This window comes from Vidua chalybeata, chromosome 5, assembly GCF_026979565.1.
Source record: "Vidua chalybeata isolate OUT-0048 chromosome 5, bVidCha1 merged haplotype, whole genome shotgun sequence".
In the NCBI taxonomy this organism is placed as follows: Eukaryota; Metazoa; Chordata; class Aves; order Passeriformes; family Viduidae; genus Vidua; species Vidua chalybeata.
The window spans coordinates 23,395,068-23,683,425 of NC_071534.1; the positions used below are offsets into that span (position 1 = coordinate 23,395,068).

The following is a 288,358-nucleotide window of genomic DNA, read 5'->3' on the forward strand; positions in this document are numbered from 1 at the left end:
AATGAGAATAAATAGTAATCAGGTAAGTGGTGTTTATAGGCCCTCATTGCAAAGAACACAGGAAAAAATACAACCACCCAGATCCCAGTATCTTGAAATTAATTTGAATAAGAAGCAAACCTCTGCAAAGCCTCAAGCAAGAGACCACCCTGCTGTTTTCCTGACAGACTGTCCCAAACAAGTGTCCTCTGCCACTTCCCCAGCCCACCCACAGTGCCAGGTGCATTTCGCTGAATTTGCTACCTGCACCTTTCTTCCCAACTGCACTCCAAGAATTTCCATTTCCAGAAAAATCCCATTGCTAGCTTTAATGACTGAAAAATCTTGAGGGCTGTTTTTTTTTTGCCTTGGGCCTCAAAAGTGAGTCTTTCTGAATCTGAGCACAACCCAAAAATAGTAGTGTGTAAACCTCAAACAATATATTTCATCCATGGGTATTTTGTGATTTCCATGGAGGGTGGGGCATAATGCTGTCAAGGAGCCTGTAGTAGGGAGTGATGAAGAGATTGCCCAAGATAACCAGACAAGCAATTAGAAAAGCCAGAAACAGCACCCTCAGGTGCTATTCCCAAACCTCAGGTTTGCAGTCTCACCTGTTGGCAGATGTGATCTTTATCTGATTTGTAGAGTAGCCCAGCTAAGTATCCATGCTGTGTAACACCTTAGCTCACATAGCCCATGGATATATAGGGTTGCTACTAGGGTAGGGAAGCTCCAGTATCTGCAGCCCAAATCCCCAGTAAATACAGGCTTGAGACAGCTGAATCATTAGCTCCGACGTCTGGGCTGCTTCATTCATTTAAGGGGTATTGAGTTCAAGCTGATCCTGTATGTTTCACTCTCGTAGTGCAGAATGTTTTGGCCCCAGTCCTGGAAATACATTTCCCCACTGCAGCTAGCTCCAGTTTATGGCAGACACTTGGTGACTTGCCCGTGCTGTCTTTTTTTTCTCTCTGTAGACAGGAAGAGGGATGCTGTGGGCTTGGCTGCTCTCATCATCATTAAATCTTCTCTTTTCATCCTCTTTCTTCCTTTCTTCCATTTCACCTTCCAGTTAAGACATCCTCACCACTCCAAAGTGTCGAGCAACAATTGAGGAATAATACTAGTACTGAAAATAAATGCACAAATTTAGCTGGTTTGACTGTTTTAATGTATTAATATAAAGTGTTAATATTAAGTGTTTTACAAAACAGGAGTTCAGCAAGGCCTTGGCCTCATGCTTATTTAAACAGAGGCAGCTGATGTCAAGGGAGGAATTTGCAGACTTACATGTTGTTTGCAGGGTGTACAGTCCAGTTGGGCAAGAACAAGGCTATTCCAACTGACCCAAACACTTTACAAAATTGGATTCCTGAGGAAGCTGCTTTTTGCCAACTGGCAGGAAAGAGCGACAATGTCCTGGTAGCTGGCAGTCAGGAGTCAGTACAAAACGGCGACTTCTAAGCTACGGCCAAGAAAGCTTCTGCGAGTAGAAGGCACCGCCACCGCCGGCGCTGCCCGGGGAGCGCCCTGGCGCCCCACTGCCCAGAGCTTTGTTTCCCCGGCTGCGGGGCACCAGCCGGGCCCTTGCGGGGGCAGCGAGGCGGGGATGCAGCTTCGCACCCCGCCACCGCCGAGGGGCCTGCAGGGCGCAGCGGGAAGGGGACGCCGGCGGGTCTCGTAGCGCGGGCAGCGGGTGTCAGGCAGCGGGAGCTCGCCCCGGGGACCAGGCTGGGAGTGACCACGGGCACGGTTCTCCCCATCCCGTCCCACGGGCGGCGCGGGGCGGCGGCGCTCGGCTCCTCCCTCCCACGCCCAGCGGCGGCTCGGAGCGGCCGGTGGCGGCGGCGGCGGCGGCTCTGCGCATCACGGGCCACATCATCGCGGGGGCCGCCCGCTTCCGCGCCTGCTCAGTGGCGGCGGCGCTCACCTAGCGCGGAGCTGTCACCGCCGCCGGCTGCTCCCGCCCCGCCGCAGCGATGGAGCGCGGCCCCGCCGCGCTGCCGGCACCGCTCTCGCCCAGGTGAGGGGAGGGCGCGGCCCGAGGGGGCGGCGCGGGGAACGAGGGCAGCGGGGCCGGGCGGGCCGGAGACCTGCCGCCCTGGGCCGGGGCAGGCGGCGGGGGCCGCGGGCGGGAAAGTTTCCTGGCCAGTGGCGGAGCCCTCCGAGTGCCACGCCGGCCCGCCCCGATGCCGGGGTGCCCAGGGCGCCCAGGGCTGGGGGGCACTCGGTGCCGCCCTCCTCTCGCCCCGGCCGGCGCTCCCGGGGTGCCGCGGGGCTCGCCCTCCCCGTGCTGCGGGCTCCGACGCTCCCGCCCGCCCTTCTCCCACAGCCCGCAGCCGCCGGGCCGGTGTCCTGCGCCCGGAGCGCGGATGCTGCCGCGCGTTTGGCCGCCCGCGCCCCGGTACCCTGCGCTCCTCAGAGCCCCGCAGCGCCTTTCATCATGTGCGCGTAATTATGCACTGCTCCAGGTAGCCGGGACAATGAGCCTTTTCTTCGGTTTCTCTGTGTCTGCACAAGACCTCCCCAACATTCCCAGTAGCCCCTATTCCTTGGCACTCTTTACACCCGTATGTGCAGGCAGTTCTCTTCCCGTCTTTGCACCCATAAAAATGTGCCAGATGGTCACCGCAGATGCATTGCTAGACAAGCATGGAACCTCTACCTGAACAGCACGTGTACAGACTTCAACGACCATCTCTTTTTTGTTTATAAACGTTAATTAATGTGTAGTTAAGCGTAATTAACGTGTGATGGCACATTTATTCTCTTTCCATACTTTTCTGCCAAAACATAGAAGCATTTGTGATTTATTCTACTTTACTTTCTACTCTCTCGTTAATTCTCAGTTAACTTCAGGTTGTAGCTGTCTATTTCTCTAGTTTCCCTGAATGTTATAATTTCTGCTTCCCCTGGCCATTGTCCAGGATATAGTTGAGTGTCTTCTTCACTCACATTTGAATCTAGGTTATAGACCACACTACAGTATGTGAATCATATAAAATAAAATAATTGTTTAATCTTTAGGAAGAGTCCTGGCAATGTTTAGAATACATGCCTAGTTATCTTCACTTTACCAGTTTAGTAATGTGGGTAAAAAGATGAGAGCAGATTTTGGCATCATCCCTACATTTACTGCCCTAAAGAGATTGTGAAACTGGATCCATAAATACTGCAGTATACCTGGTAGATAATTCAGGAGGAAAGATAACAGTGTATCATTTTCTTTTCAAATACCTCTATGATATTATCCACAAAAACAATAGGAAGTCTGTATCCTAGTGCCTGAGTTAATAAGTAATTAATCTCTCCTTGATGATGACAGTAGAGACCTGTAATCAGGATCCCAAAGAGTAGTTAGGATTCATCCTGCTAAGTACTTATTTGTTACTTAATCTAGAGGACTGTATTAACTCTTACATTTCATATGTTCCCACCTGCTTTTGATGGGCTGAAAGATGTGATTTGCCTGCTATTTTTCATGCTGGTATTCCATTTGGGTCATTTTACAACCAACCACATTTCACAGCCTTGCTGCTGTGTTTTGACTCTGTTTTGGTCTTTTCTAGATGAGTTGCCTTAAAAGTGCAGAGTCAAACCAAGTCTTTTTCTCACAGCTGTTTTTCTCTTCCTTGGGGCCCAAATCGAAACTGCTGTGTTCAGGAAGTGGAATGCAGCAGTCTCAAACTTGTCTGAAAACTGAGCCTGAGGGTGGCAGGTCTTTCAGTGCCTTACTGTCAAGAAGGCATCTGGAAGTTCTTTAGTCTATTTTTTTGCTCTTGTTATTTGTTTCTTTTGCTGTTAATTTAACCAGCAACTGCCATACAATAAACACATTGTTAACCAGTTTACTGCATAATGCTTAAAAGTGGTATGTAATGGTCTTATATCTGCCTTGCATGCAACATTTGTTAATTTTCAGCATGTTTTGCAGCCTTTTCCACTCCACACTCAATATCTGGTAAGTAATCTTAGCCCAGTGTACCACGTTGGTTTCTGGATTCTTTGGAATGGTTGATGATAATACAGCTGGTTTACTCTCTGTAATGCTGAGGTGATATGATGCAGCATTCCCTTTCTACTGATATGCCCACTACACTGATATAAATGATTAGCCATGGCTGTGATAAGGGTGCCAGTGTGATACTGACACTTGTATGTATACGCAATGCAATAGTGGAGAAGGGGCCATGCAGATCCCTGTATCACCTGTATTTTGAACTTAAAGAATGCCACCAAAACCTCATTTTTCCAACTTTACAGAATCTCAGAATTGCTGAGGTCAGAAGGAATCTTGGAAAATTTTCTATTCAGCCACGTCTGCTTGGTGTAGGGTCAAGAAGAACAGGTTACTTGGGGCCATGTCCAGTTTGGTTTCAAATATCACCAAGGATGGAGTCTCCAGAACGTGTTTGAACCAGTGTTCAGCCACTGTCATGGTAAAAACCCCCAGCTTTTTCTTATGTTCAAATGCCATTCCCAGTGTTTCAATTTGTGCCTGCTACCTCTCATCCTTTCAGTGAGAAGAGTCTGGTTTCATCTCTGAAGACACAAAAAGAGTCTTTCATGCCAAGGAATAATCCAGCTTCATCTTTGCTTATTATGGCAAAATATTAAAGTTCAGTGTTTTGTTAGCATTTCATATTACTTCCCTGAATCCCTTTCCAAGGCTTGTTATTGTCCTGAGAAGCATTTCTCAGACAGGCATGTTTACACAATTGTATTTTATTGTGGACTGCCTAGAAGTGCAGTGTAGAAATTATTAATGCTTTAAAAGACCACCTGCAAAAAAATGTTGGCAACTTTTAGGAAAAACAGGTTTAGACTGTGGTGTGATTAGCTTTGGGTCCCATGAAAGCCCTCAGAATTATTTAGATAGATGTTATCTTTTGGTTTTGTTAGCCAAGCTCTGAAAGAAATCAGAAATTTCCCTAGACCTGAACTTTGGCTAGTATTTGTTTTAGCCTGTCATAATGTTTACTCTGCAGAAATTTCATGCTTGATTCTTCCTCCTTCCCCTTTTTTTGAAGGTTCTTAAAAGGTCACGATGATTTATTGTCTTCACGCTTTAAATGAATTGTTGGCAGTCTAATATCTATCTGATCAAATTTAGCTGTAGAATCCGGTCCCTTAATCCTGCTAATGCTAGATGTTCTTTAAACCAAGAGGAAGAATGGAAGAAACATTTTCTTTCCCATGCTCTTGAGAATAGCATTATAGATGGGTCTGGAACAATGTGGACAATTCTTTGGGCAATCTCTAGTGAAGAGAGTTCTTTGAGCTTCTTCCTGAGCAGTTTTATTTTTTTTTTTGTCATTTCATCTTTCTCAGCTGAAGCAAGCCAATCAAAGGTGAAGGATGGAAAAATATGATAATGATCAGGTGTTCACTTTCATAGCTGAAGTACCTGAGATTTTTCAAAAGCAGCTTTGCATTTCCAAAAGTCAGCATCTCTCCCATATTGTGGTCCTATTTTCTACAGCATTTATTTCTGTCTGTCCATCATGTACACTGTCTCCATGTGTATTTTTTAAGTTGCTGTGTGCACCAGTTGTATTAACTCTTATGGGTAAAATTGGCTTGCTCTCTTTTGGATTGCCAAGTGTTTCATTTCTCAGGAACACATCTTCAATGAATGGCAGGGTATTGCTGCATTTCTTATTTGTTTATGTTTACAGAACTATTTGTTTGTGTTTGTGTATACTTGCAGGACAGAGAGAGAGAAAGAGGTGGGTAGTACACAGTAATTGTTATGTGCTATAAAATATATGAAGGAAAGGAAGAAACTGTTATAAGTAGATACTTAGGAAACAATGAGGAAGAGGGAATTATTATTTTCATAGTTTGGGCATAGCTTATTATTTTGCCTATAGGGACAAAGACAGGGTGTCTTTCCAATTCATATGTACTATGCCTATGATAAATCTGAGGCTGCTTCCTGACTTCTCAAAGGATCTTTGTTTTTATATCTTTTTTTTTTTTTGTTGTTGGTTGTTTGTTTATTAGTACTTAATCTTTTTCTGTAACCTCCAGATTATGTGTAATGAAGCCAGAACCACTTATCTCCTCTTCCTACAGAGAATGGAAAAGAGATTTTTGAGATTTTAACTGCCTTTTCTTCATATTTACTTGAGTAGAGCTTGCTTTTTTAGCTCCCATATCTTTTCTAGACAACACAACAACATAAGCATTTTTCTTGTCAATGATAGAACTTCTTGGGAAGTTTTGCTGCATCCTGTAGGTACCAAAAAAACTCAGAAAATACAGCACTTATTAGCATCCTGTAACTTATGCTGAAAATATTGCACCAGATGACACATAGAAAATAACTTTTGTTGGAACAGGCGTTTAGAAATGAATAGTTACATTTAAAAGGGTTTTGAGTTATCTTCTCTCTGTATGCTCTGAAGGAACAATAACTCTTTCCTGTATATTATACTATACAATACTTTTCCAACCTAAACAATTTTATGGTTCTATGGTTTTCAGCTTATCTTCTTAAATTCTCATTTTCCAGCATTTATCACTGAGTTCACATTTTGTCATTCTAAGTCTTTGTGGTAGGAAAAACATAAATGGCTGTCATCCAAACTGCTTTGTACTATTTCAACTGCTAGCCATCCACACTAGCCTCTTCCTCCATTTGGAACTTGACCAAATAATTTTTCTGTTCCCCTTTTTTTTTACCTTTTAAGCACATTTTCTATTTGTTAATACTTTCTTATATTAAATGAAACCACAATCTTATCAAAGGATTTGTTTCTTAAAACCCACCAAAACATAAAAATTTAAAAGGAGAACAATCCATATGTTAAAAAATATACAGATAATTAACCCAAATATTTTTGGCCAGAGTTCCAGAGCAGTGAATAATTTCCATGAGTCACTACTGGTCTAGCACTCTGGTAATGTGACTGGAGGACATATGGGAGAAACTGCAATGAGAGCCAGACTCTGCCTTGCTAAAGCTGTCATAAAATTTTCTCAATGCATTTTCCTGGGAGTGAAATGAAATCCTTCATTTTCTTCTTCTCATTCTGGCTTTCTGTAGCACTTAACAGAGCACCATTTTGACCTGTGGTTAGAGCTGCTCCGGGATAGCAGCAAAAGTTGTTTTGTTATTCCTAATTAAAGTGTATGGAATCCAGAATTGAGGCCTAGGAGTTTTTTTTGCACTGAAATGGAAAGGTTCAATGAAGCACAATCTGCTACAGAGTGGCAAAAGATATTGCAGGAATCTTGGTTACTAAAATTCCTCTGTTGGTCTTGTGGAAAAAAGTTTGCTGTTTCTTGAAAAACTTAGCTTCTTTCTAGATCAAGCCATGACTTTCACTGTCATTTTTAAAATATTTGTTTCTTGGTCAGAGCTCCCTTGGATAAAGCAAATGGTAGAGGAAAAATCATCATGTCACTTCTTTTCACTCAAAAAACCCAAATCTAGTGTTGCACACGACAATCTAGTAGTTCTGTGAGCAGCAGGAATTTTGAAGTGGACTTGCTCTGGCCATACTGGAGTGAGTTATCCCAGCTAATGTTTGAAGACACCTAACAGCAAAGGCACAAACTTGGATCTCTTACTAGGCTATTAGTTGCTAAAAACTTTGACATCTCCAGTCCCTGTAAAGTCTATCTGAAATTGCTCTAGAAATACTGGATGACTTAAAAGCTTTGAAACAGAGGGAAGGGAAGTATAGGAATCATGACATAAAAAATATGATCATAGGAGGCTGAGTTTCTTAGGAAATGCAGATTAAAAGTCCTCCAGCTCTAAAATATTTTCATTTCCTGCAATCTGTAAAATATTTTCACAGTTTTTCATAGATACAAAGTCATGTGGAATTGTGTTATCCTACATCATGCTGTTGCAGTCTCCCTGACCATTGTTTCTCTGTTTATGCCGATCATTTACTTGTATTTATGGAGTTTAGTAATAAATACCAAAGTTAGCAAAGCTTTGAGTCAAATTAGAACTGTTCTTCTAGTAAACTGCTGCAATTATTACCACAACCTTAATCTTTATTACCATAAAGATTAAAGAAAGGGAAGGTAAAGTGGCTTCTGATGGAGGGAATGTGAAATGACTTGAGACTGTCAGTATATCATGGTTTAATTTACTACCATGATGGAAATGTCAAAGTAGAAACAACCTCACCTTAAATCACGGCAAACAGAAAAGAGAAAAGATTGTGATCTGAAAAATTAAACCAATATCTTCTGTATTCTGTAGAGTTAAAATATTTTAGGAGTTAATATATACTTTCTACTTTTTTTTTTCAGATCTGGTCTTGCTTATGGAATTGTTGAAGATTTGAGAGCAATGAGAAAACACTTTTGCTTGCAAAAAAGGAACATTTTGGTCCACATGTAAGTGTGGCACTCGGTGACTCAACTGCAAGATTTCTTGGCTGACATCTGAAGAACAAAGTGCTTTCCAACCTGTACTTCTGTAGCACTATGACTAACTGTAAAGGCAGATCTACGATCTCCAAAACAAATAGCAAAGTCCATGACAGAGAAGGCTTTGTAAACTGGACCATAAATCTTAATACAGTTCAGTCTGATAAATTTTTGAGACTGCTTTTAAGTATGGTTCCTGTTGTTTACCAAATAAACCAAGAGGAAAGACACAAAAAGGTGAATGGTGTCTGGCAAGATGGATTGCAACCAGCAGGACACAATTTTAATGTCAGGTCCGAGCAACACACAGAGTACCATCACTTCTCAGAAGCAAGCTTTCATGGTAGCAATGGACACAGCCCATCCAGCTGTAGCCCTAAATATGATGATTTTACCAGTTACAATTACTGTGATGGAATGGACACTTCAGAAACAGATGCCATGTTGCAGGATGACACTCTCTCTAGTGATAGTAATGAGGATATCATTGTGGAAGGAAGTAGAAAACAACCCAAAGAATCGAGTAGTATTATGGCACTGCAGATACTTGTACCTTTTTTGCTAGCAGGGTTTGGAACTGTTTCTGCTGGCATGGTTTTGGATATTGTACAGGTTGGTATTTGCTTTGGAAGACTTTTTTAGCAGGTAGTCTGTGAGGTTCTGTAGTTCTAAGATGTGGCATTGTAGATGTCTGCAATATTGAGATGTAATTAGGTCTGTGTGTGGTTCTGCTACTATGAACTTATTAAAAAAGTTTGAAATAACCACAATATTTAAACAGAAATGCAATACAGAAATTGATCTGTGTGGTTTTCCCCCCTTTTGTTTGGTTTTGCTTTGTTCAGATTTAGGAATTTCTTTAGCTACATTTAAAGAGTTTACAATGGTAATTAAAATAGGAGGAAGATGTGACAATCTTTGTCACTCAAAATCTTGAGAAAGTAAAGGAAGCTTGGAATTCAATCAGTTGCAATGGAAAGAGACTTTGTTACCTCAAAAAAAAAAAAAAAAAAAGGAAAATAAAATTTAACATACAAACTTAGTGCTTCCTTGGGCTGTTTGACACCAGTCTGGTGCTTTGTTCATGTACATCTTACCAATTTATTCTTTGTAAAGATGCTTATATTGAATCCTTTTATTTTCAATAAAATAATAATTTAAATTATTGCAAATCCCTGAATAAAAAGACAATTTGCAGGTTTGTTAGTTTAGTCAGAGTTGGTAAATGATGACAAATTAAATACCTGGGTTGACAAGACATACAAAGTAGCATAGCACTTCAGTGCTGAGAACTTGGTGCACAAAAAGTGAAAAGAGTTCTTTAAAAAAATCTGGGTTTTGGAAAGGTGTGCTCTTGTAAATTTCACACTTAGATGTAAAAGAAAAAAGACAAGCTTTTTTTACTTACAGGCTCTGTTCATATAACAATTAATTCCTTGCTCATTTTATGTGAGGTTTCTACACAGACGGAAAGGAAAATATGAAAATATTATTGAAAATTAAGAGCAGAATTCAAGAGCAGTCGTAGTATCTATTTTAAATCATAGACTATTTTAAATCATGAAAAACAAATACTTCAAATTAATGACCTTTTTTTTTAACTATGTTTGTTTTAAGGCCAGGTTTTGTATCTCTTGCTTATAGTCTTCTCATCTTTGAAGTAGTAATATGCAGTCATAAATCTGTTTTATCTAAATAGGTAACAGTTCTGACTTCAGACTTTTAGGTCTAATACAAAAATATTAAATTTTTTAGAGGGTGAATTTATGATTTACAGATTTTTTTTAATAGTTTGTGGATGGTCTAAAGAGAATCTTTCAATTAAATGTTTCCCATTGTGTCCTTTGTATAGCACTGGGATGTGTTCAAGAATGTTACTGAAGTCTTTATCTTGGTTCCTGCACTTCTTGGTCTCAAAGGAAATTTGGAAATGACCTTGGCATCCAGGCTGTCAACTGCTGTAAGTAACTTTCTCTTCACTCTTCAGATACATGTTTAAAACATTTCAAAAAGGAAACAAATCTTTGAGACACAAGTGTTTTATGTTTATGGATACATCTGGCTGTTACGGGGCAGTTTAAATCTGTTATTAAGTAAGCAAAGTTAAAAAGGTGACTCTTCTTTCCACACATCAAAATTTCACTTCTAAAGTTTCTTACAGCTCATCATTCAGAACAGATGAAGCAGATTTTTGAGATTTACAGGTGTGTTGTGTAAGGTTGAGAGATCTCTTTGACCTTGAGGGATTTTGAATAGGCTAAAAAAATGTTTGTTTTAGACACAATTTTTTTAAAGACCATTAGTGTGGCACCAAAATAAAGCATTGGTAACACTGATATTCCAGACCTCTGTTGATTAAACTGCAAGAATTTTTTTTTTTTTAGCTTTCTGGCAAAACAAATTTGTTTATTTTTGTTGTGGTGAGGTTGTTTTGGGGTGTTTTTTTTTTTTTGTGTCTGCTTATTTTTTGTGTGTGCCAACACTGTAATGTAACATAACTAGGTTGTTGTTTTTTTTTTTTTTTTTCCTGTGTGTTCTTTCTCATTTATTTGTTATAGTTGGTTTTTACATTTCAGGGGATGTTATATCTCTTAATTTTTCCGGTCTAAGTAAGCCAGATTGCTTTCCTGTATATCTTTTGTGTGTGTGTGTGAATAACTAGTGATTAGATCAGTCTAATAATGTGGCTGGGCTGTTTCTGGTAGCTGCACTGGGTATCTCTCTAAGACTGCCTAATGCAGTGCTTCTGTTCTCCAGCAAGGCCCCCACTCTCTGCCTCTTCCTACTTGAATGAATTTTTCTACTCCATGTCTGGTCAAAGGTGTACATAACTCCAGATGAGATTTTACTGTGTCTTTCTAGAATATTGCTCTTGAAACTTTCTAGGGTTTTATGTACTTTCTTGCCTAGAAGGGTCAGGTTTAGACCTCTCAGTTGCTTTGTGATCAGTGGCTGTGCCCTATTATTTATGCTTTTGTTCATTTCCAGCTGTCATTCCCATCTTCTGGCAGAAATACTATTAGTCCATAAGTGCATGACCTTGCATTTCTACTGTTGAATTTTATCAGCAGTTTTTGCTGCTGTTACCCTCATGGACATTCAGTTTTTGTATTGTATTATGATGCTTTGTATTGACAAGGTCTCCCAGTGTTCTGCCATTAATAAATGTCATTGCCACATTCTATTGAGCTGTTGCCTGAATGCACACTGTGATGGACATAGCCTTGGCAGTCCTGTGAAGGTTTGCGTGTGTCATGCCCATTACAGAAATTGATTACTTTCACACATAAGGATTGACATGTTCTATTGTATCTTTATCAACATCATCCTTAGTAATTCAATCTTCTTTTATTTTATTGTTCTTACTTTTCTGAGAATTCTTCCTGTTTCTTAACAGTATTTTGTGTTTAAACCTTACTACCTTTACTGTCAGGCATGAATGCTTTTGTCTATTACTTTACCTTCTGGTTTTTGTTGGCCTGTTGCTTAATTTGTTTCTGACTGGCACAGTTTGTGGCCTGAGTAGTAAAAATGCTTGTAGAAGATAAGAACAGTATACATCATTCATTATCAAGGGTATGCTAACAAGATTATATTTAAGTTTTATATGCTAAAGAAAAAACCCTAAAAAACCCAAACAAATAAGTAAAACCCCAAACCAAAGCTGTGGAAATGTGTTACAGATGATGGCTTACTGCTAGACCTGTAATTTACATGCCAGTTCTCTCAGAAAGAGGTGATTCTGACTTTTGCATTCTTCCCATTGATTCATTGACCCCTACTCACTTTAGCCACCCAATCTTTGGTTCTGTCATCCTCACCCTAGGTGAGAACAGAAGGAGAACATTAATTCAGAGTATATCTACACAGTTATTTAGAACCCACTTGTCTGATTAATCTTCCCCTCTCTGGCCTACAATTGCACTATCTGGCTCCCCAGCAGACACCTGTCTTTAAGTAAAAGCAAGACTGTTTCCCTGTGACCAGCTTTACCTTTTGAGGAGGAAATTTCTGACATGAATTCAACACTGGAGTTAATTGATGTCCTGCTTGCTCACTTAGCTTATTATTGCATCTGAATTTGTAGACATGTCTGTGCTCTTGGGGCTGTAAACTAATTATCTTTACTTCATTGTTAATTTGTGGTCAGCCAAAAAGTAGTGTCTTAGCAAGTTTCTTATCCAAAGTACATCAGTTTCAAGCGTTGTCTGGTCACTTTCCTTCAACTTGTTGCCCAAATTTCTCCTTTAGCTGCATCTTACTGATCACTCACAATTTCCCATCCACTTAGGAATCAGTTATTTCACTAAATCTGTCTCAAGACTGTGTTTTTGATCTGTCTCAGGGCAGACAGAAACTTGTACTTCCCTTTGGTGTTAGTTTAAACTCTCCATACCCTGGCAATCTTACAGCCTACTGTTTCTAAAACATTATTTTTATCCTACCAGAAGTTACTTCATATATGGGATACAGACAGCAAAGAGCAAAAAGGTGCTTTTTGAGTTCTGCCTCTGTAAGCCCTCCTCCCCCTGCCCAGTGCTGTGCTGGCATAACTGCGGGAGGTGCACATAGGTCAACTGCCCATTCAAGCAGAATATTTGTATTGTGTTTTGCCTCCTTCAGTTCTTCAGCTTTGTTCTGTTCTTTGGGTCATTCTCATTGCCTCAATTCACACTGCTGTCTCTTCCCTCGACTCATTTTTCATTTTTAAAGAGCAACAATAGCAAAAAAAACCCAAAGAAATGACACACCACCATCACCAAAACACCAGTTATTCAGTCATTTCTGTAAATTTGTGCAGACTCTTGTTCAGACGGTGTGTTCTCGTTGTTAAGCATTAGCAGTATGACTTTACAAACCTGTTGTTTAGGTCCATCTATTTCACAGTATTACACTAAACTTGAACTCGGTTTATAGAAATCTGCAGCTGCAAGGAGTGGTCCCGCTCTTTCTCCCTTCCAAACCCTGAGAGCACTTGTGCAAGGTTACATGGGTGGATGGGAGGGATCAGATCATTTTATAGCAGATGACCCTTTTTCACTCCCTGAATAAAAATGTTTTCCATCAAATCAGCAAAATTTTGGTGCCATAAACTCACTCATGGAGCTGGTTCAAGAAAAAAAATGTGAATATGTAGGTGACAGTAGGAGAAAGAAGAGCTGTGGCATTTGGCAGGAGCTCATCTTTAGGATTAAGCATTTTGCAAGATTACATTTTTTAACAGAGATTTTTGGGATACTTTTCCAAAACTTTTTCAAAGGAGAGAAGAAGTGAAACTCTCCACAGCCTGCCATTTTGTTAATTTAGTATATATATATATTTAAGAAGGATGCAATGGAGATTCTTATCAGCAGTTCCTGAAACAACTGCTGTACTATTTAAACTTACTGGACATATCTGCAAACCTTCACTGTAGTTTGAACATTATAAAATATTTATAGTGTGATTGAGATAAAGTGCCTCATTATATTTCTGTTTTTAAATTAGCATTTCTTTTAATACTTTGTTCCTTTCAATCCTATTATCACAAAATAGAAAAGAAATTGAATTGAAATCTTCTGAATAGGAATTACCAAAAGATGAAAAATATGTGCATGAAGTCTTTCTATTTTTTGAGAATTATGTTATCTAAGAAATTAGTATTGTATAGGAAAAGCCACTAAAATTTATGCTCAACATGTAAAAAAATGTTCTGTTATCTCAAAACTGAAGTTATTTTAACCACAGTCATACTGCAGTGGTTTGTATTGTTCATCAGATCTTGTCCTCTAACTCAAAAAAAACCAAAAGTAGGAAATACATTATATAAGGGTGTGTATGTACTTTTAAATTTCTTGGAAGAATTTATTTGCTATCTTTCAGCTACTACCTTAATACTGGACTTACGTCTTTTATAGCATCAGAAATCTCTAGCTGTACTGTATAAATGAAAGGTCAGAATGCTAAACAGTATTAGATTCTAGCATTTCTTATTTTCAGAGTTTAAGCAGCACAGAAACAAGCTCAATCTAAAGGGATCTTCCAGCCACTGATCTAATCACTGTTGGTGCTTGGACATTCCAGGAATGTAAGGTGGCTTTTATATCTTGCAGAGCAAGCTAATGTTAAACAAGTTACTACGTAAAACTGCATCAAATTTAGCTGCTTTTGGAAGGATACTGTAAGTGTGATTTAATATCAAAAGCAATGCTTGACTTTTAAAATATATATCTTGTTTTTAATTCAAGTGTTTCATTTTATTAGCTGAAGTATTCCTGGGTATTTTCAAGTAATACCATTTTAACCCCAAATGTTTTTGATTCTGATTTTGATAGGTAAATATTGGAAAAATGGATTCTCCCATTGAGAAATGGAACCTAATAATTGGCAATTTGGCCTTAAAACAGGTAAATATAATGAGTTTATTGGGTTTATTCTTGTGAATGAAGTTACTGAAAAACTTAAATCACAAACAGTGATAAGTATGGAGATAAACAGTGTTAATGGGAAAGTAGCCCTACTACACTGGCTCTTCTCCAAAACAATATGAGCTTATATTTATTAGAAGGAGAAGTAAAGTATTATTTGTGACTGTGCCAAGGGTATTTCCTTTATAAATTTTCCTGAGAAAGGATCTGAGGGTGATCAGAAACAAATTTAATTTTGGAAAAACCCTTTGAATTTGACCTTTCAAATGTTTCTAGTACTGTATTTGCACTGGATTCAATGTTTAAAGGAAGTGTGGGATAGAGCTCTTGGATAATAAACAATACTTTAGATAGCTGGTTCATTTGAGGAAAGAAGTGACTGCTCTCCAAAGCATTTCTTGAGAGCTATTTCTTATTCATAAGTTATAATATAACATTCCTAAAGCGCAGGTGAAATATTTATGTTGTGACTTCCCTACTTTAAGTGGTTTAGAAGCTTCTTTAGGCATTGGCTTCTTGTAAATCCTGAGCTCCTCTCCCTGATTTCACTTTTGCTATTCTGGAGTCTGTTAAATGCTGGTAAAGCCTCTTCTGCTGGCCTGAGATTTTTCTTCTTAATCATCCAAGGTTGTGATCCTCTTTACAAAATAGATGAGCATGCTCCTGCTGTATCTGGCATGTTAATGTAGATAGGAGAAAAGGCTAGCAGAAAATGATTCTGTGTTCCTCCTAAGTCCATCAATTATTTTATGAATTCACTTTCTTTTCCAGGTTCAGGCAACAGTAGTTGGTTTTCTGGCAGCAGTGGCAGCAGTAATATTGGGCTGGATTCCAGAGGGCAAATACCGCTTTGATCATTCAGTCCTCTTGTGTTCTAGCAGTGTAGCAACTGCCTTCATAGCTTCTCTTTTGCAAGGTAAAGGGGGTGCATGTGTTACTTTGTGCAGTTATTTGTTTTTCTGTGGATGCAGACTGTGTCTTATGTTGCTATTCCTTTACAATTGCAATCCGGTGAGGTACAGCACATCTGAAAACCAGCTGAGGATAAGATGCCCTTTTGGAATTTCCATATAGGTGGGCATATATTGCATTCCTCTCCTGTCATAGTCTTCACAAAGCTTTTGATTTGCATGACCTCCTGAGCATGTCTAAACAAAAAATTTGGGTCTTGAGACTTCACCTACTATCATGCGGAACTTCTCCCCCTGCCTTCTGTATTCATTAATGTACAAAATATATTCTTAGTACTAAGCAGGTAAAACTTGTTTATAATGACACTCAAGTGATCCTGGATGTTAGCTTAACTGAATTCAAAGTTCCAGGTTGCCCATGCTGCTTGTGTGTAACTTTGTGCTCTGCTTTGTGGCTGAAGTGAACAATTTGGCTCATTATTTGAAGGGTTTGGACCAAGTTCAGGTCCAGCTCTACAAACAGTGCCAGTGTCTGTCTGGAGCAATATGGCATGATGAATTTAATTCTCTTCCTAATTGTCAGGAAACATTTAACCATAAAATATTGTACTTAATGGATGTGAAGGGGAGGAGAAAAGTACCTCTACTTGTGACATGTTCTTACTGAAAATACATGATCAGTGGTCTTAAGAATAGTAAGTCAAGTAAAATGGGTAACTTCCTTGTTTTACTGCTTTGCTATGCTTACTATGTGAAAATTGCAAAATTGTTAAAGTTTTGCATGGAATTAAGAGCACACATTTTTCGTGACTAGAAGGCCAATGAGTTTGATCATGTGCAGAATTAAGGGCAGCAACAGAACAGTGGAACAGGAGTGCATTTTTTACATTTCTTATGTATGACTTGGACATGAAGAGAAACTTTGTGGTGATGGGCCAGCACAGGAAATTACTTTCTAAGCTTCATCCTCCTACATGTGAAATAGGTGCTTTTGAAAGATTGTGATCCTACAGGATCATTCCAGATCATTCCAGTTCTTTCTTTAGTGAATTTCCTGGTGTATATAACTCCTTAGGCTGTAACTTCATATAACTGTTTTAACTCCTTATAACTCCTTAAACTCTTCAGTTTCTCTGAAAGTGAACTCCTAATGTAGCATACCATACATAATATAACATAAAGGATAGCATATAGTTCTTATATGTAATATCTGATGGTTCTTTTATATATATAAATACATATGTATATAAGATATATGAATAAGATATAAGATATAAGAATATATTTATCTTATATATATTCATATATATTCTTATATATAGTATCTTGAGGTTCTTATATATAATATCTGATGAGAGGGAAGTTACACAGGTTGTGCCAAGACTGTTTGTAACAATGCAATTTTTTTTTGTAGCCACTTGCATTTTGCAGGGGGATTACTCTTCAAAAGTTAGTGTCGATGTTTATAGGAAAAAATAAAAATTAACACCTCTAATTAGTTTTTTCAAGTGTGTAGCAAGTAATATCTTTTATATGTTGTCTTGGGTTTAATTTATTATGTAGCTTCTTGGTGTTTGGTGTTAACTCCGTGTTAGTCCTGTGCAGTATCAGATGTCAAAGTATTTAATCTTATGTTGTTTTCAGCCTAGGTGGATTAAAATTCAGTCAGGTGAAGTTACCAGGGTTGGAAAAGAATACACTTCATATTTTTTTCTTCAGGAAATAGCTGCTTACAATTTCAATAGTGCTAATTCTAGTCATAAGCAAAGTAGTTTATTATACAGATGGTTTTTGGGGTTTTTTTTTGTGCATGCTTACTGTGTTTTCTTAAAATGTATGTGTCCACTTTTTAAAATGGCTAAAACTTAAAACCACAGTCATCAATCAGGTGGGAAGACCAATAATCCTGGGAAAAAAAAAACACTGACTTCTTATTTATTAAGTTTGAAATTGTCATAATCTTGGAATTTTCTGTGGAATTGCAACGGTGGATACAGTTACTGTACTGTCTTTGTGGAATTTAGGAGTGATAATGGTTGGAGTTATTGTTGGATCTAAGAAGACTGGTATTAATCCTGACAACGTTGCCACTCCTATAGCAGCAAGTTTTGGAGATCTCATTACCCTTGCCATACTAGCATGGATAAGTCAGGGTCTGTACACTTGCCTTGGTAAGTTGCTTTTAAATGTAGGAACCTTTTTTGGGTTAGGAGGATGGGGAGAAAGCTGGGAGGGAGAGGTTCAGCAAACCTTTTAGTCTGACTTCCTTTTTTGTCAAAATTTATACCATTAAATGGTAAATCATAGAGTGCCATGATTTTTTTTTCCTTTTTTTTTTTTAATAAATCATAGAAGTCACTAACTTGAACTTTGGCACAATCTAGGAATATTTGAAGGACTTTGACAATATCACAGGCAACCTACATGCGAAATACAAACCATAATAATGAAGAAACAAATAATGTGAAAACATTTCCTCAGAGTGGGAAAAGAATGTTAAGAGCCTTATTCAAAATGAAATCATTGCTGCAACTAACTCATTCCATAGAAACTATTACAAGTTTATTGTGTTTTAAAAGACATAATTGTAGGCAATTATAGTGTAATATACCACTGATAAAATACTGTGTTATCCATAACTTACCAGAGATGCTGTTATCATCACATACAGTCTTTACAGCTCATTGTTCAAACTTTTCATATGGAAGTATTACAACATCAGCCAGAAAAAGTATCTAATAAGACTCAAGCTACTGTGGTGTGACTTGCAGTTGTTTTTTCAGTGTTTGGTTTTGCATGTTTAGAAAGCATTGTCATGATGCCAACTTAAATGTATCAGTGTGAAAGAAGTATTTTTTAATATTTTCTGTATTTTTGTTAAAACTTAAATAGTATTTTTATTTAATTACTATACTTAAATCCTTCATATTGTATTCTAATAATTGTATCAAATACTTCTTTTAAATGCTTATTTTAAGGAAATTTGTAAATTTACAGTGAAAATTGATAAAGATATTTTTTAACATCTCTTCTTTCTTTTCTTCTGATGAGAAAAACTCCTATTACATGCTATTCCTGTTAATCTATCAATCTAAACAAAAAACACTCAACCCCCCCCAGGAAGATGGATAAAGAAACTTGGACTTTTTTTCTTCCTTTGACACATTTCCAGAAATTTATGTTTTTAGATACAGGTGTTCTAATATGTCTCAGAGGAATAAAAAAAGAAGTGGGTACAGTCTGAACTGATCCTTTGCTGCCTTTATAGCTGTCATGACCACTCAAATTTTGCTCTCCCACTTCAGCTGGAAAGCAGATCCCACACGTGTAGGGGTAAGAATCAGTATGCTTCCAAGAGTCCCAATTTTCTGTCTATAATGTCTTCTGGAAATACTTCTCTTTTGGTGAAGTATGTAATTATCTAATTACCACTAACATGACTCATTCTGCTCGCTCTGTTTTTTTTAATGTGTTTGTATTTCTTTGGTTTTGGAAACAAGAGAGTCTTTCTAAAGAAAGAACATGCCATGAAGCCCTTGGAAATAGACAGTCTCCAAGATGCATGTGTTTGAACTACGAAATAGTAACAGGGAATAAAAATATGGAGCACCTTCAGCTCAGGGGAGGTAGATCAAGCTGTGAATGGCAGGCAAGAGGCATTCAGAGAATGATTAGGCAACAGGTTAAAAAAAAGTTAAAGAAACTTTTTTACACAATACATGAATGGGATGTGAAACTTACTGCTGTGATCTATTAAGAGGACCAAAGTGATTTTAGAAAACTTTGGATAAAGCAGTCAGAGAGGAACCCTTTGAGGAACATTGACCAGACAGATGCAGAGACATGAAAGATGGAATCCCTGATGCAAACCACAGCATGCTGAAAGAAGCATCACTCTAAACCTGTCATTTTCCTTTTCTTTTCTCCATAATTGAACTGTTGACCATAGTCTGACAAAGGATACTGGGCTAGATGAGAACTGTGCCTCATCCAGTACAGATATTCTTATGTTCTTTCTACTTTTTGTTGTTTCCCTGCTTTCTCAATGCTAAAATAAGAAGCCCAATGGGAATGTTAAAAAGAAATCTGCAGTTTATAGGGTAGTAATGAAACTGATGGGATTCACTTCTGAGCTGTGTTCAGAATTAACTATTTTCCCCTGTGATTTATTAGCCTAACTAACGAAATGGTCTGAAACAAAATAAGTTTCTGGCTGCTCTCTGCAAGGGATGAGTTGTTTTCTGACAACGAGACTGAAAGGATGGAAATTATTTGTGTACAAGCTTTATCTTTGTCTGTAACAGAGGTGTACAGCCTTTGGGTTGATACAGTACTTTATGGCATACCCTGAAGAGACAGGGGAAAGGATTTTTAATTAGGCCAGGGCCAAATGAAACACCTTGTTTGGCCACCATCATATATATAATTTATTAAAGATTCATCTGTCAAAGTTATCAAACATGGGGATTTAAATAGTGAAGGCTTAACAGTTCTTAACAGCTCCCTAAAAAGAGCTGTCTGTGTATCCTTGTTAAATAGCTGGGCGAAAGCACTAGAGGGCTCCCCAGGACCGGCACTGGGACCTGGCACACTCCCTCCAACAGAGCACAAGAAGTGCTCTGGAATAGGAGCAGTCAGTCAATTAAATGTAGAGGTCTTTGTTGGCTATTATTTGTCAGTAGTGATTTGGAAACTTCTTTAAAGCTTTCTGTTTTTCTCACAGAATATGCATTTAGTTCCCATATATGTTTGATCCAGGCTGAGAAGACAAATTGTGTGATTCACATTATTGTTTTCAGGTTCTTAGCAATTGTTTTGAAGCACTAGATTTCCAGTTTACCTCTAATTTCTACTAAAAGCTGCATTATTTGAGCAAGATGCCTTTTCCCATGTAAACTGCCTGCTATAAATCTAACAAAAATGTAGTGAAATGAGTCCTAGAAGAGAATTCATTTATTTTCTCTTCCCATTCTTCAGCTACTGTAAAATGCATTTGCTTTTTCTGTGAATTAAATATGAAGAGGAAGGTGTCTGTCCTTCCTTTAAAGATGCATTTCAAGGTTAATCTTTTTAGATTTTTGTAGTAAGATGTTCTACCAGATGTATCTACCATAGATTTAATAAGAATAATAAAAAAAAATGTCCCTCACTGTTCCCAAGACCCAGACTGGAGGTGAATATTCTCACTGGTCCACCTCTTAGGTCACAAAATGAGGTGAAAGGAGGAAAAAAAGGCCCCACACTGGAAGAGGGAGATAATACACTGTAGAATAATTAGATAAGGACAGGAAAAAAATTACTTCTCTCTTAGGCTTTGTCTTGTTCCCACTCCCTAGCTTTCTACTTTTAGTTTGCCCAGGGAAACATAACTCACTATGTTATGTAAGTTACCTTACAACCTCTGGCTCTGCTGCAGAGATTGTTACTCAATGCAGAAGGGTAGTGACTTCTAAAAAATCTATAGCAATTCTTTCAGGAGATCTACTAAGGTAACATCAAAGTAGTAATTGCTTGGATTTGCAGCCATTGTAATAAGCCATAACACATGGGTGAGGATATTTTTTATATACCAACTACTCCTTTTTGGTAGTGTTTGTGAGATCTATATTAATTATTTCAACCTGTTAATTTGAAATATATTTTGCTGTAAGGCTTGTCTAAATTTTGAAGGTTTCGACAAAATGCGTTTAACATTAGGTACATGACCGCACTTCTCATAAAACAAATATTTAAAAATTGAATATTTGCACAGTTTATGCATGTATATTTGCTATTAGGATAAATGTTCCATTATTTACCTCACTGTTGAATTAGGAAGTCTTGGATCACTGTAGTAGCTTCTGTGGGAATGGGATTATAAAACCAAGTAATCAGAAAAAAGCAGTGATCTTTCTGTGGAAGCAGCTGTTCACTTTACAGTCTCAGCTTCATGACGGTACTCACCAGTGTTTGCAGTTGTATTCCTATGAAATAAGATGGAATTGTCATGGGTAGGTGCAGGCAGCAGAATTGCCTGTTAATTTTCAGATTCAGACTGGCTATGACACAACTGAGCTACTGATACAAATGTCTCAATTTTACACATTGTGCTTGAATCTTTTTAGATATGCTGTTTCTGAAAAGATTACCGTATTACCTGCTTTGGGAAGAAGGGAGTGTACATATGCTAAGAATTTGGATATAAACAAAATGCATTTTCATTATATTTAGTGTTTTTAAAAATTTTTTCTTCAGTTACAAAACAATGTTTTGTATTCTACATCTTTACTATATTTTTTATCATAAAGCATCATACAAAAATCCTCTTCATAATTCCTTCTTTGTACTGATGGTTCTGTCCTTGAGAAGATGAGAGACAGTGATCACAGATGGCAGATATTAACCATATTGCTTAGTGCAGTAGTTGAAACTTCAGGTGTAATGGTAATGAAGACCATTAAAATTCCTCAATTGTATCGCATAGATCATAATTTATTTTAGAATTCTAAGTTAAGAAAAATATGCAGGAATATCTGGAGAGTAAAAGAGGTTTGTTTTTTTTCCTTTATTATTATTTTAGAGACGTATTACTATGTATCTCCTTTGGTTGGTGCCTTTTTTTTGGCTCTGACTCCGATGGGGATTGTCATAGCTGCCAAACACCCAGCTACCAGAACTGTCCTCCACTCAGGATGGGAGCCTGTTATAACTGCCATGATTATAAGCAGGTAGGTCTGTTTGTGTTGCTGCATGGAAGCATCTTGATACTCCTCCTGTATCTCTGTGTATCTGTATCTGTTACTTGATTGTATTTGAGAGACACAATTAAGCAGCCTCTAGAATTTAGGCTTTAGAATTTTACCACTGATTATTTAATCCAATGAAAGTTATGAATCTTAAAAGTAGAGGAATTGGCTAATACTCTGTGGTCTTTGTTATACAAGAAGCCAATTTTAATAAGTGAATAGCTATAGTGATGTTAGTCTGTAGTTCAGAATGAGGTAATGGCTCAGGTGAAGGGTGAGATGAAAGTCCTGCCTTGAAGATGATCTAACATTGCTGTAAATTTTTAAAATACTGTTTAATGATCTTGCTTGCCTTATTCTAAATATTGTACTTTGTTTTCAGTATTGGTGGCCTTATTCTGGACACAACAGTATCTGATCCTAACTTGGTTGGAATTGTTGTTTACACCCCTGTAATTAATGGTAAGACTCTGACAGGGTTAATTGCTACTATGTATCAATTGATATACCTTGTTTTGAGAACTGTCTATTACAGTAAATTTCTCTTGTGCTAATTAATATCTGGAATATTAATTTCAAGTTTTGATTTTGATGTCAACAGCTGTTTATTTGAACACCTGAGAAGTGCTTCCTGTTTTCACTACAACCACTGAAACATGATAGAGAATGTGAGAAGTAGAAACCTCAAGTATGCATTAAGAAATTGAAAGTGTGAATATTGAAGGAGTATACTCAAATATTAAATTATCAAATATTATATTGAAGCAGTTATGGTTCAGAAAATGTAGGTAAATTTTTATTTCAAAGGGATTTTTTTCCTGAACATCCAAGGACAAATTTTCAAACAATAATTTATTATAGACCTGTAATGTATATAGATATAAGAACTAAGAAGCATACTACAGGCAAGTAAATACATTTCTCAAGAAAAATGTATGTTGTTTCTGATGATTGGTATGCACTTTTCAGATATGTAAATAATGAATTTGTTTTGTCCTTAAGTTAAGTGTTCTACCTCCTAATGATAAGAACAAGGCAAATTTCAGAAGAATGGTTGATATCTTATTAGGCTGTTGCAGTTTGAAAATGCTTTTTTTTTCTAGTACAGTACCACATGGTTGATGCCTATTTAGTTTGCAACAACTATAGTCACTAGATCTGTTCCCACTGTATTGCTGTCTTGCTGTTCTTTCTCCTTTTTGTATTTTTCCATTTGATTTCTTACACTAATTTGCAATTTAATGTATTGTTATTAAAACCATTTCTCTAGTTTCCAGGATGATTCTGTTTTAACTTAAGTTGGCCCTTGCAAGTTTCATATCAATATGTTCTATTCTGTTTTCTAAACTATAAATTAAATAAATTATGGCCACTTCTTTTCCACCTATGATAATAAGATGTTAATATGGTCACTGGGTTTTAGTTTTGAATCATGTTGCCTTGATATAATTAATTATCCAGACACTGTTAATGGAAATGTAACACTGGACAGTACCTGAACATTTTGTAAGCTTTACTGTTACAGAGTTATAGAGTTAGTAGATCTATTGCTGCAAACATTACACAAGCTGTTCAGTTAGAGGCTTTGACAGAAGCATATTCTTGGCAAGTTCATGTTAGCCCTTGTTTTACAGCTTTCATGTCTTCTGGATGCTTATAAATTGTCTTTCCAATAATTTGCTCTAATTCTTATGCAGGAATATAAATTTCACTGATATACAGATTCTCTGCATCATCCTTTTTTGACCTGCTTTAAAGATATATTTCCTGTTTTATCCAGTACAACCCTCAGGTATTCTCTAACCTCCAAAAGAATCAGTTTGCAAAAAATGATCACTAATACTTCATGGATTGTTCATTTAGCTCTCTAGATACAGTAAATTTAACTAAATAGTATTTATTTACTTGTGATCAGGTATCACCATTTTTATGAAAGCAGTAGACGAAAGGAACTGAATGTTTCAATCTTCAGCAGAGCACGTTGCTTACTCTTCTTTCTCATTAAGGCCCTCTATTTCCTTTCTTCTTACTTTTAATGTGAAACATTTCTATGTTGCAACTTGAGTTCCTTGCTAACTGTAAATTAAATTTTATGCTACAGCTGTTATGTTTCCTCGCCTGTTCCTTGCCTTTCTAGTAATTCAAAATTGGAAATACTTCCAGCTAACTTTTGTGTGTTTCCATTTTGATTTCCAGATACCTAAAAGGAAAGGCAGAGATGTTGGTCTTCAGCTTTTTTTCTGTTTTATATGTGTAACTTTTCTTATAGCATTCCTTTTTTGGTTAACCCTCTGGATTTGCTTCCTAAGAGAAGGGGATTGTTGTTTTTTCTTTTTAGGAAGGTGTACCCAAACCAGTATTAAGGCAACATCCATACATTCTTTTGAACTGTCTTTATGGAAAAGAACTAGCCAAAAGCTATAGAGCCCTGGAGGTTTAGCTGACAGGTCAAAAGGTCTTTGAAGAGTTAGGCAGTTGGAAGAGAGGGAAAGCTGAGGCTGCTGGAGCAGGAAGGGAGGGAAAGAGTCTTTCCAGGAGGCTGGGATAGCAAGAGGCATGCTTGACTCAGAATTTTAAAGGTAGAGGCATTTCTATTGGAAAACACAGAGAAAATATCTTCTGTGTAGAGGATGCAGGGTTTTATGGTATACCTCCTGAAAAAGGAAGCTGTAGGTAGGTAACTTTTTGGTTTGCTGTTAGATTAGCCTCTCCTGGGTTTCATAATTCTACTGACACATTTTGATATTGCTGGTCAGTACAGTGTAGTAAACTGGGGGTAAGGAAGTTCTTCAATTAAAAAAGCACATCTGTTGACACTCATTTACTGACATGAAAAGTGTGTTAGGTCACTTACCAGATGGCTTTTAAAATATTACTGTTGCAGAAAGTTTTTTCTACCTTTCTTAGCCTTGGAATTCTCATTGTAAGCCTGAGTAAGCGAAAGAAACTGAGGGTTTTCCCTTCTATTTTCTTTTACCTTAAAATTTGTTGCTCCTATGGCACAGAAAACCTGTGGGAAAAAAAACCCAAAAAAACAAAAAAACAACAAAAACAGGGAAACCTGAAAGAAATATTCTTTTCTAGTGGGAATTTGTCCAGCCAAAATTTGAGGACATTCTAAATTTGTCCAAAATTTCAAGCTGTCAGTGTTTTTTTCAGGGCCATTTGCTGTATCTTGAACACCTGGACAATATTGACTGCAAAAAGGTCAGGTGTTAGTTAGGCTTCCTGTGCACCATTAGGGAGGTTTCATTTAAGTCCTGCCTAGATAGTTTGCTTATTCTTAGATGTGAGACAAGTGGCTTTAATCATGTCTTACACTGTGGAGCCATAAATATTTTAGAATTTTGAAGAAATACTGGTCTGGAATTTGAGCAACCTCAAAGTTTCCCACTCCTATTAACAATAACTACAAATATTTGCCCAAAATATTAAAATAGTTTTTAAGCAGAAAGGCATTTATAGTCAGCTTTACAGCTGGTGGCCAGACGTATTTCAAACTGTTTTTTCCATTTTCCCACTGTTAAACACATGTTAAATTCTATGGTTGGCTGGGTTAAATTGCATCTCTGCTTTTAGAAAATAAATATATCGTTTTGTTGTTTCAGGCAACTTGTAGACTCTTTGAGATTTAGATGTCTCTTTGATGTACTGAAGTTCTGAATAAAATAACTAAGCCCAAGTGTGGCTATGCTTTGGTCTAGAGTTGATTTTGAGTTGTATTTTCTCATTAATTAAAATTTGCAAGTCCTCTTACAGCATCACAGCATGTTGAATTTGGCTCAGGATTTGCAATTTGCGAGTAACTGAGGTCCTTTTGTGCAGAAAAAAAAAAAAAAAAAGATAATATCTTAAACAATTGCATGCTTCTGAATATGCAACAGAAATTAACTAAGGTGCAGTTACCAGATAGAGCCACTTTCCTCTCCATTTTTCTTGTGTGTTTATACAAAATATTGTGAGATATCTTCTAAGTATTTGCATTTCAGAAGTTACTGGGTTATAACTAACGTGTCAGTAGACTTTATCCCATTTTTATGCACCTTAAAGAATGACAGTTCTGCAAATTAATTCTGAAAACACCTGAAATTTGGAAATACTTCATATCAAAAAACATTCCTTTGCAGGTGGTTTGAAGCAGTACTCTTTAAAGGTAACACAAACCTGTTCTAATATTTCTTACTCTTTGGCTGTCCATACTTTAAAAGTATTTGCTACCTGGAGGGAGTACATAGCTATCAGGGAATATGAGAAACACATAAGGGAAAATTTAATACAGAATTTAATGAATGTCAGTTGTCTGGGAGATGAAAATTAAGCTTATGCAATATATTCCCCAAAGCATCCCTTTTTTTATCTGTTAGTAGGGTAAATTGAATGACAGACTTTCAGGTTTTTCAGAGAGCTTTTACTGTAAATTGTTTTGGAGAATATGGGAAAAAAAAATACCAAGAAACCATTCTTCCTCCTCCTCAAAAAAATACATCTTTTAATAGCTATTTATTTTTATTTCTTTTAGCATAGGTGTACTTTGATTTTTCTCACAACTGAGTGGTGCTTTGATTAGAATATAACCATTGTCTCAGGGAGTTGAGCATCTGAAATTTGCCTCTGTAAATCACAACGGAAAACATTAGTGTACCTGGATGGGAGTAGAGCAATTTGGCTGGGTAGCAAATTAATTTTTCTGCATCCTGACTTGGAAAGATTGTGTTAATCTCAGAAGGCACCTCTACTGTATGAGAACTTTACAATTTGGTCTTTATTTTGGCATGAATAAGGAGGAGGGTTTTGATTTTTATTATTTTCTTCTGATGCATTATTGGGTGATAGATTTACTACCTTTTAGTTGCTAACTTCTACATGTAAATCTGCATATATACTTTCATAGTGTGTGATCTTTCTTTTAAGTCTTACTTGTAAATTTTTAGAAGATTTTAGTAATCATTGTGTTGTTTTCACAACACAATTATATCCAGAGCATTTTCATTTTTTGACATTTTTTACTAGTCATAGGAAAGAAATTATTTATGAGTCAAATCAAACATGGAATGTAATAGTTGCATATATAATAAAGCTTTCTCTTAAAAAAGATCCATCTAGGGAAAGCTAATATTTTCCATCTGTTTTCTCCCAAACATTTGAAAGTATTAAAAGAAATGCTTCAAAATAAAATGGAAGATGAATGAAAAAAAAAACCCATATAAAGAGGTAGCTAGTTAGGTTTCTAATCTAAGTATTTCACTTGCATAAACCAGGATTTTTTAAAGTTAATGGTAGAGAGGTCAGGGCAAAAACTAATCCTGCATTTTCTGAAAGATAAGATGATTATCCCAAAATTTAGAGTTTTTGGTCACCATTGCAACTGAGATTCTTTTTCGTCCTTTTAATTTCATTTTTATGATGAAGATGTTGAGCTTCAAAAAAACCTGTTTGGCAAAACTGACTATTTTGAGCTATGGATTTTGCTCAGGAGTGTGCAAAAGTGAGAATCTTCTAGCCTTCCCTCTCTTAGATTTACAAGAAAGATCAATTTGGGAATTTTGTTGGCCTAATTCTCCCCTTATGTAGATACTGATTTTAGGCCCATTGCACAAACTGTATTTTAGCTGCTTGGGAACAACACACTATTCTGTGGCTGATTAATCCCTCTCCGTAGAACTAGTTTTCTAAAAGTCTTTAATCTCAGGTTTGCTTTGCCTGTTCTTACACAATTTTTTGTGGGCCTCGTCATGCAACTATTTGCATTTTCATGAACAGTCAAAACAGTGGTCATTAAAGCTGAGTATATTCACTTTATCTGGTGCACTCAGTACTTTAATTTGAGGCAGTTTTCTACAGGAACAATGCTTCAATTATATGTATTTAAGGAAATGAACTACAACAAAAGAAGAATGAGATGGGAACCCATAGGGAAGGAGGGGACTTCATACATAAGGTAGTTGAATACTGCTCTGAAAATTTTATGTTGCCTGTTGTACAGTTCTCCCCTTGTACTAAACAAGTACTTAAACCATGATTTCTTACTGTTTAATTATAACATGGTGCATGGATTATTCCTACTCATATGGAGGACTTTGCACTTCCTTCTGTTGAATTTCAGGAGATTTCTCTTGACCCAGCTCTCCAGCCTATCTAGTTCCCTCTGAATGGCAGCACAACCCTCTGGTTTATCAACTACTCCTCCCAGTATTCCCTGAGAAACCTTACTCTATTTATCAAAAAATGCAGTGTAAGATCCAAGGGAAAAACCAGCCCAGTGCATTAGCCAGAGCAATGGATGATCTCAGGCTGAGATCAGCAAGATCCAGCTTCCCTTAACTTGGTTTTTTACCTGCACTGAGTTACGAGACACAGATTTGCTTTGAAGTATTAAGACTCGTTGATGTAAATGTGGTTTTCTGAATAGCACGGTTAGTTCTGTTGTTAGAAAAATTTCCTTTTACCAGATGATGATTCATAGAATCGTGCCCATAGGCCTGTTTGCAAATACGTGGTCTGGTTTTGGCTCTACTTTCAATATGGTTTCCTTGCTTGTTAGACAAAAGACCTGTGATAACAATTTTTACAAGAAATGTTCTTGCTTAGCCCTTAACTGCCTTGATAAAATGATGAGGCTTTAAATTTTCTTTTAAAGTTTTAAGTCAGTATGACATCCTTCACACTTCAGCAGACAACATCTCTTCTGCTTATTGACAAAGCAGCACAGTAAAACACATTTGCTATTCTGAGAGGAATGAAGTAATAATTGCTGGATTTTGCTTTTGAAATAAATTGTTTTCCCCTATGTTGTAGCTCTTGCAAAAATGAAAGGAAACTAAAGAAGTCAGTCTTCTTATATAAATTTATATAAATACTAAATACTAAATTTAGTATTTGCTACAATGTTTGCAATAGTGTTTACCAGGAGAAAAGTTTCTAGATTAATCAAATGTTCACATAAACAGTCCTCATATACATCTACAGAGCTTTCAATAATAAGAGCAGCTACTGAGCATGTGACCATTTTATACATTTAGAAGATGCTGAGAAGTTATCAGTTTTGCATATTGACATCTTGCCCACCCACGCAGTTTTATCTGTTTTCTGTTTCTTGCAGGGATCTGATTAATCTGGTGTAGCTGAGATGCTTATTGCACATGCACAGTAGCTGCTGTTACCAAACAAACTTGAGTATCTCTGTACATATGAAGTGATTCATTCAGCCTTATACTAGTCATTCTGTGACCAGCAGAATAGTGAGACCTGGTTCTGTTCTCATTTGTATCCTGAGGTTTTTAGACAGTCTTTTCAACCTGCAGTCTTTTCAACCTATTGCCTCATGTTCCTGCTATACCCACTGCTCACAACGTCCTCTCCATTTTCCCTCTGCTTTCCATAACATTGCCATTCCTCTTCTGGCTCACTGAGCTGTTGGCTGAGCAAGAGGCATCATGCCTCTCTCCAAGCTGAGTGCTGACTGGCCAGCTGGCCTGCTCATGCTTATGCCATGAACTATGTAACTCATTTTACTGTCATTGTCTCACTGAGGACATGGCTTTGGATTTTTTCTTTTATTCATCTGGTCGCTGTTTTGTTTTTGGTAGATTGTTTAAGCGTGCCTGGAAATAGTTAGCATGTCTGTCCTTGTGTCAGACGTGGTTGAAATTGGCCCAAAAGTTCAAAAATAATTCAAAGAATTTATAGTCAATGGACAGAACTAAAATGCAGTGACACTGCTGCTGTCACCACCATACATTGTTGGCTGGCTGAGACTGAGCAGGATGCATGGATTCTAGAAGCATGTACACTTCACTGTACCTGGCTATCTTCTGTGAGTTCAAATTATACCACTAATATTAGGTTATCGAGGCTCAGACAAATAAAATTTAAAATAATTTTGCCGAACATACAAATATTTCATTTTGACTTAGCTAAAATAGATTGTTCAACTCAGCTGTAATTATTTACACCTCTTGAAATCACACTCCACTATGTGTTCTGGTTAGCTTGTCAGCTTCCTTTGCAGAGCAGCTATCACCTCCTTTACCTGTATTCCATGGCTGGCCAGTTTCTTTTAGATTAATTTTTGATACTTGTCAGTAGTTTCTTGCTATCTACATGAGCAATGGGGCTTGGGGAATACTTTCTCTAAATTATGGTTATAAAAGTGAAAAGATTTGTCATTAATAGCTATCCGTCAAAGGACTGATGACCAATCTTACACATTCTTTCATAGACTTGTTATTGTCTGTTGTCCAGACAGATTTTTTAATATCTCATTCAGTTTTCCGTATTATTAACTAGGGAAAAATGTCCTGATCACCTATTGTATTTCTGAGTGTCTGAATTTGTTGAAGCAAATAATTACCAAAAGGAAATTACATACATCCTAGGAAATACTTAAAATCTAGAGAGTTGTGCCAAAGTGGTTTGTAGTTGCATTGCTACAAAACTCAAACCAGCCCTATGTACTTCTATCCTTTATTTCTTTTTGTAATGCTATAAGAGAAGCAGATAGTGGCAGAATATTTTACTAATTTTTTCTCTTAATATTATTGTGAATAAATCAGTTATTGCAGTTGTTAGCCTGATTGTAATTACCCAGATTGCCTTTATGTCCTCATTTTTAGCAGAAACTGTTTCATATTTTCCAGTCATATGGCACTATTCCCACTTTGTAGCTCTATTAAGAAGAGGTTTTACATAACAGCTTTTTCATAATTCAGTCTCATAAATTTTCTGATCCCCATCCAAATGTAGTACATTGATCCTTAATTTTACTTCTGCCTCTCTTTCTGTACCTTATTCTCCTTAGTCAGAAATCTTTAATTTATTGTTCTCAGTGGAGGGACAGACTTTGAGTCCTATTTAGATTGGTTTTAATCTTTTTAAGCCTTTCCCAGTTTGGATAAATCCCTGGTACTTTTCTTGTAGTTCATCTGAAGAATGATCTACTGCTCTTTTAATTTTCTTCGCAAACTCTGACTCAGCCTTTTGGTAATTCATCTTTTATCCCTGTTTCTCCTGACTGGGAACATGCATTTCCTGATTTGTATCTGAGGTTTTTGCTTAAAAGACCTACTTGTTAGCTTCAGCCATTTACTGTCTTTAAGTAACAGTGAGGCAGGACATCTTTCAGATCTCAGTATTAGATCTCTGTGCTAACCACTCTATAGTCACAAAAAAAATTTGGCAAACAGTGTCTTCTGGTCACCACAAATACTTGTTCTGCAACCAGACAAACCCTAAGCATCAGATAAACAAATTAATTCAGCTACAATAAACAAGGCCTCTCTCCTTCTGATGTGGGGACAAAATCTGCATTACTTCTACTTCTCCTCAGACCAACCCATTGCTATGTGAAGCATCTGAAGCAGGGAAAGAAAAAGCATGTGCTTGATACCAAGTAGACAGCTTGAATATAGTAATAGGAGGGTTTCATGTTACTGCATTCTGCAGTGTGGATATAACAAGTTGTTTTAGTTTTGTGTTTGTTGAAGTAAAAATTCATAGAACGTGAAACAGCCCAGAGTAGAAGGAACCTTGAAATGTTATCTGGTTCAACCTTACGTGAGAAAGGCAGCCTGGATGAGATTTTTCTAGCACCTGCTCCAGTCACATCTCGAAAACCTCCAGTGAAGTGGGCTCCACCACATCCCTGGGCTGGTTGTTCCAGAGAATGATTTTTCTCACTCTAAGAAATTTCTTTCTTATATTGAAATGAACGCTCTGCTGGTACAACTTGTACTCATTGCCCCTTTTCAAAAAGAAAGTAGAATCTCTATCACTACCATTCTTTTAAAAATCAGCTGTTCAGACACTCATCTTGCTCTTTCAGCCTGAATTATGAGTAGCAGAAGGCTGTAGTTACTCATGCTTTCTGTCAGAGGGGAATGAATACATTAACTCTTGAAGCCTTTTCTGGCTCTGTGGTTCTGTGTGTGAAGTCTGCATTTATGTTTGTGGTAGTGAGTGTATCTGCTTTCATTACTCACCCTGGCCAGGAATACTCTCCTGGGGAGGTAATCCAGCAGTGGCACAACTATGTCATACTTCTGGTGATCCAAGAGGGATTTACAAAGAAGAGGCAGTGATAAAATAGTGTTTCACCTATGAGAAAGCATAAGATGGAACCTTTTGGACTTTTTGCACTTGCCATGATTCAAAACTGATTTCCAAATACCCAGTGATACATTAAACTGTAGTCTACTTTTTTTTTTTTTTTTTGACTGATTTTAATGATTTGCAGCCTGTCTACAACTAATATACATTCTAAAGATATTTGTAATTTTGACTTTTGTATGTAAGGTACTGTGATAAACATAGAGGAAGTTGGTAAATGTGCAGAAACATTGCCTACCAGAGGAAAAAGAAATAGTTGACCATTTTTCATTGGTTTGCTTTTGCATTTCAGGTATTGGTGGCAATCTAGTAGCTATTCAAGCTAGCAGAATTTCTACCTACCTCCATTTACATAGCATTCCTGGAGAGCTGCCAGAGGAGGCCAAGGGTTGCTATTACCCATGCAGAACATACTGTGGTACAGGTATGTCTTAGTTAAAAATCCCGTCTCACATCTCTTTACCCCCTGTGCCAGACTGTACCACCATGAGAAATGGCAATGAATTGAACTTGCTGTGTGCAATTCCAAGGCTGGGTGAGGCTTGGCAGTTTCCTTTGCCTGTATCTGTTTGCCTGTGAGAATCACAAGAAACTCCCTGAGGGGTGGATGAGTAGAGAGCAGCACAGAGAAGGGTGAAGCCCTGGAGAGGGCTGGTGAGGCAGGACACTGGGATAACCACTCAGAAAGCTTCCAGCCTTCAACTTTCCTTAGCTTCTCTACCTGCTCCCAACTTTTGTCTGCCTTCAGAACTTCAAACCAATTTCCTGTTAGGGCCAAACATTGTATCAGACATTATTACTAAGCCAAATGCCTGCTTTCCATTTCCATTTTGCCATTTTCTCTCTAGATTGTTTCTTCACAGCTTATTCCTCCCCTGTATTTCCCACTTTCCTAATGATGTAGTATGTAGTAATGATGTGGTGAAATGTGATGTGTCACTGCCATGTATTACACTTCCATATTTATTAAATTAATTGAAACAGATGTGAAAGTGGTAAATGTGGGATTACTTTTTAGAAATATAGGGTATTTTTGAGGATGTCTTGAATATGGAGTCCAAAAGATCCTCTTTATTAGTAAGACTTTAGGAAGTCAAAAAATGTAGATGGTATTACGTGAGCACAGAATGAAGGCAGTTTGCACCCTTTTCCAGAAAGTCTCTGCTTACCTTTTCTGGAAGACAGTGAAATTCCTCAAGGAGTCTTCTAGTGGAAAATAATGCCTGCTGTTCCACAGTAGCCAACGCTGTGGAATTCAAAAAATTGAAGTTTTTATATTGAAATGGATAAAAATCTAGTATAGGAATTGAAGAGCTTAACCAAATTTTGGATTTTTTTCCCCTCTCTCTCTCTCTTTTTTTTTTTTTTTTTTTTTTTTTTTTTTTTTTTTTTAATTTTTATTTTTTATTTTTTATTTTTATTTTTTTTTATTTTTATTTGTAGGAGTAAATAACAAATCAGCCCAAGTTCTACTTCTCTTGGTGATTCCTGGACACCTGATTTTCTTGTACACTATCCACTTAATGAAAAGCGGACACACTTCCTTAACCCCCATCTTTATAGCAGTCTATTTGTTTGCAGCTCTGCTACAGGTAAGAATAAGTACACCTGGCAAATGCTTGTACAAAATCAAGTTCTTGAAGAAAATAATTTTTTTTCTGGTATCTGAAATCTCTTGAAGGGTACAAGAAGGTGTGGTTTAATAGAGGCTTTCAGCAGAGCTCTGAAGTAGCTGATTATCTGCACAAATATATGGCTTACACAGGTGTGCTGTTGTTGTGAGTGCTTTGCAGAACACACTTGACTGCTTTATCTCCTTGTCATGCATTTTTTACATGCTTTTGGAACCATTGCATCTAAACCCCCATCATTTTAATCAACTAGAGGGGAAATGGAAAGAAGGGAAGGGAAATGGAAAGAAGGAAAGGTAGCATTTATGAATAAGGAAAATCAAAGAAAACTGTTAAAGAAATCTCCTAAAGTGGTTCAACATTACTGTTTTAGTTAACATAGTCCAGTAGATGAAAATATAACAGCTTCCTTGGTGTGTTCTTAATATTTATGAGTTTAAATTCATATGACAGCAAACACTGTACAAGAAATAGTAATTGCATTAATTGTCAAACTTTGTTACCTTATTTGGCTTTTTTACCTAATGGTCTGTTCCTACCCAGCAAGGGCAGTTCTTGAAAGATGCCTTTTGAAATAGCAATGTCTTAAAGTGAAATGATTTCATTTTGAGAAAACACTAATACAAAATTAAATATTTTATTAAAGTCACACCTAATGTTTAGCTATGAGTTGCCTGAATTAACTATAATTTCATTACACCTTAAAACCAAAAAGTGACTATTTGTGTTACACAGTAGAAGTGTAATTGAAATATCCATAATTTAAATATACATACTGTCTTGAAAAATGTGACCAATTTAGTTTTAGAATACAAAAAACCAACATTATCAACAGATCAATACTTAATGAAATTATAATTTTTAGTGTTCTGAATTTTCCCTTTTTTTTCCCACTGCTATCTCAATAAGGAAGGTTTCAAAAGCTGTTACTATTTTACATGGGAATTTTACACCTTTCTGGTAGAACATGGCTGGTAATGTTTCAACCTTTGCAAGTGAGAGTGTCATACTAACAGACATAAATTAGTTTTCATTTCCCTCTTAGATAATATTCCTAGTTTCTAGCCTTATCACTTGCTTTATAACATGTTTTCCTGAGGAAATGATGCTATTCCTTTATCTGTTCTCTCTGGGTTGGGGCAACAGCCCCGGTAATGGAAGACTGCAGTGTGATTTCTGTCAGTATTAAACTCCCAAGATTTCATGTGGGAATCAACCTGAATTCATAAATCCAGTCCTCCTGCTCACAGAACTGCAATCACAGCATGTTTAGGGACACTTTTTCTTCAGCAGCAAGACTTGAGAAATGCAGAAATTTCAGGTTTTCACCTGAAAACCAAGTTAAGGCATTATGGCAGGACTCTCAAATGACATAGTAATTTAAACCCAGCAGCAGCATGTATACAGGTGTAAAGTTGCATTTTCATTAATTCAGAACCTGATTGGAGTATTCAGATTTTAGTCACGTATCTCTATTGCAGTACATCAGGCCACACCTGATTTTCTTGATTTTTCACCAATAAAGCAGACATATAGCTTTTTTTCTTCTTTTTCCCTGCTCCTTTTAATGGATTGTTTTTTCCTCTTTATCGTCTGTCTTTAAAGACATTTTGAGATGTATTTACTTGGAAACTGAGTACCAGTATTGCAAACTATAACTTCTCTTGACATATTTACAATTTGAAACACCTTGGTTTTTAAGACCTGAAAATATTTGATAGATTCTTTTCCCCATTTGAATTATTCTGGCATTTTTCTAGCAGTGATTATTGTAGGGTTGCATACCTCTAATTAGAGCAGATTTAGTTTTCAGAGAGATGATGCTTGCTTTAACCCTTAAATCTTCAACACATTTTATTTACCTGTCAGTCTGAAGAACTTCCATACTGCAGTTTCATGCTTCTCTTCCCAAAGAAAGCACTTAAATATTTGTATTTATTCCTCTTCCCTTTTTCAGTGACATCATCTATGCACCCGGAAACTGCAAAAAGCAGTTTTCAAGCTGCCATTTATTTTGGCATAACCTAACAGCTACTGATCTTATTTTTGCTGAATTCTTTTATATTTTTGTTCTCTCAGTGAGTGCTTTTCCAGTTCTGCAGTAAAACTGAAAAACCTCACAGCTAAGTATTATTATTTTAATTAACAACAAACCAAATGCATTAACAGTCTTTTGAGCAGTGACAGTCTGCATTCTGGGCCTTTTTTATAATATATTGGACTTTGATTTATTTTTACTTTGCATGGAAGGTATGTGAAAATGGATATCAAAAATTAAAATCCTGCTTTCAAGCTGGATATTTTGTGTTTGAGGTGATAGATGATAATTTAGCAGAATACAGTGATTCCTAAATGTAGGAATTAATGATGGTCAGTCCTGTGAGGAGGTTTGTTATCACTGCTTTGCCCTTTGCCATTCCTTACTTGTGTTGAGCTGGGGGGGCAGAAAGGGTTGCTGAAAATGATTGTGGCAACACACCACCTATGTAGGTTTTTCCTCACTATGTTTAAAAATAATGCTAAATTAAAAAATAACAACAGCAATTAAATTAATTCTCTGTCTTTAAAATTCAAGTGACTATTGTAAGGTGTTAAATTATTTAATGACATATTTTACATTGGACTGCAATAGATTGTTAGTTAACTTTGATTCTGTTCATTATTTCTGACAGTCCAGCTCTATTTATTTAAAATGGAGAGGAAAGGGTTAGAGAAATGGCAAATGTAGAGCTCTAAATGGAATGTTGGAGTAAATGGGAAAACAATCAAGAAAATGTTAATACAAAGACATTGATTGTTCCTTTTATATTCCTCTCTGTCTCTATCCGTTTATGCTATCCCACATTATCGCTACAGTAAAACTGTAACATATATATGAATTATATTTTACATTTTAACAAGATTTTTCAAATTGCCTGTAAACTTCACTATCCATTCCAAAGTGATAAAAATGGAATTTATTTGTATTGAAAGCTCTACGCAGTTTGAGTCAGAGAGTTAGTTTAATTTTCATCCAAATCTGATACTTTCATTGTTTGATTGTTGTCTTTTCACCACCCAGGCCTACCAGCTTTGTTCATCTCTTCTCCCTACCTGTTCTGAGATATTCTTAGATATTTTCTCCACAGCATGTAATTTAAATAAGCTATTTATCGGAACTAAATCATTAACATGCCATGATGTATTATCAAGAGTAAAATTCAGTTTTTATTGATTGAAAATATGCAGTGTAATAAAACAAAGTACAGTTTCACTGAATAAGTAGGTTTTTTGTAAAAGCAGTATATTAAGATATTTTAAGTAATATGACTAGCCAGAGCTGTGATTTGCATTGTTTTTGATTCTCTGTGAACAAGACCATTCTGAGTTTCTAGGCTTAAGAAAAACCAGAAAACATTTTATTTAATTTCATTTTATTTTTCCTATCCTTAATTATACAGCTGTTTCTATTCCTTAAATAAATATATATTCTTGAAATGTTCTTCAATTAAATTTATAAATTGATTGTAGTGAATCCAAGGCTGTACTCAATTTATCTTTAGAGGGGCTGGGATTTCACAATTGTTTTTCCATAAAGGGGGGAAAACTGCACAATTATTTATATTAATATACATTGAGGTAAAACTTTTAGGCTGAAGCTTAGAAGTTCTGAATTAGCTCTGTAGTGAAGAGACTGTTCTGTGTTTATGAATGGCAGCACCAGAGGAAAACACAATGAAAAATGCTATGGGGATTGTATACCCTGGAAGCATGCAGGGTGCTTCACACAATGCACTGTACAGTATCAGGGCAAGCCAGTGTGCCTAATCAAGCCCAGTATAATGTCTTAAAGTGCATTTTGGATTTGATGAGTAAGAGGAATACTCTTCCCTTGAAAATCTTACTAGAACAAGCCACAAACATGCACAGCACACTGTATGCAGTTACAATATGGCATTTGACCTACGAGGGTTCTATTAACTGGGAAACAGTTGTCCTCTTATTCCTCAGAAAGGCACAAGTATTTTTGTCCTGTATGAGGCTGTACACCAAGCAGAGTTTCATCCCCTGTCTTGTCAGGCTGCAGCAGAAGGAGAGCAGTTCTGGAATTGCCAAGCTGTCAGTCTTGGCACTCAGCTCAGGGCGCTCAAAGGCAGCCTCTGTTCTGTGTGTTCTCACTAAGTCAGTAAAATGCCCTGTGAGGAATTTTCACACCTACTGACCAAATCTGAGCACACAGTTATGTTAAAGTCTCGGGGAATAAACAAACAATAGGAGATTCCCAGAGCTATTACCAGGCAAATAAGTATTTCCAAAATTCTTCTTACCCAGTGAAGGTCAGATGTGCACAGCTGTGAAGTCACTTTTGCAGTGCTTCAGGGCTGTTTGGGGCAATAGAAAACCAAGAATTCAGCGGTGCTCATAACAACTTCCTGCTCACATCAAAAGTGTCTAGGATTTCTCACCAGTGTGATGATTCTAATGATGGTATGGGCCTCTCTAATGTGGAAACATAACTCCTGGGATATACTGTACATTACAGAGAAAAAAGGAAGGTTGTGTTTATAGACAAAATATTGATGCATTTTAAATATTGCTTTTTCTAACAGGAAAGGTTATTTCCAAAAGATGAAGCGTATAACTGCTAAAGAGACTATATTTCAAGGAAATATGGAAAGCCAAGCCCAAATCTGGACAGTTCTGTATGTTCAGTGCTTTCTACTTGCAGCATGACAAGCAGACTTGCCAGACTCATTGGGGTCTGACTGTGGGTACCAAAAGCTCCTTCCTTTCCAGCTGTGTTGCTATCTGGGGTAGAAGCCCAGCTCCTACCAAGTCACAGCAGGGATTTCTCATTTTTGCCTCCAGAAGGCTGAGCTCAAAGTGCTTGTGTATGTAGCAAAACACACTGAGTTGTGCAATAGCTACTTCAGGCTGAGCATACCAGAGCATTTACTGGTCTGGGTTACACATCCTAGCACATAGCTGAGAAACAGCCTGAAATTAGGACTGTTTTGGTCAAGCCAGGGTGTCTGGCAAAGCTACAAAGAAATCAAGATGACAATCTGAAAAACTTGATTCAAACTGAAATCCAAAAAAAAAAAAAAAAAAGAAAAAAAGTTGTTTCCTGCAATATTACATCAATATAATGAAACTGGCTCAGAAACACAGAAACTACTTCAGTTAAAGAGGTATTCTCTTTTTTACTTCAAAGAGGTCTTAGTCTGACATCAGTGTACGCTGTGCTGTCTTGGCCACTTGGGTACCTTAAAGGAGCTGATGCCACTTAGCTATAAAACAAAGAACAGCAGCAAGAAAAAACTTGCTGTTCAGTGGTTTCTTTGCAGCCAGGCATTGAAGAAAATCTCTGCATGTTTGGAGGAAACAGTGAAACATGTCCCCTCTGGACATGATACACGCCAGATATGCTACCAGAGAAAACTGTGCAGAAAAATGTCTTTTGAAAAATGTGTGTAGTCCCTACTCTGAGAGGTCACTGATTACAGATTTCTGGCTGTAGACAATGGAAACTCAGAGAGTTCAGTGTAGCTCTACTACAAGCACTTTACAGTTACTACCCATCAAAAGCCATTTAAAATTGGAGACATGTAAAGTATCATTTGAAAATTAACTTAATGACTTTTCAAAGCCACTAGAAGACCTAAATCATAACTCTGGTGAGAATGGCAGAGTCTGAACACAGTAGTCTTCAGAGATTCTTAAATGGGATTTTTTAGTCCTAATTAAAAAAACAAATAAATTTACCTTTGAATTTCATGGATTTGTAAGAGTTCTTATCCAGTAATTGCAGGATCTTTTCATAGTGAAGTTATGGGTAAATTTTGAGTCAGTGGAATTTTGAAAGTAAAGGAGACTTAAAACACATTTGAAAAATATTACCTAAGTTTATTTACATCTGTGTTTCCTGTCTCAAGTAATAGAATGCAACTATTTTGTAATGCACCTTCAGATGGAAAAAAATTTAAGGTGGAATCATCAGTACTAGCAACAGGCAGTTTAACAATTTAATTTTCCAGCTTGGTGGTAGAATTCACTTATCACGGTAACTAATGTATAAATTAATATAAAAGTGAACAATTCCACTCTGCTTTACCAATATTCTTCATTTGAATATTACCCTTTTATCAGTGTGAATTTGACGTGCATACACTGATGACATACAAACTTTCCAGATGAAAGAAACAATAAAAGTATTACAGCATCCTGCAACTTATTAATTAGGCTATAGGAAACATAGACAGTATTAAGAGTGTTTGGAAGGAGTTATGTATTTTTATTTTAAATAATAGAGTTTCAGTCTTTTCCCATTTTAGAGATCATAAGAAATTATTTCCATGAGAAAATACAGATGTACTACATGCAAAAGATCAAAAATAAATTTTCTTCACCTAACTTTTCCTTGTTATTTGTATCTAAAGACCTTGAAAGAATGAAAGTAAATTTTATGCACAATAGCAAAGGAAAAGGCCTGCTTTGTAGTGTGTTTTATTCCCATTTCTAGTCTTGCAGTCATAAGATTTGAACTTATGAAATAGTAAAGCTCACTCATATTTAAGTATTCATGTTCAGTTTTACTTCCAATCTGAAATTCATAATTTGAGTCAGAAAGTTCAGTATCAAGAATTACTCTCAATTTCCATCCCTTGTTGTAACAAATAATATGACTACTTCTATTCCTTATTTTTAGCTTCTTCATCATTAGGGTTTTTCAAGCTTTTCCCCTCCCTCCTACTCTTATTTCTGTATTCTGCTGCTTCTGCGGACTTCTTTGACAGTGAGACTGAAGGGTGATTTTTAGAAATGCATTCTAATTCTGATCATGCCTTTAGTTTTATTTTCCTCTCTTTTGATTGTGATTTTTTTCCCTTTAATAATGATAATAATATAGCATGATTTTCCTTTTAAACTATCGAAACATCTGGAATTTTCCTAGTGTTTTTGCAATCCTGTCTCTGGGGCCTTTTTTTTCCTTGATCAGTGACTATTCAGTGTCTTTTCTTAGCCAGATCTTTTTATATAGATATTTAGTTATTTTTTTCCCTTTCTTAAACCCTGCAGTTATTTCATCCTTCAGAATGGAAGAATTCCTAGAGCTTTGTTTCATAATTCTACTACTACTCATCTCGTTTTTTGCAGAAAACTCTCTATATTAAATAATTTCTATACTAAATAATTTCAACTCACATCTTGAACAGTGCTGTATGTATTTACAAGCTTCTCTTACTAATTTTCTACAGCATTTCATGCTAAACATCTAATTTTTGTACTGTATTATTAGGCTTTTTTGTGATGTTCATCCCTTTATTTTTTCCCCAAAACCAGCTGGTTTTCAGTTGGGAGAAGGAAGGCTTTCTTCATCATAGCATGAGTGCAGGGCAGAAATGCACAGTGTTTGTACTGCTGTGCCATCTGCATCAATTTACTGACAGAAGTATCTGTCACTGATAAATAAATAAATCTCACAAATCACGAAGTGTCATCTTGCAATGTCTCTTTCATGACTTCTTTTTTTATCTGACAGATCTTTGTGAGTCACTTATCACTCTGAATGCAAGACTGTCTTTCAGAAATTCAGCAAACTCATAGTAGGGTGCTTCTCTTTTTTTTTTTTCCTTTTCTTTCCTTTTCTTTTTTTTTTCTCCCCAAAATAATAATTGATTGATGACTTTGATTGCCTTCTCTTAACAGTGATGAGAAGCAAAATCTTCTGGAAGTCTTAGTCACATAGATTCTGTCTTGCGTTAAAAACTGATGTGAGCAAATAAGTAACCATTTCCAAAGACTGAGCCCAATAATTCTTAAATGTTAATGAGTTTCTAGCCATGCAAATGCATGATGGATGATACCATTCCTTCACCAAAATAAGTGAAGGCTGGAACTGCAGTCTCATAACTTAATTTGTAAGCACTAAGTTCCAATTGCCATCACATGCTGTTACAAGCACCAGTTAATATAATCTGCTATATATTTTTCTTACGACTTACAGAATGCAGACTTGTTATACTTTGCATTATCTGTTGTGCACCTGTACATTAGCACAGGAAAACTAATTATTTGGGAAGGTTCACAAAAGCTTTGTTTCCAAACTGCCCACTTAACACTGTAGTCTAATTTCAGGATGGAAAACATACAGCCAACTGAAAGGTTTTGATGTAGTGATTTTTAAGAGTGAAAAGTGAATACTGTCATCTAAAATGCAGTGTGTATGTTATGTCTAATTGGTTGTGCTATATAAATGCAGTGTATATTTTTCTTGGAATGAATGCTCCCATCTTCCAGTGGAACACGCGTAACCATTGTTGATGTGGGGTGCTGCAGCGTCTTCTGAGTGCATCCTGCAGGAGATGGGAATGTGCAGGATCTTTTATAAACAGGCCTCTTTTTGTCTCTGGAAGAAGAAGGAGCTGACTCAAGGAAGCTGATCGTCTTCCAAAGAAAACATCTGTTTTAAATATATTTGTTTGGATTCCAGTCAGCACACCTAGGACTTGCATAATTAGCTTAGACTACAGAGTTCCCTTTTCAAAAGATACATTTATATAAATAAGCCATGCATTTTTCATTTAGCAAATACTCCTTTCTCTTTTTTTAAATTATAAATTCAGGCTTGTATTTTAACATGCACTTTTGCAAAGCAAGGATTAATCAAGAAGCTTTTTCAACACAATTATTTTTATGACATTCATTTTGCTGTACTTATAGTAAGTGTCTTTCAACCATCTGATCAATATTTCAGTGAATGAGTGTATACATTTATAAGGATGCTTTTGTGCTGATAATTGATTATTTAGTAAATAAAATATTATTGTTGTACTTTTTACTACTTTTGATACTGCATTATATTGATACCTACATTATTTTAAATGTAAGTCATAGAGTTTTAAAAAATTAATTATGGTAGTACATGTCTTAAGTTTACTCTTTTTAAAGATCTGATTAACTAAAAATACCTAAAATAGAGAATTTATTTCAACTTAAGCAGCTCCTAGAGGCTACAAGAAGAAATGAAACTCAGTGGTCCTTTCTCCATTTGTCTTGTGCCATTCCACACCACATGATTCCACTGAACCAGAATCATACATATGTGCAACATTAAAAGGATCCTTTTCTAAAATTGGATTAATAATTATGCATACCTTTGGTATGAAGATCAAGCCTCTCAAATGTTCAGACATTCACAGCTGGGAATTAATTCTTTTACTCTGGGACAAATTCAGCCTGGAGTGACAATTTCATAATATATATTGCAGGTGTGCCTTATTACAGAAGGGCTGAAGGTGGTATTTCAGGCATAAAAGTAGGTTCTAGGCCATCTTTTGCAGTTCACACAACCCAGGTGAAACTGTTCTTAATTTGACCTATTATTCTTTATATGACATCTGATTTCAGGTCAGTGCTAGACCTGTCCAAACAGGAATTATGCCTGGGTTGAGTGTATTCATGTGAGGCAACATGATTTGGTTCTGAATTATCTCAAAGCCCTATTTATGTTCTCTCTTTACAGAATGATGTGTTATGTGAGAAGTGCAGTTGCACGTTTGGTGGAACTTTTTTGGCTTTTCTTGCCATTTTCAGAAGTCCTCAAGCATAGTCTGGGTAAAAAATGCTGTCAGTAATTCAGTATGTTCCTTCCAGCAATGCATGTGATTGAGAAATTGGCTAAGTGCCCCTCTCTCTGGCTGTGGGGAGCTTTAGTTGTCTGAAATTCATTCATATTAATTATTTATATTTTTCAAAAGCAATGATATACAACACTTTGGTCTAGTATGGAGACAATAATGTTGTCTGTTGACTTCCTTTTGATGTCATTTACATGGTAATAATACAGATTTTGTTTGTTTGATGTTGTGTAGGTGTTTACTCTGTTGTGGATTGCTGACTGGATGGTGCATCACTTCTGGAAAAAAGGAAAAGACCCTGACAGTTTTTCTATCCCTTATCTTACTGCACTGGGAGATCTGCTTGGAACTGCCTTATTAGCTATAGGTTTTCATTTTCTGTGGCTCATAGGTGACAGAGATGGTGATGTTGGTGACTAATTATTCCAAAGGATGCAATGACTTTTCCTGGAATTGACAAGACTGCTCACTCCACTTGAGGGTCCTCAAAGTGGTTGTTCCTTTGGGTCTAAGTAAATCCAGTTGACAAGGACATAAAACAGCCTTAATGATTTTAGTTTGGTTTGCTTTTAAAACCTTGGATGGAACTACAATAGCTGAGAGCTTTATTCTGAAACCAAGGTGAATTGGTGGTAGCTGAAGATATGTGAGTAGACACAATGAAGTGCACATGAATCCTTTATTAAGTTTTAAATTGTCTAAAGAGCTGATGATATGTTCTTACCTTGCAATTTCAGTGCTGCAGCTCTCTGGCCATTGCAGACTTGATACCAATAATGACTGCTATGGTCCACACATTTTGTCACAGGCTTTATTTTCTGTAGAAGACTATGACCATCAGCATTTACAAAATTAGACACTTGAAAAGTGTCTGCAGAACTGAGCCCCTTTTCTTTGTGCTAAAATGAGCAACCTAATTATTTTGCTGTTGGGATTTATTAGAACAAAAATAGTAAAGGCAAATAATAATGTGACACTGACCTGGTCAATAATAATGGGTGAATGATTAAAACTCCTTATGTTGAAAAGTGTATGTTCATTTAGCAACTCAAAAGATATTTAACTAACTGATATTAATGGTGTTGTGATGGCCAGTATCCTGATTTTAATGAAGTATTTAGAGGTGTTGATTTAACTGTATATACTGATCCCTGCTTGAAACTTGCAGTATAAAAGATGAAGTTTCTTTTGTAGGCACTTAGGAAGTTACATAAACTTCTCAAATTCCAGAGCTATGTCATCAATTTCTAAGCAGAAATCTCTGCTTTCAAGCCGTGCAAATAATATGGTCAATAAGGAAATGTATGGCTTCTCAATGATTTATCTTATTTGTAGACCTGAATATTTCAAATAATACATTGATCATGAAGACTCTGGTTGCCATTTTGGGAAAAAAAAGGTACTAATTGCTCTATTTTAAAACCTACTGGGAGTTCCTCACAGTATATGTTTTAAAAGACTATAGCATGCATCCAAAATGCATAATGAAATAAACAAATCGTATTTTAACTGTTGTGATTGAAAGTTTAAATTTTGAGATTTAAATAAGACAACTGAATCCATATATCAGCATATAGTTTAATCCTGTAAACAATAGTCATGTGCTTTATGCATACAAATGCTTTTTAATTTGATGGACCTACTCAGATGAGTAGATTATGTGGATAAGTGTTAATGGGACTTCTATATGTGTTGGTCACCTTAAACTCTTTGGAAGTTCAAAGTGTTTGCAACCTTGAAAATTAAACCAGCTATTCAGTGCCTACACATGGCTTTAGATGCCTGAATTTTAGCTCCCTCATTTAAAACCTTTTTGTTTAAGCGTTTTCTTACTGTTATTATAATATAGTTGTTTGGATGAGTCATATCTATTACATCTTTTTTTTATGTGAGAGAAAGATGAAATCTTTCTAACTTCAAGTTCTCTGACTTTTTTTTAGTTTGTATTAATGTTATTTAAAATAGTTTCTTGTATGTAGCCTTGCAGGAAATACTAGTAAATTGTTTAAAATGGAATAGAAGTAACTCTTTTTTTTCCAGTGATGGTTATTTATTTTTGATACAGCCATAGATGCAATTTATTTTTATTTCTCCTAAAATTGCCATCTGAATCAACTCAACTGACATTTCATGCACTTATTAGAGTTACTGGACTTTAAGGTAATTTTAAAATGAATGTAGGATTCTTAAAAATTAAAATTTCTTGAGATACATGTGATCTGTGCTTATCCAATGCATGAGGGAGTTGTAGTATGGCAGTATCCTTAGTGATTATTATCCTAAATATTTCCCCAATAAATAAGCAACTGTTGGTACAGTGTGACTGTTTAGATCAACAAAGTGGGGAAGAAATGTTACATGGGTAAAATTAAGTAAAATTTGAAAAAGGGAAATACATTGCCAGACTGAAATTATCTGGGCTTGGAAACATTAAGTGATGGGAAGGTGTAATGGGAAAATTTGGTAGTTCAAAATTTGGACAGTCCATTGCATGGTTGAGAGAGCAAAACCCATATTGTGAGAAAGAAAAAGGTGCAAACTTTCACACAGCATTCATTACGAGAGGCAAGAGCAAACAGAAGGAAGTTATTTGGAGAAAAGAATCAAAAGGCACAGCCAAACTTGTATCTCAGGAAGGGAAGAAAAATATAACTTGTGTTGAAAGGATTTGGGCAAGAGGTGTAAAAAGAGATACTTTAGGGAAAGGTGGAAGTGAGGGGGTAAAAAAAGAATGTTCTTAGATATGATTAAAGAGGATCCTGAGTGAGGAAAGAAGTGTGACATTGATAAAACAGGGAAAACCTTGACATCTGGAAGACCAAGGAATAAATAATCTATGATGTGGAAAGGGGTTTGATTCCTATGTGAAAGGAGCATTTTAGGAATTTACAGGCTTTGCAAACTCTGCTACCTCGTGGTAAGAAGGCAAAAAGCTCTTTCCACATTTCATGTATTCCAGCTGTGAGGATAATATGGGAAGTGACACAAAAGAGTGCTTGGATACCAGAGAATTTTTTCAAGTACTCAAAAGCTGGACTCCCTAAACCAATTTTAATTTTACTCAAGTCAACCTCTTCACTGTGTTCCACCTACTTGATTTTTTAAACACAGCCCAGTAATAGCGAATTACTTCACTCCATGTGTGGGTAAGAAATATTAGCAGAAATTCTGTCAGAGACAAATTGTGTGCTTTTTGTACTGCTTAAAACATAGAATCAAAAGGGACATCCTGAGATGTTATTGTCTCTTATTATCAAAGAAGCCATATTTTATCATCTTGCAGATAAAATGATGACTCTTGGTATTAAAATTCATTAAGTCTTTTCCTCCTCTCAGCCTGCCAGAAGATTCTTTCAAACCTTCCGTTATGATCTGCCTAATTAGGGCTATGGCTGGTTCACATCTCTTTGCTTTTGAGTCAGCATGGAGCCCTTCCTTTGATTTTTGCTTTTATCAGCTCATTCCTCTCATTTAAGTTGTGGATCATCCTAAAGCTCCTCCTGGAACTTCATGTTCCATTTTCATTCTGCTGATGAGCTAGACCAGCCAGAAGCTGCAGGTGGTTTGCCTTAAAAGTTACTGTCTGTAACCTGATGCTGAGCAACTCTTGGAGTGCTCTTGTTTGGCCTTTCTTATTGTCTGCTCTTTTTTTCCCCTCTACTTCAGAAATACCTCTAAGGTAAGTAGAATTACAGGCAGATTATTTGAAATGTGTGTCATTTTCCATTCTGAAGGACTCTGTGACCATCTCAATGGCTCTGTGAGTGTGCATGAAAAGGGATAATTTTATTTGTAAAGTACAGCCAGGTGCAGCTTTAAAATGTGGAGTCAGTAGTAGTTTCATACCACAGGTGTTTTCTTTTCCTCTGTAGTGCTTTGAAAATTATCATTCTAGTGGGCTACTGAATGACTCCAGCTCCTTTTTAGAGTAATTATATAGCCAAGATTGTTCCTCTGCTTTATTATGCTGTTTGACATAGGGGAGAATTCTTCTTTTAACATATGTAGATCAATATTTTGATTTTTATAGCATTGCTGTTCACCTTGTCTTAATCTGTGATGTTTAAATTGGCAAAATTATCTCCCACTCCCATGTTTAATATATTAATTTCACTGGGATTTTTAGAATGTTGATGAGAAACTGGAAATCAGCAAATTAATTTCACTCCTTTTTACAATTTGCAAACAAAATTAGACTTTTCTCATACAAAGATTAGAACAGCATGAGGATTAAGGCTTTACAAATGCAGTACGGTTTGCAGAATCAGGATTCAAAATGAGACCTATCATCTTTTTAATGTATTTGCTATTTCACTTCAGTTGTGAGCATCACAAAAAGCTCTCTTAAGTGCAAGAATAGCTCTGAATACACGTCAGGAAACAGTAGTATAAGTGCTCTGTGAAATGAAGCGTTTGAAATTCCTTATTATTATTGTAATGGTAAAATTGCTATTGCAAATGAGATTGTCTCTTTAGAGGCGCAGAAAATGGCAACAGAATATGGTAATTTAATTATATTCTTCTTTGAGAAAAGTAAGGTAATGTTCACAAACAGTACCAAAAGGACTATAAGTGCTGTGAAGTCTCCTAGTAGGATTTTTCATTTCTTTCTGGCTTGATTTTTACATACATTGTTTTAATTGTGTTCTCTAATCCATTCCTAATCACTTCAGTCTGTTGTTTAGTAATCTTTTGGATTATCATTTTCACATACATACTTGAAGTTAAAAAATCAGCATTTTGTATATATAGGTCAGTAAAGAACTAGGAAAAATGTGTGTTTTGTCATGAAAGCTTCCTTCTGATAGTCCTAAAGGAAAGTCTTTCTGTTAAATTTAATGAAAATTTGATCATCGTGCATGCTGTGCATGAATACTCTGGGGAATCCAATATTAGCAAGACATGAATAATTCACAATTAAAGCTAAGAACCAGTATGTTTACTAAATATACAAGATTGCCATATTCTGGGTGGGTACCCAAGAGCAGGAGTCATTCAGCATTGGCTGGGCTGGATGGGCTTTACTTTCTCTGCAGCTAAAAAAATCATTTGATTTCAAGTCCTGCTGGTTGTTTATTTAATATGCAGGCTAGTTCATCATATCCTCTGTTTATGCTTTTATTTCTCAGTCCAAACTATACTTGAAATATGCTTCTTCCTTACTTAACATTCTGCAACTTGCTCTTTTGGGAGATTGTTTCCTCCTCAAGAGCTGCTTAAAATCTTAAAAGGTCAAGGAAGTGCTTTCCTTGAATAATTCTAAATCTGCTTTTTGCAAGTGAAATGGGGTGCAAGTGAAATCCTGAATTAATTATATGGTAGACACCTACTTACTTCTGAACAGATCCTCAGGATTTAATAATGCTAAGTTCTCAGATTTACATTCTAAGTTTTACTATGAAAAGGATCTTTAAAAAGATTTTGTCTGTTTAATTACTTTTTTCTGTCACCTCCTGGTTCAGATTAATGAAACTGTTGCCCTGTCCCATGTACACTAGAATAGTATTTTAATAAATCTGACATTCGAAATGCTATTTCAAAAGTTATGAATGACAATACTTGTTTTATACTTGAGAAGCAATCATCCACTACTTTCCTATGAATCCTCATACTCTGGTTAACTTTAGATCATCCAAAGCCCTTCCCCCCCCCCCCCTTTTGTTTCTGTTTTCTCTGTGCTGACACAAATAATTATTTTATTACCTTACAGCATCCAGAGTTCTGGAGTAATATCAGAACATACTTCATGTCAATTGTTTTGAAGACTGAACCAATTTTTACTCTCTATAAAGGAGACCAGACATGTCTGATTAATTCTGGATCTAGGGAGATGAAGGCTAGCTTTCACTTAAAATAGATGAGTACCTCTGGAGTTTGGAGGATTTCCAGAATCCAAGTGAGTTTGCTAAGCTTGACCACATTTAGGTAACTGGGATCGGCTTAGGTACCAATTTGTCGACAAAAGTTTGGATGATTTGGAGACAAAAGCAAGCTCTGTATTTGTCTGATACGTGAAGATTGGCTGATCAGCTCTCTCTCTTTCATTCATTTCCTCTTCATGCTTTGCTATTGCAGCTTCTTTAGTCCCAACCCACCAATGCCACTAAGTACTATGGTAGGGTGTAAGTCCCCACGTGTGTATGGGGACTGTGGTCTCCCTGTAAGAGCAGACAGCAAGGCCTTTGAAAAACAGAAACCTTTAAGAAACCTGCATGTCATTTGTCCAAAATGAAAGATCTAAGATCTTTGTGAATTCAGATCCAAAAATACATACTTATTCCCTGGTTTCACTTCTAGCTGGCCTTTTCTCTGTTCCCACATTAGAAAGCTGCTTCATTTAAAAAAAAATACTTTTTGGAAGAACTATAGGGTTATCTGTTAGACCCCACGCTGGTTACATGCCCCGTACGTGAGACTGCAACAGCGTTCATCCCTCACGGAGAAATAAACTCCCTGCTTTGAGCCTGACTGTAGAGCCTTGGCATTAAAGCACTGGTGGATGCACACATACCTCTGGAATTTGTATAGCTTTTAGACTGGCACTAAGAGAAGGAAACATTTGTTACAAGAAGGAGAAAAATATACTATTACCATAGGAACTCTCTCACAATGACACGAGACAAAACTAATGAATGTTCACCTTTCTGGTTGTTGATTCTCATTCAGCTCTAACTACACTGCATACAGTTTTCTGGCATATTACAGAATTGAGGTGTTCAGCAAAAGCTCATTTTTAGTTATCTTGTCTTTTTCTGATCATGATGAAGTCTAGATAAGGATATCTATTTGTAATCCATTTTCTCCTGTCCATACCTATAAAGCAAGCTCCTGCCTCACATAAAAGATTTTTTCCCCCCCATTCTTCTGCTTTTAGGAAGGTATGGCTTACAGCTCTGTGGGCTAGGCAAGACCCATGCACCATTCTGTATGCTCTGAGGGCAGCTGTCTCCTGTTTGCAGGAAGCCTCTGAAAGCGACAGAATCCGGAATCCCTTTTCCAACACAGGACCAGGAATAGGAGGGCTCCTTCCACTTTTCCACAGCTATAGAGACTTAATTTCTCTCCTGAATTGCACTCACCTGTGCCTCCTTCTAATCTTTGTACCATTGACTTCAAGAGCTTTTTCCATTTAAAAATGGTGGGTTTAGTTTTTGAAATTTTTCTAAAGGAACAAGGGAGGCTTTGAAAATTCTGCTTTGGGAATTCTACATCTAGCATGTAAAATCATATTGCACACAGAGCAGGAACATTTCTACAATAAACTAGAAAAACACATTGTAAAATTAATTCAAGCTAATGAAGTTGTTATGTCCTTCCATATAACTGAAGGCAAATTTCTTAATAAATAATGAATAGCTGTAATTCCTGAAAGGAATATATTTTGTTTTTCTTGAATGGAGGTCTCAGCATTTACCTGGACACAGTGGTTGTCTCTCCGCAGCATGGCTGCTTGCTCTGATTTGACCATTCTTTCTATATTAATTTCCTTGAAGTTTAAAAAATAGTAAAAAATGCAGTGATTGATTTCATTCATAGACCAATCACTTTTTAAAAACCCCTCTACTTTAGCCATAAAAATGAAATCAGTTTTAGCTAGAACAGTTATCTGCTAAAGGAAGTCTGAATAAATTGAGCCTAAGAAAGGCTTAGATAAAGGTTAAACCCTGACTTTGCACAAGCTTTTATGGGAAATTGGGGCTGCTGTGGGTTGCAGATTTTGACTTAATGTAGGGCTGCAAATACTTGCTGACAGCACAGAGACCTCTTTCTGCTAAAAAGTCATTAATTGTCACAGCAAAATTCTAGTTTTTAGAATAAGCCAAAGCCTAATGGGTAAACTGTTATAATTCAGCTGTATGTTACCCTGACAGCTTTATGTATTAGTGAAAAAAAGAGAAACCAGGGCATAAACTTTGGATTGATCTTTTTTTTTTTTCTCTGACTGAGGAAAACAGCTTTGCTGGTTGTTTGTTTTTTAATTAAAAACTCTGATTGAAATGAGATTTTCAAACCCACATAATTTTACTGCAAGTGCTATGTCTCATTTTCCAAAATGATCTGTCCATTTGTTACATAGTGCTAGGATGTGTGCTCCTAAAGGAATGTTAGCTCAGGTTGCTTTTACTCAAAAAAATAGGGACAGTTATTGTCAAAGTCAGTAATGTTATTAAAATATTGGCAAAATATATTTTAAACAATGTATGAAGGAACAATAATATTCTTTATATTCTTCCTTCATGAATAAGTCAATACTCTTGGCCTCTGACTTAGCCAGCAGAATTTTTTTATTGACAGTGAGTTGAATCTCAGAGTCCAGAGACTCAAGCACACCAGTAGAGTGACACTTCAAGTAACAGGGGAAACACTTGGCTTCTTGTCATGCCAATAGAGAAGATGAAGTCGATTTTACTCTTTTAACATAGATTTCCTTATAAAACTGATTAGCTTGCAATCTGGCGAGGTGGCATTTGGATACGTGTTTAAGTGGACTGAGGAATAAAACCAGACTCTAATATTTCAAAATTTTCAGTCTGGCAAAGTTGTAAGTGCAACTGGAAAAGCAAGATATTTTTGTGTGGCATTAGGAGTCTGGTACGTGATGATGTGTAACACAGCTAGTGAGAAAGGCACGGTGCTGCTGGTTGGCAAGCATATGCCCTGATTGCTGCTCTGCTGCTGGCTGCACTTGTTTGATTTTTTCCTCTTTTCCTTCCCATTCTCCATATTTTAAATTCTTTTGTAATTATGATGGAATTGAATGAAATGTGTTTTCATCCAAACAAAGGTTTGGAAGTGTTGGAGTTCATGCCTGCACAGGGAGCAGGTTACAACCACAGGAACAATCTTTCTTCAAACTTTGCATCATCTCTACTGGACTTATCTCTTATTTGGACCGCAGGAAACCTCAGTTGTGCAGGATCCTGCCACTTTGTCACACCCTGCAGTGCTCCATATCCATCCCCCAGTGCCAGGGTGCTGCCCACAGCCCTGCTGCTGCCAGCTCTCCTGTCCTACAGCAGCTGCCTGAGGCCAGTACCACGGGGCAGCTGCTGGGTACAAATAGGAAGGGATTTTGTAAATTTGCAGTTATTTAATGGAAAAATTGAGGCTTGCCAAAAGGACAAATCCTCAAGTTTCCTTCCACTGGTGCAAATCCAATTTTTTCAGTCTCCATGACAGTTCAGAGATTGATCTTTCCTTTCCACTATCTTAAAAGGAATGAAGGAAATCACCCAAAAGCTGTGCACCCAAGGGCTGTGCAGAGGCCATTTCTTACTCCATTACCCCAAAAATTGAAGTTTCTGGGTTTGTGTGCAAGTGATTTCAATTTTGCAAAACTCCCTCCCTCCCTCCGTGGTTGAGCTCTTCAGCTGTTGGTTCCCTCTTGCCTGGGCTTGGTACCCTGGCTGCTCTGCCCACTGACGCCCACCCCACCAAGGGACTTCTCCTCCTCCACAGGAATACATAATTTTGAGTTTTCAGAGTGTCCTGCCTATAATATACAATACGGCAAAAGCAAAGCCTTATTTAAGGAGAAAGTAAAAGCCGTGCAGACAAAAATCCCACCCTGAAAAATCTGCCCTGAAAGCATGAGCCATAAATAAAGCACACAGAGAGGAATTTTCTTTCTTCAATTTAATTGAAGTTACTTAGAAAAATAATCAGGCTTGAATGGCTTTTTTAAGGAAAGATTCATGAGCAGTTCACACTTGTGTTGGCAATGTATAATTTATCTTTTTTGCTTTATTAACAGTATATTTAAGTATGAGGAGATACTTTTCTACAACAAGCCTTCTACTGCATACAAATAGGTTAAAAAAAAAATCCAACCCCACATTGATGTTAAATTATTCGTACACATTGTATTGTGCATGCATGTAAGAAAATAACACTCTCTGTAACAAGAGTAATAGTAAGGACAGTCCCTTTTTGTACCTGAAAAGTGCAGCAGACTACAGTGAAACCCTAAAACATCTGGGGTCAACTTACTTCTAAAAGCACTTCTGCTTGTAGATTATTTATTTCACTTGTCTTACACAGCGCATGGTTCAGGCAGTTTGCACATTTCTGTCATAATGGACATGGTTTATGAAGAAGAGGCTGAAGCATGGACTGAGCCAGGTTTGGAGGAACATACCACCACCCAGAATTCACCACCATATTCAGATGGGCCAAATTCAGCCTGCACTCCAGGTTAAGGTGCTTGATGCCATTTTGGGGGAATGACCACTCAGCTGTGGGTATCGTGCCAAGTACAGAGCCACCAGCACTGCTGGGCTCAGCGCTGGCCCTGCCACATGACAGGGAGGTAACAGCTGCTCAGAGGTGAGGATCACTGCTCCAGCAGCTTTGAGGGGGCTGGGGACAGAGGTGGGGAGCAGGAATTCCCCCACTGGGTCCTCTCTGTGCTCATCACTAATCAACATAATTCATGCACACCCTTCTACAACAGCAGCTTCCCTGGTGGCCCTTGCAGCCCCATGGGCACGTCTGCATTTTACATTTTGCTGTGGCTCTGTGCTGCCCATTTGTCACCCAGGATCAGCTGTGGCCACAGCAGAAATAGAGCTGGGAGAGAGGCAGAACTCAGGAGCAGACCAGCCCCTCTTGGGAAACCCTGTGAAGAGTTAGAGGGTAAAACCAACCTGGTTCCCTGTCCGCCCCCCACTGCAGGTGAAGGCTGCCAGCTCACTGACATGAGCAGGAACAACCCTGCATGTCCTCCTGTGTGGCTGCAGTGGAAAGAGAGGTTTTTTGGCTCAGTCAAAACAACACACCCACTAGACCAAAAGAAATGGCTATTCCTTAACATCTGTCATCCTCCTCTGAGCTGGTGAGGGCTTGCTGCTCACTGCACAGGACACGACCATATCCAGCATGTCAGCTGTTCATTTTAAACACAGATCTACAGCCCGTTCACAGCACCTCCAAATAGATATAATGCACTAAATAGCCAGGTTGTAGTAGTTTGGGATCAAGGTTTTTCAAAAGCAAGTGACTTTAAACACCCACTGAATTCCACATAAAAGCCTCCTCAGTGCTGAGCATCCACCCATAAAGCTACCCTCTGTGGGGAGCCAGAATTTGGGTAATCCAACCTAAAGCTGTTGCTAAAAATCCTGGTTGGAGCAATGGTCACCCCTCAGATCTCCTGAACACATTTTTCACCTAAAGCTTTTCTATCACAGCTACCAAATAGAGGTTTGGTGTCTCCAAAGCTGTGAAACTACAGAGAATATATCAGAATGCATAAAAATGTGGTGATGATGCCAGAGAAAAGTACAAAAATAAAGGGGGAAGCACACCCTGTTCTTTAAATATTTACTTTCTGAAACAACTTTTGTCTTAAATGAAAAAATCACATCACATTCTGCTGGATGGACGAAGAGCTCACTGAGAAGAAAATTGGTCCAAAATATGAGCACTGTGGGATGCAAGACCAAACTAGCTCAGAAATAGCTTGTAGGAAGTATTGTGGGGGGAAAAGGGGAACTGCCTCAGACAGTTGTTTTTTTAACAAACATACAACCATTGAAATAGGAACATAAGAGAGCCAGGGCACTGTGAGGTACAGCTCCACACACTCTAAATGAGACTAAACTGCTTTAAAGTAAAACAACCAGTAATCAGCAATGGATCAGGAATTCAGAGGGGTCAGCAGGCCAGCCAGCCCCTTGTCAGCCACTGGCCCAGTGCTCCAGGTTATAAATGGGCTATGAAAACTGTGATTGTTCCAGAATGGATAAGAGATTTATTTGTATGGTATGATAGAAAAAAGAATTACCCGAATCCTGCCTAAGACCAAATCAAATTATGAAAGGACTTCAGTTGCTGTTTGTTATGTTAATTTGTTTTTCAGTGAGATTTATTCAGCAACTTATTTTTATCAAATAAAATGCAAACTATTTTTCTTCTTTAATCACATCTGTGTCCTGTAAACTAATATAGTTCAGTGGATATTACTGGCTACTGTACAATTTGACATTTTTCAGGATATGGCTCTGATGCTGTTGAAACAGCTCTGCCTTCAGCTGAGTTTATTTAAATCATCAGTCATTTTTGAAAGAATTTGTTTTGATCATAAGATTGACAAGCCGGCAAGTTAAACCCCCCATTTTTAATCATCTATCAGCTTTAAAACAGATTTTATATTTTCACAAGTGCCTCAATTTAGTCTCTGCCTCGTTTTGCCCATCAGCTGCCGGCGAGCACTGAGGTGGCTAAAGAGCATTCCCTCACCTGCATCCATGTTCCATGAAGGAACCATCTGGAGAAGCCTGAACTCCCCACTAGCTGGCTAACATATCCACACTGAAATCCCACTTTTTATTGTTTATCTGCTGTGTATAGATTACTATTTGCTTACTCAAAACAATCTGCCATCCCAAAAAGCTGTTAAACACAAAACAACTGCTACTGAGACATTCCCCCTAAGAAAAAAGGTCATGGTCTTACACTAGAGATGACTTAGATGAATTTCTAACTCATTGGAACTTAGAAAAATTCCTGTCAATGGCATTTAGGCATCAACTAAAAAAGAAGGCTTCTTCTCCCGAGGAAAAAGCCATGAAACCAGCATGTAGGAAGATGAGACCTTTTTTATTGCCTTGCATGCTTAGAGAATCAACATGAAGATGACTTTTTGAATTTTCAAATGACATGCCAGATTGTTTACAGCAACGTATCATTACCAATGTCTCTCCAGCCAGTTTTGGCTGCCCATCTTAGGATCAATTAGGGAGGCACGACTTGAAGAGGATGGATGTCCCTGCAGCTCCATCCTGGATATGAATTAAGTCAATGCCAATTACTTTGGGCATTCAAAAAAATCTCTTACAGTCACTTTCCAAATGCTGATTCTTTTCTGATGGACCATCACCAATTCATTTGGGCTGGGAAGAGAGCCAGTGGGAGTGGTCATATTCTCCAAAAACTCATTAAGACTTACAAAAGGTTCATGGTTTCTCTTCCTAAGGAATACATTCAGGTTTCTTTCAGTCATGGTTTTTAGATACTCACGTATCTACCCAATCTGAGTTGCTTTTCCTTTTCAGGCCTAGAAAGAGGTGGGGGAGCAGGAATTCCCCCACTGTGAATTTGTACAGATTTTGTACAAATCCATTTGTACAGATTTTGTACAAATCCATTCAGATTTTGTATGGAGCGCAACATCACTTTCTAAAGAAATTATTTTCACCATTCTTCTCAAAGCATGTGGTTCCAGAACCATTTCCATATTTACCTGCATCAATGCCTAATGGAAGAATATTATTACCCAGAGCAAGCTCAGTCGAGGGAAGCACAAAACCAGACTCCTTTTGTCCACATGTTTTCCTATCTCTGCTGCTGAAGTGAAACCTACCAAGAGACAATGTTTTAAATAACTATAAATAACATTAATTAGAACTGGAGGAATGCAAGATCAATGAAATTCACCAGAACACAATTAACATTTGTTTAAACAGTGTAGCAGTATTATTCATTTCTACAGCTAGCTCGTCACAATCCCGTTACCCTGCAAAGAGAGCTGTCCTTTCTTACAGTTGATTTAAATAATTTTGACTGTGCTGCTCGCAGCATCATTCAAAAAAAGAAAATATTAATTTACAAAATAACCCATTCTCCATATTTATTATGACAAATAAAAATCTTAAATAAAACAGGCTTTCTCTCCCCTCTTTCCCCCCAACCCATCCCTCATTCCAATTTCAGGTAGCTTGGCACTGAGTAATTAAACATTAAAAAATCAAGTTTGTAGACTTCATACAGCTGCGTTTGGTGCAAGGAGCTGATGTTCTGGAAGAACTCTGTGGTCATTTCATCAGTAGTTCTCGTAGACTTTGCATAGGTGGGGAATTTCAGGTAGTTGCCTACTCCTGCCAGCTGGAGAACATAATTCGAATCCTCTTCGAGTGTTTCATACTTCCCTATGAGGTCGTAGTGGATGTGGCAAGGGTGGCAGAGGGAGTACACAGTCTGCCAGTGCTCGTTGAAGGGCTCTTCCCTTTGGGTGTGTGGGTCGATGAGATATGCCACGAACTCTTCAAATTTCACATCATCACCTTTCCGCAGAGCTTCCTGGGTTGCGTTTTTCCTCTGGCGCCTCACGATTTTGGTGCCGTATCGCTTGTGGAAGGAGGTGTTGTACTTCTGGGTGAACTTGTTCCTGTAGGCTGACACCAGTCTTTCAAAAGGCTCACGAACAAAGAGGAACTTCATGTAATTTTTCAAGCGGTGGTTGATCTCTGGGATGCTGTACTGGTTGAGGGTCTTCAGGTTTGAAGACACGTGGGCTTCATTGGCCGGGATTTCCATTGGATCGCTGTACTTGCCTCTTCCCGTCAAAACCATCATGACTCTCTTCCAGTTTGTGCAGGCCACTTTGGGAACATAGCAATAGATCATTTCATGATCCTCATCCACAACCAGGTGCTTGAGATCGTTGGGTGTCAGCACACGGCGCTTCCTGCTGGACACGCTGTTTGCTCGGCACGTGTCTGTCACTTGGTCTCGTCTGATCTGATGAAGAATTGCTGTGTTGGACAACTGCAAAGGAAGCACAGGCACCACTAGGTCAAGGGCTGGGAAACTCTCAATGTCTTTTTTGCTTATTATACAAATTCATAGAAATGCAGATCTTTCCCTGCATGGAATAATTCATTATGTGGCTGAGTACAACTGATGCTATTCTAGAAGATAAACTGTTTTTTTCTCCAAACTTCTTGATACTTCTTGATTAAATGCTGTTCACAGAGCATCCAGAGCTTTGCGTTGAAGACAATATTAAGGAACACAAGTGCTCACACAGCATGGTGGCAAGTGTATTTACAGAACCCTTATCCTGAGATGTGGTCACTGCTTCTCTTAGGCCTGGAAAACAAATTTCGCCTCCACTCTTCAGTTAAACCCACAGCTACAGCAGTGTTGGTTGGACCTTTTGCTGCTGAGATGGGGTAGGAAGATACTAGAAAATTTGACAAAATGAAAATAGTGTGTGTTCTTGTTACTGGTGTCTTTTTGGTTAGAAAATTTAATAGTCATGGCTTGTTTCTTGGCTATGACTTTAAATATGGCTTATACAACTATGGCTAGAATAAATGAAGTCCATAGATATTCGTGCAACTCTCCAAGAGGAAGACTGATTCAGATATGATGACCATGCCAGTGCAGGGCTCCTGTGTTTGGTTATTCAGAGGTGTCTCTGCATGGCACGGGGTTTTGCTGTGCAGCCCTATCCTCACTGCTACAAATACCTTATTACTTATTGAGAATAAACTGCATCAAAGCAACAGTGGGAAGATTTCAATAATGTTATTTACATTTATTTAACACAATTTACCTGTGAATTTCAAAGAACCTTATGCTCAATAATTAATTTAGGCTCAAAGACAAGGATTAATGAATGTATTGACCTTCCTATTTGATAAGCAAGGAGATCTGAGATTCCTTCTTGTATGCTGAGTCTTTCAAAAGTATTTATTTTGTACGTTCTTGTTGAATCAACATGAATCACAGGACACTGAAAAGAAGTATTTGAGGCAATGTAGGCTCTATGCACCTGCTATGTATGTTCCTTTGGTTATAGGGGTCTTTCTCCCTGCCAGTATACCAGAAAAAAACAGTACATGCCAGGCAAAACCCTTTGTCCTTGGCAAATGATTTTGCACCAGCTTGGGAGTTCATACTGAACCTCCAGTTCCGGCAGTCATGGGTCAAATCTCTGCTTTCAATAGCAGTACTTAGCCACGATTCATATTTTAAAAACCCATCAAAACTCAAAGAACAGAATCCAAATGAACTTTAAAGCCAAAACTGAAATGAAACCCCAAAATGGGACCAAGCCAGTTGCAGGATTTCTGAGCTTTTCAAAGAACAGAATCCAAATGAACTTTAAAGCCAAAACTGAAATGAAACCCCAAAATGGGACCAAGCCAGTTGCAGGATTTCTGAGCTTTGCAGAGAAAGGAAATAGAAATTGCTTTGTTATAGATTACTGCTAAGAGCCCAGATTTCATCCACCCAAGGGGCAGCAAAAGCTTTTGCAGCACTTGAGCAACAGAGACTCTCCCTCTGTCTGGGCTGTGGTGGGTTGCAGAGAAATATTTCTATGGTATGAGCAACACCAAGGGGCTGGTGCAGCTCAACTCTGGGTAGGAGGACTTTTTTTTTCAAGAGAGTATATATGTGCCAAGCTTGGGACGTCAGTATTTTGCACAGTGCCACCCACCACTTCTCCTCTGAATTCCCTGATACTTTCCTCATCTCTTTTGCTCCTCTGTTCAGTAAAATGCTGGCTAGTGGTTAAAATGTGCAGTAGCCCAGTGCAACTCTTTTAGACAGCTTGGCTTGACTTTTGTGTATGTGTGGTATCCCCCTGGATATCTCCCAGGTGCGCTTCAAGGGCAGTTTTATGTTATAGTCAAAGAGATGAGAAATGTGAAATGTGCTTCGTGCTTCCTAGGAAAACTGACTGGCAGGGAGTTTCCAAATTAGATGTTAGAAAGCAGTTGTCAAGGATCACACAGATTTTTAAAGAAAATTATTTTCTGAAAAAAAAAACCAAAAAACCAAAAAAAACTCCCAAAAAACAAAACCAAAAAACACACAAAAAAAAAACCAAAACAAAACCAAAAAAAACCAAACAAAACCAACCAACCAAAAAAAAAAATCCCTACTTCAATTTATGATTCAGAGCAAAACAGAAATAATGGATCTCAACCAGCTCTATACTGGTTAGTTACCAGTCAATAATTTTCAAAGAACTAAACAAAACCCTATGCAAACACACAGACATACAAATTCTCCTTTGCAGATAAAAAGCTGAAATCTCTCCTCCTGCAGATTTTCATCAAAAATCATATAGCACAGGAGTGCTGTTTGCCTCAGGTTTTAGAGTGAAAAAAAAAAAAAAAGAAAGAAATGCCTGAATATATTGCTACATTATAATATGTTAATGCACCGTATCTGATTTTCTGGTGCTGTTCTTAGGATAAATACAGAATTAAGTGGATGAGATTCTATGGTCTGTATTAGATAGAAGGTCAGATTTGATAATCTAATGGTTGCTTCAGACCCTAATCTGCAGATGAATCTTTGTAGAGCTGTGCTTTGCTCCTGATTTCATTCCTCCATCAATAGGCTAAGCACTTCTTCCCCATACATTAACATTAATGAGATTTTCAGACATTTAGACTAAGGGGAAAAACGCAGCCTTAGTATTTGCAATTACCAATGAGCTTGTACTACATGAAATTCATTTAGAAGATTACATTTGTGCATTTTCAAGTGGTACTTTCCTCTTGTTCTTTTTAACATGGAAAAAAAATATGAAGAAATGGCATAAAAGCCACATTTACTAAGTATACAGCAACACCCCAGGGTGAGCTGTGCATGTGCTCTGGCCTGCCTGGGGGCACACAGAATGCATATTAAATAGCAATGCAACAGTAAAAGGGGATTGTCTAGTTCTCATCAATGACAGCACCCTTTGGAATGGCTGATGGATGAAGGGCCACGTAGGAAATAGAAAGCTTAACTTCCTTTTTATTCTATCCTACTGACTTCAGTTTACTAAAACAAGAAAAAAGATAAAAGGCCAATCTAATGACTGCCTTAGAACAATGCCAAGTGTACCAAAGCCCATATCTTCTGCAGTTAACACACCTGATGCACCCTGGAAGAGCTGACTTACCTGCTTCCCCCAGAGACACAGAGTCCTGCTGGCTCTCCTCGAGGTTTGATGGCAACAGCCCTCTTGCTGAAGGAGTGGCTGATAGGAAAGCCACATTGACCCTGCTCTAGTGAAAGGCCAGGTAAGGCATCTGAGAGCCTTTAATGGAATCCTGAAAAAACCACCACACTCTCCTTTGCACAGAGGACATGCTCTATGGCCCCTAGAGTCTACAGCACCATGGAAGGTAATCATAAGAGCATTTTCAATTTAGTATTTTGAAACTATACATTAACAGTGAGTTAGCTGATGGTAATATAGTTCCTTTTCATTTAAAGTTACAGGCAAGGCCTTAAAGCCACATAACAATTTCACTCCTGAAGCTGATGAGGGGAACTGGAGAAACAATAAGTTTAAATGAGACTGGACACACATTTGTTTAAACTAGAGGTCCACTTGGCCAGGAAAATGTGCAAATGTGCTCACAGCTAATGAGGAAAATATAGCCCACAAGTTTAAGCAGCCAGAGAGAAGATCCAAGGAATGGATATCTTTAAACCCATGGATGGTGAAGGACAAGAGAAACAATTAGGGTCATAGACTTTTCTTCCTCCAAAGCTGTAACAGATGTGGCTACAGCAGAGTTGTGAGCATGCAGCTGCTGCCAGGACACTGATGGCCATGCCTGTGCTCATTACCAGAGGTCCCTGCTGACCCTCAGTTCTAGAAACCACAATAAGTAATGGCCTAAATCCACTTTGGGAGAGGAGACTTTTAAGCCTGTGTGCAGATTACCCTGAGAATAGTGTGGGGATGGTGATAAAGTCTGTGCTCGGGTGTATCCTCTGACAGTTCAACTTGGACTTCAAGCCATTAAAGTTTTTGGGAAGACATCTGATAAAAGCAGCTGTTCTCCCCTGAAAGGACTGACAGCAGAGATGCACTTAATCATGTTTTTGTTTTCCTGCCGAAGTTGTAAAGGGGGACAGAGAAGAAGGGCATGTCAAGATCAAAGCTTTCCTTCCTTTTCTGATGCAGCAACCAAGTTGAACAGTGAAGCGACTTGAGCAGCGGGAGACTTCTAAGCTCAGTGGCATTAAAAGAAGAAAAAGAAAAAAGTAGTCTGGGGACACTCTGATCCCAGAAGCTTCTCATTTCCATCAGTCCCAAAGTAACAAAAGGGAGGAAAGTCCAGTGCACTCTGCCCATGTGGATGTCTCCCGTTCAGTGGAAGGTGGGGGGGTGTGTGTGCGGAGGGGGGCAGGAGGGCATTTTGTGGAGAGCACTAGAGAATAGACTGACCAGAAATGCATATGCTGACCAACTGGCAGTCATCAACTCATTACAGGCAAAGGTTATTCAAGGTAAACCAGAGTAATGAGATGGGAGGTATTTCCTTCTGGTTACTTAAGCACAGCAGGATAAAGTAATCTTTGATTACTTCCAAGACCCTTCCAAGCTTGACGGCCAAGCAGCAAGTACAGATTTAAACACAGGAAATTTTTATTTTATTTTTTTCTGAATATAGTAGCCTACTGAAAACTAGGTGCAGAGATCAATTCAATTCCCAGGTACCTGCACTGAAAGCAGTTTTTTAATAGAAGGCTGGGAATACTGAAGTGTCACTCAAACAGCTCATTAATTAAATTCTGTCTCACTATAAAAATTATGGTGGAAAGCAGTACCCTCCACATTTACCAGGCAGGGTTTTGTTTATTTCTAGTGCATTGCCTGCAGCTAGTTCTGTATTACTGTAACCAGGCTCACAACCAGCCTATGCTGGGACTGCTAACATGACACTTGATCATGGCAGACTGAAGGGCAAAATTATCCAAATTAGTTTTTCATGGAATAAAGAGGATAAATATTGTGAATGGCATTTGCAGGCCAAGGCCAATTCCTTGCAAAATTGGCTTTTCTCTTCAATTTTGCCTTAACGAAGACTTTGCATCTGCCTTTAATTCTTCAGTTACCTTCATGTTCGGAGGTTTGTTTTCTGTCTTATGCTAGAACTGTGCTAGTTGCTGCAGAGCTCCCCTCACCTGTGGTCCATCAACTCAAAACCAGCTGACATCCAGCTGGGGCTGTCCAGCACTGATAAAACCAGAGCTCATCTCCACCAAATTCTTCTTAATAGTATTTGTTCTGAAGGAGTGGGTATAGCAGCCTCAGAATCCACAAAAAGAAAGGTCTTAAAGTGAGAACTGTCAGACAGACAAACTATAGGTGGCACTAATGGTCCTGGTTGTGTGACATCGAGAGAGTCAGTTGTCTGAAATGTCAGTTATTATCAGCTCTCCTTCCTCCAGCCCATCAATTACACCATCTGAGTTCTGTTTTTTATTCAATATACAAAATGTTTTTCAGTGTTACTTTTGTTTTCCCAGATGCTAAAAGGGTGGGGGATTTTGAACATGAGGTTACATGCAAGCATGTTTCCAATCCTGTTTTCACATGAAAGGTGTGAATAAGATTCTTGAAACTTCTTGATGGAGAGCTTTGAAGTTACAAACATGGTTTAGACTATTTTAAGACTTGGCTTTTACAATTTGCATCCATAACTACCCTACTTACTGTATATATGTGCTATACACCAAGTTCTAGATTGTATTCTTCAAAATGTTCAGCATTAAACAATAATAGGGGACCAGCAATTTTTCATACTTGACAGTCCAAGCATTTCTCAAATAATCACAAATAATTATTACTATATTACTATATTAACTATATTATATTACTATATTATTACAATATTAACTATAACTATTAATCTGTGTAGATTTCTACAGTTGACAGTCAGACAATTGTAGCTGTGCAAATCAAAACACTGTACCTAAAAGAACAATTGCATTTTCAATAATGGGATTTCATTAAACTGACCTGAATGGCAACATTTTTTTTTAAAGTAATAGCTTTGCAACTTTTCATACTTTGATTTACTTCACATTTCATGGCAAATTAATTTTGACTTAACTTTTTAAAAAACTTTGAGCACTCAAATGAGGAGCATACCAAAAATTAATATTCATTTAGAGAAAGTATATTGTGTGTCCTGAAGATGGAAAGGCTTAACATCTTCCCTGAAAACTTGTGGACAGACAAACTGGAATATGAATTTGCTATGAAAATGTCTCTACAGAGTGACTGGATAACAGAAGATAAAAGTAATACTAACTTAGGAGTGTTTTACCAAGTGAGAACATTTTAGAAGCAAATTATATCCTCTGAAGGAAACTCTTGAAATATTACAAAGCTGTCTTATTTTCTCCATTTCATGCATTGAACCTACTGCCCTATGGAGAAGATTAGGCTGCATACGCTTTTTCCCCCAATTCTTTGTATTGCAAACCAAGATAACCACACAGTTTTCAGTTCCCATTGCAGAGAATGCACCAGGGCTATGAAAAGAAGGATCAAAGCTCTTGAAAGAAAAACAGTCATACACGGTAGCTGCTAACACTGTATTGCCAAAAGTCCCAAATTGCTTGATACATTCCCTCCTTCTTTTTCCTATGCACGTCCGCAACTTTGTCCCTGTGTGTCTGTGTGCACTTGGAGAAGGGCACAGCAGAGAAGGGTGAGATAATTACTGTGAGGACTACAATGATTTGATTAAACTCCAAACCCACATCAACTTTGGCATTTATTCTTCTTTGACTAGGTACTAGACAAGTATCACTTGGGTGCTAGAAAAAATAAAAACATCACTGAACCAGGCAAAACCTGGCAACAGATACACATGCAGCAACAGATGCTGGTACTATCCTGGGAAAACTTCACAACTAGGTCATCAAGTACTGGCCTTTTCATCTTGGAGAGAAAGTAAAGTACCATAGGGAGGCTAAATGATGCAAAATCTTGAAAAATCAGAGACTGACACCAAATGACACAGCTGTATACGAAAACCAGTTTTTTAATCAGGCTAAGACTGTCACACAAGATACTGATCCAGGAAAAAAAGAACCAACTTCCTTCCAATGCCACCTTCTCCTGTATAATCCCAAACATCTTGGGAAGCCTGTCCATTCCCATTCTCCCTAATAGGAGCTATTTGGTATCAGGACTCATACCATACATGGGGTTTGTAAGATAAATGTATACATCTTGTAAAGGATCTCCTCTGAACAAGGAGAGGCAAAAGTTGGAAGTCCCAAGGAAGATCATGCAGAAAGACCTATGGCCTGGCCTTATTGAAGGTGAAGGATGTGCTGATGTGTATGTTGCTGTTCTGAAGCTCTGGGGAAATATTATAAACACGGGGCAGGCAAAACTGAAGTGACTGAGTTTAAGTGCAATACATGCAAGAGGTAAGAAATCTTCACAGATGGCTGGAGAAGTCTTGAGCTGGGAACACTTAAAGAAAGCAATCTTCATGCTGGTGGGCTTACTGGGATTTAATTTATAGAAGATGAGTTTGCAGCTTTGTGTTACGTGTACAAAGAGCACTTTGCACTGTCTTTCCAGCAGCCAAACAAAAGGAGGGGGAGAAAGGCAATAGATGATCAATCCTTTTTTTTTTTTCCTCATGTAACAAGAAGAAATGGATGAAACCCCAGGCTGGGACCCCAGCAGCCATGGTGGGGTGAGGGGGATGGAGCTGTACTGCTTTCCCACGGCAGAGGCTCTGCGGTGGGACCTGACCCCTCTGCACTGCCACCACAGCCACTCGCTGCCACTCTGGCACAAAAGGACAGTGCGTGATCAATCTGTTTGCTCCTGGCTCATTCTGTAAGTGCAGCGATAAATCACTGTTTGCATGAAAAAGCTGAAAGGTCTGGCTATCATATGAATTTAATTTTAAAATGAAAGCTCTCTGTCCTTTCCCCTCCAACACACACACACACAGGGACACAACCACTGTCCTTTTAACTCTCCTTTCCCAAGGATACACTACTGTTGTCCACAGGTGCTTGGGAAAGGGCCAAGGGCTTGGACTGTCTCCAAGTCACCAAGGACAGCAGACAGGGTCAAAGAGGCTTCCACTTTTTATCTCACAACTGCCAGGTTACAGTCGGGGCATAGATGAAACATTAACTGGGACAACCCAAACTCAGGGACAAGCACATGGGTTAGTATGCTCGAAGCCAAGCGAGTGACCTGTAGCTGCTGCACTCTGCTATTACATCTTTACTGTGGGAGCTGTAGATATGATCTTCAAGGAAAGGCTTGAGAATTGGTTAGGAAAAGGCATGCCATGGACATCAGCAAATGATGCACCAGGAGGAGCACTGGGCTGGGCATACATGGAGTCAGCCAGGGTGGAGCTGGGAGTAGCCCTTAAAAAACAGAGTAAGAAACAGCATTTTAACATAGCTGGCATCTAGGAGACAATGGAAAAACTGACATTTGTTTCTCTGTTGCAAGGAGCTGTGGTTACAAGGGTGAGATAAACTGGGTGGAGTGAGGAAACAGGATAGAGTAGATACGTAAATACAAAAATACGTAAGAAATTCCACAAGGAGGAAAGGAATAATTTGGACTCAGTCTGGTTAGGACAAGTAGTAACAGAGCTAAACAAGAGAGACTCAAATACAGGATAGATCCCAACAGAAAGGTAAGATACGTCTGAGCTGAAACAAAATAAGGAGGTCCAGCACTGGGAACATCCATCTGCCCAAGAAGGAAAAGGGACTCAAATTATCCCACCACACAGGCAGGTGTTATCATGCAGGTCCTTCAAGCTTTGCAAACGTGAGATGGTGGCTTCTGTAAAGCTAAGCTTACTGTCATAAACCTCAGTATTCCACACACTCCAAGAGCAAGGCTTTCAGCAAACATTGCAGAGCCGTACAGGCAGGGCCCAGTCAGTGCTGTGAATGAAACCCTCCTGAGGAAAAGGCAACACCATCCAGAAACTGTATGAAACCCTGCACAGGACGTGGGGAGGAGATACAGGAGGTCTGAATGCCTGGAGCTGCCTGGAACATATGTGCCCTGCTCCCCTCAGCAGCTCTGACCTGGCAGCCAACATTTATGGATTTCTCAGTAACACAAATCCTCCTCCTGTACCTCCAGGTTGCAGCTTAGGTGTCACACAGTCTAGTAGAAATACTTATTTTTTTTCTCAGCAGGATATCTGCTATTTTAAGTGAATACAATTTACTCAGTCCCATGCTAAATCAAGGTAATATGTTTCCAATTTTTAACTCAGTGTGCAGCACACCCAGAGATTTGAAACCCAAATAGGAGAAACAGGAGAGAGTTGCTGCATAGCTGGTTTCCTTACATATAATTCATGGGCTTTAGCAATCCCCTAGAGGAGAGGGGAACCCTGCAATTACATGTTTAGTAACAACATGTGTGTTGTTTAGTTATTCCCCAATCCAAGCAGGCATTTGGTTGGGACAATGGGACACTGTGGGATGTCCCTTCCAATATCTCTGAGCAGGTCAGGTGAATGCTGCTCCTGTGGGCCAGGGATGCAGGTTCAGGCCCTTGCCAAGAAATGCTGTGTTGTTATTTTTAAGGTAAGAGGCTGCAATTAGGAGTGCTGATGCCTGCCATGTGTAACCCTGTAAACTCTGCCCTGGGAGCCTTGCTTCTAACTGGATGGTGCCAAGGTTCAGAGAAGACAGGGAAGAGAGAGCTAATCTCACCCGCCCAGCAGGTCAGTGCCAGAAACAAGAACAGATTGCATCTCCTATCTCAATATAGCTCTCTTTTCTTGTAATGATCTGGATGAATTCATCCTGGAACAGACTGGCAAAATACCTAAACCCTTTGGGTAATGATTTTCTTCTCCTTGACTAAACTGTCACAAATTAACATTAAGATATTTTACTTCCCCTTGGTAACATTATGTTGTGCTCAGACTAAACCTTGCTGTTCTAAAGTAACTTTTTCTGGCACGTTTGACTGTGCTGCTCACTAATGCTCACAGAAGGTGACTGACCAGTGTTGCTCATTCTCCATGGCCTTAATTACAGTTAACGGGAAACTTTTTACCTTCTGCTGCCCTACAAAAAGAATTAGATGACCTTCTGCTTGAAAAGACAAAAGGCCTCTTATACTAAAATGCTAGCAATCATTTATAATCTTAATTACAACAGGCTTCCCAGGAAACTTTCCTGCTGCAGAATGTAGCACAGAAATTATGGGTTAGTACAAAAAGCCTGCTTCATCAATAGCTTCCTAGGTCTGACTTATTCTTTATTGAGATAAACACCAGTGACTCCAACTCTGAGGGATGCGCAGTGCCAAACAAGCCAGCAGCAGTCCTTTAGCCCAACTATAATTCTGTCAGGATTGGGCCCAAAGAGGGATCAAGACAAAAGTCAGATGATGAACCATGACACAGGAGAGGAAATAATTTGCTTTTTCAATATTTTCTGTTTCTGTTAAAACCCTCAGCTGTTTCAGTCTTTGTGCACCAAAACAAACTCACTGCCATAGCCAACTGCAAGTGATTCTACCTCAGGCTTTTCTGGGAAGCAAAGAGCACATGCATAAGTCTGCTTTCCCTGTTGGCCACTGACACCTCTTCCCAAACGCCAACACGCTCCACCCACTGTGCCAGCTCCACACACACAACATCCAGCATTCTCTGGATCTGACCACCAGGCCCTTGCTGGAAACTTCCAGTCCTCCTGGGTTCCTCTACATGCTCAGCACAGAAATAAAAGAACAGAAAATGCACCTAGGTAATCTTCCTTAAATCCTGGCAAGCCTAGGGTGACTTGGTTACATTTTTCAGCATCTTACTTGCTACATTAATTCTTCTTACGTCAGAGCATGAGGACAATGTTAAAACTCCCTTCTGTCAGCCAACTGGAAGGTACAAATATTAGCATGATGCCTTATTCATGTTCCTCACCTCTACAGCTGTGTTTACTGTGACTTCTAAGGGTTCTCTGTCTCATCTAATAACAGATCTATTTAGGGACTGCATAGTAAATGTTGCTTTATAATAGAAGAACAAATTCTTAGTGTTTCTTTAAATGGCAGCTAATTTTTTTCAAACTGTTACCTCAAATACAGCCTGAAAGAAATTGCACAGCATCTTCTTTTCCTTTTTTTAAAATGCTCATTCTTTTTTAAACTTTGCAAAGAAAATGAGCAGAAAAGGCCCCTCTGAGCTCAGGCTTCTGGGATCCTTCTCTGGCTGCAGCCAAGTGCTGTCTCCTTGCCCTCTGTTCCTTTCACAGATGTTGAAGGCATGCCAGCCTCTCATCAGTTCCCTCTCTATCTGCTGCAAGGGCTGGCTCCCTCTTCCTTGCTCTTGTACCCTTGTCATTTGCCTTACCCCACCTGCAGCTAGAGCATGCCAGCAAAGATCGGAAGAAAGCAGAGCTCCAGGACTGAGTTTTCAGCCAGCTCTTGCTCTGCATGCGAAGCCCCCTGGAGCAGGTCCCTGCCGTCCCTGAGCTAACACGCCTGCAGCTCCAGGCAGGGGCCTTGGTGAGTACAGAGGGCACGGGAAGATCGGGAAGATCTCCCCTGTCCCTGAGCAGCGAGGCCCGGCGGAGAGGTGCCAGCCCGCAGCCCGAAGGGATGTGGTCCGACAGCCAGCAGTGAGTCGAGGCATTCAGCTGCAGGGCGAGGGGAGCCAAGAGCGTGTGCTCCGTGAGGGTCTGTGGCAAAGCGCCCGTGTGCTCCATGGAACCGTGCCTGCTGCTGCCGTGGGGAACAGGGCGCCTCTGTCCCGCACACAGCCCGGCCTGTTCCGCCTCCGCGGCTCCTCGGTGGCACAGGGTGAGCTTGGCCTGGAGCTGCTCACAGCAGGGCCAGCTCCTCCTCAGCTCAGGTAGGACACAGAGCCTGGCAGTTTGCACTCACTGTACTGCTTGTTGTTGTTGTCAGCTACCCCTGACTTCTACTTGCCCACCCTTACCAGTCTGTTATGGTTCTCAGGACTTTTGCTTTCATAAGCTGTTTATTTTCTCTTTGATGAACAAATAATGCCGAGAAGCTGGGCAGGAACGCATGCATCTCCCTCTATACATACCTATGAATATGTATCCTTGCCCACATCCAAGCAGTAAGCATCCAGATGGCACACACAGTTATGTGGGTCACAGACCAGGGCTAATGGGTGCTCCCCAGGCTGTCCTGAAGCACTGAAACACATTCTGATGTGTAAGTAGGTAGGACTGAAAAAATTCAGTGGCAAAGTGAAGGGAAAAAAGAGACTTGTTGCTGATTTTTCTTCGTAGGGTGGTGTGAGAAGCATCCATGGTGCCCACTCAGTCAGTGCCTGGAACTGCTGCCAGCTCCCTGTTGATTTCAGTCAAGACAGCAGAGATGTCTGATGGCTCCTGAGAAACAATGGCAGCAGATATGTTCTGGCTTACTGAATAGAGGTTGTCCTTCTCCAGAGCTGCCAGGTGACATGGACTTCGGAGCAGGGAAAAGTGACAAGTACACATAATGTAGGAAGAGCTGATATTCCTGACAGAAGTAGTACACCTAAATTACAGTTTCTTGCTAAGAGAGTTGTCATTTTAGACACTCTGCAGGAGCTTCCACCCACTGGATCCATGAATGAAGAGCTCAAGGTTTCTCCTCCAACCTGCAGCATTGCCTGCAGGACATCTCTTCTCAAGGCAGGTAGAGCTGCCAAGTGCTTCTGCCCTCCAGCTCATGGGGGTGCTTCCATGGCACAAATGCCTCCACAAACACGCTGACAATGAACAGCAGATTTTGCCCTTTGAACGTATCCTGTCTTTTATGAGATATATCAGCACAGCTGACCTAGGGATTAACAATGACATCCAAACTGCTTTTGACCGTCTTAGTTTTGCATTTCAAATATAAAACTGATTTCATTAAAGTCTGCTTATCCTGTTGTTTCTAAACCCCTTCTTATGGTTGACCCTAGCTGGAGCAGGTCACTGCACGAAGGCCCATTTGTAAGGACCATCCTTAAACACTTTTGATCTGGTGTTTGCTCTATGTCCATTCCTGCAATCCACTCCATGGGTATCTTCCACTGATGTGTATCCCAGCTAGCACAAGCAGGGAAGTCTCACAAAGCCTCTTCCCAACTTCTCCTGTTTTTAGAGATATTCATTTCCTGCTTCATCACCTAACTGTATCTCTGCCTTTGTTTGTTTAAAAACAAACCTTGTTCACAGGGGAAGGCAGTACATGGGATTCACTGCTTTCAGGAACAAACTGTAATTTCATTCAATTTATTCTGCTTTCCCAGGCACACTCTTACTCCAGCTCTCCATCATCTCTCTTTATGCACCTGCAAGTCCAAACCCACAACTTCAGTCCCTCTTCCCAGTGCCCTTCAGAAGTGGTTATGACCCTTTAACTCACCTTATTAACACCACTGTGTTCACTCAGCCCCTGGTTAATGTGATAGAGGGTCTAAGGTAATCCCAGTTATTTTAAGGTTAGCCTAAACTCTTCCTTCCACCTGAGCTTCTTTTCCACTTCTGCCTCTCACTGATCTTCTCTCTTTGATTGTTCTCCATTTAACAACCCCTTTTGCAAGCTGCCCTAAACACCACTGGGGCTTAAATTAAACTTCCAAACCCATGGGAGGGCTGGGAGATGAGTGGGGGAGATGCAAACATTTTCAAATGAAGACATGGATGTTAAACAGGATGAGTAGAAGGCTGCTCCAAAACACAGGTATTCTTAGGAGACTGAGCTAAAGCAGCTACCATACACTGCTACTTTAAACCTGATGGAGAACATCTGCTCCTGTTTTGCTTTTCATGATTCATGCCCTCTTGTCTGCAGCTCTGGAGAGAGAAGGACCACCTGAGCAGAGACAAACTGCTGGTTCAGTCAGACTGTTTCCAGGAGGAGAAAACACTTGCCAAGATTAACTGAGAAAACCTGAACTGCTCAACAGCCCGCTAAGCTATGAGGAGCCTGCACATCAGTGTAACAATGGTTTTTGTTCCATCTTCACCCATTGCAGACAGGATTGGGCCCCTCCCATCCTTCGGACCCCACTCAGTTTTTGCGGATCAGCTGAGATCAGTAAATCTCAAGGCCACATCCTCAAAGTGCAGCTTGTTAGAAGCACTGTGAGATCTCTCAGCTCCCTGTGGTGAGTAGTGGAGTGGAGCAGACCCGAGTCCACAATAAATGCTTATTCCCAAATAAAGCTCAGCTAAACTGCAGAGGGATCTGCAGGTGTTGTTGGCAGGATGGATAACTTCTCCTGAGGCCGCACCTGGAGCCACTATTGCAGATCAAGGTCTGGGATAAAAATAACACTCGGTACTTATCTGGTATTTTTTTCAATCTACAAACTTTAAAGCATCATCCCCACTTTCCAGATGTGAGAAGCCAGCCACGAAGAACCAGTTCAGTGCTGCTGCATTCTTCTGTGATCTTCACAAGCTGAACCTTGTCCTCTTCCAACACCTCTTCTCTGTCCAAGGGCAACTGACAGGCTCAAGACACAGCAATCTAATGCTATTGGCACTTTTAATTTTCTGTCACCTTGCTTTTTTCTTAAGAGGGTAAATGGGATTTATTTTTCAGCACTGATTCCTGGTACTGCTCTGGGAGAATTTCAGAACAAGATATATCTTCAAATATTTGTCCTCCCTGAGGTTTCTAGTCCTTTCTGTTACAGACAGGTTAAGTAAACGGATTAAACTGGATACTCAAGATCCAGACTGAGAAAGTGTGGCAGTAAAGAATGCTGGAATCAGTAGATTACAGATATTCAAAGCATTCAGTTTAGCCTTACACCTTCCCCTCCTTGTCATTTCTTCTCTGAACAACACTGAGGAGATTCACCTTTGGGTGTAACTTCCATAGCAACTTGGTGTCTACCAGAAATCAGCAACAGACATTTGGCACTGCCCATTGCAAAATATTTATCATGTTCTGCAGTAACACATATAGCTTTCTGTTTATCAAAACAACTATCTTAAATGCCACTGAGATCTCACAGAAAGTCATCAGAGTTAAGTACAGTCAGAGCACTCCTAGATGTACCAGGATTTTAAAAATCACTTGAAGTACAAAATAGAAGGGTTGCATGTGTTGGTCTGGTTTTTGATTTAATAATATGAATTTGCCACAGCACCAAAAATCAACTGAAAAGAAAAACCAAACCATAAAGTTCACTGATCTAGAAAGCTCTTAGAAAAAAAAAAAAAGTTAGATTTTTTTTTTTAAATACTGATTCAGTGCAGACAAGAGAAGGGTGAGAAGCAAACAGTTTATCTGGAATAGGTGGACAATATTAAGCCAACCAGTCTAATTTGGAGAAGTAGCATCAAGAAGCTGGTTAGTGGGTACAGCTTGAATGAAGTACTACAAATTTGCCTACCTGTTTCAGCCTACCATAACTTACTCACTGGTACTAAAAATAACTAGAAACACAGCAGAGAAGGTGAAGGAAAATGTGAAGGAAAAGAAGCACTCTGAGCAATTCCATTAAAAAAAAACCTCCAAATAGTAACAAAACTACAGCCTGCCTGGGAACAGCCCTCTGGGTTTGAATGGCATCTGCTAAAGCAGCCTGGTACCTCCACATCAGTGCAAAGACAAATGAATGGTCTAGACTGTCTGTCCATGGATGTCAAGAGAAAAGACAATGTTGGCAAAGTTGTTCCCTCCAAGGAAGCAAGTGAAATCAGAGCCTGGCACTGGTGTTAGACAGTGAAGGGGAAGGAACACAGAGAAGGAAACAAAAATGATACCTAGCAAAAATACTGCTCCTACATCTCTGACCTGAAGAGCTTCCTTGGAGAAACTCTTGTTTTTGATGGCAGAGGATGACATCTCTCTGGGACAAGAGAGGAAAGGAAAACAGAAAAGTCTGTGATAGATTAAAACTACTAAACAAAAGAGACTGCTTGGGGAATTAATATTTATGAAATGCAAAAAAGATTGTAGTAAAATAAGAGATAACATAAATATAATAAAAGCAGAGTTGTTCTGAATTAAAAAAAAACACAGATGCAGAGCCTGCAATCTGGTGCTGTACTATCAAAAAACCAATTCCCCCCTGTCTTAGGCAATGTCAAAACAAAAACCCCCACATATAGGCCTGGTTCAAAAGCTATTGAAGTTAATAAAAATTTCCTCTTGATTTCCAAATGCTTTGAAAATGTGACTCCTTGGGAATTTCTGATGTTATTAAGAGATGAATACCACCACTATCACCCCCAAAAGAAATCCCATAGCTCACACCATGTTACACAGAGATTCTATAGGACAGAAGGGTTACTGCCAGAAGTCACCCAGCTTCTCTGCTCAGTAGAGGATGATGGCTCATCCCAAATCCTGGTGTGGAGCATTAGGGAGTGTTACCTGCAGTGTTATGGAGATGATTATTGTTGAAACTGCATATGGGAGTTACTGCACCAGTGGCTTCTTAAAACCTTTGAAAATTTTTCCCCATCAGAGCTGTTAGCTACAAAAGATGTTTTCACTTCCTGCTGTGGAGTATCATAGTGTGCCATATTCAATGCATCACCTAGTCTTGTTTTTGAAGGACATTTGCTTTAGGGGAGGAACATATTCTATAATTCTGATGCACTTCTCTGTTGAGAAGCATTTCTTTTGATAGTCTGCTAAAGTTAGTTTCCTTTCCCAACCCATCCCCCCTTAAATATACCCAGAGGATCATGAATGTGGAAATGTGTCAGTTAGAAAAGGCTGAATGAAAACCTAAATTCTGAGTTTGTTGCTTTATACGTACATTTCTTGGATGGAGCTTTCATTTTTGTTAGGGTTGTTTTTCATTTCCAAGCGTGGTTTGTTCTGGTTTATGCCCAAGAACTTGCACTAACAAAGCCTGATGGTTCTATGAAAGGAATATAATCATAGATGCTGATCACCTGAAAAGGCAAATCTGTACAGGCAACTGTTCTTGGAAATACTGGCTTCTTCCTGGGCAAGAAAGGGTAAGTGTCCAGAGGGAAATGCCAAGTCACAGGGCATTTCAGACCTATTAATATAATTTAGAAAGAAAAATAGAATCCACACTGGGCTATTAGCAACAATCAGGTGTTAGAGTGCAGGGAAGAGGCATAAAACACTGCATTAAACTACGACAGTTTTGCTCTACCTCAGAACATAAAGTTTATTGAATGGCTCCCAGAAGAGGGAAAAATGGATTTGGCACTCAGCAATAAAGTCTATAATTACTTTTTTTTTAGAAAATCCACAGACTGTGTCCAACTCCTGGCAATTTTTATGGTGTTGACTCGTGAATGCTCTTGTCCAGTGCCACCATCAGCAAGAGCAAGACATGCAGCTGGAGAAGGGTCCTGAGCTATCCCTTGCCAGAAGCCAAGGCAGACCAAAAGCCCACAGAGGAGCCCAGTTCTCCCTGTCATGCCATTGGAAAGGAGTAGTGATGAGTCTTATCACCTGCCCAAAGCAGTGGAGCAGGTAGCATCCACTGAGTTCAGCCATGCTGGAAGAGCCAAACTCATGGATGTCTGTGGAAAACCTGGTGTTTGGTGACTCATGGACCCTTGAGCATTTCTAACCATCTGGTTTCTCAGAACTGGCCAATCTGACAGGTTTGCTACCAAATTAACAAAGTTAACAGAATGTGTGGATATGTGAAATCGTGAGGATGCAGCTAGGGATGTAAGATGTCACTTCATGGAGATGTCACTTCAGAGTAAAAAGTAAGATGTCACTTCAGAGTAAAAAGCTCTGCATCTGGAATCAGACAGGTTGGGCAGAGGTGGGATGACTAAAAAGGTTCTCTTTCACCACAAGAAAACACTTTTGGATGTTACTTACACAACAAAATTTCATGTTCAAGGCTGCCTGAGTAATTTGATAGGTAACTCACAGCTATACAGCTACTGTGAAGAATAACAATTACAGGTTTGGATGAGAAATTTATAGATGTATTTTTAAAATGCACATGCTGACACCCTTGTTTTATTACTTCTAATGGCCCTACCTTCTGTGCATCCATGACATTCCTGAACCTTGTGTGAAGTTTGCAAGGACTTGTAAATCAGTGCCTCTTCTAGACATTTAAATAGCAAGTGATTAAAACTAAAAAAGAAACTGCTCAACTAGTTCTGGTTGTGGTCTTCAGGCATTGCTCCCTCTGCAGCTCAACAAAACAGAGAAAATACAGATTATTCCCAGGCTCAGATGCTGTAAATCTGAGTCTAGACAATGTACAATTACTCACAACAACAACCTATCTTTTGTGTTTAACTTAGCAAGACCTGCAGATAGAGAAAACACAGCTTTACTTAGAGATTAAGGAAGAGCACTCAGCAGTGCTCTCACTGCTGCACACTGAAGAGGTGAACACCAATAAAAACATGATCAGCCCAAGCCCATCTGTCATGCAGTCATAAAGCAGCAGCCTTTCACTGGGGACACTTGTGAACAAGCAGACAGCCTATGTCTGTGTAAGAGCATGGGCAGTCTCCAGAACTACAAACTCTCAGGCCCACTGTGGGCAAACATTATCACTGCCCAACAAATGTGAAATTTGGTCATGCTGTCATGGTGAGTCTGTGGCAGAGCCAAGCCTGACACTCAACAGTGTCCTGTCATCAACATCAGCTTCTGCAAGCAGAAAATATACCAAAATAACAAGACATTCCAAGTAAAGCTTTCCCAGTTTCTTGTCCAATGTTTCCCTTTCTGTATCACACTTTTGAATTTTCTTATTGACTTCAGTGTTCAATGAAAAATGCGCCATTGACAAGGCTGGAATTAAGCACAGCACAAATTTCTACTGTGTCCACATTTCACTGCAAGAAGACTGTGGCTTGGATCATGTGCCTTATGAAAATTAATGTCAAGCTTGTGAGTGGCTTCAAAGAATTCATAATTTCCTCCACTGCGCTTGTGCAATGTCCAGAACCATGAAGAGCTGATTGCTAGCTGAGAACAGTAAGTGTTGTTCCAATAAATAGTAAAAATAATGGAGAAACTAAGCAGGCCCAAATTAAAAGGCAAAGAAAATGAGAAACAGTGGGAATATAGACAAGTAACATTAACATGCTTTGTCACTTTATGGCAGTGTTCTTGTCATTACAAAGCCAGGTGTAAGAGGTTTTCTTTCAAGTGCCTTAAGGTAGAGCATCAACAGCAGTTCCAGAAGAAAGCACTACTTTGTATAATGAGGGAATGCACAAAAGTTTTTTTGTAAAAATAAAAAAACCCCACAAAGCAAAAAATCTACAAGTGTTTCCAGACTCTATGCCTCTACAGGGCTTCTCTGTTTCATCAGTCTCAAATGATGGAAACTGTCCAGCAGTTATGAAAATATCTACCTGAGAAAGTTATGAGAATTCTTGCAGGATGCAATGCAACCTGCTGAGGGCTCAGCAAATGACCCACTGACACGAGGGAGATTTATATTATGAGGACAGCTGCCCATGGGTTTTATTATTAAGTTTCACAGCCAAGTTTTCACACAGAAGGAATTGGAAAAAAAAAAGACAAAAGAAAGTATTTTGATATCCTAAGCATGAGTCTAGTCCTTAAAGTTTACACAGTGATGTGACTGAGAGCTGCAAACAGATGAGAAGAATCTGATGTCTAGATCAACAGACTGACAGTGCTCTGCAGGTGCCTTCTCTGGTGTTGGGGTTTGTTTTAAGATCTCTTGCTTTGAAGAACATAATAGAGACATCAAGGGTTGGTAAGTTCTGACCTGAAGACATTTTCCCAAACTTGCAGGTCATTTTTTTTCTGCCTCTGCAGACACCAGGATCCAATGGGAGGTTCATGACAAGGCAGTTATTTCATGCTCTGAGTAACATTCCAATTTCTGTAACTAGATTTTTGGAACAGCAAGTTCTTATTTTGGGCAAATCCCATGTGAAGGGCATGCTTCAGTAGACAGATGGATATCCTCAACTTATTGATATAGCATAACTATTATTAGATGCACAAACAGCTACTGCCTTGTTGTGCTTCATATGTTAAAAACTAGTAATGCAGAATCCTGTTAATGCAAGAGAGCAATACAGATATTGTACGTGAAAGAGGAATGCTCTTATCTCTATATTCTGATTTTGATCAGAAAGATTAGCTGCTTTACACTTCATGGTTCAGATGAACTTCAGTGTGTCTGTAAGTGGCTGGGGAGACTTTATCATTTCCACTGGAAATTTCTGTATTACATAATCACATCAATTTTCATATTGTACACAATGGCTACAAGACAATATTGTCTAGGGGTGCATGAAAAGATGTGGGAATGCCCAGCCAGGAGCTTATGGGCTGATCTATGGAGAACCAGAACAAAAACATTTCTGTTTCTACCAGGGATTTATACAGGACTGCAGCAGGCTGACATTTTTTTGTATGCACAGACTCTGGCAATCTGAGCACAAAATTTCTGCTTTCAGATCCATAACGCAGAGAGGATCGGGTAATGTCAATGAAATTGCCTCTTGGGGACCGAATAAAATGTGAGAGAGAAAGATGGGTACAGAGACCTGAGAGTGAAATTCTCACCCTGCAACTGCAAAGGCTGTTTTCTGGATGGTGCTCAGGAAAATGCCTGGCCCATGCCACTGTCAGTCACTGCACAGCAGATGCACTACCTTGGACACTTTTCCAGACATATCTACGAAGGGGATCAGATAAAAATTTCCAGCCTTTCAGGCAGGCAGCCCAGCACACAACTGGGACTTGCACCAGAGACAGGGATATGCCCTGTGTTCAAGCTCAAGTTGGGTGTGACACTAAGCAATCAGGGAAAGGTGTCACTGCTCATGGCAGGGGGGTGGAACTAGGTCATCTGCAAGGTCTCTTCCAACCTAAACCATTCTGTGATTCTATGAATAGTGACCTGCATTACAGCAGGCCATATGGACATATTCCATGTTCATCTCTCAGACATGATGTGTTTGTTTGTTTGTCAGGCCCACCAGATGGGGAATCACGTAACAAAATTACTCCTCAATGCGCTACCAGCATTTCCTTTCCTGTCAAGAACCACAGAATAGACAGGGGGAAACAGCAGGATCTGGATGATGCAAAATAAGGTTCCTTGACCCCTGGGCATCCACACCTTGACCCTGGATTGACTGTGCATGAGCTGGAGAAGACCCCATAGTTGCTACCTCATCATCATCATCATCATCTACATCACCAGACCCAGCTAGGCACACTGAGGTTGCTCACACCTTTTAAACCCCTTTAGGGATGGCAACTCCACCACTTTTCCAAGCAGACTGTTTCAACACTTGACAACCCTTTCAGTAAAGACATTTTTCCTAATATCATATTTAAAACTCACCTGACACAACTTGAGGCCATTTCCTCTTGTCCTGTGACTGGGAGAAGGGACTGAGCCCCTGCCTGGCTACAGCCTCCTGTCAGGTACTTGTGGAGAACAAGAAAGTTCCCTGAGTGCCCCCTTTTCTCCAAGCTAAATAACCCCAGCTCCCTCAGATGCTCCTCACAGGACTTGTGCTCTAAAAAGTACACATATTGCCCCAAATATGTATGAAAACCAAAAGTAACAAAATTCACCAGGCTTTTTTCCTAAGCAAAATTCAGCCTATGAAAATTCCATGAGTGATTTCAGTTGAAAATAACAGGCCTAGTCCAAAGCCCCTTTAAGATTTTATCCTACTGCAATTCCCACAGCCTGGACATACTGCCAAGCTGTGCAAACTTTACCACACATCACTGCTCTGTGTGTTAATAATGCTGAGTGTTGGCCCGAGCTCTGCTCCCACCGAAGTCATGCCAATGAGATTAACTCCCCACTTCAGTGGGGAATTAATTAATACAATGGTGAGTGCTTGTTGAAAATCCCACTTCTTCTGCATTGTAGGCTGGGGTTTTTTTCTTAATTATTATATTTCAATTGAGAAAGGCAAAGTTGGTAGAATCATAGGAAGAATTGCAAAGAAATATTGGAGTCATCGCACAGTACCTGAGTACCTGGCAAGGCTCATCTGACTATTTACTCCCCATCTAAATGGGGTCTGTAAATAAGCATTGAACAAATATATAATGCATGTGCTGAATTTTATTTTTGCTATAATAATAAAAGCATGGAGAGAGATTCAGGATAACATGACTCCTCACTTGACTGCACACAAACAGCATTCATTACATTCTGATGATGCATTTAGCCCTCATAGTACAGAGAGAGTTTCACCTTTTTTTCTTTCTTTTTTTTCTGCATCAATTTGCATGAGAAGTACAGAGCATTTAGTATTTGAATTAATCAAAATATCTCTGCCTTCACTGAACAAATATATCTGAATACATGAATAAATAATATATTGAGTAAAATAATGAAACTCATTTAAAATGAAGCTGAGAATGAGGTCATAGTTTTTATTAAATGTGACATTTTCCACAGTGTTTACACTGCAAGAGATAATGGCCTATATATATTTTAAAGTGGGTAACAAACCATCAAAAATCAACTTTAGATAAATTAAAGTAGCTACATTTTCAGCTGGCTCTGGGCTTTTAACCTGACTTTCTGAAAGTCAGGTTAAGATGATTCAAAATGAAACTTGAGCTTATGTGTATCTAGGATGAAAATCTTCACTTGAAATAAAAGGAATCACTTAATTACCAGGCAGTCCTAAGGACTAGAAGTCCAACTGAAAGGTCAATCTTGCTAAAGCTGTCAGGCACCTACCCTCAGATAAAAATATTTCATCTAGTACTTGCATTTCAGCAACAGACATACCATAAGCACAATATACTGATTATAAACAAAAAATGTTAAGCTTGTACAAAATCCTGTTCCTGGAAGCGAGCAGAGAGCAAACAGGAACTGAACTTGAAAAGCTCTCATGAAAACCCACCAAGCCACATACAAAATCTATTCACCAACAGTTGACTTAAGGACAAGTCTATTTTACTTGGCTGCTTAAAGCCATTGCTTGCCCAGAGAAGTCAGCAAACAAAAATGTGAGTGAAGCAGGTATAAGAAATGAGCTCTATTTCCAATTCATTTGGAAATAGAAGAGGAAGAAAGGAAGAAGATAAGAGACACCTTAAATAGTGAAATCCGTGGAACAGGCCCTATAGCACTGCCACTACCTCACTCACATCCCAGCAGCCTGCAGTGGGGAAGGGATGGACACAACCAAAGCATGGAAGCAGCCAGTTGCCAGATTGTTTTCATTTGCTGCTGTCTGCTCAGGGTTCATGTCAATTAGCACAGGCTAATCAGTATTTCATTAAAAACATAATGAAAATCCTAACACAGATTTATACAGTTTCCTATTACCACCATATTTGAGTGCTGTAATTAAAACAGACCTTCATTATGCTTCACCTCTTGTACTTGTGACCCCACAGCCTTCATAATATTTAGCAGCTACGTCAAACACCCCTTCATGATCTGTTTGTTATTACCCACATGCTCTCAGATGGCTGACAGGATGGAGTTTCTCGGATCAAAATGATCCAACAGCATAGCAATATTTGGGGGAAATGGAAAGGATTGTCCTGCCCTGCTCTTTCTTCCAAGGTAGTGGTGCAAAGGTTACTTGACCACTGATATGTCATATGCTGTGCAGTCACAGTACAATGAGTTAAATACTGAGACCACTTGGTACTTACTCAGGAGGTACCTGACTAAGGGGATTAATATGCCAGCCTTTTTCAGCTGAAAGCATTCCAAGTCCAAGGCTACTCTATATATATTGACCAGGTTGGCCAAACTCATCCCTGCACCTGAGCCCTGGTCTGCCATGTCCATCTCTGTGGCCAGTGCCATGCAGCCAGACAGTCCCTGGGCGTGGTTCAAGGGTTTGCCCACCCTGGACCATCTGGACAGTCTGGACACAGCAGTCCTGGTCAGGAGGTGAGGCAGCTGAGCTGCAGGAAAGCAATCTGTGCCCTGGCAGCTCATCTCTGGGCCAGAGAGCAGAGACTGGCTCTCTTTGCCTGCTGTTAAATCCCAAGCTTTTTGTTCTCTCTGCTCTAAAAAGCAAAATGTTTTGATTTATACTCTGATATGCTTTTGAGTTTAAAAGCCTTTTTGGTCTTTTGGTTTGCGCTAAGTAGAATACTTGATGTTGCCCATCAATTTAACCTTTTCATTGAAACCTTTAGAAAACTAATGCAACCCAATGCACTCAATTTTCCAGTGTGGTGGAGTTATTTGGCTAAAGCAACACTCACATAGCATAATGCAAGCAGTGATCTTGGGAAATCATTAGGATTAGTGATGAAACGATCTGCAGTGTGGATGGCCCACAGAACGTGCAGAGAAAGAACTCAAAGTTGTTACCTGGCTATACATAAATCTTCCTCATCAACAAGAAATTATTCATTTAGTCCCACAATAACTCAAGTTGAAGGCTGACTTTAGGCTGTGGTAACCCCTCTCCACCTACAAGTCCTGAGGCCCAGTAAGTCCTCCCTTCCCAGCAGTCCCGAGAGGAGCTTCCAGTGGCAGGAATGCACGAGCGGTTTCCACTGCTGTGCCAAGGTATTTCAGCAGCTGAGGAAGTGGGTGGAAGAGGAGTTTGGGAGACATTCTTGGCAATCTGGTGAGGCACTGAAGACTGGAACAGCACGATTTATGGACCCATGTGAACAATCCACAAGGTTGCAAGTCAGTGCCAATCACACTGCTATGAATGGTGACAAAGGAGTCACATAAGCAGGACAGAGCTGCTTTCTCAGTTTCAGCCAGTTAACTCTGGCATACCATAGATGGCAAATCCCAATGGTTTATCCCAAGTCATTTTATTAAACCTCTGCCTTTAAGAATAATTAGGCAAATGAGGTAAATGAAGCACAACCTCCAATGGAAAACTCAGTGCTTTCTGGATACATTTCACATAGCTAGCATTAGATAAAATAGCATTGCTTTAGGGCATCCCTCCACCCCAATCCTTCCTTTTCCATATGAAAAATTAGTACCTTATATCCCCTTTAATTAACTCTTGTTTAGCCAATAATGCCGCTAACTGCCATGTCATATCTCTTGTTTATGCAATTAGAAGCTGCTTGATACAAGCACAGAAGTCCAAAAATATATGTGCAAACCCCTTCCAACAAGCATCACTGCTCAGAGGGGACCAGGTAACTGAGACCCCAGTGGTGTCATTAGTGTTATTAAATAATGCCCAGTTTGCTAAATGCCATCTTCTGTTACCTGACACCCCCCTCAGATGCTCTGAGCACAAAGTGTTCACTACCACCTTTTAGACTCACAAGGAAGCATCCTCATTCCGGGAGTGCTACCAACAAGAATGCAAATTCAATCCTGAGTTTTTGTGAGGCTGAGGTTGGGATTGGACACCGTTGGACAGTTAGACCCCAGACATGGTGGGATTAGGTTTGAGAGTCAGTGTTAAGCCCTCAGCACTGACATGGTGAGCTTCAGAAATTCTGATGAAGCTTCTTGACAGAGGTCCTCAGGCCTGCCATTCAGGTCCTGCCTGGAATGCAGGTATGTCCCTCAGGCTGAAGAAGGTGCCTGGAGCATGTGACTCACTGAGAAGTTAAACAAATGAAATTAGATTTGTTGGTTTGTTTTTGGTTTGCTTTTTTGGTGGTTTTTTTTTTTTTTGTTTTTTTTTTGTTTTTTTTGTTTGTTTGTTTGTTTTGGGGTTTTTTTTTTGTCTCCCCACTGGTTTCTGGAAAAGCTATGCATGAAGATCTTCCAGGATAGGGTTTGTCAGCAGGAGGTGCCATCTGGGATGTTGCCCAGGACTGGGTGGCAGAAGCCACCATAATATAGACAGTTAAAGACAAAGAAATGAAACAAAAGCAATGGAAACTGTGTGAGTACAAAGAAAAAAATGAGCAGAACTGACAACCTAGAGGCACAACCCCTGCTTACAACCAGGCACCAAGATGGAGTGCACCCCAGTGGTGTTGACAAAAAAGGGAAGTTTCCCATCCTGGCTGCCTCCTACCAAGGTCAGAATGGGCTGATGCTATGTACATTTCATGAGAAACCAGGATTTTAATTTTTTTTTTTAAGGAGTACTTGAGAATAATGCCTCTTATGACCAAGAGCTTTTGCAGCTCTGGGTAAGGAGCATTTATCCTCATTCCCAGTTTTCTCCTCCTACGAGATGTTGGCAATTCCTGCTGCTACAGCACATAGAGAATAGTATGCATTTTCCCAGCATTTATAAAATTAAATACACCATGCTGCTTGATTTATTCCTGTTACTCTTGATACAAATCACACAAAGCTGTGATTCATGTTTTAATATTGATCCTGTAATTAGTTCAATGTAGGTAAGCCTTCATGCTAGCTGTAGTCCTACATTTACTCACTTGGATGACATCGTAATATTGTTTTTAGATGCTAAACCTTTACAAAGAATCCTGTTTCACAGTGTAATAACAGCCTGAGGTAATGATGCCTTACCTGAACTAGACTTTTCATGTTCTCATGCAACTTGCTTGGCCCTCTCACACACACATCTGGATGGCACATGAACAGCGCCATCCTTGCCACGTAACCCCTTTCCATTCCCAACCCTATTTCCATCCTTCCACTGAGGAGCATAATGGGATTTGGAGAGTGTGGAACACTGGATCCCATGAAGAGCCATCCTACTGAGCACTGCCAAGAAGCCTCCACCTCCAACCACAAGGCTGCCAGGCTGCCATAGCCAATCCTGCTGGCTACAGTGCCAGCAGCCTCTGTCAGCACCACGGGTGGCTGGTGGAGACGCGTGGAGCGCAAGCAGCTCCTTCTGCCAGGCTCTGGAGCAACTCAGTTATGGCCACCAAACCCAGCAGTATTCCTCCACCCCTTCAAAGCCTCCTGCCAGGAGCCCCAAAGAACTGAGCTCTGTATCAGATGGTGCAAACCTCCTACCCCACCATCTGAGCTTCCTTCCCTAGCCCATTATCACGTTACGCCTGCACAGGGGGCCTCTTCTTCCTACAGAGACAGGAGCAGAATTTTCTCTGCAGTAAAGCAGCTCTTCAGCTTCAGAGAAATTCTTCTTACTTCAGATATCAAGAGAATTAGAAATCCATTAGGTAAAGCTTAAAAAGAAAAAAATATGTAACCAAAATCAGTCTGGTACAGTACTGTGGGTATAAAGTTCCTGATCAAACTGGACTTCTGGCAATGAACGTCACAGAAACAAAAACAAATCCTGCCAAATTTTGCTACTTGCTGGGAAATTACCATTTAGCAGATTAAACCAAGTCTATACATCCAGCTTTTTCACTACCAGCATACGCTCCCAAACTAGATACTAGACACCCATTTTATCCATTACACGGAGTCCTTGGTTATTTTGGGCTTCATTTTCAACCACATTCACAAAGCACAACTGCATATTTTCATTTGGTCTTTTTCATAAAGGTAAATTCTTTTCATGACAACTGATTGAAAAGCAAATCAGAGAAACAGCCAGTAACACAGACCCATTTCAGACGTTCAACACTTCTACTGGCATCACTCTCTTAGCTGGAATAAGCTTTGCCTTTCATTCAGGAAAGAGAAGAGAGCTGTTTGTATGGATGGACATTACAGGCACTGTCGGCTTCAGAGTACACATGCCTGAAGTGGTACTCAGCTGATTTAGTTAGTGGCCTGCAGAGATCACGTTTTACAGATCTTCTAATTAACATACATTTTGGAGAAGATGTCAGACTCCAACTTAGCTCATCATCTTGACAAAGCTGTGCACTTAAGCGTGTGTTTAGCATTAAGCCTGTGCTTAGTTGTTGTGAAAATCAAGCAGCTGTTCTGTCACTTTGAAGAACTGTGCCTTCTGCTTTTTTAAGAAATAGCTATGAAAAGTAATAGAAAAAGTTACTCCATCCCCCATTATGTGCTAAGAATCTTGGAGGCCCTTACAAAATCATCACCATCATTATCTCTTTCCATGACTGCTATGGTTTCTCAACACACGAGAGTGCAATTATCCTCACATTTTCAGGGCAAATGTGTGATTCCAGAGAATCTTGCCATGTGGTATGTGCCACTTGATTTCTCATAAAAAGTATTAGCTGCCAGACAGCCATCATCCTCTATTGCTACTCCCTTTAAAAGGTTAAGAAGCATGTGAGGAAGGCTTTGTGATCCAAAGTGTTGCTACAAAACTGGAGATGGAAACCAAGAAATAGTGCTGCACTTGATAGAAATTCATAATTCCCATCTTCCCAAACTAGGCTATGGGAATGGAGAATTACATATCTTGGAAGCATGTGCCTTCCTTCAGGAAGTTTTCTTGAAACTGGTTGCTCATGTGTTTGAGAAGGACTTGCTTGAGGTGATAAAGTCAGCAAAATTGATAAGTCAACCAAAGATCAGGACAATAAATGTTCTAGTTTGGTCAGGCTGATTGAGGCTTCAGCTCCAGACTCTTGTTCAGGGGACCAGATATTCCTACACTGTGATGTGTACAACCACATTCGCTGCCATAAGCAAGCAGAGAACAGCATCCCTGCAGCAATAACATACTTGGGCAGAAGTCCATGTATTCTACTGAGTATTTTTTGACATTTTACGAGATAAAGGAGAGCCAGCACCATTTGACCAATTCTCCTGTGCCAAACGTGGTTGCTAGCCATGGACACTGCCTGTCCCCTGCAGTGGATCTGATGTGAGGCATGGCTGAGAGCAGCCACACTGCTCACATCTTCCCCACACAAGGACCATTCCACACCAGCACAGCATGACAGCAAAACCATGTGCTCACCTAGCATCTCCATTTCTAACACACAAGCTCTAGAATGCAACCAAGGGATATTTCAGAGGGGTTTAAGACTAGACAGCTCGTTTCCTTAAACCTTTCCAAAGAAAACCTGTTTTTAGGCCTTGAAAAATAATGCTAGGGATAGGTAAATGCAGAGTTGTCCTTCAGTTACTGGGACTGTAAGCTACAGCTCTCCCAAAATGTCAGGTTTGCACTGTGATTTAATTACAGGCCATATTGATTACTTGGTAGACAGAAAAGGAATTATAATGCCATATGCTGCTTTCTGTACTTCACAGAACCATGGAATCATTTGCTTGGAAAAGACCTTTAAGACCATTGGGTCCAACCCTCAATTTGCTGCCTAATGTTTGTGAAAGTGCACCCTAAGAGAAAACCTCCCCTTATGAGCTACTGTGAACACCATGGGCAAGGTCTTGAATGGTTCCACACATAGAACAGTAGCCAAACAGGCCTCACATCTCTTGTGCAAACAAAGGATGTTGGGTGCCCAGGGAAGGAAAGCTGAAGCACATGCCACACTGGCTCCTGTTCTGAGCCATGCATTAGTTTGGCTCAATTTAGAAAGGCCCATGGGCCACATAAAACTACACAAAGTCTGTTTTATAACACCCAGAAGGACTGTGTTAAAGTTACCAGGCATCTCCAATCCTGCTCTTTCCTAAGTTCTCAGAAACTGACTTTTTTCCCTTGCATTCTTGCATGCAGCCCTGTTTAACCTGAAGTTAGTGATGACCATGACTTTTAATAGCAACGGAACAAAGACAAGTCAAGGGAGCATTTGTGTTATGGCAACAGGAGGGGCTCCAAAGAGAAAACAGACGTCCTCAGATGTGCTAAGAAAATTGTTCTAAATTATACTATTTGTGAAAAAAATTGAGAAGTGTCAATATAGGGAAAATTACAAAGATTAAGGAGAATTATTTCCTTTAGCCAGCTATCCATGATAAACGATCTTTTGCTAATCCCTTTAAGCACTCTACAACATGAACACATGAAAATGCACAAAATTCTTACAGAATACAAAGAGGTTTTCTCTCTGCAAGAATAACAATGTAGGTCCAAAAATGCATGATCCTCAGGATGCTGACTATTTTGGTCAATTACTGGAATGGGGACAGCAGGTCATGAGCAACAATAGAGCTCTTTTTCTTGGAACTAAATACAGTTATTTCCAAAGCTGAACTCACAAAACTGACTCACAGACCTGTCAGTCGAATCACGATCAACATGCTCCCAGATATAGCTGAACTGTAGGAAATAAGAACAAGTTACTGCTCAAGGGACTCCTTTCAGATGAAGTTCACCTCTGGCAGGCCATTGTATCTCCTGGAACTTCAGGGAGGGACAAAAAGCCAACTGGAGACAAACAGTGTCTTGAGAGATCAAGGTTTACTCACTGTCAATTCTGCTCAGTGATCAGGTATTTAACCATACTGCTTCTTCCCTAGGGCTCTGATCTGTGGATCTGTGGGCTTTAAAACCTCAAGGCAAGGTCAGCTTTACTGAGCTAGAATAACAAAAAATCAAAACAAACCAAGACCAAACAAACAAAAAAGGCTCTGGGAAAAGCTGTTTTTTCTTTTGTGGAATAGTCAGTCTCAAGGCTGAAGGCAGTGATACTGGGATGGCAGTATCTCAGAGCTAAAGCCTAACCCAAGAGAGCAGATGGCCTGTACTGTTAGTGCAATCAGCTAGAAAAAGACATATATACACCAAAGAAGTATCAGATCAAAACTGTCTGTGTTGTCTATGAGGATAAGTGCTTGTAGCCTTATGAAATTGTCAGAAACTCAGCCACAGCATAATATTTACAGAGATATGCACTGAATAACAAAGCCACGGCTGAAAACCTGAGCAACAGCTCTACTCCTATTGAGCGCTTTTATTAAGCAGAAGTCACACTCAAGACAACAGAACAGTCTGTGATGACTTTGATCACTACAAATTAGCCTCTGTTGCTGAGTTAGCTCAGGTCACTGGCTGCCTTGCTCAGCTGAGGCTGATTTTGAGTGGACATCCTGCAAAACTTTACTAGAGATAGTACATCCTCATGTGTACATCACACAGAGCACCAGACACAGCAATGCCTTGTTGGGGAAAACCACCCAGTCTCCTGGGCTTCCACAAGTAGCTCTTCAGCAGTCAACAGAGTGAGGTCCTGTTCGTATTTCTGGGCACACTGAATAGCAAAAGATCCTGAAGCAATATGAGAAGGATATCCTTGCCTGAGAGTGGGATGGTCCTTGCAGGACCCTTGCTGCAGAGAGGGCCAGTCAGCATCTGGAAGCAAAGGTGTACCTGAATATATTTCTAGATGGGCCTGCTGCCTCAGCTCCTACTCACCACTACACGCAGAAGGGCAGGTGTTTTTCAGGTACTCAAGAATCATTTGAACTGCTGCTGCAGAGAAGATAAAATCTCAGCCTGCAGCCCACTGAAGTTCTCTGTTACACTAATTCAGTTGCTGAAACACGAGACAAATGGATGATATTTCACACACCTGGGACTTATCGAGTGCAGCGGCCGGAGCTGTTAAAAGATCAGCAGTTAACATATCCACATCTCACTCTGGGAGAGGTCACTGTTTTTCAGGCCAAGGCTGAGATCACTCCCAGGGACATCTGTTTACTCATTCCTCGATCTCCACTAACCGCAGTGTAAGCACTGCACGTCACATGAATATATTGCAGACCAGTGCTTTCATGGTCACTGTTTTATAAGAGCCTCCAGCAACTTTTAGATAACCTCTACTAAATGAGGCTGTAATGTATGAAAGGGTTCCTCTTACTTTCTGAGTTCTCAGCATAACACAACAGATTAGTTTAATCCCAGTGGATATAAAATGCAATGATTCCGCCACAGCAATTTATGCACTGCATATTACAAGCCCTTAACATCAGCCACAGTAATTACTGCAGGAAGTGAATCAGAAACACAGGGCCTGGGAGGGTCTTTCAAGGAAAGAAACATATCAGCCTCAGGGCAATGGGGGATAAGGTCATGCCTCAATGCCCCTCATTTGCCCTCAACCTGCCATTACTTGAAATAGCTAAAGAGGGTGGATGATAATGGAGATGCACAAACGGAGGTAGGCATGTGTGCTAAGGCTCAGAGCCATTGTTTAAGGCACTCCACCTGCTCTGCTTCTGTTGCCCTGTCCACACCAGGGCTGGCCCATGCACATGTGCTGCTCAGAAGTGGGTGGAAGAGCTCAGGGTGCCTCTCAAGCCAGGCTGGGAGGTGTTTTGGAGGAGCCTATACTGACATAACTCACTGCAAACTACTGGGTCTTTGTTGCCTGTTCTAAAAACACCAGGACTTCAGGGTGAGCACACAGCTCTGTGTCAAGCACATCTTATATGTATTTGTAGGTGCTTCTCCACAGGCTGCTACCTCTACAGAAGAGGGAAAAGCTCTCAGAAGAGGCACAATTAGCAAAAACGTCTTCTGTGGGTCTTAAAAGAGGATATAGATTATGTGCTAGCCTTCCACAGAGGAATGATTTTCACATGCCATTTCCTATCTTCTCGTCAAGTATCTGATCCTGGTTTTAGCCTCTATTCCTATTTAGAAAAATACTCCTCCTGTACTTCTGTGAAAGCACGGAGTCAACTGTTTGGTGGTTTGGATTCACAGAGGGTCTTTGTTGCCTGTTTTCTTGAAGGCAATCACCGATTGTGCCCTTTGAGCTACTTTTCCTTCACACATATTCATCCAAGGGCAGGCAAAGCTTTTAAAGCTTCAAGCTAACACCACAGTACCTTTTACAAATTTTTGAACAAATTTTTAGTTTTAAAGCCCAGAAAGGAGAACTAAGAGACCATCATAGGGCAGTCATTTGCTAAGCAAACTCACTTATCATCAAAGGAGAAGAGAAAGGCATGATATACATTGATAAAAGTCAGAGAGTCATTAAGGAAAGGAGGAGAAATATGTAGACAGTGTTTAACATACTTCGAAGGATCCCCAAGGGATCTAACACTACACAGCATGTACTCACACCAACTGCTCTGCCAGAGGTAAAATAAACAGATCCTAGACAACTACTCTTCATTAAGCCTGTGCTTTTTCCAGAACAGAGATGCCAGATGATTTATTTGTGGAATCTCTTTGTATTTTCACACAGATGCAAAGTATTCAGCAGCTGTAACCCACATTAGGATGATTCCAGGAGATGACAACTGTGTGAAATAACAGATCATCTTATACTACCTGTACACTAAAGACAGACCCTGTAAAATGAACTGCAAACAATGAGAAGGACTGGTTAACCCCCATCTAAGCCTGGTCCAGGAATCTTACTCTACCAGCATGTAAATGTTACTTCCCACCAGCAACAACTCTAACAGGAGTTAAGCTTCCAGTTAAGAAAAACGTTTCCACTGTGACCTTCTTTTTGATGTACAGTCACCAAATCTGCAATTTCATAATCTGTCCTATTTGGACATGGAGGACATAGTTTGGTCCCCCATGGCAGACACCAGAGTATGTTTGTGCAAGTATTCAGCTCTTCAAGAATTAACATCACTTTGAAATACTGTTTTTCAGTTCTCAAAGCTATTGATCCAATTCCACTTCAGAATTACAAAGAGGGCTGTAGTCAAAGCAGTGCAGCACAAGAGAACGAGGGATGTGCTTCCCCCCTTCCTAAACCAGGGGCTGCACAGACCAGCAGGACCTGGGAGAAACTGCCTCCCAAAGAGGTACTGTGATACCTGGCAGCTGCCCACCACTATCCTGCCTCTGGGCAAGGCCCCCACTGAATTTCAGACCCTCTTGGACTGGACACCACAACTCCCACCTTCTGCACTCCATCTTGGTAGCCGTGCCCAATTCTGCTGCTCCCTGGCATACCTGTTTCCCTCTGTGTATTTGCAGGCAGCAAAACAGGTCTGTATTAAATGACATTCAGAAGTGCAAATTTTGCTCTCCATGACAGAGCTATCAGCTATAGCAATCTGTGTAGAGCATTAGGATGTATGAGGGAGGTCTCCATGTCTGAGCTCCCAGCCTTGTAACCCCAAACGGAAGCTTGATGAAGTCAGAGGAAGTCTTTCATTATTTTCAGCAAGTGTGGATCAGCATCGCTTTAAACCTGAATCATAATACCTTCTAAACTCAGCCTTTCATACCTGACCTCTGTGCAAAGCTGAACAAAAGGAATATGCTATATATAAACATGTGTAGGAAAGCATTGTGAAATTCTTTATGTTTCTATAATGGTCTGCCTGAATTGAATCTTTTCACTCAGTGCCACATCACGATAAGAGCCCATCATTATCTTCCTGCATGCAGTATGAAAAACTAAACGCAGCCTCACTTTCCTGTACATTCTTATTCTTCCTCACCACTGGAATACCAGCTACAAAGGAGAGCACCAAACCTTCCAGCTAGTAAAGCCAGAGTTTGAGTCACTGTTTAAAAAGATTATGTAACATTTAAAAGTCTCAGATGCCTCACTCTCCTCTGAATTCAATGCAGTTTGGTCCAATAATTATCCTGAAGCAAAACCAGAGAAAGACAGTTAATAAAACCCTCCTTCTTTGCCATCTAATGTTCCATCCTCCCACACTGCCAGTCAACCACTCTTAAAATTACCCTTCAAAAAAATTAATTCCTAGCTTCAGAGGGCTACAAATCCCCTAGAAGTCTAATTATATAATTTCTTGACTCCATGAGACTGACGCTGTATCTTCTTTAGGTAAGGCTAGATGCCACATAGAAGCAATTGTCTGCATACTCATGGCTCTAGCCCAAAATCAACATGGAGAAAGTCAGAGACTCTAAATGCAGCTAGAAATTAAACTTAATTTTAAGAACACTTGGATATATTTTTCTTTCGCGTTCATACAACATTGTCTACAGTGTAACTGGCATACTCCAGGCTCTTCAAGGAAGGCAGGAAGTACAACACAGTACTCGCTGTGTGATTTAATATTGCTTCATTTGTCTAAGGAAAGCCTCACAAATTACAGACAGAATTTGATGGGGAAATTAAAATATCACCTACATTGCAACTGGTCCACTGCCAGCTGTATGGATTGCATTTGAGATGCAGCTGCTGTATAAACAGAGCCATTTACCAGCTTCACCTACGGCAGACAGTTAAGTAGGTTTTAGCTGCCACACAAAAGATTGTGAAGCTCTACTTGCCTGCAAATACAGTGTCCACAGAGCCATAAACGTTTTGAAGTCACGTTGCATTTCAAATCCCCCAAACTGGGCCTGAATGGGCCAAGTATATCAAAAGGGTATTACCCGGCTTTTCTGTTGTTGGTATGAATGCTAAAAGAAACACTGTTGCCAAACTATGCTTTCTTAAAAGAAATGTGGAGTTTCAACTTTCTCATTTCTCATAATCCTCACAAAGCAGGATAGCATGTACCCTGGGAGGTATTTAACTTGAAACTTGTTGAAACAAAAGGCTCCGGATTTCATCAGTATTATGTCTTTTACTTGCTGCGGGCTGAAAAAAAAAAATCTGTGAACAGTCCCATGAAGCTGTTACCTTTAGGTCTAATTCTGACTGCTGCCTCCCTGCTCTTGGAGCAAGCTATTCTGATAAAAGAAAGTGCACGAGTTGCAATTGAGATAATACATAGATAGATCACACGGAGCTGACCAGTAAATTTTATTTCAATGCCTTCCCCTGATGGTGTTTCATTTGTCTGCGGGACATGCACTAGAACAGAGAAGCATTCAGACAAGGAAAAAAATTGAAATATAACACAAAATTTGTCTGTGATTTTAATACTAGCAGTTGATTCATGCCATGGGAGGGCGGGGGAGCAGTTCTGTGGCAGTCTAAGTAACAACGATCATTTTTTTCCAGCATCACCGTAGCAACACTGTAGTTATTGTCAATGAAGCACTTTCATTCTAAGGTGCTATTTTTAGATAATTTTACCTTTCCAGAAGAATTACCCTCTGGGCCGCAATTTATCATGTTTGTTCCTTGGCCCATGGGTGAATTTTAGTGGGACCTTTATTTCATTATTAAAGCAAAACCAACCAGCCCTTTTTTCCCCCGCAGACATTTATGCACTCAGCTCAAAGTGTCTCTGCTACAGTTCAGACCTGGCAAGTATCAATGAGGGCTGAGCTTCTCGAGGAAATAAAAACAAAATACCAGCCTCCCTCCCTCCCCCAGCAACCACTGGTAAAGACAAAAGGCAGAACAAATACATTTTCAGCACATGAAAAAAGGGGCTGAGGATGGGAAAGGGAGAGAAGTGAGAACAGCTGGAGGAAGGCTGAAGACACAGCCTTCTCCAAGGCTGGAGATAATGGTTGCAGCAGCCTCCTTAGCCTGGGCCTTATCCTTCTCCTAGCAGCTTCCCAAATCTCAGCCTTCTCCCCATCACTCCATGCTCTGTGGCAGTATCCCAGGATGCTCCTGCTTAGGTGTCCCATCAGCACAACCACTGGACAACCAGCCTGTCCCAGTGGCTATCCCGTGCCACTGTGGATGGAGAGGAACACTGGGAAAGCCACATGCGGATCAAGTGCTACTGAATGTCCCCAACATGCCACATTCTACATGTGCAGAGGTTAAATATATATTTGTACAGTGCATACACAGGACTGAGATTGTTGCACGTGTCCACAGAGCTTTGTGGACACGAGGTCCACAGTCCTTTCAGAAGGACTAAATTGACATAGTAATGCCTTGACATCTTGCCTAATCAGGCAGCCTGCAAGCAGAAGCTGATTACACACATCCAGTTACAAGACCCAAATGAGCTCTCTGTTCCTACTGCTGTAAAGTTAAATCGATCCTGCACCTACTGTGTGCAACCACATTCACATGAGATGTTGAACTGGAACAACTATTTCAGTATAAACCTATGTTCCCACGTGAAATGCAGATAAAATCGCCACATTACACAAATTCTCAGGTTTCTGGGGGGCCAAGGAATGGTTTAGGGGGCTTGTGATCACACAGCCAGGGCGACAGCCCCAAAGCAATGCCACAAGACAAGCAAATAGAGATACCCAGGCACACAAGACAAACCTGCTCACATGCAGCCAGGGCTGCTGAGGAAAATGTCTGTGTGACTCTGGGCCAGGCACATCATTGTGCTTAGCACTGCTAGAACCTCTGAGAAGGCATGGTGCAAGGCCCACACAACAATGACAGGCTGCTGGTGGCATCCTGAGGGTCCTTCATGCGTTTTTTCACATACAAACAACACTTTAGCCTCAGAACCATGACATTTCTGCAGCACACAGGGTTGTCAGGAAATGAAGCCAGAAGAACACAGGTTGGGTATGGGGCCCAACATCAAACGTGCACACCATGTGCAGTGATGGCATGGATCTGTAGAAAAGCAGGAACAATTTCCTATTCACACTGTTATTGTCTGAAACCAGTCTGCTTTTGGGGTCTGAAAACAGTTCCAGAGTCCCACGGTTTCCTTAACTCTCTCTCCTGTTCCACCCCTCTGAGCTGTGTTGAGCACAATCCCTTGGCATAAATGACATTCTTGTGCATCCTCCATCTTGGCAGTCATCCTTGAGCAGGATTTGGGAGCACCCCTTGCCCTGTCCCAGCCCCACAGCTCTCATCAAACCCTTGCAATCATGTCATCCTTTGCTCAGAGCTGTGGTCTCAAGATACCAGACACCTAACTTATGGAAATGGGAATTTGGAAAAGACTAGTTTGGCTCTCAAATTTAAAACACCAGTGATAGTCCACCTATTACCTTGGCACAGGTTTTGTACAAAACTGCATAAGGGTTGTTGTTCTTAAATAACTCTAGTCACAGGTCAAGGAGAAGAACTTGAACAGATTACAGAGCACTATTAAGAAATCAAGGAATAAAGTATCTGCTGCTTCCTCTGCAGACACAATATTTCTATGAAATGTATGTTACACAATGTCACATATTCTTCAAATCTAAACTGCATTTATAGACTAAGAGGCTGAGGAAATAACAAAAGTCTCTGTCTGACACGTAACAAAAGACCTACATCGGACCAGTGCTGGAAACGGGACAACACTTCTCACAAAAATTCTGCCTTCCCCTTCTGTTAGCCAGTTTCTTCCAGAGGAAGAAAAGCAACTGTAATTTTTTCAATTTTCAACCTTAATTATGTCTAGGCAAGCTGTAGTAAAGTAAGAAATTAGAATAATGTCACTGCTCCCAAACAGTTCTCTCACCTGCCACACTTTTCATACAAAAAGCACCTCTTGTTAAGTTTTATTTTCATAATCAATTGAATGCCCTCATTCTGCTCTCATGTTGTGAAAGCAGTAACAAATAATCATTACTGGAAATTATCTTTTCTGAGAGCTGCTATTATGTACCTGCGCGTACTGCCACCTTCTTCATTTGTAGCCTGCACATACGAGAACAACTCCTTGAGGCACCAGTTTATCAATTGTTTGTGGTGATTATGGGGTGTGCTGCCATGCTGAAGCTTCTCATCTAAATAAAGGAATGCCTAAAGTATTGCAGCCTCATCATAAGAGCACAGGCTGGAAATCTCAGCAGTCCTAAGCTGATCTGAGCAAAACTTGGCCTGATTTTATAGATGGTGGATCCAGAAGCCAGTGCCCGGGCCCAGCCAGGCCAGCAATATAACTGAGAATATAAGTACCCAAAGAAAGCAACACACCAAATCCTTCTGCTCACTGTGTAAAACTATAATTATTGCATTAAAAAAGACTTGAATCACACCATCTTCTCCCTAAAGAAAACAAACTGAAGTGGAAATATGTAACTAGTGTCCAGGGAAGCAGAAAGGACTGTAGAAGTGCTAGTTAGTAGGGCAAATTTCCTTTGCAGCATTTCTTTTTCCTTCAAAATACACCTCAGGCCAAACAAATCTGGCCACAAATTACACAAACTATTTCAATCAAAAAGGGCATATTTGTAGTGGGCAAGAATTTGAAATGTTTATTCAATAAAAACATTTTTAAGTCACTGGCAGGAGAAAGAAACCTAGCCTGCAAGAAATCATTTTTCTATACCACAAAAAATCATTCAGCTTGGGCTGAGAACAAAAAACATAATTTATAATCCCTCAATTTTGGATTTCATTTTAATTGGGAAATCCCTTTCTTTTGTTCACCTCAGATACATTTTCTGTTATTTTGTTGGATGGCCAGCCAGCTGAAGAAATCAAGTATTCAGCTCAACTACTACCAAGCCCGTTATAATTCTAATTTAAGGTCCCTGTATGGCAATTGCTTGGTGCTGACATGTGCTGGGTTTTGCAATAGCACAGCCTACATCTTCTGCATACTTGCCAATATTTCAAAAGCTATAAATGGAAATCTTCAAGAGGAAAGTAAGGACATACCTAAGGAAATACACTGGTCTTTTAAAGATTTATTTAAAAAGTTGAAGAGGAATGCAAGTCAAAACTTCTAAAGAATCGTAACCTGTGCCTGGCAATTATAAGGGTTGCTAATTACTTGCTTAGAGGCAGAACCTTACCCTAATTTTTATGCACAACTATTGCACAGCTCTGACTCCGTTTGGAGCGGAAAACTTTCTAAGCTTCTTTTTATAAACTGGCAGCAGGCATATCTACCTTTGGGATCTCTTCTAGCTCTATCTGGAGGACAATGCAGTAAGCCCCAGAATGAGCTGGCTGCCCTCATGACAGCAGCTCAGCTGAAATCAGTATTTATTTACATGCCTAAACCCAAGGTTAAATGCAGTCTGCTGGATTTCAGTCTATATTAGTCTGCTGTTCCATCCTCCAGCCCTCACTGTGGTTTTTCTTCTTTTTAGCATACAATTCTGATTAATTGAAGAAATTCTTTAAATCTACTTCAGTTGGAAGTCAAATGCTGGTTCAAACAGTTCATCATTAGGCTTAAAAATTTTAAAATGAGTGCAAGGAATCATTCCTGGTGATCCAGTGGCCAGTTTGGCAAGCATGGAAATAACAAACCCCAAAGCAGCCAGGTTCTCCTGGCATTTCTTCCTTGGTCCTCACATCTCTTCTCTGAACTACTACAGTAGTTCATGGAGTTACCATCCATATTTGGTATTTTGCTGTGGTCACCACACTTTTGGCTTCTGCAGTTCCCTTATAGATCTGAGGTGCCTTGTGCAACCTCCTGTGCACCAGCAGAAACTCTCATGGAGAACGAGGCAGACCCTAAGGGTTCAAGATTCCCAGTGCAGGAAAGGACAATTGAGGATATCCAAATCCAGTTTTAGAAAGGCCATATCCCAATAGCATTCCTCAATCTCCAGGATCTCTAGAGACACTATGGTCACTACATAATCCAGCTCAGTACCCTGCAGAGATGCCTGTGCTAGCACCCTGGATGTGAGAAAAAATGAGACCCATGCAAAAAGCTCATCCCATGCTGCACATCTCAACATGACTCCTAGACTCCATTCATATATTTCAGAGCTAGCTTGAGTGTCTCAAGATCCCTGTACCCTGCAAAAATCTTGAGAGAAGCTAAGTCACATGGTTTGGCTATTTGCTACTCTGCAGGAAAGAAAGGAGTCAATGGTAGGGATGGGCTATGGGTTCCCCCTCTCCTGCATGTCACTCAGGTCAGTCTCCTATCATGCAATCCCCACTGGAAGAAATTTTGGGTTAAAGGACATCTCCCAACCCTATAATCTGTGAAACACTGAAATCAACTGTTACAATAAGGTCTATGTAAACATTTTAATTAAAGGAAATTAATCACAAGTACTTTGTTGTACATCATTCTGGAAAATCTACAGTTTCCCTTTGCAAGTCTGAAATCATTAATGTAGTAAAAAAAAAAAAAAAATGCTTTTAGGTACTTTTCCCCCCGCAACATTTACAGGAGAGGGCACATCCAGACGGAAAGGCTGTGTCCTGCAAATCTTCAGCCTTCCCATGGCCACTTCTTGTTCTTCTGGAAGTTTAGCTACAGCACCAAGTGCAGGAATCAGCCAGTAGTGTGCCACCCTGGGCCATGCTGGGGACCTGGGAATTGCTCCCATCTCAGTCTCACACCTCCCAGCGGCTGCTCTGGCTTTGAGCAGCCTCGGGCAGACACAATTCACAGGAGAGGTGGCTCCTCATCCTGGAGGTGTCCCGTGTATGCCCTCACCTTCAACTGAGCACACTAATACACAAACTAAACAGTCACATTAGCAATACCATTGCTATGGTTTTCATGTAAACATTTAAAGCTGTCTTTTAAGCTTTAAAAATTATTACAGTCCTGTGTCCTGGGCTGCTGTGCATTGGTACAGATCACACAGATCTGTGTGCAGATGGTGGGTTTACCTCACCTCTATAAAGCAATAGTGCTGTGATGCATCATTTTAGAGTGCTGCTTTGGGCTGCAAATGCCCACTAAACTATTGTTTGTTACAAGTCTGCCTGCTTCTGAATTAAAAAGCCTAAAAAAGTTTCCTATTTAATTCCTAATGGAAACACTACATTACCTGTGAAAGTCTGATCAAACACTGCTGCTCTTTATGTCCTGTCACTGCTGATAGGCACAGCAATATATCCTGCCTTTCCAGTATAAACTTCCTTCCAAGGAACAGGCTTAAGTCGGGGTATTTAAAATGAAATGCTGTTCTTCACAAGGTCTTGCACCCCTTGACCCCTTCACAGGCATCTATCACTTGATCAATTGAATAACTCTTTGTTTCCTGCTGTCTCGGGGTGTTTTTTTTTTTTTTTTTTCTTTTTCTAAAGCAGTTCTGTGTGTTTTCTGGTCTGCTTTCTGTAACCACTATATTGACTCCTTCAGCTAAGGACTGATCATTTGTTTAACCTAACTCTGCTTGAAATAAAAGCTTTATTTGTTGTCAGTTGTTTAATTTACTTTTTAATGGTAGCTAATAAAGACTAAAATGCATACATGCTATATATTCAAAAAAAAAAAACAACAACAAGAAATCAACACAGAGGTGCAATTTTCAATCATTGCTCTGGAGGGGCACAGGAGGGAATAGGGCTATTGTCAGGAAAGCCTGGGGTGCTTTGGTGGGGTGAAGGAAATGCCTTGGCGCTTGCCAGCATCGTTTCAGGCTGTTCTCAGTCCTGCTGGGTATTGGCTTTTCATAAGCACTGAAATACCTTCCTCTTTTCAAATACATGAATAAACAAACAAACAAAAATAAAAGCAGCACTGCCTGAAATCTTGCAGGAGCAGGAAAGGGTAATCTCAATGTGTCATTTGTTTCAATCCAAATGATCAGCCAAGTGCTGCTCTGAGGAGTTTGGCTCTGAGCCCTGTTACAGAAAAGTCATGATCCAATGTCCCACTGGAAAACAGTTTCCAGTCTGCTAAGGGGCTGATAGAGCTACCCAGCCGGTGCAGTCTGCACATCCTAAATCTGTGGAGGTTTCTGTTTGCACTGCTAAAATTGTATGATGGAGGGCTGGACGAGTAAACCTGTTGTAGACTTTCTTGCACACTGTGCAAGCAGCATAATTTGTGCTGCTTTATCGATTTAATTGATGTCTGCAGGTCCATTCATCCATTCCAAACTGGTCACTCTTTCCTGAAGCTAATCCAGACAAAAATAAGAATGGAAGAAAAAAATCCTAACTAGCCTTTAAGAATGTACTGGTTTGTAAAATTGGACTGTGCATGAGAGACACAGTGATTATCATTCAGCCACTGAAATAGTGAATCTCCAAGAATTCCATTTACAAAGGATTGACTGTTCTGTCAGGAGCCCGTTCATATGTGCTTTCAAAGTTCTGGAAGTTTTGTTTTGAATTAATTTTGGTTTTCCTAACACAGATGACATTTTGAAGACCCAGGATCTGAGAGCGTCTTGCTGTCAGCTGCTTCGATTATAAAGCAAGCCTCACAATCCCAGCATGTTCTGGGAGAAGGGATGAGGCTACCTAGATGACGTTCCAATCTAGATGACCTAACTACGTGAGACCCGCCCCCCAGGTAGGGAAAAGCAGGACAATTCCCTGATGCCTACAGTCACACAGATAGGTAAACCATAAAAACTTAAGAGGAAATAAAAGCAAAACACATCTTTAGAAGTTTTCTTTTAAAAACATGCAACTCATTAATTTTTTTATTATTTGAGAGCCAATGATGGTTGGGAAACATGGCCCTTGGGGACTGCACTAGGAGTTTAAGAGAGTGATTGCCAACCTGTGTATATTCAGTAAGTGCTAGAGAGCCTCAGCAGTGGCAAAATCACTCTCCTGTTGCCACCCTTTGAAAGTTTGGACACAGAACACAAGATATGACAGTGGATAAAGTGAGAATCCATCCCACCCTTCATCACACCAGCACCTGAGGATAGGGATGGACTGAGGATGAATTTGGGGGTAGAAAATCCTTCCCGGCTGCCATGCCTCTGGATGGCAGTAGAGACAGAAGCCCCATCTGCCAATAGTTTGCTCTGGAAAAACAGGAGATGATCTCAACCTTTAGATTCCATCAATGGAGAAGAGAGATGTCCCAGTATGTATGAGCAAAACAATCCTGTGCAGCAGCTGGCAGTAAAGGCATTGCAGCAGCATGGGTTGGGGAAGGGGTGCAAAGGTTTGCCACGGCCCAGGCCTCCAGGGTGGATTTGCTTGGCTGTTTGGATAAATGGGGGCAGACCCGACAATATAGAAGAAGAATGAGGTTAATGTGTGTCACCACTAAATGGTTAACTACAGAAATGACAAGAACTAAAATCTGCCTGAAAAAACAGAAGCTGCTTTTCTGTAGGGGCAGAGAGGTAATTCCTTGGAGAAGTGCTCTGACTGAAGGTGCTGCTCCCCTTTAAGAGCTATCTAGGTGCAAATGACTAATCAAAAATAGTAACACAGAGTTTGTAATATATTGAAAGCTATAGGGCTCGATTCATAAACACTGACAAATCCATGGAAGTCCATGTGATTCACTCAAATGGGCTTTGGACCAGATCCACAGTAGGTTTTACTTTATAGAGGGTCTCAGAAAACCATAAATTTATTTATTAAGAGCACCAACTTCCTGCAGCGGGTATTAAAAAGAAAGAAGAGTTTTCTGGTAAGGAGCAAAGCTTCACTGTTGCAACAGCCAGCCTCACACTCAACAAGGAACTTAATTCCTGCTTGTATTTGGGTTTTTTGAGAGCTGCTAGGGTAAGGAGGCAGGGACAGAAGCATGGCAATGTGCCTCCATGCTCTCTCTCACCACTATCAGGAGATACTAACCCCAGCAATCTCTGTCCTGGCCAAGCTGGCAAAGGAGCCAGCTAGCACCTAACATGGCTGTGATAACTGGCACCCTAACTCACTTCATGAATGTCACCATATCTCTGCTGGTGACAGCTCCAGAGAGTTAGTCAGTCCAACCAACACAATCCTTGGTTAACATCCCATCACCAAGTGAAGCTGGAAGAGCCCCAGGATGCCCTTTCCTGGATCTGCTTACTCTGGTACTTTGAGGAAATAGTTTCCACACCTCATGGAACACAGACATACTGACCAGACTCAGCCGAGGTTTTTTGAGGTCCAAGAACCAGCCCAACAAGCCTGGGATGTACCGGGACATCTCACCCCATTCCCATCCAGGCACTGTGGGTCTGGCACATGAGGATCTCAGCTCTCCATTTCTGCTGTGAACACCTCAAGTCATTGCCTGGTCACTCTGGCCTTGATGCTGGCTCATCCTGAGGACCTCTTTGCCCATCTTAGCCCTGCAGAGCCTGATATTGATGCTTTGAGTTTGCATTACACAGTTCTCCCCTGAGAGCAGCCTGTACCTTACAGCCATGGTGCCCACAGCTGCTGCACACCTTCTCTTTAATAAAAAGGGGAGAGGAGAGTTCTCCTTTTGTGACAGTTTTCCTTTCCAAGAGGAAAAAGAAAGGAAAGAAATGCCATACAGCTCCACCCTTCAGAGACAGTGTCTGCCTGGCACAAGCCATCAGTGGTTTTATTCTGTATTTTTACATGTCTTGAACTTTAGGAACCACATGTGGCAAACACACCCATTAATCTACACAGTCCTGTGTTTGTCCATGTCACATCCCAAAAGTGAGGTTAGCCTGCATGCCAGAGCAAATGCATAAAAGCAAATAAACTCAGAAATCGGTTTACACTGCATTTAACTATCTGCAAATAAACATTAAAAACATATTTTCATACCTTATCAAACTGTTTGATATTCCAAAAGTATGCAGCCAAGCTTTTCAGACTTGTATTAATCCAAACCCGAAGCATCTCTTTCTGAGATCAAGTAAGTGTTTGTCATATAAAAATAACCTCAAAGTCAAAAAGACTGTACTTGAATAACTAAAATGAGGGAAGAAGGGATTCATAAACAAATAAACACGACTCCACAAATAAAACAAAAAAGCTAAAACTACCAGGTTAATTTAACGGATCACACAGAGAATTTTTTCTAACATAAAAACAAGCTCCTGATTGTTGAGGCCTAATACCAAGCCCATTAAAAAAATGGAAAATGCACTGGAGGCACAGGAACTTTCAGCACAGCTGGTCCAACATAAAAACAAAGCATGTAATTGTTGGCGATTAACAAAATTGTGCCTTGAAGAGTTGCTAATTTATCCAAAGCTCAACTCTGAGCAAGGACTGACTACCTAATGATTTTCATTTTTCCAAAGACTGTCATACAACAAAGTTGCTAAGAATTTGGCTTCTTAAGCAATGGCTTCAGGGCTGGATTTCTCCCTGTGATATAATAAAAGTGGACTTCTTGATCATCTCCTATTTCTCTGCTTGCTTCAAGGACTGTCTGCACCTTTGAAAGAGCAGTGACAGAAAGAAGAGTAGCACTGAAATTTTGGTAAGTAGGACAGCATAAACTTTAGTTAAACTTCAGATGAAGTTCCATCTTCACCTTCAGTGAAAGCTGCTGTGTAGGAAGCCAGAAGGCAATCTCTACAGATTTGTTATGGGAGACCACCAGAGAGAGTCCAATCCCTTGGAGAGCAGGCACCTGGGACACAGTCTGCAGGAGAAGGGCAGGACCAAGGGAAATATTTAATGGCAAGTATCTCCTCCCACAGAGGAGGAAGCCCACCGCACTTCCAAGTGGCAGTGACTTTCATGGAAAGCCTCCAGTACCTGTCAATCACACCGCACCCAGGAGCAACTGTGGCTGCCAACAGCAAATTACCAGGGCCTCTAATTTGTTGCTTTTTCGGTATCAAACTCTTTTTCATTGCCAGAGTGCTGTATAAACCCAGAATAAACTTGTTTTCATCTAACTCATTGCACGTTACTGTGCACCTCACTTCATTTCTGAGGTGCCTACAGATGACTGCTTCCTATGGATTTCCTACAGCAGCACCCTGAGTGGGAGGAGGGCTCACACTTTAACCCTTTTAATGATTTCTATATTTAGCAACCAAAATCAGAGTCCAAACCAGAGGACTACGTTAGCCCACACAATTAACATAGGGACAAAATGAATTACTATTTTTTTTCCCCAGGCTGTTTCAGCCTGCGCCAAGGAAGATGATGCTCAGAGATCGACCTTTCAGAAGACATCCACGCCAAGGCTGACGGGAGGGAAATCATTCCCTTAAGATTAAGAGAATGAAAATCCAACCAGAGCAAGTGCCCTTCACCCATCTCCCACAGATTCACAGGATTAGGGAAGATTACCAGAAGCATTGAGCCCGGCCTGCTGCATCGGCTGGAGTGCAGAGTCTCACAGACAGGCTCCAAACTGAGTAACTTGTCTATGTGAATTTTTAATGACTTTTTGATTGCGAACATATGCCGTGGCTGGGCTTGCTCCAGCTCCCAGCTGAAGTCAGCTGGCGCCTGTCAGGGTGTATCTCTGTGTCATGCTTCGTTCAGTTCAGTGGGGGACTCCAGCCAAAGCAGGTAGTCCTGGTTTCCTTGTCCTGTACAGCATTTTCTGGATCAGATCTGCTCCTAGATCAGACACTGGGGACAGTCTGTGTCCAGTTACCCACAAGGCTCCACAAAACACTGCCACAAATGCGAAGTTACCAGGGCTCCCTCTCCACTGTACAGGGGCTTGACCCTGCAGAAGCATCCACCACCCACCCCAGGAGCTGTTGCCTACCAAAGTGTGCTCCAGTGGGAAGAATATCAGGAGCTTTAAAAGTCAGGAATTAAGAAATGAGCCACGGGCAACAATCAATGCTCATTGTTCAGCTTTTGCACTGTTTGACCATTCCATTTCCAACACAGGCATCCTGCACTTATCTCTGTGCTTTTCCTCCTAAAGAACCAGTTTTTCAAAACATTTTAATACATCAAGGAAAAAAAAAACAACCTGAGTTGACTTAACACAAGGAGCTCTATCAGCAGAAGCATTTTCTTAAAGCAAATGTCTTCTGCATTCATCCAGGAATGTACCCGTTACTTCTTACTCTGATAAGTGTAAACTGTTTGGAATTTAGGGTCAAAATACAAATAATATAAAAATACAGTTTCTGCCAGGTACCTGAACCCCCCAAATTTTCTGTAAACAGAATAACAACTGATAGCAGCGGAAGCAGTGAGGAAGCTCACAAGCCTGAAAAAGAAACCCTTGTTTGCTATTTCAAAGGAGCTTAAGAGGGAAAAATAACAATTCCCATTGAAATGTCACAGAAATTAGGTGTCTAACTGCTTTAGGTGCCTGTGAAAACCCTGCCTGTTACCTTTCTTTTTCTTATTCTCTTTTGTGGTTATGATATTCCAGAAATAAACACCCTGAGACACTGAAATGGAAAGCTGGATTGCGAGAGAACACACCACACTTCTTCTGATGAGCAAGAAACACAACCCCCCTTTATTGTTTTTATATTTTTTAGTCTCTTCCCAGTGAACAGTTGATATCTGTGAAAGCTTTGGCTGCAGTTTGTAGCAGCTGTGTAGTACGCATCACATTAAATACACTAGTGGGTCCTGCACAGTCATTCTGGCACCACTTCTATTTCATACAATGCCTTCAGTTTTTCTACGTAACCTCAATCATTTATCAATCATTCGCCAATGCCAATAAATCAAAGGGTCTGGGGACCCTTAAACATAAAAATAAGGAGCTGTAAAAAAATATTACTACAGCAATTAAAGCCCCAAATAGTAATAAACTCTACTTGCATTACACTTTTAGAAAGCCCCACTGAAATTAAACAAACATCCAATAGCAACAAAATGAAAGAGGCTTTTTCTTCTAGTTTATAATAGCTATGGGTTTATCCAGAGCAGAGGAAAATTAGGGTTATTTTTATAGATCATGGAGACTATAATGTAAAAAAATGGGGGAAGAGAAACAAAGTAGAGAATAGCAAAATAAATTAGTGAATTTTCTTCCAGAAGACTAGAAGAACATGTACGAGAATTTACAAAATAAAAGTGAATCTTTATCCACAAAGTGTAATCTTTGGTTTGGATCAAGACTGTATGGTTAATAAATCTATTTTGAGTCAACCTCACAGCTGGGTCTTTTAAAGTAAGTTTTCTATTTTAATACATAAACTTCTTTTTTGTTGTTTTCCTCAAAAGGCTTTTTTATTTTCCAGAAAAGCATTTTTTTTTACTGCCACCCAAGATGAGAGAAAAAAGATTTGCATCATTGAAGGAAAGAAAATGACAAATATGAACCAGATGGGTGAAAACACAATCATGAACAGACCTAGAGATTGCCTTAATTAAGATTGCTGCTCAAACCCCTGATGAGAAAGGGGCATTCCTCTTCAGAAGGGGTGGTGTGCTTTAATTGCTGGGACAGTCCAGCACTGCATTTACTGCAAGAACCTGACCATTAATTTCCACTAAAAGCCACACAACAACACCGCTGTGTCCCACAGAGAGACCAGGCTTGGGTTTCACCCATGCCAAAATCCTGAGGTTTTGTCAAAGTATTCCCACCTCCCCTCTCAGGGGAATGGGAGCCTGTGACTACACACAGTTTTTCTACTGGGAAGCTTTTGGAAGTGTGCCATGAAATGGACCTGGCTCATGCTGCTGGGGCAGGGCTCTGCCTGGGCTTCTGTGTTCCACTCAGTAGCTGAGGGCAAACACTTGTTGTGAAGAGGAGCTTTTTATGACAGTAAAATATCTGCAGGGGATCCAAGTGCTTGGATTAATGTCTTTATTAAAAATTACCAGTCCCACAGTGCTGTTGGTTTGGGTTGGCTTTTGTTACTTGCCCACCACAACTATCGCCAACCCAAAAGGGCTAACGCATCAAACCAAACAATAAATGCTTTTATACTTTGTTCTTTTCCCCTGCTCTTTTTTGCTGGAGCTTTTTTGATGGGATCGGGTGTGACATCCCACCTTTAAGGAGGCACACCCTTCCCTGGGTCTCTGCACTAAGGCTACAAGAGTTAGTGGGGGCTGCACCAGCAGCCAGACCTGAGGAGACATGGAGAGCCCCATCTGGGAGCCTCCCTGATGGACCCCAGGTCAGGGCTGTCATGGAACCACAGAATGTAGAACTTGGGTTGGAAGGGACCTTGAAAGATCATCTAGTTCCAAGCCCCCTGTCATGGTAAGAGGTACCTTACAGGAGACCAGGTTGTTCAAAGCCCCATCCAACCCGGCCTTGAGTACTTTCAGATGTGCCTGTTAAACAATTTTCTGGCCCAAAGTAATGCATTTATGGTTTCTTACATTTATCAATCACCTCCAAAGTGTGCTAACTGAAAAAAAAAAAAAAAAAAAAAAGAAAAAGAAAAAAAGAAATCATAAATATTGATTTAATCTGAAAGAATAGCACTGGAGACTGAAGGAGTTTTGGTCTGGAGGCTGTACCTAGCTGGGTTTCTGGGATCAGTGGAAATTTCCTTCATGCTTTTTTTGCAACAGTATTCTCTTTCAGTAGTTTCCTCTCTGCTATAAAGTGTGCTTTTATTATATCTGTGTTGAGCCTGTTCCAATGACGCACCTAAAATAGATGAAACTACCCCAGTGTGCTTTCCTGTGTCCGAACACCAAGCTGTGCTGTCTGCAGCAGTGCTGGCACCAAGACCAGGCATTCAGCAAAGCCATGACCTGTGCCAAGCACAGGTACTGCCAATGTCGCCGCTAAGACAGGGCCAATAAATCCAAACACAATGTGCATCTCTTATCTATACTCCCTCTGTGCTCAGAAATTCAGGGGCTTCTTCTCCCAGATGAGTCATTACCCATCTCCATGCACCTCCACCTTTCAAAGCCCAGGCAAGCCACAAATCTACAGCAGGAGGACTAACAGACTCAGCACAAAGCTTAGAGAAGCTGCAAAATGGGAAACAAGCTGTAGGCTTTGAAGATGGCTGCAAGGAAGCCTGGCAGAAGTGGGCATGATGACCTGCCACTCCTGCTGCAGATCTGGCTGAGGAGGCTGCACCGAGCATGCAGCGGGGCCAGCTGCCTGCCAGCTCCTCACATTTAATAAATTAGCACGGATGAGGAAGGTAAGACTGGGCTCGTAGACACTGAACATATACAGACCTCGATATGAAGGTGCATAAGCGGCACTGTTTGAGTCTGACTCATTGTGTCCTTATTACATTGCTGGTTGCTTGGAGACTGACTGAATGCACACAGCAGCAAAGATGCTGGCTTGGGAGTCACTACCCTGCCTTATTTTCTTTTTCTCTGTGCACATAATTTTCCTTTAAAGGCTTGCCTTGCCTCTGCAGCTTGCTTGACTCCCTCTGCCACTGTGGAAAACTACAGCAGGGGAGGCAGCCGGGTGTCCGGGAACACTGTCGGTGTTGTTCCACGCTCACCTCCCAGCCCCGGCTCCGTGCACCGCAGGGGGAAAGAAAGCATGTCTTTATTCCTCTACAGGCTCGCCTGGATGCTAAATTTTACTTTAAGCCAGAGCAGTCACAGATTGCTTATTGAGAGACATTCCCGCACATTTCCAATAGGTTACCCTGAAATCCTCAAACTTCCTTAGCCGAGAATAAACACCTACAAATCCAAGAAAGTGGTGGAAATGCAATGGGAAACTTGAGCATGTTCCACTTCTTGACAGGCATGGCACAACTGAGCTCAGATGGTTAATCAGAAAATCTTGCTTGGCTCTTTCCTTACACAAAACTGAGCAGAGCGGAGACAATTATTCGTAATTTAACAAGTACTGAAATTTAATGCCTGTCGTATCCTGAGTGCTAAAAGTATCACACTTCAAAGCGTGAGCCTGTAAAATATAAGCTGGACTTTTAGGACACTGTTAAATTACATGGGCTAGAGTCTACCTTAGGATAAAAGTAAGGATTGTGTGTCCATTTCCAACAGCCCAGTATCTCATGTATTCTTAATAGCTGGAAACCAAGCAATATGAGGTGGTACAGGGTAATGAATGACCTCTTACTTCTGTTTTAACAGGTCTTTATTCCCCTAATCAATCTCATCATTCACACCCGGGGAATCAGCTAAAAGCTCTTTAAAAATACATAGGTGCGCTCAGGGCACATCCTGCAGATTTTTCTGAAAAGACAATTTCTGTAAATAAATGATTAGAAAGGAAGCAGAAGCAAAGAGCCTTTGGTGGGAATTTCAAGAGAGTAAATGTTCCCTCTCTGGAGGCCAGAGGGCAAAGGGAGGCAGGCCAACCTCCAAGCCTTGGGCTTCTCTGACCTCAGAGCTGCTCTCTCTACCCAAAGAGGATGTCAACTGATTTTTGCTGGAAATCAGAAAAAAGTGGCAATGAGTTACTTGGAATTTCAGGAAGGAAAAAAAATTCCAGCATCAGTGAAGGAAGGAGCCTTACAGAGTTTACTTACAGTGCACTCAATGTGAATGAAATGCCCTGTACTAAGTCAACCTCAGGACTGCAGGGGCACATTGTACTTGCATGCAGGACTACGTGGGTGGCAAGACAAGGGGTTTTGGGAACACTTGTCTGAGCTTTGGGCCCTGTTCTGAAAGCTGGGATTCAGCAGCACATCACTGTCACCTGAGCCACCCTGTGTCCCCAAGGCACTGCAGATAGCACAGCCGGGCACCACACTGCACAAATGAGGCATGACAAGTCTGAATTAATCCATTCAGACAAACTGCTCCCTGATTTTCTCTCCTTGCCCTACAGGTGCTCCCAGCAATTCAGCCTAGGAAGGCTGACATATGCTTGGTCAGTAGTCAACTAATCTGAGCACAGCAGGATGCAAAGGCTGCTGTAAGCTGTGTTGGTCCCATGGGGCTGGGGTTGTGGTGCTTCAATGACAACAGGCAGGATCCTAATGGTCCACAAGTGGTGCTGTGCCCAGCAGGACCTGCTCCCCCTCTCTCTGCAGAGACATAACATCTCTGTTATGCCAAAACCCGTTCTAGAAGTGGTTTTTCACTCACTGTCTTAATTGTCAGCAGCGAAAACCAAAGCTTTCTGCAAGATTAAATAGCTGTTAACAAAAAATTGGGGGAAACCCTTAACCAAGATATGGCTTTTCCAAAAAAAACTGCATAAAGGTGTGCAAGTTAGTTGCATGCTGTATGGCAGGGTGGCCACAGAAAGCCTTTACTGCAAGTAAGGTGGGCTGCAAAGTGAAATGTGCAAAAATCAAGTGAACTTAACACTGATGCTGATCATTCAGGGCTTTTTCTTCTCAAATGATCCAGATACAGTTTAGCTCAGGGACAAGACAAAACAAAGAATGAAGTGGCTCTTTAATACCCACATTTGTCCTCCATATTCACTCACAGTGAAGTTCTCTGTCTCTGCTCTGAAGAAAACCATAAAATCAGACCAAAAATGTGTGTAATTGTCCAAAATTTCATCAAAGAGGTATGCCAAAGAAAAAAAAAGGAGTACAGAAGGGTAATCTGGGCAGGCTTCCCTGTGCAGGCTGCTCCCTGCAGCTAATGCTGGTTTTGAATAGAGTCTCTCATTGCATTTCTCCATGGCAGTGGAAGCCAGACAGCCAGCTAGTGTATTCTATAATAAATAAACAAACATCCCCCTTACCCCCAAACACATGTAAAAGATGGGTTTTAAATCATGACGATTTACTTAGCTCTGAAAGGGAGTAATTTTTCACCAGACTGCAGAAAAGCCCACTGCAATGGAGAGACTAAGGCTGAGATTTTCAGAAGAAACGGAAGGAGTTCAAGTACTCAATCTCTACAGAATTTCAAGGTAATTTGGCCATGGAGCACCCTTGTGCAACTTTCCCTGAGAACCTTGCTTATACTCAAAAGTTAGATTTTTGCTAACTTGAAAAGAAGCAACTGAGTAATAAGGTTACAAGTTGCTCTTAAAATAGCAGTTTACAGAGGGCTTGCTTTTTCCTCCCCATGACTGTACAGTTACAGAAAGGCTAATGCAGCTCTCTGGACATGATATGGGATGGCGGAGGTTGGGGGGGGGGAAAGGGTAAAATTCCTTATTCTACCGCTAGCTTTTTGTACACACTTGGGCAGCCAGTTGGAAATTTGTAAGGATTTCTGTGTCCAGCAAGGCATTTTCAAAAGTGCTTAGATTCTTTGGATTTCAAACAAGGACAACAAGGTAGTTTTAAACTACCCTAAATTAAAAGTTTGACAGGATTTGCAAACACTCTGTTGATAAGAGCAAGGATTGCTCTCTACAGCTGGAACTTTCCATCCAAATAATACCAAAGCTCTTTATACACAAGAATGATTAAGGATGAGAAGTATGCCTGTTACATGGATTCATTATTTGCTTATAGCTCAAATTTGGAAAAGCATGTAAGCACTCCGGGGGAGGGGGCAAGGTAATATTTCATCATAGCAAGACTGAGAGGACTCCCAGGACCTCCTCAGGCTTCCTCTGCTCTATCCAAGGGCTACACATAGGGTAGACTCCCCGCCCTCAGCAGCCAGACTTATGGCTCATTTTGCCAGAATCTCATCCAAGTCCCAAACAACCCCTCCTGCATTCATGCAGGGAAACATGGGTGGTTTCTTCTTGCCTAGTGCAGCACTGAAGCCACATGCAATGTCAGGAAGGCTGATCTCATGTGCTGTCTCTTGCCTGAGTGGATCTTGATGGAATTACCCCTTAGGCCTCAGTAAAAATCTGAGTAACCTATGTAAATTCAAAGACGAAAGCATTAAAGTAATTCCATCTTCATGCAAATGTCCTACCTCCCTTTCCTGCCTCAAGGCAAACCATCAAATGCAACAAAAAGAAATATAAAAGTCACAAAAGAAGCTTCAAATGGTCTTGACTTTCTTCATGTAACTATCTCTATCTTCTCTTTGTTTCATTGTTCCTGATTTCTGTCATAAAGCTCATACAAATGAGGGAGAGAAATGGAGAAAAGACAACACCATCAAGCATCTAAGAGCAGTCAGACTGGACTTAAAGCAACCAAACTCACATGTAAGACCCCAGCTCAGAAGAACCTTCACTAAGTATTTAATGGCAGATGCTTATGCCCTGGGCATGCACACATGCACCACTAAAATTTCCATGACGTTTTGCAGAACAGTATTATCTTGTGTTTGCCTTGATCCATATACAGGAGGTGCAAGATGCAGCGCACAAAGCTGCCCTCCCACACCTTATGGACAGATCCCAGCTCTGAGAGCATGTCTTGGTGGCACCACCACACTTACAGAGGGCTTCACACAACTGGAGGGCAAGATCAACAAGGCATCTGCTGGAGAAGGCTCCTACCAATTTGCACCGACTAAAAAGGCAATTGCTTTTTGTTAGAACCAACCTCAGCTTCCACAAACCTGAGCAGTTCCTTCACTGAGCTGTGCTGCACCCTTAGTGAATTGGCCCCTGAGGATTTGATCCTAAATGTAGCACAGCCTTTCAATCAAATTCCCCTTATGTGCCGAACCAGAAGCTTGCCAAGCAGTAGGAACAGCGAAGCATTAAATAAAGAACATTTTCAGCAGTCAAGGCCAAGGTTAAAAGCATAAGGAATGTGAAGAGTTGTTTTTTTAGTGAATTTATTGTATAGGCAAAGTAATAAACCATTTGCATTTGAAGGATCTACAGCATAATGATGTAGATTAGTAGTGCTTCTGTTGATTTATTTTTTGTATATAATTGTTTTTAACACAAGGAAACTCACTGTTGTCTTCTACAGGGCTTTGCTCATACTCTTTCAGCCATTGTAGCATTTGGGTGAAGGCAGTCATATGCTTGCAGTAGTTGGCTAAGAGCAAGCCCTTTTCTCCCACACCTCTAGCATTCCTTGAGGAAGGATGTCAGTTGACTGTCTTTTTACACTAATATTTCTGAAGTACAAATTCTCTAATAAACTACTTAAAAAAAAAAAATTTAAAAATTGAATTTTTAGACCAGGCTGCACAAGGCTTCTCTTTTTTCTGGACACAAGCAAACCCAGGCAGTCACTCAGAAGCAGAAGGCTCTATCTGCAGATGTCTGCATACCTGGGGTTCCACCAGCAACTACTCAGGCTTGCAAATTAAAAACCTGTCTAAAAACCTGACACTATTCATGTACTCCAATGCTTTTAAGAACATGGGTTTGATCCAAAAGTCCATTAAGGCAAATGGAAAGACGAATTGATTTTCCACTGACTTTGTATTAGATGCTAAACTTGCAGCCAGGTATAAAGACCATCTCATTCCCTCAGCGTTTAAGCCAAACCTATTCAAAGCCTCAATTTACAAATCCTGGCATTATAATGGGGCATTCAAATGCTGCTAGCAGATTCCCAAAATTAGCTCTTTGGTCTGTAAAATATGCATTAAGCATACCTTCGTGCCAATATAAACATCCAGCTGCAGGGATTTCTAAAAAAATCTCACTATAATTGGGCTCAACAAAAATAGGTTACCACTTGTGACTATTAAAGTGTGAAGGAGCCAGAGGAATGAATGAGAAAGCAAAGCTGAGTGACCTCACTCAAGTTCCTCTCTATCTGCTGCTTTTTCTTGCAAAGCCTGCCTGGCAAGGTGATGATGGCTGACACCTTTCCAGAAGACAAGGCACAACAAGATGGGAATTCATTGGTTGTTAAGGTGTGCAATGGGTGATCAAGAACCTGGCACTCTGAAACCAGGAAAAGATTAAAAGATGCTTTGCAAGGTGACAAATGGTACTAAGAGATATGGAAGTGTATGTATTTAAAATTAGAGCACTTGAGCAGAGCAGCTGCTAAGTTGCTTGTGGCTTACAAAGCTGCTAAGTCCCAAAGGCTTCCTTCCACACGAGGACTGACTCCAAGGCCAGTTGGCCAAGCACCAACCAGCTGGCCTTGGGATCAGTCCCCTGGCATCAGGGACTGTGGTAGTCCCTGTCCAGGCCAGGGGCTGGAAATAGATAGTCTTTAAGGTCCCTTCCAACCTTGGCCATTGTATGATTCTGAATCTAACCTAAAATGTTTATCTGCTCCCCAAAGCAGCAGGGTGAGTTTGAGCCCCCTGCCCATTTGCAATGTTGAGGCACGTGCTCTTTGAGACAAAAACCACTTCAATGGGAACAACCTGAAAAGATGTGGAAAGCAAAAGACTTAGAGGCAAAGAAGAGCCACTAAGTTTTCCTACCTTACAAAAAACATAAAGCACACATTAAAATTTACAGTTAATAAACAGCATGAAAACTCTCTACCAAAACTGCTTTGGTAGACCCAAAACTGCTCTACGTCTTCCTGTAGCCTGGTCTAAATACACAAAAATCAAAATTTAATGAAAGCCTGAAGCTGCCAAGTTTCCAAACTTGAGCAAACAATACCAAGTCAAGAAAGCATCTGATCCCAAATGCTCCTTTTCCTCCTCTCCCTGAGAGGTCCTGTGTAACAAAAAACTCTTCTTTATTTAAGAATGCCAGGGATAGCTCTCCTCCATGAGCATATCACTAAGGACTTTCATGAGATACTTCCTTATCAGCTCTTTGATTACCACAAGCCATTTCTGTCCCAAGGAGCCTGGTATGTACTGTGAGCTGCAGCAAGGAAGTCAGTGCTGGAGTGCTGCGTGGAGCCTTTAAAACACTGCTGATTGCAGCAGGAGCTGGAGACAGACTCCCTGATTATGGAGTTCATTCCCTGAGAGTGCACAATACACTGTCTGTGCTGGGAGCTGTGCCTTGCCTCACTGATGTTAGACGCCTCTCAGTAGGAGAAAACAGGGACTCATCTTCAGGTGGTGTTCCATGATATACCTGGATCTCACCTCTATTTTTCTGCCGTGTGTTGTGAGCCAGGTGCTGGAAAAAATCCTTTAAAAAGTGGTTGACATGAGGCAGCAAAGCAAAGAAGCCAGCATCCCTCTGTGCTGGGATTATGGGCCCCGGTGGGCAGAGCTCTGAGGAAGAAAAATGCTGTAATGACATCTTCACTACTGTTTCATATCAAACATCCCCCCCCAGCTGATGGTGTTTTTCAATATACTAATGGAGACAGGGGGGGAAAAACCCAGTTCTGAGTAAAACAGAAATCTCAATCTCTTTTTGACTCTCTTGCATCCTTTGTATTCCCTTTGGAACAAATTATATGGAAATATTAAAATACTTGTATTGATACTGGGAAGTGAGAAGACACGTCAGAGAGGGCCTTTGCCAGGCAGAAATCCCAAAAGACAGATGACTAGCAAATGCTTACATCCTGCTGACAAACCCCTGTGATAATTTTTACAGCGTGCTGCTGAATGCATGATGGGGATACAATGCCTGCTATTATGCCCAGCTCTCCCTGTTAACACAACCACACCAGAGCTGCACTTCATCAGGCACTGGATGACTGAAAATTTCCAAGGACAGTAGGACCTGAATGGACTAATGCTACTAATTTCTACAGCATCCAGCAGCTTAACTACAAACTACCCTCACAGTATTTTCCATTTTTTTTTAACAGACCCTTTCTCACACAACAAACAGGCACCTTTCAAGGCTTTGCATGAGTGATTTGGACACCCAGCAACCCATTTTAGAAGGTGCCTGGCATACCCTATTGAAATTTGTTTTGTCAGAATATAGTTTTCTTTTCCCCGTGTACATTACAGCTGTTCTGGATGAGCTCAGTCGTGGGTATATCTTATCTACAACACATTCTCTGCTACCAGGAAGAATAAATTGACTAGCTCTGTGATTGACTATTACCATCACCCAAACATGAAGCTGCTGCATGGATCATGGTGCTCTGCTTTACTTGGTGCATATATTTTCCCTTCCAGGGCTGAAAATCCGAAGGTTTAGAAACATGCAGCTCTGTCTTTCACTGTCTGACTGCTGTGTTGGGCTGAGGATTTTAGTTGGTTCTTTGTTTTTAACAAACCCCAAACATTACTGATGAAAACTGAAATACCTTTTCAAAAATTTATTTTCAGTCAGAAAGCCATTTTTCCATGAATGTAGAGGTGGCCTGAGTGATAACAGTATAATAAAGAACTAAGTAGGGATCTAAATGCCAGACCTGCTTCAGTGCATAAATCACCATTAAACTGTGCTGGTTCTGGGGAAATTGGTTTTAGCAGCACATTTCAGCACAGACATAATAAAAAAGGATATTTTTCCACCCCTGTTAGGCTGTGCAGGTTGAAGAGGGATTTGGGGTTTCATCCAGGAGACTGTTTTCTTCTTTAGGCTGTGGGATGAACAAGCAGCCACTCGTTTCAGAGCTATCGTGTATGGCATGGGGTGGTCTTGCAATTATCATAAAACCCCTAACTGACTCTGGTGGGCCCCAGTGCACTTTAGGTACAAACAATAGATACAATAGAAGGAAAATCACTTAATTAATCCAAATCTAAGCTTAGGTCTGAGGTCTGAACTTCCCAGCTGCTTTGTATGCAGGCATTCACCCTGCAGTCACACAACCCAGACAGAGGAGATACAGTTACAGGGCATAGGCTCCAACTTAGGCTCATTTGCAGACACCCTTGTCTTCTCCCTTTGCCTCCTGAGGTATCCCACAGAGAAGGAGACCATGAGAGTTGTTTTTACCTCTTGCAGAGTTCTACTCAGATGTCAAAGTAGGAAGGAAAACAATTAAAATATTTTTAGTGAGATTCACACAAAACTCGTTTTTGTTCCCTTAGGAGATTCCCAACTATGACACACTAGAACAGTTATGGGGGGTTTTAAAAGAATATTTCAACAATGTAAGCATTTGAAAAAACTGGATTTCTAAAATCCACTTTGTCACTTTTCATGGGAGCTTAATGACATGAACAGTTCTTGTATACCTACCTCAGTGCAGTCTCCTAACATGCTGGAATATATTATCAATAACAAGTTTCTCTAGGTCTGGCAAGGAACAAACACATCAAAACAATATGTCTGTATGTTCATTTCCCAACATTATTTTCTGAAAAACAAACAGTCCAGAAAGTTAGGCAGTACAAACTAGAGAGACATTTTTGAATACTTTGAGAGCTTTCAGAGACAATAAAATTTCACCTCCAGACCTTCAGCTTGCATCCATCATTCTCCCAAATAACTGAGGTACTCTCCAAGTGAACCTCCAGCACTTTCACTGCCAGCAGCAGACAATCCATGTGTAGGACTGTCCAGTCTGGTTATTTCAAATATATGCACTGTCTTGCAGTAAAGTCCACCCCTCAAGTTAACAAGAACTATTTCTATTGACATTAATGGGGTTTTAAATCAAGCCGTGTTTCTTATCATCAGCTGCAATATTAACTGTTTAATCCTTTAAGTATCTGATTTTGCAGAGTGCCAGCAATCTCTAGAGAGGTATGGGCCAGCTCCTAGCTTGTCTCTTTATTCTTTAACAACTGCATCACATACAAAAGTATGTCTTAAAAGAAATAATAGATTAATACAGAACTCATGTGCCTTATCAGCCTCCCAAGCTTTTATGTTCCAAGAAACATTCAGCTAAACCTAGTGGGTTTAACACTGAAGGCTTTAAACAAGCCCAACTCCCTCTCAAATCCAGGCTAAGTAGCACCCAGCCCACAAGTGAATAGATCATGAATTAAAGATTATTCTTCAGGAAAGCAACAGATGAGTCAATTCTCCTAGTAATTTAGGGTGTTCCTTCAGAGAAGGCTGCTGTCATGTATGGGAATGACACTGAATGGGAAAATGGCTTTCAGAGAACCCTCAGGAAATTGCTATTGAAAATCCTCACACAATTGCACCAAAGTCAACATCTACCTGCAGCTAGGAAAGGGCTCATCTCTGCATATGAATCCAGCAAAACTGTTTCTCCAGATTTCACTGAGCAGAGCTACAACTCGGCTCTGCTGAAAGATGGAAAAGCGAAGGCCAGCCCGGGTGGGTACTGAGCTCAGCCTTGTCACTGTGGTGTAGTCTTTGTGGTCAGATGTACTGGGGACATAGCCAGGGACAGGTTAAAGAGGCTAGCTCCCACTGACTACACTTCTGTGTGTCCTTCAGATCAGCTGGACAGGTCTGTCACTTTCATTACAGCTTCAGCCATCATTAGTAATATGTAAAATATTAAGACAGCTATTAAATCTACCAAAATCGTTATGATGTTTGCCATTCAGACACATCAAAAAGCCATCAGCTGGTCTCTCTCAGCTTTTAAGGGATGATCTTTACAGAATTCAGAATGTCAAATAATGCTGCCAATTAAGAGCTGCAGTCAGGCAGTCCCCTCTGGAGGGTTAACAGAAAGGGACTCTACTCAGATACCTATTACATTGAGAAGAATGGGTGTTGGTCCAAGTTCTTACCAGCCTCCTTACCAGAAGCTACAGGTTCTACAACGGTTCTTTACTTCTTAATTTATTTCCTTTTTTTTTTTTTTTTTTTTTTTTGCCTCAAAAGGGTGAGATGAGCATGGCCCTGGGGACAGACACCACCTACACCACTGCACGGCAAAGACACAGGCACACAGCTCTGCTTCTGCCTCAATACAGCAACAAGAGGTGCTACATTCTTCTCCACTGCCAGATGTGGCAGATGCTGCCAGTGACTCTAATTATGTTTCCAGACACAGAAAACCACTAACAGTTTTGTTAAGAAGTTAGTAGGGATATTCACACTGTAATTTAATAGGAAGATAACTACTGCCTTTTCTCACTGCACGGAGTACACCTTGCCTTTCCGCACCACTTATCTACTAAGCTACCTTCATATAAATTTCATTTATTATGCCTTCATACAAATCCCATTACTTGCTCAACAAACAGTTTTGTTTTCCTGTCTGGGCAACCCTCCAAACACAGGCTGCTGTGTATGCTTTTGTAATTACTGATACACTGTATAAGAAGCTATGGCATGTTTCTGACAGACTAATTAAAGACGAAGAACAGCCTTCCCGAGACCTTGATTCAATTGTTATTCTCTCCTTGGCTTCCCCTGTGATCTTCACCAAACCCTGTAATCTCTCTACATCCCATTTCCCCACCTGTAAAACAGGGATGGGAACCCCTCATCTGCCTCACCTACTTACAAGGTGAGATCTTCACACAACGTTTCCAGCTAATTCCTGTAATGCAAGTGTGGTTTAACAAAGCCACGGGGCAAGCCCAAGCCTTCCTCATTTTGTCCCACTTAAGTCCCTAAATGGAATCCTGATGGCTGTCAGGCCCCAGGGGCTGCTGCCACTCCTGCCCAGGAGGGTGCCAGCAGCCAGGAAATTAGTGCAAACCTCAGCTTTGGAGGCTCCTAAACAAATGTTTAAATGCATGACTGGAAACCTAAAAACAACCTCTTCTTCAAGTCCATGTTTTAGACTAAATCATAAATTCTCTATAGCTCAGTTGTCATCTGGTTTTCTTGCACAGTAACACTGAGAGGCAATAACTGTTATCCTCACTGGGAGATCCAGGAAAAGAGGAGGGATTTTAAAACTTCATTACAGAAATTCCCCTGTGTTTTGCAATAACTTTGTGTAAATTAAAAGGAAACAGCTGTCATTTGAAACCAAACATCATGTGGACTTGCATTAAATACTTCATGCAAATATAAAGTTTAGAGGAACAGTTAAAGTTGAAATATCAAAGCTGCCTGAGACACCACTTGTCTCAGTCTACTAGAGTTTTGCCACTGATCCATTAGAGCAACTCAGCTTTTCTTGACTAAACACAATTTTTACCCAATTTGCACCTTTTAAGCTCTATTGTACATGCATAATTTTAACAATAATAATAATAATTATTATTATAATTGGGTGCACAGATAATGCTCTTCAATTTCAGAACTAGAAGAAAGAACTTATCTTCTCAGAAGCAGCAGGAGATGGGCAAATATTAAAAAAGCAGAGGTCAAATTCTGTATCAAGAGTCACATGGAGAAGCATTCAGTTCTGTTATGTCTATTTAATTGGCTAAGTATTTGACCTTTTGTTCTTAATACTTCTATGATCCATCTCAATAAAATCTCAATGTTTGCCTAATATAATTTTCTTTATTTTACACAGATTGATTGTGCTAAAGAAGGGTTAATGCATACAGGCTAGGCTGGGAGGTCTAATTTTCTCTATTCTCTCTTCAGGTGTAGAGGAGATGAAGATTGCTGTTGGTAGAGAATAGAAATTGAAAGAGGATGAGGCAAAAGAGAACAGTGACATTACAGAGCCTAAATGCTGTCTAGAGTGTATGCTGTATATGTTAATCTAAGCTTTATTAAGAGGTAGACTAAGTGAAACCCCACAAAGTGGGATCCTGACTTAAAAGGATGATTTTTCTGAAATAGATTAAGACACCAAAAGAAAAAATATTTATTTTCCCAACACTATACCAGTATTTTTTATCATTTTTATAACGATTTGGCAAATGTAACCATGTAGTATGGTATCCGGACAGCACAAAGACCAAACAAATTAAAGACTATGTGGAGAGCACATTTGGAAGAGCTTTTGCAGCTCCTAATAAGCCAAAGGGGAAGTACATTCAGTAATGGTGTTTTCAAACAGGATATCCACAATCCTGACAAATGGGGAATTGGGAGTCCCCTGGAGCAACCCAGAGACCTTGGCTGTGGCAAGTAAAGCACTCCAGCCATAATGAACTCCTATACTGAGCCTTGCCTAAGAAGATGGTTTTTTTCTTGCTCAAGCTGTCTTTTTTTAACCCTGACACTTCAAGCCTGAATAATACCAACTTACTCTGCCCATCTTCAGTCAGGTGCAGCCTCACTGTCTTCAGCTACAGCCTGAGTGAAGAGCCTTCAGCTCCAACATCCCCTCCATGCAACCTGCCTGCTTCAGAGCTATGCCTGGGCTAATAACTGAAAACATTACCATGTTTCAGATAAATCCAGTCTCAAAAGATATTTCTTTATCCTTTCCTAGTAGGCTTTTTTTCCCTCACCAACCTAGACAAAGCAGGAAAATATGGTAGGCTGTAAATTATGCCAAAGGTGAGCATGGAAGGAGTGCCTGTGCCACCCCAGCTTGGCAGACAGGTCTCTCCTCTTTGCTATTCAAACTTCTGGAGGCATTAAAAAGGTGAACAGGACACAAATACAGTAGCAAGAAATTTACTTTGTAGTCAAAGGTTTCCACCTCCTTAAACATCCAGGCTGCTATGTGCTGATGACAGATAACACAATAGCAAACCTTGCAGGTGTCACCAACACAGTCTATATTTAATGTCCTGTTTCTGGAAAAATTGGTGCCTTTAATACTTGCCTCTGGACAAATACACATTAGTCTAACTTCTACAAAAGCAGAAAACACAAGAGGTCCAATTCTACTTTCCCAGAAATGTTTCCACTGACTTGAAGAAGCCTATAGAGCCCATGCAAAGGAGGATTAGCTCTGTTTCCATTAAAATATAAACTCAGTGTTCTAAAGAGAAATAATGTGTATGTACAACAGGAAGAATTATATTCCTCAAGGCACTGTCTGCTTTTTCTGTAAAAATCTACTACCTTTGGAGCTTCTATTACCAGTCATGTTATTACTGCATGTTTCTCTTAGTAACAGATTTATGTAAAGCTGATGATTTGAAAGGAGGACTCCAGTGAACAAGTACAATTTCCATTAAGGTTTGTCATTAAATGTTATTGTTGTTTCCTTCAGAACACGGTATAGGTTACAAATACATTTTGCTTCAGCTGTAACGCTTACAAGTGAATTTTCCTTTCACACAAAAAACTGCTTAGGAGAAGCAAAGCATGATGTGCAGCTTCTGCACTTGTGCCTTCTGCACTGAAACTGCTCCAGGAGTTGATTCCTGCTGGTAAACACTGCAGTCTTGAGGAATAGGGTAGCAGCTGAGCCCCTTTGCAAATTTAGCACATATCACTACAAAAGAGATTTTGATCTCAACAGCCCCATTCTTCCACCTCTTTGTATAGAAAATCTTGTTGACTCAGAAGCATCAAGTGCTCTGCTGCACTGACAGAGGAAAGAGGGAGCAAGAGGCAGAGGAGAGACAGAAGATTCTGTGACACTTTAATTTCTAGGGTGGAAACATCAGACTTACCTGTAGCTACCACTGCAACTGTTTTATATTATGAAAGCCAAGTAGGAAGAAAGTGGAAAAGGTGAAACACAATAGCTGTACAGAAGTGTGCTGATAAGAGAATGACTGGCATTTCTGGGGAAGATTACTGACATTTTCACCATGCCTATTTTGTCAATCTTGAAAAGGCCTAGCGTGTATCAGGCATTTAATGAATCATGCAACACATCACCTTGTGAACTGAATGCAATCAAAATCAGGCAAATGGGGATAGATTTCAATGAACATGCCATCAGAAACAGAAAACTTGATGAAAGCATGTGTAGGTTCATGCCAGAGCAGCATTGAAACTATCCTACTAAAGGGCACTATGCGAAGGCTGATGAAGAAAATCAAATGTGAGGGAGAAGTGAAAGTCCTCTAAAGACGAAGCTGAAAATCAAACCTTGATACTGCCAAAACTGTTCCTGTAGCTCCTCTCTAAGCAAATCCTCATTTGCAAACTACGCTTTTCTGTGTTTAATACTGTGACCACTTCAAATCCTGACAACTCTGAGTCTGCCCAGTGCTACAGAAACTTACCCACTTTGTTGGAGAAATTTCTGATGGTTTGAGCTTTCTCCTTCTTAGCTGCAAATCTTAAAACTTAGGCATTGCCTAATAAGCCTAGAAAGCTTATTAGATAAGACATAACTTCATTAGGAATGTTGCTAGCATACTGATCAAATCAGGAGACCAGAGGCAAATTCAGATTAAGGTTTCCATGAATTTAAGGATACTCAGTTGGCCTAATTTTTTCATTCTCTCTTAAGTAAGACTTCATTTATTTCAGTCTCTTAGATCAAAACCTTTCTTCTCTATGTGCTACAAACACCCTTTGCTTTATTTATAACACTACATTAATAGCAAACACCCAGAGCTGTTTAAACACATCTGCAGAAATATGCAAATTATTGCCCAGGGCAAAATGTGACATTTTCAATCAAACCAGATATTTTATTTCCCCAGCACAGAATTGGAACAATTCTAACCACATGCAGAGAAAGTCAAAACAGTCCAGAAAATGAAGTGCCATTTTACCCCAAAGGGCAGTGAGCAGTATGTGGGACAATTGGTGGTACTGTCTCTCTCACACTCACTCACTGCTCAGCTATCAGGCAATATGCTTGTAGCCTGTTTGGTCTATGTGGTATAATTTCATACAAATAATTGACATCTGTTCAAGTGGAAATTAGATCTAAAATGCTTTAATTCCAAAAGCTAGTGTCCTAATGCTGGAGAGGGACTTTTAACAAGGGCATGGAGGGATTGGGCAAGGGGAGAATGGTTTAAACTGAAGGAAGGCAGATTTAGACTAAGAATCTTTTTTTACGAGGGTGGTGAAACAGTGGAACAGGTTGCCCAGAGAGGCTGTAAAGGTCTCATCTCTGGAAGTGTTCAAGGCCAGGTTGTACTGGGCTCTGAGCAACCTGATCTAGTTGAAGAGGCTGGGTGAGATGACTTTTAAAGTCTCTTCAAACCCAAACTACTGTAAGATTCTAAGTCACAGACCTGACATTATATGCTTCAGGTTGAGAAATACTAGCTACAGGCACCGAACTAAAAAGTGAGGGAAACCCACCAGTAATTCTCCTTCGGCCAGTATTGTGAATCCAACCCTAAAAAACAAGTGCTGTTGGTAGATACACCTGCTCTAGTGGAAGGCGTCCCTGCCTATGGCAGGGGGAGGAAACTAGATGATCTTTAAGGTCTCCAACCCAAACCAGTCTTTGATTCTAAGAAGGTTAGATGGCTGCTTTTAGTACACTGGAGTAATGATCTTAAAAAATTAAAGCTCAGCGCTCCAAGAGCAGCACAGAGCACACTTGCACACTGGGCAAGACACTGAATCAGGATTAAAAGTGCCCACAGAAAAGTGAGAGGACGCTGATTCATTGATGTTCACACAGTACTAGAGATCCTCTGATTGAAGGCTGTAAAGAAGCATAGAGAATTATTAACTACAGAGACACTAACTGTGAATTTATGAATAATGAAGAGAGCAGAGGAAGAACAACCACACAGTTCAGTTTCCCTAATCACTGCCTCTCCAACATTCACCCACACTGTCAGATTGGCAGTTGGCAACTGCAGCTAATATCTTATGTAAAAAAGACAGAGATTTAGTAATACAGCATGCCCCATACAAGCCTCAATTTGGCACTTTATTCAAGTTCACTCTTGAAGCTCACACTTGACTATGAACTCTGCTGAATGAAGGTCTCAGCACCCTGCAGTGCATGAAGCCAGGGCAACACAGAAGGCAGCAGAGTTCAGGAATTGTGGTGAGGGGTGCAATAATCCTTAAAACAGTGACTGAGAGCCTCGCTCAATACAGCTTGAAGAGCCTCACAGCTGAACAGCACCCTGGTGATGCCCAGCTCTTTGATGTATTCAAGAATACATTCAAATGTGCTCTGTGTTGCTAGAAGGTAGAATGGCTTTCACTGTTGGTTTTCACTTGAGCCCTCCTTATATCACAATATTTACCTGTTGCATGCACCTAACCAGCTCATGACATGTTACCAAGGCTCCTACCCTGGGAATGTGAGCATGGGATTTTTAAACAGCAGTAATGGAGAGGTGTCTCACAATCAGTCAACTCATCAAAAAAGGGTCAAAAGAGAGAGTTCAGGAAGCAGACAGGAACAATACCTGGTAAATATAATTCTATCCTGTATAAGACTGAAAATTACTGCACTGAAAATTATTACACAAGTACCAGAGGTTCCTTACCATTTGGGGGGAGACAGAACTATAAACCTTATTTATGATTGCAGTGGCCATAAGAGACTTCTCTTCTTAGTCCCATGTTAACAGGCAGGAATCTCATCTCTGTTCCATTTTGAACTGATTTAGAATACACTACTTACTGCACACTGCTCAAATGTAGGGGTATAGCTTAGAAGTCATTACTTTCAGAAGCAGCTGCAAATGATAAAACAACTAGTGTACTGCTGTGACATGGGTTGACAGCATAATGCAATTTTTAGGACTTCCATTTTGGGTTCACTAGCATATCTGCAATAACAAGGAAAAACAACCAAGCAAAAGAAATTGTATTCTGCTAGTGTTTTTCAAGGCTTTTATCAAAAGATACAGAATTATCTAAGAAGGACATGTTTTCCATATAAGCTTAGATATTAATTTATATGGCTATCTACAGAGATCACTGCTTATCAGATCACAGTGTCTCAACTCGCAATTAAATATTCCAAATTCAGGGAAATCCTGTGTTGTTCTAGGTTTAGCCTTGAACTGGTAGCAAATGTTTAATTTTTTAATGGTGATCACTGTGTATCAACCCAAATAATGAAACCACCATGAGGCTTTTACAGAAGATAAAAATGACAATTTTCTTCCTTGAAACATGCCTTAGTTCTGAAAAGCATTCATGCAAATGCAGTACCACTCTACTTCACAAACCTGCTTATTTATACACAATGCCAAGTAATTGAAAATACAGCCCAAGCTCCAACATCTGACTTCCTGCAGGATTTTACTGTTTACAACCCTTCAGAATCAGTCCTGTTAAAAAACACCCAGCTTACACCTTATTTCTTCTTTTCCACCATGAAACAATCCTGTCAAGAGTATTTCAGATGCAGACAATTACTAGCACACCAAAGACAAGGAGTTGAGCCAAGCTATTGCACTCTACCTCTGAGATACTGGGAACAAGGGCAAAAATAGACCAAACTGGAAATTTTAGAGCCTGCACCAGCCTCCCTGTGGATTTTATTTGGGCCACTGACCTTTTTTTTTTTCTCTTATTATTTTGGAGCACGGGGAGGGGGCAGGAGAAAAGGAAGAGATGAAATTTTTTTTAATTTTCAGATCCCAAATGCAGCTTCAAAATGAGAAACTCAAGCAGCCCTTCCCAGCATCAGCTGAGAGCACAGGACCCATGTATGTAACATTTTTGTGCAGCAGCTATTTTATGTCAGAATTGCACTTAGAAATTCTTCACGCTGCTGGCTGCCCGAAGCATTTACAGCAGTCCTGGAAAGCACACCTTCACCTCTTGTCCTGCACCACAGCTTCAAAAATGAGCACACAGGAGAAGCACAGGCTCCCCTCACCATCTGCAGAGTACCCCATCCAAACATCATTTAATTCAGTGGCCCTCTTACCTTATCATCAGCACCACCAAAGCATGGGGCTGAAAAAGGACAAATGCTGGCTTTCAAATTTAAGATGTGCAGATCTTAAATGGGTCTCTGATGATAAAGTGGTCCATCCCAGTCTTAAGGTCAAAAATGTAGATCTTATGTAAATCCCTGCAGCTCTCTATGTAAGATCTGAAGAAGTACAAATGATACATAGATGAAGTAGGAATGTGATATACAAAGGACCTCATGCAATGCTCCAGTCAAACCTTTAGTGCCGAGTGGCTGCCAAATGAGGGAAAGGACACAGAAAGCAGATCAAGACCCAGTCAGATAACTCAGTCTGGTTGAAGGATTGATAAGCGCAGTAACAAGAAAAACACATTAGCATTTCCTCACCAACCCTGACCCCTCAAAGCCTGCAGTGGCCAGGAGCAAATGCTATCACAGTGAGCCATTGCAGTGGGCAGCTCACAGCCAGGGTACTGGGAGCCACTGAGGAACAAAAGCAAAACCAGGAGACATCACTTTCTAAAACACAATTAGAAGAATTTAAACATTGCTTGATGGAATGATGCACTGTTCTGTGTAATTGCTTGTTTGATAAAGAGCAGGCAGTTACAGCTCACATTTTTAGCCTTGAATTATTGCCAAACTGAGTTATTTTGTGAGGTAAAACTGAATCAGCAGTTCACTTTCACTTACAAAAATTAAGCCCTGGAGAATGTGAAACAGAGAAATATTTCTACTCATTAAAGAAGCTATTGGTGCTGATAGTCAGCATACAGACACAGCCTAGAAAGGTGGAATATTTATGTGTCCAAATCACTTTTCCTGAGATTCATCTGATATGCAAATCGGTTACTACTTGATAGCATCTCTTAAATTTACCTCCCCTACAGATTTATAGCCATGTCCTAAGCACTGCTTTCCACCACAGGGCCACAGTGCTCATACAACAGTACTTGACTGGGGCTCTCTGCATCATCCCCATGAGCCTTACTCTAAAACCAAGCGGTAAAGACAAAGGTTAGTTCTGCACCACATACAGTGTTAGAATTTAGGAGTCATTCAGTGGTGCATAGAAGCAAATACTGGATACTGTTCTTGCCTGTGTGCCTGTCCCAAGGGAACAGCAACAGACTCTGTAACATATCTGATTTGTGGTTAAATCTACATCTGACAGTTCTGCATCCTTCAGAAAAATAAAAAATTCATGTCCATACGTACAAATAAACTACTTTTTGAACATACAGAATAAAATAATTAGGGACGCTTAACAACGATAATAGTAGCAAGAGTAATTTACTTCACAAATAAAAATTGTGTGTATTTCCCTCTACAGTGCAAATTCATTCCCCACTGGATAATAGCCTGAGTTGGAATATGTGCAAATTTTAGTTCCAAGAATTACATGTTTTGGAGCTGATATTTCACAACTCATCAAAAGCAGAGACCAAAGCTTTTGATGCTTTAAAAGGCAGCATCTCATTCTTCCAAAGAGAATTACAACATCCCTTTCTAACTTTCAGAGATACTGAACCATCAAACTTCACTTTCAATTTTGTCACAGTTGAGAAAAAGCTGTGCAAAGTAATTTGTAAGAGTTTCTAAAATTTATTTTAATTTCTTCCCTGTCTCCTTGGAGCCTCTGTGACTACTGGAGAGTAGTTTTAGAAGTGGAACATTACTGATGTAAGTCGAGAATGATGCAAATTTGAGAGTAATCTTAAATCCATGCTAATGAGCCTTTATATCACACCTCAAATGTGTACCTCTTTATCTGTTAAATGCTTGGGATCTTGGGAAGGATACATCTTCACATGTATGCCCAGCCATGATATTATTACATTTAGAAATCAGAATCCTTGAGTTTAGAATAGACAGTAATTAAAAAAAAAAAAAAAAAAAAAAACACAACCAGATAAAAAGAAAAAAGTGTAAAGCAGCAGAAGTACATTATCCTATGGAAAAATTTATGAGCATAAGTAAGATTCAACATATTTATTCTTGGAACTCTTCCATGCTGACTGACTGTCAGGACCCCAGCTTCACCCAGCCCTTAAGTGAACAATGTGTCAGAAAAGGGAGTCCTGCCCAGCAGTGACTCAAGTCCAGAGCAGGACCCGCAGGGTCATGGACAGTTCCCTGCTCTCTCCCACCTCTGTTCCCAGTGGTCCCAGTCTGGTTGTGCTTCAAAGGTCACAGCTGAACAGGATAACAGGAGTAGATGCATATCCCAGAATGGAACACACCAGATTGGAATAATGCATTTGCTATTGTGGAAATTCCTTTCCAGTGCTATTTTTAATACCCAGTATTAAACATGCCTATAGGTATTTCCATTTCCAGCACAGTTATTACTGTTCAGTTGCCATTAATGTAAATGGCCAGGGCTGATTAATGCCAAGCCATGTGATGAAATTATTTCCTTTCCCATCTGGGTTCCTGTAGTCTTAAATAAACAAAAAAGACACCATTGAGATCACAGCTGAAATGTTCATCCCGATCCTCACCAACAACACACAATTTTGGAAGAAATCTCTGTTTTTAGGATAAAGTACATCACAGGCATTATCCTCTCTATCCTACCTAATGCGTAGTGGATAATACTACAGTTAAAAATATTAATGAAAAATGACTAATGGTAACTAAATGATTCACTTAACTTGGCTCCCTCTGTAATGTATTCTTCATATGACAGGCATTTATTAGCTCTCACTAATGACTCCACAGACACCCTGCTATGCACAGAGTGCCTGTCTACACATTAAAACTTAATGCACAGAGCAAGAATTATTGATGTTAGCTCTGTTCTAAAAGGGCATATCAGCAGGACTTTTTTTTCCCCCTGCCATGGCTTTATGTTCCTTACCTACTGAATAATCATGGATTTTAAATTTTACTAGATGCTAGTGCTCAAAAAACCTTTTAATTTCACCAAAATCTTTTTTCCCCCAACTGTTAGCCTTTTGTATGATTGGCTTTTTGGTTTTGTTTTTTGGGTTGTTTTCTTTTTTTACAGACATACTAAAACAGGTACACATGTGATGTTTCAAGACTAAAAAAAAACAGCTTGGGAATCCTAGTGCTTTCACTTTGTGTGCTGTGTGCCTGGGGAAGCAGCGAGTCTTAATGGACCTTATGTTTTCCTTGAGAGTTCAGCACTTGCAAGAACAGTCAAAGGCTGATAATTCACAGAGCCAAACACTGCATGGAGTTGAATACTGCCTTGAACACGAACATACAGCTGTCTTCACTTAATTGAATGTATTTATAGGCTCTGACTGAGCAGGAGCTGAGTGCTTTGCTTCTGCACTAATCTGACCAAGCATCTCATGTGTCAACGTAACATCTCAGCTGCATAGAACCCTGGGTGCTTCTGATTGCCCTAAATCCCAGGCCTCGCTTTTAACATTGCTGGGTGCCCACCAAGACTGATGTTAATGAATGATTTAACTGCCTTCTAGAGTCCTTGGGTGAGATTTTCAAGTGCCTACATCCTAGGCACTTGGGAATCTCAGAAAACCCATGGCATCTCAGTCTTTTGGGAAAACCAACACCAAGTGACTATCTCTAATTATCTAATTATGCTAAAACCAACAGATGTTCCCCTTCTTCCTGAGCTAAACAGACCTCAGGCATGATACACAGCTTTCTAGTGGTGCTTGGCCATCACTGAAGGAGATCCTCGGGTGCCCCTGGGACTGTTTAGCTCTCGTTGGTGCAGCACAGCAGCAGTTCCTGAGTGCCAGCACACACAGGGTCAGGATGGAGCCCTGGAGAGCCTGTGTTTGCTGCTGGGGAAGGTGGGTGTTCACCATTTCTCTTCATACTTTAGACGGCTGGACCACAATGCAGCACTTCCTGCAGCTGGACAGATCCTGCTTGGAAAGATGCGGCTGGAATTTGTCCAAAAGCAAACCTCAGTCAGACATGTCTGGATATAGCTGCTGCCTTGCAAGGACCTACAAAAGGCACCCAATTGTGGCTTTTTCAGACCAACCCTCCTCTGCCCTGAACCTAGTGCCAGTGAAAAGTGGGCAGAGTGGATGCAGAATGATGCTGTTTGCATTTGGCAGACGAAGGCACCTGAGCTGCAGTCCTTCCCTACACAAGGAACTTCATAAAGCCACCACAGTAACTGGAAAAAAAAAAAAAAAAGCCTCCAAGTCGAGTAGTTGAAGTGCTCCCTCTGTTTCTTTTCCTCTGAGTGAAGACAGAAAAGGAAGCACTTTCTAAACTGCTTGAGTGCCTGTTCCCAATACTTAACAACCAGAAACCTGGATGAATCACACACTTTTCTAATTGCAGTAACCAGGCTGGAAACTGATTTCAGCCTAAGACACAGAAGTTTTTACCCTTAGCCTAAATATAATTCCCATTAACAATCTGTTCTATACTGTCTTAATATAAATGGCAGCTTAGATCAGATTTAGTAAGGGCCTATAATTTTTTCGCTGTTTCAACAAAAGAGAGGTCAATAGGCTATTTACCATAATCTATTTTTAGGTTTTGTGAAACTACAAGAATAAGAAATAAATCAAGCTTGGCCTTCATGATCAGGAAATAATGGTTTTCTGTGCATTTTTCTTTTAAAAAGAGCTGAATATGGAAGGAAAAGGAATGATTTGTTAAATGGATATGTTTGATAAGGGAATATTAATGCATTTTCCAATAATAAAAGTGAAGAATGCAGTTCCAGATAGACATTCCTTTTCATTTTTATTGCACAGACAGTGCTTGATTACAGTTTAGGAAAATGAACTGAAAGAACAGATGTACTATTTTTTTGATAGGTAGTCAGAAGGGTATTTTACGGAATCTGAGAAGAGTTGGAAGGCAGATGATTCAAAGGATAATTGAAGAATGATATTTGAACAGGTTACATTTGTGCCCTCGGGCATTAAACATAAGAGACTTTTTTAATTCTCAACATGGGAGTTCACATGGCTGAAAAGCAAATGAACACAAGGAATATTTTTTTTTCAGAGACATGCAGTAACTGTTGGTTAGCAAGAAGGGAATTTTCCACAACACTGGGAAATAGCAACATTTTATCTGAAGTTATTTAGAATATGCCAGATGTTATTCAGCTTAATATTCATCAACATTTGTAATGTTATAGTATCATATTTTCAGTCGTTTCAGAACAGAGATCAAAAACATTTCATGGTAACACAGGCAATAGCAAGAATGTGCAGAAACAGCCCCAGGTGCAGGACTCTGGCTCTCTGGCATTGGGACTGAGATGCAGAGGTCCTCTGCAGCCTGTTGGGACACAGATCACAGCTGGCCCTTGCCTCTGGGGGCTGAGGCTGCTGCTGAAAGCTGTCAGGCAGGTGGCAATGCCCCCTCTCCACACCGGATCAGGTCTACACAGAGCACAAGCACAAAGCCTCTGTCCCCTACTCCTGCTGCAAGCTGGGACTCCCTTGTCAGAGCATAAGGGATACTCAAGGTAGGGACAGTACCTTATTCAAGATACAACTTTATTGTCAATTTTAATACCAGATTTCAGGGAAAAAAAAAAAAAAAGTACCTTTCTAAGGGTTTCAGCCCTCACTAATATGTGCCCTGAACAGCAGGGCAGTCTCTTATTTAACACTCCTGCAGATCTGACACTCCCATATCCTGCTTAACAACAGAGCCCACATGAATCCTTTCCAATAAAAACCAGATATATCAATTAGCAAATTTCAGTGGAGCACACACCCTACATCCACACGTTAGTGCATCATGATTAATGTTGTGCATTTCGTGCCAATTGAATTCCTAATGATTAGCCACTTAATTGTGAACTGAAACAATTACTCTTCCCATTGAGAAATACTTGTTTCAGCTGAAAGCTCAGCAGCTGGAGAACAGAAAAGCCATCTATAGCCTGTCATGCAAGTACATCTTGTGGAATCAAAACACAGGTTTACTAATGCATATTTTGTATGCATAATGAAGCACTGGGCCTACAAAACCATCCCTTTTCAAGACTGGTACAAAAGCTGTTGGCAGGACTGAGCCCATCCCTAATTCATAGACTTCAGCAGCAGTTGGGGCATGCACACACTCATGCTCATATATTTGTGCATGAGAAAGCAGTTTGCCCTTGGTCCATAAAAGTCTCCACACAAACACTGGTTCTCCCTGAAGTCATTTAGATGAACATTTCAGACTCAGTATATATGGTGGAGGCTGCAGTGACAAAGAGATATGTCAGAAAAATCAAACAGGTACATCTTAGATAATCATTGAAAGGACCAAATATTTGGCTTGCCTTCAAGTAAGGGAGGAATTTAAGAGGTACATCACATGGCAGTTGCGTACTTTTGGTAGATGCACAATTTACCTCGTAACCAGTAATTACACTTGTCATTTTTTAGGATCAAAACACTATGCAGACAATAATTATACCACCAATGTGCCCCTGAGAAACAGAAAAACAGGCAGAACAAGTGTATCAGAGACACAACGATCTGATGACAAAAAGCACTAATGGCACAACCAGTATTAGGATACTGGTGTGCTGACGGTGCAAACCAGCTCAGGCACTGGCTGAACATCCTGCAGCACAGCAGGAACAAGAACAAGGCTGCTGCTGCAGCGACCTTGATGTGGTGCTGATTACTGTATCATCATTTAGATGGTGATTCAAGGAAAGCTCTCATATTGCCACACTGGGAGACACAGGCTGCAGTACGCAGGGCTGAGTATCGCTGAACAGACAGGAGTTCTCTGGGAACAGTTGCTCAATGTAGTATTTATAACACAATCAGAGCTGCTAACAGTGTGGAGCATTTCCCCATGTCTCTCAAACTAAGGGATTGTCCCTAAGGCAAACTAAGCCATTGGGGAGTCTTTCTGCTGACTTCAGTAGCCACTGAATGAGACTGCTCTTACGTGTGATACAAAGAGCTGCTCTGACATCTGGAAAAAGATCAAAATGCATCAGGCCATGCCATCACCTACATGCTGACCCACCATACAGAACAGTATTTAGATTTCTTATTCCATGTGGACTTGTAGCTTTGCAGTGAAACACACTCTAGCACTTCACTGGGTAAGAGATCTGAGGCTGATGTGTATGACAGTGAGGATTCACAAGGGAGTGAGTTATTCCAGGAGACCACTGCGGTGTCCAAGAGATGTTACTTGGAAGAAAATCAAAAACTGCTTCTCAGAGATAATTTTGCAAAATAAAGCAACAGTGGCTGACAAGTGTAATAGATATATAACTCTCAATTTCTAAATCAATGCACTTTCAGTGTCTGCAACTGCAGACTGAGATCTTGCCTTTAGTTTTATCCTTGCTTGGCCTCTGCAATTAGCGTCCATGCCCCATTTCTCCAAGACAGAACCCATGTGAAGAAACCACAGTCTCATATAAATTTGTTTTCTAAAGATATACATACTGGCCAAGCCCAGTTGCATTCAGACTACTTTCCTGTCCCCTGTTCTTATTCTTGAGGCCTGAATTGTTAACATGCTTTTAACAGAGCAAAAGAAATCACAACAGCAACCATCTGGTGGGGTCTGGTGAGTCACCCAAGCTAGTGACCACCCATAGTTCTGTGACAGGTCAACCAAAAACACACACCAATATCCACATACCCTGCACAAAGCCATCTGCACAAAGCAAGAATCATTTCAATGTACAGCTTCCAAAGCAGGAGCAGCTTTAGCAGGGAAGGAAGCTTATTTAGGTTATTTTTGGATGCAGATAACAGATTGAATACATGGATTTTTATTATGTTGGTACTTACACAAGAACAACTTGTTAGTGACATGACAGATCTTGAACCCACACAACTGCAGAAGAGCCTTTAATAACAGATGACAGTACTTTACCAGTGGTGGGATAAAGAGATTCAGTGTCTTAGCAGATGATACCTTCTGTCTTACTTCTTCAGCCACAGATTTAATTACACCGATAATGTCATGAGAAGCAAAAATCAATTATTCATTAAACCTGCTTAAGAAATCATTCTTTTATCCCACGTATTTTGTTTCAAGATCATTTACACTTGGGTAAAAAGGCAGTTTTCTTCCTTCCATGTCAATATTTTATATAGTAACTCACTTAACAGCCCAAGTGAAAACTGAAGTGGGTCTCTCAAAGAGGAGCAGCACATGATACTCCATGCAAGGCACGAAGGTGATGCTTGAAGATTCTACCAATCTTCCTGTGACAGATCCGTGGCTGTGAGATTCAGGGATCATAAGCAGGATCAGGGAGATATCTGTTACATCCCTTTTGAAAACAAACCCCTTCAATGCATTTACACCTCAGTGTCCCATGATTTCTTTAGTGGTTGTTGGAGGTGAAACCAAAGGTCTTGCACTACTTGTTTTCTAGCTCCCTCCATTTTCATAAACACCTGGCCTATCATTACTTTGGTGACCCACTTTCATGTTATTTTTACCAGGAAACAGATTTTTTTTTTCTTTTACCTGGTTTGTTTTTGCACTAGTTACCTAAAATAAACAAATAAAAAAAGTGTAATTTTCAGAGGGAGAAGTGTCTCCAAGTCATTATTTCACTGTGTGGCTCCACCACTTTCTGACAAAGCCTTTACCATAAATCTGCATAGTAATTAATGTAAAAAATATACTCATGTTTGTAAGATAAAAAATAGGAATGGGAGAGGGAGACTGAGCAGAGCTAAGTCTGAGAAGAACTGAAGCTAGAAGGAGACTTCAGGGCTGGAGGAAATGGCAGGAAAGAATTGAAAGAACAGAGAAGTAGGTCTTGGCAAGAATACAACCTTACCCCTCTGCACACAGCCGCAAATTCAGCAACAGTTTATAAACCCAAGTTTACATGAAATAAAGAAGATAAAAGCAGCTGCAGAGAAAGCAGCAGGATCATTCTTATCCCTTCAGTGAGACATCCTGCACAGAGTAACTGAGCCCCACGAGGCTGTTTGGGAGCTGGACGTGGTTGCCGTGTGCACTGTGCTCCTCCATCACTCTGTCAGTGCAGAGCTGACATTTCCTATCAAATACACACAACCACACATCTGTATATGCACATTGCATTCGTTTTTAGCATTACTCCAAAACCCCTGAGTTCGTGCCAGAGTCCAAGCCCTACCTGAGCTAGAAACTGTGCAGGGACAGAGACAAAAGCATCTCTGTAGACTCCTGACCGTGCATCAGGCAGGGAGCTGAGCAGAGTGCCCATGTTCTTCAGATGAAGACTCACTCTCAAATGAGAGTGTCACAGAAGGGGTGAGAAAAGCCTACAGATCCAGGGCTCACTCCCATAGTGACAGTGAGCTCCTGCCTGGAAAATGCAGCGTGAAGGATTTGTTTCCAGGCTGTAAATGCCATGTAAAAAAGCATGGATATGCTTTTTTAGGTCCAAAGTTATGGAAATTAAAGAATGAAAAACCTCTCCTGTGCTCAGAATAGTGACTTTTGGCTATTACTTTATAGAGAGATGTCACTGGCACAACAATCTCCTACAGAAAGAAACCAGTGCCTAATATTGCATATCTCACCTTCCCCACAGGAACCTTCATTCAATTTACATTAGGTAAGATGTTACACTTTTGGAGAAGTACCAGTGATTTCAGCTTTTCCTTACTGGTTCAACTAAACATTTCTTTTCTCCTTCAGCCGAGCTTTTTATGAATATTTAATGCATCAAAATGAACTGAAAGCTACCACTGTGCATCTGCTCTCTAGATCTTTCATCATCTATTGTCAGCCAGGCTCAGTTCACAAAATATGACACTAACTATATTGCTATGCAAATACAACTCCTCCAACCACTATTTCATAAGTAAAATACATGCAAGGCAAAAGCCAAGTCTGACTTGAACAGATGAAACTGTCCTCTCCCAGCTATAGAGATGTCTTTGTTACCTGGACTCCTGATGTCAGTTCCCCACACCAGCTTGTACATTCATCTTCTGTCCTCTAATTGAATTAATATTCATTTCCTCTTACTAATCCCCAGATGCTTGTCTGAAATTATCTAAGACACAGCCCACATTTACAGGGAGAAAATATTTATATTAAGGCATGAATTTGATAGCTACAGAGGTTGCTAATTTGCTGTGCAGCCAGGCGGTCTGACTGTGGGGACGTTGTGATTTTTTACTGTTCCTCTAAAATTTGGATGTAAAGTTTTGCTTTTAGCCCCGTGCTGGACAACACTCAGAATACTGTTCAGATGTGATTTAAGGTTGAAAAGAAAGGAACGCTCCTTCCTGGATTTTCCAGGTACCAGAAATAGACATCAATTTCAGTGCACTGTAAATTTTCCAACTCTCTTTGGTTTGGCTGTATTTATTATGTCACTACCAGGGGGGAAAAAAAAGGGAAATCTTTTTGGCATAAGACCTTCAGTATTTTCTAGTGCAATAGAATGTGTGGAATGATGAAAAGACAGATAAAAAAATACTCACAAATATAGCTCCTTTCTGATCCCCTGGATGAGATGTTTTAACTCGAAGTTTGGCCTCTTTAGACCTTAGGAGTTTTGCCATCAATTTTCAATAGATCAAGTTTCACTTTTCTCCCAAGGTTATAAATTGATAGAAACATCTACACTGATAGCATGCTGGAAAACCTGGAATAAAAAGCTATTCCTTCTTCCAAAGCAACTACACAAAAGAATCACTGTGAAGGAAATAAAATTTTGTTTTCATTCTGCCCCCCACATTTTGCCACTGCCTCATGAACATAGGGATGGTTCAAATACAAAAATCCCATCCACATTAGAATATACAACTGCAACAGGTAAATAAACAAAGAATGACCTCCTTGAGTGGCCTCCTTGTTTTACTAGATCAACAGACGAGCATACAAGGTCTTAAATCAGCCATGGCTGTTATTCTATTATATCCTCAGATCATCCTGACAGAGGATTAATGCAGAGCCTGCCAGCCTGAAATCCTGCTCATTTCTTCTGTTTAGTTTCAGAACACATGACAGCATGAACAGGAGAGACTGAAGACACTCTGCACTGTGTCACCTGGATACATGACCTGCCCAGTGTGGGATGCACAACTGCACCACCTCAAGTCCATCACTGCCCAGACACACACCCACCTGTGAGATTAACTCTGAGCAAACCCAAGTGTTCCCACAACTGGAAGAACACAGCCCAAACTCACAACTGCTTTTATCCATCCACAAACTGTATTTTCCAGCTGACCTTTCTGCTCAGCCCTGTCCATAACACCATGGAGAGCAGACTCACTGCAGGGGAAGCCACCTCTTGTAGTGCACTAAGTATGGATTGGACTGCAGCACCTGGCTTGACCCACCTTACATTTCCCCACAAACTTCAACTAAATGAAAACTTCCTCAGAAAGTGTCCTTAAATAATCTGTGCTTGATTTGATGATTTACACACTTGTACAAAAACTCTACAGCCTGTCTCCCCACAATACCATGAATTTCCTTAGTGTAGGAATCCCAAAAGCCACATCTTTCAAAGGGCTGTATGTTATGTTCATCTTGCTACGTCTGTGGCATTCACAGAGAAACATTCCTGAATCTCTCTGCATAAACAGACAAGAAGATTATTGTACTTCTACTGAAGAAAGCTTTGGTAAGTTGCAGGTCATTACATTATTGAGGTTAATTCATATTGTACAAAGTAAAAAAGTGACATTACATACAATATCAATGGATATTACAGACCAGTTTATACAGCTTGAGGTTCTGCATTAGATACAGTGAAGTCTGCAAAAATGGGACTTGGGAAACCAAATCTCTTGAAACTAATTGCAAATTTACCAACTTCTTCTGTCCCACCTTAAAATTAAAGTAAATAAGAATTACAAGCACCAGTAGACACACTGTATGTCTGTATTCTCAGATTTTCATAGTTCCATCTGTTGGGATACATTATGGTCCCTCAGGGGAGAGGGAGGTTACAGCTGGGCTCTTAGGATTTAAAGAGATCATCTGGCCCTGTCACAAGTGGGCAACAACTCTGCTGCAGTTAAGAAACCTCTTCAACTAAAAAAAGAAAAATACCCAACAAAGGGAAAAGAAGGCAGATGTTTAACCAAACATAGCTGCCTTCCTTCACACAACTGACAAAGCTGCCCCAAAACTACTAGCACCAAAAACAAGCAAGAGAGGCTACAGTTTGCAAGGTCTAGGCTGTAAACACAGGGATACAGCAACTTAGCCAGTGATGCTGGAGCACTGGGATGGTTTCGGATGCTTGGAGCACAGACAGAAAGGAGACACTCTGCTCTGCAGGGACCAGGGGCAGAAATCTGTGCTCATTAGACATCCTTCCACTGCCCTTTGCTTCCTCCAAACTGCCATATCACCCTCCATTCTGAAGTATGATTACCCAGTTTTTCAGGTCCAAAACTTAAAAATGGGGATGAAAAATGAGGAATTTCATGCAGATAAAGAGGCAGGTAAGGTGTCCAATCTGAATACTACTGAGTTCAGAGCAAGCATTTGACTGAACCAACATGGTTCAGGTCTCCAGAGGTCTATTTGGAGACAAACACAAAAAGCCACTGAATGGCATCAGGTTGGAGTACTGGAGTCCAGGTCTTCTCTCCACCCAGCTGTCCAAGTGCTTGTCTAACAGAGAGCCCACATATTGCATACAGATAGTTTTGAAAAGCTCTGCTATCCTCTTTCTTCTCCACCACATAAAACCCTTTTGGTTTTGGCCACATCTCTTGTATTATTAAACCTTTCATCTCATACTTTTATGCCTCCAGAAATCTTTTATAGTAAAACTCACATGCTCTCAAAAGAATAAAATACAAATCAAGGACTGGAGAAATTAATTTTTTTTTTCTATCTGGGAAAGCTGAGCTACTTTGAGTGACACTATTTTCTTTCATTTTGTGCAGGTAACAAGTCTTTTATTAAACACAGGTGCCCAAAAATTCATCCTAATGCACTGCAGGAACTTGAATGAGCATGTCCTGGGGATAATTCTAGCCTTGAGTGCTGGTAGTTACTGTACATACTTGTCTGATTAATTCCTCTTGACTTACAAAGGTATCCATCATGTCACAGTGAATGATCGATGAAGCACACCATACCTGAAACCTTCCCCTCCCCAAGTCATTTCCTCAGCATCTAAAACCAGCTCTTATCGTTTGTAATCAGTAATTAATAACAAAGCATTCTCACTAGTGCAATTTTTCTGCTAAGGTTAATGTAATATTTCATCCCAGGCCAGCTGCTGTTTTATGACTTCCAAGCACGACAGTAAGTAATGTCTCTGCATAAGAAGTCATCCACGGAGTAAATCAATTATCTCCTCTTTCATCAGCAGGCATTTTGCTGCAGCAAATGAGGCTAATTACATATGAAGTTGTTGTTTACCAACAGGAGTAGGTACCTAAAGTTTGGCATTGCACATCAACTGTTCTTCTTTATGTCTCCATGCTGTACCTTTCCCATTAAGGAGTTTTTAATCTATGATCAAACAAATACCGTGATTATGAGCCATACTTACCATGCTGTTATCATCCGCACAGATTTGCCTACAAAGATCAGCATCAATCACACAACACATGTTTTCAGTACTGGTAGAAACTTTGGGCCACTTCTTGCCCTCAAAAAGGACACATACATATTTATGACTCGGTTGCAAAGCATCAATAACTTCTAACATACTGTTCTTTAGATAAACTGCACTATTTCTCATATTCAAAAGTTCACTTCCCAGGACAGCTATATGGCCGTCGCAAGGAAGAAATCTGAAACCCAGAACACATCTACATGAAAACTGGAGAAAAAATAATGGATAGCACTGGTGCACAGTGCTGGTGTAATTTTCTTGTCTTACTGGAATTGGCAAGTAACTCTAGAGATCTACTTTTTTTTCCTCCCCTTTCTGACTGGTATAGTAATTGTCAGTCAGCTCAGGCTTTTCTTGCATGATATAGCTGACAAAAATGCAAGTCTGGCTCAGGACACTCATGACCCACAGGCTGTGCTCTGGAAGAGTATCATGAGGTTATCTTTCTTGTAGTCTGGTCACTTGCTGCTGAAGACAAACCACCAGGTGAACTGGACCTCTCATCCTACTCAATGACTTGCTCTTTGGCTCTTGTGCTCCTGGGAATGAGGAGCCAGAGCATACTGAAACAAACTGCATAGTGCTCAGAGCCTCAGGCTCGCTAAGGACAGAAATACCAGGTCCTAAGCACTGGAACCTTTGATACAAAGTGCTGCAGATGATGTGTACACAGAGCTCAGACCACAAAGCTCACCACAAACCTCTGTCCAGGAATGGGTACAGCCCCTAGAGTCAACCTAGGGAGTGGAAATCAGTTGAAGATGGCAAACTACAACCCAGGTGGGTGATGTGGGCTGAACTAGGCTGAGATTTGCTGGTGCTATCCAGGCAGTATAAAGACACAGATAATCACAGGGCAGCTCCCAAAAAGCATCTGTGGCCTGAAGAGACTGAGGATGTATAAACACTGTCTGCAAGGCAACAGATCTCTTAGTTCCCTTCTCCTGGTGGGAAGGAGAGAAGGGGAAAAAATAGAATAAAAGCAATGGGTCATTTTGGAATGACTGCACCAAACCAGCCCAATACAATTTCATAATGCAAAGGCAACAAACACCTGGTCTACAGCTCTGACTCACCAGTTTTAGCAAATCACTAGACCTGGCTCCAGCTACAACAAAAGCAGACACCTAGAAATACCTCTCCTTGACAAAAAGAAATTGGCAAACAGGTAAACATTTTGCAAAACAGTCCGGTAGATTCATAAGTTAGGCAATGTCAAACTAGAAACTGAAACACACTCATCCTTGGATTTGGATCCTGATGGATACAGAACTTTATCTCTTCTGTGTTCCTCTCAGAAGTCTAGACAATTAGACTAAGCAATGGTGCTACTTGCATTTAATGAGAATTAAATGTTCATCTTGACAACTAGAAGACAAAAATCTAACATTAAAGATGCAATTATTTTCCATTCCTCTAACATTTCTATTTTGATTTGAAACTTCTTGTAATTCAGCAGCACATTCTCTGTACCGAATAGATCAGCGTTAACCATGGAAGTGTGAGCAATGTTACCCAATTCTGAACTTCTGGTGACTCCAGCTCATGGGCTGACCCACAATTATCTGTTATTCTTAGAGCAGTGGGGCTGTACACAGCCATGTAAATTACAAGACACAGTTGTATATGTTGTCTTCTAAGAATATGTCTTGCAAGTACTTAGTTTACCCACATTCTTAAATTCCTGGGGTTTCATATGCAATAAAAAACCCACTAAATCTACCCAAGATAAAATGTGAGCTTGTGTAACATTCCTGCAGGGCCCTTCATCTGTGTTCAGTTACAACTAGATTCTCTCCTTTGCCATTTGTTGTGTGATTGAATCCTCCTTCTCTTTCCATTTATAATTACATGGCTTTTTAATAAACTCATTAAATAAACAATCCATTTCAGCCCTCAGAATTTGCCACTGGTATCTCTGCAGCTTAGTACTAAACCTCCACCTAAAAATGAAAGGCAAAACAACAGACCATAGGGTCTGAGACATGCTGCACATTACCTGCTGTGTATGAGGAGACCACAGCCGGGAAATTCACTTACTCAGTGTAAATCCAGTTCAGTTTTATTGACTTTTCTTTCCCTCATGGTATATTAGTGTCAAATAGGAAAAATCTTGCAGTGAAAGCCCTAGAGAAGAAATCTTTTGTCCACAGACAAATGCACTTCCCATTTTCTGCTTTATTACCACAGGCAAAAGAGCAAATGTGTTATTCTTACTTTTACAATAATCACAAGGCCAGACACCCAGCTAAGGCATAAATCCCACATGGGCTTTGTCATGGACACTTTCTCAAGTCCTAATTCAAGTGCTATCTCTACCCATTTGTCCTCCCTTTCTCCACTCAACATAGGAACAATTATGATTAACCCTCTGAAAATCTGACTGCAATCCTAACATTTAGCTCCTACAAACCACCAAATGACCCATTCAGTCACCTTCAGATCATTGCTACATTTGAATTTCCTGAAGCCAAATATTTCTGCCTTTTTTATTTACTATTATTATTTTTTATTTTTTCCTTCTCTTCTTTTTCCCTTTCTCTTTCCTTTTCACAATCATTCACAAGGCCAAAAAACGATTCGAGAGACAAATGATGGCATCTACAAACAACTCAAGGAACGCCATAGAAGGAAACAACAGGCCAGGATCAGAGAGGCTGTTCTATGTCAACATATTAAATAACCACAGTCAAACTCTCAGCTGGTGTAAATCAACCTGTCTCCATCTGGTTTTATGAGGGCAGTGCAACTTGATATTAAACACAGATTCATATTAAACTACAGCAACCGAAATCCCAGTGGGCACTGACCCTATCTGACACCTATTTCAATCAATGGCCAAACTCTCATCTCCCCAGGCAGGGAACAGCCAGGAGCACACAGAATGCAAGGCAGAATGGGCCCTTAATACATCTCAAATTTAAAGTTTCCCACCCTTTAAAAAAATCACAGCTACACCTAGCTTGTAGTAATCCAAAACCATAGCTTCAGGGCATCTTTCAGTGGCCTAAGCTTGGTGTTTAAATTACACATATTACTTTGAACTTCAAATATCTGCTCAATCAGCTCTGCTGCTGCTCTGAGACAGCTAAGTGGAGTGCCAGAGAGTTTCTGTGATGGCACACACAGCCAGTGGCACCCAGGAAAGAAACATGGACTCACAACATCAGGAGTCCAACAGGTTCTGATAGTCAGAGTTAAAGATCTAAATGTTCTCATCACCTAGATTAGTAAGAGAGAGATTTTGGCCAAAAATGTCTTTGTACAATCAAAAATTGGTTTGGGCTGGAAGAAACCTCAAAGATCATCTTGTTCCAACTGCCAGGATCTCCATCCCCCCACCCTTGCAAGTACAAGTGAACTCTTGAGGAACAAGCACCCTCCTGCCAAAATATACAACATCTCTAATCTGCCACCTTAAGAAAGGTGAGACCTCTCTGGCCACAAATGGAAAAAAAAAAAAAAACAACAAAAAAAAAAAAACCCAAAAAACCCCATATATATTCTAGGTGTCATCTCCAACCTGTTGTTTCCTCTGGCAGCCTCTACTCACTGCCTTTTCATATTACTGTTCTCCCAGATTGCATATGCTCATTTGTCTGTTCCTCTAGTACTGAGGGCGGCATGCAAAACCCCTTCCAAAAAAATCAAGCACCAACTAAAAACAAAGAAACAAACAAAAATTAAAAGCTTCATAAAAATGGGTATCAGCAAGCTGATGGAAACACTTCTGCATAAAAAACATCAATAACTTCAATAACAATAAAAATCTTTAGTTCAATATCAGCTGCCAGAACTGCTGCACTCCCTCAAACATTGACACTGGCTGGCTCACAGGTGAGTCCAGAAAGGGATGCTAATGGTTCACTTGGTCAGGGTACACAGAAAGGAAGGAGCTGCCAGCTATGTCTCCTCCTTCAAGAAGCTCAGGAAATCTTTTCAGTTGTCCAAGTTTGCAAGGGCTCTGGGATTATAGCCCTTCAGTGGATGGGGATGTTTCTTTCCTACAGCTTGGCCTTTAATAATGTTAAAGGGCAAAAGGTCTTGACTGACACACAGCAGACCCCAGAGAGACTAATTACTCAGCTAGTCTCTTTTCCCTTACCTTCTCCTCTTGAACATCTGCAAAGAGTCTTTAAATTTGACCTCCAAATGCTAATAGTTTTCCTTTGCAGCACTGGATTGTTCCTCTTCAGGGCTTCTGCATGCGCTTCCCATTTATGCAATGCTGACTCCCATAATGGTCAATAAAGGGCAGTATAACAGAATGACAAACTTATGTTCCCAGCCATGCCCAGAATTTGAATTGAATTAGAAAGTCAGCCTGTGTTCATAAAAACAACATTAACAGACAAATGGAGCTTTACTGTGCTTCACAACCGATATCACGTATCTTTGGGCTGCTGTCAATTCTTTATGTAAATACTTTAAATCCCTCAGACTTCATTTTGCACAGTATATAGTGAGTCTCTTCATAATCAAATAGTATTTAAAACATTTATTGCCTTGTTAAATCTAACAAGTTAGATTTACTGGGATAGTCACTTTCCCTAATAGCCAATTTAGTAAAACTCAATGTATTCATTGATGGATAAATATATAATAGGCGGTTGTTAAACTTTAATAAATATGTTTAATAGTCAGCTGGCATTTTCTCTCAATGGCAGCACTTCCTCTCAGCTGCCAACAGGAAAGGCTTCTCCTGAATGTGCCAATTCAGCCCACATGTAGGGAATAAATTGATCTAAAGGAGCAAACAGGAGCATGAATTTCAGGTAGTTTTCTTATGCTGCTTGTCACAAAAAGAGCAATCACTGAGGTTATTGCTCTGAGGTCCTAAGCTCCCATCAAGACAGTCAGGTGTTGAATAGCACACAATGTAAGGAAGAACATGAGCTACAGTGTTTGTCTAGACTCAATACAAGCCATGGACCAGGACAAGAAAGGCAGCTGGCTACCTGAAAGTCATATAAATGATATTAATGTATTATTATTGCAATTTACAGTCTTACTGCACTCCTTGTCTCATGTAGATCATGTCACATTCTCTCACCCCACCCTGCCAGTCTGTGTCAACACAATGCCTTGGTTTCTAGCTAGGTATCCTTTTAAGGCTTTTGGGTACCTAAGAAAAGATTTTGGAGGAGTCCACATCATTAAGATGACTAAAAGCCTTTAAAAATCAGGCTTTTAACTCAAACTGTAGAATTTTATAGCTAAACCCTGCAGGTTCCAGGATCAGTTCTCCTGAATGAAGGCAGCTGTTGCATGTAAATAAGAAAAACAGACCAAAATATTATCAAAAGAGACTATTTGTATGCTGGAGTGGGAAGCTTAATTATAACTACAAGACACTCACCTGGGTGGGATTATACAGTTCCTGGAGTGGGCTTCTGGATCCTTTCCGACAGCAAATGTCCATCCCGAATGGATTTCTACGCATTACTGCAAGGGGAAATTGAAATTAGTACACGTTAGCAACACTGGCTGGCAAAAAGCAATTGCAATACCTACAGAAAGAAAAAATTTTCTGACAGATCATAGGATTCTAGACAGTGTTGTCACTTAACTCCTGATTTTCCTTTCCCTAGCAATTGTCCAAGAGCTTAATCCTTTATTGTGGAAGTTACTGAAAATGAAAGCTCCATTGAAAAAGTTGTTATGCAACAACTCTCAGTTCGGGTGCACAAAAATTCAAGCATGGGCACCAAAGCAACCCAATTTTCAGCAGTGCCAAACACCTGCTTCTCTGATCACCAGGAAGGGGTTGAATGGATTCCTATAATCAGCCTCTGAGAGGAAATGTCTGAGCCTCTCTCAGCCTAAACACAGGTGTACAGAGGAACCTCATATTAAAATGCATGATTTTAAAGCTTTTGGCCTAAGTCTTCTGTTTCTCCTAGAACAGATACTCATCAGTACACAACACACTCAATACAATATCATAATATAATACAATCAAACACTGCTGCCCTTCTTGCCACAATTTTGTTTTACATATTATAACTGGGAATTTGACTGATCCACAGAACATCATGCATTGTGTTAGACCATTAAAGACCAGCTGGCTTTCAAACCAAAGGCTTTGTCAAAGGTCTGATCAAGGAGCATTTTGGGTGACAAATTTTTCAGGAGAAGTGTTGGCCTAAGCCCCAGCAGAGATGCAGACCATCACCTTCAAGTTAGACCTCTGTGGCCATAAAACCCAATAAGAAGACAATCAGCTCCACCTTCTGTAGTCAGGAGAAAAACAAAAGCTTGCTGTGCTTATCTCAAATGGCTCACATCATCCTCTACTAACACTCTTCTGCCCCCAGCTCGCCCTGGGAACTCCAGAAAGAGCATCAGGCACATCCAGCATTGCAGCAAGGGAAGATCTGTCTCATCAACGTTTGATTAAGACGTAACCAAAAAAACAAAAAAGGGAAAAAAGAGATGTTCCTGCTGGAACATCATGGTAAGCCGAGTCAGGCATGCTTTTATCACCTCTTGCCACATTTTGCAACCAGAAACTATTGAAGTGTCCTAGAACAATGAGCTGCACCACTTGCAGACGCGCTATTGTGGGCTTCAAGCCAAGTCAGAGAATGCAGTCCAGTAACATTTTAATATTGAAGCCTAATATCATAATTGATACATCAAGTAATATAAACCACAGAAAACTGTACACAGTCCAATCTGGAAACATAATTGATTCCTTCACTCACTTCATATCTATTTTTCAATATGAGGCAATTATCTAATAACATGCTGGGTTGCTTTTTCTCCTAAGCAGACAGATTCCACAGGTCTTGTGGCAGGAGGCAGACATATTCAGTAAACAAACTGGCTTCAATTTCCTTCACAATTAGGACAGTAATGTTAGTAGAGGCAATAATTTTATTTGACACATTTAAACACCTGATAAAATTCTGAGCATTTTTAGTCATGCAGACAAATTTTGCAATTCCTCCATTTCTGTGCTAATGTGCCTTTTTAAAAGATAACTTACAATGTGTTTTAAGAGTTAAAACTTTTAAAAAATGTCACAGTAATGTCAACTTCCAAAGACTGGAAGTGGTTCTAGGAAGAAAATGTTCAAGTGAGGATGTGAGACATACAGCAGCCATTCTAATTACAGAGCTCCTGTCCACCTCATCCCCATCCATGCTCTTGTATCACAACTGTGTCCAGAGAAGCTTTCAAAATAATTTTGTAGCCCCTTCCTCAATAAAGAAGCCTTTCCAAAATGAAGCCTTCTACTCAAGGGCAAAGCACATTAAAACACCACAGCAGGGGGAAAGGGAGAGGGGAACATTTTAGTATATCCAGCTCATTAGACTGTGATTAACTGAGGTCCTGCAACACTGATGCTTTGTTCTAAAATTAAGAAGAATAACAATTCTAGTGTGGTGTTCCCTAACTTGTTATTTCACTTTTCATTTCCATTAAATACAGTAAAAAGCACAGTGCATAAGTATATCCATCCCTTCCTACTTCACTTAGCCAGCAGGTATCAACACTTTATATGCAGCAGTAACAGTAATAAAGATTAAATTATTTACACAACACAAAAGATTTGTTTCCAGATGTAAACAGACATAGAGAAAGCTATTTCCCCAGCAAAAGCTAAACGGTAATGTAGAGCCTTAATCATAGAGGTGATTCAGCCTATTTTATCACTTCCAGCATTACTTAATTGGTTTTGTTTTTTCAATAAAGCCTTTAGAATAAGACTGTGGGGTTAGCATAGCAACACTGCACTTGGTCTCCTATTTATTGATGCCAGAACAGCACGCCCTGGTACAACTGTACACAGCACATCTGTGCACAACTGGAAAGTACTTGTGCCTGGGATTTTACTGCAGCATCAAAATAAAGGTGAATACGCCCATTTCCTCAGCAGAAATCCCACCTGCACTGTTTGTACAACTGTCCTCAAGTGAATAACTATCAGGAATGTTTTTATATAGTTCAAAACACTTTCTGGCATGTCTGTGGGCACACTTACCTCACACTTACCTCTTACCAACATGTTTTCTACCATCTCAGCTTCTCTGAGGCAGTGCTTCATTATGCCAATAACAAAACCTTTTGGGCCTGACCCTCACCTACAGCAATCTGCAGTAAGAAGAACTGTAGTATGGAGGGTAACTGCAGCTCTACTAATTTTAACAACACTTTTGCTAAGGATCTGTCACACCATTGTGGAAGCGAAAATTAAAAAAATCAAGCCCTTTATCCTCACCAAATCTCATTAGCATAGTAAATATCTAAATCTACATTTTATGGCTTGGGCTGATCTCCATACATAATTATGGTTAATTATAATCTAATGATAAGAACTGCATATGCATGGCTCCAAGAACTGCTCAAAAGATCACGTTCACGCACACCAACAGTGTGAAGCAGCTGACAAAGAAATTTAGAATTGTCTAGGTTGTAAAAGACCTTTAAGATCAGCAGCATTCAGTGTCTAATGATTCAAGAGTAGTGTTAATACTGCAAGTGCAGCAAGAACATGAATTCCCTGAATTTAGCCAGGAGTGTGAGCAACTGAATGAATTGTGAGTTTGTTACTAAAATACTAAAAGAGCTGTAAAAACAAGACCTTTGTTCCATTCCCAGGAATGATTTGTCAAAAATGCAGCCTTGGCCCATCTTGCTAAAATATGTGTGGAACCACTAGTTATGAATCTAATAAGGAAGTTTGTAGAGGATGCTATCTAGGCACCAAATTTCAATTTCTCAAAAGAGGAAGATAAACAGCCCTGCTTATCAACACAACAATCAGCTGTGTATGCATACATAGAGAGGAGTGTGTAGGCTTTAAATCATCTCAGAACAGAAGCATCTGTACACAGCTTCAACTTCCAGAAAACTCCATTTAGACCCACCAGTACCAAGAGCAGGAATCTGACCTTTGAGTTACAGCACACTTAGGACAAGAACACTGAAGATCATTCACATGGAAACACGTGACCCAGGCTTAATCTGTCACCTCTCCTTGGCAAGAAGGCATTTCTAACACACTTGGTAACCTCCAAAGACCCTATCCCAGAACTGGAGACCTCTAGAGAAAATACTGAATGTAAGAAGCCGTATAAATACAATTTCTGCCTCTCCCTATCAGGAGATAGAAAAAACTGAGACAGGGGACATGATAGCACTTCTATTGGGAGATTATTGGCCTAAAATGAATGTGAACCCTGCAACTACCTAGACAAAGTGAAAGGGGGTCGGGCAGAAATCATGGGAACCAAGATTTTTGGAGACTGAAAGCTGTAACGATGACCTTCTCACAGTGTCAGAAGGGCAAATCAAACAATTCTCACAAGTCTGTGTGGGAGTAAGTCCCAGAGGAGACTTTGCTGGAAGAGACACACAAAGTAACTGCCACTCCTTCCTCAGCACTGAGAGAGACAAGTGGCATTTCAAGGATGGGTGCCTGTATTCAGCAGCCATCTCTATCACTACCATTCTACTATCTCATAGATGTCTGAGGCTCCAGTTTCCATGACTTCTGTATATATTAAAAGGTACCTGGCTGCTATCTAGCAACTGCTTCCCTACTTGGCAACATTTAATTTACATTGCTTGGAGTACTCTAATTACTGGCATGATAACAAAAGCCAAATGTAAAAAATTTACCTCTGTTCACTGCCTCTTAAATTAAGCCTCATATTACAAATATTTGAGAAAGATTCTAAGGACATATTAATATTTAACTTTTCATTACACTGATCTAAAGCACAAAGAACAAAATTCCCTAATACAGCATTGCTTAAAGCTGACATACATAATTCATTCCTCCTATTGGGATACAAGTTTTCCCAATGAGGAGGAAACAGTATGCACTGGCAGCAGTATGGTGAGACTCCGGATGAGGATCAGATTCTGTTCTTTTTTTGAAAGAAACAAGCCCACTATATTCCTCTTTTTGGTCTGATTGCTCTTCATTTTTGGTCTGATTTCTGCATGAGAGGCTGAAAATGGTTGCTTCTTTTGGCTGAAGTACACTGCTCTCCAGCTAATCCATCACTCTCCTCCTGCCCAACCACTCCTAATTTCAAGCCAGAGTTAATGCATTCCATGGAACATCTTCTGGACAGCAAAGAGCAGGTACATAACATAGTAGCTTTCCCTTGATCTGTAACCCACTGGGTTAGGGCCAACCATTCACCTAAACATTCCCTACCCAACCTAGACAGAAAAATCACAGCCACTTGGTAGTGGCAAGTTAGCAGCACCAAAATGGTTACTTACACCTTTGCCATCTCCAGCCATGTTCACACAAGCTACTGCCTTTAAACTTCCTGAATTTTTAAATCAAAGCAAAAATATATAATTATACCTATACTGAAAGTTCAGAGATTCTCTTCAGCTAAAGACCTGGACGTGGTTTTTCTTGCATAGATTTCTACTATGACCCCAAAGCAGCACAGAAAATCACTTCTATTTGGTATAGAGGATGAAGCACTGGAATACATATTTCAATATTACACCAAACACCTTAACCACAGTGAGACATCTATAGCCCAATTGTAAACATTCTTCTGTAAATGGTATTATGAAACAATGTTCTGTCTGCACTGGCAAGAATTATGCTCAAGGCAAGCTGGTCATATCCAAATACAAATCAAGCAAGGTTCAATCCAACAACATTTTGCACATCCAATGTTCTTGAAGCATGGTAACACTCAGGGCAGAGTTGAAGTAAGTGACCCAAGGAAGTAGCCTTTTCTCAGAGTTCCTCAGAGGTTTGGGACTGATTTTGGTTTTTTATTGTTCAGTTTGGAACATCTTGTCCTCGTACCTTTCCGACAGATAGCCAAAATCATGCTGAACAAGCTTGTGATTAGTAAACAGCTCGTTCTGCTTCAGGAAAACGAGTCTTCCATAATAATTTACAACAATTTGCTGTGCAAGATTTCAGCCAAGTTTAAACCACAGGCAAAATAGGAAACTCAGCAACAAGAAGTGTAATTAATTTCAAATGTCATTAAAATTCCTATGCTCCCTTCTACTGAGTAATCAGGCTAAGGATACTAAATGGTATGAAAGGGTTAATTTTTAATCAGCAACCAGGAACAAGAGGAGTGAATGCAAAAGCTTGAGTAAGGAGACTTTGAGATAGCTCTCCAGGCAATGATTTATGAACACTAATCCTTCAGCAGGGGTTCACAAAGATCAATGGATTGATATCAACATCTTGTGACATCTGGGGCCTTTGCTGCATTCAGCTCAGGATTTTAGTCTAAATTATTGGTCCTTCATCTGGAGACCACAGGTAAAAGGATTTATGACTAAATTCTTATCTGGTCTCTTTTGATTTCTTAAGGCAACATTGCAGCTTTCTTCCCTGGAGCTTGAGAGATCTATCTTTAGAAAGTAAAAATCAGATTAGGCATTGTATATAAGAATGCCAAAGTCTTAAACCCAGAGAATGTGACAATTCTTCTGTTTATCAATGGAGAACAGATTTTACCTTACACCAGACAGTAACTACAAAAACAAGGGTTTACTTAGCTTGGGAAACAAACAACAATGGATACAACAAAAGCAAGGGATAAAAAAATAAAGAGATCACACCTTAGTGAAATGATTATAGCCGAGAAGAGCAGGAAAGCTGCCAGATATGGGGCCAGGGACCAGCAAAGTAACAATCCTCACTTTTCCAGTTCAGAAAAGTAGAGGCAAAGACCCCAAGAACTTCCACAAAACCTATCAGCTGCTACATTCTGAATTCATATTAGGAAGTGAGATTTCTATAAGCTACTCACTTAAGCTCCCACAATTAACAGAGAGCCACACCTGCAGAGATGGGCCACCCCAAGGGGCTCTGGAGATGGCTCCTCTCCTTTCCACTGACCAGCAATCCTAAATGGTTGAGGTTATGTGAAATAAATCCTGGCACAGTAAGGAAATTAATCTCAACGTCTGTTTCTTGGCTCTAATCACTAATTACAAAAGTTGTAAAGGCCCTCCAAAGAATAGAGAGATATTTAATTCCTTTTTGCTTCAGACAGTTTTCCAGAAACAAATTTGTATTTTATCCTGTTTGTTCTCAGATTAGCATGGGGATGAATTTAATTGGGCACAGTGGGGAAGTTAATATCCTTGGGTGAAATTATGCAGAGACTTAGATCTTTGGTCACCCTACGGACATTGCATGTGGCATAAATTAGCTCAACATCTTCCCTGTTAATGAACAATGAGAAACTTTTTTCCAGTAATTAAAAAAAAAGTTAATCTATACAGCATTTCTTTAGAAGTCTCAAGAACTTAACCACAAACTTAAATCGAGAGACTTTTCCACAGGCTTTACTACTCCCATGAGAGAGCTCTCTTTTGTTTATCTCAAACACACAGGCTTCTTAAACACTGCAAGTTTTGGTGGGTGCAAACTACAAATCATATTAGACTTTGTCAGAAATCTTCTGATACAGCCTTGTTTTCTCTGGCATGAAATGCAGATCTGGGGGCATCACAATATTTCACAGGTCCATTCTGGATGGATCACTGACCATCTCAGCTGTCTGCTCACCTCTGAGAATGCTGTAATTTATGTCATCAATTAACAAAGCCAGATGTCACAAAATATTGATCAAAATAGTATATTTCTTTTCTCGCTGAAGTACTTCTAAGTGTTCATAAATAATTTTTTTTTGCCATCTACATCAACTTAATATCTCTGTTTCTTTTTTTTCCCCATCTCAAATGCAACTTTCTACAAATGAAGTTAGAAGCTTAGGAATTATGAATTGAAACATATGTATTTCACAAACAAACACGTGCATTATGAATTTGCATGAAGGGACACTGTGGATCCACTACATCAAATGCAAAGAAAAATTCTCTCTGGACATTACACTTTTTCCTACTTTTCCATTACAAGTCAGGCATGTGTTTTGGCAAATGAGACTGCAATAATCTGGGAAGGTAGGAAGATTTCTAATGAGGCTTACAGGTTTCTAAATATGCCTTCCTCCATTTTCTAGATACTAACTGTAGTAACAACAGCAGCAGGCATATCTGCTGCTGGGTTGTCTTCATAGCAAAGAGCTAAATTTTCTACTCTAGTCTTCTTATCAGCCTAGTTTTCAAGGTTGTAGATAGTTGGTTATATCCTATCTCTCTGATGTAAGTTCAAAAGAAAACTATGTAAATGTAGGTCCAGGGGAAAAAAAGCTGTACATTTGCATTGTCCTAAAAAAAATAAGAAGCTGGATTTCTTTTTCTAAATTTCCCACTACTTACTGGTAGTACTAGTCTACTTAACAAAAATGATTTATGAGCTCACAAAAAAAAAAAAAGAGGGAGAGAAAAACCTTTAAAAGAGGAAGGTTTCTTTAGAAAGCTGTAATTTTAAAAGCATTTATCTTGAATCACAGTCAAAAAGAAAAGGACGGCTGCTGCAGCTGCGGTCTATTTGAGCTACTGTTTCTTTGCTATTCTTCAACAGATGTGCACAGAAGATGAAACACAAAATCATATTTGCAATGGATATACTGAAATGCACAGCAAGTCTTCTCACAAGCCAAGCAGAATAGAAAATAGAGCTGCAGCAGTCTTTTTAACCTGGAGCAATGCAAGGCACAAACTTGTGGTGTCTGAACTTGAGGTAGAAGCAATGCTTGCACACATATGCACACCTGACCTGACAAACAGAAGCCAAGGAACTCAGGTCATTCCTGGCCTAGCAACAAGTCCAGATAGACCAAGATTTACCACCACTGAAGCAGTGCCCCCAGTATTTTAGTGCAGTCACAGCCCCCTGATACTTTACTGTCATTTATGAGCAACAATTTTCTTTACAAAAAAGAAGCACTAAAGAATTCGATAAGCAGAAAAGAAAGTATGAAATCCTGCAGTAATTGCTTCCAGAGCAGTCATTCATTATGGCAAAGAGGATTATGACCGCAGCTTGTTGGATTAGCAGATGAGCTCTCACAAATTAAGAATGCATCTTCCTCGGCAACGTGAAGGCCAAATGCTGATATTAAAAGGAAGAAAGTATCACAGACAGCAAGGCCTGATTCTCAGATTTGAAAGCTGTCCTAACGAATAATTAATACACAGCTGGGCTTACTGCCTTAGTCCAAGAGTTTATTCTGTCTAATACTTCTAAACTCCAAGTAATCCCAAGGCACAGAGACGCAACGGGTTTCTTTGCAAGATCTTTTACTTTCCCAGCAGCTGTACATTGCCTCAGCTGACTGAGATCAGCACAGCTCCAGGTCTGTAGAGGAATGCTGGCCCCATGTCCTGCCCCACTGGACCACAGAAGTTCTCTACCACTCCTGCCTTCTTCCAGCAGGATCCACACATCCATACAGGGAGGCTGGGAAGTTGCTTTCACATGCTCCTTTCTCCATTAGCAATGAGTGTACATGGATAATATTGCTTTCAGATGTAGGAATCCCCTCATGTGGCACTTTTGAAACACCCCAAACCACATATCCTTCACAACATTTTACATATGAATAGGACATTGTCAGCTCCCTCAGACCCAGACTGCACTTCACCACACAGAAGAGTAAAATACACATTAGCGCTAAAAAACTTCATCTCAATTAGCATAATCTGTATTTCCATTATAGAGCCCAGCTTTACAGCCAGCCCCGTGTGAAGCACTGAGCACTCTGGATCTGTCTTTCTCTGAGGAGAAATTCTCAAAACACAAGAAAACCATTCAGCATGGCAAATGCACCGAGGTCTCAGTGCCTGCTTATCTTTATGTGGTCCTACTCCCTTCATCTGCCTCCTTCCACTGCCCCCATCATTTCAATGACTTTAATTAAAACCTTTTGATGGACTTTTGTCTACAGTGAGGAAATGCAACCATGCCTCACACATACACAAGTGAATGAGACAAGTATACCAACTCCACCTCCTGAAGGCACACCCCAGAGGAAAAAGGAGCGAACAAGGAATGCTTTTTTCTGTGATTTTACATCCAATGAGAGCATTCAAAGGGGAACCAGAACAGGCAGCAGTTGTAAAAGATACATATTCTGGTATCACTGACAAATAGGATAAACTAAACATTTTTAATTGACTGGGACTCTCCGTCCAAATAATATGGATATGCTATATACATATAAAAGCAACATGCACAAATAGCATGAGGCCACTATGCAAGCAGTTTTCCTCTGAATTATATGGGAATGAAGGAATCACACAGCACTTCAACAGGCTCCAGAACACTGGATACCTATGTGACTTCTACTGGTAATAACATTATTTAATAATTAGCATGTAAAATACTAAGCTTTGCTTTCAGTAAAATGGCCTGCCAACTGCATTGAGAAACTCTGTTAGTGTTGCAGCTGGTGACCAATAAGTAGCTAAAATCCAAGATTTCTCCGACAGTATCGTTCTGAAGGAGACAGGCAACAAAACTGCTTGACAGAGGCAAGGATTCAAAAAGTTCTTCTGTAGGGAACAAATGCTGTTCTTGCCATTGTGATGCCTCACTCAGAGAAGGACTGAAAGAGCAGGAGAGGAAAGAAAGGAAAGCACCCTTTTCAGAAGATTTTCCTAAAATAATTCCCAAGTAAGCAATAGTTCACCTTCCAGAAAGACAGCTCATCTTGTTTCTAAATTTGCCAGAAAATAAACCTTGAGAAACTCATCTGATGTCAAATATTCCTCTTCAACCGCACCCTTTTGCTAAGCTGATGTGATGTATCTGCACCTTCCAGCCTCTTGATCTTGTGGTACATCTGTCTCCTCACCTCTATGCACGTAACTTATGATCAAGGCACCTTCTAACTTCCCTTTATTCTGTGACAAGGTTTCTGGGCACTTCATCACTCCTTCCTTTCTTCTGAACACACTCAAAGCTAACACTGCAGCTTGTTGACACCAGGGTGCCCCACATGACACTGCACCACAGCAAAAGCTGTGGCAGGACCCACAGGATGAGCAAGTGCCACCTCCCCTTGCTGGCCCTGTCCTCCACCCTCAGGTGTGCCAGGCAGCAGGCAGGCCAGCTGGTGAATCATCACCCTCAAGCCCTTTCCAGACCTCACTTCCAACAAAAAAGGATCCTCTACTAAGTAAGCATAAATTTTATTCCTGTATGCATTCACTGCTGCTAGATGACTAAAACCAGGCTGCCACCCAAGTCACTAGGTATTTACAATTCTGCATTAATGATTTGCAGGTCTCTTACTCTCCATTTACCATTGCCCTAACTTTTCCATCCTCCATAAATCTGATCAATAAATGAGTATGTTTTGTTCTGGATGATAAATTCGAATATTTAACAAGCATCAGTCCAAAATCTGGTCTCCCAGGGATCCCATGGGAAATGTATTTGCTTAGTGATGATTTCCCAGTTACAGCTATTTTTAAAAACTGTTAGAAGTTTTTAAAATCAGTAATATGCGTGCAAAATTGACATGCATTCACTTGTCAATTTAACTTTTGGGTTGTTCATTCCCATATCACCTGTATATAGGAGTAATTCTGACAGTTAAATATTGTATCATTAAAACAAAGAGGGTTATCAGCTTGAAGAATTAATTTCAAAACATTTATTTCTGAGAAGATATTTAGGCTCATTGCCTGTCTTTAACCTTCCAAGGCTGCAGAGAAGGCTTCTGTGATGTATTCCAGTCTTGCTTTGTACGGGTTAATTTTATTACAAGTTCTTGAAAGCTGAAACATGGAAACTGCATTTTAATTGAAAGTACTTTACACTTCTAGCTTTAAAATATAGAGCAGAATAAAAATTACAGTCTAAGTGATGCTTTCTCCAGCCACAGAGCTGAATGGCAGATTGTTCCCTCCTGATCACTCTTATCGCAGATGGCTGCTGCTTTTGGGGCAATTCTTACACTTTATTCTGAAAATTCCATTTGTCTTCATTAAATATTAAACAGCCTTTACCAAGGACTATACGTAAAAAGCTGTGTTAAATAACAGAACACAACAAGTGAAGAAAAAAAAAAGCTGATTTGATTTCAAATTTACAATAAGGGGTTGTCACATATTATCCCTTTCCAAGCAGAGATAAATCATCTCAGCTCCATGAACTCAAACAGATCTCTGTTCTTCTGCATGGTTGGGAATTGCACCTGAACTGTGAAAGGTGAAAGGAAGATTTACTGAGACTGTCTGCCTGTGTCCTCAGCAGGCAAAGCAGTGTAATCATTTTATTCAGCTGGGAAGGACACCATTTGTGTGCTTACATGGAGCTACTGGTGCAGGTATGATATGACTGACTAGATTACACCCATACATGAGTGAGTATATACTTGCATTATTGATGTTGAAACAGCAAACCAATATTTAACCCACTGCCAGATGGGGGGTTTGGTTTTTTTTTTTTTATTTTGTAAACAATTTTCAAAAGTTGTAACATGCTGCATTATGTTCTACTATTCAAATCCAACAATGAATTGCCAGTTTATTTTGGTTTCTTCTTTCCATTCTCTGTATTTTGCTTCTCTCTATTTCATTACAGGACTCTCAGAATGAAAGCTTAAGTAATATTCAGAGAAAATGGCACGTGAATTTTTCATTTAATAGTAGTCTCTTATTCAATAACCTTTTTTTCAGAACATACAACTTTTCAGCGACTCTATTTAATCAAGCTCTTGACATAATATTTTCCTGTCAAAACCTATTCTATTTTTCTGGAATCATTATCCTCTCTTTATTCCTCTCTGACCTTTTATTTTCTCCCCTCACTAAATGATTGCCTTTGCTACTCTGCTGCTGCTGCCCCTATCTGCCTCTACCAATCCTTTAGGCTGTTTCCCAGCTAACCGTTTCTCTTCCCTCATCTTTCCTCCACAATCCAGCTCCCTTCTTCCACCCTCTAAAGTAACAAGCCAAGAAAAATCCCAACTTGCTCCCTAATCTGGCCACCATGCCAGAAACCTGTGTCCTGCTCAACACAGAGCAAGGGGTGGTGAGGACAAGAGGTGCTGAAGGCATGGGGACTCAGCTGCTCAAGAGGAAACAGAAACCAGCCCTCTCCCATGTGTCCCCCTAGGATGTCAGGTTTTACTTCCATTCCTGAGATTGGCAGACTTCTTGCACTACCTCGGTACTCCATTCCCAGCTCAGTTCTGTCACTCCATGCATTCCCCTCATCTACTGCCAGGAGACCCCATTTACCCAGGGGCCCTGCATCAGCTGAAACCAAAAATAATGAACAAGAGGCTTGAGAGGCAGGCAAATTACAAGGCCAAGAGCTACAGTGCAGGAAGATGAGGAGGCATGACTGGTCTTACTTATAGTTTTCACTCGAGGCTTTGTTTTTCCTGCAGTTAAAACAGTCAAGAAAGATGACAGAGTTCAAGGCCAGGAGCATTGTCACAGGCACACAAAGACACAATCAGCCAAAATGTTTGATGGCCACATTGCTGAGTGCTTTCCCATTTCTCAACAAACAGTAGCTTTTCCTTTCCTTTTTACATGTTCACTTTCAGTTCTCTATCCCAAATGTTTAAGTAAGGAGCAGTCATCCCTCAGACAATTAAAGGCTGTGAGTATGGAAAGTAGTCCAAGACTTTACATGCTACTTTCTGATAGGGTGCATGAGAATTTTACTCTTCCCATCAAGGCTCTGCTCCAGCTAAAATCAGTGCTGGAAAAAAATGTCAGGTAAATACAAATGGCCTTAGAAATTAAGACTGCCTATCTCTACCTCAGCTATGAATGTTTTTTTTTTTGTAATGGAAACCCCAAATAGAAAAGAAAATGAGAACACCACAAGCTAATAACCCCACTGTCACTAACCATGCAGAAACTGCATTTGTAGTATTGTGTTTATGGCTACCACAAAACGTGTGCTAATTTCAAAGGACAGCTGAATACGCATACTTTAAAAAAATCAAATTCAAACCACTAGCACCGACTCTTTTTGCTCAAGAACTTAGCTATCTCCTTCTTTTTTTGTTACTGTTTTACACTGCCCAAATAATGAGGTATACAAAGGCTATAGATGAGGATATGAGTGAAACTGAAAAATAAGTGCTTCTGATGACCCCAAGATAATTGCAATATAAGTAAATAGTGCAGGGTGAAGGTAACAAGTGATTTCATTTAGATCCTCCTCACATGAAGAGGATTAATTCCATGACCTGCAGATGTTTGTTTGTGTCCTACTTATCCTATGAGGAAATTAAAACACAGGGTGGTTTGTTGTATACTCTGATCACCATGGTAAGACAATTTCACTGTTTCTCTTGCAACTATCCTACTTCCCTTCTCAGAGAGGACAACAGCCCTGAAGCCTGCACCCTCCATCAGCCCAGTCCCAGAACCGAGGACCTCATGCCTCACTGTGGAATGTCCCTTTAAGCAGGAGGCTCTCCCTACCTATGTCATCTTGCCATACCAGTAATTACAGAATCACGGAATGGTTTGGGTTGGAAGTGACCTTAAAGATCATCTAGTTCCAACCCCCCTGCCATGGGAAAAGACACTTTCCACTAGACCAGGTTGCTTAAAGCTCCATTCAACCTGGCCTTGAACACTTCATGGATGGGACATCCAAAGCTTCTCTGGGTAACATGTTCCAGCTCCTCACCACACTCACAGTCAAGTATTTCCTCCTTATATTTAATCTGAATCTACTCTCTTTCACTTTAGAGCTATTACCCTTTGTCTTGTTACTCTATGCCCTTGTAAACAGTAATGCTAGCAAGTACTGGAATTCAAATAAACTGTCTTAGGCTAAAGTCCAAGGTCTTAGAAATAACATGTGCTTGGGGATTTGGTCTGAACTCTTCCATAAGCTTCCACTTGTGGCTCTCTTTAAAACATCTGATGACATCATCCAACTTTCCAAATGTCTACCCCATCACACCTACAGCAAAACACCAGTGTCCATTTGGACAATGCAACAGCAACCATATCTTTCCAAACCTGTTTTGCTTCACAAACTCCCTGTCCGAGGCAGTTCTCTGCATCAATGCTTCTTTGTGTGGAAAAGAGCGGAAATGCTCCAGTTACATTCCCACCATTTTCCATACAAAGAAGTTTCAGAGAAGCTTCCTCACGGCCATGTGGGAGCTGAATCTTCAGCACACCCTGGTGCTCTGGGCCAGTGGCAGGTTGAAGCCCATCCTAACTTGCTCTCCACAAAAAAACAGCTGGCAGTCAAGTCATCCCTATCCTTAAGTCAACCCCTAATAAAACTCACAGTGGAGGGAGAGAAAAGGGGAAGTAAAACACAAGCACAGCAAGCCCCAACCAAATATTTAGGATTTCTCTCCTTCACTCGTTACCTCTTTGTACAGCCAAAAGACAGAGTTCAGCTAGGTACATGACTAAGGGTTTCCAGCACCAGGGGTTTCCCAATGCTATTTGTCTAATCAAAAAGTCAACAAGCTCCATCGTGGACTTTTATCCATAGGACAACATTGAAGAAAGAAACCACAAGACTTCATTTCCTTTCTCCCATGTTTTTCAAACAGCATCTGTTAGCTCGCCGCAGACAAAACAAAACACAGGCTTCTTCCCTCCCTTTAAACTAGAGATTAAGATACTCAGATAGTCTTTAATATTGAGAAACAAGTGACCAAATCGTTTCTTCCAAACCCAAGCAGCATTCTTCTTCCCCAGCATCCAGACACAACATGGTCACACCAGTCACAGGGCTCTAAAATCTCCTTCCCAGAATCTCCCTCCCAGCAATGCCATTTCTCCTCCTCACAACAAAGCTTAGGTCAGGATTAAAAGAGGGGAGGGAATGTCTGAAATACAACAGGCCTTTTACTGGCCACATCAGCTACAGTATGTGAGATGGAAATGATAAAAGCCAAAGGAAGATTTTCAGCTTCCCAGCAAAAAGGAGCCATTAAAAGCAATCATCAAGGCTGGGTGCCAAGCTAAACACACACAGGGTGACAGCCAGCCCTACCACTTGTCACTTGGTAAAATCACTGTCTCTGGGCAAATACCTCAACAAGCACTTAAAGACATCTTGCTCCCCAAAGCACACTGAGAGGAGATGAGCAGGACAAACTGCAGGCCACCCCTAATGGTCACAAATGATGCCATCTATTTCTAACAGATATGGCATCACAACAATCAGCATTACTGCTTGACTTGAGAAGTGTAGAACACAGCAAGAGCAAAAACTTCTTCCTCCCTAAATCACCCCTTTCCTCTTCCCATGGCCTTTCTCCTGAAAAAATGTGAAGAAAATGATAAGGTGAAAATAAGACTAATGAAAAGCTGTGCCTATTTGGCGCAAATAAAAATAAATGAAAAAAGTTTCCAAAAAAACCCACCAAGTTTCTTAAAAAACCTAACTATATTCTACTATCTTTCTCTTTGCAATGACAGCCATTACAGGAAAGATTTGTACACTTTTTTACCCAGTTCTATAATTTGACTGCTGTCACTGCACAGGCAGAAGTGGTACTGAATTTACATGGAGTCACACCCAGAAGGTTATTAAAAATACGAATTACACAATCCAGTGCTGAACACAACAGCTTTCCTGAATTATGGCCGTTTCTTAAAATATGAGCTGGTACCACATTGCCAACTGGAGCCAAAAGCATGACCAACCCATGTCTATCCAAACCGCTTCAAAAGACAGCAGCAGCAAGAAATGACTGCAAAGCAGGGACACAGCCTAAATTTTGAATGCAAGCACAGGTTTATTATTAGGTTGTTCTTTTGAGTTACACAACCAATGCCTTGGCTACACTGGATAAAAATAAAAGCACAGTTACAGATCACCAGCCTCTCTTGATGTGAGCTGCTGCCCGTGCTCCCCAGTGAGAAGGAGCACCCAGCTGAAGGGTGGCACAGAGAGAAGCCGTGTGGCTCCTTGCCAGGGGTCCCAACCACAGCCCTGAGTGAGTGGGAGAAGAGACTGGGTCACACACATGCCCAGCTGGTTCCCACTGCCACTACCCATACTGCAGAGCCCTTCCAGAGGAAAGCAGAGAGTGATGGAGAGGTCCGAGGCAGGAAGAGCATGGCCACAAGCAAAGCTTGACCACTCTGCTCTCAGCAATGGGGAGAAAAATACTTCCCTTACTGCAACAGTGTGGGGCTGGGTCAAAAGAACATGGGGGAAGACCCAGTATAGACCTAACAATGCCACTAGGGTAAAAGATGATATTAAGAATTGTATCTATTTGGAAGATATAAGCAAACTAGTCATTGGTAGACCAGATTAATTTTCAATGTGTAAAATCTGAACTCTACTGTGAAGGAAAGAGGAAAACTATGACTTCTCAGGAATCAGCAAGAGCAGCAAATCTGTTGTCTTTCTCAGATTCATACACCAACAGCCACTCACACCACTCAGCACTGGCTGCCTCTCACCTTCCTTCCCTCCACTATGAGTGACTTCAATGACTCTTCTCTTGGTCCAAAGAATTTTTGATTTACTAAACTGCAAAATAGCAGCTATTGAAAAACAAAAGAACACAGCTGATGATAAAACATACGATGCCTGAAACAGAGCATTCAAGAGCAGCTTCAGCAAAAAATACTCAGACTTCAGATTCCCTGATGGAAAAAAATACTCAGACTTCAAATTCCCTACTGGAAAAAAAACAACCTTTACATATCAACTCGGGATATTCTGTGACTCTGTGGTCATTATTTGTCGCCATTTAACATTGCTAAAGAACAGCTCTTATTTATTTAGCAAGAGTTAACCAATCCAACTTGAGAAGTGCCTAATCCCATCATAACCTACCTTCACATCATCATCATACCTTGTGTCCTGTTCTTAAATTTAGATATGCACTTCTCAAAGTCCACGGGCAAGACTCAAGTCTTGGGCCAAAATTCTTGCCCAGGAAGCAAAGGCGTCCCCCAACTGATACCTCCTACTGGAATTTATTTCTGGCTTCTACTTTTGGCTCCCTCACAGTTTTCTTGTGTAACCTTGGGGGTATCACTTCAGCCCAAATTCATCAGTATACTGAAGCCCTCGCTTCACATCATGCATGTGAGTTGAAAATCAATGTAAGTATATTGATACAGTCATGACTTGCTGAAGGTCAGAAAACAAACTGGTGACAGAGCTGGAAGTAAAGAAGAGACCTCCGGATCTCAAGATCAATTCCTTTAACCTCCAGGCCATGTTTGTATGAATTAACAAGGGAAACAATTCATCTGCATGTGGTCTGAGTCATTTTAGTGATCAGGTAATGTGTCCCAATTCTGTCATCGTTACATTTGATGGCTCTGGGCTCCAATTTCCACCCCCATGCCACTTGCCCAACAATTTCTGTCCTTGGGAAAAAGTAATCAAGTATGATAAGGATGACAATCATAATTAGCTTAAAATGCAGGCCTGCTGGCATGTATTGAGAACACGTTTTTATATAAAGAGCTAATGCAAAGGGAGCAAAACTAAAGCCACAGAAATTTTAGATTAATTGTCAATGGATATCCAAACCCAAATTATGAGAAATCATAATTTTAGGAAATGGTAGGAATTCCCTTTACATAAATTATTCCTTTAAATATTTAAAATCCCACTTCATCACTAGAAATCCCACTCCACATCACTAGAAATTAATGTTTAATAGCTGCTCTTGTGTAACTTGACAGAAGTATTCGTAAAGTGCATTTAGCCTGGTCAGCTCCATCCTGCTCTCAAAATATGGGCAAAAGAAGAGAGACAAAGACCAAACAAGGTAAGAAACGGTAACAATCTTATTTGCTGAGCTACCTGTCACAAAATAAATCACTTCCCAGAAAAGAAAGAAGAATGGACTCGAATGCTTGAAGGTGACTCCTTGTAACAGCAACAAGTTATGAATTATATCACATTAGCACCACTTCTGTGTTGTAGAGATTTTCTTGTTCCAATATATTTGTCCATCTTCTGCCATTTTTCACAGCTAAGCAACTACTGGTCTGTTGGAAGGATGCCAGCTGTCAGTAATTCTGAGTAATTCTGTCAAACTGACACTTCACAAATCTGTAATAGTCCGCATTTCTGATGATGAATTCCTCACTGCATGCGTGACAGGATAAATTACTGCCAGCAATACCTACACAATGACTCCATGGGTCAGTGGGCTTGCTGTAAAGAGCGACAGGCAAGGTGAAAAGCACTGCCATGGGATGACAACTGCCACACTGGGGGATTTAAAGAGAAAGTTGTGTTTGTTTTCTGACTCACACTGAAACCCCAGCCATCAAAACACTGTGAGCACTATGACCATACCCATTACATCAGTAATATGTGTGATAAGAATTAAGCAGAGACAAGAGATATATCTTTATCCAGGAAGCTGGAATAGCAACACTAGGTTCGTTTTCAGTCACATTGAAGGAACCCCTGAGAGGACCAGCTTTAGGACAGTAAGCCTGGGTAAAACAACTCTTTTTCAAGAATTTCAGTGTTGCAATTAATCATCCACTAACTTTTAATCCTCTTGTCCACCCTACAAACTTATGTATCAGGGATACAGATCAAGAGATTGATGTCACACTGATAAAACATATCAAAGCATTATCACAATGAGCAGTATTTATCAGAGTAGTGTTGATTACCCACTATGTATCCACTGCATAAACCTGCCATGGAAATTACCTTTAAACTTGCCCTAATTCATGTCTTTTCCAGCCCCCACCAACACAAGCCTAGCACAAGTAGTAAGTCCTGGTGGGTTTCCACTCCTTTGCCCTTCTCACTGAATTTCAGTCTAAGTTGTCCCACGTTGTCCCATGAGGTGAGGAGAAAAAGACAGTGTAGGGTCAGCAAGCTGATGGATAAAAAAGGTTTATTTAATCAACCCTTACTGAACAGGGCTTGAGTGATTCATCTGTGCAAGTGCTCCACTCTTCCACCAGCTCCTTTGCTGAGTCTCTCCTGAACAACTCATTAAACAGAGCAAGGAAGTATCACCCTGGCAGGATGATTAAAGTCTCTGCATGAGGAAGCGAGGAACCCTCTGAGATCACTCAATGTGCATGTAATAGGACTCAGAGCCAACAGAGGTTTCTTTCCAATTGAGGAAAGAAAAGTGATGGTGACTGTGATTAAAAAGAAAAAAAAGGACAAAGATTTTCCCTTGTTCTTTTAATGATTTCCAGTGCTATCAAAAGACAGAGAGGTACATGTACATTCGATACAAATCTCAGCAAATCCACTGACTTTGACAACACTACACCAATCTAATGCAGCTGAGATTTTGGACCCAAAGTCTTAACAATTACAAATAAAACACTAACACTCTAAATTTTGGTTCCCATTTAAAAACCCAATGACTGCCGCTAACAAAACTGAAAATACCGACTTAGGTTTCTACTCGCCCAGGCAAAAATGTGCTCAAACCTAACAGAAAAAACTACATGCTGCTTAAAATAAAAGCAAATACTGCCTGCTGCCTCCACTCCTATAGTTACCTTTCATTACTGGAAGCAAGCAGTCATTGTGCTTAAGTTTTCTGGACAAAGCAAAACCAGTAAAATGCAACAGTCATCATATAAGAACAAAATGTTTAAAACAAAACAAAAAATATTGAGCTATTTGAAGTTAAATATTAGTCACACAGATCCTATCAAAATTGTTATTGACTCATTATTACTAATATAGGATAATAATGTACTACAGACAGCACACAAAATGTGTCCTTTTCTAAAAACATAACTTATATAAGTCCATATATAATTTATGTGAAAGACTATGAAACCACAATTGAAGACATATGATACAAAAAAAGATAATACAATTTTTTTTAAAAATCCCACAAACTGCTGAAACATCTGGTTATTTCCAAAACAGGATCCAAATAGTAAGTGAAAAGCCACTGAAAATAGCACAGAGAACCCCAAATAGCACTGAAAACCTGACAGAAGCAAAGCCTCACAGGAATGTGTTGTAAAATGTCTAACTACAGCTTCCATAAATAGCTCAGCCACACGTGGATGATATAAATCATATTTTTTAAAAGGACAGAGCATCATGAGCAAGTGTAAATCAATAGGGCTGCACATGTACAAGCGAATGCTGAAAGCATTAGAGCAAAGCCCTCTGTGCTGAGGGAGACCTTGCAGCTGCTCCAGGAAAACACTGGAGCAAACAAATCCATGGAGCAAGGAGTGGAGTGTGGTAGAACAGTATTTGCACAGCACAGGGATGCTGCCAGCACTGAAACCCCTGCAGAAACACCCTGACTTGGTTTTTGGGGTGAACAGAGAAGGATCTGGAGCCAGCAACCCACGTCACAGCCAGCTCTGGCCATCGAACTGGAAACTGAGCCACAAGGTAGCTGCACCTCCATCACAGCAGGGCAGGGTTTGGGCTTGTTCCCACATGGATTCTTGATCCAAGACTCAAAAAAAGGGAGCGATGTCCCTGTGGTTGTATTTAATATGGGCCACAATGACCATATGTACTATCAAAACTGAGCTAGACAGAGGCCGTACACAAACAACCATATTTATGTAGAAATTATTAAAGGCATCCTTACAATTCAAAAGCATATATAGAAAATCTGAATCTTGGACTAATTCCTCCCTAATTTAGGCTAAAAAAAGTGAAAACTGTTAATTTAATTTTTTTTAGCAGCACATTCTCCTGCAGCCTAAGCAACCCAGCTGGGACATGCTGAAGGTCTAAACTGGAACTGACTACAGTTTTACACTAGGATATATTTAAAACATGTTCAATGGGTGGAGCTCTGTCTCCTCTCCTGATTCAGGGCATAACTAGACAAATACTGTCATTTCTTTATCTATGTAATAAAAATAAAACAAATGACAGCACAAAAACCTGGAACTTTAAAATTACATACCAATCTTCTAAACCTACATGAAAAAAACTACCTGGATTTAAATATTTGATTTTTTCTAATTTAGTTTACCTTGTTAAAACCTGACACTGGAATAGCAGAAGCTATTGAAGTGAAATGGAAAGACACAGTACTCTGCCCTTAGCACATGAACTGAATATAAGAAATAGAAGTAACATCAAAAACTGGATCACAAAAGATGCAAAGTACTAACAGAAGAAATAGTCTCTACAGTAGTTTTATTTTTAAAAAATCAACAATTATGACATTTAGCAAATCTGGACTGTAACTTCAACTACTACAACAGGAGTAGTTGAAGTTACAACTTCAACTTCTACTAACAGAGGAGTCTGTGATAAAGATGGAGGAGACACAAGAGATCCCTTTCTTGACTTACACTGCCAAAACTAAGGAAGGTCAAAGGTAAGCGGGGAAAAGAGGAGAGAGGAGACCCAGCTAGCTGATGCATCAAGCTACAGCTAGAGCTGGGATCCAGGATTATGGTAACTGGTGAAGAAGCCTTTAGGAAGCAAAATGAAGGACATGAATTGAGATCCCACACAGAAAAGGTAGGTAAGGACACTTCCCGGGAACACACAGGGATCAAAGAAAGGGCAAGTGTTCTCAGATTGGCTTGATCACAAGCACTGAATGGAGCCAGAAGTAAAAAGAAACATGAAAAAAAGCAGCTGTCATTAAAGAGGAATGACAAGACATGTTGGGACAAAACACTGGAGGAAGCACAGGCTGGATTCACTGATGAAAAGAGGACAGGCAGCGGATACAGGCAGAGCAACGCTGCCAGAGTACAAAGCCAGAAGCAGTCTGAGAAACCCGATAGCACAGAGCAGGACAGAGGTACAAAGGAGAAATAAAGGAGAAAGCTTTAGCAATCAAAATGACCTTTGAAAAGAAAGCTTACTGAGAAGGAAAAGATCAAGTGGAAGATGCAGACTCACATCTTCTCCACACCATAATTTAGGGTAGGAAACCTACACAAGAATAAATAGCAAGGGCAAAACTTGGAGTAGGAATATAAAATTTGCTATAGAAGATAATTAATGCATCTAAGCATCTCACAGCTTGCTGTGGCCCCATCTATGTTTCTACAGAATGTATCCAATTAAACATCTGGTGCTTGGCTGAATACAAAAGAGAAAATTATGTCCTAACACCCACCATGGTCTTCCAGTGGTGATTGCATCATTACCTAACCAACCTAAGCTTTACATATTTGACAAGGGAAGTCACTGTGAGGAACAATAGTAGACCATTTCTTTGCCCTTTAACTTCAAACAATTTCTTTTAGACAATTTAATTTCACTTCGACAAAACAAAGACCATCCCTGGTCAGACCAAAGAATGGAATTTTTCCTCCTTTTAATCAAGCGATCTTTTCTCATCTACTTATAGAATAAAAAAACTCTCCACACACTAATTCATTACACATTCTTGCTCATACTTTCATTTATTCAAGTGTCTTTCAAAGCGATCTTCCCAGATCTCTCTCAAATGAGGCTGTGCCAGCCCTGGTCCCAGACTACCCACCTCCAATAATGTCACTTAAGAGCTCAAGAACTCATTCTGTGCTCACACTGGCTCTCTACTTTTCTTATCACAATTCTACTTCCTAGATTTTAGCTAAATTGTCTCTTTCCTCTGTGGTTATTTATTTTCCAGAACAGCTGCTTTTAAAGAGAGGCTTCAATTTTTGAAATTGAAGTTAGTTACAGCCTCCAGGTCAGTTTTATTTACTATTATGTTAACTTTCTCAGGCTATTCTTTGCAGATGAAAGGAACCCTTGCAGAACCTGCGCACAGCTCAGACATTGGCACATGGCTGGGGTGCAGCCTTGCTCTGACCAGCATGCTCGCAGTAATGTAATTTTGAAAATATGACAGTATTTACCTATGAGAAACAACACGATAAATAGAGAAACAGCTTCATCTTTTCATGCTTGGTCACTCACTAAAATGGAAATTGCTTTTCTAGCCTTGATGGCAAAACTACAGTGAAAACTTCTGTTTTCTTTCCCTCAACTGCCAATGATAATAGATGCAGACTCTTAATAATAAATCCTATGTAGCCACACCCAGAATTAGGCCACATCAAGACTATTTCTGATGTAGTTTTCGTAAGAAAAGCCCAAAACCAGGTTTTCAAATCCCACTGGACACTGAGCATTCCCCCCTCTCATCACACTTGAGAAACTGAGCTGCCTTTCCTTTACAGCTTCCTTAGCTGTGAAGTGTTTTGCACCTTAGTTCAGTTCTCTCCTTTTTTTTTAATCTTCCTCCAATGAAGCTCTTTTGGTACTTCTGACCTTTCCAACCAACCTCATCATCCAACAAGGAAGGGAGGCAAAGGGCTTCTGTATGGAAACCAAAAATCTCCAGCTGGTGTGGTTCAGCACTTCTGCACTGCCCTGTGGTTTTTGGGAACCCTCTTTGCACATACAGGAAGCTTGTCAGCCAAAAAGCAGAAAGCACAGATCTGGAGGCCTTGCACTGCACAGGGGACCTGCACCTATGACAGGACCCGTTTTTCCCCTCTGCAGCCTCTGGGCACTCAGTGCAGAGGAGAGGGAGCACTGCCAGTCCCTGCCTGGTCTCTGCAGGTGGTCAGCAGGATGCTTTCATCAGGAGAGAGCAGGGTAAACACTGATGGTCAGATCACCTCTGGAATTACAGCAAGGGACTCTGGTAACAGATTAAATCCTGTCCTGAATGCCACCACGGCTTAGCCTCTCTGTTCCACTTACATTAATAACTGACTTTGCTGTGCTTTTGGGTGGAGCTCTTTGAAATACTCATCAACCATTTCCACATGCAGAGGAAGAGGAGGGGAGGTGGTGTACATCCTCTGGAAAAATCATCATTTTCAGAACACACAATGCATCCATTTAAAAAAATACACACCTTACAATGATAAATAATAACAAATGCAAACTTCCATTAGGTTTCCTAACGGAAACCTTATGTTTTAAAGGACTGTTAACCATGTCCCTCCATCTTAAAGAGCTGCTTAAACTGCAGCAAACTGTTAGAAACCAATCAGTTCTACAAGATTCTACCAATCAGTTCTACCAATTCATTACACTGGCTAAAATACAAACACCAATCCCATCTGGCAAGGATGTAAACTTCATTAACTTCATGTTTTGCTTACGTCTTGCATAAAATGAAATATTGTCTCACCACTTAATACAGTGAAAAGACGGTATGAGTGTATTGGAGAAAAATATAAATATTTATTACAGAACTAATCAAATGCCAAGTAAAGCCAGACTAATCACCTTTTAGTTGCTTTTTTGTAGACCTTTTTTTTCTCAAAGAATCAAAGCAGCACTGAGGGCCTGCTAAATGGGAGGATTAATACAGGTGTTAACATGCACACACTCAACTACTTTCATTTCAAATTTGGTTTGCTTTTAAAATGAGGGATACTCCAGTTCTGAGGAAATGGTTTACAAATCAAGCTATTGCTGTGATTTAAAAGTACAGCTGCAGAACACACAGCTACTGTTTGCTCAGGGAAAGGGAAGACATTACACAGAAAGGATTTAATTTCTCAAAAAAAATTCTCATCACTTTGTACATGCTTCTGCAATTTAACCTTCACCATCTGGTTCAAGTAATTTCCCAGGCTCTGTTAACCTTACTTTTGGGGTGAAAGGAAGCAAGAGTCATTATTGTTTACTGTGCTTACTGCGTTTCTGCAGCAGAGATAATCTGGGGGGGTTTAAGGAAAAGTGTAAGGAAATAAATTGCTGTGTGGTCTACGAAACAGAGTCAATCTTAGCAACCTTTCCCAATGAGACTCTGAGGCTGACTTTATCCTCTGGGCGAAATATTAAAAATTACTTTTTTCCCACATGCCTGCCAATTTGGATACTGCACTTGCTGACACAAAAGCATAAAAAGAGTATGCTAGTTAATTCGATGAATTACAAGAATTTTGAAAACATCACTTAGAAAGGAGGTTGAACATACTTTCATTTGAAGGATTTTCTACTTCTCTGCATAAACTGACAATTTCCAAACTTTCCAAACACAGCTCTTTGCAGCTACGAAGTGCTGCAACAGAGGCTTCAGGGGTATGAGGACATCACACAGATAACTATATACTCTCCTTCCTGTGACTTTGATATTTTTTCTACAACATGAGGGCTGGAATACTAAAGTCACTTTGTTCTGGCTTTTTACTGTGGTTTGATACTGGATGAATAAAATTTTAAGAGTCAATAACTCCAAGATAGTTCAAATAAAAGGAAAATAAGATTTTTCTTCCCCTTAGCTAAAGTACTTGTTTGAGGTGAAAGATGAGACGTAAAACAAGATATCCTGAAACTATTAGTTAGAAAAGGCAGAAAAGTTAATGGTTGGTTTTCTGTAACTGAACTACTTTTCCTCACTAAACTGTGTACATGTTGTAGGGCTACAGTTTCCATTCAGAAAGGTACCTGAGGGTACCCTTTTGCCAAAGTGCCTGGTGCCTTTTACTGCTTGTTTTGGGAGAGGGTCATTTTTGGCAGATCAGGGCAGTTATAAAAATTCAGTCCATGAAGATAATCACTAGATGATTTTTTTTTCCAAAAAAAGAGAAGGAAGTCACGCTTCACCTGGGCTTTTAAATGTCTTCTATGGACAGTGTCAGGAAAAGATTGGTTAACACATTGTGGCTACCACTTTCCCCAGAGCAAGAAAGCCACCTTTGACATCATTTACAGTGCCTTTCTATGATGTTGAATGATGGCAACTGATGGCATGCTTGCACTGCACAGCTGGCGAATCCATAAAGCTCTTTTCCTCAAATATAAATAAAACTTCTCCTTCCTCGCCAGCTATTGCCCTGGCAAAGCAGCCCCTGGATAAGAAAGCTTCCCTGCATGTGCCCACCTGATTGCTTCAGCTCTGTCTCTCAGACAACAGGTGATGTTGCTCAGGCTTTTATTTCATCATTCATCTGTCACCCATTTTGTGGCTTGGCAAGTATGACTGGTCTCTCAGGTAGGTTCAAATCCACATTTTCATAAAATGCAGCACAGGCATACAGCACACAACAGATAAAGAATTATCTTGCCAAATGCAGATCGCAAAAGAGATTTAGATTCCACCAAAAAATTCTTTACAGCTACCTTGCAGCTTAGCATGAAGTCAGCAAATCTCCAACAACTGGCACATTTCTGCTTTCTCAAGTACAAACTACTTTTTTTCTAGACAGAAAAGACACTTCTTAAAATTTATAATTCATCTCTACTCTTGAAGGAAGTTTGTTCTGCTGCTGCCTTTGTCAAGGAGCAAAGTTACCCAGCAGTTGTCTGAAAAGGGGCTTCTCACAGCTCCTAACTGGGGCACAGAGCAGGAGTTGCTACAGTTGAAAAGGACTGGTAAATCTACAGAGGACGTTTCCATAGGACATCACAGAATTAGCTGTGTAAACCAAGAGGCGAGTTTAGCTACGTAAACCTTGACACCACAAAAATAAGGAAGTTGATAAACATTCACAAGACCCACTTCAGATAATTGAGCGCTTATTCAACATATTCCGGTAGTGTTTTGTTGTGTGTTGTCTTGATTTTGCTCAAAATGTACATGTTTTATGGTCTTAAATATGCCCATATTTTTTTGACATTAGGAGTACTATGGAAACAAACACAACATTAAACAAAATTGTGAACAGAATTTTCTTTTTTGTTTTCCAATAATAACAAGTATCTTCATTATCACAGCCATTTTCCTGTAACAAGCCTTTCCAGTTTCTCTGCATTAGTTTCTTCAGAAGTTTTCCATCCCTCTTTCTAGAAATGCAGGAATTATTAAGAAATTTTCACATCACTTTTCTCTATGCTTTTCTCTCCTGTACTTCTATTAAGAGTTATTTTGAATCTTATACCTGGGTTGTTGACACCTTTCCTTAGCCACTCCCCCCTGCAGTACCTTGGGTGAAAGGCAGAGTAACATAGGATAAATATCCAATATAAGGGTGACGGAGGACACCCTAAGCACCATGGCATTTGCAGTGTCTTGCTGCGGGGCTCAACAGGAAAAGAAAGGAACATGGGACAGCACTAGGAAGGGAAACCAATGAGTTTGAAGGAAAATGCTTATCTCTCACTAGTCTCTGAGAAACAAGGAAGGGAAGACTCATATCAGCAAAGAGCCCCAAGCAATTTTGCTCTCAAGATCATGGTGAGTAAACAACCTATAAAAAGGTACCCTGAACTGTCACCTACAAGTGATCAGACACTACAAAAAACTGTAGTTTTCTCCACTAGACTGACATGAACTATATACACAGAGAGAGATCTCTAGTACGTATGCCTTTGATCCAATTTATCCTCACTGGCTTGCTGAGACCATTCCCTCTTTACAACACACCAAACAGCTCCTTTGGTTCCATCAGCATCTCACTAGAATGTTTGAAAGAAAAACTGTAATTTCCAGAGAAAGCAGATTAAAGGCAATAAACCCCTGCACCTACCTTTGCACTTACAGGGCCCAGTAATGCTTGAACTTGTTCACTCAGACAAGCATTAAGCTCTTGAGTGGCTGTCAAAGATGATGCCTTCCTGGCATTTCTTTAAATGTATGTTGTGGTGTTATACAAGCCCTACAGCTACTGAAGGGATTCTATGCTAAGAGGCCTCAATAACATAAATGTTCATAAAATTTCTACAAACTTTAACGCACCTATATCAGCACCCAACAGCATGTCGACACGAAAGTGAGACAAATTGTCAGGTTTTGTAAAAGCAAGTTGAAGGGATCTTAGGGGATTCCATCACAACTTCGTGGATAGTCCTTTCTGAATGGTCTACATCTGGAACAAAAGCACAAATCTGTCTTTAAAAGGTGAGGCTGACCCATGAGCTGCTCCAACTGGGGCAGAGCAGCTGCAACAAGGCAGGCAACACCAGCACTGAGCCAGGCCCTGCTCTCCACACCCATGCTTGGCTCAGACTCCATCCCCAGCCACACTGCACTGGTTTCCACTAGAACAGTTTATTTTCTTCACAGTGGCTATGTTTTGGATTTTATTGAAAACACTGTTAGTAACACTGGGATGTTTTTCTTAGTGCTGAGCAGTGCTTACAGAGAGTCAAGGCCTTTCCTGGCTCTCATCCCACCCTGTCAGTGAGTAGGCTGAGGTTCACCAGAAGCTGGGAGGGGTCACAGACAGGACAGATGCCCTGTCGAAGCCCTGCTTCATTTGGTGGGCTTTAAACGCAAGATGCTTTTGGCCACATGACTTTACCATGCAGGGGGTGAACTTAAAAGGAAAAGGTTTTTCACCCAGAGGGTGGTACATGCTTCCCAGGGAAGTGGTCACATCACCAAGCCTGTCTGAGTTCAAGAGGCATTTTGACAACACTCTCAGGCACATGGTGTGACTTGCGGGGTGAGTGTCCTGTGCAGGGTCAGGAGGATCATTGGATGCAATGATCCTGATGGGTGCCTTCTAACTCAACATATCCCCTAACCAAACACTTTTAAAAGGTATAATCTGAACAGGGTACCAGACTATAAAAGACAACAGGGTTATGAAGTATCAGACTTTCAACATTGATGTAATCTGGATCCTTGAAAACAGTACCTTGGCTTTGTTTCCAAAGAATGGAAATCTTACAGTAGAAAGAAGAGCAAAACAGTTTTAACTGCAAACATTGCCACTGAACATTGTGGAAGACCATCCAGCCCCAGCTTCCACTTGGTGTTCTCCCCATGTGAGCCCTGGCAGGCTGGCAAGAAGGGGCAGCCACAAGGAGAGATGCCCATGGCAAGGCCATCTCCCTCCCTGCCTGCTCCTGCCACACTGCAGCTCCCTACTGCAGATGTGGGATGTGCAGCCCCAGCTCAGACTTGAGCCATGCAGGGGCCTCCCTTCCTTGGTTTTGGCCTCTGTTCCCTGTCTGTACATGTGTAATTAGCCAGCAGACAAAGGTGCCAGCAGACAACACTCAAGAATCCGTTATGTAGTTCCTGGGACCACAAAATCCAACAAAACCCATGGCAGATCACACAGGTCTCAGTTGGAAAAGCTTTACCTTGCCAGTTAATGGAGAACATATGTACAACTCCATATGCAATCTTTGGAAACTTAATACTCAGAAACCACCCTGTCAAGATAAGGTTGAAGAAAAACGAAATCACAGTTCTTACAATCCAGTTTTCATCTCCACCAATTTACCCTCCAAGCCTCCTGCTCTCCAGGCAGTATTTTATTATACTGTGCACAAAGGGGAGGAAAAAAAAAGTAAAAAAAAATTACCTCTTAGGTTGCCAATTCATTCCACATTTCTCTGACTCTACAACATGACTGCTCTTCCAAAACATGCCTCAGCCAAAATTCTGCACACCCACTGTCCCAAAGAGCTGAAGGGCAACAGGGAAAAGAAAAAGGGAGACTATTTCTATTCCAGCTGCTGCTGCCAGAAATTGAGCTATGAACCCATCAGGAAAACTAGAGGACACAGAAGAACAGGGTGCAGTACGTTACATAGATTCTGCTTTTCGCTCAGAAGCCCAGAAATGCTTCCTGCACACAGCAACAATCAAACTTGTCTTTCTGGACTGAAATTATTAAATAATGGAACAAAGCGCAGCTTTTGGTTAAAACCACAGAAAAACTCTCTGTAGGGTGAATTTGATTTAAAAATTATTCTCCCTAAGATTTGGCTACTGTACTAGAATAAATATTCTCAAAGGGACCTTTTCTTCTGAGCAGCTCTCCAGTCTCTGTGAACACGGGCGCTATTCCAATACACCATGCCTGTCTATGAAATTTATAATAATTTGGGTGAGTTTTGAAAAGGTCTAGAGGACTCAGAAGAATATCTTCAATTATTTTTCAAGAGGGCTCACATGCTGAAGTCAGTAAAAACCCACCTTTATGAAAAAGCTAATAGATATATTATGAAGAGGTGTCTGAGGTTAAACATTTTAAATCAAGTGGATGTAATATGGACTATAAGTCAGTTGCATGACCTTAATTTAGACTATTTAAAACCTAAAACATCAACACATGGAAGAAATATACAATGGAATTAAACTGATAAAAGTTTCTGAACCTAAAGTTCACAGCTGTATATACTGTAGATCCTACACATCAACAAGCCTAAGATATTAGACATACTAAACTTTTAAGTGGATGATCAGGAACATGTACCTTTCTTACAAAAGAATGTATTTAAAGGCTGTCATTTTTTATTTCTTCCTCCATCTTTATGGCACCATTATAAAAAAAATACAACCATTTAAGCAATTAAATTCAAAATTTCAGGCACTTTTTTTTTTGTTTTGCTTTTTTTTTTTTATAAATAGTAGATTCAAATGGTGAGACCAAAGTTCTACTAAATGTCAGGACAGACATAGTACATTATCATGAGAAAGGTTACTTGAAAGTGTTAGCAGTGGAACAGATTTTGCTGCTGTTAAAGGTCACACACATTTTTTCTAATAGTTTCCACTGGAGTAAGATAGGGCCATTTTGGTAACTGCTCTGCAACAGCAAAATGGATAGAACTGTGCACTGAATAAACAGTAAAAGCCTAGGAACAGTTGGGTATTTTTATCTAACTGGGCTATCATTTTGTGTATATACTGATATCATGTATTTATACAGCTAGAGAATTATATCTGTAATGGTTACAAAGCTACAAGGATTAGTCACCAAAATCAATTCTATCGCTACCAATCCCAATAAATATTAATGTCCCACGTAAAAATACTTTCTCTTCCACAGGGAATCAAAATCATTTCAACTTCACAGAACACTTGTTTATTCCTAAAATTTCCATGACTATTACCTTACTCTGTTTATAAGAGGAATTAGTACAGTTCCACAAAATTGATAGTGTAAATCATCCAAGTGGCATCAAAGGACAGCGTGCTTCCCTCTCTGATTTTATAGTGTCCTTGTTTTGATGGGTAGCACAACGTTAGAGTTTAATCTCACAAAGGCAAATTCTGCACTGGTTGCGGCAGTGCAGGAGACTGATTTCCAGATAATTGTTTATACAATACCATCACCCAGAAGCTCCAGCACAGAATCAGGGACCTACTTTGCTGGAGAACATCCCCCAGAGAGGCAGGACCTCTCAGGAAAGCATCCCAGCACACACCCTCTGTGTCCTGCAGGGTAGTTCTGATGCATGTTTCATCTGCTACTCCACAGAAAGCAGCTGATGTAGGGAGAGATGAAAGCTGAGCCCTTCCAAGGTAGAGTGGCAGCTGTCACTCACTGATTTTGAGGAATGGGTGCTCACCTTTGAGGACCTGGACAACCCAGCTCTCATTAAGGAACACACAGCAGAACTGCAGCTCCCCTTCACACTGAAGCCACAGTGACAAGGTCACTCGTCCTCCAGCCTTGTGATACAAGCCTCCCAAGACACTTGCTAATTAATACTGAGACTCCTGGAAATGAAGCATAAATTAAAAAGATGTGGTACCAATGTATTCTCCATCTGTGACTTTGACCACAACTCATTCCACAGAAGCTGCAAGTTTTTCCATGTGATTTTAATGAATAATAACCTGGTTGCTCTCAGCTTTACAGTGACCTCATAGCTGAAAACATTTCAAAGAGACAATTCAGAGTCTTTCTCCTTTAGTGTCAAATAGAACAGAAGTAGCCAAAAGCCCACAAGATTTGCAAACGCATAAAATCGCATTTGGCTTTCAGCTATGGAACAAAAATAGAACCAAATCACAGAAGTCTTACATAGTCCCTGGAAGCTTCAATCAAGAAACAAACACGGGCTGCACCCTTTGCCCAGTTTTTGACAGATTTCTGTTTCCAGCAAAAGTAAAATGGGTTGATGGTTATTGGGTTTGATCTCCTGTGTAAAACAAGCCTCCACTTTTACTACAGCTGTCTTTGCTCAACAACTTTCAGCTAACATGGATCACATTATATGGAATCCCATCCAATTTAAATAAACACTGTGGGCAACTGAGGATTTATCACATCGATGATAATCAGTTCCACTGCTTCACTGCATTCACTGTTAAAAATATCCTTTTTTCCCCTCTTGATTGAGTTTTGGTGACTAACATGGAACCACAGGAAGTAAAGAAACCCCCCAGGAACAGAGATATTCTCCTTGTGGAGGCAGTTATATACCCTACAATCCAATGTTTTCTTTTTTTATGAAGAAGCCAATATGTTTAGTTTAAGTTCTCATTATAAAAACATGTTTTCCTAAATTCTCTGCAGTTAATTCGCCATACAGAGTGGTCTGAAAATCTTGTTCTTAATTAAACAATGCTTCTCTTGTACTTTGCATGCTTTCCTAATTATCTTTTTCTTTTTTTTAAGATGAATTGCTTGGATGTGTGAAGCAAAGCCAATGATATAGTCAGAACATTTCATACAAGCTCTCCACTTTCCCATGCTTTGAGCATCAATAATGCTATCTGGTTTTGAAAATTTTATTCCAGACAAGAAAGAAATATTAAAAAAGGAAAAAAAAAAAAAGACAGTGTCAGGATGAAAATAACATGGTTAATCAGTAAATATGAAAGTTAATTGGTTAATTAGCTAACTAGTAAAATATGAAAGAGTAGATTACTTTTTCACAACCAGTTTTCTGACAATGACAGTTCCAGCAAAGCAATCCTTTCACCACCAGCAGTTATCTATTACATGTAAGAAGCAACAAAGGAACCCACTCTCCTTCAAAGACAGGCGGCTCCCAAAATAAAAGAAGCATAAACTTCAGCTGGCTGCAGCCAGTAAAGTGGGGACATGCCAGGGTCTTTCCGATGGCAGTGTGCATGCCTTGAGAAGCATTGTTAGAAGCTTTCCCAGAGACTGACAGCTCCTACAAATAAGACATAACATGGAACATGGACCACAGTGACCATCTAACCTGCCTGCCCATACAGCACTGGCCCCACACAGGGATCCTCCCCTGAGTTCATTAACTTGGGGCCAATCTCTGTCAGATGGTAAAACCTCTAAAACCCCCAAAAGACAGGAAGTTTCACACATCGTGTGTATTTCTTCCCAACTGCCTCCTTCAGAGGATCTTCTAATGGTCTGATATCTTTTCAGGGAAGGCTGCCCATCCCTTAATTCTGTATGACCAGGAGATTCCACAATCTCTGCATAATCCACAAAGCAACAAATGTTCTAAGTGAATTTTTCCCTCTTCATTCATTGAGCACAAGTATTTCTGTCGCTTCACATTAAACTGCTTCGTTTCCTTCCACTGTCCAAGTTTGGACATGTCCATGCTCAGTCTTTGATCAGTGGCTGTGAAATACCTCCCCCTGGCCAACGAATCTGGCCCACAAAACTTGGAAATAAAACAAAGGTTTGCATAGGAACAGAAGTATTTCATCACTACTAAAAGTTGATAAAAGAGCCTAAGTGGACAAATGCAGAAGTCTCAAGTGTCACTCACAGTATCATAAAATGGTTTGGGGATCGGAAAGGACCTTTAAAGGTCATCTAGTCCTTTTCTAGTCAACTTTTCTACAGTGACAGAGGACATCTTCAACCAGATCAGGATCTTCAAAGCTCTGTCCAACCTGACTTGAATATTTCCAGGGATGGGGCATCCAGCAACTCTCTGGGCAACCTTTCCTGGTGTTTCATCATCCACACTGCAAAAAACCTCCTCCTTATATCTAATCTAAATCAAACTTCTTTGAATTTAAAACCATAACCCCTTGTCCAATCACTACAGGCCCTGCTAAGAAGTTTGTCCTCATATTTCTTATTAGTCATTACCCACTCTTTGCAGACTCAGGTACAGATCCAGTAAAAGCTCATGCAGAAATACAAGCGGTAACTGCAGCAGGAACAAATCCTCTCCAGATTTGCTTTGAATGGTGACAGCAACAGTAAAAACCATGTGCATGTTTTAAAAGCCTGTCAAATCGCTGCAGTGCAATACATACAAATATCCACTGTACACCACAGGACTTCAGTAGCAGCTAGCACTTCCAGCATTCATTTTTTTACTTTGCAAAGTAAAAGCAGTCTAATTTTGAATTGGGCCCCTGCTGCTCCTACTGATAATGACAGCAATAACTCCCCAGCAAAGATGGGGAAGGAATCCCTATCACCAGCACACATTGAACTACTTTGCCAGCAGGTGCCTAACTTAATATTATTTTATGTGGATCTGGGCCTGAACAATATGGAACAGATTTCTGAATTAAAAAAAAAAAAAAACCAAACAAACAAAAAAAAAACAAAACCCCACAAAAAAAAAAAAACAAAAAACAAAAAAAACCCAAACAAAACAAAACAAAAAAAAACAAAACAAAAAAAAAAAAAAAACAAAAAAAAAAACAAACAAAAAAAAAAAAAAACACCACCCCCCCCCCCCAAAAAAAAAACAACCTAAAGAACACCAGTAAAAAAATAGCAGTGTGGTCAGTTTGTTTTTCAAGAATGGTTTCCATAATGTTCATGGAAACTGAATGAACAAAAAGATATTGTAAAACCCTATACAGCCTAACCTTTCATCTTCAAACTATCTTTGGAACTTCAATTCTATGTATATCAGACAGGATGGGGCAGAGTTTTTTGGCTTTTTTTTCTTTTTCTTTTTAAGGCCTGACACTGAAGAGTGTTCAAGAAGGATTTATTGTTCAGGACAAAGACAGGCCCTATCTTGCAGTCCTTGCTGCAAATTCCAATACAGAGAGCAGAGGCTGGGAAGACAAGGAGTCAAATTTAACTTCATATTCTTCTTTTCTGAAGGCTGCACCCTTTTCTAGGTACCAATTCTGCAAGAACTTAAATCGATGCTTATTTTCACTCATACCAACCATCTCACTACAAGCAATAGAAAGCATATAAGGCTAACAGGCAGGGATTTGTATTTGCCTGGGGGTTTCTTGTGACAGTGGTGTGTTAATGTTTTACTCAATTTCCATGTTTTCATTCTTACCTTTGCTAAGGATTAAGACATACAATTACTGAAATTGAGACAGGCATTCTTTATGCCACAGCTGCTCTTGGACAGGCACTTCTAAGCCAGTTTCAGTGTTGAGGCAATTGGGACTGCTGGAGATTTATACAGGAACTCACAGGGGCAGATTCTGCCCCTAAGCAAAGTGAGCAGTAACCTGAACTCCTGCAGCTTGCTGATGGGTTGAGAATTAATAAACACACAGCTATCAAATAATCTCCTCATGTTCCCCCACATTTAGTCCACAGGATAAATTTTTCCTCCTTGGCACCCACACCACCAGGGAGAAAAAGAACGTTTTCGTTTCAGTCCTATGGCTAAAGTGAGGGTGAGCACTCAATGAAAAGCCATTTGTTCAAATATGGCTGGAAGTTTTTTTTTAATGATCTCAATGTTAAAATTTTGTGGCTAAACTGTCTAGACCAGATTTGAGCTGTAAAATATTCCATTTACTAGGGAAAATGCACTCAGAAGCAAGTCCACTCTCAAACAGGATACTCTCCCAAACTGCAGGCACAAGAAAATAATTGCCAGTTTATGTTAGTTTTCACTTCTTCTATTTGTCCATTCCCTTACACCATCTGTACAGCATCTTGCCTGTTCTTGCCAGATTTGTTATTGAAAGCCTGATCACAAATGACATCAGCTCAAATGAACTGAAGTTTCATCCCTATTTCTGGCTCTCTCCCCAAATGCCTTGCTCCTAAACAAGAAGATACTCAGCTATGGTGTTTTCCAGGGACTTCACCAGTCTCTAGAAAAGACTCCAAACATGGTATTGCTATTGCCTCTTAGTGTTGGGTATATTATCACATTACTTCCTTCTCCACAAACCCAACAAAATTAGCTGTGCAGGGAATTAGAAAAATCACAGATACTAGGTTTCAAATTGCACATGGTTCTTTCCTTCCTGTGCGTACCCAGCCTGGACTCAAAGCCCCAGGTCTTAGAGCCTCCAGACGCACAGAGGACACTTGCAAAGAAATCAGCAGCACCAGGGAACACTATTCAATGCTCCAAGTCTCTGACTTGTTGTTTGCATTGGCACAGTCAATGTGACACAGTCAATTGACACAGTCTCTCAAAGATCAAAGTTTCCTATGGGAGGGAAATTGCCAGTTCTTACTATCTCTGCCTAGCTTCAGAGATAGGCATTGGAATAAAACCCAAAGTTCTAAGCTATAAGCTTCTTCTGCATAAGACATTATTTCTGTGCAGACATAGCCCTAGCTATGCATATTTCAATTCCTGTTAACTTTAGAGCAACTTTGAAATGAACATGACATAGGAATCTCCAAGTCATCAAGTTTCTGGAACTCTTGGGAACATAAGCAGCAGAGGAGAGAGACTACCAATGTTCCCCACAAGGAAAAGGCTGTCACGTGTCTTAGCCCTCATCATAAAGCAGAGATTCAACACTGCATGGAGGGAATGCTGACAGGGAAGATGAAAGGAGGATGTTAAGACGCAGTGCTCCGAGCACAAAACCCACAGCCGCATCAGCAAGCTTCCCCATGACACTGCTGGTGTTTGGGTGAGTGCATTCTGCTGTTCCAAGAGGCTTTTATACATCTGAGTAGAAGGGACAAAACTTATCTCTCCAAAAGTGTATCAGGATTTGACTACAAACATAGTAGTCCTGAGCTAGAAACTGTACTAGTTAAGGTCTTAGACTTCATATGACAGACAATTAAAGTACACACCTGCTTGTACACATCAACATAACTGCTATTGAGTGGAGACCTTCCACGTGCTATTCCTGGATGCTGGTGACTATAAAGACCTGCCAAAGAACATGTCTATTGTTCAGTGCCTTGCAGGGCTGCTCAGATAACAGATGTCTTGCCATAAGTAGCAGCAAACTCTTTGAAACAGAAAATACCCTCACAGAGATCAGCAGCTTTCCAAGTTCCTTAAATTATTTCTAAATGTATTTATACACAGTACAGCAGATTTTTTTTTTTTTATATTAATGTATCCATCTGAGCCTTGCAGGAGATCTCAGTGCTGTGTGCTAGCAGTACGAAACCAGAAGCGTGACAAATAATTGCCATTGAAGCATAAAAGTCAGGGCAATACCAAGCACAAATGCAGGCTGGCTGGAAAATGGATCAAGAGCAGCCTTGAGAAGGACTTGGGGGTGTTGGTGGATGAGAAGCTCTGCACTTACAGGCAGAAAGCCAAACATGTCCTGGGGTGCACCAAAAGCAGCATGGGCAGCAGGGTGAGAGAGGGGACTCTGCCACTCTGCTCTGCTCTGGTGAGACCCCACCTGCAGTGCTGCATCCAGCTCTGGGGACTCCAGAATAAGGAGGACGTGGACCTGTTGGAACAAGTCCAGAGAGCCATAAAGATGATCAGAGGGCTGGTGCATCTCTACTAGAGGGCAGGCTGAGAGAGCTGAGGTTGTTCATCCTGGAGAACAGAAGGGTCCAGGGAGAACTTACAACACTTTCCAGTACCTAAAGGACACCTGCAAGCAAGCTTGCCCTTTTACAAGGACATGTAGTGATGGGACAAGGGGCAATGGCTTTAAACTGAAGGAGAGCGAGTTTAGATTAGATTTTAGGAAGAAATTCTGGCCTTTCATTTGTCTTCTCTGCAGCTTTCTCCTGTTACACACCTGTGCCTGGGTAAACTAAATACAGTCCTTCCCCCTCCCTCTTCCTCCCAGCGATCAGGGATTCAGACTGCAGCAGCATCAGATAAATCTTGCAGCTGCCATTGGCAGATGACTGGATCCTGCCTCCACCTCCAGCTTCCCTTCTCCCAAGGCAGCTGCTCTCAGTGATAGGCCTGCTGCCACCACCCTGGGGCTGCAGATGAGCTCAGGCGGGTGGCAGGAGCCCCTGCACAACCCAGATGCTCCTCATGCCACATCTGCCAAAGAGCCACAGGAAGCAGCCATGCAGAGCCAGAAATTCAGAAGGCAACTCAGGCTTCCCACCCCATGGAGCATGAAAAAGTGCCACAAGCCTCACTTCTGCGAAATAAATGATGCAACGTGGTTTGGTCTTAAATGTAACATCATTTTCCCCCTTCCTCCATCTACACCATAAGCAGAAAATATGAAAATTAAGTTGTGGACCAGCATCTCAAGGCACTTGTGTCAGTGGTCATCATGAGATTGTTTGCACTGTAGGCAGAATAAAGGACACAGAACAGCAGACATGCACTTCGGTCTCCTTTTGGGCTAAGCAGCAACTGAAGAACAAAACACAATGTACACACAAAAACCAAATAAAACATGCAAATCCCAGATTTATCCTTAACTAGGATTTAATCTTCTGCTTCTACTCTACATGTTCATGTGGTCTCTCATGGGGATGACTGAAAAGGATTGTCCAAAACAAATATGCCAATGCTTTCCTACTCTGGGGGTCTTGAAGAGAGGCACAGTGATTAGAATTTTTTTTTTTTTTTTACGATTTCAGTACCTGGTGAGTGTATGCTTTTCCTCAATACACACCCATGAGCCAGGACATCTAAGGATCATCCTCAACTTGTTACCACTGATGCTATCTGAAAGGACCGTACTGCTTTGCTACTCTTCAGCTCTCCCAGCTCATTGCAACAAGACAGTAAATGCTACTTATCAAGATCAGAATATGTTAAAATGATCTGAAATCCCCTAGGCTCATTTAGAAGAAGGAAAGTGTCAAGAAGCAGAATTTGGGGCAGTCACTTAAGGAGCACAGATTTACAAAAGAACTTCATTAAAATGAAGTTCCATGAATAAGGGACTTTTTCAATGATCTAGTCCCTGTTTACCCACCAAGACCAAATCTGAACATTTGGAAGAGAGAAGGAAAAGAAAAAGAAGAGAACCTCAAATCCTGGGGCTGAAATCCTGCAATAAAGAATGAATGCCTAAACCCTTCTTAAAAATGTTTCCTTCATATGTCACATTTCCATACTTGCTACTTGGGAAAGGCTCCTTAGATGAACTCTAAGCAATCTCTGACAATCATTCACTAGAAGAGAGATGAGTGTCTTGAATCGTCTTTTTGCCAGTTGAAGAGTCTCTTGTCTCATGTTTCTGAACAACATTTTAAACCAAATCTACAAGAGCTGTCTTAGAAACAAGCAACATCTCACTCTAATGTAGGTTTAACAAATTCAGAGTCAACAAAAACGTCTTTATATAGATTTTGTGGGCTGAAGGCTGTTAGCAACTCTCTAAAAAGTTTTGGAAAAGAAAGGAAGTTTTAATGCAAGAAAATTCAAAACTTAAAACCAGCAGATTCTGTGAGGACTACGCTAATGTTTAATAAACTGTGCACTTAGAGAAGTGTCAATAAGTCAGCAACACATTGTGAATCTCAAATAAATCAGCTATTGATTTCAAGACAATTCAATTTAGGCAAAGCAAACAAAAAAAGCTATTGCAACTGAAAGTCATCTATCTTTATTCTACAGACACTTGGACTTCTGAAGGTCATGTATGTGAAGAGAAGTGCTGTTCAGGTTACAAAGGAGCTGAAGAACAGTTTGAGGCTGTTCAGTCTAAATACTAAAGCCCTGCAATGCAATGCCAGCCCAGGAAAAATGTCTTGACAAAATACTGCTATGGTTCAGACAGACTTTTGTTTCAGTTCCTAATCACATCATCCTTCACAACTTGAATCCAACTCTCTTAACAATTCTTCACAACAGTGGTTTTGATTAAACAGAAAAGTGTAGATCTGCTGTCTTGACTAGCTAAAGAGAGCCTGGAGAGTACCTTTATAATTTATTCCTGTTTAAAGTACTCTCTATTTTTCTGTAAAATATTTAGGGTATGTTGTTCTGCCTCATGAAACGCCTCCCCAGACAGATGTAACATGAGGTTTCCCTCACACTCCTTGTGCTCAGATGCAGAACTACACTGATAATTTCATGAGTGGCCATGGAAAACAAGACTCAGCATAAAACAAGTGAGTGGAAAAGGGCTGCCCACACCCACAAGTGTCTGAGTGTAAAGCTGGGAAACCAGACGTGGCTGCATCTTCCTTGGGCCCCAGCCAGACCCACCCTGCAGCCCTGCCCATGGTAATTCTAGTATGAAATAGTATCCAATAGTTCAAAATGAAGACCAGCAATAGCAATGCCATTCCAGAGTCACAAGGAAAAACGTGAATTACGGCAACAGCAAGCAAGCAGAAGCCTCAGAAATTATGTTTACATCCATCATCACACACACAACCCACAAGCCCCAGTGATGCACACAGAGCCTGGGGCACAGACCTACCAAGCTGCTATTGACATGCCAGGTGCCAGCCAATGTGACCTTTTCCACAATTAAGCACATACACACTTAGAATTTCAGTGGAGTAAGTTTCTGTCATTCACTGTTGCCTCAATGTAAGTATTAAATTAAAAAGAATTTAATAAGCTGTAAGTGGGAGGGGCTAATATATGCAGACTTGACTGCAGAGTCAGCGGGAATAGCAGATTTTATTTTATAGCTATCTGAAAGAAACAGATTTATTGTGAAAGAACTGAACTCTTAAGCACCCTCCTACAGCATTATTCATCTATTTCTGCTCAAAAGCTAAACTACTTTAACTGGCCTGTGTAATTATAGTGGCTTCTGTCAGCTGCCTGCTTCCATCCCACCCTCTCAGCTCCCCAGCCAGGCTATGGATTCAGCACCTGCAATGGGCTCATGAGGCACAGCCTTTCCAGGAGAGAGGGTGGCACCTAAGTGCCCACAGGAGCCAGGGAGCTCATGTTAGAGGGAACTGCAAAAGGACTGCAGCAGCTCTTCCAGAGAGAGACAGCTGTGCTGAGGTTCTGAAAGTTTCATTTAATACACAAAAATACCCATGAAAATTGAATTTAATATCAGGAGAGAAAATTTCCATGAAGATACAGGACAACATTACTTGGTTTGACACAAAACTGGACTTCATTAACCCTACTAGAGGCCTCTGTGTAAATGCATATTAAGACACTAGTGAATCAGCTCCTCAGTGCACACATTACAGGAGAATACAGCATTTGAGCACAGAGGAGAGGAGCTTGCAGCTGCAATGTCACACTGAAAAACCAGTGGAGACAGATCTAGATAAATGAAGTAGAGAACTAATATAGGAGCGCCTATGAGAAAAGTCTTGTCCTTTAACTAAAACAACTAAGTAAACAGAAAAGAACTGACACAGGAAGAGGCTTTTCTGACCATCAGAGATACAGAAAGAAATCCACTTCTACTGGCATACTGCAAAGGAGAAACAACAAACTGGATTGAAATACCCTGAAAGGTGCGATGGCTGATGGTATACAGGACCAGAGATGAATCAAGGGAGATGTATTCACTCTCTGGCTCTGCACTGAACACAATACAATCATGAACAAGCTACTCAGTTTCTGTGCTAGGGCATCCTTCCCAGTCCCAATTGCTGTAGCAATACACATTCTGACTCAGTCCTTGCCTCAAACCATACGAGCGTACATTTCCTAGGATACCAAGGCTCCTGTAATGAAAACACTTCTAAATGTCTATCTGCATTTTACTGATACAAAGTGGTATCCATGGTCTGACTGTCACTTTGCATTCCCATTAGAAACAAAGGAGTTATTTTTCCACTCAAGAAAGAGAAGACATAAAGTGAGTCACTAGCAAGGGGATGAGTCAGTCTACTTAGATGCTCTAGCTTTGTGATGATAAATGACAAACCCCTCTGCAGTCTGGAGTCTCCTCCAGCCACAGAGCCTGCAGCAAAAGGAGGCCAGATCCTGCCACCACCTCTCACTCCAGCCTGGAGGCCCATAACAGCTCCCAGCTTCCAGAGCTCACAAGTGAGATTACACAGGAATCAAGTTAAACATGAAAAGCAATTGTGAATTTGAAATCTTGATGGAAGAAATCTAAGTTTTCAGTGGAAGGGCCAAAATACTTGCAGTGCAGTTGGTAAGAAAAGAGATCTCGCTAGTTCTCAACAAGAAACAAGTGGCACCTATCACTGCAACCTAACAAAGCCTGACAAAAAAACAACAAAAAACAATTAGGCTGTCTCTATCTTATACAGAGCAACTCTTCACCTGGAGTTTTTCAAATTAATTTACTTTGGAAAATAAAAAGCCTAAATAGTTTCAAAGCCATGCACTCCCACAAGCAAAAGTAACCAGCAATACTTTGTTTAAAACACAAGCAATTTATGGTACCATGCTTAAAAGCACACTTGGTCTAAATTACTAGCAAAAAATTAAAGAGAACAACAGTAACTATGGAAAAAAGACAAACCACAACAAGCTTTATCCTGTATTTGCCATGGTTTCACAAGTCGGACCTTTCCCAAGTTCTATCATTCTAGCCTGGCCTTATTTTGGCACAACAGTGACATTAAGCAGTTTTCAGTTACTGCTACATACAGATAGTGAGAACTGCCACCAGCTTCAGAGAACAAGTTTTTGTTCTACTACATAGTCTATGATCAGAAGGACAGCTGCAAGGTCAAGGTAACACAGAGACACACACTCAAAAGGTAATTATCTGTTTGTAGAAGTGCCAGCCACCAGGCAGAGAAGCTCTGATTTCAGTAGCCTCAAGGCAGGAAGAGATGGTGGTTCCTGCTCCAAAACACTTTCACAGAAGTAGGATCTATCAGAGTACTATCTTCTTTTAGGTCAGATCCCTTCAATTCGATTCAACAAAAAATACTGAATCAAACTGGCTTTCTTAGACTTTCCCCACTTCTGAAAAAAGTGGCTAATGTTACCTTGTTCAATTCAACAACCAATTTTAACAGAATAATGCTTTTACACAACAGCTAATATCTCATGGGCACATCCTAGTGGAAAGAACAATGCACTGTTATTACAGTGGTGGCCCTTGGATCAGGCTGCTGGATAAGGAGAATTGGGATCAACTTTAACTGGACTAGGCCACAAGAAAGGACTCAGCAGAGCATTGGAATGCTCAACCATACCCAGTAGCTTGAACTGGGTTTAGCTACAGATGCAGCCAAATGTTCATCTAACTCATTTATTAGGGAATGAGAGTGGTTTGACATCACAGGAGAGATTCAAAGTGAAAATCTGCTGTCAGAACCTTAACAAGATTTTTTTAAATATTTTTCTGCATTTTCAGGATGTGCTTTAGTCTGTGCCCACATTCTGCCTTGCAGTTGACAAGATCCCCAAGGGGATCTGCGATGGACAGATCTTGGCCTAAGAAAGTCATTAGCAACATCACCATTGACTTTTACCGTCATCTTGTCATATTTTAGACTTTTGGAACAAGCAAAATGGGTAAATTCCTCAAAAAAAAAATCAAAACTAATCTAGAACAAAACAAAACCCCCACACCATCATGGGAAAGACCCAAGAATAGGTGCAGTTATCACTTATTTGTGTATTATGTATTTTGTGGCACACAGATCTAAATCAGCCTTTGGAGTCTGGAACTGACATATCTAATAGTGCTTTCTCTTCAAGTACACAGACTGTGTAACAAAAGAGATCCAAAATTCAGTGTTTTCTTTCAAGTAAAACTCATATTTCCCAGGTGGACTAAAGCAATTATGACTGCCACCTGGCCTGGGTGCATTAAGGCATGACTCAGTTAGTTATTCTAGGGAGTCGTGTTCAGGACAGATCATTGCTTCTTACTACTGCAGGTAGCCATATTCTAAGACATTTTTTATAAAGTATTTAAAGGTTTAACACTCATTTATTTTATTTTTCTTCCTCCTTTGCAAAAACTCTTCAAAGTATGTATATTTGTCCATCCTTTTTAAAACTAATCAGGTTTCCCTCATCTTGTGTCATTCTTGCCAAAATGTTTGCAAGCAGCAGTCTCCCCTCACCAGAGTGAAGTACCTACAGCTAACACTGAAGGAAAGACCTGGGCACTTTACAGCAAGGAGCTCTGTGCATTTCAAACAAGGATATTGTGGAGGCAGCTGTCATCATTCTTGTGATGATCTAAGCTTGGGGGCCCACAGGAAAGTCCTGGTACAGCTACTTTATTGCCTGCCTTTGACCTAAGAAAGTTGGTGCAGAAAGTTCCTGTTGCAGCCAGATGCCAAACTTTGGGAAAAAATCCTCCCCTCTAAACTGTGGAAAGTCCAAAAGTTTATGGTGACAATACAGGAGGTGTGGTATTTTGGGACTCCACTTCCAAAGGAGACACTTCTCTCAGTGCAAACAATACATGCAAGTTTTGAATAAAGTGAAGAACCCACTTTGCTTGAGCCATGGCTAAGTACTTGACTTCTGCAAACAATTCCCTGACACTAATTGGAAACTGGACGCAAAGCCAGGTGACCTCCTACCCCACTCCATATACTCAGCAACTTGCAGGTATGCAACTCAAATTCCTTCTTTGTTTCCCTCCATCCACTGGAAGAGATGATTTGGTAACTGTTAGGGAAGCCATTAATAATTAACTAAGGGGAGGGGGAAAAAGTTGCCTCTTTTGTTATGCTTCACTAAATTTTTTATTTATTCAAATACTGGTCAATTATTTTTAAAAATCAGAATTTAAATATTTTTCACATACTACTATCAGGGCATTGATTCACCTACACATCTGGTATCTACTTACCAAGAGATATACAGCATATCTGTAAGAATGAACCTTTGCTTGACAAGCACAGGTTTCTCTCAGGCATTTCCTCAAGCATTCATTCATTTTAATGGTGTATGTTTCACATTGAAATTCAGCCTTGAAGATGTTAATTATTACTGGTGTTTCATTGCCCTTCTGGTGTTCTACAGCAAACCCTGATGAAATCTGTCATGTGCTTTATTACACACTGCAAAGCCTACCACAAGCAGGGTTGGTTTGGTGTTTTTTTTAACCATTCAATGCTTTCAGGGTGCATACCTGGTTGGCACACCTTTGAACTCACCTTGCTCTTCACCTACACAACTTTATCTCAGCCACTTAATTTGCTCAACTCACACAGCCAAAGATTGTGCTTTTCACCACAAGTCTCCAAAGGTTCTGTGGTGAATCAGCTTCTTGCCACACAGCTTTTCCCTGTGATAGGAGACATTATAAGCTGTAGATCCCACACTGTGCTGATACATTTGCCAGCAACTGAACTCAGATATTGCCAAATTACACCAAAATTAAAAAAAAAAAAAAAAGAAAACAAAACAAAAAAACCCCACCTAAAATCACAAAATTACTAAGAAACTTGAGGGATAAAATGGATGACCTAAAATTTGTCGCTGTGATCACATACCCAGGAACAGAAGTAGAGAAAGGACAGAACAGGAAAGTCCCAAATACAGCAGGGACAACATTTATTAAGCTTGTAGCCCATTAGCACTAACCTGTATTCAAATAACCTCCTAAACATCATTGCATGAAGCATGAGATGCAGCAAGAAAAGCACAACATGTTGGAAAAACATGTTCATAAAGGGAACATCCTCATTTGCCAAGCAGTGCTTCACACTCATTGTCACAAATTAGCATTAAAGCCCTGCATCCCCTCAGCCAGCATAAAGCACATGCCAAATCTATTTTAGTGTTGTTCCCTTTTATTAGATATAGAAATCACATGCACAATTCACAGATAAAATGAACATGGATTACATTCTAGTTCTTCATCTCAACATCATTCGGTACCATTTATTTCACATCAAATTAGAAGACGTTTCAAGTTCCTTAGCAACAAACTCAACCAAATATACAGGATGGCACTGGATAGAAATGTAAAGTATACTGATACAGGCAGATATCTCCAGCATGAGGCCCTCACCCAGTAATCCTGGGAGTATTCAGCAGTTTAAAACACTGTTTGTACAGCCTCCTGGGCCTACCATCAGACAGTGCTGAGAAGGTTCTGACACCAGGAAAAATGCTACGCTATTAGTTCATGCACAACTTCTGTCCCATCTGCAACAAAACATGCAGGAAGCATCTTGCACTTAAGTGGCTGTCTTACAGGTGACTTCTGAATTCAGGTTTTCATGTTTCCTTCAGATATTGGATTCAAATTAGGTCTCACTTTGCTCACAGATTTCCTACTGTGTCGAGATCCTAACATAACCACAGCCATACCAAGTGGCAGAATTTACAAGCAAAGTATGCAAATAAGTGAGAAGTGCTCAGCATGGACCAGGATGACTCAGCAGGTGATCTTTCATATATATATATATATATGTATAGCTAGAGGAGTTAACAGGGGTCCCTGGGGAGGAGGGCTGGTTGTCACTTCAGAAGGGTGGATTTTATATTAAATAAATAATATACATTAGCAGTCTAAGAACTCATTAGTATTTTGTAAGTATTTTACATATTAAATTCTCTGAATTCTAATTACACTAAATGGGAAAGCTGAAAGCAGAGCCTAAAACTGAGCTGCTAAGCACTTTGAACTTTCCCATGGAGAACTGGCAATTTCAGATGCTGTAGGTCAGCCAGCTGATAGTGATCCTACAAAACCATGCTATAAAAAGACTGTTGTAGCACAGTGACAAAATAATGAGAAACTTTTCCTTTGATTTCTTCTTAAACAGCTTTTCCACAATCTTACACACACAAAAAGAGCTTTTAAGTTTTCTCCTCTCTCATTTTGCTGAATTTCTCTAACAAAAAGTAGCTATGAAAGCAAGAAACTATTAAACTGTTCATTAAGGACAGCAATTAAAGGTGCTGGAAGGAGAGGGCATGAGGACCCATGACATGAAATCACTTTGGCTGATCCCCTTAGCAAGCAGAACAGCTTCACAAGGCAGAGTGAACACCAATCCCCACAGCTCAATGCCATGGGCCCCCTTCTGAAAAATGTGGAGTCAAAATTTATTTTCTCTGCTTCACTGGGAGCCATCTGAGGGACACAGTTTCATCTCAATTGGGTAAAGCAGACAGAACTCAACAGTTTCAACTTCCTTAAGCAAGTAAACTTTGAAAACAAGCAATTTTGCAGCAGGAGATAGGAAAAAGGAAAGGAAGGAATAGGTCACTGAAAAGTTAAATAAAGACAGAAAAAGGTCAGTTAAAACAATTTTTAATGGAATATTAACAAAGGAAGTTGGATGAGAGTGCTGCAGTGTTCTATACAGAGAAATAGTTCAGTGATTAAATAAAACAAAACACCAAAGGCAAAGGATTTGCCTTACTGTGGAGTCATGCCTGATCAAAAATGTGTAATTAAGACTCTGGGGTTTGTTCAAAGCCACCAGAAACAGTTTGAAACAAAATGAAGTTTTCCTAGCACCACCAAAAACTATGTTGCTAGGAGCATGTTGGAGGTCAGAGAGCTTACACTGAGCCTGGAATAAAAAAGTTAAATAAAAATAAAAAAACCCTTTCTCATCTCATTTGTGTCCACATCACAGAGCATTCCCAGGAAACCTTCACTTGACAGCAGACCCTAAAGCAGCTTAGACAGATACAGATCCTCTTGGCTTTCAGTGCTCTCTGTGCCCGAGGGAGATGTAGAGGTGACCTAGAACCAGAACATTTTCAGCACCCAGTCCACATTCAAAGCTTCATAAGTTCTTCTTAAAAAAATAGGAAAGCTTGGATTTATGTAATTACATCATCACATCCTTGTCGAGAATACCTCCAAAACACAGAAGCAATCATAAAATTTGGATCACTAATGAAGAGAAAATGCATTCTGAGTTCTTTGAGTCCTGCCAAAAAAGACACAGCCGTTATTGCCAAATGTTGCATTCTCTGCAATTTCTAAACAGACGTGCCTCTTCCCTGTACCAATCTTTAACTGGCTCTGTTACAGTCCTCTCCAGATCACTTACTGGAAAGGGAAAATAGAAGGAAAAAACTTATTAGAGATGACAGTAAATCTGCTTCTTGCTGAAACTCTGATGGTGAAACTCCAGCTCTGATGGAGCTGAGGTAGGGCCACCCTGACAGCTCCTGGCTGTGAATGTGCATGGTGTCACCTACCCCGACCTCGCACCTGCACCTCCCCAGCAGCTCTCACACCACACTGACCTCCTGGGCCAAGGCATCACACTCCCTAAAAACTGCCCGAGACACACACAGGCACTCACACCCCTCAAAAAAACATGATTCCAATGAACTCCCTGATCAAACAGGCACAAGTGCCAGAGATGCCAGAGCAGTGAGGCTGGAGCAGCAGAGCAGGGCAAAGACAACTGTATGCAGGTGACACACAGAAAACTAACATAAGAAATACAGAATGGGTTCAAAAAATGAACAGACTCCTGCTCCAAATGCACATCCAATTGTTTTACCCTTGATTTTTTCATAGCATTTCCCTATGCCCCCTACCTGTGACCTCCTGGCAGCCCCATGCTGTTCATCCTCATTCCCAGCTATCACTGTAGTACCTCACACAGGTGAGGAAGGCCAGGAAGATGATTCTTTGGGATGAGTGTTTTCCTCCACTTCAGCTATGCCAACGACTTGATTTTGAAAGCTGTACCTGTAAGGGTGATTTAAAGCTACAGGCACATCTGTAAGCATGTTTCTGAAAACATTCTCTGGATTGGCTTTTCATCCCTCTGTTAGCCATAAGCACATTAGTTCTACACAATGATGCAGCAGCAGCTACAAGTGGCTATCCCCCACCAAAGCTGCTGTCCTCTGAAGGCTACCAAATCCTGCCCAGCCTCCCTCCCTGAGGGAAGGCAGCACATCCCTACTCATAAATGCTACAACTTCAAACACAAACAAAGCCACTGCCTTCAAACATTCATCTTTTAACTCCCTAGCAACAATTCTCTTTTGCCAGAATTCTCCATGCCACTTGCACTTTTTTATTTTTACTGGGGTCTCTTCTTATAATGCTTACAAGTACACAAACAGCCTCACCTTCATCTTCAATAAATCTTTTAAACCTCAAAGACTGAAGATTTTCAGTACAATGGTGAATTTTTCACTTGAAGTTTTAAGTATGGAACAGAACCCCGCTTTAAAGCAAGACGTCTCAGTCCGACACTCAAGCTTGAAACAAAGTGACATTCAGGCTTTGATCCTCAATCCCACTCACCAGTCAGCTTTGGAAACAGATCCAAAGTTATCAAGGACCAATCTCTGAATCAATTTCAAACATGACCCAAATTGTCAGTCTTGAAATTAAGATCCCCTCTGCAGAGATTAACATTGTATAAATTGACATCAATTTAATTTCTCCTTCCACAAATCTAAGTTTTTACAGCCAGATCACTCGACAAACTTTCCATTTACAGTTTGGCTTCACCAGAAGTCCAAGCTCGAGACTGAGCTCTTGGATGCCTTGAAATCTGTCTCTTTCAGACTAATGTAAATCAGGAGATTTTTTTTTTTTTGCTGACGATATATGAAGATAAAACAAGATTAATTTGTTTTTCATGTCAGTGTTGTATCTGTTTTCTCTTCTTGCCTTCCTTCAAGGAGAACTGGCAACACCCATACTTCCAGCACTGTAGTAGACCCTGGGAAAGCCAAGCAGCATGACTGCTTCTGCCATTGCAGTTCTACAGCAAGCATGGAAGGATCAGAATAAAAATACCAAACAAATCCACTGTCAGTCTTGCTAGAAAAGTCCTAACAAATTCTCCTATGGCTTTCAAGCATTCTTGGCCATCCTGTCAACTAATTACTTGTGCTTCCCAGTCAGTCCTGTGCACAGGTGGAAATCCCTTCCTCCTCCAGAGGTATTGCCCCTGAATAACGTATTTCAGGAAAAGCAAAAGCAGTCAAGTACAAGACAGAAATCACAGCTAAGAAATACCAGTGGTGAAACACAAACCCTTACCAATATTAATCAATAATGCATCATAAAAATGCGAGCCTTTGCAGTAGAAAGTGGCATACTAAATGGCTCATAAGAAAGGATTAATATATTCCTGTCGTAATGGAATTGAGTGACACACGATTGAGAATTAGGGGAACATGTCCTTACTGCTGAAGATAAACTCTCTCTGTTACCTCCCAATTTAATTTGAAGTATGTGTTAGCACTGATAACCCATCCCTAAGACTGTCAGAATGAAAAGCACTGCAACACTGCAAAAGGATATTCATTTGCAGATTAACTAGGATACATGGCAAAGGATAAAAATGTAAATTAATAATTAAAACTTGACTTATCAGTTTATTATTCCAACACAAACTGCAGAATCTGTTGCTAGTTAGGTTGACACTTTTCTGCTGAATCCACATATGTTTCTTCTGCTCACTCCTTCAGAAGTACAATTCCCTCCCTCCAGAAGAACCTTCTACAGAGCAAAGAGTAAGAAGCCCCAGTGTGCAGCAGCTCCCTTTTTCCATACTTACAGAAAAGCTTCTCTTGCCTTAACACCAAGCTGCAGGCAATGGCTCAGCACATTTCCTACGTGCACCCAGAGGTTCCAGTGGTGTTCTTTATTTCATGAAAGCATTTCTTTTAACAATATTAAGTTCAGTAATCTCTTTTTAATTATACTGAAATTCTGACTCAAAAAAACCCTACCTGGTGACATATTTCTCCTCAGTACTAATGCCCATTAATGGGAGTACTTGAAAATCCCACATTTTTAAAGCAAAAGATCTAAAAATCCAATTAGACACGTGCTTTGATCAGCTTTTGCCTGCTTCACCAGCAGTTCCAGTTCGAGAGGCACACCAACATGAACTGTAAGGAATGGCCCAGCATGGAATAGCAGGGAGTAATTTGCATGCCAGCACCACTAGAGTGAGACAAAAGGGCCAGCAGGCAGAAGAAGAGGAAGCAACAAAAGCCATGACCTTCAATGTTCTTGCATGTCACCATCCAGCTCTGCCAGGGATCACACACTTGGAAAGCCAGTTCTGCCCCTCTGTGAACATGTGCCAGGCTATGTGGATCCATTTAGCAGGAAATTACTGGCTGTCCTTTGAATAAATATTCCTGATTAAATAGATTCCCCTAGGAGGGATTGATCCTCCTACATTATGCCTTTGCTTTCTGCCCTGAAAGTATACTCATATTTAGCATCCAAAACTGAGACAGTCTAAGAGCCGAGGTTAACTGTAACCCATTACACAAAACATGAAACCCTTACAACCATGGCGGTGGAACAACGGCACAGCAAATTCCTTTCACTGCCTACCACTTCTCTCTGGGCTCCTCTGCAGCACAAGGCCATCTGTGAGGGCTGTCAGAAGAGCTTCTTCAGGAGTTGGTAAGTTAGTAGATCATAAAAATGAGCTAGCAAGCCTACTGCCAGGACTCTGAGGGATCCAAGAAATCTCAATTGCCCTGACCAACCTTCCTAGAGTTGCACCTCTGTCACCAGGACCATCCCTTCCTTCCCACCACGCGTGTCCTTATTCCTCTGATATTGCCCAAAGACATGATCATTCAGTAGTAAACCTGAAGCTTACTAGGTTGAACTCCCAGCTCCTCCAACCACTTCCTGAAGTTATGGGCATACGCTAGGAAGAAGGTTAGTTTTACTGATTAGGCCAGTTTACTGCAACCTAGTCTCCCAACACACACAAGAACAGTGCTGGGGCACAGCTCATCCCAATGCAGACGTCATGAGAGCACGCTGCTCACAGAGGCAGCCCAGCCCAGTGCCCTACAAAGCAGGACACTGCCTGTCCCAGGAAGGAGGACACAGGATCAACTTACAGAGCACAAGCTCACAGTGTTGGTAGAAGGCATTTCAAGACATGCAGGGAAGAACACAAGTGGGAAGCTACAGACAACTTGTGCTTGGCTTACCATGCTGCAGAAATGGCTGTACATGTCCTTACTCCAGCAGTAATGAAAGGGTGAGTGTTTTCTCCACCCATACCTTGGAGCTCCCATGTAGCCTGTATCTGACACAAACCCATTTCAAAGAAATTGCAGAAGTGAGTTGGTAATTGGGGTCAGGCACAGGCTCACACTTGAGTTTGAATAAATGAGTCAGAATTATCAGTTTTGGTAACCAGCAATTGTTTTCAGCAGTAATTTGCTTTTCCATTGTGCTGGTGATACCCCCTACCTATGTTGAACTGTACGGGTTCAGAGAAGCTCTGTAACACACATCCCTGTTGCCACTGCATGTCAGGCCCATCAGACTCCTGCCCTGAACCTCTGGTCTGCTTTGTGCCTGCCACAACAGCATGCTTTAGCTGAGCCACAGAGGTGGAGTGTGCCCTGGCACTGCAGAAGAGCAAAAACAGAGATAAAAGCAAGGCAGGAACCAACCCCTCCTTCCTGACAGCCAATTGCTTTGGTCCACTTGAACAGGAACTCATCTTTGCACCCTCTGCTCTGGATCAGCACCCTTCACAAGAAGTTCCAGTCGCACTTTGGCCATGAGTGCAGAAACGTGGGGTTCTCAGATCACATTCACTTACAGCACAACTCCCTTGTCGCTGCCTTGCTCACATATGAGAAAGTGAGGCGCATTTGGGGCCTAAGTCCTCAACTTGCAACTTTGACCTCTCAACCTTGAGTTGTACTCACAGATTATTGGCAGCCTGGGAAGAAAAAGCCTCCCTGCTTCCTGGGATCAACCTCTTCTCCCCAAGGGCCAAATTACAATAGACAAAGAAAGAAGCAATTAAATAAAATCCGAGTCTTATTCCCTGAACTTGACAACATTTTCAAGTGTCAGAAAACTACAAACCCATTTGCCAAAGGGCACAGGAACAGATGGGAACTGAAAGGGCTATTACATAAATTAAGCATGTAAACACTGGTTGTCTGCCCAGCTCCTGTAATTTCCATGTGTGCAGTATTTGATGTGGCCATAGCACCATTCCCACATGCCCTCACTTGAGGAAGATGGGTGCACATTTTTCCAGTTTGCTACATAACTACATTGTGCTTAAAACTGCCTGCAGCTAGAAAACATGACAAACATGACAGCACCCTGCTATTTCCAGCAAGGGAGTCAAATGTGAAAAAAAGACACCACGTGTATTTTTAGGCTATAATTGAAATTTTAAAGTGGTCTCTCTCCTGAACATTTGAACAGATGTAGTATGCAAGCAATCTACTACCAGCCACAACTTGTGACAGCAACATTTTTCATAATTCAATGCAAAATTAATCTGACAGATGAGCAAGAGGCAAACGAACACCAGAACTTCAGACACAGATATATTTTTTACTATGCTTGTTTGACTATGAGGGGGACATAGAAACTTAGAGGTCAGCAGGGGAGAGAAAAGGCAGGAAGAAAAGCATTCCTAGATGCCTTGCAGTGATGACAAGGAGTCCATCTCTTCAAAATGCCTCACTGCAGCTCTTAGTCCTGTGCACTTGTGGGAAACAATCACATATATTCAGCAAGACAGATGGGAAATGTTTTGTTTCCAAGACTGAGGTAAAAAAAATACCCTCTCAAACTGTTAAGTGGCTTCCATTTCCCCACTTGCACTGCATGAAGCATTCCTTCCAATGCCCCAGAACTTCACAGGAACAGAAAAAGATGCTAGATTGAGAACTGAGGCTGCTCTGAGCAAACACATTCATGAAATGCTGTTTTGGTTTTCTTTTTCAATGAATGAACATCAACAATGCCCCATAGAAAGCACAGAGGTCTAAAAGGGAAGGATCTGGGAGAGCATCAGCCAGCAGCTGCAGCCCCTCACAGAGACAGCTGATGATACCTTCCTGTCTTTGACTTTAAAACTGCAATAAGAGAAGAATGCGCAAAGTGCAGGGACAACATACTTTACAGAGAGGCAATATTTTGATTTACAGCTATGTTAAACATTGGTGCACGAATAAAAACCCAGGATGCATCATGCACATCAGCCTTGATCAACATGTAAAAGCTTTGCTGACATAGCAAGACCATAGAAAGGATACAGTTTCATGTGCTTTTTTTTTTTTTCTTCCTAAGTAGTAAACTTAGATTTGCTAGCAAAACCTCTAGCAGACCTGGACACAGACGTAAACGAACATGAAAAGGGAAAAGGCAGGCCCTTTTTCCACCTGTATTGATCCAGTAAAACATCCACTAGCAAAAGCTGTCCAAGCACAACACTATCTAGAGTAAGTCAGGCTTGCTCTTCCAGAAAATAGAAAACAGACTTTAAGCACAGGTGTGGCCTCCACCTCAGTCTGGTCTCATGGAGGCAGCACTTTGTATTGGAGCTTTCAAAAGGAGCTCTCAAAGCCCCATGTATCTGCACCAGGAGTATTTTCCTGTCAGGAACACTCCAAAGGACACAAGATTGCCCTCATCATCCTCACAAGCAGAGAACACACCTGCAGGGGGCTGCAGAGGTGTTACTTGGGCTGAGTGCTGGGAATCGGGTTGTGCCTCCTATCTAGTTTGCATATGATTGATTCCAAGCCTATAGGGGACTGCAAACCTCAGATCATAGAAGCTCAAGAAATCCACCCTACCACTCCAGCTTTATTCCTGAATGTGCCACTAGCCTGGTGGGAAACCATTAAACAATCCCAGCACACATACCCTTCCTGACCATGCCTCAGTCACTAGCATGGACCTGCTTTGTGGACCATTTTGAAGCCTTCTGATTAAAGTATTACTGCTCCAGAAGTAGATTTGGACCCAAATCCTCCAAGATTTCCAGAAACGCTGCTCCTAACTCACTCCCAGTGAAGCTTCAACTGCAACAGACAGCAGGAAAGCACAGGCTCATCATTAACCAACTTACAACATACACGACACTCAGCAGTGTTTCCAGGCCCCCAAAATGCTGAAAAAGTACACCAGGCATAAACCACTCTGGCAAGGTAGGAGTGGCTGAGGTACAATCTGATGACAAGAGATCCCCTCACAGCTGGAATGGGAGCCTGAAATAAATCTCTTGGTCACATCCTCCAGTGAATGCAGAAACAAGCAAAAGGTCTGAAGAGTACAAAAAAAAAAAAAAAAAAAAAAAAAAAAAAAAAAAAATACAAAACCAAAAAACCCCACAAACACTAAAATGAAGGGGGGAAAAGCCTCTAAAGACTGGCAGTGGGATAAAACCCCAGCTAGTTTGGACATATAAGAATTATGGCCTGTTTCCCTTGGTGCTCAGGCACACTGAGGTGAATGAGACACATTTCTAGCTGCACAAAGAGTTCTCACAGTACTGTGTTACCACGCTGGCTATAGCAGTTTGGAGATGGATGAGGCTGTAAGGCACTGACATTATACTGATGTATGGACTTCAGGCATTACTAATCATTTAGACACAATAGCCCCCTGTATATATTTTGTTTTGCATCCTCTGCAAATATTCTCCTTTCTCTGCTCTGGAAGTTTTTCTTAAAAAGTGTTCAGGAAACAGGCACAGAACACTGATGTGTTCTGGGGAGGAGAGAAAGAAAAAAGGAAACAAAAAAAAACAAACCACAAAAAAACACAAGTGACTCAAGACAGCCAAATATGAAGACAATTTTAATTAAATCACGTCTGTCTTATATCATTTATTCCAGCTAATTTAGCATCTCAAACGAGTTTTATCTCAAAATAGTTAATAGCTCTAGAAGCCCCAACTTTTTCCCAGCTTTTTCTTTAATGTAATTACATTTTTGCTGCTGCACCAGAAATATTAATAGCCTTTTCTACATGAGACAGAGAAGCTCTACAGCAGGACAAGAAAGCTTCGATCCTGTTGATGATCTGCATGCTGATGGCTACATACAGCTTGTCTGTCAATGTAATTTCTACTGAAGCTATTGAAAATAGGCAGCACCCCTCTCAATACTTCAAGCATGGACCTCTATAGGAAAAAACCTTTCATTCTCTTGACTGCAGAAAGCACAAATAAGAGGGAAAACAGACAAGCAAAGCTGTTCTACTGTATATTGGTCTGTAGGAAGACACAGAGGGACAAAATCTGCTCTTCATTACAGTACCTTTGATCCAGAATTGAGCTAACTTAGTCAACGGAACTGACCCAGATTTACAGGGCAGAAAGAGTTCAGGGCTCCACCCAAGCCTGCAATCCTATATTTCTACATCCAAGGGGATGTATGCCCTTTGTGCAACCCAAAATCCTCTGCTCTAGCACAGTAGACCTGACCCAGTACTCACTAAAATCAACTGAAAAGCAGCCACAGTCTCCTCCAGCCCATCATGCAGACCTTGTGCCATGCACCCACCAGCAAATTCAAACCACTCAGTGTACACCTTTCAGGAAAAAAAAAAAAGTAAAATCTTATGACTTGCCCAAAACAAAACCCCAAAACCAAGAGCCTAGCAGGGAGCCATGTTCACTCTATCTGAGCTTCCCTAACCTTGCCACAAAGGACAAGCAAGATTGATTTGGGAAGAGAAGGGATGTGGAGAGGCAGAGATTATCTGGCACAGTCCACAGGATTGCCAGTGCCATGGTGGCAGGAACTCTGCACAATGCCCAGCTGACTGATCCTGTAACAGTTAATAAATCCAGGAAGTGGGACACTGCAATGCCTGGGAGTGCACGTGTCCACTGTCACCCTTGCAGTCCATCACACTCTGGTGTATTACCCCAATGATTAGCAATTACTTCAACTTCATAATTACGTGCACACATACACATGCTTAATTCTAAAGATAAAACACCCATCACCATCTGGAAACTCAAATGTGTTTTAGAAGTTAATCAAGACCAAAATACACAATCAAGACAGGCTTTATCATTTTGTATTTATGACCCCAACTGACACATTTTATTAATCACCAAGTGTTTAAAAAGTGTTAAGGCCCTCCTCCTCAGTTAATATAAATTTCCTGCTACTACTTCCAACACAGGCTGTAAAAATACAGATTTCTAGAAGGACATATTCGGCTCCTGGTACCCACCAGCGTGGGTGCAGAATGTGCTATTCTGTGTCAGGTCACTTCAGATAATACAGACATTTTTGCTCTGCCTGCATACCAATCAGCTTTAAAGCACTATAATGCAAATAGTCTTTAAAAGGATTTTAACTACCTAAAGCTCTTTGTTTTAAGACAAGGTATTACATTAAAGATCATCCGTGAGATCCACTTACAGTCACCTTATTAATTATATGGCTACCTTGCCTAATTCAACATCCCTACAAGCTATCAATTTTAAAGTTTTTGATTCCTTTATACAATCATTTATCAGCCAAAAGAAGTATGAAAATTACTAGCTACAATGTCATTTATTAAATGAATTCAGAAGGTATTACTTTAAGGCTCCTGAAGCCCACCTTTTATCATCTACAAAATGTATCTTGAGTGTCCACGCCTTAAAAATGAATAAAAGGAGAAAAAAAAAAAGAATCCCACAGATCTCTGCTTTTTACAGAGTACAATGTGTTCAAGAAGTGGATTGAAACGCAACAAAGCCTTTTATTTCTTGTGGATTATATATGTGCACTCTGCAATTAAAATCTATGTCTCCTACCACTCAGCCAAATCACACAAAAAGAGACAATCTTTTGATATTAAGATGACTAAGGTGGGCATCTTTTAGCCTGAGACAATGCTCAAAGCAGCAGCAGCAGCTCCTCTGCAGATTGAGCACAGCTGAGGATGAGATCCTGCTCATTTACCTCCTGGAGAAGAAAGAGGGGCCTGATCCTGCAAAACCACACATCAATCACTGTACTCACATCCTTGAAACCAAGGCTGCCTCTCCCTGCCAAAGGAAGAGCAGACAACACTTACAGGATGTGAGCATTTCACACTGTGCAGTCCACCTACCTCCATGACACGTGCTGGATACAGCTACCACCTCCCAAACCCCCAGAATCACAGTGCTGTGAGAAATTCTGCTCGATTGCATTGTTTGTATTTTCCATTTCCCCCAGCACTTTCTTTTACGTTTTTTCATAGGAGTGTGAAGCCATCACAGCAGTGATTGATAGTAATGGAGCAAAGTCATCCCTCAGTGTCTACAGCCTGGCACAAACAAGATGAAGGCTACCTTGAAGAGGCACTCTTACTGTTTAAATTGATACCCTGACCAACTATAAAAATCCTTGTTCTTCTACAGCCTACAAAGAATTAACAACAACATTCCTATCTCAACCTGGATGTTTCCAAATATGTAATTTGACAAAGAGTAGCAGAAATGAGAAACCACACTTACCACTTATTTCACTTAGTAAAATAACAGAGGCACCTATGTGGAGCACGTGGCACTTCTGGGATTTCTTTTAATATCAAAGAACTTCATACTCCTCACAGCAGCCTTGTTAGGAGAAAAAGGTTTGCACTTCAGAAATCACTGCATTTGGATTACCTGGGCCACCAACTACAGATTTTGTAGAGGGTGGGAAGATAGGCAACTGCGTGTGTGTGTTCACACACAGTTATGTGTATAGACCTCTTTTTTTCCCAGTCAACATTTTATAAGTGCTCATACTCAGCTTTTTTAATGCACAGATTCAAATCTGTCAGGGGAAAAGACATGAAATACTCAGTTTCCAAATCTAGCCTCGATGTAAGTCAGTGTGTTCTAATGAACATTTTCCTTCAAATGTTCCAGTGGCAGCCATCTAATTTTATTTCTTTTAAATAGCATCCCCTTCTGATGCTTGTAACCTAAATGTTAATGCCTCATTCAGGACCTCATCTCTAATGTGTAAAATTAATATGACCAAAAGGAAAGCTGTCATCTGCTTTCATTGCCAACACTGGGCACAGTGTAAAAAGCAACCAAAAAAAGCATTACTATTTTAAAATAACTCTGAAAACCCTGGATATTTAAATGTAAACTGCATAAGGCAGTGAATTTTCTTTATACATGGAAGCTTTCCTTGTATCCCATGGACACAAAGCTTCCTTGCTGCAAATTAACAAATGCTTGTGCTGCACCTACTTATACCATGCTGTTACCCAAAGTCCTGTTAGCATATCACAGAAATGAGAGAGCCATCCACTGTGGCTCTCTGAGGCTTGCTGCCACAGAGCTTTTCAATCTCTGAGTTCCTAGAGTGGAACCAGTAAAACACACCAGCTTCCAGAGACATTCCTGCAGTTCCCATGTTCTGTCCAAAAGGCTCCCCCACCAGTCTGCAGGGATCAGACATCACAGAAAGGGCAGACCAGAGGATCAGACACCACAGAAAGGGCAGAGCAGAGGGTGCACACTGCTATGGGATAGTCAGCACCCTCATTCCTTTATTCTTTATGGATAAGTGCTCCTAATCTGTGCACAGGTTGCCTTCCATTAGGTAATTCCTAGTGATGCTACAGGTGTTGTGACAGCCCCAGAGGATACTGGGGAGGGAGCTGAAATCTAACACAGGCAATTCATATGGAAACCTACAATTTCAGTTTCACAGAAGGGAATGGATCTATTCCAGACAATTTCCCCAACAGCTAACTCCTTATAAAGGACGATGTGGAGAGGGCAAGAAAACAAACCACATTCATTGATTAGCATTAAATGAAAAGTGGAGGATGAAAATGTTATACAAGAGAAGCAACCCAGAGTCCAAGCATATATGCGGTAAAATTTTGGTTTATCCATGAAACCTTAGTTTCAGGTGCCAAGCAATTACATGAAAGGGGGAACATGCTGCATCCTTTGCTGATTAAATTCACAAAATTGAAATCCAAGAAAATCCCTGTGTCTGGAGGCATTAACTGAAGATAATTAGGAACTGAATTCTTTCACTATTCACAGTAGTCTCTGGTGGTCTCACCTTCTAGTTAAGAGCACGAGGCTTGTGCCAGAAACCTCACTCTGTCACATGCAAGCATTCTGCCTGTAACAAAACGACAATATCTATAACCTGGGTACTGAAACGCAAATAATGAGGAATCAACTGAACTCAGTTGGAATTGTAACCTCATCCACAAAGCTCTGAATGAGCTACAGGGAACAGGAACATCCAACAAAACACAAACATGCTTGGAAATGTTATCCTTGTAAGATAGTATGTGGCTGCTGAATCTTGGTAACCCACCACAGGTATAGCTTCGTCTTTATCCTGGACACACCAAGTCTACACAAGTACATCATTCCTGAACTTAATCTCATTCCTTTAATGTGAAGGGGAAAACTCCTCCTCTTTTCATTGATTTCAACTGGGCCCTTCATCCATGCATCTTATGCTTCATTTAATGTATGTTGACACTTCAACAAGTCACACACAGAACTCAAACGTTTGCTGTGAACAGCACAAACAATCAGAAAGAAAAACCATCAGATTCAAATCATTGTGTCTGCCATCCCAGTCCTTAACTCCCTCAGGATCAACTCGGAGTTGATACATAATACATATGCATCAGCCCAAAAGGCTTGAGAAGAAAAAATTGTGCTAGAATGACATTCACACAAGGACAACTGCAGCAGCTTTGTCAGGCAGGATTTGATGTAGTACATTTGGCAACAGAGTCAAACAGTAGAGTCAAAATACAGTAGTGCTGGCTTTGGAAAAAGTAACATGAACCTAATTTCTTCCAATTGTCTGAATCACTTTTAGAGTTAATTACATGGTACAATACAAGATAAACTACCTGCCACTTCTGAAAAGTAATGGAAGCAACTTTAGAATTCAGAAAGAGGCTCATATTTCTGAATATGAAATAAAAATGAGATACTAGTTGCACCTAATCAATGGTATAAATTTGTTCATAAAAAGCATGGGGCATTTCAGCTCTATATGCTATTTTGCTAAGTTCAAGACAAAGTTTCTGTGCACACTGACTTTATCTCTGAAAAAGTTACTTAAGCTAAATCAGGACACTTTCTATCTGTGAATAGAGTGTCAGTGCTCTGAAAGTTAGGACATACTTTCCCAATACTGATACACAGTAATAAAAAAAAAAAAAAAAAAAAAACACTTATAGAAACCTACACAGTAGAAAATGTAACAGTGGAGTAAAATATTCTGATAAGTTAAAATGTAATAAAACATGACTGCAACATAATTACCCAGGTAATTTTTGCTTGAACACATTCAGAGACATATTTTTATTTCTTCAGTTCAGCAAGCTGTTGTTGCAAAAACCTACATTCATTTGCACTGCAATAGAAAAAGCTGCTCTTCTAATAAGATTAATATTCACTAACCAGGAAGATTTTCTCTAGATAGAGCAGCTTAACTCTCAACTCAAAGCAGTTCCAGACTACCAGTCTCTTTGAGAAGAATGACCAGAGTAGGTTTGCTCACACTGATGACAGTTCCGTGGAAATCTATGAAAAGCTTTTTTGGGGACACCAACAAACAGATACAGCACACGGCGGGGTTTCTGGAGGATGGATTTCATTGCATGCAATTAAATGAGGGCCAGTTTCTTGTGGCTGTCAATTTTCTCTGTATCCCAAACAGAATAATTTAAAACCAGTATACAGGGTCCATCAAAGGAATGCCACACACCCAACTGCCTTGCAGATCTCATTCTCCTTTCTAAGCAAGAGAGAAAGCGAGGATCAATTGCAAGATGGGAGACTGCTGCATTGATTTTCAAACAGAATCTGCCATCAAAACCAATGGTGAGCTTGTCTTCAGACATAAGGAAAAAACCTCCTGTAGTCTGAGTTGTTCTGATATTCGAGCAAAGGCAGACATCAGCTATCAGCCATGCCGTGTTGCATATGTAACTGAGATGATCATGGAATGAGGCAAGTCTGACCTTCACCAGCATCCAGGGGAGAGCAGTGCAAGTCTAAAACAGGAGATGGAAAATGCAGCAAAAAAAATGCAAGTGGGAGGGATGGGAAGGGAATCAGGTTTAAAATAAGTCAGTTTCATAAACCTGTCTGAGGTAAGATAAAGATAGTATTAATTATCCTGCCTCTGTGAGAAATTTTACACCTTGGCGTATCCTAACACACCACCAATGTGACCCCCAGCCCGGCAGAGCAGCTCCTGCCTCCATTGGGTGACTCACAGTCCCCCGCTCGCTGCAGCGGGGAAGCCTACAGAACAAAGTAAACACATCTGTGAAAGTGTAGGCAGGCTAAAGACCAGTGAGCAAACTGATTTCATGGGAAATGCAGCAGATAAAACTATGTTGGGCTGTCACATAAAACTCCAAGACTGACCTATTTCACACAGACAGAAGTTCCAGGAGCACGGAGCAATAATAAGCTTGCACTCAGTTATCTGGACAGCACATGGCAGGAGAGTGAATGGGAAAAATATTTTGAGCAAAAGAGACAGGGAAAATCAGCTATATATTGCTATATCTCCAGCTATAGCTAACATTGCAACATGTTTTTTTTTTTCAGAAAAGGCTAGACGGGCAATGGCAAAACACATCAAAGTCCCCTCTACCACTTCTTCCCTCAGGAACAAACATAGGCTCAGACAAGCAACAACAGCCAGGATCACCTCCAAAGTTTTCTTTACAGTGGTCCTGAGCACTGGAGAGCTGCACAATTAACCTCCATTCAACAACAACTGGTTGGGGAACCTAACTTGGGAGGGTGGGTTCCCAGCTCTTCAGCAATCTCTGACAAAACTCACACAATGCAAAGGTGCAATAACCAAATAGCACATTTACAGCTGGCTTCCCAACAAAGAATGGGAACACAGCCAAAGAGAGAAGAAACAGTAAAAACCACCTGATTTCCTTCCAGCATGAATGTGTTGGTATTAAGATACAGAACAAGGGATACATCATACTCTTTTGCAAAGATAAGGCTAAGTTCATCTTCCCAGCTTCAGGCATTGGGCGTGTTTGTGTTGTTTGGGTTTTCTGCTTGTCTTTTTTTAAACAAGGTTTCTGTTAACTACATAACTTTCTTTTTTTTCACCCCAAAGAAAAAAAAAAGGTATCAGCAGAAATTTGTGTCTCACACTTCTAACAAGAGTTCCATATTCAGATCTCCTAAAATGGAAAATCCCCACTAACAGATAAAGATTTAAAACCCAGAGGGGGTTGGACTCATCATCTGGTGGCCTTCTATTCTAGCATCTTTCACCTGAAACTGATGAGAAAGCTTTGTAAGCAGCCTCCTGAAATTCACTGAGAGAACGCTGGGGCTCAAGAAACTGACAATAAGGACCTGACACTTCTTGTTGAGGACTTACCTGAAAACCTTATTTTTTCTCCAAAAGGTTTGGGTGGGAATTTTTCATCTAATTCTGATTGCAAAGTGCCTCTGCAGAGAGCATGGTAAGCTACCAACAACAGTGACACTGGCGAGCCAGAGATGAGAGACAGCTCCCTCCTGCAGTCATCCAAAGACATGCTTCTGCGGAGACCAACTAGAATTTAGAACACCCTCCAACAACAAAAAGACATTAACCAAGATTTTGAAAGCTTTTAACGCCTCCAGTCCTGACATATGCTCTGCCCAGGATCTGGCTCCAGTGAATTCTGACACACAAGAAAGGTTACAAGCACATGTTACAAAAAAAGACTTAATTCCTAAAAATGATCCAGTACCCAATGTATATCACATTCACAGGTCTACCACCTCCCTCCCTCCCTCCCTCCCGACCCTTCAGGAAGTCTACATTAATCTATCACTTGCATTACCAGGATGCAACACGTACAATGGCATAACAGACATCTGGGAGAACAGCTGTCTGAGCCTTACAAGCCATGTGTAACCCAAATGGGGACACTCTGTGCAGGACTAGAGTAGAGCTTGAGAGCTTCCCAGCAGTTACTGCTATGGAAACAGCTCACCAAAAAAAAAAAAATTAAAAAAAAAATAAGTTATGATGAAAAAGGCACAATAAAGGTTGTGATCTATTTATTTCCACTCACACTAACAACCTAAATATGTGAATATGTGTCACACAGAAAATGGGTGCACATTATCCTCCCAGTGATTTCACAGCATCGCATTCTCTCCTCAGAGTTTATGATAAATCCTTTGAACTGTACTAAAATCTCAGCCTATTTATAGCATCACAATTAAAGGAACATAAAGCCATAATCTCCAACAGTTAACTATAAGGCATATTGAGAATTCTTAAAATATTATTTTTCTACATTCAAAAATTCACAGAAGAATATTTAGCCTCACCTACTGCATGCTAAGCTTGTGTTCCAGCAGTATAATTCATCTGAAAAAGGGGAAATAAGTCTTGACCAAATTTTCTGAATATGTGTGCAAACCATATTATCTGTGGAACTCCACCTATTAAAATATCACACTCCTATTAAGTTGGTTACAACCCATAATTCTGCATGGTGCCTTGAAGACCAGAAATAAAGCCTTCTCCGGGTCTGCTAAGGATTGAGTACTCCTTGTGAAACCAGTAAGCGTGGGACAGACACAGCAGGAAAGAGAATAAATATGGTAATTTTTCCAAGAAGTTGGCAGGTATTAACACAGATGGGCACCATACAAGAACACATTCATCAAGCAAATTATACCAACTCTGGAGGAGCAGGCAGCTGATAGAAAAACACCAAACAGGACTTGGCTTCACCACAGAACAGCAGATCTACTGATTCCTAATTCTATCAGTGTACCAAGCCTCTACCATTTGATGAAAAACTCTCCAAAAGCTTTAAGGAAAAAATCACTCCTCATCGAATCATTTAGGTTGGAAAAGACCTCTGAGACTGAGTCCAACCACTAACCCAGCACTGCCAAGTCCACCACTAAACTACATCTCTAAGTGCCACATACACATAGGGCAACTATGGGAGCCACAAACAGGGAAAGAATGAGTCGATCTGAATAGATCCTTTTTCTTTTTACTAGACTGCAATTCCCTTATCAGCTACAGCTATATGCCTGTAGCCAGGACGCTCGAGAGCTGGCAGTAGACAACAACAGGTACGGCCAGGAAGACTCGCCTGCTGAGGAGTGCGGCCAGTCTGCCAGCCACAGCTGTTGGCCCACTACGAGGTATCACTCCCTCTTACCAGCCTCGCTCCTCTGCTCAGCTGTCAGATCCCTCCAAAAAGACACTGCAAGTGCAATTCCCACGTCATTTCTCAGGCAGAATGGGGAAAAAGTGAGACAGACAGATCAAAATGATTTTTTTTTGCCATGCTGGACAAATTTCACCAAGCCGCACAAAGCATCCACGAGGGGTCTGTGCACACAGCTGACACCGCAGGAAGTTTTCACAGCCCAAGCCCACCTTTTTGTGAATCAGTAGCTGATCTACGTGGGACTTCCCTGGGAGCCAGCATCTGCTGCCCCCGGTACAGGTCCATCTCTAGGATGAGGGAAACCGAAAAGCTGAAGTGGCATTAGGTAGCCGGGAGCGTGGAATCCTGCACGGCGCTCCGTAGCCTGCGTCCCTGCGGACACCCGTGCCCAGCCAGCGGCTGCACCCGGAGCTCCTCGGCCTCCCGAACACCGGGACACGGCAGGACCGGGCAGCAGCGCCGCGGGCAGGGATGGCCCGGGCCGGGCAGCCGCCCCCGCCGCTCCGGACAACTCGGGCGATCCGGCGCGGAGCTGGCAGCAGCGGGTGCCCTTGCCCGGCCGCGGTGTCCCTGACGCTTCCAAAAAGGAAAAGCTGGGAAGACCCAGGCCCGCGACTCCCGACGGGAGAGGGGAGCTGGGGTCCCGCTCCCTGCGAGAGGGACCCGCGGGGACCGGGCAGCTCCTGGCGCCCCTCAGGCACGCCGCGCTCGCCAGCCGCTGTCGTCTCCCGTCCCCCTTCACCAAACGCACGATAAAAAGCGGAAAATAACAAAATTCTTAACCAAACCAACTTTCCTCCCTCCCGCGGTAAGTTTCCTGCGGGGGGCGAGGCGACCTTCCCGCGGCCGCCGAGCCCCGCTCCTGCCGCAGCGGCGCCGGGAGCCGGGGGCAGCCGGCGACGGCTCCCGGGGCGGCCGCCACCTGCGCCGGCGGAGAGCGGGGAGGGCGCTGCCCTCGGCGGGGCCGGCGGTGCCGGCGATGCCCGTGCGGTTGCGGTGCCCTACCTGGGTGCAACATACTTTGGAAATAGAAGATGACGAGGATGAAGGAGCCCACGGAAGTGACCAGGACCATCCTGCACACCCGGTTCATCCTCATTACTTCCAGCACCGCCGGCTTCATGGCGTTGTCCGGCGGCGGAGCGCGCACGGCTGGCGCTGGGAGCCGCTCCGCGCCCGCCCCGCGCCGAGGAGCCGCCGCCGGAGGATGCCCGGGCGCCCGCGCCCCGCGCCGGGGGGCGTTAATGCCGCGCTGGGCGTGACCACGCGGCGCGCCAGGCGGAGGGGCGCTCTGCGCGCGCGGGGGGGAGGCGGGCCAGGCGGGGAGCCGGGGCGGAGCGCGCCCCCCCCTCGCCAAGGGCAGAGATGGTCCCGCCCGGCGGCGGCGGGCGGGGACGAGGACGGGGACGAGGACGAGGACGAGCCGGGCGGCGCCGAGGGGCTGCGGGCCGCGCCCCGGCCCTTCACGGCCCTGGGGGCGTCCGGCGGCTGTCATCCGAGCGGCCCCGCTGCCCGTGAACTTGACCACCTCCCGGTCACTCTTGCCCTCTTCAGGGGCGCGGGGTCCGGCAGCCGCCGGCGGGCAGGAGCATCCGTCCTTGCCTGGCTCTGCCCGGCGCCCCGTTCGTGCAGGGAAATTCTCCTCTCCCACTCTCAGTGGTGCCCGTCGCTCCGCTAACCCTAAATGCCTCCTTGCAGGACTCCCCTCTCTCTGCAGGTTATGTTGCAGCCGGTCCCTGCCGCCGTGTTTTGCCGGGGCCGCGCTGTCCCGGCCGGGAGCTGTTCATTTTATCAGCGGCGCGAACACCAACACGGAGGCATCCCGGGGGCAGACAGTGCCACCTGGCCTGACAGAAATGAAAGGGGCTTCTTTTGTTTTCAAACCCGCGACTTCTAAGTTTTCTGCATTAACTAACACCGCTCATTTGTCGGTGGAATCACAAGGTCCTTGCCGCGCGGTCGGCCCGCCGAAGGTGGATCTACCTTTCGGTAGTCGAGAGCAGCACCAGGAGATGAGATACGAGCCCGTACGTGGGAGGAATGCAGAGGAGCTGCGAGCTACAGAACAAAAGGCCTCTGCCGTGCCCAAGCGAGCATCGGTTTTGGGACAGCTGGGGCTGCTGGGGAGCCGGGGCTGTGAGCGACTGCGGCTCCGTTGAGTCCCGAGCGAGGTTTCCCAAGGCGAGGCACAGGGCACAGCTCCCTAATTGGGACTATGCTCTTGCTCTGAGCTGCACAGGTGTTGAAAGTACAGTGCTAAATGGAAATGTCTTCTTAGCGATATACCATTCACCTTTCTGCGGTGGTAACAGTTCTGTTTGTTCCCCTGAAGCACCCAAATACCACTTTGCTATTAGTTTTCTTTTTGCTAAACTGAAGATCATTATACTGATGCTGATACCATCTTCACGTGTAAAATATTTTTTTCCCCTTGCACTTCTCTCTGTTCTTCTGATGAGTTGGAGGGAGGGGTCTTTAAAATGAAAATAGCCCTGAATACTCTGAATCCAAAGCTGAGAAGCAAGTGGAGTAAAACATACTTTAAGCTAAATAAAACCCTCCCACTTCCATCCTCTCCCACCCTTGCCCCCTGCCCCCTCAAAAGAGCCAAACCCCACAAACAGACAACCCCAAACAAAACAAACAAGCAAACAAACTCCCAGCTAACAAACCCAGAAGGTATGAGTGTTCATTCCCAGTTAATTGTGACAGAAACATGGAAAGTCATCAGAGTTTCCCATTTCCACTTTGCAAAAGCCAAAGATTTTACCTCAAGTATAAACCAGTAATTAGTTAAGCATTTGCAACAGAGTAGATTATTTAGGTTTGGCCTGGAGTTCATTTTATCAGAAAGACATTCCATTGTTCATTAAGGAAGATTTTACACAATCTTTTGCTTACTTTCTCTAGATTGTCTCCATTTTTTCTTTTAGCAGTTTTAATATGCAGTGACCATTTTCTAGTCTTCCTAATGTAAAGGAAGTTTTAAATTTATTTTTCTCTTTTAAGTCCAAACTGCAAACACCGACAAAAAGGCATTCTATGAAAAGCACTAGACAAAGAGAAGCATTTCTATGTAATGCATCAAAGTGGCGGATCGTTAAGGCAGTCAGCAAAAGTCAACCAGAAGCAGAGCCTGGTATTTCAGCATCCCCTGTCAATACATGTGCTGCAGCACAACAGCAACTGCAGTATTTTAACAGAAAGAACTGGACTGTCTCCAGGAGCCTGGATAAGACATTGAGGACTGAGGGAAAAAGCCTAGAACTCAATACTCAGCCAAGTGACACAAGAAGAGAAATGCTTTATGCTGTTAGAGAAGGTGGATGGTTTTTCAGTGTGGCTTAACAATAGTTACCTTCATGGATTTTTTTTTTGTGCGTTTTGTTTTTTTGCTTTTGTTTTTGTTTTTTTGTTTGTTTGTTTGGGGATTTTTTGTTGTTGTTTTTTTTTTTTTTTTGTGAGAATGATCCTCTAATGGAATGACAGAGAGTTTTAAAGCATTGAGAAGAAAATCACCAGCTGTGTTACCATTTACTTTTAAAAGAACATTATAAAGCAATAGCATCATTATGGACATTGGCAATTATAAACTCAACATCCACCCAAATGCTTACAGCATCTCTGCAAATTTCCAACTATGACAACCTTCCTGGTGAGTCAGGACAACGAAATGCAGCAGCCTATTTTTGAGACAGCCAGTTTTTTGTTTTCCTACAAAAAAGAGCATAACTGAGGTAACATAAGGAAACACAGTTGTCTTGCCAGGTGGATGCCAAGTTACAGAATAAGCACACAAATAGCTCAGGCACTTCTTCTAAAGTATGCCTCTATCTGAGTGGCAACTTCAGCAGCTCCAGAGCAGCAGGGAGTCTGGATAGTACTGTGGGTGTGATCACCTACAATTCCCATGATAATAACCAGCATTCAGTACCTCTGAATATAAATAGTACCATCATCCAAGAGATGTCTGGAAAGAAAGACTTAAGAGATTAAGAACCAGATGCCAGCGACATCAGAAGTACAGACTTTTGTGTTTTGTGGATTATTTTGTATAATAAAAGAGCTTCACAAAAAAACAAGCAAACAAACAAACAAAAAAAAAAACTCAACCAACCAAAGACAACCTTCCCCATCAATACTTATTGATAAAACTCCAAAAATAGCAAAACTGCAGTTGAAGACCAGCACAGATGTAAATACAGCATCTAGTAAATTCAGGGTGCAATTTATCAAAAAAATGACAAGCAGGCTAATATCAAAGAGCGTGTTGAAAGGTTAAACGGAATGCCATTAGAAAACAGAGGTATCTGTGAGAGACAGATAGGGTCTGTGCAGCTTTTCCTCTCTAAGGAAAGAATCTCAGAAAAAAAGTTGTTTTGTTTTATACTGATAAGCTTCATCCTTTTAAATCAGAAGATGAAATTTTTACAGAATGTCTAATGTTGTTGAAAAAATACACACAAGCTTTAGGCACAAAAGCTGAATTCAGGTCTGAAACAGAAACTGCAAATTTCATATTCTGTCTAACCTGAGACCATTGTGACTCCAATCCCATCACAACCCTTAGCCACCAGAGGGTGAAGTCAGGTGGATGAGAAAGTCTTCTGGATGTGTCTTCTGATTATATTCTGTGGGGATAGTTTTTAACTTCTCTGGCTGAAACAGCGATATCATCAAGGGACTGGGTGTTAGGCTTTATCCCCCAAGGAAAAGAGCACATTGCTTTAATGATTCCAGGCAGTCAGTAGACCTTTCATTTGATAAGTTGTCCTAAAATGTGCTGTCTGAAGGCAGGTAGACAAATAAATAACTATGTTAATAGTCAGACACTCTCCCCTCCTCAGCCTGAGATTGCCTGTCAGTCAAAAAGTGTTTGGCAATGTTATTCCATCAACGTATGGTAACATCTTTTAAGATACTGATTCTGAGCTTATTAAAAAAAGCATGTGAGAAGCTCCCTAACCCAGCTGATTCCAGTGGAATTAGGACAAAGCTCATTTCCCTACACAGATTTCTCAGTCAGCAACTCACTGCCTGCATGAATAAAAGGCCACCCACCTCCAGGAAGCCACCTCCATAGAGAATTGAAAGACAATCCTTTCTGGAGCTAAGCAGATGTCTTGCCCCCTTCTTCTTCCCTCCAAATAAGAACCCCCCATACACCTGTGAAGCACCCAGGAGAAGCAATATATGACATATTTCAAGATTAAAATAGGAAAGCAAAATCTATAGTTGATGTAAGAACATCATTGTGGTATTAATTGCAAAGTTCTTAGTAACAAGACTTGGAGAAGAATGGCATAGAAGCAATTTTTAAGCTTTCTTTGAAGGATGCAATTTCTAGAGGTGATGGATGTTTACACCTCTGCCCACTGCAATAAACAGCTGTAGTGGATCAAACCCAGTGGTCCAGCACTGTCCAGGACAATGCTACTGGCTTCAGAGGAAACATCAGTTTGCCCTGCAACAGGTAGCAGTGGTCATGTCTGCCAAAAAATTGATGTTTGCTTGTGACATTTATTAGGTAGAGCTTGGCTTTTGTCCTGCAATGCAAATGGCTTCACTTGGGGAACACCATCCTGAAAGTCAATTCCAAATAAAATTCCAATGCATCCCATCACCACAGTTACACCCAGAACAGCCACTACAAATTCCTGGGCAAAGCAGACATCAAAATATTTGCCAAGTTCCATTGAAGTTCAGCTCCCTTTTTTTGTTCACTGTGAGTATACTTTGCAGTTTTCCCCATTGTGAAAGACATTTTTTATTAAGTGAAATGCTGGAGTAAAACTTAACAATTGTAAGGGCCAAAGCAGCTGCAAGACAAGCAGAAACCCCTTGTTGAGTTAGTTGCCTGTGTTGAAAGGAGACTTTTAAATGGACAAGCATTTTCCCCAGCAATGGCAGTGCACCCTTAAGTTGCACTGAAATTCAGATCTCTTTGTCAACTGACCTTGGGGCATCATCTGCAGTGTGACTCAGAGCACAGAGAGGCTGAAATAAGAGGAATTACTAGCTTTTTGTAGGGTTGCTCACACCAATTCTATTCTCAGACACCAGGGATTACTCATGCTCTTCAGAACATATTGCTGGCTTCCTGCTCTGCTGCTCATTAGACACAAGGGTGTCAGAATGAAGCCCAGTAGCCAGGAAGGCAGGATGTGGTGAGCAGAAGCAGCACAGCACCAGAACAACACAAACTGCATATAATTTACAAAACACAAGCAGCTCCCTCCATTCACCAGGGAGCATTTTCCCAGCTAAAGTTCAAGCAAAATGCCTTCAGGAGCAAATTGACTTGTCACCAAGAGCTGGAGTGGCTTATATGTTACTTGGGGGGGGGGTGGGGGTGGAACTCCAGCTGAATAGGAATGAACACACAGACTTAAAAAAAAAAAAATCTTTGCAGAAGACATGAAGAGGACCGTAGAATAAATTATTATTAGAGGGATTTGGAACAAGGAAAGATCTGCCCCACCCAAAAAGAAAAAGGAAACTGGAAAACCAGTTATTCAGATTGTCAAGATTGTATTTTTTTTTTAAATAAAAATCCATAATCATCTCCTGTGTTTGGTATTTTATAAGAACTTCTACATGATTTTTTTACTCTTCTGAAACAATCTCTAATTATTTCTGATTATATAAATAAATTGCTGGTATTTTCTGTAAAGTGTTTCTTTCAAAACCATTATGATTGTCTCCCCTAGGGTAGATCCACTGCCCCAACTCTCATATTCCATCCATCTGGTCTCCAACTGGTCAAATGTCAATACATGGTTAGTCAACAGAAAACACATTTACATGACACAATTAATTTATTTAATTACATGACACAAGTTATTTTATTTATTAATTAATGCCCTGTTTTAGACATCCAAAGTGCAATGAGGTGAATCATGCCCTGAAAGGGCCCATTGACTGAAAAGCTTCTGGATGTCTGGCTTTGCTACAGACACCTATATTGTACAGCTAAGTGAAACAAATCCCAGCAGAGCCTTCTAAATCTTTTGTTTCTGAAGGAAATGCTGCCAAAGCTCATGCTTTCTCTGCTCTAATGTTCAGCTTGTATCCTGTTATCTTCTCACCTACATTACAGTCAAAAATGGGAGCCTGATTTTTCATTGTATTTGACCATGTTAATCTCAGTAGAGGTTGTTTTAGGTCAATAATATGTCCTCTCTTTTCCTAGATTTTTTCTACCAAAAAAAAAAAAATCAAACTACATTCAAATATAAGCATTTTTACTTATAAAATATTTCCCAATAAAAATATTAACCAATTTTCTGGCAATCATAAGGAACTGAAATCTTGTTTGAAAGTATGGAATTTTGAGATAGAGTTTTCTCTTTTCTTTTCCTTTTATGCCAAAACTGTAGACAAGCACATACCCTCTTTGGATACCTGGAACATGTTCAGAAGACCATTTTAAGTCAACAGATGCTGGAAAATTTCTTTGCTATTGTTCAGTAGTGAAATGAGTTCTATGCAATTTTTCATTCTAGTTTACAGGGATAACTACTACACGTTCAAGTTACACATGTATTTGATTTAATTGTGTGCTTAAATATGTTGAATAATTTCCAAAATCAACAGCAGGTCAACAGCATTAAGTGGAAAGTTACATACCTCTTATGTTGTTATGCTTTTCCTGTGTCTCATTCCTTTGACATTTGCACTAGGAGAAAAAATCCACTGAAGCCAGTAGTATAGATGTTAAAAAGAGATCCAAGGTTGAAAACAAGGCAGGTTTTGTGCCCAAAGGACAACTGCACTACTAAAAAATCAACATACTGAAGAGGTGAGGCAGAAATTTGTACTTACAAGTAGGATTTTTCTCAGTCTACACTACAGTGACCTTAGGCTTGGGAAGTGCTACGAGATGCTTAACTGAAAAGCACCATGGGATTATAAGAAGTAGTTTAGAAACACATTTAAAAGAAAAGCATTTTCTAGAGCTAATTAAATGGTAGGTTTTTTTCTCTTTCACCATCCCTTCTCAATTAAAAGGTGTGACTTCAGGGACTCTTTCTATTTAAAGGATGTCTAGGTGATTTTACAGGAGAGGGAACAGAGATAATAAATCACACAGCAGCTGTTTAAATAATATTATCCAACCTGAAAAGACATTTTTCCAAATCACTTCACACATCCATCATTCCATGAGTGTCACATCTGTGTAATGAGTTACTCCTTACCTTTGCCCTCTGGTGTGGCTCCCTGTTCTTATGAACTGCCCAGGCTGGAGTTACAATTCCAACTGTGCTTTGAAGTGCTTGCAAAGAAGATAATGACGTAGCTCCAGCAAAGAGAATCTATAAACCCTGTTGAGAGGCGACTATGGAAAGCCATGGCTGAAACAGTGAAGTATACCTTAGCCTATGTGAGAGAAAAAGTTTGATTTTACCACTTGTTTAATTATATTAAGAAAAATTAACCCAATTAGAAAGGTTACCAGTTCTGGTAATTTGATACGTCTTCCTTTCACTGTCTGGAAGGCAAAAAGGGATATTTACGTCACCTTTCTTCAGAACAGAAAGTTAACAATGTCTTCCAGAGCAACAGCAGCAGCTACAGTACATTTTCTCGATCTGTTCTGGTATGGTTTCAGAACTGATTTATGAAACATGAGCCATAATTCTATCACTGCTTATCTCTTCCTGAAGATGAGCTAGGATAACATATCCATATTGACTCTATAACATCTGTCAAAGGCTGATGAGGAACAAATACCATTAAGCTGTCTGCCCAGCCCTGCACAGGAAGAAGAATGACCATTTGCTACATGTGATTCATAATTTAAAAAAAAAAACTAAAAAACCACTATAAAACAGAACTGTTTTCTGGAGGCTTCATGGTGCCTCATTATTCTCTTGTTGTCAGCATTTAGGTAAAAAAAATAGAGAATGCATATGCATAGTTTGGTCTGCAGAAGATTAAGACTGATGACTTTGAAATCTGCATTAGTTCCCTTTTCACTGGTCTCAAAATCAAATAACATTGCAAATGCATCCTGAAAGGCACATTGTTTTTCCTCAAAAAACATATAGCTGACCCTAAGAAGAAAGTTTTCTGTCAATGCAACTGCAAACCCATCTTCTTTCAATGACACAAAACAGACTTGAAATCACTTTATAAATAACAACTGCTGGTAGAGATTCCATTTAAATGACAGTGCTTCAAACTCAGGCTATTGAAAAGTGAACTGATCTACTGAGAGAGTGCCCTTTCTGCAAATGGTGTCAATTGAGCTGTTGGCATTAGTAGGGAGAGTGAGATTTCCTTAGAGGATATCAACCTCTGTCAATTCATTTATAGCCAATTAGAAATAAATTAATATGTTGAGAAACAAAAACAAAACTAAAAAACAAACCAAGAAAACCCACAAAATCAAACAAACAAAAACCCAAAACCCCAACAAAACCCAAAAAAATAACCTCACCTTCACCCCAAATTGCATTCCTCCCAGCTCAACCCCCTGACTCTTCTGCCTCCCTCTCCCCCAAGCAGCACAGGGGGATGGAGGAATGGGGTTTGTGGTGAGTTCATATAACAGTTCCTCTCTGCCTGTCCTTCCTCCTCACACTGTTCCTCTGCTTCAGCATAGGGTCTTGCACAGTGGATATCTGCTCTGATATGATCCTCCATGGGCTGCAGGAGGACAACCTGCTCCAGCACAGCCTTCTCCATGGGCTGTAGGGTGACCTCTGCTCCAGTGCTTGGAGCACCTCCTCCCTCTCTTTTTTCATTGACCTTGGTGCCTGCAGGGCTGTTATTTTGTTGGGGGTTTTTGCCTCATTCCTCTGTCTCACAACTTCTACACAGCATGTTTTACCCTTTCTTAAACACTTTTCCATCAAGGTGCCACCAGCCTCACTGATAGGCTCAGCTTTGGACAGCAGTGGATCTGTTTTAGAGCCAGCTATATCCAGCATGGGGCCAGCCCCTGATCTCTTGTCACAGCCCTCCTGCTGCCAAGACCTGGACACGTAAGTTCAATACACGGAGGAAGTAGATATGATCTTCCTTTGTGTGTTTGGACTATAAACCTTTCTTCCCCTCCTTTTCCTGTATTACCACCAGTTTGTGAAGTAAAAAATTAAACAGACTTAGTTCAAACCACAGCATGCTCACCCACCATGTAACTGATGGGATTAAGGGGAAAAAAACCCAAACAACAAAACATCTGTGATTCATTCTAAGGAGAATATAAACCATGACCAGAAAGCACTTTAGAGAAGTGGATTTTAGCAGTGTGTGTGCAGCTCGGATATACATTAACACAACTTTTACTGAAATGAGATTTGAGGCTTTACAGAACCGAACAGTAGCATTCTGTGCCACTGGCACAAATCCCAGCCTGGAGGCTGGAGAACCTCACCAACCCTTCCTGCAGAAGTTCTCAGCAGTAGCAGTAGTGCTTCTGGTGTTCCTCAGACTGGCTGCTTCCTGAAGAGCTCCTCCCTCTGAAGGCCAAGCCCAGGTTTCTTCCAGCACTGAAGGCAGAGAGTCCTCCTTAAGGTGCACAAGCCATTATGGTAAAAATGCACTGACAGGTCCTGAAGGGCAGGCAGCACTGCTGTGTTTCTAAGGGCTGCTGATCTCAGAAGCTTTCATCCTCAGGGAGAAGGGAATGTCCTGTAGCATGCTAGGAGATTGCCTGTCCTCTTCATGTAGCAAGCAAAGGCTTGTGACAGCACTTCACTGAGCTTCTGGGGACACTGAGAGAAGCTCCCTTGTAAGAGGGTCTCCTCTCCATTCCACAGAAGAGATTCCCCTAAAATACCTGCAGCTTTGTTGCTTTGATTTGATGTTATATATGTCAGTGTTTTAGACTGCCCAGAAGGTACAGAGCTGAGGGAAGAACAGAAAAACAGGTAATTTCTTTAATCACTATGTTCAGTGGCAGGGCCCACCATTAGCTTTATCTTTGCAGCTATGCTTTTCATTACTTTATTCATAAATTTATGTTAATTTTTGTAACCATCTCTATCTGTCACAATGCTAGCTGCAGGTGCCAAATTAAAACAAATATCAAGTAGCTTTACAGTTAGGGCAGGGAAAAATAAATCAAAACTAAATTCTCTCTCAAGGGACCAAATCATCCTGCCAGTTAACACACACCTGATGAAATGCTTGTGCCTCAAATTAAGCCTTCTAATTGGTGTATAAAACTAGGTCACAAAGCTTATTTCCTCTTTCCTTCACAACTCCTGTATATGCTAGTGCATTATATTACACAGAGAAAAAAATATGCTGAAGGGTAGAGCTTTGTAGATGGCTCTTCAGCATATCTGCATCGTGTGTTAAAAGGACAGCTTGCAGGCAACATGAAAACCAAATCAAAACAGAGATGCTCTTCGAATCTGTAACTGTTACACTGCTCACTAACCATAACACTATCAATGTGATAATACTACCTCCTCATTTTTTTAAATTTAATTTTCCCACTCATGTCACCAGCATCCAAAAAATCTTCAGGGCTATTTTTTCAAATGTTTCTCAGTCCTTTGAATCATGCAGGCAGTTTCCAGACTGGAATTTGTAAGCTAACTTAATCGTTGCTGCCACTAATTTGCAAAATGGCCATTACAATATACAGTAGCCACAGAAGATTTCTGTTTTCTTCCCCACAGGTTAAAAAAAAAAGGATTAAAAGAAATTTTAAAATATCTAAAGTAATCTGTACTTATTTAAAAGAATTCTACTGTAAACTGGGAGAGAAAACATTTGTCACACAGGCTGACAAAGCCTCACAACCATAGTCTCTTATCACTCAAACATCCAGACAAACAACTGATGGTTTTATTCCCCCAACAGATGTTCCAGCTGCTCAGGTTAGCAGAATACACACTTCCATCACTGTCCAACAGCAGCAGACTCCAGCTCTTGAAAGTCACCATCTGATGCCAGGAACAAAAGGTCAAACCATAGTCTAGACATAAGCTGTAAACTGGGATGCTCAAAAGTCACCAGTCTGATAGACTGAAAAAAGAGCCAAGCAGGGTTTTTCTCAACAGATTATGTGCATAATAGGTATCTTTTCAAACATATCTTGCTCAGATTTTGGCTAAAACTACAGTTTACATAACTTAATAGTTGTTTATGCATCCTAGCTTATCCATAAAGTAACACAGTTTTCTCTATTTTTCAGGAAGGTACTCAATCATCTAATGTTAGGAAAGCAGATGCAAAAGCACAAGTCAAACACACTATAGACTTTTCTTTATGGAGATGGGATCAACTCAACTGAAGCTACTAAAAGAGTTCCAGAGATTCATTTAGCTCTAGAATTAAATTTACTACTCTGCCTGGAAACATCACATTGAAAAGCCATGGCAAAAAAGAGAACTAAACTATACAGCTGTTGCACTTCCATTCTTTTTCTTTCCCAACCCATCACAACACTGCTAGTGTTGTCTCAACATCAGGCAGTACAGGCACCCCAGTCAGATCCTTGGTACTTTTTATTTTACTTCCTCAGAGGCTAGATTCCACACCCACTGCTTTATAGCTTCCTCATAGAATAGTAATCTAGGTGATGAATGAAAAATGCAGCAAAACATGCAGGATTTACACTCAGCTTATGCCTCATTGTTTCCAACTCTCTAAGTTCTGCCGTGGTGTCATGGAGCACAGTTGAACACCTGCACACAGCTCTAATATGCATGCAGCTCCTGTGCCTCCTGCCTACCCTGATTTCCCCTGCTTTTGGCAATTAACACCAGGAGATTAACAATTGGCTCCAGGACAATTGACTCTGGAGGCAATTAGCCTCTTACAGGCACCTCACTAGCTGCCAATTTCATAGAGGTGAGAGGTGCAGGGGCTATTAATGAAATGCATCAGGAAGAAATAACTGAGCTGTCAGTTAGTCTTGGGCCTCATCCATAATTCTGCTCAAGAACAAATGCTGTAATTCCACATCCCATGTGAATCATAGGAGGCTAAAGTGAAGTCACCTTAGCTGGACAGCTTTATTTTGCCCTAAACTAGGGATTCATTAGATTCTCCCATTATGGTAACATCAATTTAAAAATTTCCCTATTTTATACAAATTAAGTGGTAGTGAAGTGAAATTACAAGGACATGGCTGTGCCAGTTGGAGTCATGCCATTTCTGTCTGACTTCTAAAACACTGATTAGACACATCTCTCTGGTCAGTCTCACATTGTGTATAAAAACAGATATCTCTGCAGATGAGTGCTGTTTGCAATGCTGTGGTCATTTTGTAACCAAAACCAAAGCCGTTCCAGAAGCATAAATACGTGAGCTGTTTTAGAAGCAGATGGTCTACTTGAGCCATTTAAACAGCAACAAAAAATATAAGGGTTTTTTTGTTGTTTTGTTTTTGTTTTTTTGGTTTTTTTTTTACTATTTGTAGTATGCTATAAACTCAGTTCAGCAATCCTTAACTATTTGAAACTTTATTTATATTGGTAAGAGTTGTGGGGGTATATATCCTTTGAAAATAAAGAAGATGTCTTCCAAGAACTTACTGTTCAAAAAGCATGGAAATACACTTCATTCAGCACATCCTCACGTTAGAAAAACAGGTAATACACAAGTAACACAATGCTGCCACAGCTGTATAGCAGAAGCTCCTCAGAAGAAAATCTGTGAAAGGAATTAGATGTTTTAACTCCACAGAGGAATCCTCCTGTTCTCAGAGATGCTCAAGACTGACATGGAATAGAGTGCTGAGCCATCCTCAGAGAGTCCTGAAGGAGAGGCTGGCATCTTGCCTCTTGTCCCTTTCTGTGACTTCATTTCATGGCCGTGGCCACTGGAGACCCCGCAGTGAAGGTGTTGCTCTTTGTAGCCCTCAAAGAGGGGCTCCAGGAGCAGACCAGGTTCCCTTTGCTGGACTCAGAGAGCAATTCCCATTTCCATGAATCTGTGTTAGGCTCCTCTCTGTACAGAGTCCTGGGCCTGCTGACTAACAAAGTAGGGGAGGAAGGTCACCTTCAACTGAATTAAGAGCAAGATCTGCCAGAGGGATTCCTACAAGCAGGACCAAATGGTTGAAAGAATCTAAACCACCCTTACAAAGAGTATTAGCAATTCAGGTTTTTCCTGCTAGCTGCAGCACAAGGGGCAGCAGGATGGTCTGGCTGAAGGACCTCCCCTGTGCAGCAAGCAAAATGGACAGAATTTAAACATTTTGAACACACATTGCAGAAGAGGGTGCATGGTTAAGGCTGCACTTATTTATCCCATGCTTGAGTCTGTTTCCAGGAGTTCATTGCCTGAAATTTCACTTTCTCTCTCCAATTCTAAAAACGTCTCTTAGCTTGTATAATCCTCCTTCAAAAGATATTTTCCTGTTAACAAATTAAAACTAGTGCTCTGGAGGCCAACAAAAAGCAGTCTCTTAGTGCAGGTGGGCTTTTTAAAAGGTGCTGAGCATTTTATTTGAGAATTGGAGAGGGAGAAACAGTCACATAAAAATTAAATTACACCTATTTGATACCAGTCATCATTTTATTGCACATAAAACCTAAAAAGCAAAACATTTAAACTCTTCTATATTTTCAAGTGTAGTAAAATATTGTATTTAGCATAAAATATATTCTCAACCAAAATATTAATCTTCCAGTTACCCTGGACAGAAGGCAAATAAGTGTCACTTTAATGTTTCCCATTTCAGTTTAAAACCTGTCAGCTACACAGAGAGAGAGGAGAAGTCAGAATCCCCATATGCACGTTGGCCTGGATCTTCTGCCAAGATCACAAGCAAGGGATGTACCTGAGGCTGGTACCTGACTGGGACAGAGAAAAGAAGAGAAACCACCATGCCAGTGCCCTCAGATAAAACTGGATTGCCTGCACAACAGAGGGACTACAGCTGCTCTCCACAGCTTGATTTCTCTTCCATGGTATTGCCTGTGAAATGGACATTGGGGAGCACAGTAGAGGGTGGAGTTGCACACAGGTGTAAGATGGGTGGAGAAGAGGGACAGTGTGGCTGATGCTAAGGTGTTCACCTACAGAAATGAGAAAGGCATTACCACTGTTTAACAGAATCCCCTCTAGGAAGGTGTTTTGGAGGCCTTCTCCATTTATGACACAGATATTTCACCTAGGAACATATCCACAATTGGATTGTAGATTCACACTCCTCCATACAGCCTGGAATGTCAGAATTTCAAGGTAAGACACAGAGCTGGAAGCAAGCCTGACAGCATAGGGAATGGCAGACAATTCCTCTGAAAACTACGTGGCCTTAAAACTCAGCAGCGTCTGGAAGGAGATCCATACAGACCTGAGAGAAACTGAGGGCAAAATCCACAGAAAACTTGTATTCCCACCGAAACTGATACAGGGACCCATTATCTGACAGAAGGTGTAATATACCACACTAATTCCAACTGCTCCAAGCTGGCTCCCTCTGCAGAAGACCATCTAGAAGGAGAGGGTTGGACATGTCCTTTTCTAGCATGCAGAGCTCCAAGGCAAGAGTGCTACAAAAGAACAACTGCTACACTTCAATTTGTGCTGGATTTCCAGCACATCTGTGACAGACTGCTTCAGAACAGGAGCAGTGACTGAGAAACAGGAAAAAAAAAAAATCATCATTTAGATAGTTTCAAAGCTTTTCAATCCAACCAAAAGTGAAAAACTTCTGCAGGGTGTCCAGTGTGTGAATAGAGCAGGATGCCTCTCAGAATAGGAAAATGAAATGTAGCTGTACATTTTTAGATCCAGGAATTGGTATAATGCCTGAATGCCTCACAGTAAAAGTCATATCAGAAGCTTAATGGTATGGGGCAGGGAGAAGCCTTTGAATTTGACCCTAGTCAGAACAGGATTAAGACTTAAAGGCCACATATATGGCTGAAAAGCACAAAACTGCTGCATGCAGCTTTGGTAAAACAAATAGAAGAGCTTTGAAGAGCTATTGCTGCCAGTAGAGACCAACTTCTGTCTTCTGACAGCATATTAACCTTTTGAAACTCTGGTCCAGGTGCCTCATCAGTTCTGGGATAATTCTCTCTCTCACCATCCACGTGCACATTTCACTCACACTATTCTACTCACCAGCCAGGTCACAGGGTGCCGCTGCTCCGAGCTCATTTATGGTTTGATTTCGCACACCCTTTGACTGTTTATTTCAGTCTTAAGAAAGCTCAGCTCCTGCACAGAGGCCAGATTTTTTTTTTTTCCAAAAGCGCTTAAGCTCCCAGAGATTAACCCCTTAGAAAATGCCAAATCTTCATTTAAAGGGTGCAGCTCTGTTGGAAATCTGACCCTTGGTATTTTGGAGAGCATTACATACCCACATGCCATGTCCATGGCAATCATTTTGCAGCTGAAAGGGAGTCCAACACTATACAACTGCATTCATGACAAGTGGTCTGAAACTGGATGAATCATGCTCCTCTTTATCAGCTAAAAAGAATGCAAGCTAGCTACCTCTGAAGAGGGCAATTAACCTTCATATTTAGATAAGGAATCTTGGGTATTTTGTGGTTGTTAGTACACTAATGCCTGCACAATCTCTTGATTACATTTATCCCCATGTCACCCCTATGGGATGGTGTTATCACCTCCATCTTGCTGATAAGGAGCTGAGACAGGGAGATGGATTAAGTTAAATCACCCAAGGTGCACTGAAAATCTTCACTGAAACTGTCAGCTAACCCAGAATTCTGCTCAGGGCTTGCCAATGAATGTGAACTCTTTAATACAGAGTAACTAGAAGGTGTGGAAATTATGAATTTATATTCCAGAATTAAAAAAACGCAATCACAGTGACCTAATTTGATTATTTTAAGGAATATACTGATATCTAGTGCCAAGAATGATTCCTGCATTCTAGAAAGGATCCTGATACCAGACAGAAACCTGTAGGCAGAGAGAGAACTGCAGTATGGGTCTCTGAGAAACCTGCAACAGCCTTGAAGTTTAATACCACAAAGCTGCTGTATATACCATATCAGTAGGAAAATCCATTGTAGAATTGCTAAGGGGAGGGAACTTTTAATTTTAACTTTTTTTTTCCATAATGCCTTTTGGGTGTTAGTGCCTATGGGTATTAGTCCTATGAACCCTTGGCCCCTTTCCACCCCAAGAAGCAAAGCTGCTTACAAGTATTTCTCAAAGAGATTCTTCTTCCATGTAAAGTACTTACAGAACTGTGTTCTTCAAGACTAGAAACGATAATTTCTGAATTGGGTAATAGTAATGGATTTCTTCCCTTTGTGTGAATGAAGGCAGCTAATATTAGAAGGACTTTAATAAACCTTACTGTCTTCTCCAGAAAACCTTTCAAGACCTAACTTATTTAAGAGTTCAGCCCCTTTCAAAACTTTCTACACCTGCCTTCACCTTTTCCTTACCTTTCCCCCTGGAGCCAGAACCTACCACGCTCTGAGGGCACAGCTGTTGTCATTGCCATAGGGCTTCCTCATCTTCCAGAGGTGCATTCCTTCAAGAGTCCTTGTCACTGAGCCCTGACCCTGGAAATGCACAGCTGAAATCAGGCAAAAGGACTTGCCCATTTCACTCTCACTACTCTCTTTCAAAGGCCATTTCCTCCCTGCTTCCTCATGGGCTGGGAACATACCACACACGATTGTGAGAGTGTAATCCTCCAGGGCTGCAGTTTGCTCACAGCAGATGTCTACAAAGTATTTTCTCTCCTGGGTCACCTCTTTAAAGGGATTTTCTCCAGCCTGGGTTTGTAACATTTCTGTAGAACATTTACTACATTGCTATTCACCAGCATGAAATCCATGCTCCAAATGAGTTCATCAGCTACAGCACAGCAACTTCCTAGACATCCTGCTATGCCCAGGGTGCAATTCTTAAATCCAATTTTCTCCACTTTAAGGCTGGCTGTCACAGTTTCCATTTGAGACTAATTCAGTAGCTCAATTTTAGAATCTGTTACTCCCAGCAATTTTAGCAAGACTGGTCTAATAAAGGCAATTTTTCAAAGGTGAGCTGGTGCAGTTCTTTGTTTCTCCATCTCACTTACAGGCAAATTATTTATGTTCAGTACACACTAGGAGGACCTCCAATTCTGGAACAGCACTATTCTTCATACAAAGTGATATGTTACCATCATGCCCTCCAGGTGCTGTATTTTCTTCTCCAGAGAAGAAAAGCAGGCTGGTATTTCTAGTACTGTCACCTGCAGACTTCTATTCTGCTTTTACCTCCACCATGAAGATGCTGTGTAAGGCCAGTGCTTTCTCTTCTGTGCCTCAGCTCCTTTACCTCAAAAGTACAGATAAAATGTATATTGTCACAAAGAGCTACTAATGTTTCAGGAAAGAGGGAAGACTTCTGGGACCAAAAGTGGGAGAGCAAGCCAGAATACAGCATTTTCACGTTTCCATCCCAATGATCTTGCTTGCGCTATTTCTCCTACAGAAGCAGTCACCTTCCTCCTTGCATTGTTTGAGTATCACCCACAATCAGTAACAGCTGAAAAGTTCTTTATGGTCTGTCTCACCTACTCTCCAACATGTTTCTTCAATGTGTTCTGCACTCTCTGCTTTTGCAATGACGATCCATCATTGCTAATTAGCCATGGTGTCATTACAGGTCTCTAATCAGTGAAAAAGGACACCACAAAATCTTGTACTGGACACACCTTGAATGAAAAAGCAGCACCTCTCCCTGTGGTAGTGCAGGGGACCATGGGTCAGTATATGGATGGACAGAGCTCCAGGTAAAAGATGAGGATTAGGTAACTGCCTCTTCCCCCAGCAATTCCAGACATTGTGTATGACTGGTTAATCCCCTTTCTTCTCCTGAGCATCAGCCACAGATTGATGCATACAACCCCCCCAGACAGCTTTAGTCCTGGCTTCCTCACAAGGGACCTTCTCAGCACATTCCTGACACCAACTCAGGCTGCCTAGCTCAGGGCAGGCAGCCACCGCAGCTCCCAGAGCAGCAGCTGCTGCAGCCATCACGTTGCCTAAGATTAAAGCACGCTAGGACAGAAGGGACTGCTCTTCTCCCCCACCAGAGGGGAAAGGGAAAGCTGCAGGGCAGCAGTGCAGCCCGAGAGGGTGCTATGCTAGATCCAGATTAGGTAAGGAGATCTGTGCTGCCCCCTCATTTAACTCTTTTAAGCGTCTGTCTTCTGCCCTCAAGCAAATACACATTTACAAATTGGGTCTGGGAAGTCCTGAGTGCAACTCAGGGAGAAATCGGTGATGAACATCAGCTGCTAAATCTGGTTTACTGGAGAGATTCCCACAGAGCATGGAGAGCCTGGTGTTTCTGTAGCCTTGAGGCACTTGGGATTTTTGTAGGCTCTCAGGGCCAGCGCTACATATAATGAAAACCACAATGAAAAACAGAGTCCCTTAGGTCTCTTAGGACTAGAAAATAAGGACTCAGGCCTGAAAATTAAATTATTTTCCCCCCTCTTGCCTACACAGAGCTTCATCTGCTGGGACTGGAATTCCCCTACATTCTCTCAGCAGGGGGGCCCAGGATCCCAGCTAACCGGGTGGCCTTTTGCTAAACTGCAATTTCCTCCTCCTTTGTAAGGACGATGGGACAGGAACAAATTAAGGCACAGACAAAACTGAATTTTGCTGCCCTGAGAAGTGGGAGGTGAGTCAAACCCAAGTTGCTCCTGCTGTCAAGCCCCAGAGAGGACGGCAGGGTTTCTGCCCTTGGAGTTGCAGTGGGGCACAGAGGAGGTGGCACATGGCCTGCACAAGTATTTAATACTAAGTTTAAGTTTATGGCCATGTCCTTTTTGCCATCGGTAACAAGGAGAAAGACAACACATCCCAAAAATGTATTATGTGATGCATCACAAAGAAGATGTCAGTGAAAATTTGGAGAAAAACATCTTTTGTGGATGCTATTGTGATAGAAAAAAGAAGCCAACTGACTATCATTCCCAAAATTTAACATATAATTAGTTTTCGTGTGTGTTAAAATATAGCTCTTTTTGAATCACTGCATCAGTTCCTAAGATGATGTGGAAGCTAAGATTTTCTAGTACCAACCAAAAGAAAGCACATATGTTCAGGCAAAATGAATAAACCCGTAAGTCAGAATAAAGAAAAGTTCTTACTGTCTTTTTTTTTTTTTTTTTTTTTTTTTTTTTTTTTTTTTTTTTTTTTTTTTTTGTCCCTAGTACTTTCTCATATAGGAATTAAGAGTTCATTGGTAATTAAAAACTCATAATTTGAAGGTGCGCTGTTTTCCCGGGGCCCGGGGAGGGCCCGGCCCGCGCGGCGGCGGCGCCACCTGGCGGCGCTGGGAGGCCCAGCCCGGCCCGGCCCGGCGCCTCAGGGAAATGGGGAATTTCGGCGTTATAGCCCCAAAGCAGCGCCGCGGGGCTGCGGAACGGCCCCGGGGAAGCCGCACGAGGAGGGGCTGAGGCCGCTTGGCTTGTTCAGCCTGGAGAAGAGGAGACTGAGGGTCTGCGACATCCTCATGAGAGGAAGCGCAGGGCAGGCGGCGATCTCCGCTCGGCGGTGAGCGGTGACAGGACCCGCGGGAAGGGCCTGAGGCTGTGCCAGAGGAGGTCTGGGTTTGATGTTAGGGAAAGGTTCTTCACCCAGAAGCTGGTTGGGCACGCCCCACAAGCCTGTCAGAGTTTAAGAAGAGTTTGGACAATGATCTCAGGCACATTGTGCGACCCTTGGGGCTGTTCTGAGCGGGGCCAGGAGTTGGACCTTGATGGTCCTTGTGGGTCCCTTCCAACTCAGGATATTCTTTGCCACCATCAGATCTCCTGATGGAGACAACCATGGCAGGACTGGCCTCTATGCATGAGTGGGATTACTTAGTGACCGGGTGGCTTTGGGTAGGCACACCACAGAGGTGCAGGAGAAAGGCCTGTGGGAAGTGCTGGGCACCTTCTGCTCCTTGACACTCATCAGTGTGGGATAACCAGCCTGAGAGGGGAGGCTGGCAGTCAAGTGCCACTGGCATCTTGTCCTGCAATGAACTCATATGAGTACCACCACCAAGAAGTGGAACCATCAAGTTTTCTCCACTCCAAGAAGGAGAGAAAAGAGTCAGTACTTCAGTGCCGTTCACCTGCAGGCTTCTCCTGAAATCTGAACTGCTGGGCAAAAAGATTGAACTAAAGAAAAAGGGAGGGGAAAAAATCATCTCAGCTGTTTTCTTCTCCTTCTTGCCCAAAATAATGACCCGCAACCTGAAGCTTGTTTCAGAGATACAGGAGCTTTGTGAGCTTGTTTTACCAAAGTGGTATTTTGCAGCGGTGAAGACCTGAGAACTTTCTTCCACTTGGACAAAGGCTGAAGCTGCTAAAGCAGTGGGATGACAATGCTGCACTGAAGGTGTCTGTGCATGAATAAATAAAGCTTTACAGTAAAAGCTTCTTTTACCCTGTCTCTTTTTTTTTTTTTTTTTCATTTTATACTGATGGATACACTCAGATGGTCCTTGCTGTCACACCAGAGCATCTCAAAACCAGCACAACACCAATAATCTTATGCTCACCTAAATTTTAAGACCAGGCCTTGGCCAAAGTACACTGCTGACAACACCATGTTTCAGCTGCGCCCCACCAAAGGCGCTTACCAAGCTCCTTAACAGGTACTGTGACATTGCTTTAGAGGGAAGGGCCTTCCTACCACTTGTACTATTCAAAAAAGGAATTACAGAAAAAGGGTATTTTCTGTAATTTCAGAGTAAACCTCCCCTGTTACTACTAATTTAAATATGATCACCCCTGAGGCCTTTTTGGAGGAGTTTTGACAGGTGGTGGGATGAAGGCAGCTGGTTGGAAATTCTTTATTGCCCGAGACATCACAAATCCTTTGAAAACATTTTCTTGTTTGCATTTTTGTCAGAGGATCATTTCAGAGATCAGGAAGAGAGGCATAAGACAAGGAATGGCTCCAGTCTGTGCTGGAGCTTTATGCTCTGCTACACTTAATTTGAGCTCAGAGGAGATGAGTGAGGTTTGCCCAGAAGTCACAAATAGAGAGGAGTAGAAGGGAAAATAGACAACTCGAATGTAGGGGCTTCTGGACACAGGAAGGAGTGTGGGAGAAGTCCACACCAGAGTATTTTATTCTTCCTGGCAGATACTTCCCTTTGAGAGAAAGTGCTCTTCATAAACAGAATATTCTCCAAACCACATTGTCATAGTGAGAAACACATTCTTAACAAAATGCCTTTCTTAACCAGTTTGCTGTTTCCACCTTTACCTTTTGGCAGGAGGAAAAGAAGTATTTATAACATAGACTACTTCTGCTGAGAACTACAGATGAGCCCTTGTCTCAGCAGAAATGGAGAAATGCCATTGAGAGGGATGTGACAAGTTACAAAGAGGGTTATTCTGAAAAGTTGGAGTTTTTTTCCAAAATTGCCATTCCTTGCCAGTGAATATTTCATATGCAGAGAGGCTACAACACAAATGCTCACACTACAGTGGGCATGCCCACATTCCTCTAGGAATTTTTTTGTACATAGAATTCACACATGCAGAGCTGGAAGGGATCTGATCTTTGCAGGGATGAACTTGGTATATGCCATGCTTGACTGACAGTTTTCTAGATGTTTCTTAAATACCTTTCCAGCACTGAAGATAATGCAGTCTTCCTGGATAATCTATTCCAGTGCCTCACTATCGTTCAGGGACAAGTATTTCCAGATGTTTAAGCACAATGCCTGGGACAGAAATAATGTATGTGGTGTGGCCAGCAGTGATGTGTGGTCTTTTGTCCAGCAAAGCTGAAGGTCATCTCAAAACTCCAAACAAATTGTCAAAATTTCCAAATGCTCCTTGGCAAAACCTCTGGGCACAAAAACTGTAGGATGTCAAATGCTGTAAAACCTCTTCCTGCACTTTTCCTTTGGCACTGCAGAAAACCATAATGGCAAGTCAGAAAGATTGCCATTTCAACCAGTGTCACACATTTTGAGGAAGAGATGATGCAAACAAGTCTGTGCATTTGCAGGATAGGCTGGGTGCCTGCAGAGTGCAAGCACAGTGGCTCTTTTTCACCGCACAGCCCAGCTCCCATGCAGAGCACTCCTCCAGGCTGGTGCAGTGTCTGCTACCTGATCTGAGGCAGTGGGAGGATGTGAGCAAGTAGCAGCTCCTGCTGCCAGCTTCACTGAGTGTCCCTGGCCCCCAGCTTCATGCTCTGCCTTACTGCACCCTGTGTTAGAGCCGTAGCAATGACTTGTGCCTGAAGTGCCTTCCCCCTTCAGCACTTGCAGCTACTCGGCTTTGCATCCTGTCACCAAGACATTTTGAGTAGTAGTAGATCCCAAATACACATTGCTTAAAACCAAGGGATGCTGTGTAAAATATCTGCCACAGAAAGATTTCTATCATATTACCAGCAGTCTAGGTAGCTGTTTATAACACCATCCCTCCAAGAGCTCTTTGTTTCTTTGTGTTTATACAGACACCTACTTTTGCTGAAGAAACAGGTGTGGGAGTCAATCCAGTTTTAATGTGTGAAATTCTCTACAGCTCCTCAGTTGAAACTCTAAACTGACTATTCTCTGAGGTGACATTCTTAACTGCAACAGCAGTCATGCAAGAAAGGTGAACTGTTTGGCTGGCCAACACTTGCATGATCAAATAATTAATCAGCCTCAAAGGCAAAATTAGATTTCCAGTAACTCTGTTTCTTTGGGATTGGATTTTGGAGTGGAAAAGGTCAAACTTCTGTCACTGATATTTAATTTGTAACAAGAAAAATAGGCTTCCATCCAGAGCGAGGTAAGAGTTTTCTTTTTCTTGTTAAGGTTCATAGGGCAAAATCTTGACATGCTTTCTTAAACCTCCAGTAGTTATTTTTGGCTTCATCCCAGTTTAATTTCTAACAGATATTTATCTGCAATACAGAAGCCCTCCTTGCCAAGAGCAAATTTATTCATGCTCTGGGAGGAATATCCAGGCTGGACAGTCAGAACCCTCTAAATTGCCATTCATCATAGATCTGACCTAGACTGGACTCCTAGCAAGATCTGATTGTGGAGTTTGTACTGATGCTGAAAGATGGCAGGATCTATCCCAGTATGAAAGAGAAATTAATCTTCTTGTGATATTTAGGATCTGGAGAATGGGTGTAGTGGGAAACAGTGAGCCCAAAAGCACTTGACCCATCCCTACAGAGATGGCAAGCTGTGATGGTGATAGAGTAAGCCCCTGGGCCACAAAACATGCTCACATGACAGAACCTCTAAGTTTCCTTGGGATGTGAATTTCTGATAACAACTTGCACAGATGTAGAGCACAAAGCCTGTTAAAAGCAGAAGTTAAACCCAGCTTCAGATGTCCTCAGCTGCTTTGAAAGCAGAGATGAATGGGAGAAAACCCACAGCACTCAGGGTTTTTCCTTCTGTTCATGTGACACTTCACCTGCCTTCCCAGCACAGCTTTGACACTAACCTTCAAGTGGCTGAGTCCATTTCTGATGCTTCTATAGAACTTTAATACATTTGCTTCTAAAGGGGAATCTCCCATGACCTCCAATACTCCAACAAATTGAAAAATATTTCCTTTGTTCATAATTACTTGATTAAAAGTATTTATTATTCCTTGCAGCATTAAAAGCTAAGGAGACAAGACAGACTAAGAGAAGGCAAGGTAAGAGTCCAGAATATTCCTGACAAGCACATGCTGTCAGGCCCTCCCTTTGGCCCTCCCTTCTGTTTACTGGTAGGCACATATGTCAGTGGTTAAAGAGGGCAAGCTGGGGATGTAAGGAAAATACATTTATCCTACAACTTAGGAGTGGGCCAGCTAAACAGCAGGCCTCTTTACATCAGGTACCCAGGGCATTAGTAGAACTGAATGTAATTCATGAGTTGCCTACTGGTGCTAAGCTCAGCCATCACCAGAACTTTCAGTCCTCTCCTTTCCTGAAAAAAAGAAATCTCCAGTTTGTTTGCTTTCTAAACAAAAAATAAAAACTAGGAAGAGTGGTATTTGTAAGATCTCTATTCACTGCTAGCTGTTTACAGATATGCTGGTGGGACAGCAGAGTCTGGTTTAGTGACTGGTTGTACTATGAAATGTCCCAAAGACAAATTTCTATTTTGCCAAGAATAACCTTTCTGTACCAAATTAATTTCCATAGTGAGTGTACAAGGAGGAGTGGAAATTTTAGAAGTATGTTTGAGAAATAACACATTCAATTGCAAGCTCTCAACAGACCCTGGAAACACTTTTTTTTTTTTTTTTGACCATACACCTATGTGTTTTAAAAGCATATAAGGCCACAGCATAACTGGAGTACTGTTGCCATCATTTTCAGATTAGGAGAACAGCAAGCAGATTGCATCTTACCAGGAAACACCTCTGAGGTGATATGTAAATGATGCATGCACACAGATCAATAAGATGTTTGTTGGCAGTAAGCTTTCAGCTACTGCTTTTCACTCTTCACAGTTCCAACCAATGTCACTGTCTCTGAAGAACAGGCAGAATAAAACAAATTGTACTGCTTAAGATACCCAGCTGTAACACAACCACCTCTTTTGCCATAGACTGGAATTTTTTCCATTTTTTATCTCTGAGTTACAAGATTCCTCTTGAGCAGCCCTAACTCAGCGGAATTTAGGACTAACCAAGAACCAGGCTGCTAGCTGTGACCTTCTAGTCCCTTTCAAAGATACAGGATCGTCTCAGAATTCATAGCTAGACAAATGTAGCTGTGTCTTGACCACTGAATTACTGAAATGGACTAAACAACCTAAGAACTTGGATGTGTGAAATGGTGATTTTTTCTTAAAGCTGATATAATTTACTTGAAATATACAGAAAAAACCCTTGTTTATCTGTTGCTCATAAAAAGCCCAAACTCAACATGCCTGACAGAAAAGTTTATCAATTCATAACAAAAACCAGGTCTCAGTCATTGACTACAACAAATTGGTCCAAGTTCACTCATTTTTTGTCAGCTTAACATAAGGTTTACATAAGTTATAAATTATAAAATTTGTTTAATTTGAACAAAGAAGTGAACAGAGGAAAAATTGCTGCTCTTCACTGATGAAGTGAAGCATGAAGACAGGTAGGACAATGACAGTCATGAGGAAATAGATCTGTGTTGAGCTAAGAAATCCCTTCAGAGCACGTCTTCCTGAGTTGGACAGAGCACCTGGTCCTTCTGGACATGCATGTGTGGGCTTACTGCTGTGGGTGAAGATATTAAACCACTGCTTACAGTAAATGTGATGCAGGAAGAACTCAACATTGTGTTAAATGCCCCCCACCTTCTATTTCCATTCTTAGTGATGTGAGCTCACATGAAGCTCAGGACACACCTATTGTTTCAGGTCACATCATGGGTGTAATTCACAAAGTTATTTGACGGGATGGTGGAGTTGGCAAATGCCTTCTGTGAGGGCTGAGAGGGTCAGATAGGACATTCAACATTCTGGTTGATTAGCATCTCAGAAACTTGTGAGGATGAGAAACAGTATTTTCCTGGGTGTCCAGGTCCACTCAAGACATCTGGTGACCAAAGCTTGACAGGCTGGGCCTCAGTTGCCAGCTATTCACACCACTGAGCCTTACAGGTCGCTTGCACCCAGCTCTAGGCTGCTGGATGTGGTGATGGGCATATTTCTCACAATGTCTGGCATCACTACAGAGATGTCAAAATCACTCACCTGGAAAAGGAACAGCAGAAAAGTTTCTCTTCTTCTCTACTCCACTGACAAGGCCACAGAGAACAATCCTTCTTCTGGAAGGAACTACAGAAGCGGAGAAGTCTGCCATGGCAACATGTCAGAGGCAGTGTTTTCCCTGTGAGTTTTATGAGCCTCCACAAGAAGGAAATTAGAAACTGAATTTTACACTCTCTCCCATTTATAAACGTGTCCATAATGTGTACGCTGTGCTGTAGGTTAATGATGCAGTTCTCAAGCAAGATTAACTGCTGCTTCAGACAGCCATCAATTTTTTATGATTGCAAGACCATTTCTCTACTAAAAATTAAAGTTACATTCCCCAAGGGATGGGCTGTATTCAACATCAGTCAAGTGTGCAGGGTGGGAAGATGGGAATAAAATAGGAAAAAAAAAAGAAAAAGAAAAAAAGGAGAAAGCAAAAGACACAAGTTAGTTCCCCACCTCCTACACCAGGGAACAGGTTCATGACCTTCCTCCCTGTCACTTCTGAGCATCCTGAATAAAGTTAAATATGCAGATGGATGTGCCACTGATCCTCACTGATGGCGCCAGCTCCCTCTGAGGTGATGCTTGAGGTACTCAGTGCCCAATAGCAAGCAACAGTGACTTTGTACAAGATCAGCACAAGTGTCATCCTGCCTTAAAAGGCTGGGACATTGTTTGTGCCTGGGACACACAGTCCAAAGATTGTTCATGCTACACTTGAGCTTTCTATCAAACTTAGCCTACATTTGGCTCCAATTCTGAGAAGATGCCTATAGCTGCATCAGCAGAATGAGGGAAGTCATCTCACTCACCCTTCCCTTTTAGGACATCTGTCTAATAAAAGTGGGAAGAACAGTCCTTTGTAGGTGTCTCTCTCATCCTTTCTCTCTCCGCAACAACTGCAGAAGGAAGCTTGATGGCTAGCTTTGATTAGAAGAACATGTTTAGCTGCCTGAAGCAAGGGGAGATGAATCCCCATCTGAAGTACGAGTTTTTGTATCAGTAATTCTGACCAGGTACATCAGGTATGGGTGTGACTGAAAGGATCCCACCTACCTTCATTAACAATAACCCACATTTTAACTTGATTGATGAAACCATTACCACTCAGTTGGAACCTTTTCAGAAATATAAGCCAAAAACCACAGCATCTTTGTAACTATATCCTTTGATTGAGCTTTGGCTGGCTCGTCCTCACATACCTGCTATTTATTGTATGTGGGGAAATAAATGACTTCTATGCAAAGAATCGTCTGTCCTAATAATCACATCTTTGTTTTGTTTTTGACTAAAGAAATTATGAAAGTTAAAAAAATTAATTAAAATCAGGTCTCGTATCACTATCCAACATGTTACATTGCCTTTACAGTATAAATGCCACTGAGATTTTTATTGAAAAACAGGACTGGAAAAAGTTAAAATTGCAACAACCAACTCCTAACTAAATGCAATCCAGCTACTTTAAAAACTTGTCTGCTGTTGATTCATGGACAACAGTTGGATAACCTTCAGACAAAGCCCACGCTTAGGTTCATGCTGAACTCCATTTCTTTCACTCAACACCTAACCATGCTTGGATTTCACAGCTGAGAACTCTGGGCTTTGCCACTGGCAATTTTTTTTTTGAGGAAAGAGTTTCTGGGGTTGCTGTATTGCAAGGACTTAGGATAGAAGGATACAGATGCAAACTCCCAATTGTACAGCTGCCTACAAACTACATCCACTATTGAGTTTATCTTTCTACTTCAATATTTGCATGGTGTGATACAGCTGGATTATCTTCCAGACCCCTTAAACAGTTTGAGTAGGTTTCTTGATAAAGCAAGGATGGACTTCAAATTACTTTGCATAGTAAATATTGTTTTCTAGACCTAAGTCAACGAGGACATTTCTCATTAAGCCTGAGTTAACAGAATATAGATAAAAGTAAGCTGATACATCCATTAAGCAAACAATTTAAATATTTATGAGGCAGGAAAATATTACAGCCAAATATGCAAGGTTTCCTAACCCTCTGTAGGGAAACCCTGTAAATCTTATGAGGATATGTTTGTAACTACCCTGAGTTGCTACAGAACAATCATTTATGGGGCAGAATATAATGCAGATTTGCCAGATTCGGAACATCAGAAGTATCTCTAGTGAACAGTATCTAGGCCAAGGGTTAACTGTAAAGGTAGTGGTGTAAAGGTTGTTTTCCCTTTCAATAAAACCACAATCAGTTTAGAGTACTGGCAATGTCTGTACCTTCACTTTTGAAAGAGCCAGCTCACATATCAGATGGTTGGTGCGAGTCATTCACAGATGTGATGCTTTTCAGGGCTAGGGAGCATCCAGTGCATCAATGGATGATGAATCCTCACAACACAAAGGTGGTCAGGCCAGGTCATAATCAGAAAGACCAGACTGACTTCTCCTTCACTGACTCCTCCTCAAACACTCCAGCCAGGACAGGAGAATGACGATAACCAGTCAGTCCACTCCTGAAAGGGCAAATATTTATCAGTGCTTGGGCCAGTACAACCTCAAAATGCTGACACCAAAATGGGTTGTGAGAGGCATTTCTCCCCTGTATCCCTCAGCCATTAGAACAGCAGTAGCTATATTTTAGAAAGCTGAAAGGCTTGACAAAGATTTAAATGCAGGAAGGGTGCCAAAATTTTAAGTGCAGGGACTCAAGCTTTCCATTCATATGCAGAACAGGTATAGCACAAGCTGTAGCTACTCAAACTTCAATTTATCTGCTTCTGTTGTCCCACCATCTCCAGAGTGTGGCAGCTCCCCCTGAGTGGTCTGACGTAGCAGTAATATTTTCTTCTCCTGCAGCACATTCAAGATAAAAATTGATTAATCCCAAGCTTGTTTGCCTGTTCTGGCTGTGTTCTGGCTCAGTGTGTATGTGTACACTTTGTCTGTCTGTTTTTGTGCACAGTATTGCTCAAAGGAACATTGGACATCTACAAGCATACAGGTATAAAAATGAATTAAAATCAAGATATGCAAAAGTCCACAGCTCCTGAACTGGCACCCTTCCATCAGCCTGGAGAGAAGAGGAAACATCATTCTTGTGTACAGATAGCAAGAGTTGCTGTCTTGTTTGCCTAATAACTACAGGTAAACACACAAGACAGGAAACTAAGTCTGTAAAAGAGTTTCAAACAAGATAAAAACATTTAACTGCACATGCCACATGAGAGTTGTGGCAATTGTGATGGTAATAATTTTTGTGTTTCTTAATACTACTGCAATATACTAATTTCACTAGCTATTATACTTAAAAATTGTCACAGTGCAGGGGGGAGCAGGGAATAGCTTCTATATCTATAATGTGATCGCTGCCAATACATGAATGTATGAAAACAAATGAATGCATTTTCCCTCAAGTACCAGAGTAAGAGCCTACAAATCAAAACCATTTGACTAAGCCTTGTGAGGCAAAAATAAATGTTTAAAGAAATATCATTGGAAGGCAGAAAAGCAGAATAACTTGATGGTTATTTCAAAAGAAAAGCAGAAGGCTCAGATGAGGATATCTCACACCACAATGTCTGGTTCTTACACTAGCCAAGAAAGGAGCAGGAGAAATATGTCCTATTTCTCCTTTTCTCTGTTTTTAATTAAATAATTTCCCCTATATTTTTATATAGGCTATAAATATTAAAACATGGCTGCACATTCTTTGCTGGAGGATCCTGGCAAGCTTATTGTGATGTTGCATAAATTTGTCATTTGAATAGCAGATCCTTTCCTCCCAGCTCAAGTTACAGGGAAGGCAGACCGAAATTCAGGCCCAAAGTTTGCCCCTTTCAAATGAGCTCCTGCTTTGCTTCCCAGCTTGCTCAGAGCATAAGAGGTTTAGGTAAGAAAAGGCATAGAATTATAAGGTTAAAGGGGAAGAGGGAGAAGAGAATCAGCTTGACTGACTGATCCTTCAAACACTTTGGCTATTCTATAGCAAGAATTAATGAGGCAGAACTGTACTTCAACATTAAAATTACCCTAAAATTGTTAATGCTCTATCACTGAACACCACACAAGAAACACAAGGCACGCTCCTGCACCCACCTTTAGACAGCCATAACTAACCAGTCTCCCTTTCAAATAGATCTGCTTGTGATGGAGCACATGAGGGACAGGCAGGTGGACCACAGAGAGCAGCAAGCCAAGCCAAGAGGGGATGCCAGTACAGAGAAGGAGAGCAGGAGAAAGTTCTGTGAGTTACAACCATGGGCTTGATTCTTCCATATCAAGTAGGAAAGGCCACAAGAATGATATTTACCACCTGCTCATCATTTCTCCCTGTCATGTAGGGTATCAACAAGTATGAATCACTTTGCAAGGGACAATGATGCTTCCAATCCAGACAGTTTCTGAAAGGACAAAAAGCCAGGCTGCACAGTGGTAGCTTTCAGGCTGCTCTCATGAGCCTCAACACTCCTGGGGCTCTGATAACCAAACAGCAAACAAACAACTTAATTTAAACTATTTTATAACAAAGGAAATATATTTGTGTGTCTGTCTTTAAAACAACCCATATAATGTATTTGGAAAAAAAGAAAAACCCAAAACAAAAAAACCAAAATGAAGTATTACAATTAAAATTTCTGTATAATTGCATGTAATAAATTCTTATGAAAGCCAACCTAATGCATATGTGCACCTAAAGACCATCATCTTCATCATCTTGCTGATATGAGGAGCAACTGAAGATCATCCTTGAAAGGGAAGAAGGGTGTGTAATATTCATGCTTTTTTCTCCTAAATCACATCCTGGTTAGTAGGTTTATTCAAAGCTCTCCTCGCTAGGATCCAGCATGGCAACCTTCAGTGAAAATGGTAAATAACTTTCATATTGGTTTCAGTTTTCTGTCAATTGCCTCCTAACCATGGGCAGGTCCATAAGAGACAGGAACATGAGGCAGTTCCAGAGTCATTGAATCCAGGCCTGCACAGATGCAGAGCAGGAGCTCTATGAAGCTCCTAGAAATTTTTTAGGAGAAAATATCTGTCCTGATCACCTACAAGTGACAAAATTCAGTGTCTAAACATGGATGTACATTTGGCACCAGAAGAGTCAACAGCTGTGGTATTTAGACCCAGACCCCCTTGCATCCAGGGAAAAGCAATTTTGGACTAAGAGACAACCCAACTCTATTTCCAATTACATCTGCCCAATTCACTTACTTTGAGCTGGATTAGAGAAATTGTAATGTTTCACTTGCTTCCTCATTGAACATCATAACCCAGACACCAATCACACAAATGAGCACAGTCCCAAGGAAATAAGCAAGAAAAACGACAGATACAATCTGTAGCAGTATGAATGCTAAAAACTGTCCCCAAGATATCTGGTGACATTTTAAATGTCTGATTCATTTGGATAATTTTCTTTAGGTTCTGTGAAGGGAAGTGAGGCAGAGAGAAGCTGAGGAAGAAAAGAAGCTCTTACCATGGGTGGCTTATGACCTTGATTTGCAAAATCAGCCAGAACTCTCCAGCTTTGCAATACAGTCGAGGTAGCATTCAGCATCAAAGATGGGTTTTCACATGTGTCACCAATCCAGATTTATCACTGCAGAGGAAATGAAAATACAATAATGAGCAACCTACCTTGTAGGCTGAGAGCTAATTACACACCTTTCTTCACAAAGTAAGCGGGAAACACACGAGCTTGGAAGATATCCATGGAGCAATTAAACATGCACTTGTCAACATGTCACAAATACTGTGTTTTTACAGTTGAAATGAAAACACAAAATGCCATCTGATTGAACTTCAGACTAATTAGCACATCATAGCATACAGCCACGACAAGTACCTGTCAACAGCTATCAGCACAGCAATGACATTTTCTACTGCGAATAATAATGTCATTTTCCACTTTGGAGTAGTAATGCTATTTTTTGTCTTTTCAAAAAGCTACATTGTTTATAACAGATACAAATATATCCTCCATAAAACAAGATTTCATTCTGCAACGCTAATGCTCAAACAGAATTATTTTGCATCCAAGCTTTAATTCCACATGCAAAAGTCAATGAACCTTTAATTCCACATTGTAGCTGGAGGAAGAGGAGGATGCAGCTTGTGGAACACTGTCTCTATTAGCCAATGGCTATTTACTCCCAGAACACTTTCTCTGTAAGCCAAGCTTCGTAACCAGCAATGCTCTGGACTTGTACTAAACTGGTGATTTCTTCCAGGAAACACACCAATAAAAAAAAATATCCCACAGTCAGGTACTGTGGGTGGTTTTCAGCAGTTTGCAGGCAAGCTAATAATGTCAGCTTTGATGTGCTCCAAGAGTAACTTGTTAAGAGAACGGTAAGGAAAAGTAAAAAAAAAGTTTCTGTAAATTTTTATTAAAGTTTTAAACTGCTCTACTGGTCTGTTTTCCATAAACAAGTTGGCTATTAATAGATGTGATTTAAAATGCAAGTTGAATTGCACAGACTGGCACACTCACTCTTTTTGGGTGGCTGTATACAATTTTACGCTTGTTGACTATGACTTTAATTAACAAGTCATATGAGCTTAGACTGTTTTATGTCTTTACAGTCCATTAAAAAAACATTGTTTCTTACTAGCAACAAAAAAAACATAGTTTCTTACTAGCAACAACAGACTGAAAACCCTACAAGGACAAGTTTTGAATGAAAATCTGGAAGAAATCAGTAGAGTCACAGCCTTGAGTACCCACAGTACTCAAGGTCAGGAGTCAGATCCCTTATTTGATGCAGCTAGAGTGAAATTGCTGTGTTGATTTGCCAGATGGAGGATGCAGTTTTCCAACTTGCAGCACACTGGGCCTTCTTCTTCCAACCTGCCTGTGCTCTGAAAGAGCACAGCACAGGGAAGCACCATGTGGAGACAACTGGAGTTGGCTTCCAGAGCCTGAGGCTTGAGTGGCAGCATGGAATAGCCAGGCTGGCTGAGCACGCTGCCCAGGCTGAGAAGGAGGGAGGTGATTTAGGGGGAGTATTTCTGCATGATGCTCTGTTGTGACACATAGTATTGCCTTACATAAATTCTTCTAAATCAATTCCTGTAGCTATTCCTAACTTGACTTGTCTGCCCACCAGAGTGACAGCTTTTAATGCCAGCTGGAATACGATTGGTGCCATCACAACAAAAATTCTCAATTTATATTAATAGGATTAAGTAACTGATCCATGGAGATGTCTCATCTCCACTCAAAGCACAGAAACCTTCCTCCACAGAAATATGTATCATTATATCACAGTCCAGAGCAGTCAGTTCTGTCAAGGCTTCACGTTCCCTAGAGTGGGATTTGTCTCTTCATGATTTTAGCCAATAAAAAGGCAGTTTTTCATCCTAAGTGGTAGTGATGGCTTCTGCTATAACCTGTGGAAAGATACAAGTATCTCCAGACAGGAAAACATCTCATGTGTCACAGGCACTTGCATCTGCAGTTTCCAAATTATGCAGAAAGCACAGGATGACCCAGAAATTTGGATTGCTTCTGGTGCTATTGTATACCAAGCCAGCTTTGGTCTTGGCTGACACTGCAATTGTAACCACAGTAATATAAAAATGTGTGTTAGGGAAGTCATGTAAATGGATTCAATTTCTGACTCACCTCAGTGTGAGAGAAATCCTCTCCCAACTGTGTAAGTTTTATACCACTGGTACCATTTGGAAAAAAAAAAGCAGTTTTGCAGAAGAAAATTTCAGACTCTTAGTATGACATTCTACTAAATGACACTGAGTATTTGCTATCATGTTTGGTGATTAGGAACAAGCATGGATGAGGCAGATAAAGCTGGTTTTCTGTGCTAAAGTCCCACATCATGTAAAGTTCAGATAGAATTTTATTTTAAATGTAATGACAAAGATCTTCAAGGGCAAGATGTATCATGCTCTGTGCTTATCCATAAATCTCTTCACTTCCACCCACTGCAAGGAAAGGGCCAAATGCTATCAAAAGTCTGTGCCTATGGAATTTAGGGTTTAACAGTGAGTATGAGAAGAAGTCACAAGTAAACTGTTGAAATTTCCAACAGCTATCTACCAATCTGCAATGCCCACAGAACTTCTATTGTGACAGAGTTGCTGTTGTGTTGCTGCCCGCCCTGCAGCCTGGTGTCCTAGAACAGAGATGGCCAGTCCCAGCTGTGAACACCACCACAATCTCTTTGAAGCTGTGGGACAGGGCCACCACCTCCCTCACTCTAAGTCAGTGAGAAAACTTGTGTGCTAGGAAGCCAGCACTCAAGAGTGAGAACCTTTGCTCTGCAATAAGTGTGCTGATTATAGATGGGACCATAATTGCAGGCAGCAGAGATTTCCTGTTTGGTTTGATTTTAGAGCGGTGCAGATTTAGAGATTTATGCCTTGTGGAGACAAGAAACTTGTGTGGAAGTTTTCAAACAAACCAACTACTGAGCCCCTGTGCCATGGTCCATCATTCTGGCTCTACAGAGTTCACTCATACTGTCCTGGAGCTGCAAAGAGTGATAGTGTGCAAGTCTAATAGCTTGCTTGCAAACCACTGTGAACTGAAAGACAGTAAATCTTCCTTAAAACTAAAATTATCTGGGGATCTACTGGAAATTCACCAGTCAAGTTTAAGAAATTTCCACTCCACAGACATTAGGCACTGGCACTGGCACCATGGTGCTGACCTGCCGTGCCCTCTTCCACATGTGGCTCCATTGTGGTCCCCCACACCCCAGAGGAAGATAAAACAAGTAATGAGCTTTTATTTTCATATGTACTGGTGATGTTGGGTCCACCAGACACCTCACGTCATGCAGTTTCTCTCTCTGCATCTTCCCTCCTTCCATGTAGCAACTTCAAAGTGTCACCCAAAGAATTTGGCTGCAAGGACCTTGAGTTGCCCCATCCCACAGTTCATGTATATTCATATAGATATCTGCATATACATATAGATACATGTAATTGTGCAGAAGCTCCAGAGTGTGAAAAGCTACTCTGGGTCAAGCCCAAAAGCAAGTCACCACTTTTGCCTACCTCACATCACACCGCATGGCATATGCACCCTTCTCATCGTGGGTGGTCAATTTACAATGACATTAAGAGGGAAAGAAGATCTTCAGGCTAAATGTGTTACCATTTATTTTTGAAAGCAAGTGAAAAGGCAGAGCTCAATTTACTCTGTGCCTAACCTAGGATAAACCCTATTTTCATGGAAAGAATCACTTGATGAGAAAAGTATATACAGAGGAAAGCAGAATCTGGGGTTTAGCTGCAGATTTGTCACAATGTGCCTAAGCTGGCTTCTGTTGCAGTCTAGAAAAGGGGATGGATACTTCTTTGGGCTCATGATGGCCATTTGCAGCAGGGAATGGGCTCACTCAAGGAGTCTGGCCACAGCATGGCCTTCCTGGCAGAAAAGCATCCCTTGCTGGCACCTGAAGGTCAGCCAACTTGATGGGGCAGGTCAGGAGTCACCGGTGGTGCTGAGCAAAGCCAATCACAGAGGTTTGCTAGGGGGAAGGAAAGCCTTCCTTCACTGTCCTGATATACACCCCACTTGGCACCACCAGCTTATTTCATGATTTTAAGATGCAAAAATGCACTGGGAGAACTCCCTCAGATAAGTCTGTAACTAGGAAGATTTCTAGCTTCTAGAAAAGAGACATAAAAAGGACAATTGAATGAAGAAGAAATCACGTGTAAAGTCAAATTCTGCACAACAGAACATGGGTCAGGAGCACTGGGCTAATAAAAGGAAAACAAACATATTCAGATCTGCAGGCTCCCACAAATCCTGCAGGATGGGCCCAGCTGAAGGGCAGCCCCTCACTGCAGAGGCTCTCCTGCATTTCCCAAATGCCATGGAATCTTGGGAGCACTCTCAGCCGTACCCACCCTCCCCCCACCCCCCCAAGCTTTCTGGTACTCATCACAGCATGTGACCTGCACTGTGCTTTTGCCTTTCCACACTGGCAGCCCTTCCCACCCTCCCTGATGGATGCCAAAGCCCTTGCTTCACTCCCACTCCCCCACCAGCAGCCCCCAAACCAAAACACCCTGGAGGAACAAATGGTTGCCTACAGGATGGAAATATTTCAGGAGCATTTTGCCATTTTGTGCATGAAGAAGGGAGGCCAGTGGTGTGGCAGATCCCCTGGTGCCTTCTTTCTAGGCTTTTTCTTTGTACTTTTCAGGTTTAATTTCTCTCTGGAGGCCAAACAGGTCTTGGCAAGAACAGTCTCACACCATCCCACACCGAGGACAACTGAGCAATCAGAAAAGCCGGTCATCAAAGAGAAAGGGCTTCTGGAACTTCACTCTCTGCAGGGCTGACAGTTACCACAAACATTTATACCCTATTTTGACCTGAAAGGTGTCTATCAAGTCTTGTGTAAAAGACTCAGCCATCTGGTTCCTTCTGGCACAGCCAGAGACAGGATCAGTAACAGGCTTTATGAGTGCAAGGTCATTCCACACAGCGCAGCAAGACACCAAACCTGTCATGAGATCTCCAGCATCCACGGCATCTCCAGGAAATGCACCTTGTCCAACACAGGTCCTGCCCAGCCTACGGCTCCACAGCAAGGGAGCCTCCTGCACTGGAGCTCTGCAGGGCTCGAAGGAGGGAAGGTGGGATGCAAGTTGGAATACAAAACTTACAGAAGAGTTAGGATTGCTCAGACAACTCACACCAAGGGGAGAGGGGTAAAAGAGGAATAAACAGCTAGGGTAGAGGAGCTTAAAAAAAGAAAAAAAAAAGGAAAAAAAGAGAAAAAAAAAATCTGGTAGCTGTCAGTGAAACTCTATTAAATTCCGTATTCAAATCTGTGACATTTCCTGTCAACATTTGTATCTGTAGTATCTGAGGATGATTCTAACCCTCATGTAAGAGCATCCAAAAATGTTAATTACAAATAAATATGAGCAGAACATAAATATTGATTAGCTTAGTAAATTTTCTAGTATGTGCTTCCAAAGCATGCAGTACCCCAAGTATGCTTAATTTGATAAAAACACTGAATGCTTAGCTTTGGCATTTAATAAATCCCTATGTGATAATATATCCCTCTGTCATCACGCACAGATGACATAAATACACACCTGAAAATGTCTTCCTTATGGAGAATAGAAAAAACCCTACCAAAAAAAGTCGCACTATTTTAAATTTTAAGTAAAAATAGAAGTAATTAAACCCAACACCTACTGAATTGTAAGCAATAAGTGCAGAAACATGCATCATTAATGGTGACATGACCCATAAGAATAGATATGTGTAAGTCCAGCCTTGCAAAGCCAAGCTCATATATCTCTTTACTCGCTCCAGGAAATAAAGGATCCTGATCTCCAGGACCTGACTTTCTTAGATACCTGCTTGAAAATGCTGCTATCCAAGTGCTTAAATACAAGCAGCTACACTGCCCAGTAGCTCAGGAACCTGCACTCCTCGGTTTTCAGAAGTTACATGGATGGCAGCTGGCGTAAATAATGAAAGATTTGTTTCCTAATTATCTTGTGTTTTTAAGTATGTCCTTCTCAAATATTTAACATGCAAAACAAATGCACATGAAAGAGCCTCAAACTCTGTTTTTTTAAGAGAAATATCTACCTTCAAAATGCAAGAAACAAAGGCAAATCAAGCTAGGTTTATCACGGTGCCCTCTTCTGGCCCTTAAAAAAACAGTTGTCTTGCTGTCCCCTGGGGTCTGCTTGGAAGAGGCATCACAAGGAGCACCTGCTTGTGCAAATCGATTTATTTATTAAACTGGCCAGAAAAGTACCATCACAGACCATTCTAGATACCATACAAAACATGTTTAAAAATACTTCAGTTATGTATGGGTTTATAAAAATAACTTACAACACTATTTTAGAAATCTCAGTAGAAATACAAGAATTTGTTACCAGGTAGGAATTTAGGTATGAGGCTTCTGCCCACAGGGCTGGGGAATTCACCCCCCTGTTCACACTGCACTACTGAACTCCCAAGAGCCATTTAATAAAAGTAATCCCAACCTTTCTGCTAAAAGAGGGAAATGGAAAAACAGATCAAAAAACACATTTATCTCCATTACAAAGAGCCACTTTTGCCATTTCTTGACAAGTAAACATGAAGCTTTACTAACACAGGAGGGATATTCAAGAATCTGGTCTTTTCACTGAAACCTCTGTTTTAAAAGTATTGTTTTCTTAATTAAATATAAAACATAGCACACATGGAACTAAGTAGAACTTTTAGACCCTATCTACACAACAGATTTTTCACTACTGGTTTTTGGAGTTTGGCTGGAGAGTTTGGTTGGTTGGTTGGTTGGGGGGGGTGTTGTTTGGTTGTGTAATTTTTTTGATTCTAAGGGCTCATTAATCACCAGGAAATCTCAATACTTTTGTGTTCAAAGTGGCCAGTTTAGACCTGAAACAGTGCAGCTTATGACAGCTCACCTGGAAAGAAAGAAATTTACTCAAATGTAATGAAGTTGCACAGAGTTCTTGGAAGGACAATTCATTCAACATTGGAATTCTGTCAGCTCCAAATCAGATTCATTATAATCAATAAGCCTCAGGTAGAGCTAAGATCATCACATCTGCATTATATGCATGATTTCAGGGAAGAAACACAACAACTTTCTGTATCAAAAGGCCTTAATAAATTATTTTCCTTTCTCACTGAGAAGAATGTTTTCACAAATAAGGTTCTCTATATAAAAAGTCACAATGAAGTCAGTTTGGAAGGCAAGAAATATGTTAATTTAGGTGGTACTAAACCTTTTTCCAAGGCTATTTTCTTCCTCATGATCAAATAAGTAGAACTTGCCCTCCGTAGGCATGTGAGCTGGTAAAGTGTATGTTCATGAGGAGACCTTGCATTTGCTGTGTCATGACCCAGAACACAGGAGCTATTTTATCTGATTCAACTACCTGAACGTGGTGGGGAGCTTTCTGTGTTGGGATGTTCTTTGTTCTGGAAAGAACTAGAAGGGAATGTTCAGGAAAGAAACTAGAAAGAAATAAAGCCAAACCAAAACAGTTGTTGTCCAGCTGTGCTAGCACTTCTTCCATCACTGCCCACCAGACAATGCAGGCTTCAGGCTATGACTTCATGGAGGCATTCATTAAATGCCCTGCTAATCACCAGCTTGACAGTCAAGATTCCCATTGCATTGCTAATTGCCAGCCAGGCACAAGTGACCAACTCCCACAGAGCTCTTCTCCTTAAGACTATGGAATGTCCAGGTTAAGCTCTACACATTTCTGCAGGTGTCAAAGGGTGACTTCTCCCAAAACCTTCATTCTGAATTGCAGGAGTCAGACACTGTGATGAAAGTCAGTCTCTGGCAATAGCAAGGATGGGGGAATTTAACCTCAGCATCCACTCACAGCGGTGTTTTCACCAGAACGCTTAGTCACGGACAGGGTGGTGAATACCTTAAGACAAAGAAGAAAGAAGACTCTTAGTATGGCTAAATTATTTTTTTCCTGGAAGATTAATTTGGGCATGATGCTCAAAACAGCAGCCATTTCTTAAAGTAAGAAAATAACAATAAAAATCATACATTTAAAATCCTTGCCATTAAACAGCACACATGCATACAAACAACTTTTGTTCTCTTCATTTAGCTTATGTTCTTCCTTTTACAGTGGAAAAGAAAGAATTGAGGCAGTCACATGGCTTTATACCACCTCTCGTCTTAATGCTCCTAAGTTTTCACAGTGGGAGCAAGCTCCGCAATAATAAACTCCTGTACACCTAATGAATAAGTGTCTTTATGGCTCAAAGAAAACTTCTTTGTTTGGGAAAGTGGAGTTAACTCAAGGCCTGGGCATTTGGAGAGAATTTTGCCTTTGTGCTTTTCTAGACATTATAGAAATGTGGAAGTGATTGCTGATGAAGGTATTATGTCTGGGATCTGTGTCCTCTCAACAATCGCTACAGAAACACTGAGTAAAACTAGTTTGAAAAATTCCAGTCTTTAATGCTTTCAAGTCACATTAAAGAAAATAACATATATATGTTATTCCTAAATAATTATTGTAAAATTAACAGATTAAAATTTGGGAAGGAAAATTCTACAAAAATTTGCCTAATACCGGTACTTTTACTATGCAAATAATTGCATGATTTTGCATACGTATAATACAGAAAGGAAAAAAGGAAATCAAAACCACTGCTGTCTAAATGCTTCAAAGTTGCAATAATTAGTTATCATCAAAGCCATCTCTCAGGAAGAATAAACTTAGCACAGAATAAAGTACATACACATTTCAGCTATGCAAATAACACTGAAGTATCTAAAGATAATGGGGATCAGAAAGACCTATATTTCTCTAAGTAGAAGCTTTACTGCATTAAGGCTGGTAGCAGCTCTTCAGAGGACAACATCAATAAATGATAAACCTCTTCCACTTTCTATAAGCATGTAAAACATTATACACAAATCAGGAAGACAAACGCATGTCTAATATACATGGCATAAGAACAGTGACTTATCTAAAATATAGTGCATGTCTTGAGAGAGGGGTTTGTAGACTTTATTTCTGATCCACAGCCTGACAACATATGGGAGTCTTCATTTATTGTTATTTCACTTCAAAAGACCAAGATTAAAAATCACAAAATTTATCTGCTTTCCTCCTGGCCAGACTGCAAGCTCCAGGTGTGGGAGGGGACCACACTGCTCCCTAGTAAGCCAATGCAGTAATTTGATAATTGTTGGAAATATGTATTTTTGGATAGAATTTGTTACTTAAGACAAATCTTAGATCCAGTGGCTGGAAAGCCATCATTAGCTACCTGGAAGAATCACCCCAGCTTTCAGAAGACAATTTCTCTTCATCACAGATGATCAGTAGTACCTCCCTGAATTTCAGGCAGCACAGTGCAGGTGAGGCTGAGATGTAATTCTCTGTAGGGCTGAGGTCCTACCAGTTCTGTGCTTGCAGTTATTTGGACTTAACCTTGCAAGAAAATCCATTCTGAGCTCCTGTTTTCTGTAGAATAAAATTCTGCTCCAAGAAGAGAAGGGAACTCTGGCTCTAATTTGTAAGCAGTGAGAATGGGACCCTTGGTCTAAAGGTTTTCTTCAAGTGGAATAAAATCATGTTTCACAGGAGACTTAGCAACTAATTAGAACTAGTGCCAGTGAAGATGTCAGCACTTGACCCTGTAACACTGCCCCTTTGTTTTTCAAATCAGACTTAATTTTCTTTAACTTTTACAGGTATGTAACAAAAATAACAGTGATATTATCCATTGTTCTATGCATCCAATATGCTCATTCCTCACAAATCCTGGTTTTCAAGCATTTTTCTAATCAAAGAGTGCCATCTTGCACTTTGATTTTTGTTTACTGCTCAAGAGATTAAATTAAGTAAAAGCATAAAAAACCCTTTTGAAGACTGTCACTAAAAATGATCGCTGTTCCTTAGAGATTTTAAATGGTGTATTTCTCCTGAGTCAATTTCTTCCTCCCCCACTCAAACAAATATGATTATCTGAAATTACCTCCCTGAATTATGTCTAATCATCATTCTATCCAGTTTCAATTTTAGCAGCTCAGATGTCCAGAATAAATTATGACTCTCATCCTCTCTTCACACTGCATATGCTAATACCCCACTTGAGTTCACAGGTTTGAATGCCTCCCTCAGAGATCCCCCTCCACAGGGCCCCTGGGAAGATAAGAACCTGCTAGCCCCCTTCAAGGGCCTCCAAGAATGCCATTAGATGGTACTACAAAGAACAGAATCTGTATTGTGGATGCTTTGTAGAGGATTCAGATGGCTAGCAGTCCATTAATGGAGTCTTTATTACATTGCTTTTACTAAACCATGTAGAAAATAGGAAAGAAGAGAGGTGGATGTCACTTCTGCAGAGGAGCATTCTGATGCTCCCTTGTACTGCTTTACTTCTAACACAACCAGAGACTCTGTAGGAAGATTTACACAGGTCATAAACAAGCTTTCAGGGATCCTCAGCCAATATAAACTGGTCCTAATGCTACTAAAATTAATCTCTGATTTACATCTGGGAGGAGCTGTCCCACACCTCCTAGAGAAAATTGAGCTCTTCATTAAAGAGGAACAGCAAGATAAAAAGAAGAAGAAATATTTATGTCGCTTCATGAATTGAAGGCCTACAGGATAAAGAAAAGATCTTTAAGAGGAGAGTTTGATAGAAAAATTGTCATGTAGCTGGTCCCCTTCCCCAGCACCAATTTGTAAGCCTATTTTGGGTACACTAATCTAGCTTTGACAACCACTTTAGCAGAAATAGTATTTGAAGCCTTCATAATATCTTGAGTGGGATAAAAACTCTATACTTCTCAGTAGAGAGAGAACTGGATTAAGGGAAGCCATAAACTTTTCACAAATTAACACAGTTAAAAAAAAAAAAAAAGAAAAAAATATCCTAAACTAAGCCTAAGTGTTAGAATTCTAAATATTAAAACCAGATAATTTCCTCTCCTTTCCTCCCCCCTACCTTCCTGCAAATTTGGACCTCTTTAATAGAGCTGTTACTCAGATTTCCAACACCTTACCCCAGAACGCTGTGAAAGCTGGGTTTTGAGATGACTTTGTATACAAACCTCTGCACAGACTGGATGAATTCCTACGGTGTTGTCCAGCTGTTCTTTTGTCAAGCCACATTTAATAGCAGCTGCAAATCCTTGAGTGATTTCTCCAGCATTTGGACCAAGGACATGGAAACCAATGACTCTCTCCTAAATGCCAAAGACAATCAAATGCAAGCACAGTCATGAATTCAGTTCTCTTTAGACAACGTGCAAAGTTTTCTTATTCAGAGCATATAATTTAATCAGCTCACAAAACATATCACAAATTAATGTAACTACTAAAATGTGAACTATCATTAGCACCAACAGATGTGAGATGGTGTAATTTTGTTCTCTCTCTCCAAAGATTCAACTAGGAACTCATGAGTCAGTTTTCTTACAAAGCTTTGTACAGGAGTACATCAAGAGCATGCAAATTTAACACAGCCCATGGTCTGTGCTCAATTACACATTATTGTGCTCTGAAATCTTATTCAGGTGAGTTATTCCACTCATGCCAACAGAACACTTGCCTAAGTAAAGGTGAATACCCTGCATTAAGATTTTCAGTATGAAGGCCTATGGTAGGTGGCTACAGGGTCTGTATCTGTTGAGGAATTTTCAGTTTGATAATTGCTTACAGGAAAGGACCACAAGCTGAAGTTGTGCCCAACCAGACATGGCAAGAAGTCTGTTATAACTGAACTTCCAATGACTTGTGGCAGTGTTGGCTTTCAGTGGGAGATAATACACTTAGAGACTGGCAAAAAACCCATCCAGTTACAAGGAAGGTATTATTCACACTTCTCTCTATACTCCTGTTCAATTGCAGAACACATCACACTGCACATACATCCTCAGAAAACACCCAGCAGAACAAGTTATACTGACTTGACCTGCTTTTCTAAATGAGAGCAACATGAAAATTTAGCACATGTCACCTGCTGTGGGCTTTAGTGCCCTTCAGGAAATTAGTTTTTGGTGAGCATAGATGTAGCCCAGTTGAGTATCAAATGTTATCTGCTCTTCCTGCTAAATATCACATACATTGGGTGTAGTGATTACTACCGACAGATTATTATTCTTTCAGTTAAGTCTGAGGACTGAGATTTACCACAGGGTTTTTATTTAAATAAGAAAAGCTATAATTGGGTACTAAGTAAAATGGAATTATCCTTATTTTCCTTTAAAAATATTGACATATGTCAAAATAAAACCACAGCAATGAAACCAAGGCAATGAGAGCTTTGAATAGTTACTGAACTATTTTTTTTCCAGGATAACTTTCAAGACTACCCCTAGATGTTTAAACACATTTCAAATTTTCAGGACAAGAAGTGAAAATAAATTAATGAAACACTTTAAATCACCATTAAACCTTTGCATTTTCTTAAGTGACTCTGGATTAGAGCACAGCCAGAGGTTCTAAAATACCTTCCACACTACTGCAAACTCCACCAGAAAGAGGAGATGGACAAGTTTGCAAATTTTACAAAATGTTGACTAGATGCTTAGAAAGACTGCAGGAAGATAAATCTGTATCTAGGAAAAATGAATATAGGTTAAGTAAGTTTTGGTTTTTTCTTATAGGACAGAGAACTATGCCACCATCTTAACAGGAATACATTTTAATAGAATATTACTCATCATAATAATTTATGTTAATAAAATCAACTACATTTTATTGAACAGGTGATGATCATTCTGAGATGGGCACACCAATTTTTCTAACAAACTACTAGTTTTGCTTTTGCTTCAGCAGGTACTGTACATTTCCATGGCCAGGAAATTTGATCCTAGTCCAAGGATAATCCTGGCATTATGACCCTCAATGGGATTTGTGCAGGCAAGATACATTATCCTGTTAGAACAAGCTCAAGAGTTTTATGAACACATGTGAATTTGGAGAGGTTACAAGTTGTAATGGTTTCTGAGAGACCTCAATTTCAGAGAGAAGAGTCTCCCAGAAGAGAATGTGCAAGTCTGGGGAGGAGAGAATAAACCAATGAAATTCCTAACCATTTTTACATGCATTGGTTTGCTTACTTCTCAAAGTTAATGAACAGTCTTAAAGATCTCCACTGCTTATTTTACATATATGGAAGAAGTACCATGTATAAATAGCAATGGCAGAATTTTGTATTTTACTGGGAATTGATTTTGTATACACAGAAATATTCATCACTATAAATATTTATTACACTTCAAAAGGTAGGCAAATTTAAATTAATTTTAATTTGTTAAAAGCAACCTATTTATAGCTGTTGTATCATCAACAGTTTTATGATAAACATTTAGATATTGTTTCCCCAGGAAGGAAAGATGCACTTACGTTATCTTGAATATTGCAAATTATCTTTGCATAGCATTTGTTGTTATCTCTGGATGGCACAGTCCACTCCAGTGGCCAGAAATGACTATGGTACACCTGGAAATAAAACACAGGTTAAAAAAGAGTTGTAAAATTTCCAAGCAGGGAACATGATCTTCCAAAAGCTGCCAGATTATCCTAAATAATGAACTATGTACACAGCATTTAGAACATCTGAAATCATTATGATACTCTTTTCCCTTAATGAATGCCAAAGACAGAAGTCTCTATAAACCAAGTACTAGCGTCATCCAATAATTTAAAAAGAGAAGCCATAAGAATATTACACTTCCAGTATATACACTTCCAGCCATAAGAATAATACACTTCCACACAGTTCACCATGCTTTTATTCAATTACAAGATCACAAGTGACTCAATAATCTTACTGAAGCTTGCAAAAACAAAAGCCAATAAGGTGATACAATAAGGAGGTCAGAATACACCAAATGAGGACTTAGCCAGAACACAAATTCTTCTGGGTGCACATTTTAAAATATAAAGTGCTTTGAAAATCAAAAGCACATTTTCCAGAATAAAGAGCCCAGTGTTTCACATATAACATCAAGAATTTCACTCAATAACAAAAATTTGACTGGGTATATACAAACTTTGTGGGCAGAAAAGCATTCAAGCCTTTGCCCTTCGGTCAGGTTAACAGTATTTTTCACACTGCCATTTTGAGTTGTATTTGCTTATTTTCCTCCAGAGTCCAAATCAGAAAATGTCAACTAAGAGGGAGACAAGTTCTCAGCTTCATGCAGTACCGCTTACCTGCTTATTTCTGTAAATAATGCTCTTCAGGTGATATTTGTAGGACATAAAAGTTCAGTTTATTGTGAGATTTCCTCCCCTTATGCTTTCTGTAGTGCGGTCAGTACAGCATTTTGGAAGAACAGCCTCAGGCACTAAGTGCTTATATTTGTCTAATTTCACTCATGACCAGCAATCCCAAGGAATGAAAAGGGATTACTCACATGAGTAAAATTAAGCACATACCTCTTTGTACGCTCAAAGTAAACAGGAAAAATGAGCATAACATTTCGCTTTATAAAGTAAAAATCACTATGGTAAGGAATTTGCCATGCTGTAGGTACAAAAGCTCCACTTTGTCATTAAAACCAGTATATTGCTTCCAGCATATATCCAGTTTAAAATTATCCTGAAGTATTTTCAGACACAAAGAAACCCTTTTTCTATTTTTTTTAAACCAAACATTCCACCTTTAAGCCCCTCTTTGCCAAAAATAGAAAATATCTGCAATTAGAGCTATTGGAATTGAGAATTATTTTCATTATTTTCCTATGTCTAGGAACAGCCAAGGAAGACAAAAAATGTACCTAGTCACTTCCCGTCCTTACATCAGAGCACAAAATGTTGTTTTAATTTACTCTTAACATTATTTTAAATCACAAATTGGAAAACTAAAACCCAGATGAAATTAAGGCATTTACCTCAATGTTTTCCTCCCCAAATTTCTCCACTGCGGTCTCTTCAGAGTACCCACAGGCTCCATACTCCAAGGGAGTAAATACAGTAGTTGGAACATTCACATAGTCACACTGGATGGCATTCAAAAGAAAACAAAAACCCACACAACATCAGTAATAAAACCAGCACACAGCAGTCTGAAACACAGCAAGAAAAGCTTGATTATTCACAATTCTGAAAGCTCTTTTATTTTTTTTTAATTGTCTTAAATTAAGGTACAGTTTTGTGTTTGCCCATTCCAGAGGTGTTAATTAGAGCAAGAACAAAAAGACAGTTTAAAGCCACACTAATATTAATTAGTATGCACTGATTAAGTGGAAAAGGAAATTCAGTGCACCATTTTAAAAACGTACCAGATCATAAGCCAAACTGGAGATAAAATTTGCCTGTTCAACCACTTCTACAAAGCATACTATTTTTAGTTGGAGATGCTGCAAGGGCACCACTACCATACAAAACTCCTTTTTCATCAGCTGTGGCCTAGGTGATGCCAAAATAACCAATGACATGAAGTACAGCCATTTGGGGGCACAGTGAAAGCTTATCACTTCTCCCAATTTTGTGTCATCTCCAAACTTTCTGAGGGTGCACTTGTTCTCAGCATCCAGATCCAGTAGTTTAGATGTTGAACAGCACTGGACCCAAGTCCAAGCCTGTGGCACACCACCAGTGACTGGCCTTCAGCTGGTCTCTGGAATGCTGGTCACAGCCCTTTAAGCTTGTCTGTTCAGCCAGTTTTCAACCCACCTCACTAGCCACTTACCCAGCCTGCAATTTATCCCTTTGTCCATGACAATGTTATGGAGACAATGTCAAAAGCCTTCACTAGACTCAAAATAAACAAACATCCCCTGCTCTTCCCATATACACCAAATGAGTCATTCTGCCATAGCAGACTAGCAGGCTGGTCAGCTCTATTTCACGTCTAGAAATTTTATTTTCTACATATTTCAATTCTAATCAATTTCCTTTGTGACTGGGGATCAACTAAGATGCTGACTACTGTTCTTGCCCCACCTATCCATAACACCTCATTACATTTCAATCACCTTCTGCAGATTTGTTACAAAGGCAGTATAAGCCACACTCCCATTTTTTAAAAGTAGTTACTCATTTCTTGTATTCACTGAATAAGAATGCTTCCTTTGGCAGCATAACAATTTTTGTACCTTGACAGACTTATCTGGCATAAAATGTAAATTAAGACATATCCATAGCATTGCAGCAATAAAAAAATTTGGCTTCTGCTACAATTTCTTAAACCTTGCCTGGCTAATTCAATGACATTATGCACCCTGTTTCAGGATTCTGTTACTGCAGTACCTGCCAACATAAAACAAATAACTCAATCAAGCTCTAAATCTGGCTGATAGTTGAACTTGCTATGAATACAGCAGGCTCTGAAAGGGAGAAACCTTTATGGTCATGCCATATGGTTATAAAGGTGAGACAAGCACCCATATCAGTGTAACAATTCTTTAAAGGCACTCTCCTTTCCTTCTGGTTTAAACATAAGGTGAAAATGAATACACACATTGCTCCCATTTGAACAACCATAACCTGGCTGAAACCCAGCACTAATATGAAATATGAACACTTAATCCACTAATTCAACTACTTAGGTATTAACATGTGCTGAGTTACTGGTACATCTGATCTTCCTTTGTGTCCACATTCAACTACAATTAGAACTTCATGTTATACTGAAAACATACAGATGAGAAGTGAAAAAAAAATGAAAACAACACTGAAAATTAAGAACATCACAAACTCCTATTCCACTCTATTTAGGGACCATAGGTAGGTGTAGTAAACTGCCTTTGAATTGGTGTTATAGGCACTTTACAGGATGGGAAAGATTGCTGACTTTTAGCAAAGGCAGTAGAATTAAAAACAATTAAAAACAAGTTAAATGATCTCTGTTAATTTCATTATCATTATACTCTGAGAGAAAACTAAACCCTCTTAATAGGAAAAAAAAAAAAGAGACTACTGCTTAATCCACAAGGTATTAATTTCATCCTACACAATTAGCCAAACACATCTGCAGTAATATCTTTGCCAGGGGAAAATTAAAATGATCATCAAAGCTAATCCTTAAAATTCTACTGGGTTTTCCACAAGCAAGCAGACTTGCACTGTGCAATTAGAAGCAGAGCAGTGACAGTGTTTTGTGGCAACTGGTTCCTTACCTTAGTGGTTGCCCCAGCATAAAGCCTCCGAACTAACAACCTTCCTGCCTGGATTGCCACTGGTGTGAGCTCCAGCTTGTCCTGCAGGATATCTCCAATAGCATAGATATACGGAATGTTTGTCTGCTCCTCATCATTGACAGGAATTTTTCCTGTTCTGCAATTGGAATTAACAAGAAAAAAGATCTAAATGTCCTGCTGTGAAGGGTGGAGGTGTAAATAACCTTGTAGGCCCCTTAACTTTGAGAGAAAGACTTGTATGTGAAGCATGAGAATTCATATTCATAATCTTACAGTCTCAAGCAGAAATATAAAATAGGGCAAATTTGACCAAAACTACAGGATTTCACACACTGGATAAGGAGGTAGCTTGAGAAGCTGCAGTTCATCTCCTGAATTACTGAGGTGAAGCATAAACCTCTTCCGGAAACACCCTCTACCACCAGTTGAGCTGTGTACTGGCAACTTTCAGGAATGACAGGAAGAGACATTCTCTCACTCCACTTGTAGGACAAAACAATTTTTCCACTACTGAAATTTCAGTCCAGTGGCTGAAGCTGTTTACAGAAACTTATCCTTCAGGGTCCTACACGGAGACAAGTCAAGCTGTTACACACTCTACCTAAGGGACAGCCAGCAAGCTTTTTAGCTGTAAGTGCACTGAGCTAATGGAAGTTTTTAATTATTAATATTTCCTACTTCATCAATAAATGAGATAGTGCAGTAATCACCACAGGAAACACATGTAACAGGGAAACCTAATCAGACAGACACAAAAAACAGTCAGATAGTTACTTGAGAGACTAGTGGCAATTCCTATATTAAAAATCCAACTTCCTCAATTTTACACGTGTTAAAAATTATACATTTTATGCTAATAGCTTTATAGTTCATTCTGTTAAACTAGTAATAGGTGTCCTGACATCAGAAAGATGTGTACTGTTCTACAAGCCATGATCTGCCAATTTTGAGCGGACCAAAATTTCCATTTATTTAAAATATCACAATTGTTCCCCTTGACAACATCAGTTACTGCGTTCATATATAAAAACTCTGCATTGGTCAAGGTCATGGTCCCTTGTCTTCTCTTCAAAGGAAAGATCTCTGAGGACCCACATGACTGCAAGAAGTTTTAGTATCAATAATGAAAATATTACTGATAGCTCCACTCCCTGGTGCAACAATCTCACTACATTAAACATCAAATACTCTTTTACAGAAGACACAGATTATACTTCAAGGCAAGAAATAAAACCCTCCAAACCTAAAATACATCAAGAATTTCACCTGGGAGTTTAAGGAATGCTACTTGAACATTATCTTTCAAAATAATATATAGTAGCTTTTACATTAAAATATAAACAAAAGTGACTGCTCTAAAAGCCTGTATGAACAGATTTTTGCCCCAAGAGGTGATAAAAGCAAGGAGATGAGAAAAAGAGAGTACAAGGAACAAGTGACAGATCCCAGAAAACCCTGTGACTGGAAAAAGCTAAGATAGACCTGTAAATTGAGAAAGAATGAAACAGACACTTTTTTCTCACAGGAATTAGAAATTGACATTTCAGCAACAAAAAAGCAAACGAGTAGTACTGTGAGAGAAAATGCAGTTATCTGCTACATGGTCTCCCATCCAAGTGTACACAAAGAGGGGACAACTTTTTCCTCAAAGCTTTTGGGTGTCTCTGTTACCATTGTAACAGCACATGACGCAAGCTCAGCACTGAGTGGTACACAGACATATGTCCTTACTTTTCATTGATATTCACTCTGACTTTGTCCAAACCAATTCTTCTTGTGCATGGATCTCGTCCAATTGCCAGCAACACCTGCAAAACAGCAATGATTTTTAAAATTACAGAAAGACAAAAAACCACAAAAGTGCATTTTCCTTTGGCTATTATCTCCAATATATACTAGAGATTAGTATCTAAGGCTTAGTCACAGTAAGGTGAATACATTTGTTACCCATTGTACATTCATAGGGTTTAAGACAAACCATGTTACCACCATGACCTAACAATACCAGGTTTTAATGCTAAGATTGAAAACAGGCAAATAAATAGCTTTCCCTAGAAGAATACCCCAAGAATATTCTAAACCAATCAGTTAGGGACAGATTCTTTATTTCCTTCCAGTTTTACACCAAGGTATTATCCTGTATCCTTACCAGGGCAAGTGACCTCAAAATGCTCCATTAAGAAAAGGCTCTTTAGGAAAGAAACTCAGATGCTTAAGCAAATAAAAATAAAACAAAATAGTACTTTTTAAATCTGAAAATAGAATTTACTTATATAGGCTCTCAGCCAATCACTGTCAAAGAATATTATTTTTTAATATTATTTGTTTGAACATTTGTCCAGGCCAAATTCCCATCCTATCAACTCTGCTATCTTAACAAATTGCGCTCCAACTTTTGCTATCACAGAGGAAAATTGCTACATGCTTAGTGGTCTTGGACAACTGCCCAGATAACTATATAACGCTTCTCATATGACAACTGTGAACTGTCCTGAAGGAATCCCAAGATCTCCTCCAAGTCTTACAGATGATCAAACACACCATATCTTCAGAGCTGAAGGTCTTAAAATGCAGCACACACAGCTCAGAGCTTCTATGAGGAGTGACAGCATTTCAGTGATGATGTAGCAATAAGAAACTAAAAGTTTCCTTAATGAAAGGATGGTATTGATTTCCTTGCTGATAAGCTTTCACTATTATGGAGTAGAAAAACCCCAGTATTACAACCCTGTGCTCTAGCTCTGCTGCCATTGTTAAACTGTCTCACACTATTGGCTCCCACATGCACTGAGGTGTGTCCTTATTAGGGGATGACTGATGCACTGTACAAGTAAACAAGGTCACTGACACACAGTATTTGCAGTCTGAACTCCCAGGCTGGCAAATGCCTGTCATTATGCATTCTATGTGGTTCCAAATACTCTAGTCACAATTTTTTTTTTCCTCCTTTCAGTATCAAGGCCTAGGAAAATGAGTGGAGTGAGATGTGATGGAAACAGCCAATCAAACATACAATACCACACCTGCACACTGCCATTTTACTGTTTTAAGTGTGTAATGAAGTTTCCTGACTGACTTGCCACAGGGCATTAGCTGCGTTTGTGAAGATGTGTCATCTTAAGATGACATGTCACCTGTTTGTTTGACTCCTGCATGGACTATTGTTTTGTCCTAACTACAAAAAATGCCCTAATTACTATGAAAGCTATTCTAAATCATTACTTATCATTTATTGCAAATATCCCGCTGGGAAAAAATCCTACAACTGATTCCACAGGACCAAGCTCATCTACGCCCCTAAGCTAAGAAACAGGTTTCAAAAGCAATGCAAAATGATTTGGCAAGGCAAAATAACCATTGACTTTGGGACTTTTATTTCCAGATTAATTACCTGCTGATTGTGTGCAATTAACATATCGTAATGACTAAAATAACTTTAAAAAATCTAAAGTGTGGATAAAAACACCACACAAAATATCAGCATTTAATGGAAGATTATTTCACATCCTTCATGCATATAAACAGGACTCACAGTATTGTATTCCCCTTCAATTATTTGGTCCCCCGTTGTGGACTTGGCTGTAACTTTCAGTACTCCAGGAGTTCCTTCCTCAACCCGCTCAACCTACAACATTTTGGGGGTTGGATGGGGTAAAAAAAAAAAAGTTGCAAATAAAAATATACAAATGTATATTTTCTCACCAAATATCATTGAGAGAGTTTTAACCATGATATAAAACTAGGCACTTACTCTAAAGATTCTTTACATTTCTACTTGCATATTTTAATGTGATTTTTTATGTTCCTGCGTTTATTCTTATGACCAACACAACAAAATCTCATTTCTGTTTATAAAAGTGGACTGATGGTTAAATTCTTGTCCAAGCCCATCATATGACCTGTTGTATTCACTGGGGACAGAGGAAGTGAGTAGGAAGAAAACTCTTACAAAGCCTGGAAACACCATCAGACATTTTCTCTAAGTGCTGCCATCATTCTCTCCACCCATGGGAAGCCACTGTCATAGAAAACCCTCAGCAGTACATACAAGAGACATGTAACTGTGCAACACTTAACATAATTCTGGGAAATTTTAGTGGTCATCCTACAGATGCAAAAGTACTTTTCAACAGCACCCTTGTTCCTACTTCATGTTCAATATTTAGAGACAGAAAGAGCAAAGTTTCTGATGAAGATTTTATTTGTCCTTTTTTTTTTTTAGTTTAGAAAAGCCAACTGTGTTATCCTACCAACCTCAAAGGATCACTGTTCTAAACTGCTTCTGTTCAAAGGCAGCATTATTTATAACTCATCTTCTGCCTTCAAAAGTCCCAACAAAAGGTTTTAATAAGCACAACATATATAACTTCAAACACAATGTCTGAAAGAGATGAGAAAACCTGCTAAAAACCTACCAAGCAACTTAAGCTGAAGGATATTCTCAATCAGAAACAGGGCCAAATATTTTATTTTCATTGAAATCAAAGACATATAGTGAAGGGACAGGGTAAAATACACAGAAGTGCATTTTGTGACTGTGGCAAGGGACTGCTGGACTGCTCATCACTGCTCATCAGGATGCATCTGGAGGAGTCTGCTTGCTATTTAGTTGACATGATCTGCTTCTAAACACAGTTTCCTTCTTTCTCATTTCCCTTTAGAACTTACAAAAGGCCATGCCTGCAACAAAACCTAGATAATCATCCCTGCTTTTCATACAGCATGGGATTTATGCAACAAAAGCCTGCATAAAAACTGAGTTCCTGGAAACATCCATTTTGACTTCTTGCAGCAGCTCTGATTCTGTGAGAGAGGTTCAGACCCGTAGTAGGAACTGGCAAGAGCATTTTTAAAGCTGCTCTTGATACTGCTAAGAGTGGAAAAGAACAGTCTTCACTGAATTTAATATTTTAATCCCCAAAGTGTTAAACTCCGCAGCACACTGGTTTAACACACCAAATTGAAATTGCTCAACACATGATTTGCTATTTCAAAATAATTAAGGACTACTGTGAAAAAAACATAAAGAAAAATCCCGTTAGCACCCTCTGAAGTCTTTGATAGGGTAATTTTGCATTAGAAAAGCTCCAGAATTTCTAATCTAGTTTAAATTCAACCTGAATTTACCTATACATGTATGTAAGTAGTTGCATGAGTACTCTTACTGAATTCAACAAAAATTGAGTAAGTATTTAAGGACTCTACCAAGTAAATCACACTTCAAGTATCATACTTCAAGTAAATGATACTCTGCCAAGTAAATGATATAGATGATACTTCTAAAGCCCATTAACTTTTCTGGATAGTCCACTAATCCTCAGCATATAAACAGTATTTGCTGGCTGAAAATTTTAAAATTGGCAATGAAAAATGGAATTGTTTGTGATGCACTGATCTTAGAGGAAATAATCTATCTGCTTAATTATGGGCCTGCAAGAAGAACCAGGACAAACATTCTATGTCACAGCAGATACTATAATCAAAGTTCAACTTTTGTATTCATTAAAATAATTTACATCTTAAAACATTGTGGTAGGTACCTCCCAATCAGCTGTAGTCACTTTGAGCCTACCTTGATTGGCACAAACTCCCTAATGAAGTTGACTCCATGTTCTTTCATATATTCACCAATTCTGTTTGCCATGTCCTGGTCAAATCCTCTTAAGAGAATGGATCTCACCATTACAGTGACATCTAATCCAAGACCTGCAAGAAATCCTGCACACTCCAAGGCAACATAGGAAGCTCCAACCACCAGGGTTCTCCCTGGACAGTAAGGCAGAGAGAAGAGGTCATCACTGGAAGGAAAAAAAAAAAAAAGGGGGGAAAAAAAGAAAAGGGAAATTAGAGGCAGTCAGAAAAATGTACTGTGCTTTATATTTATCTTTTTTTTTCCTGTAAGAATAGAACTTTATTCCTTTTCTCGCTCACAAAAAAAAAAAAAATCCCTGCTTAATTTTTTGGAAGTTTATCTGGAATACAAAATCAGTGTGTGACAGATAAAAAAGCTATATTTAGGAGTACATGTAAAAGAAAAATGAGCACAAAAATTCTGAATCACCCCAAAAATGTGGAGAGGTTTTTTTAACAGAAATTTAGGACAAATTGCTGAAAAAGGTAGGTGTTTATTTCCCCTCTGAATCTTGCTTTAAATATTTTGCTGCAAATTTTAGCTCCTGAAGTGGAAGGGATGCAGCTTTGAGATAAAATACCATTACCACTTTGAAGACATTCTTTTGCTAAAGCATTATACACAGTGCCAGATATACACCGACAACAAACCACAGTAACATGCAAAGACAGAAGTATGAAATTATAGAAGACATGCTCCTTTGCCTGCTTTTCATTTCTTTCAACTGCTTCATCAAGCTACATCAGTTTTACCACACTTTGGACCTAGGTTATGAAACCGAGGCTTCTCCACAGAATCAGGACTCATGGAGACACCACACTTACTCAGCAGACACTTAGAGTCTGGCAATACAATTCTGTGAATATTTAACTCTAAAATAAGTGTCCCCTTTTTCAGGGTGATGGCATAAAACGTGATTGTGCAATTAAAGGCTGTAGCATAGCTCTGATACACCAAGGAACTCAGTGAAGATTACACAGACAGCCTCAATCTGATAGTCTAACTCTGGGATTCCTGACTCCTCATCTTGAAGCTACTTTAAAGCACCACTTTACAGGCTGTATTATCTGTCATCTTTAATTTCATTACTACTTATTAAAAGGGAAACACATCACATGGTGTTTTGGTTTCAGAGGAATTGTGACAATTATTTATTTCATTGCTATAGGTTTGCTAGCCTGTAACTCCAACCTCTTTCTACAGCAATTAACTTAAAAGTTACTCTGATATGAAAACACATTTTATCTTCATATAAAATTTCTGCTTGGCATTAGCAATTAACCAGCCACTCAAAACCAGTTTTTTTCAAAAGTTGAATTACCTTCACTGAGTAGCTGGGAAACCAATTGTGCTAGGTTCAAGACTGCCCCAATGCACAAAGACAGATTTCCACCAACTTCATGACAACAGCAGCTGTGCTATTCCCACTTTGCTTAATATCTAAATACAGAGTTTTCTTTCAAGTAGACTGTGCTTCTCAGTATGGGGAAGCATTTACACACAAGGAATGACTGTATTCCTCCCTGTTTTTACCTGCTAATGCAATATTCCTTGTCTCCAGGTATACCCAGGTAGCGTGGTCGTTCACCAGTGGCAATGATAAATCTCTCAGCTGTGTACAGCTTCTCAATTCCCTTTTTGTTCGTTGCCTGCATACAAAGTATTAGTGCAAAGTGAGTGTTTTGCAGTCCCACCACAGGAAAAATTATTCTATTTGAAAAGCACCTCTATTCAGACAGCACTGCAGGAAGACACAGCAAAAAATGGCTATGGAATACCTTAACTGTGTGTGGCCCAACAAATTCTCCATATGCATTCTCATACGTGACCTTCTTGTCTCTCAGTGCAACCCGATAGCCCCAGTTCAGTGAACCAATGTAATTCTGAACAGATTCTGTCATTGTCATCCAGTTGTGTTTGACTGTCAGAAACAAAAGAGGAAGGTTCATCTTTTATTGTGAGTTTTTCTTTTTCCACACCAAACTTGCTATTCTCAAAGAGATTATTTTCATGATCCAGTCTCACTGGGTTTGTCTTACTCCTGTTTTATTTCAGGGTAAATCTACTGAAATTCAAAGAACTACATCAGCACAGATAACATGAGAGATCACAGTGCAAATAGGTATGACTTAAAACATTGAAAATTAAGATTTACTGAATTATTGACAGTTTTATATTGATAGATATATATTGACAGCTGTGAGCAGGTGACATTGCTCAACAAATGAAGACAATGCATGTCTGAGAGGTGCCTCTACATGCTTCCAAATACAGGATTGCGGCCTAAAAAATTCATAATCCTATAACCACGCACATCAGAGATAATAAAAAGTAAAATCCATCTTCTTACATAGTAGTGACAGACACTTAGGGAAAGGAAATCCTTGCTTGTAACTATAAGAAGTTTCTGTCAGGCAACATCCTGGTGTATTCCCTTAGATGTTGTGGTACATTCAGAAATGGAGCAGTACCTTATTGCTTTTGTTCACACAACAGTCTCATCCATTACAAACATGATCAGGAGCTATTAACAAACAGATAAAACATGGAGGTGATAAGCCCCACGGCTTTAGACGTGAAAATCGCTTCAATGTATGTGTAATCCCTCTGAAGTTGCCTAACATTATCAAAGCCAGCACATGCTGCAGTGCAACAAGCACCTGATTATGAGAACCACCTCAGGATTTTCAGTGCAAATGACAAAACTGGAAAAAGTGTGCTTCTTTACCTTCTTCTGTAAACTGCCACCCAAATTTGCGTGAATCTTGTAAGGCTTGTCCCAGTAAAGCTGCCTGGTGCATCAATTTTTTAGGTATACAGCCCACATTTACACATGTTCCTCCAAGACCTGAGAGAAAGGAACAGAATGTGGTTTTCACATCAGTGTAGCAGATTTCAAACATAAGAATCAGAGTCTCTGAGTAAAGCTCCAATATAACAGGATTGCAATGAAGAGAAATTTACCCCATGAGCTTCCCTGAGGCGTAGGCATGACAAAGTCCAGCACCATCACTTTCTTTTCATATTTGGCAGCCTCCTGCAAAACAAATTAAATAAGACACATATCTAAATATTAGAGGTTAAATTTGGAGCAGACGATAACATCATGCATTGCTGAAAAGCTTTGTGACTTTTAATTAAGTTACAATGAATGATTTGCAAGGGAACAGACAGTCATTAATCTTCTGAATTCATCTGTGCATTCAGTAGGAAAAAGAAGATGAAAGGCAAAAAAAGGCATTCATCCTACTACAAAACAGCATGGCACCAGCTGATACAGAGGAGACTCTGTGAACCCAACCTCCTCTTCACTCTTCTGTCCTGTCACTTTGTTCACACTATTTCCCAACATACCCATTTACTTTTAACCTACTTAACAAATTCCTAATTAATCCAGTTTTCCCTTCAAAGATGGTTTCTCCAGCATTTGTTCGAAAACACATCAGAAAATGACACAAGCAGTCACCTGGCCAAGCATGACAACCTTAATGATTCTATGATCCTATATTTCCCCTAAGAAGTTTCATTAACAAATCTACAATTAATGCCTGTAAATGATACTGAGAATTATATACTAATTTCATTGCTCCCTTTGTGTTTTTTTAAGAAAAAGGCAAAACTGACAGCAATAACTGCTGCCATGGAAAAGCACTTAGGCAAGCACTAGGTAGCTGAGAAACAATGACAGATTCCTCCCATGAGATGAAGCAAAATAATTTTGCTACTTGGAGTAGCCACAACTATGCTGGCATCATATGATGAATTCTTAGACATGTGAGCAGTAACAACTATATGAACAGGATATTACTCTAAGGCCTTGGGTTTGGTTTGGGAGGAGCTGGACAGACTTCAGTGTTCTGTTACCAGTAATACTTGTTAATCCAAATGCTTGACAATCAGAATTTCAATTTTAAATGTATCTTACTTCATGCAAAATGCAAATCACACTTCAAATAACGCAGGCTATAAACACCTTCAGAAAATACTGCTGTACTGGATTTCCACTTCAATAAAGATCTAATCTGGCCAAAAAGCAAATTCCTATCCATTAGCAGCACCTCTGAGAAAGTTCCTCTTAAAGGCACTTAGGGACTGAGACGCGTCATTAAAGCTCCTTTATGATGACAACTCTTAAGTACTGCTCCAAAGAGCCTTACCAGGGTTAGCTAAGGAGAATGCATGGATTGCCAAGCTTCTCTCAGCTACATGCTCGCATAACCCAGCACAGCATTGCCTTGCCACCTTGGCAGAGATCACACAGAGATATAATCACTTCTGAGTGGGCTGAGTGATCTGCCCACAGCCACAAACATGCCCTGCAGGCTCCCAAACCTTTCAGGGCTCAGTGCAGTGCTGCAGGAACGCAGCAAAGCTGCGCAGGGAGCTGTTCTGTGTGAGCTGAGAGCAGGGGCCTGGCACCATTCTGAGTCCGCAGCTGGGTTGTACCAAGTCAGCCTGGCAGTGTTTGCACTCCCTGTGGAGAACTGCCTCCAAAGGAACAAGCTTTGAGCACAAGGTAGAGAGGAAGATGTGCACACAAAGGTGCATGTGTCAGAGTGAAAAGCACACATTTAACCAATCTAGGTAAACTGCTGCAAACCTGAGTGCAGGTAACTGGAACCTTGTATGAGAGCTGTGCAGCTGGGGTTTTTTCTGTTCTTTTTTTGTTTGTTTGTTTGTTTTTAAAGCATTGTCAACTGACATTCATTTTAAAAAATTGAACAATCTAAATAAACGTCAGAAGTTTATGTGTGTAAAACAATTCCACTTCAACTACATGAAACTGATTTGAAATACACACATTACTACTGATAGGGATGTTGAATTTATTGATCTACCATCTTCTGTTCTAGTTAACAATCAGTTGAGAACACTGAGAATCAATATACTTCACACACTGAGTTGAAGGAATTAGGCAGTTTATCTTCCTACTGCACACCTTTTCGGTTCTACAACTGAAAAATGATGCAATAAACATCACTGGATCAGTTAGTCTCCTTATGGAAATTTCAAGAGCTGGCTTCTTATTACTGCAAACTCTTTTTGCATTACTGCAAACTCTGTTTTACTCTTGTTACTCTCTCCTGCCCCTGAACATCTCCATCCTCTGAAAACCAGGGTTTACTTCTCTTTGTGGTTCTCAGAACTTTCATAGATCTTTCCTTCAATCCTCAATCCTACACCATGACAACTGTGCCCCTATCGGTAGGAAAGCAGTAAACTACCAAAATAGACTATGGATCTACATCTATGGATCTACAATCCATCACTCAGCCCTGCACATTTCCATTTTAACAGAAGTATTTCTAAGGGACCAGGGTTCACTGTGAATCCAATGCTATTCTAAAATATTTTCTCCTTATTTTCTTTCACTCTGCAATGACCTCCTCCACTTCTTGAGAACAAAAGAAATGCTCCCAACTAAGCATTAATTATTAGGATTAATCCAGCTCCAGGTCTTGAACAACAAAGTAGTTTTATTTACAGGAATGATCAATTCACTTCTAAATAGCCAATCCTACCACAGACAGAAGAGACACAATGTGCCTAACTACTGATGTAAAGGAGAGCTACTAACTTATATTAAGTTTCTTCAAGTTTAAAATATTTGGGATTATGACAGCTCTAAGAGCTGGTATATTTTGTACCAATGTGAATTCTTTTATTTAATTTTAGATCTGCTTCTAATAGCAATATCCTAACAAAATCCCATAATTCATCTGGCTACAGGCAGGAAACACCAGACCCTAGAAACGAAGGGTGAGACCATAGCTTAAATATAGGCAAAATCTCCATTTATGCAACTATGTAAGCTCAAAAATCAGACTCTCATTGCCAAGAATTAAAACAAGATACACAACTATGTCTAAAAAGATAGTACTTCTATACAGAAGTAGATACCTCCTGACGTTAATTTTGAATAGAACCTTTTCATTGTTGAGTTGAGTTTAAATTCAACTACTAGTAAACACTATTAAGATATCTACCTGCTGTTTTCCAGCAGCATCATCTTCCATAAATGGGGACCAAGTTTCATTCTAGCAAGGAGTATTAGGGAATATTAAGGAGTATACCATATTTTCCTTCTTCAGAACATAAAGAAAAGAATATTGTATAAGTGGCACTAACCTCAAAAGAAATTTCACTTTATCAGGCAGAAGTGTTGTGCCCCTACAATGTTAAAGATACCAAATCCAAGACACTGGGAATGTCACCCACCTCTTTACAAGGAAAGTATAAGTGCATATTTTCCCCCTCATACCTTGGCAGCTGCCAGACCTCCTGAGCCTCCACCAATGACAATGAGATCATAGTCATAGGAACCCGGCACCGGCGTAAGCCCGTTCGCTTCCATTGTTTTCTGAGGATTGTCTGCTTCCTTATGTGCCTGAACAGAGAAAACAAAAAGTATTAGGGAATATTGAAACATTATCCATAGTGTTCATAAATTAGTATTTTCAGTAGCAAATATTGTGATAAGGGAACATCTGAATTTTCTGGTCTCTGTTTTAATTAGCTTTTAATTTCATCTTCCCAATCCATCTGTGAATAGCTCTATACCTGTCAGATACTGAACTATAAATTTTCTTGGTTCGCTAGAGCACTGGGCTTCCTTGCAGAGCATAGTTTCCCACAACAATGAAACCCTAGAGCCTCCTCATACTGTACTCCAGGATGAGATAGGTAACTGCTGACACAAGCATTCCATTAATTTATTTTATTCTTTTCATCTGCCCTGGACTTTCCTAATTAGTGTTTTTCCCTTCCTCCTGCATATGCGTGTAGGAAAATACAACAATCCTATGCGACGCTGTACTAATCCCCAATAATTACCAGCCTTACTAACAGAATGAACAGAACTGAATGAAGAAAAGCATGTCTGAAAGCTGTGTTTTTGTAATATGCCAGTGTTTATCATCACTTTGGTTTAGCATAATTTTGGCATTAAATGGATCAAGTGTGACCACTACGGTTTCACAAAAGATTTAATTTTTTAAATCACAGCTACTACCACAGAAAAACTACTCATTAGTCCTAAAATGCATTTTGGCAGCTTATGCCACAGAGAACATGGCACTGTCTTCATATACACTTTCTAAAATGAGCCTTTATACTTCATTTCTGAAATTCCAATTTATGACGGCTTCAGACCTTCAAACCTTTGGAATTGTGGTAAAATTCTCAATGCCTCTCAAATTGCAGGACAAGATCTGGAGTGAGTAAAAATCAGACTCTTTAGCTGATGTAAATCAGTGAGCATCAACTAAAGTAAGGAAAAACTTTTAAGACCAAACCCATAAATTAAGAAACCCATACTTTGCCACTTTACAAATATGTGTTTCTGTCTGCCTAACTTGGTAGGACTTGATTCAGTACTACTGGAATAGTTGTGGCAAATCAAAGGAAAGAGAAGAGCCCAAAGAAGTTTCCCTTGTCTTGTCATCTTAATTTTGTTTTGCATTAAACAGCCCTTTGTATTCAACCCATTCTACTGCTGCCTTCCTCTGAGGTTATTCCCTCTCCATCGCCTTCCTCTGAGGTTTGATTAGTCCCTCTCTATAACTATGTCTACCCCACTGACTGCTGCCAGTGCAGCCATCCCACTGACAAAAATCTCCTATTGCTCAGACAAATTACACAGCAATGTCAGCAGAAATTCAGGCTGTGCATCTGCCTGTACAAAGTTAGATTGTAGTAGTATTTCATAACCCCAGGCAGCACGTTAACAGTAGAAACAACACCTAGAAAACACCTGAGGCCGCTGTGAAGACATCCAAAAATACCTCATTCTCCTTTGTCTTCTCCTCCTCCTCCACCACCCCAACACACACCCCTACCACTGAACCTACTTTGCAGTTGGTTCCCTTTTTTCTATTTCTCTAACACAACCATTAGCCAGGACCAAACTTCCTACCACAATATGAGCAGAGAGGCATGTATTGTACTGTGATATGCATCTTCACTTCATTTGTACTTAGAGATGTAAAATTAGAAAAACTGTGCCATTCTTTTCCAAAGCACACCTTCTTGCTAGATTAGTGGAAACAGGATGGTGTGAAGCATAAGGGGAGACTAACTCCCCCACAGTCATCAGACCCAGCCACTGAGAATGGTATCTTTATAAGGCACAGAAGGAAACCACACCAACTACTCATTTGCTTAGATCACTATTTATATCATGCTACTTTTTTTTTCCTCCTTTTAAGAAACATTCTTTATGTTTTCACATGGATTAGGAAACGTTAGTTTTTATTTCCTACTGTTTGGTTCATTTCTCATTAATTCTTCCTAATAACTCTTTACGAAAACATATTAAAAGTTTAGATTAGACAAAGTAGATTACAAGCTTCCTCTCTTCCTCCCGAACCCTGCTCCGAAGCAGCCAGGCTCTTGACAAGCTCCACATCCCATTTACTGGGGGAACTTCTTCATGACCATGATCCCATCCTGAGAACAGATCTCCTCTTCACCCATGAACTACAAATTTTACAATAAAGTCTACATCCCAGTTATTTTTCAATGTCAAAACTAAATTACAGACTTTGAAATGTATCTTCCCCTACCTTTAAAGTTCTCTCATGATCTTCTATTTGCTTCTCCCATACAGAAACAACTGGCTGGGAAGTTTCTGCCGCTGCTTCGCGCTGCCCTTCTCGCAGCTTCGGGGCTCTCCCTGTGAAATCAAGGGTAAAATAACGTAGTGTCTGGAGAGACGTCCTTTATGAGGGCTGTGCTCCTCGAGAGAAATTGTCTGGGGGAGTGGCCTGGCAGCTTCATCGCTTCCTCATCTGTGGCATGTCTGTCCCAGGGGAGAGTTTCCTAAGGCAACTCATGACTCATTTGCAACATTAGGATGACTTGCGATATTTTCCTGCTGAATAAAATCCCATACGAGAGTTGGCTGAGATTTCAGTACTTTTGGCCAATCTAACAATATGCTTGGATCAAAGCAAGGAAATTGTATTTCCTGTGGCTAAGCCTGAAACTTCAGTCTTAAAAGAACATGTTTATTTTTATGTTTCTTGCCCAGAAAGTGACATGTAAAGTCTCATACTTTTTAAACTTAATTAAAAGTTTTTAGTTTTCTCCTGCAATTAGTTGCCTGGAAACTTCTTTTAGTTCAATGTATTGATAAATCTATTCAAAAGGCTGGAAAAGATCAGTTTTCCCACTGGTCATAACTGTTCTTATATATATATATATACCCAATATAAAAGTTTAAGCATATTAGTGAAAAGAAAAAAAAACCCACATATTTACACACAGTGAAACTTTATTTGATGTGGCATTGAAAAAGAAAAAAAGTGGAAAATCTAATAGTTGATTGGAATGCATTATCAGCTCTGCCTTCCTCCACGTAACTCTGAATTATGTTATGCTTAATTTCAAATAAATGGGTCAGTACACAGTTGTTTGTACTTAATCACATACATACTTTGCACTGTACAACCGGCATTAATTAGCAGACACTGACATGTGCCCATACTTAGAGAAACAGCCATACGGAATGCTATGTAGACATTCCTTGGGCACTGAGCCCACAAACCTGAAAAGCATTCACATATACACAAATGAAAAAAGTCATTGAAAACTGGTCTGTAATATTGTCATTTCTGACTTCTTCTCTGAAACTTGTTGCTAAAAATTCCTTTATCTCACAAAGATATTGGGAAAAGTACTTTGGTGATGTTGATAAAGGGATTTAAAGAGCAGAACTCTTAACAGTAATATTAGTGATGGATACTACTTTTCCGATTTTAGTTGGGGAACACTCGGATGTAAAAAAAGAAAAGCAAGAAGACAGGTTTTGAACAGCCATCACAAAGAATAATTTTTTGCTTCGCTATAGTATATTAAAGCTACAGTCCTGTGTGTACCTGAAGCAACTGAAGAAGTATTTTATTCCTGCAAGTTTGAACAATCTCAGGAATGTTCACCTAAAACTGTAGCTTCAGTGAGATAATATCTAGTCATTAGCCAACACAGGCACTTGTATAAATATCTCTAATTATTTTCAAGTAGATCTGTGCCAGAGATACCAAGTTTTAACAATAGCCCCAAAACCCAAAGGCAACCATAGCCCCTGGCAAAGACTTGAAAGGGTTTGTATGTTGGCTGGCTCTGCTTCTGGGGGCCTCTCCCTTGTTGGTTTGGGCAACCTGCCACAGGCAGCATGACAAAGCAGAAAGTGCTCTGTGTGTCACCAGCTTGCTCTCCATAAAATTCCATCCGTTAACAGCAATTGCGATAACCCACAGACCTGGTGAATAATCGATATTTTCCAAAAACAAGTCAGCAGACACCTTTTTTCAGAGTGAGACTGCTAAAGAGAACCTGAACCATCGATCTGCTCTGGATAACCCTCTGAGATGTGGTGCTAAGGATGACTCTCTGCCTGGTACGTATGAGCGTTATTCAGCAAGGCTGTAGCAGGGAAGCCTAGTGAGGCTCCTGCCCTGCACGCACTACCACCGACTTCTGGTTTTGCAAATCCCAGCCTAGGAGGTGGTGGCTGGTGAGGTGACCTATGACCTGCCAAGGGCTCCTTGATATGGGATATGGGATATTGATATGGGATGAATCAATCTAACCAACCAATACTAAAAAAAAAGGGGACAAGTCTATTCTCTTCCACCACACTGGCTTTTTCCTTCTTGGTGTCTGCATACTTGGCACCAGGTTTGGCAGACTTCAGACTCATGCATGAGCTAAATCAACTCATTAACCTAGGAGAAAACTAACCCAGGAGAAGAAAAGTTGTGGATGGTTTCTCACCAGTCTAACAAGCTCAGCCAGCTCAGGGAACAATCCTGTGATCACCACAGCTGGTGCCAGGACAAAGGCATTACCAAACCAGTAGAGAGTAAGAGGAGGCAGCAACGCCTCTCACTGGTAGTGGCAAAACTGCCAGTTTTGCTACGAACTTGTTAAACCAGAAAAAACCCACCGGGGGAGATAAAAAAAAATACAGTGAAACAACTATGGTCTATTTAACCTATATCCTTCCTTACTGGGAGGGAGCTTCCTTACAAACCAAAGTCCTCCCTAGCACTGAGGCCTCTGAACTTTTGACTGTTGTGTAACTTCTGGCTAGAATGAAAAAAAGGCATGATTGGTTTCATAAGGTTTTGATCAGGTGGGAACAGGACCAGCCCAACCCAACAGCCTGGACAAGCTTTGTAAGCAGAATTGCTCCAGGATAAGAATTGCCTTACCCTGCAAAAGTGATCCAGGGATCCCACCAGCTGCAGAGGCAGGACATGGGCACCCATGGAAAGCACTTGCCTTTCAACTACTCACTCTGAAGGTCTAGAAGTGGTGCTTCAAGGCAAAAGTCTCCACTGATTTACCTAGAGTTTCTGTATCACAGAAAAGAATATTGCCAACAAGAAAAAACTTCACATATTCACAAACTGTAATTTAAAAAATAGTTGCGTCTACTCCAGGAGTTCAGAAGACATCTCTAAATTTGTAATGTTTCTGAACAAACACATAAATTGCTTTACAGCCCTATCTTCAGGCATTTGGGAAGTACAGGCTATTTCATATGACAATGAATATTTACCTTATGTCAAAGTGATCTTTGTAGGTTGAGAAATTTTCAGGTTTTCCTTCTTCTAGATTTGCTCATTTCAGCACTATCCTCACAGGTCACTACCTCCCCTATTGTGCAAACTCAAACATTTGGTAGTGACGACAAAAGAGCCATTACATCATTCAGATTTTCAGGGAAAAACCCCGAGCCCTTAAAAGATACACCTCCAGCCTGGATCATATCACAAATACACACTGAGAGGATGCCTTGCATTCAGCTGAATTGACAAAATTGAGAGGAAATGGAAGCCTGTGACCTTGCTGGCATGGTGTTGTTTGCTTTACCTAGTAAATTGTCTGTGTCCCAATTATGAGTTTTCTCACCTTCACTCTTCCAATTTTCTCCCCATCCCACCAGGGAGGAGTGAGTGGGGCTGAGCTGTCAGCTGGGCTCTCAAATCCAAAACCCACCAAGCTTTAAGACTTGACAAGCAAAAGAGTAAAGTGCATTTTCCTAAGACATCAGAAATTCTCTGAACTATGTTATTGCTTATATTTATCCAGTGTGTTGCTGCAAAGCCCTTTAATTTTAATTCTATTTTTGTTCATGCCCTTTTCATATCTAAGTCCTTAAAACTCCTTCCATTTAAATAAGGGACTGCTTGGATGGGATCAACATCAAGGTATAATGTGGAATAACTGAACTTCACAACTAGTTGAAGCAAGGGCTCTACTTTGTCAGATTTCTGTTAGCAGAGTCCTGACAGTGGTACACAGTAATACTCCAAAACACCTCCTTCCTTCATGAAAATACAAATTCTTTGTTTTTACCACAACTGTTTGAGTACAAAAAGCATTTAAAGTAAATTCCATAAGTAGAAAAACATTTAGATACAAACTTTCTTCTGGGAACTTTCCAACCTAAGTGTTGAGTTCTCTAAGCCAGAAGAGAAAAAAGCCCTCATCATTCTCAGCCAAACAAATGCAGTTAATAAATAAAAAAGGCAGAAAACAGCAGAAAGTCCCAGAGCACAGTATTCTCAAAGGACAGTAAAAATCTACTGACAACTGTTAATCTAAACTCTGCGTAGCAGGACAGGAATTACAAAATCAATACCAACCAAAGCAGAAACACTGACAGAGGAATGATGAACGCCAGATCAAATGAAATACAAACTTTCAAGTGACATCCATCTGAGAGCCTGAATCAAAGCTCTCTATACCCAGCAGAAAAGTTCCCACTCAAAAATGGCATTAAGTGACAAAATTCAGCCTTTCAGGTTAATTTTCCAATGAACATCTGGGGACTGACTCAGCAACATCCTCCAATTAGCTTTCCACTCAACATAGGTCAGCACTGTGTTTGGAGGGCTGCAATCCACCACCTTTCCATCAAAGAGGAACCTAGGGCAAAACACTCAACACTCAAACATCCCCTTCTCTAACAATCATCCACTCAAATTTATAATCTGTCTCATCCAGTTAGTCTGAAAAAAGGGGTTCTGAAACTGGTCTCAGCTTCTAGTTCCTAGCAAAAGAAGTAATTTCTACTTCCAGGCTTTTTTTTTTTTTTTTTTTTTTTTTTCCTTTTCTAAGTCTTCATGCAGCTACCACAAAGTCCAACTGCTTTATGAAAAAGTATATTACTTTAGTGATTTCAGCAGGGACATGATTGTACTCCTTAGTTTGTTATGAAGTCATACAAGCCATGTTTCTGCTATAATAATTATGGAACTTAACTTAAAATCCCAATGCAACAAGACCTGGGCTTTCTTACAGACTTTCCTAGTAGTGCTCTCACCCACAGAAGTTTCTCAGCAGCATCAGGGAGTGAGTACTTACCCTTGAAAGTGTTCAGCCATTCCTCATTCCTTATGTAATTGTTTACAGTAAACCATACAGGAATTAGCAAGGTTGCTCTAATTAGCACTAATAGGGATGTTTTCTGCAAGCACAACATCACATGCTGACCTCAAGTATTTCCAGAACATCTACAATACAAACTCTGTTGGCTTTAACAGAAAAAGCTGTACAAATTTAACTAAAGTAACTTTCAGCTTCTCTCCTCCTCAGTAAAAGGCAATCAATCTTACATTAATTATGTATCTTGGACCACTTTAATCTTCAATTTTATTTCATTGTGAACTAAACTAAGTAGGTTATGAAATTCTTAATATAAAACTTGTCTGCCTCTGGACCGGTGGTAAAAGCTACAATATCTCATATAACAATTTATATGCAATCTTTATGGAAAATATCATCTTACAATACCAGTAATTTTAACATAGAATTTTGTCTATTTCCTTCAAAAGTCACAGTTGCTTTGGGATTTACCCATATTAGTTAATGCTTTGTCTAATCTAAATCAAAACAAAGGAAGCTGGGTTCTTATATAACTACTTGTAAAGTGTATCATGTTCACAGTGCCATCCATACTGACTCACCCTTTATTTGGGATAACCTGAAAGAGCTGAGCTTCCTGACTTTTCTTCTTGAAATTCCTGTGGCCAACACAAATTTGTGGTTCCCACAAACTGTGATTAATAGTCTCATGCTACCTTTTTTTTAATTCCTGGTCAGTAAATAAACAACTGACACAAGGAGGAAGCATCACCAGCCTCACTTGAATAAGTGCAGCACCTGAGGCCAGAGAGGTAAAACAGTACTCAGCAGGGATGGAACAGGATCTCCTGACGCTGGTGCCATTCATTAGTCCCTACTGCCACTGGCCAAGCCTTTATTGTTTCTGCCACAACTAAAGCCATTTATTCATTCACACATTTCTTTGTAATCAGGCTTGCATTTGAGTCATAGAGAACATAAAAAATGGTGGAAAACAACTCGCACACAATCAGGCTTTTTTGTCAAACAACCCAGTAATAAAATTGAACACAGTTAAAGGAAAATAAGCTTTTTGCAGGTAATCTTCCAGTAAGGGCATGAAGTTTAAGGCAGGTACAACACCACAGAAAGTACCTGGGTACTTGGCTCAGAAACCTGGAATTTTTTCCCCTCCCGAGTGGGGCTTTTTTAAAAGATGAAGAAAAAACCCAGATGTTTCAATCCAGAGTAATCAAAGATTTTTGTCTTTTAAAAACAAAAGGACTTGAGTGGAACCACTTAATCCTGCTTGTAGCAGCCCAGCAAACAATGATACAGCATTTCTGCAAGGAGAGGGAAGCAGCACAGCCTAGCAGGTCACTCACTGCCCTCTGAACTCTCCTGCCACCAAAGCGATCCGATAAACCAGCCCTATGCACACGGCCCTGCCTGACAAAGGCCTGGCTGGGAACGGTTGTGAAGGGTGGCTGGAAAACAACAAATACCTTACACCTGTAAGCCAGGGCTACTGAGAAGTGCTTGCTTTGTGTCAGGCTGTGCAAACAGCAGAGGAGATAAGGAAGTTAGGAGTTTCCTTCCCACCACGCAGGGGATGCAATGACAGGACACAAAAGAGGTGACCGTGTCAAACAGCTCTTTCTTCCTTGAGCATCTGACTCAACAAGCAAAACAGGCAACTTTGCTAGAACGGAAGATAAAATGAGATGATATCTCTGTTCAGTTGGTAAAACCAGTTCATTAGCAGATTCCTAAGAAAAGCTAGGGCTACGCTAGACTAAGCCACTACTGTTTTCTATGGAAATAAAAGCATTTGCATGCTCTGCTTACTTCCTCTTTGCATTTGTATGTTTTTTAAGCAAAATACAGTGCTGGGTCAGATAGGGTCATAATAGCCAAAAATTATTGGGGATCACACAATTCCATAGAGTTTACAATAAATTAATCCCTTTGCATACTCAATACTACAAGGCATAAAGAGTACACATAGGAAAGGCAATATGCTCTGGAAAGCAAAAGCTGTGAACTTTTTGGAAGAAAAACAGAAGGTAAAACTGAAGATAAGGAAAAAGACAGGGCATCAGATATAACCAGGCAAGGCAGGGGATGGTTCTGCAAGGAAGACCTACAATGTGACCCCATATTCAAAAAAGGAAGTTATTTAAAAGTACAAATGGGGAAAAAATGAACAAGCAATGGAAAAAAAAAAACCAACTAGGAAATACATGAGTTGAGCTATAAACTAGAAGGCAGCTGCATGACAACAGGCAGGTATAAAAAAGTAGATATCAAAAACAAGGGATACATTGTAGATATCATATCCTCAGGAGATAGCAGTAGTAAGGAAAAAGGAGACTAATTTAGCAATTCAGTATACTAAGTAAGCCCCAGTGCACAATTTTATCTGTTATTTGGTTTGTTTCCTACAAGCACAATCAAAACAGAAACAAGGCACTCTTCCAAAGGGTTACTGAGATGGGCTTAATGGAGTAACAACCTTCAGACAGGAACAAGCAATGGAGCTCTATCTCCAAAGTTTTGAAAATAGAGAAACCATAAAAAAGGACTGGAAAAAGGAGACGAATACCATACACTGTTGAAGGCCAAGCACCATTTCTGTGCACAGCAGAAATCAAGGGGATGGCACAGTTATTAACAAGGGTTGAGGAAATACATGGGCATCCATTAAGCCACATCCAGGATTTGAGTTCACTCTACTTTTTTGCACAAAGAGTGCTATGACACATCTGTTATTGTCACCTGAGAAACTCACATGTAAATTATATGGTCAACACATTTCCAGGAAATACTGCAAAAGTAAAAATATTTGAGGCCTCGTTACTGTGACGCTCACCACATGTAAATGTCAACACAACCTAATTACCACTGGTGTTTGTACTACAGCACAGAACTAGGACCACCAAAGTGGATCCCCTGTTACTCCATCTCACAGTTATGCGCATTCAGAGGCTCTCATATTAGCACTAAAAATGAGGAACAATTTTGCTAAAACTACTTTTTTAACTGACTTTGTAGAATCCAGCCCAAATTTAATTCCCAGTCTACTTTCCAGGCCCACCAGTGAGTGTGTCCCGAGTGCCCAGTCATGAGCAGCTTCAACGTACAACAAAGTCAAACCAAACTTAAGCACAGCCCCTCATAATATTCAACTATGACAGTCTGGAATTAAAAAAAGCAGCACATAACATTATAACAAGTTAGAGTCCCACAGAAACAAACTATATGTTTTATAAAACAAAAGCTGCAACCCAGGCTGTCTTAATTCTGAGATGTATAAGTTCAGTCCCTTATTGTACAGCTTTGAATTTTTTCCTTAATCCTTTCTGCAGTAAAATGCCTGTTTATAATCCAGAAAAGTAAGTAAGTGTGGAGATAATTTAACAAAAAAAATCAGGAAAAGCACTGTCTTCTCAGGTACTTCTAATTTTCATACCTTTACACTCACAAAATGTCATAAATACTGCATGTGCAAAATGCAATTGTTAAAGTGTACTGAATGCTATTTGAAGATTGAGAATAACATTTTTGAAAGCACAAGGTAAAGACAAGGGAATGTATTTAAGAGCTTTGTTGTGCAAACTGTGTATAAGCACCCTGTCTTAACATTTTTACTTTTTCCTGCGCTAGGCACCATTTTTCTTTTGCCAGTTGTGCTCATTGCCAGCTTGCTACTGTTTATTTTTTTAAACATTTTTAGATCTTACAGTGAATTAATAACTGAATCTAATATTGCCATTGATAAAAGATGGAAAGGTGAGAAAAAATCCAGAGAACAAATGAAAAATTCTTACAGCTATCAACAGCCCAATTTCTTTCTCCTACTACACACATAAGTTTAAATATACTTTGTCCAAGGGACGTATATAGATATTAAAACAACAATCCTGCTTGGTATGACCAACTATAGAAAGGGGTTAATTTTAGATTTTTCATGTTTCAGAGTCAGTTAAACAATGAGTAATTAGCATATTTTGATTATGTTTCTGGTTTCATGTAAATTATGTATCTCTGTTCAAATTTCTGTAAATTATTTTGCTTTAGTCTTCTATATAAGTTCTTCAACAGCACCCAAAACTCTTCTCATCTCTTGTCCTTGATGGACACTAAAAACTTTGACATGTTCCTTTAGGAAATGGACACTGGGTTTCAGATAATAATTTACTCATAAGCAACTATCCCAGAAGCAAATCTGCCTTGATGCTGAAATATAAACCTTGTCTCACAGTTTAAAACAACTTTTCTGGAGAATTACTTTAAGATGCTACCAAGAGTTGTAGAATAGGCAACAGGGAGTAGTAATGTCTTAAATTGAAAAGCCAAAGATACAGCAAAGCATATAAACCAAAGCCCAAACAACATTTAGCCTAAATGAGTCAGCTTCACAATGCTGAAAATGCTCATTGAGATGCAGGTTTCATTTCTGAGTTTATTCCAGCAGATAGATTCTTGGCCAGAGAAACCAGATTTGGGTATAAGTCCAGAGCAGCTCACTCTGCCCCAGACTCCATGCTACCACACCTGCACAGATTCCAGCATCTGCTTTAAAACTAAATTAGGTACTTCTAAATCATAACATGGTAGTGGCAGCATTAGGTAAGGCAACTGCTGTCAGGTCACAGCACTGTCCTGAAAGTACAAGGACAAGTGGACTCTCTAGACAGTGGTTTGAGAGGTTTTTTTGTTTGCCTTTTTTATTTTCTTCCCCATTCCTTCCTCTTAGGATCAAGGAAGATCTAGTGCTTCCAATGCTCAGACTGGAGGATTTTACGTTGGTAAAATTGAAAGATCTAAGCAATATGGAGCCATAACAATAAGCCTATTTCAAGAGTTTTAACTGTTACAAACATCATCTTTGTATTTGCCAGCTCCTGCTGAGCCTTATGCAAATTCTTACTGCACAGGCATCTTTACTTTTTGTTTGCCAAGGTTTTGACAATTTCCATCCTGCATAATAAGACTTAAAATATCACGTAACACCTTAAAGCTCCCAAGGTGGTTTTGTGTCAATGTCCTCAAATTATTGCAAGTGTAAGAACATGTTTAAAAACAGTCCCCTCTCCCAGTGATGTGGTAGAGCTGAAAACACTCCTATAGTAGTACATGCTCAATGAAGTACTACATCCTAAGAGTGCCTTTTCATTCAGGCAGAACTGCTGCTCAGTGCCAGATGTAAGCATAGGTTCATTTTCAGGCCTTCATTACTTTGAGCCCATTATTTAACTTCTTTCATCGGGTTTTATAGACCCGGTGAGAGCACGGTTAATGCTGTGCCCATGGAGCATCTCAGCCTGAAGCTCTGACTCTGACGAGGCACAGAGCAGTCAGCTGAAACACAAATCTCCCCACTTCTGTCGTGGGAAGATGCCTCAATCCTGGCAGGCAGAAATCCTGTCCATGGACCAGAGGGCCATTCAACTCACATCTAACTCCGAATGGTGTTCCTAACTCCAAATCTCGCTCCCTCCTCAGCACAGACATCCTTCAGGCCACTCCGTGGCAGTCCCCGGGGACGGGGTCCCACACCCAGCATCGCTCCGATCTACCGTGAGCGGGATGATGCGCACAGCCTGCCCGATAGTCACTCAGGGCGGCAGAGGCCGTATTTGGGAGCAGCTACCCAGCACACGCGGGGCACCCGCGGTCACCCTGCCGAAGGCACAGCGAAGCTGTTCTGCAGCGCGGTACCCCCGCAGGGCGCCCGGCCGCCAGCAAGGGAGAGGGTCCCAACTCCGCCTTGCCGGCTGTTTCACGGGGAAACCGGAGCCGGTCCCTCCACCCCACCGCGCTCGGAGCCCGCCAGGTGCGAAGCGCCGCCGGGCGGGTGCTGTCCGCCGGCAGCCGTCTGCTGCCTACCTGCCGGGCGCCGCCGCTCCGGGGGCGCGCCGCCGGGCGCCTGCCGCACCGCCTGGCTCTTCCGCAGGGTGCTGCCCATGGCGCGGGCCGGACGGGACGGGACGGGACGAAACGGGATGGGATGGGACGGGATGGGCTAGGACGGGACGGGACGGGACGGGCCCGGATCGCCGCCCTGTCCGCGGCGGCGCCCCCTGGCGGCCGCGGCCCCTCCCTCAGCCCCGGCCCCCAGCGCGGCCTTGTCGCGATGGCGACGGACGCGGGCGGGCCCAGGCCCTGCGCTCCCGAGCCCTCCCTCCTGCGGGCTCTGGGGTGCTGGCGAGACAAGGGCGTTCAGGAGGTGTTCTGGGAGAGGTTTTGCCCTCACAATTAATGGTTCATGCTGAGAAATACATAGATAGAAGAGACGCTGTAACTGGAAGGTTACCTGCGTGAGGCTGGTCACACTACTCCGGTCTGGGCTTGGGCCATTATTTGCCACAACTACCTTACAGTGCTGCCGAGGCTGTGGCCCCAACCTGGTGGCTTACACTCAAATATGTGGCATGAGGAGCGTCTGCCAAGGACTGCTGGAATCAGCTGAGAAGCCAAAGCAAGATGAAAGCCGTAACCCTTTAAACTACCACCAAGCCTGTACACAAATGTCCCCTGTTATCGCTGGTCAGTGTGAACTTTCTTCACTCTCCTAGTGGTTTGACCCTGGCTAGATACCAGGCACCTGCCAAAGCCCTTCTGTCCCTCCCTTCCACAAGTGGACAGGGGAGAAAAAATATAAGAGGGTTCATGTGTTGAGATAGAGTCTGTGAGAGATCACTCACCAAATACTATCACAGGCAAAACAGACTTGAATTGGGAATGTTAACTGAATGTATTACTAACAAACCCAGAGCAGGATAATGAGAAGTAAAATGAATCTTAAAAACACCTTCCCCCCAGCCCTCCCTCCTTCCCAGCTCTACCTCCTCTCCCCCAGCAGCACAAGGAGACAGGGAATGGAGATTATGATCAGTTCATCCCAGGTTGTTACTGCTGCTGCTCAGGCAGAAGAGTAGTATCCCTGCTCCAGCATGGGGTCCCTCCCACAGGAGACAGTTCTCCATGAACTGCTGGAACGCGAGTCATTCTTCCACAGGGTGCAGTCCTTCAGGCACAGCCTGCTGCAGCCTGGGTCCCTCACAGGACCACAACTTCTACCAGAAACCTGTTCCGGTGTGGAGTCCTCTCTCCACAGCTTTGCAGGTCCTGCCTGGAGCCTGATCCAGCAGGAGTTTTCCAAGTGTTCACAGCCCTGTCTGGGGCATCTGTTCCAGCGTGCATGTCTGCCATGGCCTGCAGGTGGATCTTTGCATCCCCATGGACCTCCATGTGTTGCAGGGGGACAGCCTGTTTCACCGTGGGCTGCATCACAGTCTGCAGGGGAATCTCAGCCCCTGGAGCACCTCCTCCCCCTCCTTCTCTATTGACCTTACTGTCTCCAGAGTTGCTCCTCTCACATATTCTTACTCCTCTATCCTCTGTCTGCAATTACATCTGTACAATATTTTTTTTTCCTTTCTTAGAGGGAAAGCTTCTGGCATCTTCTCACATCAGTGGGAGGTTACAGGAGGCCATCCTTGCAACCTCTCACTACCAAAACCCAACCACACAAACCCAACAAAACGCTTCACATGGAAAGAAACATGTGACATTACATCAAACAAGGCAATTTATCTGGTCAGTATTCTTGCTTACTGCAAACACTTGCATTTGTCTGAAAGGTTTTAAAATTATGCAAACCCAACCATTGATGGTTTTGTTGGATGGGTTTTTCAGTTGCACTGATTGACTGCTGGGCTCTGTGGCTGAGCGAGCGTGAAGGATGCTGTGCCACCAACACATGACAATGAAATGAATGTTGTAGACCAAGGAACTCTTAGTTTTAGTGACCACTGGGTTGTTATGTTGCCCTGCATAAGTCCTAAGTGTTCCCCAGTGTACAATGTGTCATGTCTGCTTCAGTACTCTGCCACAAAAGGAATAATGAACAGCCAGAAAGGATCAAAAGAAAGGGAAGCAAGACAGCAGGATAATAACTTTGAGTCTGGATGTTTAAGAGGCATTGCCTCCCCATTCCCAGGTTTTTTGCTCAGAGGACTTCAGCAATGCCTATTTGTATTCCTGTATTACTCTTTTACTCTGCAATGATATCTCCAGTGTCAGCTGGGGTTTCAAATACAGAAAAAAAACCTAAACTTAAGACTGTTAAGTGGAAAAAAATCTCTGAACTTATGAGAATGACACTGTGATTTTAGAAATTATGTCTTCAATATAGCTATCTGTAACAGCAAAAATTATTATAATAATGAGGATAATAATTGTTGCAGGCATTCATGGATTATTATAGCTTCAGCAATACAGTTATTAAACTAATTTGCTGAACAAGCTTAGGGAAGGAACCTTATTCTACCAAACCCATCTCAATATTTTCATTACATCAAGACTACCAGCTGGCAATTCAGCCAATTTGAGAAAAATCAAATTAAAAAAAAACCACCTTGCAGTCCTGTTATTCATTCACAGTGCTTCATTTTGCTTATTCTTTTGCAATTATCTTTTAATCACATTTCCTTTCATTAAGAAAAAGGTCTTACGTTGCTGCGGTGTAGATCCACTGAAGTAATGGAAAACAATAAGTTCTACTTTTGAGATGTTTCGTTAAACCAGTGCATACAAAAATCAGAATTCCCCAGTGTCACTTATAATCAAGGAGTCTCACTGTAGAGCAGTGTTGTGTTCACCACCTCTACAAGTCACCAAGATTATGTTAAATTAATACCAATTCCTCTAACTTCCAGAAAATCTGCAGTGTGTCATCTGTTATAGTCCATGACTCAGTATGGTTTGCTTACAATTTTACTCAAATACCTTGAGAATCAAATATTTTAAGGACATTACAAATAGAAGGATATGTCATTTTTAATCATATACCAAGATGTGACCTGTAAAACCTAACTAAGACACAGGGCGTTTCCTTTGATAATTTTGAATTGGTTTGGTAAATGGTAACTTCAAAAGCAGTTGTATACCTCACTAAACACAAAATGACTCCTACAGCTCTGGGGTGTGTTACACACTGGTATTCTCCTCATGGCACTTTAAAATATATTCTTTTTAAACAAACAAAAAAAAAAATGGGCATGCCTGGTACTATCGATACCCTAAATCACTTGACACTATTAGAAGGATTTTATATATTTAAAGATATGAGGACTTGAAGATTTTATCTATTTAAGGATATGGAGCACAGACCTGAACTGAGACAGATTGTTTCTCCTGTTTGCTGGTTTTCCCACAGTTCTAAAGTTGAAATGTTTCCTGTTCGTAGAGTTAAGTTGTAGGTTTATAACTTCCAAGTAATAAGCCTGAGGTGTGCCATTTTGAGAGCTTGTATTGGTAATCCCGCCTGACAGCTCCTGGGAATGAATGTTACAACTTCAACCACTTATGGGATGCATCACTGGCTGGGAGAGGCTAGGCGTGTCGAGTTGGGTGAAATCACCGGTGTCATTACGATGTCTTGTGAAGGCTGACCTAGAACAGAGACTAGACAGAGTTAAAGAATAAAGTAGGTCTTTATTAGAAGGCCTCAGTGGATACACCTTGGGCAGCACAAGAGCCCAGCCAGGGCTACACCCAAGATGAACCCAAAATAGACACAAAATGGACAACCAGTCATGAGATCTCTCACTTTCATAAGTCCTGGTCCATTAGCATATTGGAGTTAATTGTCCAATTATAGCTTTGGGTTATGAAGTCCCATCCTTCTTGTTTTTCTCTCTTCAGTCCACCATTGTTTATACTCTTGGGCCTGAAACTGGGATTGGTTGTCCTTGGTCCCCAGCTAGGAAAGGAATTGTTTTGTCTACCTACTCTCTGAAGAGAGCTTACCATCCCTTAATATGAAGCTCAGAACTACACACTAAAGCAGTACAGAATCTGAAAAATATAAAAACTAAAACCTAAGGCATCAATCATGCTGTCTTGTCATCCTGTCTGCAAGGCGCCTGCAGAGGGATGACAAAGAACACTTTGCATTTTTTAAAACAGAAAGGGGGAACTGTGACAGCTATAGCTGGTCTATAGCTGCCCAGATAATTTGGCATAGCAGACACCAACTCAACCAGCCTGGCTCATCAGAGAGTGGAAGTAAACAAGCCCCTGGGCGCAGTACTGACAGGTCAGATTCCA

The 288,358-nt window shown here is 40.5% G+C and overlaps 3 protein-coding genes and 1 long non-coding RNA gene across 8 annotated transcripts; 2 read left to right on the forward strand and 2 right to left on the reverse strand.

Annotated features, from left to right (window-relative positions):
• The first annotated feature begins 1,944 nt into the window (after positions 1–1,944).
• SLC41A2 (solute carrier family 41 member 2) lies at positions 1,945–46,174 on the forward strand. 2 transcript variants are annotated; one of them, XM_053943931.1, is made up of 11 exons: positions 1,945–2,005; positions 8,260–8,991; positions 10,232–10,339; positions 14,694–14,765; positions 15,558–15,702; positions 17,722–17,868; positions 22,257–22,404; positions 22,805–22,884; positions 32,819–32,950; positions 33,970–34,118; positions 44,012–46,174. In XM_053943931.1, the coding sequence occupies exons 2-11, from the start codon at positions 8,437–8,439 to the stop codon at positions 44,195–44,197; spliced, it is 1,722 nt and encodes a 573-aa protein (XP_053799906.1). In that variant the 5' UTR covers positions 1,945–2,005; positions 8,260–8,436; the 3' UTR covers positions 44,198–46,174. The 2 variants fall into 2 exon arrangements, with proteins under 2 accessions (XP_053799906.1, XP_053799907.1); XM_053943932.1 differs by lacking the exon at positions 1,945–2,005 and having other exon boundaries at positions 8,306–8,346.
• Positions 46,175–53,404: 7,230 nt separating this feature from the next.
• Positions 53,405–211,244, reverse strand: CHST11 (carbohydrate sulfotransferase 11). 4 transcript variants are annotated; one of them, XM_053943706.1, is made up of 4 exons: positions 204,219–204,251; positions 203,352–203,453; positions 145,171–145,256; positions 53,405–58,324 (listed from the first exon to the last, which is right to left on the reverse strand). In XM_053943706.1, the coding sequence occupies exons 3-4, from the start codon at positions 145,252–145,254 to the stop codon at positions 57,476–57,478; spliced, it is 933 nt and encodes a 310-aa protein (XP_053799681.1). In that variant the 5' UTR covers positions 145,255–145,256; positions 203,352–203,453; positions 204,219–204,251; the 3' UTR covers positions 53,405–57,475. The 4 variants fall into 4 exon arrangements, with proteins under 4 accessions (XP_053799681.1, XP_053799680.1, XP_053799679.1 ...); XM_053943705.1 differs by lacking the exons at positions 203,352–203,453; positions 204,219–204,251 and adding an exon at positions 211,082–211,244; XM_053943704.1 differs by lacking the exons at positions 203,352–203,453; positions 204,219–204,251 and adding an exon at positions 211,067–211,244.
• LOC128788571 (uncharacterized) lies at positions 204,357–204,831 on the forward strand. Its single transcript, XR_008431129.1, has 2 exons — positions 204,357–204,438; positions 204,542–204,831. It is a non-coding gene; the product is annotated as an uncharacterized LOC128788571 (long non-coding RNA).
• Positions 211,245–248,370: 37,126 nt separating the features above from the next.
• On the reverse strand, positions 248,371–284,261 carry TXNRD1 (thioredoxin reductase 1). The gene is made up of 15 exons (XM_053944004.1): positions 284,132–284,261; positions 273,448–273,557; positions 271,146–271,271; positions 267,848–267,920; positions 267,612–267,731; positions 266,662–266,804; positions 266,417–266,532; positions 264,824–265,049; positions 262,784–262,876; positions 260,983–261,059; positions 259,231–259,387; positions 257,002–257,109; positions 255,509–255,604; positions 253,210–253,344; positions 248,371–250,048 (listed from the first exon to the last, which is right to left on the reverse strand). Exons 1-15 carry the CDS (start codon positions 284,208–284,210, stop codon positions 249,986–249,988), a joined length of 1,722 nt encoding a protein of 573 aa, XP_053799979.1. The 5' UTR covers positions 284,211–284,261; the 3' UTR covers positions 248,371–249,985.
• Between the last annotated feature and the right edge of the window lie 4,097 nt (positions 284,262–288,358).

Bases quoted from the DNA above. Each gene is read 5' to 3' on its own strand.
- SLC41A2 (XM_053943931.1), top strand. From the start codon at position 8,437: ATGACTAACTGTAAAGGCAGATCTACGATCTCCAAAACAAATAGCAAA. The intron at 14,766-15,557 runs GTAAATATAATG...TTTCTTTTCCAG, and splicing joins GCAATTTGGCCTTAAAACAG to GTTCAGGCAACAGTAGTTGG. The intron at 17,869-22,256 runs GTAAGTTGCTTT...TTATTATTTTAG, and splicing joins GGGTCTGTACACTTGCCTTG to AGACGTATTACTATGTATCT.
- CHST11 (XM_053943704.1), bottom strand. From the start codon at position 211,184: ATGAAGCCGGCGGTGCTGGAAGTAATGAGGATGAACCGGGTGTGCAGG. The intron at 145,257-211,066 runs GTAGGGCACCGC...TTCCCCTTGCAG, and splicing joins CCAAAGTATGTTGCACCCAG to TAATGCGTAGAAATCCATTC. The intron at 58,325-145,170 runs GTGAGTGTCTTG...CTTCCTTTGCAG, and splicing joins AACTGTATAATCCCACCCAG to TTGTCCAACACAGCAATTCT.
- TXNRD1 (XM_053944004.1), bottom strand. From the start codon at position 284,210: ATGGGCAGCACCCTGCGGAAGAGCCAGGCGGTGCGGCAGGCGCCCGGC. The intron at 267,921-271,145 runs GTATGAGGGGGA...TTTGTTTTGCAG, and splicing joins GAGGTCTGGCAGCTGCCAAG to GAGGCTGCCAAATATGAAAA. The intron at 257,110-259,230 runs GTAAGGAACCAG...AATGCCATCCAG, and splicing joins ATGCTGGGGCAACCACTAAG to TGTGACTATGTGAATGTTCC.